This window comes from Dryobates pubescens, chromosome 1 (assembly GCF_014839835.1).
Source record: "Dryobates pubescens isolate bDryPub1 chromosome 1, bDryPub1.pri, whole genome shotgun sequence".
Taxonomy (NCBI): domain Eukaryota; kingdom Metazoa; phylum Chordata; class Aves; order Piciformes; family Picidae; genus Dryobates; species Dryobates pubescens.
The window spans coordinates 54,955,109-55,243,466 of NC_071612.1; the positions used below are offsets into that span (position 1 = coordinate 54,955,109).

Genomic DNA, 288,358 nt, shown 5'->3' on the forward strand with positions numbered 1-288,358 from the left:
GGATTGGTACTGTCTGGGCAAGCAGCAAGTGATTTTATCTTTGTTGAGTCACACCAGGAGTAGACTCTTACAGTTTTGTACCATCTTTGCTATGCAGGTGTAAGAATTTCCCAGTTGGCGGTTCAGCCTCACTCAAAACAGTTCTTGCTGAGAGAGGAAAAATGTGGGTCAGATGTTACAAGCAGTTATCTGAACCTTCAGTAAAGAGTAACCTTCCAATCAAGTAGTATCACATGTGTCTTGAATGTACTCTTAAAACACAAGCGTATTTGGAATGAAACAATTATGCTAGCTAATTTTGTAGTTTCTACTGAAGAACGACTATCAGTTAGAGAAGATAGTTTCCTTACGAAACTACAGACCATCATTCTCATGTGCTCCATCATAGAGGAAATGATACATGACTGTGTGAAATTTCAGGAGCAAACATTAATTAATATCAAAATATGGGTTTCAGATATTGTCCGAGTGCATCCAGTTCATGCTGTCTTATTCAGCAAATGAAAGACTTAAAGGTTGCCCTTTAAGTGTCTCTGCTACTTACTGTAGCTGCTAATGTTCTTCTACTGTTATTTTTAGACATGTTGTCATTATTCCAAACCTTGAAAAATCTTGACCAATATGACAAAAGGCTCCCCTGTAGCAATAAAAACAGAACACTTCAATGAAAATTTATTTCTTGACAGGACCCAATTACTACTGAATATGTAAACACCAGTAAAACTAGACAAAAATATAATGTTCATTATACTCTAGGTTGTGACTGCTCAAAGTAGCATAAAATTACAATATAAATTATTTTATTAATACATAACTCTTATTTATTGATGTAGACATTTAAATATTTTTTTTTTAACATAGTAAAACATTTTACAGTACTAGTATCATAGAAAAGTAATCTTCAAAGCTGCACAATCAGTGCCTACAGACTTGTGAATCAATGTGCTTTTATATTTTTGTTCTGAAAGAGCACTTGAATTGCGTCTTAAACAGCCTGAAGATTTTGACTGGCATATCATGCTCTACTTCCAGGGCTGATAAAAAACATGACTCTTAAAGCAGTAGTGATAGAGACTGGGTTTTATTTCTCACATTATGTCCATATCAAGGGAATTTTTTCTAATCTGTGACATGAAAAGGTATTTCAAAAGCTGATAAAATCACTGTGAGGTATTTCAAGTGTGACATTTGCTGCCAATTATTCCACTGCTTCTGACACCTGAGAGGGATCACTGCTGACTCTTTCTACAAGTATTCCATCTAGTTAGGTAATTGGCAAAAATGATCACCAAATTTGGTTTTATAACTAATGCTGTTGTTCAATCTAGACAGGTATGCCATTGAAAATATTTTGATTGTAATTACTTGCCTAGCCAAAAAGACATACACTGTGAACAGCTGAGTATGTCTATTCAGTGTTGGTGAGATGGTGAAGTATCTATATCATTTGGGAAAAAAAACCTAACAAAACAACAAAATCAAAAGTACTCACTGTATCCAAGAGGTCTGTTAACTTCAAAACAAATTGATATAAAGAATGTTGCCAAAGAGACAAACACAATGAAATTGTACCCTGGTTACAAAGCAGTCGTTGGAAATCAAGCTTGAAAAATCCATATCATATAATTTCTTTATTATTCAAAATAAAGACATAGCAGGATGATCTTGGATTAGGGCAATAGACCAGAAAATAGACAATTCTAGGTTTAATCATTGGCTCTGCCTTGCCCTCCATGTGTGATATAGACAAAATGAGTTCTCTTTTTTCTGAGCTACATAAATTCACAATTTATAATAAGCTCTAAGTCTTTCATGAACATAAGGTGCAACCAACTGATTTGAAATGTAAATTTTGACTAAGTAATAATAATAAGTTGAATTTTGATTGCCAGCTAAGGTACCATTAAGGTACCAAATAAGTTATCATGTCCTTTTTTTAGTATCATGGCCATCCCTATAGATGGCCTCCTCTGTTTTGGTAACCAAAGTGATTTTTTTAAAAAAGAAAATATTTACTGATTAAAAAATGTATACTTAAAAAATGTTATCGTTGTACTGAATAGATTACTAGGTGGAGTACATCTTATGCAGGAAGTCAAATAATATTGCTAACTCTAATTAAAAATCTGAAAAGTTAATCAAAACAAAGCAATATTGTTATTATTATTATTTTTTAAATCTGCTTACAATGGTGGTAATATTGACTCTCCAAATTGCATAATTAACATAAAGAACTTACTAACAGTACAATTCTATATCATAATTGAAAAGCTCTGTCTGGTGTCATGTTCTTCCTCCTTCTGATTCTCCAGGTTAGCCATTGGAACAGGCTGCCCAGGGAGGTGGTGGAGTCACCATCCCTGGAGGTGTTCAGTAGGGGATTGGATGTGGTACTTGGTGCCATGGTTTAGTCATGAGGTCTTGGGTGACAGGTTGGACTTGATCTTTGATGTCTCTTCCAACCTTGATGATTCTGTGTGATTCTGTGATCATGCCTGGTCATGTTGTCAGCATGTGTCTCCTCAAGAAGGCAGCATAGAATTGGTAGTGAGTTGTCTGTATCTTGAATTCTTTGCTAAATGCCTTGTAATCTTGATGGAAAGAGGATATGATTGTGTTTCATGCTCTTTATCAAGAGTGACCAGCCTTATTTGTATCTGACTTGACAAGTCTGACAGGTATAATCCGAATGCATGAAACAAAATTTTTGTGCTATGTGCTCAGAGTAAACCGGAATTGATTTAATGTATTTGCAATTATAGATCCTTAGCATTTTACAAATTTATTTCCAATTTAAGAGTTTCATGGGTAGAATTTTATGCCAGCTCCTGAATCAAAATCTTACCTGTGTTCAGTCTTCTTGGATGTAAATTTTACCTGGATTTGGAATTGAGAGTTTCATGTTTGTAATGAGAGTTTCCAGTGTCCCTCTCAGAGGTTAGGAGAGGTAGGGTCCAAACATACAGCTGTCTCTATGAACAAGATGATGTAGGTACAGATTTTTCTAACATGTCTAATTCCAATCCTCTGAGCTTATGTTCCTCTGCCACACCCAGAAATCAATTCAAAAGCATATGTACCTATTAGCCTTTACACATTATTGTTCAGTTTCTGCAGTCATTGTGCAAAAGGCTGAATGACTCATCAATAACGCGGAAAGCAGGGTAGAATGTTTGAGATAGAGTCTGAGGGAGCTGGGGTTGCTTAGCCTGGAGAATAGGAGACTCAGGGGTGACCTTATTACTCTCTACAACTACCTGAAGGGAGGTTGTAGACAGACGGATGTCGGTCTCTTCTCCCAGGCGGCCAGTACCAGAACAAGAGGACACAGTCTCAGGCTGCACCAGGGGAGGTTCAGGCTGGATGTTAGGAAAAAGTTCTATACAGAAAGAGTGATTGCCCATTGGAATGGGCTGCCTGGGGAGGTGGTAGAGTCGCCATCACTGGAGGTTTTCAGGAGAAGACTTGATGGGGTGCTTGGTGCCGTGGGTTAGTTGCTTGGGTGGTGTTGGATTGGTTGATGGGTTGGACGCAATGATCTTGGAGGTCTCTTCCAACCTGGTTTATTCTATGTATGTATGTATGTAAAGAACTCTATGTATGGTATTTGAAAGGGATGCTCCAAAGCTGGACAATATTGTTTCCTCACTTCAGTAGGTCATTTCATATTTAAAAGAAAAATCTAAAAAGCTCCAAATTTGTTCATGAACTCAGAGACTTGGAGTTAAGAGGATATTGAAACTGATTGTTGCCTTGCATGCATAAAATGCATGATGATTATTAACCTTTGGATATGTATTAGTTTTTCAGGACTGCAAACCAGCATGTTTTTCAAATAAAATTTGTTTCTTTTGAAAGTTTATTTTCTATGCATCTGCAGAGACAGAGCTGGCATCTGGGTTCCTAATAAGATAGTCATGTTGTAAATAATGTTTTTGAGATAAACATGACACGAATCTAAATCTTCTAAAACATTGTGGGAGCATGAAATTAATAAAACTCATCCACAGAACATAAATATTTTAAATTTATAATGCACTTTGATGTTATTGGAAATGGTGGCTGCTAAGTTGATAAACTTGCCCACAACAATAATAGCACTATGTCAGGTGCCTGTTTACCAGATGCTTTAACCCAGAAAGCTGTGCTCCCTGCTTCAGTTGTGTGGGAAATGATATAGCCTAATGACAGGAAATGGTACTAGTAAATGAGTTTTCATAGAAGACTCAGGAGGTAGGATAGAGTTAGCTAGTCACTAGAAAGTATCTTGACAAGACTTGATACACTTCAGGCAGTTCATAAGTACTATACATAGAATACATACATAGAATAAACCAGGTTGGAAGAGACCTTCAAGATCATCGCGTCCAACCCATCAACCAATCCAACACCACCTAAACAAGTCTTCTTTTTATTCATTATCCCATAATGTACAGTAGTGTGAATTCTTAGCAAATTCAGCTATTGCTTTTATAATTACTGTGGCTGTTGGTGATTCTGTTTGTCAGTTATGTATAGCAGCTTCAGCTTTTGTTCTGTTTCATATTCTATATGCATATGCAGTTGCTTTGTGACTGAAGGACTGGCTGGAAGATGAACAAAAGTTTTGATGTAGATAAAGCACCTCAACATTCAGTATCTGGGATGACAAGCTTTCTTCTGTTTTAATGGGGTTTTTTAATATTAAAATAAATGTTGAAGGTATGTTGGTGTTTAGGTTTACAGTGAAGCATACTTGCTGGTTTTATTCTTATGCTTTGAAAGTTGAGTGGGAGGAATGCTTGGATTTTCTCCTTAAATTCATAGGTTAGGTGGCTAGGTGAAAGATACCAAAGTTTTCTCAGTATTTGTGGTAATAGATCCACCATATACATCCCATTTAATGAGTTCCTAGTTCTTTACAATAGATATATTTTTAAATAGATTTAGGAAATTGTTATGCAGCTTTCTACTTTGCCAGGTGGTTTCCAGTATAACTAAAACAAACAAAAAAATGGTGACAAACAAGAAAATCTTGAGATAATCCTCCACAGAAATGTCTAAAAGGAAATTAAATTGTCTAATGAAGAATACGATTAAAAAAACAGAGTCAAGATTTCCAACACATTAAGGATTAATTTGTCCAAGGCAGGAAAAGGATCACAGGCTACATGTGTAGACAAAGTTTCTGATACACGTGCTTAGCACTTAAACGCAGATGAAAATTTGGCTGTTGTGATCAGTCTGGATTTTGTTCTGTTAATCACAAGAACTTCTGTATTTAACCACTACACCTCGCTGCCACTGCCTAACATGTTGAAACTCTCTTACAAGACTTTTGTGAAACATTGCTCTGTGAAAAATGGCTGAAAATAAAACTAAGATTTATTGCAGACATAGATTTAAAACTTGAAAATACTACATGCTGATACCTCTGTCTAGACCATGCTTCCTTCTGTGCAAACAAACTGTCTGTAACTCCCAAGCCTCAGGTGGTTCATGCTTATTCTTTTGTGAAGTAGACAGAGAAGATTTAAAGGAAGAGAATAGGCCTTTCAGTGAGGAATAATTTGTATGGGAGGAATCATGTATTGAGATACAAAAAATGTAGTAACCACTCCATGAGAGTTTGCAGTAAACTGTTTTGTAAATGGTTGTTTTGTTGTGAGAGGTTGCAGAAGTTTAGTGAGGTTAATGCATTTCTGACAAATTAGTTTGTTTGGAGGGAATGGGATTTTTTTGATAGAAAATATGTATACCCCTAAGTTCATATTAAGTGAAAAATATAAAGTAGGAAAATGTCATATGCATAACATAATTGTTGTGGGTTTTTCTAAATCACATTTTCTTAATTATGAATTTCAGATTTTCATAAGCTAAAAAGCAGCAATATTATATCAATATATAGAATTAACCAGGTTGGAAAAGACCTTTGAGATCATCAAGTCCAACCTATCATCCAACACTATCTAATCAACTAAACCATGGCACCAAGTGCCTCACCCTGTCTCTTCCTGAACACCTCCACCAGCTCCCTGGGCAGCTCATTCCAATGTGGGGGACGGTATCAAAGGCCTTGCTGAAGTCCAGGTAAACTACATCCACAGCCTTCCCTGCATCCACCAGGCAGGTCACCTGATCATAGAAGGAGATCAGGTTGGAGAGGCAGGACCTGCCCTTCCTAAATCCTTTTTGAGTTGAGGGATTTTGTTTGTTTGTTTTCTAAGTGTCCTAGACAACAAATTAATTTGTGTTACAATTACACAGATTTAAACTACCTTGAATGATCACAGTTGGAGATATTTGTCACATTCTGTACAATAGATAATTAGGTTATAAATATTACAAAATAAGGTGTGATAAAATAATTTCCACAGTGTGGGGCACTATGAATTTATTTTTTCATCCATAATAAAATTACATATGAAAAAGTATTATTTAGGTGCACAATCAATAGGTGCTAAGGAGGGATGAGGATGCAGGAGAAGCTGTCTTGTATTTTTTTCATGTGTGTTACTAGAAAAGACAGGAGGTTTTGAGCATGCCAGTGCTACAATGACACCTTCCTGGAACATGGGGTTTCGAAGTTTACCTAGAGGCACAGATTTCATTGTTTCTGAAAGCATGCCGCAAAGCAATTTCTATTCTGGGATAAGAAATAGCAGGTCTGTTATTACTATGCATACTCATCCCTGTACCTCTGTACACTGTATTTTTTATCTGAATCAAGAAAACTGTTTGTTTCTGAAGTCCATCTGTGGAAACATGTTCTAAGAGCTATCATATAATCATTTCCCGGTAATTAGCCTATTGCTTTCTCTTTCTAGAAAGTAAGGACCCATGTAAATCTAGTTATATCATGCTACAGAAAGCTGACAAAGTAGAAGCACTGCTGTTTAAAAATGAAACACATTTCATTAGAGTGAGTGCCTGGCAACCACTCTACAGATGACACAATGCATGATAAGCCACAATTGTGGTGTGAAGCAAGAAAATAGCATATGCTAGTGGATAAAGCATAAGGTAGTCATCACATTACAAGTAGGCCTGGTGTCACTGATGGTTGTATTAAACTTGGCTGTGTATAATGGAAAGTGAAATAACACATAATCATAAAAAAAAAAAATCATGTTTGACCAAATGACTGCATTTGCAGATGTATCCTTTGCTTTCTTCCTCAGAATTCTACTCCTATGTATTACAGACCTATATATTTTTTTCTGTACTTATCATAATTATGATATCAAAAAACCCCAACAAATATTTGTTTCCCTCTGAAGTCCTCTTTTCTGATGTAAGGTAAATTTATTTGTCTAATCTATTTCTGTTCTAATTTGCTTATTTTATTTCAGTGACTCAGTAGGAACTGTTAGATAACAAATAATATATTTGGCAGTTGCTGCTGAATACAAGAACTATTTTAATCTCATTTCTCAGAGAACCCACCAAACCTGTGATCACAGCTCTTGCTGTCTTTTGGAGGAAAAGGATGATGCAGAGAAAGAGCAACATGAATAAGTACACTGAAATAGATTTTCTTCCTTTGCTTTTTTCCCCCCATTGAATATAAATAGGCACAGAATATCTGCTTATCAACATTGCAAAGCAATAAAAACTTCTGAGAGAATCTTATAAATTTAGATTAATTGTAGTTGGCTGATGTAATTTGTTTAAACATGCTTTCATCTATTCTGGTACAACAACAAATGATCTTTTAATATTTTTTTTTTCCTTTTAAAAAATGATGCTATGCATAAGACTCCAGTTGAACACCTTCTTATTAAAAGTATGTTCTGGTTTGATGAATTTCTCATTAATTTTATTTAATGGTGTATTGGTTTAGGACTGCTGAGGTTTGCAGGATTTTGAAGTGCACCCATTGTTTAATGACTAGGTAGCACCCTCATGCTTTGTGTGTGAAAATAATACACAGAAAATATGTGTAAAGTTCCATTTTCCTTAAGCATAGATGCTAGTCTGAAATAATTCCATAAATTATGATAATTTAACTACTAATCTTTAAAGAAACTGTTGTCAGAAAAGACTGGGTTTATTCAGTGAAACACAGTTTTGAATTACAGGGTCTGTAAATAATATAAAACAGACAAACTCTAATGGCTTCATAAGAATTTACAGAACAGCATTGCTGATTTCTCTGTGTGCCTTATGCACTTAGAGAATTACATATGGCACTTTTTTCTTTTAGAAATAAGCTTGGTATCACTTAAAGTCCACTTACGAGAAAGATGAGGACAGTCTTAACAGGGCCTGTTGCAACAGGACAAGGCTAATGGTTTTAAACTAAAGGAGGGGGGTTTTAGATATAAAGAAGACATTTTTTACAATGAGGGTGGGAACAGGTTGCCCAGAGAGGTGGTAGGTGCCCAATCCCTGGAAATGTTCACGGTCAGGTTGGATGGGGCTCTGAGCAACCTGATCTAGTTTAAGATGTCCCTGCTCACTTCACAGAGGGTTGGACTAGATGACCTCCAAATGTTCCTTCTAACCCAAACCATTCTATGATTCTAAAAGATCTGGATGACATTCACATTAATGTTAATGGAAAGCAGTGCCCAGCTTTTCACGTTCAGCTTTGGACTGACATAAAATTTAATCATGAAACTGTTTTGTATCTCTTACTGCCTATGATTTTCCCACATGGTATTAAAGGAAACATCTTTATCTTGCATGTTGTAGAACTTTAGAACTATTACTATATACAGTTATTCAGAAAAGAGCCACTATATTCTGATATTTCCATCTTCATGAATTTTATTCTTTTCCTTTTATATTGTGAGGGACACATATAGTAAAAGAAATGCATTTAGGGTATTGGGTTTGCAAACATTTCCTCTTTTGCTTTTTAATGTCTACATTACTTTTGTCAGTTACTTTTTTTTTTACAAAGGATTGTTATCTGTTTGCCCTTGCAATTATTTTTCCCATTGACTTGATGTCTTGGTTGGCTGGAGACAGCAAAATGAACTTTTCAAAAACGTGCATGTACTTAGTTTCTGAACTGAGTCCACTGGAGTCAACAGGAAAACTATTCCTTAATTTGGTAGATCAGGTATTAAGGGATAAATTTATAAAACTGTTATGTTCAGACCCCATGACACTAGCTGTCTCGATGCCCACAGCAGGGTAGTCGCTGAGGGCACTACAGCTATTTCCAGAGGCAGGTGCTGCAGTAGGTGCTGACCTCATCCTCTTATCTGTCTTTCCCTCCGTTGATGCTATTGTCTTTGCCCTGGTGAATCAGGCAGGTTTCTTGTCCAGCCTCTCATGAAGAATCAGAAAAAGAAATAATTTTCTTATTGGTACACTGGGAAAAAAAATGCAACCATGGAATTGAAGACCAGAAGTGGAATGAATGAAGTGGGAAATCGTATCTGACTTAGTCAAAAGTTTTTTGATTAAAAATATGCAGAATCTTCTACTTTAGGCTGGAAGATGATTTCCATCTTCATTCCAAGTTTTCACCTGGCATCCTTATACACTTCTTCAGTATTTGACTAGCTTAAGGACAGAAATACAAAATCCCATTCCACTAAATAAGACCGTGAATGAAAGTGTCACTTCAACACAAAATTTTGATAGAATGTGAATCCTTGAAGAGTCACATGTGAGACCTTAATTCTGAATTTTTAAGTGTTTGCTGGAGTTCAGCTACAGAATCAAGTTGTTATGCTGAATAACCTCTAAAGTGCCCTTAATTTTTAGATTGTATTTTAAAGAATCTACCTCTACAGATATTCTGGGGTCCATTTTATTTTCCCTTTATTTTCTAGACATACAATGAGGGAGTTTTACCTAGTTTGACCTAAACATGAAAATAATTTGTATAACTCAGCTTTCTTTTTAAGAGAATTCCCACAGAATAAAATATTTCAGTTGGAAGAGGCCTAAAATGATTATCTAGTCCAGCTGCTAATACAGTCTGGGATCACACTCACAGTGTACAAACTGTGACTTCCTTTGGAGAACACCAAAATGGTAGGTAATTTACAGGTGTCAGATTATAATTTTCCAGGCAGTGGTTCTGTTAGCTCTGCAGTTTTGCCATGGGTGAAATTAAAATCCCCAAAGGCTCACTAGTCCTATATATTTTGGACTTAAACCAAGAAGTTGTCTAAGGCAACTCATATGCTGTCTTTAGTAGCCATATTGCCCTTGGGGAATGCAGATGCTTTCTAGACATTAAAATCCTGTTGGGATGAGAAACGATCTGAGCATCTTTGAATTGTTCAATATCCACTTCTGTGCCTGTGTGCAAAGGAAAGGTGCTGAAATGCTGTGATGTTCTAGCATTTTGTACTCTTCTTTCAGCCTTTCCAGGGATAAGTGCTTATACAGGGCTCAAAGCAGTATTTCGTGATGGGATGAGCAGCACCAACATCTGAGAGACATCATGAGAGCTCTTGCCTGCATTTTCAAACACTAGGAGTTCATACATTTCCACTAAGTTACATATAAGCATGCTTACTTTATGAGGCACTTTTGAGTCCAATACAAGTTCTGAGCTATTTAGAGCCGTTGTTTACTTTCATTTCTTGTTTCCTCTTTTTGGTCAGAGATAGAATATTTAATGAAAAGACACATCGACATTTACATAGAGGCAACAGTTGTTTTGCACTGCTGAGAAAAAATAGCATCTAAGAAAATGAAAGCAAGGAATCAGTTTTACAAAGTTAAATGGTTTTGCTTTATTTCAGCTTTCCATCTTTATTTATAATAACATTATTTGCATTGTATGAGCATGTCTAGATAGAGAAAGTATTCTGATATTCAGCTAATTAGAAATCATCAGAGTATGTAGGAAGTTTCTGGTTAAAACATTGGTATTTCTTCATCACTTTATGTTCTTTCTCTGATTCACAGAGCAACTTCTCATGCTATTTATTAACTAAATAAGCATCCACTTTCCTAGAACTACAACAATGGACAATTCTATTTATGAAATTTTGTACCTTTTTGTATCCTTTCCTCCTTGTTTTTTTTAAGCATTCCTACCTGCTGCAAGCTGACTCAATGTTTTGGTTTTTCCTTCTCCCCCCATATGTTCCCCCATTTTTGCCATGTTTAGATGTTTTTAAGCCCTCAGGCCTTTAATTTGAAATACAGAAACTGTAATCTCTGGACTACCTCTCTTATTTTTACAGTCTCTTCTGTCTTCTCCTATATTGATATATTTTTCATACTACATAAGAGTTTTCATTGAGATCATAATACATTTGATCACATCCATGAGGTCAGTGCTATCAAAAAAAAAAATTACAAAATAATGAAAATCTACAATTCTACTTTTCTCAATTTTGGTTGAAGCTAATTAGATATAGGTAATAATCTGTCCTACTGGGTAGAACAAGTACACTTCGTGTTTACCCTGCCAGTTAATCCCTAACAGTCCATCTGTATGTTCTGTAACAGACATTTAGCTGGTACCTGTATTAAAAATATAAGGGTTAATCATATAATGATCTTAATAATTTTCTTTCTGTTATTGCCACTTGTTTTACCACCAGTGTGGTACATTATACCTGGCCCAGGGCACTAAATTTTTCAACCACCAGTTATTCAAGTGCGTGCTCTGCTAACAGTCTTGGTCTGCTGTTACACGGGTTGCCCATTTTTCTCCTTACCTTGTGTTCTGTAATGGATATTGCTTGCTTTTAAAATGTTCTGTAATTGTGTTGCTTATGCTGGCAGGAGTCATATCTCTAGCTGCATCTGTTTGTGTTAAAAACAAAAGCAACTAATTTTAAAAGCCTACGTGAAACCGATACACATCACACAGAAAAATGTGTACTGTCCGGTTTTATTTTCTATGCCATTTGCACATAAAGATCCCAAGGAAACGAATGTGAGGTGTTTTTCTCTCTCTTCAGTTTATGCCTGGCAGACTTGTTATATTTATTCCAATGAGATTCTATAGCTCAACCTATTGCTAAAACATGCATATAATATTGTCAGGAACTGGTAGGACAGCACCTGTAATTGATACAAGTCTATTTCTTTCTTCGCTTATATGGTTGAACATGTGAGAAGGACATACTGAAAATACCTTCAGATAAGTCTATAAACTGATTTCTGATTACCAGAAAAGGCCTAATTTTCTTGACAGGAAAGGCTGCTAAGAGACTGAAGACAGTCTGCTCATCTCAATGCCTGACTTCATGAATTATTTTAGCTATGTTGTTCTCTTTAACCAAATTGTTTTGTCTAAAATATGTTCAGCTTATAAATGATTATATTCAGTATTTGCACATGGCCTGGAACAAAAGAAGTTAATTTTTATTGAAATGCCAACAGTAAGACTTATTTCTACAATATACTGAGCCAATACTTTTCATGTTTAATTCAAGTTTAAGTAAAAAATTCCAGGGAAATCATTTAGTTGGGAACATCAGAATAAAAGATTAATATAATTTCTGAAAGGTCTCCTGCTGTGCCATCTTTTGAGTTTATGGGGAACAAAATGAGGGGAAGACCAAATCAACTAGTACATGTTATACTTCATATGAGGTAGTAAGGTTTCTAATTAGATTATTTAATTCTAAAAATAGAAAACAAAAAAATATCATTCATAAATCTGTTTTCTGATGTAAATTCTGAATACTGCATCCTCTGACTTTCCTAACTCATACATTATTTTCTAATGACACTGAAAATCCTATGTTGTTTGTTTGTTTGTTTCCAAAACTACAAAATTCAGTGCTGTAATTATGGAGAAAGTGTTTGCCATTGAGCAAGTAACTGAAAGCAGGTGAAGCAATAACATACCCAATTTGGGAATGTAGAGGTATGGGCAGAGAAATTAGTTTTAAAAACCTGTAAAAACTGTTGAAGTTCATAGTAAAATGTCTAGCATGTGTCAGATTAAAATTAAATATGAGGCAGATAATTGGACAGCATAAATATTAATGGTTTCTGAAAGGAATCAGCAACAAAGAATTGACATGCAACTGAACAAATTTAATGAATATATGTGAGGACATCTGAGAAAGCCGTTATGTCTCCAAAGTGTGTGCATGTGTTCTGGCATGAGATACTAATGATGCTGAACTAGAATTTCATTTTCAGAAGCATTTCTCTCCATCACAGCAAATAACTGAAAATGACTTTTCCAGGTTATACTTTCTACATTTCTCTGTCCTGAGATGAGGATTGGCTATTGGCATTGCTTGTAAGCCTACACCAGAAGTACTACAGTGGCTTGTCATTGCAGTTTCATCATTGCCCTTTAAAAATCTGCTCAAATAGTCATTCTTACTGTAAGACACAAAACTTCCTGCTGGTAGTGTTCATGCTAAATACAGATACAATAGGTTGTAGTAAAGTAATTTTTAAATAATGTTTACATTTTACACTGATGCCAGTAGAAAAGAAAAGAATGTCCTGCCTGTGTCCATGCAGCAGCAACCCTCTTGTACTTATTCTACATTATGCTGTACAAGTCTTAGGTTTTTTGAGCCATGCTGTGGTAATACAAATGAGAAAGATCTTACAGTACAATACATTTTTTAAAGTGTTTAATTTACATATATATTCAAGACCCTACCAACATCTCTTCATTATATAATTTATTATGGGAAAAATTGCCTCACTTTCTGGAAAATTACTGTCAGACTTCTCCAGGACATATTTTCAAAGGACATCACAGAATGCTTGCGTAAAAATCCTGCTGTTCTCAATGACCACCCAGTATCCCTTATGATCACAGTAACTGACACGTTGACTGGAAAAAACTTTCTTAATGAACTATTGGTGGAAAAACTATAGCAAGTAAGGTAAGCAATAAGCAAAAGATCTGATATGGATAAATAAGGGAAGAATAAAAATGCAGTCAAAAAATAAATGAGACACAAATTATTGCAAATAAAATATCAGAACAAGAATATAGTAATATTTTCTGGTAATTCAACAACTGTTAGTTGGGTTACTGCTGCCCTGGGGTAAGCTGACATTTTCATATGCACTAATTAGCAAAGAGGTCAAATAAAGTTTCAAATAAATAGTTCATTTGTGATGGTTTGCCTTTATGGAGGAGCTAATCTTAAATAAACTCTGGAATAACTGGCAAAGTAAACACTAGGTGTTCCTGTTCTGTCTGCCAGGGCTGAGTATTATCTACATCTAATTAACTGCAAATGAAATTGACAAAAATGCTATGTAGATTTTTTTAATATTATTTTTATTTTCTAATGAAGGCTGAAAAGTAGCTGTATGCTAAAGTATGCAGTGTTGTTGCCATGCATACATGCACACACTTGCTTTTGGGTGTAATCAAATGTGAAGCATGTAACAGCAAAGCCAAGGCTGCCCTGGTGAACTAATAAATAGAGTAACATCTCTTCCACTCGTTAGGTGTCCCTGCAACACTCTGGTCTGGAGCTGATAACAGCAGTGAGCTCTTCTGCTAATTGGTGCATGTAGAAATACCCAATTACACAAGGAGAACTAGTAACTTGACAAGACACAGCTGAAGCACCAGAAGAAATTATAGTATTTCCAAGCCAGCCACAAACTCAAATCTTGTTTTAATCACATAATTCCTCAGTTAAAATTCCCAGCTGCTGCAGTCATAGTTTTATCTTTGTGGAAAAAAAAAAAATAGAACAAATGACTAAACACTTAGCAAAAGCATTGTTTGTGCTCAGAAACAGGGTCTACAGCATGAGTATTTACAGGATTATTTGATACTGCTATCTAAGCCAGAAAAACTGTTCTGTCTTACTTTCATGAAAAGCCAAATGGCTGGCTGAATTCCAATGCTGTATCTCAGTTTGCTGGTTTACGCTGCTCACCTCTCTTATCAATGAGTTGCCATGAACCCTCCATACTGTGGGCACGCTGCAGATTTTTGTTCCTTGCTTCTCTTACATATCTACTTTACCTGAACAGGAACGTGACAAGAAGGGGTTTTTAAGCCTCTCTATGAATATCTTTACCACAGAAGTGTGGTCACGGATCACTGTAGTACAGCAAGCACAAATGTAAGCCGTCCCCCTCAGCTGAAATGAACAGATGCAAGAGTCTGAGTGAGAATGCTTATTATCCACTCTAGCATTCAAATGTATCTATCTAAATACAGTCCCACACCTTCCAAATATGACAGTAAATCTGAATAAAAAGTATTTAATATATTCATAAACCAGTTTGGGTTGGAAGGGACCTTTAAAGGTCACCTAGTCCAATTCTCCTGCAGTGAGCAGGGACATCTTTAACTAGATCAGATTACTCAGTGCTTCTACGACAAACTCTTTCAAGATCATACACTTTTACACATGTAAGTAGTGCTACATTATTGCAACAGATCTAAATCCCAAAGATGCTGTTAAGATTAGCAAAGCTACTATTCAGTAAACAACAAATGTCAGTGGAATTAGTTTAGAAAAATAACATCTGCACCTCCTCAAAATACTTAAAAAAGGTACATTTCAAATGCTCTGTTAACAATTAGCTTCAGTTTTTAGTGCAATAAAATAATTTATCCATATTGGCTATATGATTTTCAATTTGGCTATATTGTTTGCAAATTCACCTATTTATAGAGTTTGGATTTACAAATTAAATGCCTTATTCCTCATTACTTTTCACTACTTAATTAATCCATTTATTTTAAGCAGAAGGATTTGCTTGTTACTGCATAATGAGGCATTGTTATATATTTATGCATCATGCATTATTACAGTGCACTGTTTCAAAGTATAAAGGTTTCATGAGGATGAACTTGGCAGGATCGTTTTCCACATGAAACTTAAAAGAGTCAGTTTTAAGTCTAAAGTCAGAAAGGAAGATATTTGTCAGTAAGACCTATTAAAATGTTTTATATACAGAGGTGGAGAAAACAATTTTTTAAATGCATAAATTTAAAATTATTATATTGTTATTTTTCATTTTATTATCAATCAAGAATCGATTTCCAGTAAAAATCAGTAATAAACATTAAAGTGTCACTTGATACATTTTGAAACACCCTGAAAATAAAGGCAAATCTTAGCTCCCTATTCAAAGCTCCATGAAAATGAAACCAGGTTCATCTTCTCCCCTTATGAATTTAGACAGCACTTCGTTAATAGGTGGATGCAAATATAAGTTATTGAGCATCATGAAGATGAATGAAACCTGATAATTACAATTTCTCCATCACTGGTGCCATGTGTTTATGGGCATGTGCTTATGACCTCTTTGTTTCAAAGCATATACAAGTATACATATACAATTTTTCAGTAGACAAAATAAAATATCAGAGATCTGTGACAATCTGTAGTATGCATAGTGCTGACAATGCACCCATTTTCTATTGATTTCTTTGGAGTGTTTTATCTCTTTCTGAAATCACAGAAAAGATTTTCTCAGTGTTAAAAGTTGAAGTATAAATGTACTTTGAAAATTCTGAGGTATTGGAAAAATTGTTTAAGCCAAGTCTATTTTAATTCTATTCAAATTTATTAGGAGCAAAAATGAATCCTTAAATGCCATGCTGTGCAATGTGCATGGAAAAAGAGGGACTTACTGTCCTTCAACTTTGTTCTTGCTTTCAACTCCTGTTGCTTTCTTTTAAGATCATTAATGCTTTATTAAGGATACACAAGACACTCTATATATAATTCATGCCCTTGTTTTTGGTTTGTGACTTCTAGAAGTTGGGAATTTTTTTTGGTATTTAAAAAAAAAGAAAGAAAGAAATAGCATTTAGTTTGTGTGTTACATAGAGAGCAAAGTTCACTGAAGTCTATGGAGAAATATCTGCTGGAACCAAGATTTCCTCAGAGAATCTTAAAAAGGACTGCTCTGAACACTTTAACAGTCATTCTTTTCTACAATGACCTACATATAGTTGCCAGGGAAAACACAAGCAAATCAGTCCTCTTTACATATTTTTAATTACACCTTCATGTCTGGGGTTTTTGGGGGGCGAGAGGAGTTGGTTCTGTTTGTGTTTTGGGCTTTTGTTGTTGTTGTTATTTGGATTAGTAGTTCTAAATGAATTTTTGACAGCTGAGTTTTTTTGTATTTACCATTTCCCATTATTACACTCACAGGGCTGCATTCAGGTTTCAAAATATAGAATTGCAATATGGATGGTAAACAGCTAATTTTTATCATTTGTTTGTTAATGACTGTGCTGACATTTATAGGTAAAAAGTTTGTGATCATGATACTTATATTGACATATCTCACTTTTTTAGCAAGTCAATTAAAAAGAAAAAAGCAAAAATTTAGCTCAGGAACTCCTAATGTACAGTCAAATATTACAGATATTGTAAGACGTTGAAACAATGAACTATGGATTAGTTTATTTTGTAGACCTGTAATATCTCCTGGGTACACTGAAAGCAAGATCTGGTTTTGAATAGAGGCAGTATTTGTTAACTGCAGTGTTACCAGCCCTTTTAATTTGTTTAACAATGCTTTCAACTTGCCTGATATTGCCAGTCTTGCATTGACTGGCAGACACCTGGCAGGTGGGACAGCATGAACGCTGCTTGGGGTGCCGCTGTCAGCATCTTTGCAGTGAGTTATAAACTATGAGCTCCTGAGTATCAACTCTTACTAAAGTACAGAAGACAAATGAGCTGTTCAGAGTTTGGAGATTTGTTTTTTTTGTTTTGTTTTGGGTTTTTTTTTGTTAAGAACAAAGTGATGCAAAGTTGGCTACTGAAGCATTGTGTCTGGCCATTAATTAGTTACTGCCTCAGAGGCAAGCTCATTTAATGAAATTTGAATTTGCTAGGCTTCTGAAGTACATTTTCACTTGTACGCGTTACACGATGAAATGATGACTCAGTCTATGAAGAGCAATAGAGAATCATCATTTATGAAAAATGAAATCTAGGCTGTGCAATGAGCAGGACTGTAAGGTGGCAAAATGCAGTGTCTTGCAAACAAGTATTTTGGGCAAGATCGATCTTGGGGAGGCACATCAACTTACAATCTTGTTCCTCTGGGATGTTACTTGTGTCACCACTGTTTTTCAAGTGTCTTCTATTTGCTGTAGTCTCTGAAAAACAACAGTAAAAAAACCAAAACCAACCCAAATCCCAGGAACAAAACAAAAACTTGTTTACTGATTCTTTCAATTGAAAGTGATAGAACAGTTGTGACAGTAAGCGGGTGGGGAATAGGTTTCAGGAGGAATAAGTTGGTAATATTGGAATCATTGACATAACGTGTCTTACCTAGGGTTGTCTGAAATATGTGATAAATCATACTGCAAAGTTACACACATATATAAAGAAATTGCACATGTAAGCTTTTCAGATTTTAGTCAATCATTGGTAGACTACTACACAATAGGACTCATAATAAAGATCTAAACACCATGAATATGTGTAATCTAACTGGCATTTATGTAAATTGAATCAAAATGTAGTTTTGGAGAGCTGATTTTAAAAATATAAGCATTGGTTTCACACTGCAGGTTAGGAAAAATCAAGGGCAATTATGAGAAAAAACTATGATACTTTTCAATAGTTGCCACTGAAGCTGGGAATTATTGTAAATATTGGTTTGATATCGGCAAATGGAAAAGTTGCTGTATGATCAGAAAGGAAGAATACTTGACAATCTAGTCAAAATTAATAGAAAACTGTGTTGTTCTTGTGTAATAGTGAAAATCAGCTCTCATGCACCCATACAGGAGGGCAGAAGATGTGTTATTTCCATAGTTTAGCCTTTGTGTTTCTGTAAGCTCAACATAAAAAAATGTTTTGTTGGTTTGTTTTGTTTGGGATTTTTTTTCCTGCATTCTTTACAGGGATTACGCAGTCCCCTGATCCTTAGAGGCAAGCATGTGTATTTATTAATGTGAAATGTAATAGTGTAAGACAAATTGCATGTGTCATCTAGGCTGAACTTGTTGAATGCAGTGGAAGATGTAGAAATTGCATACAAAGTTGGTTTTGCTAATCACAGGGGGCATTAAATCTCCTGGTGGGGAGCATGATTTGAGGATGGTGCACACTTCACAACTCAAATACTGTTACTTTGCCTTTACAGATTGGGGACCTAAACAACTTTGTGAGCTGCGTGCATGTTTTCATAGAGAGAATTCAGGACAAGAAAAGAGGAAAGAAGAATTTCTTCCTCATCCAGTCCAAGTATGAACAATGCTGTACTGTCTCTTACACCAAAAGAGGAGTTCTGAGAAAATGGGGTAAGAATGCGCAATTACCCAATCTTGAAAGCCTGTCTGGAGCATAATGAGATGTGAGTGAGAACTGGTGGCACTCTAAGTACAAAGACAACTTAATTGTGCATATATGACACAGAGTAGGCATGTTCAGGATGTTCCTTAGTAGTGAGCTGTGAAAGCAGCTTTGCCTTCGCTCAGCTGAGCAGATGGGACTGGACTGTTCAGCCTACTGCAGGTGACAGCAGCATTCCATGGGCCCTACACAGAATTGGACCCTCTTTACAGACCAAAATTAATAGAAAGTGGTTTAGTTAGTCATGAGGTGTTGTGTGATAGGTTGAACTTGAGGTCTTTTCCAACCTTATTGATTCTATGATAATAAGGCTGCCATTCAATGCAAATGTGCAGTCAATAACTTGAACAGAAAAGGGAAATAAACCAGATCTCTGTATGACTCTATGCTTAAATCATACTACTGGACACCATGTTCTATCAAATGGTGCTTAGTCTTTAATTATGACAAAAAAGTCTTTAAACTTCACAACTAGTTTTCTTTTTAAATGAAGTAATTGACACCTAGTTGTCCAGTATTTTTATGAAGAAACTTGAAACAACTTTTCATTGCTTATGTCACAGATTACCACTAAATGTTTCAATAGGTAACCCAATTTCAAATCAGAGACTCTCACATTATAAGAAAATACAACTTACCTTTATTTAAAAAAATAATACAATAAAAACTTCTTTGTTTTCTGTGTCAACCATTAAAAATGAGAATATTGCATATGAACTTGGCCATCTATATAATAGTTTCTAGATAAAATACTGAAGCTTTATTGCCTAGACAACACTTACTCCTCATCTGAAATCACATAACTATGAAAGGGTTAAAAGAAATCCTCCACTGTAGAGAAAGGATGTAAAAATGTACTAAAAATAAACCCTGTTTCAGCTTGTTGAGAGGGCAAGAAGAGCAGAAGACAGAGTTAGTCAATCCAAAAATAGCCTCCTTATATCTACAAATTTGCAGAAAAAGCATACTTCTTTTTAAGTGAAAGTAAAATGTTCAAAGCAAAATGAAGACAGAATTATCCATAACAACAGCAATTTTTCTCCAAAAAATATTTGGCTGTCAGAGGATCGTATGAACAGTAAAAAGCTGCTTTTCAATGTGTAGATATTTCTAAAATAGCCACAGGAGATTCTTCCTTTTTGCTATAATTTTACTGATAGTCTGCTTTCTGACGGAATTTGTATTGCAGATAACCTCCTGCTGTCTAGAGAAATTGCATTTAAGTGGTGTTACCTTCCAGAGTTGGGGGCATGTGTATGCAACATAATGTGTGGGTACAAAAATTATTTCATGATATTTTCATCTGCAAGATATTGGTGCTTGCAGTTATGTAGGATGTTTCCACTGTTACTGTGCAGTGACACATTAGGCTAGGCATGTAAACTAATGCAGTGTGACTGATACAAGCTGATGTTACACTTCACAGCACAATGCTTCATAATGTGTCATGTCAATGAGAGCATTAAAAAAAAAAAAAAGAGGAAACAATTCTCCAGAAAAACTATTAAAAGAATCCAAGAATAACTTTCTGCCTCTCTTCCTGCCACGTCTCTCAAAACACAAAATATACTGAGTGCAGAAGGCAATTTGTATTTGACACACAAAAATAACTTTTGGAGGATCCACAGCAGTAGGTTGCTGTATAACAGGGAGAATTAAGATGGACAAATAATCATTATTTTCAAAATCTGGTTGTATTTCTACACAGTGAAAATAATTTCACACTTGTGATCTTCAAGGTCTTTAAAATCATACTTTTTTATAGGAATAAGAGAAGGCTATTTCAAAGTACTTTGTCTACATAATATTATAAACATTCTCAGCTTGTAAGGCAATATGCTGTTTCAGTTACAAACAAACATACTGTTTTTACTGAATTTTCTTACATTTCAATCAATTGCATACTCCTTTTATGTATTTTGATTTAGAACTTCCATGTCTGAAGGTGCAAATTTAATTTGGTTTTAAACGTCATGCTTTTTTTGAAGATGACATGACTGTACAGAAACTGGCGTGGTGTTTTCCTCATGTTATTGTAGGGCTTCTTGCAATTACTATTTTTCTTGTTCTGTGAGTTCTCCTACAATTCAGAAATCTTTCTGTCTTGTTCTCAAAACTGGTCCTAATACCATTTGTTCTGACTCCTCATATTATTGATACTAGCTTAGAATTTAGGCACCATTTGCTGCTGGTAGTTGTTGTTTGTGGTTTTTTCCTGACAGTTGTTAAAGAGTTTTGCAATCTATCATCAGAGAAAGAGTACTGTCCTGTAGCTGCTGGAATACACAGAGAAGTTGATGGATACTTTGGACTTCTCTGTGCTGGTGCACTTTGCATTTCAATGTGTCTTCTCAGCACTTACAGACTGCATATATATTAAGTTAGTTGTATGATATTCAGGCCAGGAAACCTCCAGCTTTGATGGTGCATTACAGTAAACAGCAAGTTCTTTTTTAGAGATACCCACATCAGCTTCTTGTAGGCAACTTGGTGCTAAGGACAGACCGAAGCTGTTCGGACTTGTGAAGTTAGGGCAGGACCTGACTAAAGTGGAGGCTGGGCAGCATTGTGAGGAAGGCTAGAGTCAGTAATGGCTCCAGCCTGACACACTATGGTGTGCCCAGGGAAATACAATACAATACAGGCTTTGGGCTGCCCGCTCCACAAATGAAAAGCAAAGGAACATAATTGACTTCTATGTGAGGGAGGTGGAGAGTTAGAAGGGTGGAGAGAGTTCATGCCTTCGGTTACCTGGCAGACCCAGGAGGAGTTTCTCAAAGTCTAGATAGGTAACTTTTTGTTCTCTCAGGACAGATGGTAGATGTAAGAAACAGTTATTGAAAGCAACAGGTAATGAGAATGACTGTTAGGTTTAGACCACTGGATTATGGAATTGAGATTTTACTAGGAAATGTGCCTATGGGTTAAAACAAAACAAAGCAAAACAAAACAAGAACAAAACCCCCCATCCAACAGGAAAGCAAATTTCTTAAACATGTCAAACTTCTTTTGGCCTGAAGGTTGGAAAACTTTCTTGATACATCAGTTTTATGCTGCCTTTGACAAATGAGGCAAAAGGAAGTTCAGAAGTTGGTGAAACTTTAGCATTTAGAATAATGAAGAGAGGGGAGTGAAAAATGAGGAATAGTTTGCCCTTATTAATACAAGAGTTTTCTTTTACAGTCCAATCTTTTTTTTATTCCAGGAGAAAATGTATTTTAGTCTTCCACATTAGAGCCAGATCATTAATGGGTTAAAATTATTGTTTTATTATTCACTCAGTTTGATAGTAACAATAGGTTTTAATAAGGCTTCCTTTTTATCAGTGCATCACAACTATCCAGGGATTATTCACTCAGTCCAGATCATCTTTCAAGACAAATTGGTTTTACTCTTAGTCTCCATAAAATATTTCTCATCTGCTTATAGTTGCAGATATGACCTTCATATGAAAGCTAACCCATCAAAAAATGGGGAACACCTTTTTTTGTTTGTTTGTTTGTTTTTACTGTGCATCAAGAGCTCCAGCCTCATTATACTGTAATTTAAATAAGGCAAGAGAGTAAAAGAAGTTGCTAATCTGTATAATTATCAATTCTGAATAATCTGGATTGAATTGCCCATACTGGTTATGTGCTTGTTTGCAGCAGTTTAAATTTGTAAATTATCATTAAATTGCTGAGAGAGATGTTAAAATACAGAAGGCCTTCTAAAACCAACCTGCTATTTAGAGAGAAGGTTCTGAGTTTTAGAAGTGAACTTCAACAGCAAAGCCATTCAGGATCACCTGTAACATATTCTTATCTTTCCCAACACACTGATCTTACGAATCATATGTCATTATTAGTGTAAGATGTTATTGCAGACATGATCCAGTTTCAGCTACTTCACATAGTTAAGGATTATATTATCATGTTTGCATTACATTTTATAGCTATACAATGACAGTCTGAAAGGGGAAACTATAAGGAAGGATAAGTAAGTCTATCATATATGAACTGAAAAGTTCTCATTGTTTCCCTGGAATAGAATGAGATTTTCCTTTCCAATACTGAATCATCTCTTTTATCTATTGACAGGAAAAAAGTAATAGTTTTCATTAATGTATTAGTTTGTTTTAGTGTTCTTCCCCTAGGATGTTTTGGTGTTGCTTGGAACAATAACTCACAAGATAAATATTAGAGACAGCAAATGTGTTATAACAAAAAGCCACAATCCAATAGATAAGCTCAGGTGTTGAAAAACACTTTTAAATTTTGTTAAAAGTTCCCTCTCTGAAAAATAAGTAGTTTCTTTTCTATAAAGAAACTAATAATTCTTGCTGATATTAACTGATTGAGAGGCTGAAATATTAGTCATACAGTGAGAAAAATTCTACAGGTGAATCCTGTATTAACCATGTCAATGCTGATGTAACTGTATCATATAGTCTCTCTTTCTGTGCTATTTACATATACTTGCTTTACCTCCTGCTTGGAGACACTACCCAGAGATTATACTGACTCCTCAGAGAAGGCATCATGAGCAAATTTCTATATGTCTAAAATTTAACATTAGCTCCTTATTTTAGCACCTGCTCTCCTAGTCTCTGTTACTCCTTTTTGCAGCACCCCACAGGAACTCCAATTCCTGTCACTTCCTTTCCAAAGCAAAGAAACTGTTTTCTTGCCTTAACTTTCTTCACTTGGAGAGAGGAGAGCAACAGTCTGTGCTGCTATGCTGCAGGTGATGGAAAGTCCTCTAGCATTCTGTAGGATTCTGGTGACTAAAGTTCTAAGTTTGACCTCAGAGAGATCCAGACCAGGGAGAACTATGAATACGTAGATGCCACAAATGGCTGTCAGCGTGCAGCCTCCATTCACTATGGAAGGGGGCTGTAGGGGGAGATTTGCCTTTGCTTGAATTAGAGAAGGTCATGTCTGGTTTAGAAAAGAATGTAAGCCTCTTGTAACTGAAGGGAGAAATTTGGCAGAATTTGGTTGGATGTGTTGGAATATTGTTTTGTTATTTTAACCTATTGTATGCCTTAATTTCAAGCATACCAGTAGAAAATAACCAATTAAGATGTGACACATATGCTTTCTAAAAGAGTATATAACCTTGCTGCAAAACATAATAAACATCTTTGCCTGCTAACATCATGGCAGCTGTGTTTGTAGTACCTTCAGGGTGATCAAACACTGACACCCATATTAGTTTTTGCAATTAGATATCTGAACTGAACTGTTCACTGAAAAAATTCTTTTTTCTTTTTTTTTTTTTTTTAATCCACAATTTAAAAAGATAAGAGGAAAAGGTGCTGTCCCTTTGACTATGTGCACTAAAATGGGATTAAAATATTAGCTGCTTACTACTCTACTGAATGTGCTTCAGAAAAGGCAAGGGAAAATTAAACATAGTTTAATTAAATGTGGCAAAACAACTACTAGCTTTAATTAACTTGTTTGAATTTAAGTATAGTTTTCTTTTTTTGCTGTAGGCCAACAAACCTACTGTTGCTGTGGGCCAGCCACTATGACAGGGTCTCACACTGTCTAATTGCAGCTGGAGAGCTGCTGGGAATGGGAACATGCTGTGTTGCATGTGCCAGCTCAAATAGTTACATGCTGTAGTACAGAATGGTTCTCAGTTGGGCAAGTGATTTTGTGCATTTCACAGGAAATGTAGTTATTACTAGATGGTTACATTGAAACCAACATGAAAACTGACTAAAGGTTACATACAGCGTTTGAATTTACAAATCTTTTACAGTTAGCGTGTATTCCTCTTGGGGTGAGGGTGATGGAAGTAGGAGCAAGTGTTGTAACATGAAATTTGACATCACTTGATTTATTCATGTGCTTGAACAGTAGGTTATGTTATCCACTTGATTCACCATTTAAAAAGGAAATTATTATAACTGAACTTTAGCCACAGCTCTGAAAAAGAAGGATTCAGCTATGACTGGACTAGAGAAACAGCTCACTGGTATTTGAGTTTCTGCTGTGAGATCTGTTCTTTGGTTTTTGCATGTGGATGAATGTAATAAAAGATTATTATGTGAAAATAACTGAAGACCTCAGTTTTCTTTTCATGGAAGCAGAAGAGAAGGAAAAATTTATCTTGAGAAGATATGGAGTATATGGAAGGAATTTTAAGACTTCATTATAAGCCTTTCAGAGCTGGAAGGGGCATGTCCCACCAAGAAGCTGCTTCATCATCATAGCTTATTTTTATATCAACACCCCCAAATATTTAAGATTATTTAAGATTATTTAAACCACTAGTGATTTAAGACTGTTTCATTGGGAGACTACAGAGAGACTGTAGAAAACTGAGCTTTGAAAAATGAGGGTACTGTCCTATTCTGAAATCACTGAAGAGAAAATATCAGTATTTCCAAGCATTGAAGAATAGCAGTGTCATCCACTGCTCTTCATTTTAAAATTATAAGGCGTTCACAATTTACCCTTAGAGACAGGTGGTATTAAATGCTCCTAGGTATGGTCATGAAGAATGACTCAAGCACCATGCCTAGGTCAAATAGAAAGCTCATATATATATATATGTGTGTGTGTGTGTGTGTGTGTGTGTTTATAATATATATAAATATATTAATTGTGTAAAAATAATTTTATTTCATTTTAACCCTTGTTTACCTAAATGAATTTATTTGAGTATCTTTTCAGTAAACTAACTGACATAGGCTGGAATATCTCTGGTAGGGAAACCAATCACTTATCCATACAATCCTCTTGGTGACCTTATTTTGAGAAATTTTTGAAAGCCAGAATAATGCTGTTGAAGATTTTTGTCTGCTTATAGTAAAAGAATGCTTTTGGGGTGGGAGGAGAGATACCTATTATTGCACTTTCCATTTTAGGAAATGGGATTGCATTCAGAGTTTATTCATAGCCAGTCTGTAATAAACAAAATAATAACAGTTTTAATTAGAACAATATCCTTGCTAGCTAGAAAATTGAGCAATAATTCATAAAAATTCATAATCTATTTCTCTACTTACATATATCTAGTCTATAATTTTGCTATCACTCTTTTTCTGTTGTTTTCTTTTGGTTTTCTTCCCACCCACCTTCCCCCCCCCCCCCCATCCTTCTCCCCTCCCCCTGTAAGATTTAATTTAAAACTTGTGCTAGCAGTAGGACAAACTGAAAGGAATTGGAATTTATATGAAATCAAAAGTCTTTATTTCTTAGGAAAATTATTTTGAGTTGTTTTTTGTTTTGTTTTTATAGGATATTTCAGTATTTTGGGAAAAGTATGTGAAAATGGATAGAGAGAGAGCAAAAACTATTGAGGGAAGAGGAACAGAGACTAATAATGCTAATTTTCTGGCACTAAAGTAGCCTCAAATAATTTGCTTAAGGTAGTCTTCTAATTAGATTTTGGGGTTTATGGAAAACTAATGTCAAGATTTTGGCTGAAGAACTTCAAGAAAGTATCTTCTAAGGACATGAGGGATGTCAGCAATGAAGTGAAAGGATAAAGGAAAAGGTTATCTGTGTAACTGCAACTAGATATGATGTGCAAAACTAATCAGTAATGCCCACAGAAGAAGACTTGATAATTCACCAGCACCATCATCACACCCCTAGCATATTCCCTTCTCAGAACTCTTCTCTTGTCTTTGTTGAAAGCTGCAATGAGTAAGTTCAGTGAGGTCTTCTGGCAAGTGTATTTTAGCATATGAAGGAAGGCTGATGAAAACCCAAGTTCAGTGGTAGCAAGGCTCAGGAAGTTGCCTTAGGCTATGTAACAGCAATAGCAGCAGTGGGCCAGAATGCCTCAAGTGTGTTGCTACAGGAAGGTCAAGGAGCTACCTTGATCTTGAAAGAAAAGAGATGAAAAATGTCTGTGATGGGAGGAACGGAAAAATGTTTTCTAACATAGTGAATGTGGAGAGTGTTGTTAGTCTGTCTGTTTTCAAGCTAACCATAAAAATATGCTGGAGGAACTTTGTCATTTGTATTTTTATCTATATTATGATTTTAATTTGTACCTATAGACCCTCACAGGGAGCTAGAACTAGGTGCTTGCCAAGCCAGGAGCTTCAACTTTTATTTACAGCACACACAGTAAGGCTTCAGAAAGGGTTCTTGTACTCAGGAAGAATAAGGAGAGGGCTCATGATATGGGAGAAGGGACACAGATATCTGTTGCACTTTACAGACACTTCTCTCCTGCTTTGCCAGTTCCAGAATTACCTGTGGCAGGAAAGTAAGGACAGTGTAAAATCTCCCTTAAACCTCTTTATGCAGTGATACTGGGAACACCCCTGCCCTCTTACAGCAGCCCATAGATACTCCAGACCTCATGTTAGTCTTTCAGCATCTTTACATGTACTTTTGGGGAAGAAGGAAGCACAAAATGCAGCTTCCTCAACTGGTTTTCTTGCAGAAAGAAAGCACATTTTCTGAGTTTTGAACATGCTTTCAAAAATTAATGACAGTAGATATTTTAGTATGTTTTTGTAAGTGAACAAAAGTCCTCCTTGATGGGATTTATACATATCTGTTATCCTTCCATGCACCTATTCTGGAGCTGCAGATTACAACTGCACAAGAAAATCAGTGCAGTTTCCAGCCCCTACATCATGGGAATGAAAATAGTCTCAGCAGTAGCTCCTAATTACACAGATGTGTGCAATAGTAACTACTTTATTCTACTTTATCATTGTGTGGCCAAGTAGAAATCATGAATGAGTATCATGTCATGAGTGTGGTGAAGGAAGGAGTGTGTACTCTACTGGTGAAATAAAGTCTGAGAAGTACTCTAAAATAAAGTTATCCTAGTGTGGATAATGCTCTCAAATATAACAGAAAATAGAAGTAAGGAAGTGAATATTTTTTTTTATATCCAACAACACCAGCATCCTGTTGCACAATAACTGTTTAATTAAGATCTGTAGTCTTTGTTGTGCTATGACTCGGCTATATAGAACCAGCAAGAAGATATAGAATGGAACAACCTCCGAGTCTCTTGAAGATGTGGTACTAGAGTTGTACGCATCCAGAAGAATCCATTGTTCCAGAACTATATCAAGTCCATCTTATCTAGATGAACCTCCCTTGACCTGCTGTCCACACTCTTCTTAATGCACCGGAGAACCTCATAGGCCTTCTTGGCCATGAGAGCACATTGCTGGCTCATGGTGAACTTACTGCTCACCAGAACTCCCAGTCTTTCTCCACAGAGCTGCTTTCCATTGGGTCTCCCCAACTGCAGCACTCTACACTTGTTCTTGTTGAACTTTGTGATGTTTGCCTCTGCCCAACTCTCTAGCCTGTCCAGGTTGCTCTGGATGGCAGCACAGCCTTTTGGTGCGTCAGCCACTCCTCCCAGTTTTGTATCATCAGCAACCTTGCTACAGTACACTCTGTTCTCTTATCCAGGTCGCTGATGAATATGCTGAACAAGACTGGACCGAGTACTGACCCCTGGGGCCAAACTCTTTTGCTGGAGTAAGAGATTCAGCTTACTCATCAGCTGCAGCCCTTAAAATATTGGAGGAAGACATGGAACAATGTCACAAATAAATAAAACCAAACAGGGAAACCAAAACTTAGAACATGGCAAAGGACTTAGAGTGGGCAGATGTTAGTCTAAAATGTGGTTGCAGAGAAGTAAAATGCAGACAAAATATAACCGTCGAATTAATAGTGCCAACTTTTGTTTTGAGCTGATAAAATGACTGGCATCTTCAGGCTAGCCTGTTAATATCCAGTATGCATAATCACAGAGGTAAGTAGATACATGTAATCAAGAGTTGCAGCTACAGCAATTATTTTAGTAACTCTTTTACAGAAAACATGCATTTATGCTTAAGACTTAGGTTTTGAAAGATGTTCTACATGTTTTTCATCATCTTTGGCAAACAGGAAGATCTAAAATTCTATAAAAATTTATTAAATGTCAAAGGTCTACTCCAAATAGTCTAATATGTTTTGTCACAGTAGAACACCACAGGGCTAGTTCATATCAGAGCCACTGAATTAAAAATAATCAAACAAACAAACAACAAAACAAGACAAAATCCACAAACCACACACACAAAAAAAACCCCACCAACAATAAAGCCTCTCACTTTCTATAGGAAATGTTTTAAATGAGCAGGAAACATACTCTCATAACAAGGACCCATATTAAAATATTTCATTAGTTAGATGCTGCACTATACAGATTTTCATTTGAAGATTTTTAACCTTGCAATAGGTTATAAATCTATTTCCTGGTGAACTGGTAAGCAAGAAATACCAAGGCACAAAAATCTTGTAGTATCTGAATGAATTACTAGTGTATTCACCATTTTATTTCCTCTATAGGCTATAGATTGTTAGGATAACTGTTTCATTTTGTTTCATAAATCCAAAGAATTCAAAGAAATATTTCAACATATCATACATATCAGAACATATTAAGTCTATTTAACAGTCAATCAATGTCTTTTATGATTCAGTTTAAAATTGCTCTGTATCACATTATTCAACATGGAACAGCGTCAGCTGTGTTTTAAAAATAGGTTCATCATTTTACACTATGAACTTAAAAAAGCTGGGAAAACTAAAATTATTTGAGGAAATGTCTTGGTTTGAATTAGAACAGAACCAATTCTGTTCAGTGAGTTTGCTTTCCAGCTCAGTCTCTTTTGAGTAACTGCACTTTCTGAAGTTCACTGCATGTTTTCACAGACAGTGTCTGCTTCTAGTAGTGATAACACTCAATGTTTGTAGTTAGTACCAAGGATTGCTATGCTATCACCAATTGGTATTCCCCTCCATAATCCACCATATACAAGTAAGCTGAGGGATCACAAGGGTCAAGCTTTCTTACTTGATGGCCTGTGTCCAAGGAGGGCTCTGTCCATTTTGCCTTCAATTCCAGCTTGTGTGTTCCTGAATACAGTTCCCACCTGCCACTGAATCCAGTCTGCAATTTATTGGAATGGGCTGCCAGGGAAGGTGGTGGAGTCACCATCATTGGAGGTGTTCAGGAGGAGACTTGATGGGGTGCTTGGTGCCATGGTTTAGTTGTTTAGGTGGGTTGGATTCGCTGGTGGGTTGGATTCGCTGATGGTTTGGACACGATAATCTTGAAGGTCTCTTCCAACCTGGTTTTATTATTATTATTATGTGCATACCCACAGCATAAGTAGTGAAGGTGATGTAACTGCCACGAAGGGCATTTTGTTTGGTATTGGTATTGTGTATATTTGTAACTATTTCATTTTATTGTTATTATTTTTATTGAAGTTGTTTAAGTTTTATTTTCCAATCCATAAGGAGAGGGGTTAATAGGGAGCATCTGCCACACTAGTGGCTGAGACAGCCTTAACCCCCAACAGGGAAAGAAAAAGGTAGAGCTGTTTTTAACTGTCTTTTTATGCTTGTTATGTTAAAATACTTTCTGGAAAATGTGTTCTGTATGTATTTCTGTGAGGAAGAAAAGGAAATGTGTATTCTGAGTGAAGTCAAACAGAGGAGTGACATTTAATGATGGGTTTTAAAGGAAGGTAGACAAGTGTTGAGCCAGAGTTTCCAAATACATAAGTAGTTCTAGCAGTTGAAAGCAGAGCATTTAAATCCTTTCGACATTCTTAATTGGATGTTCCCTCGCTCTCTCGCCTGTCTTGCTGTTTGAATTTATTTCACTCTAAATTTTTCAGAATATTCAGAATGTTCACAACCTTGCAAAAATAATGCACTCAAGTATTTCTGATGTATATGAGGCCAAATTGTGTGCACAGCCCAGAACCATTAAAGTCAGTGGAGTTATACCTTGTGATATTTTACCCCCAACACACCACATTTAGCAGTCAAGAAAGATAAACTGATGTGTACTCTTCTTTAAAATCTTATTTTTGCCACAGGTTAGATATGTGAAGAATCAAACTGATAGAAATGGAAGTTTTGGTACAGAACGGGAGTAATATGAGCTCTGCAACCATACCTATGTGTATTTGTTGGAAAGCATGCATGGACTCCTGAGTTGTTGAAGCAGGAATCATTTAATGGTGTTGAACAAGCAGTTTATACAGGAACAATTGAGCAGGCTAAACAATTAACTCTATTCCAGCCAAAACCACCACAGGCATTTGTAAAAGTGTATCATGTATCATGTAGTTCTATGCTTTGTTTTCAAATCATTAATTTTAGCAGGCCAAAAATGAATACAACAGGAGCATTCTTAAGGCCAGAAGCTGAGAGGTATGCAATGTAATTTGACTGACTTAGTACAAAGTTTAAGCTATCACAAAGTAGCTATTTCCAGCATAAAGAAAACAGCAGGTGGGGTTTTTGAAATGTGTATCTTTTTTTCAACTGCCTCTACTTTTCATATTCTTCTGAACAATTAAGTGGATCTTTTTTTCAGCTTCTCTTGGGCTCATACTTTTTAAACTTCTGAAGACACAGTCACTGACCTTTCGAGTAAAGTGTGTACATCTTCACCCTCATTTCTTTATTACATGATGATTCAAACATTTCTGTTGTGCTGATAGCTCAGCATTACAAGAGGTCAATATAACTGAACTCTATGTTTTCAGGATTTTGTATTTTATTTTCTTTCCCCACCCCCTCAGTTATGTAACTGTGTTGTGGGGTTGAGTTTTTTTTTCCAAACTGCTTGATTCAAAACCTTTTTATCTATTTAGCACAGTACATATCAGCAAAGACAAAATGTGGCAGCCATAGCCTCAGGTAACTCACAAATGGGTTGTGTTCATAACTGAGAGTGTAGGGAAAAGCACAACTTGCTTTGTTCAGTGGTAACCGAGTTAATTTTTTGCTGACATTGATATTCCATGATAATTGCTGTATTTTATGGGATCCCACAGAAATTCATGTCACCAGGTTTCAAATGTGACAACCACCACATCCTGGGCTGCATCAAAAGAAGTATAGCCAGCAGGTTGAGGGAGGTGATTCTTCCCCTCTACTCCACTCTGGAGAGACCCCACCTGGAGTATTGTGTCCAGTTCTAGAGGCCCTATTACAGGAAGGATCTGGACATGCTGGAGCATGTCCAGAGAAGGGCCATAAGTATGATTAGAGGGATGGAGCACCTCTCCTATGAGGACAGACTGAGTGAGTTGGGGCTATTCAGTATGGAGAAGAGAAGCCTCTGAGGAGACCTAATTGTGACCTTCCAGTGTCTGAAGGGGGCCTACAAGAAAGCTGGTGAGGGACTTTTTAGGGTGTCAGGTAATGATAGGACTAGGGAGAATGGAAAAAAAACTAGAAATGGATAGATTCAGATTGGATGTTAGGAAGAAGTTCTTCACCATGAGGGTGGTGAGACACTGGGACAGGTTGCCCAAGGAGGTGGTGGGAAGCCCCATCCCTGGAGGTTTTTAAGGCCAGGCTGGATGTGGCTCTGAGCAACCTGATCTTGTGGAAGGTGTCCCTGCCCATGGCAGGCGGGCTGGAACTAGATGATCCTGGAGGTCCCTTCCAACCCTAGCAATTCTATGATTCTATAATTAAACTAAAAGAAAGAAAACGAAGAACGTCATGAAATGCTGATTGCTGGAAACAGTATGGCAGGAAGCACATCACTGCAAGATCGTGCTCCTCTTACAGGTACCTCAGGTACCTGATACTGACCTCAGACAGAGATGAGCAGCAGTCTTGGTGTGACTTTTTGGCCATCCACAGTGAACCTCAAACATAACTGTAACACTTTCACAATCTTCTGTGAAAGCAATGCATAAATGACTGTTGAGAACACAGTTAACTCACAGAGTGGGACTTTTTTATGGTTGTTAGTCTGGCTGAGATTCTGACCACCTGGAAATACTGGACTGATGAATGGCAAAAGTCCCTTTTATTTCCTGGAAAGAAGAGAGAAAGAGAAGTTCATCTGCCAAAGACCGGATGTGTTAGGAACTGAGAATCTTTGGTCAGCCACAGGTAGAGGACAACAGTTACTAAGAGCTGTGAGAAGCCAGGTTTTCAGAGTTAAATGAGCAGATGGCTTATATACGGAAGGAATGGCAGCTGCTGGAAAACAGGTAATGTAATAAGTTATTGATTCTGTGGAGGGTGAGACAACTACAGCTGTGATACATGAAGTCAAGATGCCTTTGCAAGGCACATAACAGAAATTAAATTATCTATGAGAGTGCTGAAATAGATCTGAGGAGCAAGGAGGGGCACTACTAGTAAAAGAAAGATGGTGAACATCTGCTTGGAACTGTGCACAGTCTGATCCAAAATCCTTATTTAGGAAAGAGACAGAAGCCAAAGTAGGTGAAAGAACAGTCCTTTACATTTCTATTAATATACATTCATAATGAGTATTAGGACATCAGAGTTTTCATTAGAAATACAAATTTTCATGTTTACTATCCACAGTTAAATATTTCAAAGCTTCCATGAGTGGGTTATGTTACACCTGTAGCCCTGCAAGCCATTACCCCATTGACTATTTTGTCTGACTTTCTCTTTGGCAGCAGAGTAGACAAGCAACAGGCATCCAGTGCTTTGTGGCATAATGGGATATTAGAATACAATCGTGGTGTTGCTCCTTTTGATACAACAAACATACACTTTCTTTCTACAGCAGAGCTGGGGGCAGGGGGAGGTGTGTGTGGAAAGCAGCATTATGATTATACACATAAATGCTTCTAAGATCTGAAAATTTGGTGATGGCTGCTTTTAGCCATAGGAAAGCTAAGGCTATTTTGAGGATTCTTGCATTCTCCATAGCATAGATGCAGGAGGAGAAATGGACTGGCTAATAGCTGCAAAATACCTTTATCTATGCCACAGAATTCTGATGATCTCAGGCAATTATTGGAAATAAGGAGAAACAGAGTCTTTTAAGGCACAGCTGGCTAGGAGTGAAGCAGGTTAAAAAAACATGATATGTGCAAAGCATGTTTTGTGTTTGAGGGCCTTTGTGTCTTGTCTTTTACCCTTTGGGTAAAACCACTTTTGTTTGTTTGTTTGTTTGTTTCCTTTTTGAAACAAGCAAATTGGAGGAAGTGTGTTAGACGTGATTTTAGTGTCTAAGCTGAAAACCTCCATCTCTCTGCAATGACTCAAAACTGGGTCTAGCATAATGACCTTTATTATTATTATTATTACTTCAGGATAGAAGTGAATTGTTTTCCAGAGCTTCTGAATACTGAACAGATTAATAAAGAAGAGGTAATTATTCAAAGTGCAGAATCTGGGGAGAGCTAATGGACAAGGAGATGAGGGTGGACATGGACAGGACTTCTACAGTGTTAGTCACAATCTTTGTTGGTAGAGAGTAAGAGTATTAAGTAAGAAAGGATTTGCTCAGCATGGTTTATAACCCGCAAGGTGAAAACAGCTTTCTGAATTTGGGTGTATGGATGCCTAGTCTTCTTTCATGCCTACAGAAGGAAAGAAAGAAGCCTTTAATTTTGACTGTGCTGTTGAGAGAACACTTGACAGCCCTCTCCTTGTAAGTGTCTGTGAGTAATTTCATTATTAATGCTTGCTGTGCAATACTTCAGGGATTGGGGAAAGAAGGGGCTCAAGCACTGTTTTTCAGTTTCTCACAGCTTTCTCCTCTGCCTTTAGTTACCTCTCATTAGTGCCAATATTCTTCAGTACTGTATTTTAAGCCTTTCCTTGCATAAAAATACAATAATAAAAGAAAACAAAGAAACAAACACACACCCCCAAATTCCCCCTACAATAAAAAAAACCCCACCCGAGTAAAACCTCCAATCTGGTGTTGAGCACTTACTGTTAAATTGTGACATCCCCCTGGAAATTAACTTGTTGTAGCTTTACTTTTCATTAAATATTAAATAATCTTATAATCAAAACAATATTACATCATTTGCATAGAAGATTACAGAAAGACTACGTGCTGCCCTTAGGACCCATAATCAAATATTTTTTCTACATATCCAAGAGTGGTTAAACAGATTAAAATCCTGAAGAAACAGGAGGAATTTCAAGATGCAAAGAAATGTAATTTGAACCAGTTTCTAAAAACAAGTACGTATAATTTTCTTTAATGTTAAGAGATAGTCATACAGGGAAAGTAAGACTGAAATGTGATTCTGGACATGAGAAAATTCAGAAACTGTATGTGTTATGTGTGAGGTGCATGCTTTTCAGCTATGAACACAAATCTCATAAGATAATTGTGTTCTTCCTTTGTATTAATCACAGTGAAAGCAAAGATTGCCCAGTGCTGAGAGGATTTCATTCTCTGAAGAAACTACCTCATAAAGGAGGCTGGCATGAAGATGAATGTAAGGAGAATTGGGAGAAGTATCATGTGATGGGTAAGTTTTATGTATTGGAAACACCCTGGTTATTCAGTAATTAGCACACAGTTTGATTCCTATCTGGTGTAATGCTGCAGAGTGCAATTAGAAACAGCAGATGTTCACTCTAGGGATGGTTGATCTTCATTCGTGAGTAAAGTGATTCCCACATATGTTATGATAAGGTACATTCTCTGTCATATCCTGAAACTCAAGCAAGTACAAGCAATGTAATACTGACTTGAGCTAATGAAACACAATTTGACCTATGTATTCTTACTATTAAGCTTTATAAAGCATTTATGACCCATACAGATGAAGACAACTGGTGTATATTAATGTAATGTTATTATTCTAATTATCTTTGCATATGGCAGAGTAAATATTGATACTATTAATAAAGTCAAAGCAAGATGGAATTGAATATTCATATTTTAATTCACAGTACATTACAGATGTTTTATGCTGAGAATTAATGCTGTGTGAAGTTATATATAGCTTGATGGGCTTTAATTTCACTGGTTGCATTATCTGCCATATGTCTGTTCTGTCCTTAATTATAACCCTCTGGCACAAAAAATAATTGTCATCTATGATGTTTTCAGTAACAAAAAAAAGCAACAAGAACTATAAATAAGGAAAATTTAAATTAGTCTGATTCTGAAGAGGTACCACATCAATCTCAAAGGCTTTTTGCTTGTCTCATCACTAGAATTAAAGAGAGAAAAAAAAGGGGGGTGTACATGTGGGTTTCTCCATCCCTATTACAGTTGATTTTTCTTCCTCCGTTATGTAGTATTAATTGAACATTGCAACTTGCTTGTGATACTTCATATTCTTCTCCTTCTCTCTATCTTGAGACTTCCTGATTTCTAGAATTTCAACTGAAAATTCCTGTTTAGAATGCCAAAGATTTGTTTCTACTCAAGTCCTTGTCAATTCAACATATATCTCTCAAATCCTGCTGGCATATGAGATTTAGTCTCTTAAATTAGAACGTTTAACTGCCTTCTTTCAAATTTCTCTTTACTGCCTTGATTCTTGAATTCTTGTAATTCCCAGGCTTGCATGTAAACTTCTGATCTATTTTGCCTCTCATCTTCACTCTGACAATTTAGATCTTGTCATCTTCATTTCAGCACATTGTCATTACTCTCCCTAATGCTTCTCTTTACTGAGCTAGTGAAAGATAAATCTAAGACTTGAAAATACTTCCAGAAAGAGGATTCACTTGTCTTAAAACTAAGTGTTCCACAGAACACAAGCAAGAAAGTCTCAGAAGGGTCCATGGGCCCCATTTCTACTTCGTGTGGCCCCATGCATTTATTGCAAGGTTAGCAGTCATTTTGTGTTCCCTTGAAGAAGTACTTTTATATAGAAAAAACAATATCTTAGCATAATCTGTTCTCTAGATATAAATGGCCTGTTGTAGGGTTGTTGGTTTTTTCCTTCTTGGTATTTATTTGTTCTCTTCCTGCACTAGACCAGACATCCTTGGAGACTTCATATTAATACAACTGCAATGGACTTTCAGTTCTTTTAAGCTCCTAATTAATTGTGCTTGCGAGAGCAACTACTAGCTGGTTTATATATTGTAAATATTTAAATGTTTGCATTAAAATTATATGTATTTAAAATTGTATATATATGTATAAATGCAAACTAAGTCAACAAAAAAATTGCTATTTGATTGCTAATGCTTTTCATTCCTCAGGCAGAGCTACCCTTCCACCAAATGAAGAATGGCAAGAGATTAAAATAGAAATTAAGAATTAAAAAGCATCTTTATGGAAATTCTCAAGTATCCCTTAAATCACATTGATTAAGACATATTTCATCAGATGCTTGAGATAAATAAATTAAGAATAAGTCTTAATTTAGCAGGGCATAAAGCTCATAGATATATGCTAAGAGTATATTTAACTAAAGTTGATCTCTAAGTGCTCTTCAGTATTGCACATCAGGCCCCCAGGATCATATTTTCTGGATGCCTGGTTGCATTATCTATGCCTAGCACAAAAGTACTGACCTGAAAGTCTTGTTTAAGTGACCATCTAAGAATCCCTTTTTAAAAATGAGTCACAAGCATGGATGGGATCCTTTTCTCCAGAGCAACAGAAATTATGCTGCCTTAATTACAAAATCTTAATTTTGAAACAGTTTCCTGCCACATATAGAACATATATTTAAAGAAATAATATAAAAATTCAACCAATTAATGCATAGATGTCCTTGAATCATCTGATGCAAAGGTATTCTGAACTGAATAAGACAATGGTTAGGAGGACATATGTGGAAGAGGGGTAACCCTAGCATGCAATTGTTTTCTTAAAGGCAATAATTTCTAATGTTCAGTTTTCTAATTCATCCAGTATAACCATAAAATCTTTTATTTAGTGAATTGAGGCCTAGCACTTTCTTAAAAAAAAAATTCACTAGTGTTCTCCCACTGCATCTGGCACTAACTAAAATATTTTTAAAACAACAACAAAATTAAAAGAAAACAAAGCGACAAACCAACCCACCAAAGAACCCCACACAAACAAACCAACCAAACCCAGGACTCCAACAATAAATTTTCAAAATCAACAGTAATAGCTGGATAGCACTGAGTTTAGAAAATTCTGTAATCAGATTATCAAACACATAATGTGGATAGTAAATGAATATTGACATACTAGCACTCTCAGAAATGTTATTTGAACTATCAGCAGTGATAGTGTTATGAGATAGTAAGCATTTGTTCTGGAACTCCACAGTGCTGCAGCTGAACTAGGAGAACCTTATCTAGTGGAAGATGTCTGCTCACTGCAGGGGGTTTGGACAAGATAGCCTTTGGAGGACCTGAATCATTCTATGATTCTATGATTCTTGAGGCATTTCCAGTGCCCAGGATGCTGATGATAGGTAATCCATGTATAATGTACAGTTTCTCTAAACATCTCAGATCACTAGATGTGATCTAAGACAGCTTATGGTACTCAAATATTCTTGAAAGCAAAATGTGTGGAACTCTCAAGCTTCATTGGAATTGTTATTTGTTTGCCTCTAATTAGAATCTGATTCCATTTCCAGCCATGGTCTCATCTCTTCAGGGACTGTGACAGCCCACTGACTTGGATTTGAAATGAAACATTTTGGATAATTTTTCATTTTGTGTTCTGAATTAAACCCTTTTTATTATTATTATTATTATTTATTTCTAAGCAACAAGTTTATGCTCTGCTAAATATTTTTTCTGCAAACTGAATCAACTATAAGGATCATTTAATATGAAGTCCTTCAAAAGAAACTATCTTTCAGCGAGAAAAATGCTTTCTTTGGCAAGAAATGCCTACGTTTATGACAGGGTTCTAGGCGGTGAATCTCCAGTGGAGAGAAAATTTTTTTCTGTATGGTTAATTTTGGCTAGATTAACCAGGCCTTGATCTTTCCTCTGATAGCTCCTGGCTACAAACACATATTCTATTCTACTTCCTTTTTCTTTCCTTTCTTTCAAACATATGAGGGACTGTGTGCACATTATTCACGCTACTCACACTACCTCACCCCCTGCCAGCTGCTAATATAAAATCCTACTGCTCTCTAGGGAGACTTGTTTTACATGTGTTTTTCTAAAGATCAGTATGAAATCTTCCCCTCTCTAGTCTCACACTTGTTCTGTATGCCAAACCACAGTTTATATTTACTTAGTTTATTCTGCCCTTCATGCATTTGCTTCTTTCGAAGTGGGCAACATAGAGACCTCCTAGCACCACCTTAATTGTTTGAATTTGAATGAACCATTTCTCATAAGGCTGCAGTACAGTTCTCCCTCAATACCCTTAATTTACATACAAAAGTTGATCAGCCCTGCTGCAGAATACACAAATGGTAGCAGCAGCCTTCTTTGCTGTTCAGTCACAGTTCCCTTGTAAAGCCCCATTTACAGTGTAATTATTCTCCTTCCTCCTGCTAAAACAGGACATGTACTGGTGAGATTATAAAATGATACAATAATGCAACACTAAACTGGATTCCACAATGAAAACCTCTGGAATATTCTTTCCATTCTAGTACCTTTCACTTCCTTTCTTTTAAGTGAAGTGGTAGTTTTTCTCCAGCCTTCTCTCTCTGTATATATGTATATATATGAGTGCCATATACACACAGTAATGTAAGGAAGCTTTGCAAATATGCAGATCCAAATCTGGCTTTTTAATTTATTGTATTTTGTATCAGCAATTGTTTAACTATTTTGTACAAAGAAATTTACTTACAACGGAGTAACACAGGAGAATGAAGATAAATTTCCTGTTTCAAACCGGGAAACCAGGCTTGAGAACCTGTTTTTAATGCTTCCCATCCAAAGATTTGGGGCTACAATAAAACATCACGTTCTGTGATGTTTTATTTAAAGGCCTTTCTGTTTTATTTGGTTTTCTTTAGTACTGTGCATGCAATGAAATCAGAGGGAGAAAACAGAAGCATAATATTACAGGAAAAAAAAAAGAAAAGAAAATTCAAAATCTAAATACATACACACACACACATATATATATGTATATGTGATTGTGCAGTCTGTGGGGATGTACTCATGAATGCAATTATAGCCTGGAAGTGGCAGAAAAGAAATACTGTAGCTAGCATTTGAAAAACTATATGCACTTCCAAAAAGATCTATGTGGAGAAATTAAAAAAAAAAAAAAAAAAATTGAAACTGTTAAATTTTTGTTTGAAATTAATTGGATTACCTCATTGAAAAATTATAGTCAGGTTATCAAGTATTTCAATCTCACTGAATCAGATTTTCTTCTTTGGGGTGATAGGGAAAGTTCACCTTGAAAACCAGAGAATTTTACAGCTCTTCCTTGCTGATAAGACAGCAGAGAGAACTGATGTGACAAGTCAGTCTAAAAGAAGCAAAATAGTTTATTCTTCTCTGTAACAGCTAGTAGCATGTCACGCAGTGTCTACTGATGAACTGAATCACTTTATCATGGTTCTTACATACTTCACTTACTAAGCAGCATGCACTGGATAGCAACTCTTCTCTGTGTTATAATATACAAAAAAAGGGAAGTAAAATACAACTTACTGTTGCATTCTTGCCTTACAAATATTTATCAGCCAGCAAAATGACCCACAAGTGCTTTTCTGGGTTTCATCCATCAAATGTCATGTCATCACATTCAGCCCTTTCATTACACTATGCATAACTAACACAATTTCTTCTTCACCAAAAATTAAATCTGCAGTTCTTACTCCCATTTTTATTGAAAGGATAATCTTGAAAATAAACATCACTAACAACAATGCAATACTTGTCAGAAATGATTCTTTAGTATGCTTCAACAGCTTAGTTGTGGAAAGAAAAGAGAAGCATTTAGATGGATTTTTAATACCATAGGTACTGTTGCAACATAGAATTAAAATTGTGAATAATGGCATCATATTTAATAACAGTAACCTATAAAGGCTGGTGAATTCATGGAGCTACAATTAGAGTGCTTTTCAAAATACACAATATAAAGGTGCACTTTCTCCCAGTAAAAATGACTCATTATTATCCAAGTTGTGAATGTTACTTGATTTTAATTTCAGAAGATGCCGGTGACTATCTCTTCTGACCTCCCAGCTTTTTGATGTTGATTCTACAAAGCTTTTCCAGTTATAAATTGGATACAGATGCTGCATAAAACACAAGTGCATTCGTTTCACTTCTCATATCCTTGAGAGTACTTTAGAAGTAGTTTTCCTTTATTTCATTAAAATATTAAAATATTAAAATACTTGATTTGCTCAAATATATTCTCTTCCTTACAAGCTGCCTTGTACACTGATGAAATTTATTTTATCCAGTCCCATGGGTACTTTTAGAATAATTCAATTAGAGAATGTAAATGAGGTCACTGTGTCTGAAGGGTTTCTATATAGGGAAGGGAGAAAAAATTGTGGTATTACTGGAACAATATAAGTTGACTAATTGAGCTTAGGAGTGGATACTTCTATACAAGGCCTTAAACCAAACAAGTTTTCTAGTAATAGCTTCATTATGTCACAATCCTAAAAGTGAAGATGTTTTACACTATTGTTAATTTTAAATTGTTGGGAATTTTGAAGCTACTGTATAGTTTTATGGAGTACTTATATCTGGACCTCAAACTCATTCTCAGTTTACTAGTGGTTTCCTTCTCATTGTACACCAAGTTGAAATAATGCATTCACCTACAATTTCCAAATTCTCTATACTCCAGCACAGAGAAGTGCTGCTTAGCTCATTAAGATCTGAGAGAGCCCAGTGCGGCTCTCATTCAGCAGATTATTTTGCTTTTGACACACAGGGTACATTTTTGTGTTTGAGTTTTGCTAATGTCAAATGATATTACAACAAATTGGCAGGCTGCTGTGGGAGAGTGGTTACTGATGGGGATCCAAAATATATTACACAATGCAACAATGTTGCACTTAAAGTAACATTTAGAAGACTAATTTAATTCTTGCTACAATTAACAATATTAGAGAAATTATTCCTTTGAATAGTTATGTTCTATGCTCCTTGTGGTTTGTACTGTACTGAGTTTCAAATCAGCATATTTGGTGTATATTTTATACCCCCAAAATTCAGAAATTCAACAACCTATTCAGTTCACAAATCACAGGTATTAGGTCTTCCAAAGTACACATTTATTATCAAGGTTACTCAGATGTTTTTCACAAATTGTTATAGCTTGCTCTGTACCTCTGAATTTTTTAGGTTGGCCTTTGCCAACCTAAAACTGGCAACAAGGAACAGGAAAGGATACCCTAAGTGCAGAAAGGCGAAATAAACTTTCTGATAAAAAGGAGTCTGGTTTAAAAAATGGGTATGTTGGATGGGGAAACAAATTTGGGATTAACACCACTAACCACATCCCACCAAGATTGTTTCTCAAAAGCTGAATGAACTGACAAGCGATTGGTTAATATGAATGTCTGCAGAACTACCAGCCTGCTTGGCATTAGTCAAGTGGCAACTGGTCCAGAATCATGTTCCTTAAAAAAAAGTTAAAAAAATAGAAGAGATGGGAAGAGTCCAAAAAAGAGCTAGATGAGATAAAAGACAGAAAATATGGCATATTCACAAATCTGGATAATCCCTATTGGGGAAAATGGAAAGAGGTGGTAGACACACTTTCATTGTAAGTGCTAAAAAAAGGTAAACTTCTGTTCCTGAGTCTGTTACAATTGTCTGTGGTGACATCATTCAACTTCACAACTTGGGAAGACTTTATTATCCCTTCTAGTTCTGTTTTGTATTATTCCTCTCTCATAAAACTATGTGTACATCCCAGCTGGGATCTCTGGATTCTATTGCCATGTAATTTAACATAAAACTCTTTTTCTTAATTCAGTAGAATGTATGATAAATTAATTTCACATCCTGTGCTGCTGGAACCAAAAAAAAAGTGAGAGCATAAGATATAATAATTATGCAAGAACCTAGAAGGAAATGTGTAGCATCATGTACCAATAAAGCTTAGAAAGTCAAAGCAACTGCTCTGGGAAATTGCATTTCTAGTCTTTTCACAACCATGCATATATTTCTCAAAGTTTCAACATCAGCATATGTAATAAGTTTCACAACAATTTGCATTTATTTAAATGGAAATTAACAAATAAAGCTATTTGACGTCTGATTGTTAGAATAAAACCCCATCCATCTGCTAAGTAAACAATTACAAGAGTTTTGGTTTTATTTTAAATCCAAGCTTTACAAAAGGTGAAAAACTGTTTTCTGGAGGTCAAAATTTTCTTGATACTGCAAGATACAGTCCTGTTCAGAATTCTAGACACTGGAGGAATACATATGAAATAAGTAAATCTACTTCTTGGGATAAACAGGATCTGATTTGGGTTTTTTTGAAGGTCAGTAGCTTTTGAACCTATGGGCAACATCAAATTCAGAAACTCCTTTCTAGACAAATTTAGAATGGCTTAACACAGCTCAAATGGCTTAATAGGGGTGAATATGTACTTTGTTCCAGAAGAAAGTGCCTTTGAATGATGAAAGCTGCTCATAAAAGAGATGGGTCGTGGGATGTCAAAAGGAATACTTTCAATCTATCCAGCCTTATAATTTCTTATCCTGTTGAGTGCTAGTCCATGAGACAGACCCACAGGAGTTGAACACTTTTAAAATACTTATATAAAGGCTTCGAACATGAGCTGGGAGGAAACTAGGAAGGCAGTGAATGAAAAATCAGCTTTTATGTGGTATCTGCCAGCATTAAAGTCAGAAAACCATAACACCTGTGTCCTAAAGACCAAATACAGACAAATATCAAGCTTTTCTTTACTCAGCATGCCATCTGTAACTGTTGTAGAAGAAAGGCGATCAATATGACACACGAACAAATGAGTTTCTGTTATGTTACCTACTACATACTATCTGACAGACATAAGACACTGATGTCAAAAGGACTACAAAGGGATCTCAGAAGATCACATGAAATTAAATTCAGGACACAGTTAATTCCACATAATACTTCAATATTTCAGCAAATTACAAAGATAAAACATTTGGATTTTTTTCCCCAGTTCCAAAACAAGCTTTATTTATTTTTTACCGTGGAATTATTTCTCTTCAACTTTTCATGTGGGCATGTTTGATTTCACACACGTTGCATACTTTATGATCATTTTATCTGTCATCTCTCCAATGTTTTTGTGAGTTTTGTGAGATACATTTGTGAGTTCATAGCCTACAATGTATCAATTCCTTTGCGACTGAAATCAGTTAGGCTGGAACTTTCAAAATGTGCAATAAGGGAAGGAAAGGGAGAGGATGAGGCTGTTTCAGTTGGAAGGGACCTATAACAATCATGTAGTCCAGCTGCTTGTCCACTTCAAGATTGACTATAAGTTAAAGCATGTTATTATGGACATTGTCCAAATGTCTCTTAAATACTGACAGACTTTGGGCATCTACCACCTCTCTAGGAAGTCTATTCTGGTGTTTGACCACCCTCTCGGTAAAGAAATGCTTCTCAATATGCAGCCCTAGGCTCTCCTGATAAAGCTTTGAACCATTCCCACTTGTCCTATCACCAGATCCCAAATAGTAGAGATCAGTATCTCCTTCTCCACTTCACCTCCTCAAGAAGATGTAGAGAGCGATGATATCACCTTTCAGCCTCCCTTTCTCCAAATTACAAGAAGAAACAGCAGCAGGGGTGAGTAGGAGAAAAAACAAGAAAAAAAATATGTAAGGTCTGAGATTGCTTTTAATAGTGCTTCCTTTCCCTTCCTCTCTCCCCCCTACCCCCGTCCCCTCCCCCAGTCACAATTTTTTCATGTCAAAATTCAGCAACAAATGTTTTCAGTACGTGGACAAAAAGCTGTTATCTTTGCAGACATTTTTGTTGTCATTCCATTTTTTGGTTTGGGTTTTGTTTTTTGGTGGTTTGTTTGTTTAACCAGAATACATACACTTACACATTCCTCTACCTTTGCTTTCTTTGGATTCCAAAGATACATCTTTACCTCCATTTTCAATTAAAATACTTTAAATGGTCTGATACACCACATAGGTTAAACTGTCCAACTACATACAAGCCATTAGTAATGCCTACTGTCTTGTAGAACTTGAAACATATTTGCTGCCATTAAACATTTCCTTTTTCAAAATAAGATGTTGAGGTAAATGGCAATCCTCTGTACTGTTTTGACTTCAGGGAAGCATTTATGAAACTTTCAAATTTGTAAGGAAAATAACAACTCTACCTCTTTACTCATGTGACTAACAGCTTTTAAAATACAGATTGTTTAAATTTATTCACTAGGGAATACTTTGAAATTGTACCTAGAAAGAAAAATATAAACACATTCATCATTTTATAAGCATTTTTATAGCATATATTCTTTTGTAATGTTCAATTCTGAAAAGTGAAACTTTGAATCCAGTTTGTTCTAGTTATTAGAACCCTTGAAGAGCGCCAAGGACACAATCATAACACTTTGCTATTTTTCTGAACAATTTTTTAATGAACATGATGGTCAAAGTAAAGAAATGGAACTATTCAGAGGCGATACTCCAAGTCAAAAATCTGAAAACCTAGAATTATCAGATTCCTTAGGGCAAATATAGATATTTCTGTATCACAGTACAGTTGAGTCTGGAAGAAACATCTGGACGCAATCTCGTCTACCTTTTCCCACCAAGGCATCAGACTTTATTACTTACTGGAAATACCTCAGCTCTACATAAGCGATGATGCAAATTTCAAATAAGATCTGCTTGCACAAGCATTAAGTAGGTTGGTGGGGGGGAAAAACCAAACAACACAACACCACCACCAACAACCAAATAAAATAAATACAACAAAACAAGCAAACAAAACCAAAACAACAAAACAAAACCAGAATTCAAAAGGCCATGCAGTCACATCTGCTATTCAATCAAGCTGACAATAGAACCACTGGCTATTTCTCCACAGCACATGTCTTTGGGAAATGTTTCTGCTCCTTCCTCCAGGCTAATTGAGGCTTCTCACATCTTAGATATTCCTGAAAGTTTCTCCTGTGACTCATCTTTCCTGTTCAAACTTTCTGTTGTGCACCTGTCTCTATACTGCGTGGCTATCTGGATATGATTTTTCCCACTGTAATACTTCTATCCTCTGTAACAAAGCTATTCATGTGGTAAAGAAATGCACATACTTCTTTTACTTGCTGTTAGGAAGATTATAGAGAGCCATGGTAATGAAGGCATACTTCAGCTTAACCATGCAAGGATTCAGGCTACTTTTGAAGTACTCATGTATACAGGTCACTAGAAACTAAATGGAACCACCACGTCTCAAGTAATCTATAGTCTCCAAGGATGTAATGTTAAAATATAACTTAGCATACAGAACAAGGAAAGGGTGAGAAGAAAACTTTCCAAGTAAATGTCATAAAAAATTCAAAACCGTAGGCACTTAAAAGTTTTAAGAAATTGAAAGCCATGAAGATAATCTTCCTACTACTGTTCACTAGAAACCCATTCTACTCAGTGTACAGTTCTATTCAGTGTACAGTTACTACTAACATTATGAATTAATCTGGAATTTGAAGGAGTTAAAGGCAGAATTTACATCTATGTGAACCCACTCTCAACAACAAGGTTTCTATCTGTCAAAATCTTTTAATATTCAAAACAGAAAAGTCAGTTCCGTTGCAGCTGGTTGTCTAAAATTTTCCACTTATTCTTGTTTAGATTCTGTACTTGAGAAAAATTTTCAGGGGTACTATCTTGTAAGAAATAAAATAAGCAATGTTTTTTATTTGCACAATGTGAATAATGAAATACATCTTTTAAGAGTTGGACACTGAAGTTTTCCTTTTATTAAAAGGTAGATAAAATATGACATCTGGCATGGCTTGACTGTGTCTTTAAGAAATAGTCTATTGTAATTTAATTTGCTGTATGGTTTTTTGCATGTATCAATTTTACCAATTTCCCATCAATATAAAAAGAGACTAAATGTGTTTTTTCTCTCAAAAAGCATAGCTTTACATTCTTTCATCTCCCATGTTAAAAATAAGACTTCCCTTCTTTTGCTATCTCTGTTTAGGGATATTTGGTCATTGAGGAATGAAAACACATCATTATTTTACCTATTCTATTTACCTATTCACATCATTATTTTACCTATTACCAATGTCACTTCTAAAATAGAGGTAGTACTTGTTAATGTTCATAAACAGACTCTTTGGAGTGGATGCCAACATACATCCCGTGTCTTTGAAAACCAAGTAGCAATTGAAACAATTTACAGTTGCTGTAAAATGCTGCTCTTAGTAATTTGATGAACTATCTATATAATAGAACAACCACTGACACATTAATTAGCTCAAAAGCCCACATCAATATATTTGCTGTTTTGTTAAGTTTCAGCTCTACAAAAATGCATACAAAAAGGATTACAAGTGGGATTTCCTATCCACTTTTTGATAATAATTATGTCTTGCTCCATACATTTATGCTTCTGATTCATTTAGAGTCAGTCTATATCAGTTCAACTCAGTTTTGATTTCATTAGGGATGAACATACGTCAAACATTGTTGCCTGAGTTGAGACTCAGATTTTCAAAGATCCAAAAAATCTAAACTACAGTGACCTGAAGTAACACTGATGCTTGTCACCTCAAATGAAGATCAGCAAAGGCATTGGTATGGCAGAGTTTATAAGGAAAGCAAAAAGTCTGTTGTTATGACTAGAGAAACCCAGAGGCATCCTGTTCTGGATTGGATTCAGGCTTTCTTTAGATTGATAATATTTAGTGAGGTGACTTCTGAATTTCCACTTGGATCATGAATGGCTGAGTCTTGACTACATTTTGACTTAGTGATGTTTCATGCTCCATATTCACTGTCTGTCTCAGTGATTCCATGGTCAGTGTAATGCTGTCTGAAAATTCAGAGTGTACAGCGTGTGCTTTATAAAGCCACAGCCATCTTTCACTGTATATTGTTAAATAAAGGCAATTCAACTTGATGATCAGTGTTTAATTTTTTTCTTGATGCTCAGGATATTCTTTCTCAGACCTAGTTTCACATACCTCTCTAACTATCTTTCCCCTCCCTCTCCAGAGACCACTCTGGTTTTCCTAACCTGAGGTAGCTCTCCCACTCAAAACTGTTCATCCTCATTGACTTCTCTCCTAAAGATCCTCTCTCTCTACCATCTTTCTCTCCTCAGTGCATTTTTCTATACCCGTATTACTTTGTTCATAAAGTATCTTTTGGAAAACAGTTAACTACCCTCTGAAACTGATTTTTTTTTTTTTTAATTAAATCTACCCACAACAGTAATCAAAAGGCCACAGAAGCCATCCTACAGATGAGATTAAAAACATATTATTTTGATTAATTTAGTTTACACTAGCATTACTTCACAGAAATCTCTTTTCATGACTCCTAGTCATACAGGCTGGGGTGTGTACATCTGTATCTGTGTAATTCCATTCTCTAGCCAGCAGCACTGGCTCAGCAGAATAGTGTTACAATTCCAGCCACAGGTGTTAGAATTTAAATACTGTATGGAAATCTTAAATAAAGAAATGTATGCTTGTACTTTGCTCCTGAGAAGACAGAAAAGCCAATCATTACATACCTTAATAACTTCTCAGTCCATTAATAACAGTATTCAGCTACAAATCCTGTACCAAGAAGCAGCAAATTTCAAGGTAACCTGAAAAAAAATAGTTAAGAAACAAAGTGTTTAAACCAGAAGAAACAAAGTGTTTAAACTAGAAACAGGGAGCTCAACCAATGAAGGAGTTTTGTCCATAAAACATGCTGTTTCCTGATAGTATCACTATATTGCAGAATGTTTTTTTCAGTAAAGTTTTCATTTATTATGCTGTGTAAATGTTCCTCTTCCAACATAAAGAGGAGTTGCTGGGAGTTTTGCCAACTCATGTCTGAACACAGTGTAAAGACTCTGCTCCTCTGGATGTAAGCAGTGGCAGAGATATGATAGCTCCTTCACAGATGACTTCATACAAATTTTTTAACAGAAGAACCAGAACACATTGCTTTTTTTTTAGCTTTGGTTTTAAACTAAGGGATTAGGGCAAACAAGCCGTTCTAGTTTCTTCACTAGAACATAAGGCCTGTGCATATTTCAGTAAGTTTAGTGAGTAGAAATGCTGTTAGGCTATGAGATGTACAGTAGATTTTTCTTTGTTTCCTGACAAACACAACAACAAGATGTACCACTGTATAAGTAAATGAATGTGCTTATGAAACTTTAACAACTAACTTGTGGACACCAGAGTAAAAGCAGGAGACATATGCCTGTGTCAACTAAGATTTAGTTGACATCCTGTTTAAAATATATTTATAGACCAGGCATTTTTTCCTCATGTTATCACTGAAAGCTAGGCTAGATCTTTAAGACGGACTCTGAAACCAAAAGGACACCACTGGAGTGACTTTAATGGAATAAAATAATCCAAGATGAAGGACAAACTGACTAAACTTCTTGACAGTGTCTTGGGTGCCAGCTGCAGTAACTTCACCTTGATCTATCACAGAATCACCAAGGTTGGAAGAGACCTCAAAGATCATCAAGAAGACTGAGAATAGTCAGGCTTCTAAACAATGCAAATTTTTCTGCACCAAGTACTGAAATGAACATCTAAACCTAATCCTAACCCTAACACTAACAATAATCCTAACTCAAACTGTAACACAAACCCAAATGGTTTCACCCTTACCTTAACCCCAACCCCAATGGCCTAAGCCTAATCTTACAGGCCTGAACCTAATCCTAAACGTGATGGTGTAATGCTAACCCAATGTCCTCACCCTAAAACTAATGGCCTAACTCTAACAATAACCCTAAACTTAATGGTGTAACCCTACCCCTAACAGTCTAAAACTAACCCTCACCCAACTGGCCTAACCCTAACCATAACACTAATACATAGAATACATAGAATAAACCAGGTTGGAAGAGACCTTCAAGATCGTCGCATCCAACCCATCAACCAATCCAACACCACCTAAACAACTAACCCATGGCACCAAACACCCCATAATGGCAAGGTAGACCCTGAAAAAAATAGAATTTAACATAAAAGTAGACATCAAAACTATATTCAGTCACTACAAGATTAGAGTTTTCCAAAGGTAGGTTTTGCTGAGATCAACCAAGAAATACAAACTACCTAAGGTAATAAATCCTTAGTTATATTTAAAATAATATTGAACATAATTGAAGATTCATAGCAAAATAGAGGACTTTTTCACAGTACTTTTGAAATAAATGCATAGTTAGGCTATCATTTCTCTTACAGGTAAAGCTAGTGGTATGATTTTATTTCAACCATCGTTTCTGAAATATGAATATGTGTTAGAGACACCTCTGCAATCAGACAGGTTAAACGATTTGGGGTACAGTCCTGGTAACTTCATATATGGTGGCATTGTTCCCCTTTCTGAGGCTGAAGGAGGGACACTGAAACTGAGAAAATTTAGGACATGGAGAATATATGAAATTATGAGCTGCTACTTCTTTTGCTGATTACTTCTCTCTTTTCTAGAACAAGCAAGCGCTAATCCAGCAACTCACTATCACCTGATGAGGATGCCCCAGCAGGCAGTCAAGATCCACAAACATGCTTTCTCACTCTCATCTTTGGGAGAGGAAGAGAATTGGAAGAACAAAAGTGTGAAAAATCATAAGGTGAATAAAGACAGTTTAATAGGTAAAGCAAAAGCTGTGCTCAAACAAAGCAAAATGAGGAACTCATTCACCACTTTCCATCAGTAGGCAGGTGTTTAGTCATCCACAGAAAAGCAGGGCTCCATCACACATAATGGTTACTTGGGAAAACAGATGCCATAACCCCAAATGCCCCCCATTCTTCCCCACAGATTTTATTGCTGAGCACAGTGTCATATGGTGTGGCACATCTCTTTGGTCAGTCAAGGTCAGCTGTTCCAACTGTGTCCCCTCCTAACTTCTCCTGCACCCCCAGACTGCTCACTCTGTAAGCACTGCTCGGCAACAGCTAAAACGTTGGTGTGTTATCATCACTCTTTTGGTTACAAATCCAAAATATAGAACCAGACCAGTTACTATGAAGAAAATTAACTCTACCCATTCCAAACCAATACATTGGAACAGCTACATTTTTATTAGGAGAGGAAATGTTTTTGTGGTTTGCTTTGGTTTGGTTTAAAATCATGGAAAGAATCTTTATGTAAATTTCAACTCAAAATATTTCAACAGCTGTTTCAGTAAAGATCTATCTGTGATATGAAAGCTTCAGAGAGGCAGTGGAGAGAGATACAGAAAACACCTGCTCCCTATCCTAGTAAAGTATCACATGAAAATGCTATAAAAATACATTTCTTAACACATTCAGATTCTTAGAATTTCTTAAATAAAACTGCAATATGTGGGTCAAAAAACCCAAAGTGAGAATATTCACAACACCGAGAAGTAAATTGTCAGAAAAGGGGAAAGATAATCGAATTGCTCAAGAGATTCCCTTCAGGGTAATACAAGGAGTCTTTCCCACATGGACTGAGTTTCTTTTCAGATTGGAGAGAGCTTTGAAAAGTGATGCCTAGCACATCCATATATAAATGCAGGTAGCATGGCAGATATTAAAGATATTCATGAAAAACTGTGGAAAAGGCCCTCTTGATGAGACATTTTAGAAAGTGCCACAATTAGGTGGCACAATCTTCCATAAGATGCAGCCCTGAAGACACTCACCAACTACTAATGGGGAGTATTTGGCATTAGATCCTCAGTGAAAAGAATATTTTCCTTTTGATCTGTTTCCTGGGCAAGACTGCTGCCTGTTAGGAGGAAAACAGTGGACAAAGTAAAAAATCCCAAAGTATTTGAAGAAACATAATGTATTACAGGCAACTGTTCAATTTCAACAATGAAGGATTTAATTACCCATGAAAATAAGAAATCTGAAGTATTATTTTAACACAGCTTTTCTAATCATTTATATGTTTAGCAGTCCCAAACAATACAGGCATTTCATAGGAATGGGATTGATTGAAAAGTGTAAGAGCAGAAAAAAAAGCTGTCATTGGTACTTGTACAACAAAGTGAGACCACTTGTATTTTAAATATTCAGGTGTGAGTAGTTCCACTGGTAGACTTAATTTCCTCTCCTTCAAAATAACAACAAAACAGCTCTTGTCACTGTGAGAAGAGGAGATTGCTTTAGAGACACCATTGGCAATAGATACCAAAATCATCAATTTAATAAAAGTGCAATGATTCTGTGGCTGGATGGAAAATTTAGATGTTAATTCCACGCTATAGATTTCCAAAGGGAGCAATAAATAATGTATGTGTATGTACAATTCATGTCTTTGCAGATTAATTCTTATCTTGTTAATTTTGCTTAATTTTACCATAAAAATATCCTGGGATATGTAATCAAAACTAAAAAACAGAACCTGTATATATATATTACACAAAGAAAGATAATGTATAAGGATGAACCTTCTGTGCTTTCAGTAGTAATGACTGAGGTTATTTAAAGTCTGCACTGAAGATAGGAGAATGGAGATTCAAGTGTCAAAAAGGAATTCCTTTCCCTCCTCAATAAAGGATGAATCTGATGCTAAGGTTCATTTAAAAGTCTGCAACTGGAAGCAATGCATGACATCAGATAATATAAAACAAAGTGCCTATGTAAAGATTAAAAAAAGAATAAAAACCGTGAGGCAGCAGACTGGGAATGAGACTGTGTCATGTTTTTTTCACAAGCAGCTACCTAGAAGTCACACTATGTGAAAATTCATTCACAGATTCTAACCAGACTCAAATACTATTTGCTCTAGCTAAGCACACTTTTCAAAGAAATATTACTGAGCAATCATTGCAAACAAGATGCCTTTGGAGATGCTGAAAAGGTGCTAAAGCAAATTTTCTGCTACATCAGACACAGTGGAGGAATAGACCAAAGTATCAAAGTATGAATTTATGGCCCTTATATAGAATGACAGTGGAAAAATTCACCATTCTTAATTTACATAGAATACATAGAATAAACCAGGTTGGAAGAGACCTTCAAGATCATCGCGTCCAACCCATTAACCAATCCAACACCGCCCAAGCAACTAACCCACAGCACCAAGTACCCCGTCAAGTCTTCTCCTAAAAACCTCCAGTGATGGCGACTCCACCACCTCCCCAGGCAGCCCATTCCAATGTGCAATCACTCTTTCTGTATAGAACTTTTTTCTAACATCCAGCCTGAATCTCCCCTGGCACAGCCTGAGACTGTGTCCTCTTGTTCTGGTACTGCTTGCCTGGGAGAAGAGACCAACATCCGTCTGTCTACAACCTCCCTTCAGGTAGTTGTAGAGAGTAATAAGGTCACCCCTGAGTCTCCTCTTCTCCAGGCTAAGCAACCCCAGCTCCCTCAGCCTCTCCTCGTAGGGCTTATGTTCCAAACCCCTCACCAACTTTGTTGCTCTTCTCTGGACTCGTTCCAGCAAGTCAACATCCTTCCTAAAATTTCACTTTGCAGCAAGTACCAAGATTAAGGAAATATATACCTTACACTTGCCTTCCAAGATCTTTTTTTTTTTTTTTTTTTCCCCTTCCTTGCCTTCTGCTTCAGGTTGATTTTTATCTCTGCTTTGTCTTTCTAGCTACATAAAACCAATCCCACATTATTTTGACAAATTATCATAGTGCCTGAATTTTCCCTATCTTGTGACATGTTTAGCCAGTCTGCTGTACTCTTAGGGCTACCCACCTTCTAATTTCAGAAATATTCATGTCATTTATGAGTGTACATTCATATAACTTAATTGTAGACAGTACTTTAAAAATCCCAGAAATTCAGTATTCATCATCTAGTCCCCTGGGAAAGTACTTTTGTTTTTTTGCTGTTTCATGGTCTATTTCACAGATACGCCCATGTGTTATACTTATGGGTATATCTGTCAGTAATTAATTTCTGACTGAACACTGAAATAGTGATGCTATTCAAAAATATGTGAACAGATTTTGTCTGGCTCATTTGGGCTTTGCTGTAATTGAATGCGATCCAAGTAAACTATTTGGATGGGATCCAGCAGAGTCTAATGGCATACTTCCATGCTGCTTTTAAGCTTGGACTTTTTGAAATGTGGAGAGGAACCAGAGTTTCATAGAGATTGCCTAAGCTTAATTATATTGGTTATTCTTTTAGCATAAGTAGCAAAAGTTACAGTATACTCTAATAATTTCTCAGTCATCACTAGTCAGCCTCTACCACCCATTCATTTAGTGCTGACTTCAAGAGAGAAGACACTGCAGTAGATCTAAACAATTCCCATTTAAGACCTTGTACACAAGATATGTTTGTTTCTACAACATCAGATTTTTTTTCCCAATTAATTCATCACTGATACATTCCAAAACTTAACTGTCATGATTTTCAACATGGTACATGAATAATAATGCATCTTTTATTTTATATATGTACTACCATGGGCCTTACAAACAGCATCACACTCCAAGAGTGACTGACCATTCACTGCATCTGCTTATCAGTAGTTATATGTTTTGAATATAATAAAATAATTATAGTAATTAAAAATACACTAAACTATTGTAAAAATAAAATCAAGGATCGCCTTGATTACATCTAGTTTATTATGTAAAGAAATTAAATAGACAGCACTGAAAGTTACAAACAATTACTCTATACCTTAATTCAGCAAATTCCCAAACTTAAAGAAAAACCTTCCTTGAATACTTGTCCTTTCATCACTTCAGGGGCTGCAGTGAATCTTATTTCTGTGGATAAAGATCAAATATTTTTGCACACTGCAGATGGTGTTTTGCTGCTTTCATTGGCAGGTCACTAAATAAATTCTGTTTGTGCTTGCAAAGGCGCAATACTTGCCAGATGTTATATTGATTTCTACAACTTTAAAAATATTTCTTTGTAAAAAGAAAAAAAAAAAGGAAACTAGAAAGATCTAATCATATCAACCTTGGTATCACAGAAAACACAACACTGCTTTAACTAGGTTAAGAAATACGCACAAAACATGAGAATGCTTAAACCCAACGTAAACTAAGTACTTGAAAAATATTTTCTATGCTAGAGTAGGGCAATAATTCTTGGAAACAACATAAGGTGTGAATTTTATTTCATTTCCAACTATCAAATTTGGGGTTGATAAATTTAGTGTATTTGTACATCAAATACAAATATGGAACCAGAAACTTCCTGTACAAAATATGCTAACTCTATCATAAGGTGAATAAAGACAGTTTAATAGGTAAAGCAAAAGATGTGCTCAAACAAAGCATAATGAGGAACTCATTCACCACTTTATGTTGGCAGGCAGGTGTTTAGCCATTCACAGAAAAGCAGGACTCCATCACATATAATGCTTACTTGGGAAGACAGGTGCCATAACCCCAAATGCCCCCCACTGAAAAAAAGATACCTACAGATCCATCATTCACCTGCAAATATATCTACAAGTTCAAGTTAGTAGCTGACAGATAGGATTATAGCTCAATGTTGGCATTTGTTTTCTTAACAAACTCATGATCAATTCCTTTTTACAGCAATTTAGAAATATAATAGCAACTGGAACAACACTTTGATACCCTCATGGAAAATATGAAAGACAAATCAAAATTTCACCTGCTCCTGACAAAAGAAAATAGTGTAATGAGGAAATTTACATACTTTTCTTGGTGCAATCAAGCATTGGCACATTTTATGAAGCTGTTAATCAACATATGTCCCACTGGACACTCAGAACATATGAACTTCAGAACTCTACATTATCAGCTGGGAATGTACAGAGGCTAGTTTATAATGGTCAGAAAATGAAAGCACTTGTGAGCAATATTTACAACATCAATTTAGTAAAATAGTGTATATTAAGATAAATTGATGTCTGTTTCTCATTCTCTACTGCTTTAGTTAATACAGCTGTACAAATCTTTCATACCCATCATGATCTTTTAAAATATACTGAGTTTACCACAATTCAACACTGTTTCAGCAGATGAGTTGGAGACCTGAATAGACAGGTGCCCATCACCAAAACTGCATTCCTAGGTCATCTAAAAATAGTACCCTCTTACTAAAATGCTCTTATCTTTGTCAATATGGTGAGTCATAGATGGTTACCTAAAAGAACACTTTTAAATGTTTTAGTACTTTTCAAAGTATCAAAACATGAACAAATAGTTGAAAGGTCCCTAAATGCTGCACTGCAGCAGATTTTCAATTTTGAGCCTAATTTGAGAGCCTGTTATACTCAGTGGTTGAAGAGTAAAAGAAAAAAAAAATCAGAGAAAAAAAAAAATCAGTTTTTTCTAGCAAGGCTAAAACCAGCATTGAGTGGCATATATCTTCCTGAAAAGAGACATAAGAGAAAAAGAGATGTTCAATACAGAATTGTATCTTCTTTCCAATTTATGTATAAAATTTCATAATATTGATACTAGACTATTCCATTACACATTATGAAAGCAGAACAGCAAATAACTGACAAGATTCTCACCTTCTGTCAGAAAAACTAATACTTTCTTTCTTGTACACTAGGACTGAACAGTAGAAGCTGACAAATAAGGAAAGAAAAATTGCTTCTTTACTTGTTTTTTCTCCTGTCCTAACTTCAGAGTTGCCAATGAGTAGTGACAAATACCAAAATTTACAGATTTGTCTCCCTCAGCAAGAGCATAAATTATTTTTATACTCTACTACTTGTATTCAAGCGGTAGTTTCCAAAGTTCTCGTATTATAAATCAAAATGCAGAAATGGAATTTGGTGTAGGATTTGCCACACTACTTGGAGCACATCTAAAACATCAGGTTTCATGACTAACTGCAGTTTGCAACATCATGCTAGACCTCAGAGAATTCTAAAACTAGTTCCAGCTTTGATGCACATAGGACCATAAAAAAACCCAACCAAACAAAAAATCATAGACATCGTCAGTGAGTTTGTAAGCTACTATTCTATAGTACATTTTAAGACTGTATGTCCTGCCAAGATCCTTTTATTCTCCTGGGAATGAGTTATCTACAGAAATGCAAAAATATTGAATCCCAGTTTGTCTTTTGATATAGGCCCCAAAACAATTAGTAATATTTATGATTTTTTTTTTTTCCCCCAGAATGGACATACTACAATTGCAAACACCTGAAAAGTTAGTCATTCAAGATAAAACCAAACCAAAAACAAAACAAGAAAAAATAAAACCACAAAAACACCCCCAAACCCCCCCAAACATTTAACTTTGGTTTTCAGGAATAAAAACTTTAAAAAATATTCTTCATTCTAGGAGTTTAATATTTTTTTCATGCTAATGTTAGAAAGAATTTAGTCATCATTTCTTACTTCACAGGAAATAGACTTCTGAGATTTTTGTCACCATAAGCAATCTGAAATATAACATCTGTATGTCACTTGGAATAGATTTAATATAAAAGGTTCTTAAGTAAAGAAATGACTGCCATTGGTCTATGTTAGTCCAGAATTTATTCCTAACAAATAGTTTTCAGGATGAATACTGAAGGTTAGAAATAAATAAAACTCTTCCATGTTTTTTTGGAGGGTATGAGCCAGCCACCTCAGCTTACCACTCACTGAAAATTTAAATTCTATTATACCTGGTCAGTGAAAACCTTGGTGTGTTTTATCTTATCTACAAATATACCTACAGATGTTTTGTCACCAATCAGAAGCATATTCTAAAACATCACTCTAATTTAAAGTAGTTCCTAACAAACCCAGGACAATTTCCACTCCTGAGCTGCTTTATGCACTTTCCTACTTCAAGCATTTAGAAAAATTATGTAAATTGGGTATTCTTCTAAAAAAACAACAAATCTATTTCATTTGTCTTAAATAAGATTTCTTTAATCGTACAATGGGTTTCAGTGCTTTAACTAATTTTCTCTAAAGGTAAAACATCTTTCATTTTAAATTATTGGAGTGGAAAATTGAACATGTTTAAAAATTTATGGAAAAAAAAATATGTAAGGGCTTGCGGTCTCATAAAATATGTATCACATAGCACCATATTTATTCTCTCTACTTGTTAAATTTGCTTAAAGTGCCCACTGTGATTTGTTTGGCAGAACACACTTTTTTTTTTTCCCCCCATAAAAGTCTTTTCAGTCTCTTATGCAGTGTTATCTATTGTTTGAACTGTGCCAGGGAAAGAGAAAGTATAATATTTCTGGTTATTTTTCCCTGTCCTTGTTAATAGAGTTTATCTGCTAGTGTGAATTTAAGACAGCACTTTTATGAAATCATTGAGGACAGTGTAAAACTGAAGAGGATCTGTTAAAGAATAAACAATAAACAATATCATTTTTGCTTTCAAATGAAATTTTGCTTCTGTGATCCTGCATGGAAAATAATAATTCTTTTTAGTAATGATGTTATTTTCAACAGCCTTCATTCCGTAGCAGGGTTAAATATCAGATGCCTGGCTTGTGGAAGAAAGTATATATCTTGTCAATGAAATATCAATATCAAAGGTATGGAAGGGAAAAATGTTACCTCTCACCCTTGAACAAATCAGGGGTTTTCTTCTCATGTTGCTTTAATAATTTCTAATCATTTCCCAATTAATTTGTTCAGTACTTATCAGACTAAAACCAATATTAATATTCATTGCTAAGAGCCTAAGAGCAGTTAAACAAAGGTAAAGAAATTTAAAAAATAAAACTAACAAACTAACTCATTAGATGAAATTACATCTACTTTCTAACTATTGCAGTAATCATTGGTTTTAGTTTACCATGTGTCCACTGCCATGTATAGCACAATACAATGGAATATATACAATGAATGAGCTGATGAAATACACATTTTTCTGTAAGGTGATATAATTAATTTTCTGAACATTACAGGTAAACTACAGGCGGAGAGTCAAAATTTTATATCCTATTAAAAGGATCCTTGTTTCTGAAAGCAGAAGAGATTAACATTTGTGCATTCAAGAAGCCATAAAAGAATAAACACATTGCATTTCAAACATTTACATCCCTCTAGGATAATGCCACAATAATTATTTTCTTGTTTAGAACTTCATGTATTTGGCCTTTCCTCTATAGTTTAGAGATTTATTCATAGATCATCTTGACTGCACTGCTGCAATTAGTGCTGCAACACAAACAGTTCAAACTCAAACTGAAAAAAGGGTGTGGCTGCTCAAATGGAAAGATCTGTGGACGGAGAAGGAGGTTTTATATCACAAATCCACTTGGGACAATCTAATCCCTTGAAGATTCCTAAGGAAGAACTTTTGCTGCCTATTCAGGATTTTCTGAAATTAAAACCGGTTAAAAGCGGCAGAGATTTTTTTTCTACAGCTTTGTTTTGCTTTTACCTGGGTCTTGGAGAAATTGCATGTAAAATGTCACAAGGACGAAAGAGAAGATTATTCCTTCAAATTCGAAGCCACCAGTGTCTGGGGAACAATATATCTCATTTTCCTAATATCCTTCTAATATACTAAACCATGATACAGGACATAGATATGAAATCCTATTATAAACTCTGCCATCAGAGATTACATTCAGTCCTATTTCAGAATCTGTGGAGGATATTTTAAAAGATCTCCAGACAACTTGTTTGTTAATAACATGTGTGTCTAGCACAGTAAAAAATCTGTATTGAATACCAACAGCTTAGCTTCAAGACAAGATTTCTTTGGCAACATTTTCTTCAGAAAAAATTGAATTTATTTATTCTAATAAATTCTACTTCATAATTCTAGTTCAATTTTTCCTGCATTTAAAACTCCATTGAATTTACAAAGTTCAACTTTCTCTCTGATTTTGAAATGTCACCACATCACATGATCTTGTAATTTTCTCATCCTCTGACAAAAACAAAAATAATGTTATAACAAGTCTTCAGAAGAGTTTCTTTTCATATAAGTTTTTATTATTTATTTTATATATATTTATCAGGAGAGAATACAGTGTACATGTGCATAGGAACTTGTCGGCCTGGACCTCAAAGCCTTTGATTTAACATTCAGTACTACTGTCAAGCATATGGTTAACTTACAAAAAACCCAGTAGTTATAGAATAGAATAGAATAGAATAGACCAGACCAGACCAGACCAGACCAGGCTGGAAGAGACCTTCAAGATCATCACATCAAACCCATCATCCAACACCATCTAGTCAACTAAACCATGGCACCAAGCACCCCATCAAGTCTCCTCCTAAACACCTCCAATTATGGCAACTCCACCACCTCCCCAGACAGCCCATCCAATGGGCAACCACTCTCTCTATGAAGAATTTCTTCTTAATATCCAGTCTAAATCTCCCCTGGTGGAGCTTGAGACTGTGTCCTCTTGAAAAGCAGAAATACTAATTGATATGAATAAAAATGCCTACCTTAGAAAAATATGTAATATTCACATTACACCCTTTGAATAAATCTATAAGTAGTTCACAAATTGTGTGGGTAACTTTTTGTGGCCTTCACAGAAATAAATTCTTTCAAATTTAATAAAATATTTATGTAGCTATACCACCAGACACATGACAGATGCAATTTGTTCCCTTTTCATGTCAAATAACTACAGAAATCTAGTGCCCACATCCCCCAGAACAAATGCATCTACCTGGCTGTACAACTCCATTCATGGACTGGGATTCTTTCCGCAGACTATCTCTACAGCTTTAAACTGTCTCATTCCACATCTTTTGCCTAGCATGAAAAACTTTGCTGGTTTCTGCCCGTTAACATGATTGCTAGAGGCTAAGGTTGGTTTCCTGCAGTGTTTTCTCCCAGGCAATCCCCCAAAGCTTCCCCAAAGCTTTTTCAAATCTTTTTAGGTCCAAAGGGTATTTTACAGTCCCTGATGCTTCAGGGTTCTTAAAAGGGTCTTTAAAAAATAATGCTTCCAAAATGTCTGTTTTCTTCCCACACCGCGAAGGACTGCAGGACAGTATGCATATAGGCCTGTACTCCAAAAGAAATCTCTCTGTCTATGCATCCAGTCTGTTTTTCAGTAAAAAGCACTTTCAGACAAATCCAAAACTGTAGCAGATTAAGCTCTGATTAACTAACAGTTCGGTGTGTTTTTTTAAACACTAACAATATAATTTCCTGTCTTTTGATGATTTAATTGCTCCACTGATTAGGCAGATTGATTATGTTGACTTTAACTATAGAGATACTAAAATATTAGAAAACTAAAGGTAGCATTAGTCTTTTAGAATTTGCTGATTATTTCACCTGTAGTTTTGAAGTCCAGCCAGGCTTTGGTAGATTTGCAGAAGGAAATAGTAACTAATGAATCTTAATGAAGAGTATTCCAGTTAGAGTAGAATTTTATACTAAAAATTCACATCCTGTATGTCCAAAGAAGGTCAAAATGTTCTTAATTACTACCAAGCACCTCAGTAACAAATTCAAAGGGTAATGTAAACAGAGTTCTAAAGAAAGGATATTCTCTTTTGACATGTTACTCTGGGAAACAGAAAAAAACCCCAACACCATTTCATCCCTGGTTTTTTTAATTTGGAAGTATATAGGAAGTATCTATCTATCTCCTTAGGCTGCTCTTCTTTCCTGACACTAGAGATAAACAAGGAAAAAAGCACAGATTGCATAAAACTGAGTCCCTCCAGAAAAAAAGACAGGCCAGCTAACTGTGACACAGAAGACATCCTTTTCTCCTTAGAGACATACTTCCCTATTTTTTTTTCCTTTTCCAACCAAAAATAAATAAATAAAATTTAAAATCTTGTTACCTTGAAAATTTCTTCACATTTTCTAGCCTAAGTACCTCGCACCTCGAGTACTGTGTCCAGTTCTGGGCCCCTCAGTTTAGGAAGGATGTTGACTTGCTGGAACGAGTTCAGAGAAGGGCAACAAAGTTGGTGAGGGGTTTGGAACACAAGCCCTATGAGGAGAGGCTGAGGGAGCTGGGGTTGCTTAGCCTGGAGAAGAGGAGACTCAGGGGTGACCTTATTACTCTCTACAACTACCTGAAGGGAGGTTGCAAACAGGCGGATGTTGGTCTCTTCTCCCAGGCAGCCAGTACCAGAACAAGAGGACACAGTCTCAGGCTGCGCCAGGGGAGGTTTAGGTTGGATGTTAGGAAGAAGTTCTATACAGAGAGAGCGACTGCCTATTGGAATGGGCTGCCGGGGAAGGTGGTGGAGTTGCCATCATTGAAAGTGTTCAGGAGGAGGCTTGATGGGGTGCTTGGTGCCATGGGTTAGTTGTTTGGGTGGGTTGGATTGGTTGGATGCGATGATCTTGAAGGTCTCTTCCAACCTGGTTTATTCTATGTAAATTCTATGTAAGTACAGAACCTGCTTGCATCTCCTTAAACATGGTGGTTGAACTCAAAACATATGCACATCAGAGGAACAACAGGAGAAAAAAGTAATGGACAGACAAGCAGGTTTTAAAATGTTTTTCCATGTGCACATGTTCCCCTGGTTCTCTCTCACTGATTTCTATACCAATGCTTTTATCATCCCACTGCAGAAACCATCAGCTCACAGCTGAATGGCATTTAAATCACTGACTTTCATAACTAACTCTCAAGGTACATTAGGTTCACTATGGTTGATCATTTCAACTAGAAGCAATTTTCCTCTGGTGAAGAGCCAGGAAGTCACATATGTCAGAAGCAGCAAACTGCAATACCTAAAATGTAATACGTGTTGGGTTTTTTTTCCCCTCCTGTGGAAAACAATGAAATCAAACATCCTAATCACATTTTCTTCCATGGCACAAGATTTCACACTGCAATAAATGAGGAAAAATAAAGATGTAAAGATTTAAAACTATATATCTTCAGAAAATGTTAGCAGCATTCTTGTTTACTCCTGTTTATAGGTGAGAACCTACTTTAACAATGTAATAGGAATATTTTTAATTGTATCTGAATATAAATGTAGTAATAATTCCTATAGTTATTTCACCCTGGTCTCTTTCATATATATTAGACTGTTTATCATTGAACAATGATTTTTAAAATTTTTTTAAAATAGATTCTTCCATACTATTATGTTCTTGCAAGAACAGCTAAAAATTTCTTAGATTACTGTAAAGCATCAATAGTTAAAGTCAATCTGGCAGTGTGGCACTGGCAAAAAGAAACTAGAGAAACGCCACTGTAGTTTCTATCTTTCCTAGTATATAAGTTAAAAGCCTGAATATGTTTCCATCCAAAATGGCATCCTGGCATGCCTCAAGAATAGTGTGGCCAGCAGGAGCAGGGAAGTCATTGTGCCCCTGTATTTACATAGAATACATAGAATAAACCAGGTTGGAAGAGACCTCCAAGATCATCACGTCCAACCCATCAACCAATCCAACACCACCTAAACAACTACCCCACGGCACCAAGCACCCCATCAAGTCTTCTCCTGAAAACCTCCAGTGATGGCGACTCCACCACCTCCCCAGGCAGCCCATTCCAATGGGCAATCACTCTCTCTGTGTAGAAGTTTTTCCTAACATCCAGCCTGAACCTCCCCTGGTGCAGCCTGAGACTGTGTCCTCTTGTTCTGGTACTGGCCGCCTGGGAGAAGAGACCAACATCCATCTATCTACAACCTCCCTTCAGGTAGGTTAGAGAGTAATAAGGTCACCCCTGAGTCTCCTCTTCTCCAGGCTAAGCAACCCCAGCTCCCTCAGCCTCTCCTCGTAGGGCTTATGTTCCAAACCCCTCACCAACTTTGTTGCTATTTATTTATTTATTTATTTATTTATTTATTTATTTATTTATTTAGCACTGGTTAGACCACACCTTGAGTACTGTGTCCAGGTCTCGGCCCCTCAGTTTAGGAAAGATGTTGAGTTGCTGGAACATGTCCAGAGAAGGGCAATGAGGCTTGTGAGAGGCCTCAAGTACAAGCCCTAAGAGGAGAGGCTGAGGGAGCTGGGATTGTTTAACCTGGAGAAGAGGAGGCTCAGGGGAGAACTTATTGCTGTCTGCAACTACCTGAAGGGTGGTTGTAGCCAGGAGGTGGTTGGTCTCTTCTCCAAGGCAACCAGCACCAGAAGAAGAGGACACAGTCTCAAGCTGCACCAGGGGAAGTTTAGGCTCAGAGTGAGGAGAAAGTTTGTCACTGAGAGAGTCATAGCCGTTGGAATGGGCTGCCCAGGGAGGTGGTGGAGTGACCATCCCTGGAAGTGTTCAAGAGGGGACTGGACATGGCACTTGGTGTCTTGGTTTAGTCATGAGGTCTATGGTGACAAGTTGGACTTGATGATCTTTGAGGTCTCTTCCAACCTTGGTGATTCTGTGATATCTATAAATTGAAAACAGTGCATGGAGCTAGCAGTTGAATTTACCAGTGTGTATGTATCTGGGTTCAAATTAACATTTCTGTCCTTTACGTTTCCATGAACTTGACATCATGGAAGTTCTACATCTTGAAGAACCCATCCTTTATCCTCTTTGCCCTCTGTAGGAAACCAAAGCATGTTTTTTTCCCCTCATATAATACTATTAAACTTCATCTCAAAAGAGGTTGGAACAAAACTAACAGAAAAGTATTCTAAGTGTGGAAGTTTGTGCATTAACCATTGCAAAATAGGAAGTGTTCTAGGTTTGATTTTAACCTTATCTGCAGAAAATGGGATTAATCAAGATACTAGAAAGTAGGATATAGCTTTTATTTCACTTATTTTGGAAAGAATTACACCCAGAATTTCAAAATTATAATCACACACCCCTGTACAAGGAATTCCACAGGACTTGGTCAGGAACAAAATTTTTTGGTAAACTAAAATTAAATTAGCTAGACTGCTGCTGGTCTGGATGTCTCACGTTTATAATGAAGAGCTGGCTGTAAAATGGATGCAGTGAGATTCCTTTTTCTTTCTTATCACAGTATAGGAACAGGAAGACAGAAAAACATAGGGGAGTATGTAGGATATATAAGAAAGTAAAAGAAGGGGGAAATATTTCAGTAAGGAGGAAACCTAAGCAATTCAGACAAGACATTCAGTGCTAATAACATTGAATGACTGAAGAATTGCTATGAGACAAATGAAATAAGAGCACAGCTACTGCTCCACAACCACCAGGACCTGAGGACAAAGCAAAACAAAACCAAACCAAACCCAAACCAATAAAAACTATACTAGGACCTGGAAGCACTATGAAATTACGCATTCCCAGAAGTTCTATGCAATATCACAGACACAGACTAACTCTGCCTTCTAGGGAAAGCATGCCCTAAATATTATTTTGTTGTTTTGTATTTTGCAGCTGAGAGAGGCTCACTGGCTTTTCCAATAGCAAGAGGAGTGATAACAGTGCATCTAAATGGCATGCTTGTAGAAAGATTAAATCATGACTAATGACCATGGGAGATTGGCATATATAAAACCATGAAATACTTAGTTCTTAGTAGTTTAAAATAAGTTTAAAAGTGCTTTTCCTGTGTCTAACCATTCTAATTACATCCCTGAAATGTAAATACTTAAACAAATATAACATTATGTTCAGATAGAAACAAAGGTGGCCCTTCAGAATGATTTATTTTAAAACTTTCTCATGAGCTTCTCAAAAGAAAGGGACAATGACATAGAGTAGGCAATTTCTACTTTTTTAAAAAATTAAGCCAAAGTTTTCTTTATCATAAAATAATCTGTTTCACTAGTTTAAAAAAAAAATGGGAAAAAAAAAAACCCACAGCAAATTAAGACCTATAAATATATCTTTTTAATGAATCCCCTTTTTTTAGTGTTGAAAATTCTCATCAAGATCTCATCATTCTGGAGCCACCTTTTTGCATTAAATAGCAGTTTCTCAAACACCATTTGAAAGCAATCTCCTCATACTTGTTGCAAAGTTTTAATTGAGATATTTAGTTAAAACAGCCGTTCTGCACTAGAATATCTGAGGCAACTAATGATTTCAAATTTTAATCTTTTTGCTCATGATAAATTGATTAATTTTTGAACATGGATTTCTGCCAGTTATTGAAAGCAAAATTCTTCTCAATGGAAAATACCTGTGCAATTCTGGAGATGCTTTCCATTTATCTACAGGTAATGTTAGTTTTATATTCTTTGGTGAAAAGGAAGAGAAAATTGCTTTGGCAGCTCTCAGTTGACATAAGGTAACAAATAAAATATAAATTTTAACAATTCTGTTAATGGCAATTCATTCTTCTGCTCAATTAGATGCACATTTCTAAAAAAGCACCTCTTTGCTGTAGATAAAATTGGTTCACTATCAGAATTCACCCACTGGCTCAGCTGCACACCCTCAAGCTCAACTTCTTATCTCCCATCTGTTAACATGACTAGATAGAAATGGGTGATTAAATGATCATGCATAAAATTATCCCAGAAGGAAGAATTTGCAACAATATAAAAAAACCCCAAGTTGCACATACATCCTTAGGGACGGAGTTTCTTCAGTCTAAATTCAGCTTAACCTGGACTAGATGCTGGAAGGTCAAAGAAGATCATCTAACGTCCTCTCAATTGGTTTCACTGAATCATATTTGAAAAACAGTTCTTCAGACAAAAAGTTCCTGATTTCCATTCTCTTTATCAAACCTAAGAGTAAGAGAAGTCCAGAAACCCCAGAGTTATTACTCCTCAGACATCATCATTTGGTTTCACAGGAATATTTCCTCTGACAGGAATATTCTCTCATTCAAGTCGTAAGAACCTTGATTTCGTGGCGTTATTTTCTTGACAGTCTCACAATGACATGATTATTATAATATGAAATGAAAGCAAAACAATGGAGCCTATGCACCTTGCTTTGCTACTCTTTTAGATATAACTTGCTAACTAGGATAGTTTTAAGAGAAGAGGTATGGTTTTACTTCCATCACAGTGAGAAACATGTATCACACTTTGTGTATCAATGTTCTAACCAATGTTCTGGATGTTCACAGAAAAGAACCATGTATGTTCAGTTCAAAGAAGATTGCTTCTTAATAACTGTATTCAGAGTACTTGTTCCAAATAGATAGAAATACTAATCTTTGGTCTCAAGTCAAAAGAATTTCTATTCTTGATAAGGTTTGATTTATTATTTGCTTAGCCAGCCTATTCCTTTATCCAAATTTTCTTCATCCCAGATTATTATTTTTTCTGCAGTACACCACAGACAAAAATTTCTCTAAGTTGAAACATATAGCTTTATTTACAGAAACCACACTTGGCTACCAAAACAAACCAATCAAACAAAAACCCCTCAACCCAAAACAAACAAACAAAAAACCAAAATCATTCACCAGATGTTCTTTATTTCTATAGGTAAAGTAAATCTTATTTTGATGACCTGATTTGCATTTCAAAAAATAAATTCTAACATATTTTAACATCTGTCTTAACAATTCAAACTGAATACCATTAGCAGATAGCAGCAGCCCTTAATATGTTTTTGCTGGACTTTGGCCAACAAGCTGAGCAAATTCTGTCAGAAATCCCAGTCATATAATACTACACCAGCAATTTTATGTCATCTTCTAACTCCTCAGTCTTTTATACTCTCACATCATCATTACTCCAAAAAAGCTAATCAGAAGCAGATTTTGAAGTCTGTAGAATCAGACTTGAGTACAGGAACCAGGTATGTACTTCAAAGGCTTCAAATTCAGGAGCTATAATCATTAAAAGTCGAGGTGGCAAATAATTTCAATGAATGGTGAAAATGAACACTATTTTTCCTATTTAGAGCTCAGTTCTGGGTTAGGATTTCATTGCAAGGTATGATAAGATTACAAGATTCATTTGTGCTTAAGTAATAACAAACGTATATTCTAAGAATGCAGCAGATATGATAATGTGCAGCATTCAGATTTAAGCACAACATAAAATTGCAATAGAATTTTAAATTATTTCTAACAGTTAAAAATAAGAAAAAGAACAATCAAAACAAATCAGGTTTATTTCACAAAAAGTACCAACATCCGAAAGCTTTGCCTACTGAAATGTTAATATTTTTTTAAACTTGAAAATATTCCTAAATTATGAAACAGCATCTTTCCAATGAAAAATAATTTTGACTGAAAAGCAAAGAGAAATTCTATCACTTTTGATAGCAAGAGAAATACTAATCAATTTAACAAAAGTAGTTCAGCTGTAACACAATGAAAGATGATTATGAAAGGGGAAATGTATGCAAGCTATAAGCAAAAACTTCCTGATACTAATATACATTATTCATAGCACTGATACGAACATTCAATCTAGCCTCACTTTTTGTATGACTCAGAATATTGATTTTCCACCAGTTATCTCATTATTGATTCCAATAACTTGTTTGTTTGAAACACATCTTTGAAAAGCCAGTCATCTACCCTGGTTCACAACGGACAGGAAGATCTTAATTTTCTTCTGTTGTTTTCCCAATAACTCACTGTTAAAATATATGCCTAATTTATTGTAATATAGATGTTCTATTCACCCTGAGCACAGCTTGCAGGATAAGATGTAAGCAGGTAAAGACCTTTATTATGTTATACAATAAAGTTATATAGTCTATCAGAAGAGGCATATGTGTCACATCTCAATTGGTCATTTTCTACTAGCATGCACGTAACTAATGCAATAGGTCAAAATAACAAAACAATATTTTAACACATCCAACCAAATTCTGCCTAGTTTCTCTCCTTCAGTTCCAAAGTGCTCACATTACTCTCAGAATCCAAGACAAAACATAGCTTTCTCTAATTCGAGTGAAGGCAAACGTTCCCTATAACCTACCAAAGCTCTCCGAAAACAACCTCTTCCTACACTAATTTATACCTAAGATTTAGGAGACTGCCTCTGTAGCATATAACATTTTTCCCTAATAAAAAGTATTCATTTAAGTTACCTTTTAGTTTTATTCTAATTAAACAATAACATGAATGTCTTTAAGAGCAAAATTTTATCACTTGGTAAGACACAGTAACAAAGGTACTAGAAAGCTCAAACTCCTCTACCTTCACCCAGCTCTCCAGCCTGTGCAGATCTCATCGGATGGCAGCAGAGCTTAACAGGGTGTTGGCCACCTTCCCCAGCCTTGTATCATCAGCAAACTTGTTGAGAGTACTCTCAATCCCTTCATCCAGGGCATTAATAAAGATATTGAACAAAACTGGACACAGTACGGATCTCTGAGGAACACCACTGGCTACAGGCCTCCAAATTGACTCTGTGCCACTGATTGCAACCCTCTGAACCATGTTGTCAAGCCAGTTTTCAATCCACTCCATGGACCAATCATTTATGCCACATTTCCTGAGCTTATCTATGAGGATGTTATGGGAGACAGTATCAAAAGCCTTACTGAAGTCAAGGTATATGACATCCACTGCTCTTCCTTCATCTATCCATTTGGTTATATTTTCATAGAAGGCTATCAGATTGGTCAAGCAAGATCTCCCCTTGGTAAAACCATGTTGGCTACCTGCTTGTCTTCCATGTGGTTAGAGGATGACCTCCAGGATGAGCTGCTCCATCATCTTTCCAGGGATGGAGGTGAGGCTGACTGGCCTGTGTCTTCCTCCTTGCCTCTTTTGAAGACTGGAGTAACGTTTGTTTTCTTCCAGTTGTCAGGCACCTCTCCTTTCTCCATGACTTTTCAAAAATGATGGGGAGGCTCAGCAACAGTATCTAGCCAGCTCTCTCAAAACACATGGATGCACCCCACTGGGGCCCATGGGTTTATGTCTCTTCAATTGGTACAAGCGATCTCTAACCTAGCCCTGACTGACCAGTGGTGTGTCCTCCTCCCTCCAATTCTGCTCCCTTGCTTCCTGAGACAGGGGCTCCTAAGGGCTGGTCTTAAGAGTAAAGTCTGAGGCAAAGAAGGCATTCAGCACCTCTGCCATCTCTGCATCCTCTATTACCATATCTCCCATACCAGTCAATAGTGGACCCATCTTTTCCCTACTCTTCCTTTTGTCATTGATATGTTTGTTTTCTTTCTTTTTCTTGTTTTCTTTCACCTCCCTGGCAAGACTTAGCTCCAAGAGGGCCTTGGCCTTTCTTGTCACATCTCTACCTTCTCTGGCAATATATCTATAATCCTCCCAAGTTACCAGACCTTTTATCCACATATTGTCAACCTTTTTATTTTTGATTTTTTTCCAAGACTTTCCTGCTTATCCATTTAAGTCTCCTGCCTCCTTGACTTGATTTTCTTTGGTTTTTTAAAGAAATGCATTTTCTGTGAAGACCATAATGTTTGCATTGGATGGCCCTTCCTTCTAGAGTCCTAGCCCATTGGATACCTCTAAGTAGAGTTTTGAAGAGGGCAAAGTTATCCCTCTTCAAGACCAGGGTTGAGATTTTACTTATCAGCCTGCTTCTTTGTCTAGTGATATTAAATTCTAACATGTTGTGGTCATTACAGCCAAGATTGCCCTCAATGTTAGCATCTACAACCAGTCCTTCTTTGTTTGTTAATACCAGGTCCAGCATTACACTACTCCTTGTTGGTTCTTCAACTACCTGCAGCAGAAAGTTTTCATTAATGCACTGCAGGAACTTTTTGGAGTGTTTATGCTTGACTGTGTGACCTTTCCAACTATCAGAGAGATTGAAGTTAGCCGTGAACACCAGGGCACTTGATCGTCAGGCTACTTCCAGCTGCCTGTAGGCGGCCTCATTGGCAGCTTCTTCCTGGTTTGGTGGCCTCTAGTAAACACCCACAACTGTATCACCCATGTTTGCATGTTCCTTGGCTCTCACCCCCAAACTTTTATCTTCACCTCCAGGTTAGGCTCAATGCATTCTACTTGCTTATTCACATAGAGAGCAACTCCACCACCTCGCCTTCTCAGTCTGTCCTTCCTGAAAGCTACATAACTGTCCATTACCACATTACAGTCATGGGAGCTGTCCCACCATGCCTCTGTAATTGTGGCAAGATCATAGCCCTCTGACTGCACCCAGATCACTGCTTATTTCCCATGCTTCTTGTGTTAATATACAGACACTTCAGAGACTTAGCAAAGGAGCTTCTGTTGCCATTGTGGGTGACACATAATCCACCAACCCCTACAGCCCTTGGGATAGGAGTAGAGTCAGTACCCTGCCTCACAATTCTCCCAGGTTTGTCTTGAGTGAGCCTGTTTTCTATCTCTTTCCCCTTTGAAGTCAGTTTAAAGACCTATCAACCAGCCCTGCTAGTTCTTGCCCCAGGAGTCTTTTTCTGCTTTGAGACAAGCATTTCCTATCTATAGTCAGCAGGCCTGGGGTCTTATAGAGTGGCCTGTGATCAAAGAATGCAAAGTCCTGCCATTGGCACCAGTCCCCTAGCCAGAAATTAATCTGCTGACTTTTCATGTTCATGCCCTCATCAGACATAGCTAATGGTGGGACAGAATCAAATGCTAATCACCAGTTTTGCTGCCGAGGCTGAAAAAAAATACCAAAAGTACTTATTCATGTGAACTGAAAAATCTATGAAGAAGGAAACTGATCTAGGCATCAGAGAAAATAGGATTTTCTTAAGATTGTCTTAAATTCTTAACCTAGGAATGCACTTGTCCAGGATGTTCTGAGCTAAAGAATACCTGGGTAGAGTAAAGAAAAAACAGGTAAATACCCTCATGCTGTGATGATGGGCAGTCACGAAACCTTATTAGGTAGAGCCTATACTTTTGATAGATGAGTCTAAACAACACACTTTAAACCATAATTGAAGCCATTGAAGAGTTTAAAGTCTGAGTACATGCTCCAAACAGGGCCTGCACATTTCATTATGGTAGGTAAAACTACCTTTAGGTTATGATATTTGTGCATTGTTTGGGTTGTCAGTCATTTGTGAGTAACACTCACTTCCACACATTCTTAGACAATGCATGGTCTACATAGAATACATAGAATAAACCAGGTTGGAAGAGACCTTCAAGATCATCGCGTCCAACCCATCAACCAATCAAACACCACCCAAACAACTAACCCACGGCACCAAGCACCCCATCAAGTCTCCTCAAAATCTCTTACATTCAGAAGAAAAGTGGAGTTAATTCATCTAAATATAGATGCATCAAATTCAATATCCATCAAAGAAGAATAAGTCAGTTTTGAAAAGGACATGAACCACTGTCATTTAGTGGGTCACCATCAGAATGCACATAAAACTGAGAAATATGCTGAGAAATTTGTGGTTTTCAAGTATGAGCCAGTCTTGGTTTGTATTTTTAATATACTGAAGTCCCTCTTGAAGACTGGCTTTTTTATTTCTGTTCTACTCTCTGTACTACAAGTGCTGTTGTCCTGGGGATATTTCAAAATAGAAATTTATAACTATTAACGGTGTCCTATGGATGATAGAGCAGTTACATGAAGTCATGATTGTATTGAATAACTATAAAACTTGTAAGAGAACTACCAACAATTCATGGAGTCATGGAGATGACTGCTTTTAGCAAAGTATCAGTAGATTTCATTTGTTTCTGGCCCACAGAGACATTCACCTTAAGGCACTGTCTCAGGCTTTTGGATTTCTTGAGTCTACCTCCCTGAGATTATTTACACTGCCTTTTACTTCCCACTAAGTAAATCTGTTTTAACAATACTTCAGCACTGAAGTGCAGTTCTGTGTTTTAAGTTCGGTAAATATGTTTCTATAAATAAAATTTATAGGAAAAAGTAGTAGTAATTTCCCATTTTTAAACCATACTGAGAAAAAATAATAAAAGGTTAGCAATCAGTTATGTTACTATACATCTCTTTACAAACAAAATTAAAGTCTATTCTAGTTAGAACAAAGGCATTAGTTACTCTACAAAGCTCTGCTCAGAGGAATACCTTTGCACCTTTCTGGTGTAACAATCATCAGTATTGTGGTTTTAACAGTCCTATGGGCAAAGTAGTGTCAAAAAAAAAAAAAAAAAAAAGAATAGAATAGAATTAACCAGGTTGGAAGAGACCTTCGAGATCATCATGTCCAACCCATCATCCAACACTACCCAATCAACTAAACCATACAACCAAGCATCCTGTCAAGCCTCGCCCTGAACACCCCCAGCGACGGCGACCCCACCACCTCCTCAGGCAGCCCATTCCAGTGGGCAATCACTCTCTCTGTGTAAAACTTCCTCCTAACCTCCAGCCTAAACCTCCCCTGACGCAGCCTGAGACTGCGTCCTCTTGTTCTGGTACTGGTTGCCTGGGAGAAGAGACCAACCTCCGCCTCACTACAACCCCCCTTCAGGTAGTTGTAGAGAGCAATAAGGTCACCCCTGAGCCTCCTCTTCTCCAGACTAAGCAACCCCAGCTCCCTCAATCTCTCCTCGTAGGGCTTGTGCTCCAAGCCCCTCACCAGTTTCTTGCTGAGTAATTTTATGATATGAAAGCAGAAAGAATTCCATCAGCAAATAGAGTGTTTTTACAAAGGGGCCTTGCCACTACAAATAGAGTAGCAGAAGTCTGAAGTGTCATAGACAGGAATCTCCAGGTAAAGTGCAATGTATTTTAAAGCTACAGGCCTCTTACACTGATTTATCTCCTGTCTTACTTCTACTGCTTTGACACATGCAAGCATTCAGATTTAAAAATACTCTAACACCTACAAAAAAAATATAATTTTGGCTGATAAATGTTAATCTGAACTAAAATCAATGATGGATTGAGAAATGTAGGGAGAAAAAAGTAGAGATGAATAAAAACAACAACAACCACCACCACCTGACCAACCAACAAACAAACCCACAAAAAAAAAAACCCAAGGGCCAAAAGGTAAATGGAGTTGCAGTCAAAGTTCAAGAAAGCTACTCCTTATACAATGCTTCTCAGTGTGGTCCTTTTTTTCTTTTTTAAAATAATTTCATTTTAGATTAATGAAGTCCCTGAATGTTACCTGTCTAGCTTAAGTTCTTAGAGTTCTCTCCCACTTTCCAATATGAAGGCTTTTAATTCTTTATTTTTACTCCCGATTTGCACAGAAATCTCCATCATAAACAGTGAAAGCCATTGAAAAAAAAATTGCTTAAATATATTACTAACACAATGCAAAAGTTCTTCACCTACAAGTTGAATTCCTGGTTACTCCTACCACTCCAAACCTCCACTCTTTCCAGTCCTTAAGCTAAATTCTAAATAATATTAATAATCAGAACATAGAATTTTTCTTTAAGCAAGTAAATGCCACCACATATAAATCTCAGTGCTCTAATTTCAGGAATATATTTGCCTGAAGAGCTTTAAAGATTCACTAAACTCATAGTTTTTTGTTTTTTAAAAAATTTTTCTGGTAGCACAACACTTTAACGTTACTGTAACAAACCAGGATATTAAATGAACAGAATGACAATCGAATTCACACTTGGGAATCTAATGAGGAGCACTAACTCACGGCTACTACAACACTGCTGAGGAGAAAAGCTCTAGTTCACTATACACATTTGATGTGCTACTCACAAAATATAGAAAAAAATATAAGAGCTCCATGAGCGTCCAAGAAATAGTATTTGACTACCAAACTTTTAATCCCAGAGAACATTTTGAGGTGTCCTGTCTGTGACCCAGGTAGGCAAACTCGTGAAAAGAAACCCTTAAATCCATCTGAGTGTTTCAAAGCCTTTCATTCTTGTGCTCATTTCAGCAGACCTCACTCCTCCAACATGAACCTGTAACCAGCATGATAAAAGCCAACACTAAAATACCTTGAGGGCAAGCACCTCTATTGTTAGGAATGTCAGAACAACCAGAGGCAGTCCTCTATTTATACAGCCTTTTCATAGAAGTTCTAGATTATACTATCACTTGATAAAAGTCTAGTCTGTCTCCCCAGCCAGAATCAGAACACGTTTTTCTTTCAAAGATAAACAGAAGTACCAGTTGAAACTGAATATCTAGTGCAGCTGTTTTTCTGACCTCAATGACACTGAAAGACACAATGCTCCCTCTTGTGGACTCTGTTCCAACATGACCCTCGAGACAAGCCCAGATTGATGTTCTTTTCACAGAATCACAATATTGTCAGGGTTGGAAAGGACCTCAAGGATCATCTAGTTCCCACCCCGCTGACATGGGCAGGGACACTTTCCACTAGATCAGATAACTGTTGTATGCCAGGAGTCAAGCAAACCAGGAATGAGCTCCAGTTTTCTTGGCAACCATTCAAATGGCATTGCAAATACTCCAGTCCATGGTTTGTAAGAACAATTGACAAAGTATTTACATACCAGTTTTCCACCCTATCCCTAATAATACACAGTAAGAAGTATGGCAAAGGGAGGCAGCCTGGAAGATACAGCTCTTCCTGGGTGAGAACCAGCGGCTAGAAAATACTCTTATCTAGATCTTTCACTACACACATTGAACAAGGCAAGACAGGAATCCCTTTTCATGGAGAAATAATAGAACAATATACCCTTTCACTGGCTGCAGGGACTATTAAAAAGACATCTCCTTATTCAATATCTTGATATATTTTCCACTGCAAAGCCTGTGTTCACCATTCCTATCCTTGCTTCTGCTATATGAAAACTTTTTCATACCAAGTTGATTTACAGACTAAGCACATCACAGATCATTTTTTCATCTTGGGAAATAAACAGAGGCAGTTTCAATTGTTAAGAAAATTTTCTGAATTAAAAAAAAAAAAAGGAGAAAGAGAGAGAATTTACTTTACCACCAATTCTACTACAATTAATCATGCAAGACATTCTGCTGGCAACTTGATACATTTTAATAGCTAATGCACCAGAGAATATAATACTGTGTAAGATTTTTAAAGCTCAGTTGGTGCCTGGTTTTCTAGTTATTGTCATTCCGTACCATACTCACTGAAATTTTTAACAAAACCTAAGTGAAGCCAGTCTGTATTCTCCTGATACCTCCAGCTTGACTCAATTAGTTTGCAAAGCTTGGCCAAAACTCATCCCTTGACATTCTGGAATCAAAATCTGCCTCCGACATCACTGTGTACATACTCAAGAAAGGCTGTTTTGAAAGACTCCAAACTGCTATGATTAGAAGTTGTCTGCCCATTTTTTCCCTCCATTAAGGAAACCAAAGACAACAAAGAGTTCAGTCGATGCAATTAACTTGTGATTAACTTGCTAGTTTATGGGTCTAGGGCTTATATAGATAAAACACAGCTCTATAAATCCTTAATATTTTCATTTATAGCCACTGAAAATTTTTGCATATTTAAAGGAAAAATACAGCTGTCCATCCAGTCTCAAATAGTAGAGAAATGGGATGACAGTTGTAAGAAAACAAACAAAAATTACAGCAGACCAGAACAAGAATTTGTGCAGAACAAGATCTCATTTTCTGAAAGTATTAATGAAACAGTGCAAGACTGCAAGCAAACATACCAGGTAAACACAATTTTCTTTTTACCACTACTTCATAAAACAATTAATTCCCACTTATGTCTTTCTTGGTATGTTCCATCTTTCTCCTAAAGCTTCCTATGATTTACATTATAGGAATTGTATTTTGTCAGAAGGTAGAAATACTGACATTACAGGTGTTAGTTTACTTCTTCAATGTCACAGAACACTGACAGAAAATGTTTAGAGTAGACAGAAAAACTGTCCCCACATGTTCTGTTGTAGTTGTTTTCAGCTATAGAATTTACCATTTAGGAAAGGGTTTTGAAGGAAATGACAGTCTGGTTAGACCTTGTCTCTAATATTTGATGGTTTTCACAGAATCACGCTAAGTTAGGGGTTGGAAGGACCTCAGAAGATCTAGTCCAACCTCCCACCAGAGCAGGATCACATAGAGTAGATCAGACAGGAACATGTTCAGGCAGGTTTTGAATATCTCCAGGGAAGGAGACTCCACAACCCCACCCCACCCCCATTCGTGGGCTCTCCCTTCTCCCTCTCCCCCCACTTTTTGAAGCTACATAGACATCTTATCAATAAGCAACAGCAGTTAAGAAATTGCTCAATGCATCCACTAATAAGTATTATATTTCTCACATTTCACAGAACTTGAGAAGAAGAGAACAGAAATTTCCTCGGTTCTGCTTGGCACAGACAGAAGAGAATCTATTAAGTCAACCTAAACAATGTCTGTTTAAAGCAATCAAGAGGTATCTCATAATAGTTAACTCTTATACAGAATCACAGAATGGTAGGGTTCAGAAGGGACCACTGGAGATCATCTAGTTCAATCCCCCTGCTAGCACAGATATACCGACATCAGGTTGCATAGGAATGCGTCCAGGAAGGTTTTGTTTATCTCCAGAGAACGAGACTCCGTAATCTCTCTTGCCAGCCTGTCCCAGTACTCTGTCACCCTCAAAGTAAAGGTGTTTTTTGCTTACATTTGAGTGAAATCTCCTGTATTCATAAAATGAGGACAAAGATTGCTTAACACACTGGAAACCAACATGACAGTTCCACATAATTTGAAAGAGGCAAGAATCAGTCCTCCACAAAAAATCCTAAACACATCAGGGAGGAATCTGCTGAGATGCCAGACAAATAAATCACCTCACCTCAGTAAATACAAGCTCACCTCAGTAAATCCACAGCAATACAGATTGCAGAGGAACATTTTTATAAACTACATCAAACAGTACAACTGCAAGTAACAGAATTAAACTCTGATTCTCCCCCGGCGTACCCACTTAAGCCATACTCACATTACTAAGAATGATATATGATTAGTCAGAAAAAGTTCCCTGTGGCACACAACTCCTGAAAAGCATTAACTTGGGAGATAAAACACACATTATTACTAAGAGAAGAGCCTTTTACTAAATGGTTTATGCCGGAGAATGACTGATTTGCAGGATTTCTTTTCTAAATATTACTGTGAGTTACAGGAGAAGCACTCCCTCTGCTTATCTGATATAGAATTATGCAGGATCATATCCTGAAAACAGGCAACAAGAACTCCTTAGCTCTGAATTAACCACCAGTGTGACTGAGGCTGTGCCTTTAAGAGAGAGACAGTGTTGGGAACACTCTGGCTGAATGTTTTTGTATCAAAATGAAAACATGATATTCTAAACAAATTTCATTGGTGGATCAGCAGAATGCAACTTTAAGTTGTAGGGCAGTTGGAATTTTTTCTCAGTTTGGGTTTCAGCCTGTTCTGCCAGGCCAGCCTGATCTGCTTCTCAACAAACTAAGCGGAGCTGACCTTGAGATAAGCAAACTAATTCCTGCATGGGCTTTTGAAGCTTAATAACAACTGTTTTCCTTAATAACTCCCTTTCTTTCTCTCTCTAACCTCTTTTTGGGAAAAAAAGGGAGGTAGGGGGGGACAGAGGGGGTTACAGGGAGGGAAACCCTCCTCCCTGAGGAAGGAATTTTGTTGTGTTATTTTTCTTTGCTGTATATTTCTGTATATATATTGTAAATACCTGTATATATTGTGTTATATATAACCTGCTTTCTATATATGCTTGTAAATATAGTTTTTGCTTCTCTGGCTGAGTTTAGCTGTGGTTTCTTTCTCTGTGGCGGGGGGAGAGCTAGGCCCTCTCTCAACCTACCATCTTCAGTGATGCTCAAAACAAAACACACATCCTTTCCTCACTCTTTAAGACTGAGAGTTTGTTTGGGCTGGACTGGGATGATGCTTTGCTTTTGTACATCCCACAACATGGGAATACTGTTTTTACCACCATCTAAGTCCTAAACCCAAATCTCTCTGCTAATACTTAGACAGGACCGGTTGGGATTTGCATAGCTACCGCGATTGAGAGATGGAGACGCAGCTTGATGCAAGCCAAGTGTCTACTTTATTGTACCAAGTCATTTCTTTATATAGGCTAACAGATCAGAAGGCTACTTGTAATTGGTAATTAGATGTGTCCGTGACAGTTACAGAATCGTGGTTGGCTGCCGAGGAAATGCAAGGGAACACATATTCCTAAGCAAGGCTCAGACAAATGTTAGACAAATGGCAAACTACCACGCGTCTCTTATCTAAGTTCAAAGAGGAGACAGAAGGCTCTCTTGCAATGCTAACTCGCACTCGTTAACAGGTAGTTGTGTGCTCCTTCCTGAGTCACAATGGCCGTTGATAATTAGCTAAATACTTTTTTCTCTTCTACATAATTGCAGTTTGCTCACAGGGTTTGTGGCCCACAAGAGCAAAAACTTTTGCTTCTATCAGCCGACCATTGCTTGAGATTATTCCCTAAAATCAGTGCAACACATAGCTTTCAGGGTCAAAGGGAGAATATAATCTAAAGACACTAGAGGTCACCCTGCAATAATCTCCCTCTCCATGTTATTTAAAGGCTTTTCACAATTTTCATAGAAGCATTTTTAATTTCCAAGCAACCAGGGCTGTGGAAGCAAAACAGTAGAGATCATTTGCTCTTGTGTTATTTTAAATAACATCAATTATTGTAAACAAATAATGTCACTTCCTACTAAAATTGTGAACCTGCTTAAACCCAGTTTAAAGTTAAAATACCAGAAATCCACTTCATTGAGCTCAATGAGTACAGCAAAATTGCCATTACTTATTTCTCTACTCCAGGTCTCTCTCTGAGTGCAGACTTGCAAAAAGTTAAGGGTTTTAAAAATTAGGCTAATGTATTGATACAGATACTGTAAATGTAACTAAGTATAGATTCTGCCCAAGTCTGAGAGCTTAGTATTCCTGATCAGAGTTAGAACAAAACTAACTCTGTTCAGTGATTTTACTTTTCAGTGAAGTCTCATCTAAGTAACTGCATTTCCTGTAGTTGACCACACGTGTTTGCAGACAGTGCCTGCTTCTAGCAGTGATAACACTCAAGGCTTATAGTCAATACCAAGGATTGCTATGCAAACCAATGCCACTGTTAAGTCTTATGTACTGCATGGGGGTGCAGAAAGCAAGAGGTTGCTCTTGTGAGGAGAAGCAGACAGGACAGGTGATCATAAACCGACTAGTTGCATTCAATATAAAGCTTCAGGCTTTATACAAACAGAAGCTATTGCTCTTAGATCATTCATTCATATATTCCTTTGAATCCCATAGAATCATATTAAATCACTGCTCTCCTTGTACTGGAATAAGAGGAGAAGAGTTAAAACTCCTAAAAGGTATTTCCTTCCACTCCCATCTTCCCAGCCACCTCTGAAGTCAAGTATAAAAGTGTCTATCAGTTTTGAAAGAAAATAAATACAAATGGTTTCCTTGCAACAGAATTGGTGATATTGGTCTCTGAGTAATCGCTCTTTGGTGTTTTCAAGGCTTTGCCCATTTACTAATATTAAAATAAAAGTACTCACATCATATTAGTGTGATTTGTCTAAACAAGCCTAAGCCTATATTGCTTATATTGCCACTGCAGATGTGGCAGTACTTGGTATTAAAAAACCTCACATTCCTGAAACAAACCCCAACATTTCAAGACTGTGAAGCAAACACCCACCATACCTTCAGCATGTGCAAATAATTTCATTTCATTCAGTCATACTCCATCTGCAAACCTACCGGGTTCTATTTCAAAACACAAACCTGCCTAGCAGTGTCTTGAAACTATATTCCAGAGGTATCAAAGCAGGCATAACATTTGAGTTACTTGGCAAAAAGGGGGCTGTCAGACTTGAAGTGTCTGATGGCTGACAACATCTAAAGTGAGAGAAGGGAAATGCATTCAATACTGGTATCTGACTTGTCTGAGATGCTTTAGAATGATCTTCTAAATACAACAAATCTAAACAGATTAGGGGGATATGCAATTCTTATTTTTGGAGAATAGTACTTTGTTGAGGAATTAACTACAAGGAGATACAAACAAAATTTAGTGCTTACTAATATTAAAATAATAAGATGAGAACATATACAGTTTTATTAATAAAAGTAATTAAAAGTGATATAGCCCTAGGTAACTTTTCATAATAGGTTGCAAAGGACATTTCAGAAATGGCCACTGCAAGACTTGGCTGCACATCCTATTGAAAAGCCTGTCAATTGTAGGAGCAGGTTAACAAACAATAGTGGCCATTAATTTGCTCCAGTATGGAAATAGCTGTGGATTTATTTACAAGAATTAACTTAGAGACTGAGAATAGTTGTATTATTTTGGGAAAGTAATTTCTTTGATTCTGGTTTTACTCCAAGAATGGCTTTTAATGTTAGCAAAAGAGTCACAAAGAAATGTAGTATGTAAACAAAGAAACTATACATCTGCATTTTAAAGCTGTCTTTTTTCCTCTGGGTTTGGATTATTTAATATCGAGACAAAGCAAACAAGTGCATAGCCTTCATATATGGGAGGCAACTGCTTTTATGATAATAACATTTCTGTTGTCTCTATGTGCAAAAAACCCAAGCACAAACTAAAAGTGACCTGTAAGAAAATGCATTACCAAAATGAAACAATTGTGCAAGTAAGTATGGCAGAAAAGAAGAAAAAGGCGATGCATGCTTCCTGATGGTGCAAATTAGTCTTAAGATAGTTGAAAATTAAATTGTGCAGGGATTAAATAACAAATAAAATGCAAATGGGGCAGATGGAGAAACCATAACAGCCTGTCTGCTCCACCCCCTTTCCGGAAGCTGCTGTTCTGGCTCATGTTAGAACAAAGGTTAGCCTGGCTGTGTTAGCAGAACAGATGAAACTTTGAAGAGGGGGAAGAGTTTGCTTTTCCCTGTCCCCTCTTTTGGAAAGTGTGGAGGGTGGGGGATCCAGTGAACTCAAAGGCACACTTACAAAAGGTGTGGGAACAAGGAACAGATACTGCTTGCTGCCAAATATATTTTTACTGTGATATTTTGTATAAGATACTAACCTATTTAGGAGAGATGCAAAAAAAAATCTGAGTTCCATTTTTCTTCAAACAAGCACATCTACCAACCATCCTGAGCACCTTTGCACATGGCAATAAAAGTATTCCAAGGAGACACAAATTCCCGAGTCTTGCCCAAACCAAAATGATACAAATCTGCCCCTGTTTCACACACAAAAGGGCAAAAAACCACTGTGTGGTACATCTATTTTGAGGAAAAGAGATTATCATTTCCTTTTAAAACCTGCCTAGATTTATATAAAGCCATTACTCTTAGTAGTAAAAGTGAAATGATGTATCAAAAAAGGATAGAGATACTACTTAGAAGGGTGATTGAATCTTTCTTCATTCTACATTTTCAAAGAGAAAGAAAGAAAAGAAAAGAGAGGGGAAAAAAAAGAGACAGTGATGTGTCCCTTTTAAGAAGTACGCTGTTTTATCCAGATATAGTGCTAGCTGGAGACCCTGAGGACTCTAACTCTTCTCCTTAAACCCATATCTAAATGTGCAGCTGAATAAACTGGTAGAGGTATTTCCTTCTGAAATTATGGAAGCTGATGGATGCAGCTGTATAATGCAGTGCATGTGCTGGATATTGGTGTCCTGAGTTAAAGTAATAATAGAAAAACTAAAAGGAAAATGGATCAAGAAACAATGGGGGGAAAAATGTTTTGCTACAGAAAGATAGTATTTGCCCAGTTTAATCACTTATTGTTGCCAAGAGCTCTAAGTAGAAGAAAATATGTGATATATGATGAGCATAATGAGACCAAAAGCTAACTACAGTTCCAAAATGGACATTGGGATTGGATGTGGCACTTGGTGCCATGGTTTAGTCATGAGGTCTGTGGTGAAAGGTTGGACTTGATGATCTTTGAGGTCTCTTCCAACCTTGGTGATACTGTGACACTGTGATCTTACTGCACATATGCAGTTGTGACTTATATGAAAGAAGTAATTCTGCACTGATGTAGATGCACTGAGTGCTGATGGGACTCTGGTTAAAGCATCATTGATATAGTAAAAAGAAGAGGGAAAAAGAAAATATACTTACACAGCTAGGAGACACTGATAGAAAAGCATGCTCATGTCTAGCATTCTAATAGGAAATACTAGATCATATTTAATCATTTAACAGGTCTGTAACTTTCTGAGGGGATGCATCAGTCCCGAGCTCCTATAAAACCACTTACACCATATGCAGTCCTGACACAGTTGTGGCTAAAAGAAAAAGTCCTTTGAAATCCAGGGCCACACAAATATGCTGCATAAGTGTTATATGTACTTCTATCAGTGAGAGAGAGACATTCAGTAGTACCACTGATTTTTTTTTTCCACCCACAGAAGCTGTCATATTACAGCTTTTATTTTTAAGAGCCTGCTTGCATTTCGCGGTATCTGACTCTGAGCTCAATATCATGGATTCAACACTACTGTGATACTCTGCACATGTAGAATTTTTTTATGATGCAGAAGTGTGTTACTTTACCAATAACACTGTTTAATTTAACAAAAAAGTCCAAATCCTAAAATTCTTTTAAGGATTAGAAAATACTGCAAAAAGTCTTAATATTTTGCTTGAAAATCTCCTGTAGTAACAAACTATGCAACAAACCATTTGTATTCTACAGCAACAGGAAATCTTGTGGGAGTAAGATAATGTGACATAATAGCTTCTTCTTATATAAACAAATAAACTGGAGAGGAATGCTTTCTGGTCTACATGCACCATTGAAAAGCTCCAATGATTTTGGATTTTATAAATAATACAAATAATTCAAATAAAAACAGTAGTTGTTAGTAACAAACTCCTATTATATTACTTGTTATTAGTAAAAATGTCAGCAGGAGCATAGAATTTGATTAAAGATCACCAATAATCACAATGATAACTATAAAATATGTTAATACTAACAGCGAGTAAGGTTTACCTTCCAACACAGACCACTTTAAGAAGACTAGGGAAATGACAGGCTGTGTATTTTATATGACAAGTTGGAAAGACTAGTTTTCCCCTCACATTAAAACTGAGGGCTGCAAAAGTGTTTTTCATAGTTCTTATCATTCACACCAGCTGGAAGGCTGTCCTGGGTACTCAGATGAAACCGAGCTATCAAGAGGCTCTGCTTACCTTATAAAATATGATCATCTGAGTCCCTTCTTCTCTGGACCAGTCTCTGAGTCATCCGTTAATCTTTCTTGACTTGCTCTACAACTGCCCTATATATCAGACAGCAGAATGTTACGGACTTTTACAATCTCAGTAAAAGTAGTTGTGACTGTGCTGGGATATCCCAAGCTAGTTTCAATTAGACGTTGTCAATTTGGAAGTCATTTACCCCAAATAAGCAGTGCCAGAAGTACTTATCAACCAGCTGTAGCTGAATGTAATAACAAATATGAAAACTGAAAAGGAAGAAATCTGACAGTATGATGCTTAGCCATTCCCACAATCAACTCATCTAGAGAAACAGTAAATAGAATAGAATAGAATAGAATAGAATAGAATAGAATAGAATAGAATAGAATAGAATAGAATTAACCAGGTTGGAAGAGACCTTTGAGATCATCGAGTCCAACCTATCATCCAACACTATCTAATCAACTAAACCATGGCACCAAGCACCCCATCAAGTCTCTTCCTAAACTACTGCTATAGTTTTGCATATAACTTTGCTACAGCTTTAATTACCCTGATCCAGCACACAAAGTGCTTTGAAACTAATATGCAGATCACAACTGCTTGGTAGCTTATCAATTAATTAATAAACTGTAAGTGGGAGGGAGGTCCCAGAGTTTTTGTCTTTGTTTTATGACTAAGGAACATGCCTGGCAAAGTCTAGTGTTTCATAAGACTGAGCCTGATCCAACACCTAAAAGCTTATTAGATAAAATTAAAAGGGGTTGCCACTGTTAGCTACACAAATCTGGCTGCTTTACTAGAAAATCACAGCACCATAAGCTGCCTTTAATTAGGTATTCACATGTCTTACCATTTCTTATACAGGGAAGAGCAGTTTCTTGTTGACCACAGCTGAAATGGCCATGAATTTTTATTCATGAGTCATAGAAATAAACAAAATTTTATCTAAAATGTTGCACATTAAGAATTCATGGTGCAAATATGGCACACTTATACAGTTAGCTACATCCCTGTTCAGTCATTCTGCTGTGTTTTTCAGTCAACAGCCAATTTCAGTTCCCATCATTACAACTCACTGGCTCAGCTGTCAGCAATGAAACAAAACCAGCTTTGTTTAAACAGTATTTAGTACCACATTGGCAAACTGACACCTGGCAAGAAGGGCGCTATGCAAAAAGCTGAGTGTTCATTTCACTGATCAAGTAGAAAATTGGCTCAAAATTAAGAGAATTGCTTTTTGACCTTCTTTTTTAAAAAAAGTCTATTAAACATAGATTGATTTCATATTTTTAAATTTGTAACAGAAAACAGATATATTTCATTTTTTAAATGTAAAATTGTTTCCTGAAGGAGGGGAGGAAGAGCTCACCCAAAAAACCCTCATCAATTTCAACTCAAATTTGCAAATATTTCTGACTGACATGAAAACAGAGGGTTTGGCTAATGTTTTGAACAAAATCATTTTACATGGTGTTGGGTGTCATCACTGTGGCAAATTCTTAGACCATGTCTGTTGGTTGTGTGACTGGTGTTTTCTGAATTTGCAGCAAAGATTTGAGCATCGTCATTCATAGTTACTTAACTTTAAAATAGTCTGATGTCATTTTCATGAAATAAGGAAATAGACTTATTTCTTAAAAAGTCAAGACTATTTTCTTTTTTTACTGTAACACATAGATACCCATGAGAAAATGGAGCCTCGTTAAGTCAGATGCAAGAGAGAGAAACAAGAGCAAATCTAAACAGGAAATACAGAGAATGGTTAAATAAGAAAGCCCATACGTCATCATTTTACAGAGAGCAAGCCGTGCCCCATAAGTTGAGAGACTTGAGACTCTGTGTCTGAGTTCTTGGCTGAATAAAATGCATGCAATAAAGGTCCAGACAGGTAAAATATATTATGACATTCTGAAAGCAAGACTAGTGATCTAGAATTATAAACCTTATGTTGTGCTGTTATGCATATTTTATACTTGCAATTTGATTGTTTAAAGCACCGTGGTTCACTGTTTTTCAATATCTTTTCCAAGAGCAGCAATCATTAATATTTCTTCAGAACACTATACATCAACAATATTGCTGTCTCTGGAGTCCTGAGTATTTGGTTTGCTTGCTAAATGGAATTTTTTAACTCAGAGGAACATGATATGAATGCTGATAGTAGTTCAGCTAATCAGTAGAAAAGAGTTGCTTCCACTCATACAAACTCCTGTAAATCTCTGATGTATTTGAGTTGAAAAAATATTTGCTACAGGTCCAAATGGTTGCATTGCAACTACTTTTATAATTACTACTGAGTCTGACTTTATGGTTAGAGCTGCTCTATTCAAGACCAGGTTTAAACTGGTAGACATTTTCAGATTTCTTATTGTACATTAATCAACATGTCATGAAAAGGCCATAGAAAGCTAGGAAAAATCCACAGCTGTTCTTAAACAAGAAACATCACAAATTGTTGCAAATGTAAAGCATGATGTTAAAACAGAAAGAGCATCAAATTACTCACTACAAATTTTGAAATTACCATTTTGAGTGGTTTAAAAATTAGACAAAAATGCATTCACTCCAGTATAAAAATTTCTGTAATGTATGTTTTCTGATAATACATTGTGTTTAGATTTTTAGGAATAGATAAAAGCTGAAAGAAGTAAACAGTAAAAAATTATATTTTTAAACTAAAGCACTTAGCATGGAACCTACTTCCCGCTGTACCTTATTCTTTGGCAGTAAAAGATAAAACAACATTTCAATGGACTTCAAAACAAAACAGTTTGGAGAAAAACTCTGGACAAGTATTTATACTGCTGAAAAAGCTGGCAATTATTAAAGATGTGGGGGGTTATTATCATGGCTTTTATTATTTTACTTTATAAATCAATAATTATTTATATATGCCCATTAATAAACTGTATATGTAGCTAAGAACATTAATTTGTTTACATCAGTTATAGCTTATTATCACTGATCACCAAAAATGATTCAACATTTATAAATGGGTTGCCTTGCAATAAGTCCCAGCAGTAATGTTCCCACTCACAGTATTTGGAACAAAGTAACTGCGTGACAGCAGCCCACACATTGTATGAGCAAATCTCCAGATCAATACTGCAGACAAATAGCTCTTTAATGCCTTTATATACGTTAAAGATGGCTGTAAAACAGCTTCTTTATTTTATTTCTGTACCTCATGGCTTTCCAGGATAATGAGTGCATAGTCCTTGCTAAAAGGGCTGAAAGAAAAGAGTAAGAGATCTTTCTGTGACACTGATTACTGTATGTAGCCTCATAATAAATATTAGTTAAAGTATTTATCAAAGTAGCTCCCATAGGAGTCATGATTTATAAATCAATTATTTATAGAAGATGGACTAAGAATAAAAAGGATGATACAGGATGGATAGTCCTGCAGCAGTAAGAAGGAGAAGATTGTTGGCTGTAAGGTAGCCCAGCCTAATGTGGCAACTATAAAATGTGAACATCAAATCTGGGATACAAATATGATTTACTATATCATTATTTTTTATTCCCATTTAAAAGGTGAGACAGAAACCATAAAAGGTACCCCCATGGACATGGTTTTGTGCTAGCACCTTGCTAGAGACACACACTTATAGCTTATCAAAAGAAGTACTTTATCAAGTCTTTGTCATGAAAAAAAGACTGTGATTATGCTTCATAAGGTGTAATTACTGCCAAAGCCTGGCAAGCACCAAGTTATCTGACATTACATCACTAATAACACTAATGGGTTTACTCTAACTTTAGAGAGAATTAAAATCTATCAGTTTCAGTGATTATTGAGAAAAGATGGAGCACCTCTGGGAAGCCTACCAACTCTTGGGTTGCAGATAATTCCAAAACACCACCTTTCCTGCCCTCCCATGGTTTGAGAGTAAATACACAGTTGTTAGCCTGTATTATACATCGCATTGCCACAGTGTGGTGGGTTGAAAATTCCCCCCAAAATTATGTTTTCCAGACCAGCCCAGTTGGAAGCAAATGAAGCTGTATTTACAAGCAAAACTACAATCTACAATGGAATGCATTTAATATGTACAAAATACACAGTATTTACAATATTTACAGGTATTTATGATTAATAAACAGCACAAGAACCCCCCTGGCTAAAAACCAAGGGAGTGGCTACAGGTTCTTCCCTGCGTTACCCCCCTTGGACACAAAAGGGTCAAGAGAAAGAGCAGAGAAGTTGTTGTACCAGTCACAACAAAAGCAATGCAGTCAAGGTCAGTAAAGCCAGGAGAAGCATCATCCAGAGCCGAAGAAGTTAAAAAAGAGATTGTTTTGTACAACTAGTTTATGTCCATTATCTCTCCAATGTTTAGAGTTAGACATTTAGAGTTATCATTATTTTCCTTTTTACACCCAATAGTGATTTGTTTACATTTTACCACTTTCTGTTCAATATCTGTGAAAAATTTTTAAAGGCATAGCCTAAAACTACCACACAGAGTCAGTAATTCAACTTGAAATTGCACCTCTGGGTGTTCAACTGATGTACCTATTTTAGAGATGACTAAGCTATACTTACCTGAAGAGGGTTATGTGAACTAAGTAACACATAATGATATAAGAGCAGGCCTACTGAAATACCCCTACTACAGACACAGTACCATGACAGTGAACAGTTCTGACTTTTGTATAGTAGCCTATCTGAAGAAAACATATTAAATCAAACAAAAAAGTGCAAGTTGAGGGCAAATATTTATACATCTGGTAAAATTAGTTACTCTTTAACAGCTACATTTTTCTAAATCATTCTTGTTGCATAGCCTTGATCTTGTGAATATTTAACTGTCCCATAAGATCAAGGGAAAAGAAGGAAGTTCACAGACTTAAGAGCTATGTTACCTGTTCATTTCAGAATTGCTCTATGCAACTTAATAATGCTTTTGCCTATATAAATCTTTAGAATTGGCATTTGTTTACATGAGCATTTAAAATGTATTCCTTTAGTGACTATTTGCAGTCTTTCAGAGAACAAGATTTCAAAGAATAACAATTTATCTCCAATGTTGTATATCTTTTTGCAATAAATATATTTGAGTTATATTGTGATGCTTTTCTTCATGTTGTTGAGAGTAATCACTTAATGAAGAGTTAACACATTCATGCACAGGCATGTGTACAGATATATATGCAGATATACATCTGTAATAAAAGTGTTTATTTTTATAGATTTTATAATTAATCTTTCCTGGTTGTGGTATCTTCAAACACCACTGTGACTCATGTACAAAATGTATTCACAGGTTCAATTATTCGGTTGTGGGTTTTACACTGCTCATATAAAGACAGTTAAATGATTTATGCACAGGTCTAACATTTCCAAAACAGCAATTCAAATTGGAAATACAGGTGCTGTGATCTGTGGTTTTCCCACAAATGGGATTCTGTGGCAGATTGGCTGGGTACCCATGACTTGCTCCTCTGTCTGGTGTCTTCCCTGATGCTGTGGCTATGATTCAAGCAGTCTTTGGATCAGAGAGGGCTATGGCGCATCTCTCTTCTTGTGCCCAGTTCATGGTCTGGAGCTTGCCCTTGGCGCAGAGAGGGCTAGGGGGGCTCTCTCTTGTGTGCTCTGTTGCTGGAATGCAGCCATTTCTGGGATTCAATTCCCTTGGAGCTTTTCCCCTTTCTGCCTTGGTCCAGGTGCAAGGCCTGGTTGAAGTTGTGGGTCTGCTAGAGCAGGTTCTCCAGCTGCTACTCGAGAAGCATTTGGGTCTTGTCTCTTCATGGTAAGCATGCCCTCAGCTGCTACTCCGGCAACATTTGGCACTAGTTGCTTGCTGGGTCAGAAAAAGGCAAGTTGCCTGACTTCTTGGTTGGTTTAAATACTGTCACAAGACAATTAACGCCCTTTGGTGACGCAGAACCCTGATAACTGGACCTATGGGATGGGGCATATCCAAACACAACCAGGGGCGCACACAGTTCACAGCTGTGTTACAAAATTAATTACACATGGTACATGTTTATGTGGACCCCAGGAAGTGTCCAGGTTTGCACACTCACAGGTGCTTACAATGCTAATCACATGTGCTATACATTTACCTTGACCATCTGGACCCCAGAAACTGTCCAGGCTAGCACATTTGCAGGTGCTTAGCCCATTGCCTGGGCTAGGGCATGTTTGGGAGTTTAACCCTTCAGGACAACATCTAAGTCATTATTTCACACATAGTCCATATAAATCACTTATGTAATCATAATAGTTTTGATGTTGTTATAGAAAGTTTATTATACTATTTATAGCAATATAATAGCAAAATTACATATGTTCAACCATCCAATACTAACTTTAAACTACTCATGAAATTTTCCTATGTCTTCTGTTGATCAATTAATCACTTACTAGACAACCACTTTGTTTTTTATGGCACATAAATTTCTTTAAGGAACTGTAGTTTAAATGTTATTCATGAAAAGAACACTTAATAAATTTCATCATGCAAGGAGAAAATATATGAAGCCAATGTATTATATAGTGCTGTGACTTAACCTCAGACATATTCCTGCTCTATAAGCAGATAAAATGAATAGGTTATTCAGCTATAAAGAAGACTATGTATGTCTTCCCAATGCTCTGTTCTTCCTTTGGCTATTTTTCAGTAAATGCAGGGAAATACATATTTCATTTTAACCCTCTATTTTAACCCCATGTATGCACAGATGGAGTAAATATGGTATCTCTATACTGCACACACAAAGAAATGTAAATAGCAAATGACTGGTTTAGCTTTTTCTAAATAACTACAGCTTCAAGAGCTCCCACTGAAGAGAAATTAATTTGCTCTTTCTTGATAAAAGACAGGTAAAACTGAGTTAAGATACCCATTTCTGAAAGCTCTGAATGTTTCTGAAGCAATCTGAACCACTTCCAGCATACATAGAAACTGATGCTTGAGTATTTCATTTTAGTTTGTTTCCTGTCCCTTCCTCCACCGCACTGAAATGTAGAGATGAAGACAAATGATTATAACTTCTAAGTCCTACTTTTCCTTTGATCATCATTTTCAGTACTCAGTACTTTGTGCAACAGACTAAGAAACTGTACTTCATATACTAGGTTAAGAAAATTAGTTAGAGAATAGCTGTTTGGGCTTTTTTTTTAATAAGGAGCAAAAGGGTAGTTTTCAAATTAAAAATTAGCGAACTTATTTGAATAGCTCTGCAATTGGAAGAGCAGATTCTGCCTGAAGCTGTTACTGAAGACTACAGATACATGCTGGAAGAGTCCTTTAATGTCATGGCAACAGAATCTTACAATCAATAAAATATGTCTTTGCTATCTGTTAATACATGTGGCTACTGTTGAATTAAAAATAGTGGGGTTTTCTAAATGATCATTTGAAAAATGTATTCCAACATTTACTATTGTTTTTCTGTACTTAAACTGTACTTAATTAAATACAATTAAGGAAAGATGGTAAGGCTGATTTTTGCACAGTTAAACTACATTTCACATAGAAATGATGATCAAGGAAATGCTTCTTTGTAAAGTAAGCAATAGATCTACTTGCCTGAATCCAAGATTCTGCAATAATATCGTAATCCCATCTATTATATGACTTCAAGGCTAACAAGCACTTGAAGTTGTGTAAGAACTGGACTTCATAGGCATTTTAGCACAGCCATTACTGTGGACAGAATATTCTGTGTGTTGACAAATCAAGCAATCACCAAATAGCATCAAATTAATAACTTTATAAAATGTGCAGATGTGGAGTGCAGGGACTGAGTTACAAAGCAGTGATTACTTTTTAAACCTTCGGAGAGGAAAGAGTACTTCGCAATGAAATAATCAGGATTGGTTTTTCCCCATCTCTTCATTCAAGTATTACAGATCTGACTCTAAGCTCATCCCCAACAATATCAGTGGATTTATTTGTGCTGTACCTTTATCCAACTGCTAAGAGAATCTGATCGCTCACAACAAGAAAAAGGACAAAGTATGGCTTTTGTGTATACAATGGTTTTGGTTTATCACTCATTTTGCTTAGATTTCTGATATGATTCCTAGGCATTGCGTGTTTGCTTCTTCTCACATAAGCAACAAAATCAAAACAAGACATACGGTTCTGCTAATTCAATCAGCATCAATATTTGTGTTGATCCCACACAAAGAGTCTGTTTTCTAGACCATTCAGTAATTATGCTATTTTCAGAAATCTTTACAGAATGATTGTTATTATTGATTGCCTTCCCTTCTGTACTGCTATATGGCATAAATATGCCATGAAGTCACTGAAGAGCCTTCAGCTCTTTACAAATGACTAAAACTCACATTAAACTCAAACATATTGAGACAAAATATATTGATTCTTCTTAATTCTACTTTCCTGGTACTGTTGGTTTGCCAGGAATATATGCTATTCATGAATTGTAGACAAAATTGCAGGTGTCAAATGCAACAGTAGATAGACTCAAGACTGACTTGAAAGTTAATGAAGAAAAAGAATACACAGGAATAAAATGCTCAAAATAAATATACTGTCTCTTGTATTAATGGTGGGTGACATACTGAAAATAACTTTAGTAGCCTATTATGACATCTTGTCATTCATCTTTTTATTTTCATTTAGAAAGAAAAAAGATATTGACCTAGTGAGGTGCAAACTGCTTTAATTTTGTCATAGGAAGTGTCATATTTTTAATGCAGCATCTTCAGAAAGGAAATGTGTTAAAATAAGTGGAAACTAATAATCTGCGTTTTCCTTTTGCTAGGGTTGATACTGTTTTGTTTCACAATAAAGTATCAGGCATTTTTTTTTTCTCTTCTTGGTTCACTTCAGACAGGTAAATTGTAACTCCCTTAAAAGTTTTCATTAGCCTATTATTCCCTTGAAAGAAATCATACTCTATCCATTATTCATTAGGGAGAGCAAATCTTCACAGCAGCCACATAGGCTGTAGTATCACAAAACTACTTAAAATTCTATGACTTCTCTTCTCCATTTCTGCTGAATTCAGTTCTGGTCTAATCTCCATGTATAATGTAATATCTCTGGCTAATTCAAATATTGCAGCACTGGAGGAAATATTCTTTACTTTCTTAGTGATGACTAAAATACCCTCTCTTCTATTTATCAAATGCTTGTAGCTCATTCTCTGTGTGATAGCTTTGTTTGTTTGTTTATACATGTACATAATTATGTGCAGTGGAACACTGTATAGAATATTTTATTGATACTCTTCACCTGTTTGCCTTCTAATTCCGCCACCCCCCCCCCCCCCCCACCCCCCCCCCCCGTCTGCTTTATATGCACCTTAATAGCTCTCTCTGTCATGAAAACTGTTACTTTGCTATTTGCTATTGCTTTCTTCAGCTTTCCACCAGCTGATGTATTATACTTTATCAGGGAAAATGACCAATCCTCCTTTCATATGCATCAGGGGATGCCCCTTTGACAAGCTGTATTGAAAAGGAGTATAGGTAGTGAACTAATAATTCAACTAATTTCTTGAGACTCTGATTTTCTCTCTCTATCCTTTACATGTTTCTTCTAAACAAGGTAATATAAGACAATTCAAACTGTGCCACTCAACAGAATGGCCTCTACATAGAAGCACAGAACTTCATCTCAGTCTTGACTGGGCTACTGACCTTCTATGCTTTATGCTTTCTGTTCCCCTCACCCCCTGCTTCACTCAATGCTTTTGCATGTCATTTCTGCTTAGCACATAACTAAGAACACTAGGGCTGTCATTTGCTATGTACATATTGAAACACTAGCAAAATTGTCATCACACTAGGGAAATCCAGAGACTATGCATTTTATTTTTTTATAAAACAACACAGGCTTTTTTAGTTAGTGATTTTTACCTCCTGTCACTTACCTGATATCAGCTTAGTTACTGATTTTGTTTGTGCTGGTACAACACAGTCTGCTTACCTCCAACAAAGAAGCGAGAGAAAGCAACACACAAAAGAAACCCCTCTGCATCGAGATGAAGAGTTGGATGAAAAGGGTTTACTATAAATGCACAATAGCAATTTCTTCTCACGTTTCCTGTGACTGTTTTTTTCTGACTATTTTTACTTCAGATCATTTTAAGTGTAGAACATTAGAAAAGAATTAGGCAGGGATTCTTGGTGCTACAGTCCTAACTTTGCTAATTTGCACTATTTCCACCTTTCAAATTATCTTTGCCACCTTCATTGCCGTTGGAGTACTGTGCATTCTTCCTGCCACTTTTGAAATCATATATACAGTCACTGATGTCTCAAATGACAAAAATTCCTCTTTAATCAGGACTAGTTTTTTGCTTCTTATGAGACTTAGATTTTCACAACATTCTGTTTTTAACACTTTTTTTATTTCTATCTGCAGCACTTATTTCATCTTTTTGATCTCTGAGTGAATACAAACTTTCCAAAAGAAGAAAAAAATCATATCTAAGAGGCCATCTGAACTGTTGTTATTGATTGAGTTGAACCTGCCGCTGATATTCAATACCATGCTGCCATCATGCCAGCTTCAAAATGAAAGTCTGGAGCCAAGTATTATGGGGCTTGAAGTTCAGATTGTAACAGAAAAGGCTTCCTGTTCCAGTGGCTGTTTCCAGGTTTGTGCTGTTGGTCTTTTCTGGTAGCCTGGATTCTGCGTACTTGGGTGGTGTAAAACCATTTTATTGCTGGTTTCCGCTGCTGCTTCTGCATTTTTGCTGTGTGTTTTCTGCAAATTGGCTAATTCACATTCTGACTAGTATGAGGATGTGTTACCAGAATCCAAGGCTTCCACTTAGCTATATTTTCTTCAGAGATAAAGGATTATCTATAGCTTTGAGTATGGGACTGGAAGAGAAGCTCTTGAACTGAGACGAAGTATTAGTATTCCTATTTTGCAGAAGATAAATTTTCATGTTAAACATACACAAAATAAATATACAGACACTCATGTATACTAAATGTCGCTAGGGATTAGCATAATATTTCTATCAATAATACTAACTTACCTAACTGAGTGACACAGCGGTGTCATAAGCAAAGCTCTGGAATGCTGAGAAACTAAAATTCTACCATCCAATCAATGAAAACTGAAATTGTTGCCTTGATACTTGACTAAAAAGAATAACCTTTGTGCATGCAAGTTAAACTTTTTTAATGTTATGTAAGCCCAAATAATAAATATATTATTTAATGCTATTACTATTTGCTAATGCTACTCTAATTCATCAATTAGGAAAAACAAAACCTCTCTTAAATTCTACAATATTAATTCCATACACACCTTTTCCACAGTTCTTATAAATATGATGTTTCTGCTCCACACAGTGGGATTTAACACAAGGTGTCTATGCTTTTTATGTAAATATGAATGCTATATGAACAGTGCAGGTTAAATTTACAAAAATGCCTCATAGGAGGAGGTAATCCCTGAAGTTCTCTCTGAGAAGAGAGTGTTCAGGAAGATGCTTTGACTTTGATAGAAACTACAAAGAACAGTGACAAGGTTTCTTTTGTAAGAAATGGGGTTTCTTTTGGAAAGGTTTTTCCACAGAGCAGGCCTGGCATTGCTTGCGTATTTTAAAATAAATCTACCAGGATGAAAATTTTGGGTTGAGCCAGTTATCATTCGTATTACAAAAGGACATTTATCTGAGAAAAGCTGACTGATCAGTTTAATACAGGAGGGAAAACAAAAGCAACAAAGCCAAGGAACTAGTACACAAACTGACTGATCTTTATAAAGTGGCTTCAAGGTGAAAAATCCTGTTTGAGCTTCAACTCAATTATTTGACTCAAATTTTATCATACAGAAAAAACCTTGTCTTTATACTGCTCTGACCTCCTAGCTGAAAACAGTTAAAGGAGAATGGAGAACAAGTACCACACAAGCTAAAACATAGAGAATAATAAATTCATTATTTTGCTATGTAACACATATGCATATATATAAAAAAACTATATCACTATAGATATATTTCTTGGATAAAGTTATTCGCTCATACAGGAAGGGAGGAAGGGGGAAGGGGGAGGGAGGAAGGGGGAGGGAGGAAGGGGAAGGGGGAGGGAGGAAGGGGAAGGGGGAGGGAGGAAGGGGAAGGGGAAAGGAGGAAGGGGGAAGGGAAAGGGGGGGAGGGAGGAAGGGGGAAGGGAAAGGGGGGGAGGGAGGAAGGGGGAAGGGACAGGGGGGGAGGGAGGAAGGGGGAAGGGGGAGGGAGAGGGAGAGGGAGAGGGAGAGGGAGAGGGAGAGGGAGAGGGAGAGGGAGAGGGAGAGGGAGAGGGAGAGGGAGAGGGAGAGGGAGAGGGAGAGGGAGAGGGAGAGGGAGAGGGAGAGGGAGAGGGAGAGGGAGAGGGAGAGGGAGAGGGAGAGGGAGAGGGAGAGGGAGAGGGAGAGGGAGAGGGAGAGGGAGAGAGAGACAGAGAGAGAGAGAGAGAGAGAGAGAGAGAGAGAGAGAGAGAGAGAGAGAGAGAGAGAGAGAGAGAGAGAGAGAGAGAGAGAGAGAGAGAGAAAGAGAGAGAGAAAGAGAGAGAGAAAGAGAGAGAGAAAGAGAGAGAGAAAGAGAGAGAGAAAGAGAGAGAAAGAGAGAGAAAGAGAGAGAAAGAGAAAGAGAGAGAAAGAGAAAGGCAGGCAGACACATTTTCTGCATAAAAGGAAAGAAGAGGGAACATACTAGGTTAAAATTAATTTCAGATGCATGTAATTAACTTAAATAATTACAAAGAAATCCAAACCATGATGATTTCACTATCAGCAGTACCCATGATAGTACATACTTACTAACAGAACATAATGCTTTGATTCAACATGTAGGTCCCATACACTCCCAACCCTATACAGGCTTTTGTGTCAGATCATATTGAATCAAATCAGAAAGAGGATGAACAGAAACATTTTTAAAAAGCATTCCCTCAAATTCTGTGAGCAATTCATTGACAGAGATTTAAATTGTTTTGCAAGTTCACTGCACCATAACGTACCCAAACTGGTCTTCCTTGCTCAAGCAGCAGTTTGTGATTAGAGCTGGCAGAATATCAGAATTTCCATTTTGTAGGAACTTGATGGGAAGGGGAGAGGGAAAAGTGTCCAATTTTGTAGCAGAAAAAAGCTGGACTATTTCTTACCATCAGGAATATAATTTTTTATGACTGAGACTCATTTTAAAATTTTTCAAGTAAAATTGAGCTTGAATATCCCTGGCCTTCTAGTTCCTTACATATTCATCGGACATGAGAAGGCAGAAGTCTAGCAGACAGAGCTTCCAAACTCCCTGCTCTGCAACAGGAAGTGTAAGGAGGATAACTGATCCAGGCAGTCAGTGCAAATATGTGTCATGGAAATGTCTGTGTCTGTCAAGGAACAGAAAATATCTTATTACCATGAGAAGGTTATTAAACACTTGCACTGAATCAGTGTTTTGTGTATAATCACAAGCTTGATCATGCCATGTCAGGTAATGATTTTTCTACCCTCTAGCTTCCTGTTTGCTGGTTACATTTATCATTTCATGAAGACCTTGTCTGGCAATTCCCTTTCCCCATTCCTTTATATGAATTATTAGTAAACAATCACTAGCCTTCACATTGAAATATAGTTCATATTGCCTTCACATTGAAATATAGTTCAAAAAACACTAGCTGCCTTTTTCATTCACAGCATGTTTTTGCTAGTGGAGAGGATTATGGTGAAGCAGCTTTTCATCACAACAATTTTCTCAACACTATTGCTTTAAACTTCTCAACTTGCACAAACAACATCAGTGTCTGCCACTATCCTGTGTCTCATCATCTTAGCCACAGGAGTTCCTGCCACAGCAACAGACCCTTTGAAGCTGTTATTTGAACATTCCTCCCCCTACAGTTTCCTCAGATATCTTTACTGAACAGTTTCCCTTAAAATTATTCTGATGCTGACTTCATTATTCTTGTATCTATTACATTCTGAGCCTTCATAGGTTTACAAATTCTTATCATCTAGCCCAAAACTTAACAAGGATTTGCCTAGAGACCCCAGCTGTGCTCCATTGAAGTACAAACTTGTGGACAAATTTAGAAATAGACATAGTAATAAAATAAAAGAACAAATTAGTTTTTTTCCTCTGGTGACCAAAAGATGTCTAGGCAAGAATTAATAAAAATATCCCGTGGCTACTTTCTGTTCCACATATCACAATAAAAATATAAATGTATTTTTCAGTCTAACTATATGACTATAGCTTTCATCTACATCCTTCCTTTTTTCTTCTCACAACAAAAGTGAGAAGTGCCATACTTTAGAATCTTTGGCTCTTGCAAAATATTTCTCCAACACGTACAAACCAACTTTTATATTGAAAGCATATTGCTCAATATATTGCCAAAATCCATTGTTACTCTCTGGGTATCATTTCTATGTTCAGGAAGGAACAATAACCCTATCTTAATCCTATCAATGCCAAGGGAATAATGTTAGTGCAAATAAGAAAAACATCATTTGTATTTTTCCTTTCACAATAATATTTCTTTTTTCACATGGCCAAAGTAATTCTGTTTAAAGTTCATAAAATATTTGAAGCAAGCTGAATAAAAGTGTAATTGCTTAATAAGGAAAAAAAATAAAGGCTTATGTTTAATAATAAGGATCCTCTTTGAATTTTTTCTTAATTATTGTACTGGGAATCAGATCACAGAATCTAAAGATTATTCAATTACTGCAAATATCTGTAAGACATAATGGAAGCCCCAGTCATTAATTAACAGAGTTCGGGCTGAATTAGGAAAAACACCCATGTCATGGAGAGTAATTAGATCAGAAATGTCTGTGACACCAGAACAAAAAGACAATGAAACACTGCATTTTTTTTTCCAGTGGAAAAGGTTGTATTTTCATTTTTGAGTAGAAAATTCTGATATGTAATTTCTTAAAGAATCAAAATTCTCAGAAGAGCAATACTGCAACCTTGTCAAAGAGCTGCTGTTTCCTCTCTTGACCCCAGCTGTGAATTTTGGGCACCAATCACTGCAGGTGTATGTGCTGTCCAGGTTCCTTTTCTAAATAAATATACCTGCTAAGATGCATTTCCGCCCCACCCCCCCAGCATTAACTACTTTGTACTTTTTAATAGCAAACCTCTTTATAATACCTTGAAGAATACTAACCCACACTGTGGGTTTGTGTGAGTTCCATGAGAATGAAGATACCTTTCTGAGTCATGGGACTGGGCACTTCATTCTCTGCAACATGCAGGATTAAGTCAGACTTTCTTATTGGCATTTCATGTATTTCAGTGGTTCATCATTTAGTGTGAATCCCTGAATCCCTGCATACCTCACATTCCCAAACACTGTATGAGGTCCTTGGGAATTTTCTAACTGACAAGACATCTAAATGTTAAATTTATATATTGTAACATCTAAATCATATAATGAGCTATTCAGTATCCATCAAAGAATCTAAGCTTCACTGCCAGTCTTTTGACTCATGATTAATGATCTTAGGAACTACACTAAAAGCAATGAGGTCTGAAAATTTTATTGCCCCAAAAGTAATCTTCATTGTAGTTCATACTCTGGGAGAATATCATACACCAGTCATTAAAAAAAAAATGTTTTTATTATATTCTGAGATTCATGGGGAACTCACCAGGAATGTAAATCTCTGCTTTCAAGAACTGTGTACAATATAAAACATATCCTAATTTTCTACTTGTGACAGTCATTCCAGAAGAAATAAATGAATTCAAGACTGCATGAAAACAGTATTTAAAACCTCCTAGGAATTCATAACATTTATTTTCTTATTATTTTTTTCCCCAAGTAAAACACATACGATTCTTCTCATCTGAAATAACTAGCAGTGAACGTCTTCCAAAAGACTGGCAGTGTTGAAGTGCTGATATAAAGAACCTGTGTATTGAAATTTTCTGTATTCCAAAGTGACCAGGTAAAAACTAGGGAAAGTGTTCAAAATATTTAAATATATTATAAAATAGTTCTTTGTATTTTTATCATAGATTACCTGATGAAATAGAAAATAAGCTGTGGTTTCTAATTTAAGTTATTTCTATTTTTAGTACCTGAACAGTGGTGATCTTGGTAGGCCCGCAATGACATCTTGTGGCTACTCTGGGCAGACAATCACTGATAGTTCAATGATTAACATGATGAAAATTTCTACTGAGTTTCTTGGAAATCTTTCTTGCATGAACAGAAAAGCTAGCTTGGATGAAGAGTTTGTATAAGACAACTGCCTGTGACAGTGGTGCCTGGTCTTTTTAACTCACAAACAATCCTTCTAGCGGTTCCACATTTCTGTCAGTGGAAGATTAACTGATTACATTTTCATACAAGCCATCTCCTGTCAAAGTGGCTACACTACATTGTAAGAGTGACAGCTGAAAGACTTGAAGCTTTCAAAACATGATAGATGAGTTTAAATTTTCCACATTAGGAAGATAGAAACTAAACCTAAGAGAGCAATTTACAAAGGTCCAGAATAAAACCTTTTGCACAATCTCCAGAAAGTTCTTATTCTATTTTGTTCTTCTGTTGTTTGGGATTGATGGTTGTTATTTCCTCTGGTACCTGCACTCTTTTGTTTTCCATTTCCAATCCTCAAAAATTCTGAGCAGGTATCCATTCTAACTCACCTCCATTTCTGCAAATATAAATTGCAACAAAATCTTGGGGGTCCTGGTTTGAGCTAGAACAGAAACAATTCTGTTCAGTGATTTGACCTTTTTTTTTTTTGACAGGTCTCTTCTAAGTAACTCCACCTTCTGAAGTTGATAAAATAATTAGCTTCTAGAAGTGTTAAAGATGCTTATAGTTACCACCAAGGATAGGTATGCAGAAAGGTTCATGTTTATATTTGTTCCTATGGAGACCAAGGCAAAACTGCTAAATCCTGTTGACTACTTTGGGGTCCAGTAAGCAAGAGGTTGTGCTTGGTGGGAGAAGCAGACAGGACAGGTCACCTTAAACTGACCAATGTCAGTAGCTGAGTTCCCCCCAAAAAAATATTGTGAGAGATTCATGCTTTAGTTCTAACATGGAATTTAACACCATTCATGGTAGGAAGTTACAATTTTTCTACTATTACTAGCATGCAGTTGATTGACTAGAAATTGACAGTGTCAGGAATGTCTGCTGCCATCATTGCAGTATACCAGTAGGCAGTGCAAGGTATAAAGTACAGGCTTGAAAACCCTTGGGAAAAATAAACTTTCTGGGTTTGTTATGAATAATCTAATTTCTATTAGCTGCTTACTTGAGCTGATCAAGTAGCACACTCATTGTGGTAGTTTTCAACCCACCACACACAACTTACCACAAATCATAGAAACAGAATCAAACATGTTGGAAGGGACCTCCGGAGGTCTTCTAGTTCAAGATTCTGCTCAAAGAAGGTAAAGTTGAAGCAGGTTGCTCAGAATATCTCCAATGATGAATATTCTACAGCCTCTCTGGATCATCTGTTTTGGGTTTTCTTTACACTGTTTTCTCAGGACAAAACAAACAGAAAAAAATCTCCTTACTGTGGAATTTAACTTAAGTTTCTCCATATATTCTATTTCTGCTAAAATTTAGAAGCTTATGAGTTAATGAATGAAAAGTCATATATGCTTTTCACCAACTTATGGCTACACTAGTTTTTGTTAATTTCCTTTAAACAGCATCCAAATGCAAATGCATATAGAGCAAATTTTGTCTAACTACATTTGGAGATGCCTCAGAAATCTGCTGGCAGTATTCACAAAAGTATATGCCAGAAGGTGCCACTCCTGGCAGAGGTATGAAACCAATCGCCTCAGGCAGTTCAAAATTCAGAAAATTAACACTGTTGTATCTTGGTTCCCTAGGGACACCAATCTGATATGCACCAGCAGATAAAAGGAATTCATTTGGAATTGCCTGATAAGGCAGAAAAAGGCCACCTTTAGCAGAACAGCCTTATGCAGGGATTTTTCAAACCGCCCGCATGTAGCCATCCTCTTGACATACACAAACAGGCACAAGCACAGCAGAGTCTTGTTTGATGGTAATTGTGCATATGTTGTTTTGGTTTTCCAGACAATACATTGCTACTGCCAGCTGACATCAATCAATTCTTTACAAGCTCCTGGCTTTCCCAAGTAAGCTACTTGCAAGGTCTGGTCAAATAACGCAGGCAGTCCTGAGCCTGCATTCCCCTCACAATACCAGAATGAGACCAAAGGAGTACCTTGTTGGTAAGGTGTTAGAAGTAAGATTTAGATGAAAGTATGGTTTCAGGTCCCATTGCAGTCGTGAATAACAGGAGTAAGGAGGCAGGAAATAGTAAGGAACTAGACTACTCTTCCTCTGAAAGAAGAGAACTAGCAGCATGCGCAGAAACTTCAAGGTAAACTGCATTTGAGTAAACCTCATCCAATCTTCTCCTCACTAATGAGTGAGTGAAAGGGCTAAATTCACTGACAACACATAACAAGAAAAAAGAATAAGGGGGGGAAAAAAGGAGGAAAAAGAAAGGAAGAATTAAAATCAAAAGGGGGTGGGGAAAAGGGAAGCATGGTATTTTCCCTAACACTAGGTAATATCTATAGCTTTCTACGGAGTAATACATTCTCCCTGTGCTTCCTGTTGAATCTAACCAAGAGTGTAGCCAAGATTATGAGCATTGTAGTCCTAGACATGATGCTATAAACTGCTACAGCACGACGCTGAAAAGGTAGAACCCATTTCTCACATTTGCTGGTTGTGGATGGATTTTTTGGTTTTGTTTACTAGTTAGTTAAATTAAAAAAGTATAATCTCAAGATTACAGAGTACAACTTCAAACCACCTCAATTTCTTCCCCAACCCTTGAGGAGGTGTTTTACAAAACACAAAACTTTAAAGAGATTTAAAAAATTACTACACCCTCCCCAGGAGGCTTTTCTATATTCTAGAATTTAAAGCTTCTCTTGAACCTTAAAACTGACAAATCCTTGGAAAGCAGTCCTGTACAGATTCACTGTAATGAAGGTCTTTATAATGACCTGCACTCTAATATTTTCTGAGATCTTGTTCATCACACGAATTTCCATAAGGACTGCAATGGCCAGGTGCAAAGCTGATGGGAACAGTGGGATTTTACAACCTCACTAAACTTTCTTGTGATAAGGGAATCTGTGCCAAGCCTAATACTAATGCACACAGAGGGAAGACAAAGCTGACTGCCCATCTTGGGTAAATCCACAATTTCTTTTTTTGGATCTTCTTCAGATAAACCTAAAAACCTAGCAGTGGGATCTCATGCTATAACAACAGTCAAAGTAAAACCTAGCTGAGGTTATTCTGGCTGATTCACAATCATGCTGAAGAATAGGTGTCAGGGGCTGAGTTTAAATCTCCTGCTATTCATACCATGCTGCTGTCATGCCAGCTTCAAAATGAAAGTGCTAGCTGGAGCAAAGTATTGTAGAGCTTGACGTTTAGACTGTAACGTGACAGACTGCCTGTTTTGGTTGGTGCTTTGGGGTTCCAGGTTTTGGGTATTAGCTCTTTTCTGCAGGGATGGTGGTGTGAGGGGGAGGAATCTAAGGATTTAGCTTACTGGCTTCTGCTTGTGGCTGCTTTCTACTATGCTTTTCTGCAAATAGGCTAAGGTAATTTTGCAGTATGCTATCTCTTTTATATTGATGTCTGTTTATTTCAACTCTTTATCTCAACACAGAGGGATTTTCTTGTGTGTGTTACTTTTCCCTCACTTATGTGTTGGGGAGGAGAGAGCTGGGGGGAGGAAACAGGCAGGTTAATCTGCTACAATGTGTTAACCTGCTACAATAGGTTACCTCTGAGACTCAAAACATTATCATCACAGAATCACATCTATGTCACTCATGGGAATCTGCTTATTTTCTACACCTTCATTCTAATATCTTAAATGCAAACTATAAATACTATATTAGGACAGAATGCCCCTTTCCTTATCCGCTTCACTTCCCAGATGTTTGATATCATAATCTAAACTCAACCTTTGAAAGAAAAGGTTGAACAATAGAATTCATTAGACTTTATTGCTATTGTAAATTTTCCTGTGGTGCACAAACTATCCTTTTATTACTTTCTTGATTACAACAAAATTGCACTTGTCTGTTGTAGCAAAGTTAATGACCCAATACTGTTAATGGAATTGCTAACAGCTAATAAAAGTGTTAAGTAATGTTTGCAATTAAATAGCTTCAGTTAATGTATTTATGTCTCACTGATAATAAAAGTATTCTGCCATCTAGAATGAAGTAAGAATTGCAGAAACTGTATACTACTGCAATTTTTTAGTAATAGAATTTTCCAGTGTAGACCATGACTCAGATGTTCAAGAGCAATGCTTTTAAAATCAAACATGTGAGATAAAGTAATGATCCACAGGCCTGAAAAATGTGAACACTAGCTACTAGAGACACATTATGGATTCAGTATTGGACAAGCAATTTAAAAGCAGCTTCAGAATAGAACACTGAAAAGGACATGTATGGGCTTAAAAGCCAACTAAAAACGTGCAGCAGGCATGTGCAGTGTTGTAAGGAAAAGAATATGAAAACAAATTAATATGTAATTCTATATGGCCTGAATTGAACATGTGGTGCTGCTTATAGATGGAACTTGAGTGTGTTCCTAGCAACTAGGTACAACAATAAAGTCAATAGAAATGGTATGATAAGGATGTAATATGTAATTAATATATGCAGGACAAACAGATGAGAAGTCACTGATTCAGGATCCACAGCTCATATCCAGACTGCTGTAACTCATTGTCACTTAATTGGTTACAAGTACTTATGGCCTACTCTATTATTCTAGTGCAAAATAGTGGCTGTTACTTCTGGTGTCAAGTAGAGTTTTGTTGAGGAACCACTCTAGAGGTGTGAATGTCTTCCTGAGCTATCCATACCCTCAGGAGAAACTGTATAGAGGCTCATCCCAACATAGAGTATAAAATCTGAGTAATTCCGTGTAGAGCCAAGCATCTTCAAATAAGTAAACTTTACATTAAAACATTACATTCTTCCTGTGTAGAATATCTAAAAGAATCTGTTCAGAGAGTATTGGACCCTGGCCTAACATGTCAGAGCTATTCACAGTCAACCTAATCTTGAAATTTGTGTGCACAGTTTGCAAACAGGCAAACGTGTGCAAGCCTCTTCTTGATTTGATTGTGGCATAGGTTTCTTCTTCATTTCAGACATTGTCTGCAATATTTCTTCCATTTCTAGACAGGGTGTAACAGAACACACAATTAGCATGATTAATTAGTGCACTGGTTCCAATACCAAGAGTTCTCTGCTTCCTGTAGCTCTTGATTATGCCAATGCTTAACTTTCTCAAAATGACTAAAAGCATTTAAAATCTTTCAAACAAGTGAGCAAGCTCTGAAATAATGAATGTCTCTTCTGGTGTAAGAGTACTAGCCAAATTAGGAAAAAATTCCAATATAAGAAATCATTAATGCCATGAAGGTATAAATCCTTTTATTTCTATTATACTTAGTTCATTATTTTCTGATCTGTTCTGTGTACTATAATTTTTTTTTTCATAATATTTTCTCATATTATGCTGTGGCAACCCTTCTTGTTTGGATTTAGCGTTACAAGATAAACTTCTACTTTCATAAGCCATCGTATGTTTCAATAATTATAAAGCTGGAGTGTTGAAATTTAAATATAGGATAATACAACAGTGGGCAAATGAAGCATAAGTTTAATTTAATGTTTTTCATTTCCTTTAAAATTAAACTTTCTCAGGACCAGTGCTTAATATCCCCTAGGGTTACACTGTCTAAGTTATTAAAACAAGTATCTATGCTATTGCGCATTATTCTGTGAAAAGCTGTTGAGGTTTTGTGAATATTTTATTTGAAACCTTGCTTGTAAAATGAAATTTTGCTTCCATAAGCTTTGTAAAGGACTACAGACTATAAACCGAGTCTGTACTTATCAAACCTCTTGATATGAAACATGACTTCATCCCCACCTTGTGGAAATTATCTGCATACACAGTTACTTATTTACAAAAAGTGAATTTGTTTGTATGATCTGAACAATTCCCATAATGTAGCTGTAGTATGTAATGTACCTGAAGAGATCCTTTTAAATTTACCTTGTCATAGAGTTTATAGCCCAAAATTCAGGTTTTCATTTAGATGAGCCTGAGAGGACTTTATCAGAAAAACCAGGAGAAAGAATGAAAGGGGAAGAGAGGAAATCACAGTAGCAGAGCAGGTAAAAATCCAGATTCAGGGATTTTTCCAAAGGTTATGAAATCCAAATTTGAATCTGATACAAAAATTAATCTGACAAAGGCCTGAGCTGAACAGTTACTGCATGATATTATAGAATACTACTATATTTCTGTGCTGTATTTCCTGCCAATCCTCAAAACAACTCACTGATGCACTGAATATTTCATTTATATAAAAAGAAGTCAGACATGTGGAAAAAATATAAAAAAAGAAATTATTACCTTGATCTGGTGGTAAGAATTCTACAATCCAAAACTTGTTTAACTGACAGCTCCCCTTCTTCCAGTTTTCTTCTGGCACTAAAACCCCATTTTCCTCTGGCATGTAATGGTTTTGAAATTCAGACAGAAATGCAGACCTGGGATCATTGCCTTTGGTTCTTTGCCATTACTGAACAAACAAACAAAAAACCCAACCCCACCCTGTAGTATTATTTCATTATCACTACTAGGGGCTGTTTAAAAATATAGTAATATTTTTGCTTCTATTTGTCCATTAAAAGGTTGTTAAAGAAAATCTTTACATTGAAAGTTTGGAATATATATATGTACATATATATATATGTGTATATTTTAATATAATTTCCAGCCTAAACCCATGACAGTTAGCTAACACTGGTAACAGAACAAATAGGTAAAAGTTAACAGATTGGATAACTATTTTCTCCTTCCCTAGTGTTCACTATTATACAAGTCTTTTTTTATAGACAAGAAGCATATCCCTACAGTTTTTGCTTTGCTTGGCTGAATAGGTCAGCCTCTTCACGCCCTCTTTTCCATTTATCTGGTCATCTTTGAAACATTTCCATGCACTCGTATTATGTTCAGTTTCTTTGAACTATACACTGAGAACTTGCACAAGGTGCTTATGACATCATATTAAAGATTTAATCTCAGCTAGCATAACAGTACCACATTTCATCAGAAACTCTGTCCATTCTGAATGCATCAAATGCAGGCAGCAGAGAAGATGTTTTTTTCTTGAATTATTTTGTATTCCTTTACTCTGTTGGCAAAGTGGTGGTTTGGGTTTTGTTTTGGTTGGTTTGGTTGTGGTTTTTAAGGGGACACAAACCAGCAGTAGAATAAAAGAAGGGGGTTTCATATTAATTTTCAGCTAATAAAATACCATACATTTTTTTCCTGTATCTTTATGGAAGAATGTAAAACCTTTCCAAAGCACTGTTTGGACTACTGGAACTATTATTGACACCATAAATGGTAACAAAGAGAAGATTATGTGAACAAATAAATAAATAGAACATGGCAAGGAGCCATTACCTCAGTGTGAACCTAAGTAGCATGAGCTGGCCATGTCCATACTGCGTAGCTCTTCACTGTGTCTCTCATCCACCCTGCACAGGATATCTTTAAAGCTCTGTAACATAATTGTTTATAAATAACTGAGGGGTGGGTATCAAGATGAAGGTGACAATCTCTTTTTGGTAGTGCTCAGTAACAGGGCAAGGCACAAAGGGTATAAGCTGGAACACAGAAGTCCTCACCTCAACATGAGGAGAAACTTCTTTATTCTTCAGGGTGATGGAGCACTGGAACTGGCTGCCCAGAGAGATTGTGGAGTCTCCTCTGGAGAATTTCAGAATCCACCTGGATATGTTCCTCTGTATCCCATGCTAGGTGATCCTGCTTTATCAGGGAGGTTGGACTAGATGATCTCTGGAGCTATGATCCTATGATAATTGTGTTCTTTAATTATTCAGAGTGAAAGAAGAATATATTTTAAACCATCATAATGTGTTTACATAGGAAACTGAGGATAGCTGATATAGAGTTTTTATGTAAGCAAGGAAAAATAATGCCAACAACTTACTGGGTTATAGGTAGGGGACTTTCTAAGGTGACAGTTGAAACCTGGCACAATCCTATCCATTTTTCAAAAATATATGTTGACAAACTGAATTAGTAATTAAGAAAAATTAATAATGAGACATTCAGTGTTTAAGTTCAGCTTTCACCTTAGTCACAATGTAACCTTAAGGGCAAAACACACAAACTGGTTTCCTGTGGGGCATTTTAATTCTATTTTTGTTGAAGCACTTCTATGATCTTGACAAAACACCTGGTTGCAGTGAAGAGCTGATGGCAGACAATATTAGAGGCTTGGGGCTCAGGATCTGATGCAATGAAGTATCAGTTTTTCTCCTCTCTTTTTCTGTGATAAACTTCTAAATACATATCTGCCTAAGTCTGCAGAAAATCTGAAAAGAGCTCTGAAAAGCCTTTCTTACACTACACATAACCACCAGGACAAGCAACCTGGAGGAATTCATATTTCAGTCACCAAGTGGTTGTTGCTTGGCAGACAAGAAAGTGCTGTTGCTGGTCTTCTCTCTCTTGCAGAATTAAACAAAAGCCTCTTGTTTTTATTCCTCAGTTACTAATTTTCCATTTATCCCGTGAGGAATTTGCAGCCTTCTGAAATCCTGCTAAGGAGAGGAAGAGATCTCAACTTCCATCTCTTCTTGTCTGAGGAAGTGTGCCACCTTCAGTCTGGTTAAAGAAGCATTTTGTCAGATGTCTTCTTTAATAGCACAGCTGTGTGCACGCTTTTATGGGGGTATGTAAGCAAGAGATTTGGGCACTGGCAGATATGTAAGTATATGTAGAACAGAGACCTAAACAGAGCTCCAGCTGACATTCTGTCATAGCATCTAAGCCTCTATTTTGAAATTTTTTTTCTTATATGAGTATTTGCACAAGTAAAAGGACAATGCAATTAGCATATAATTTCCATTTTCCATATCACTATTAAATGAGTCATAAAACTAGGGTTTGGCACCCTCGTTTAATCTCAAACAAAATTTCCTGTACTTGGAAACTGTATCAGATACTAAGGACTTTCTCCTTGTTTAAAGACTAACACAGTACTGTTGCTAACTATTCCTGTCACTCTGTGTGACAACAGGAGGTGGCAGCAAGAGATATGATTTTAGAAATAGACGGTAGTTACAAGCACGAAAAGAACTGCTTCCTATCCAAACTAGTATTCAGGAAAATGTTCCCAAAATGTTGATTGAAATTGAAATAAAATAGTTTGGTTTGGTGTAGTGCTACCTACCTGACATTTTTCATTTCATACTGATTTTGTAAGTCCTATGACATGAAGCTGTTTCATGAAGCTGTTTCCTTAGGGTAGCACTTTGGGGAAATGGTAAAATGTGGCTTCATAGTCTCCTCAGCTCTGAAAGCCATGTGAATATCCATGCTACGGGCCTAACCATCTTCGACATCTCAGTCAGCATTGCACTATCCCAATCCTTCAAGCTGGTCCTGGAAGGTTGGATTACAACTCATGTGAGGAAAAGCAAAATAAATTAATGGCCAAATAAAATATTTCCATTTTGGAAATTCTGAAATAGAATGCAATAAAGGTACAGTAGGCCATGTTCACACAATACAGAGGTCTATGCATTTTTAGAGTTTTCTCTTTTTGTGATTATTATTAGGTAAACATAGGACAAAAAAGATATTCCTGACAGCTGGAAAACCATATAGAAATGAAGATGCAGCAGATAAGAAAAGTAGGAGCTAACCTAGCAAATATGAAAGGCTCTGCGCACATCATCAGCTATCAAGAGCCAGACACCCCTCCTTTGAAAGAGACAGTCTACAGACAAGTAACACGGCAGACCATTCTAATTGTTCAAAGCAAAAGGGCAAAACAGAGGGGCTGATAAGGACACTGGGAAGATTGCATAACAAAATGAAAAGATATTAGAAGCAGCCTATTGTTGTTGCTTTGTCCTTCATGTCATATCAGAAAGACTGCAAAGACGGATCTAGGAGGCCTCAGCATGAGCGTCTACATTAGTTCCAGCTGAAAGCTGGAGAAGCTATGCACCTCCTGGGAGAACGATACTTTCCTCCTGCCTAGGCAGCAGTGTAGATAGATTTCCTTAAAGGCTATGTCATGCCACAAATATGAAGGTGTAGCACCTTCCGAATCTATAAGTAAATCTTTGCACTATATTTAATTGTCTCTGTTTTTTTAGGTTTATCTGTTTCATTACTATTGTTATCTTCATAATCTTAAAAAAAATCCCATGAGTTACTTGCAAGTGGTACCAGCCTAAACACACAGGCTAGAAAACCCTTTGTGGCTTTCAGTGGTATATTAACAGGTTTTGGAAATGTGAAGAGTGGGTCTCAATATAGTAAGACTTCTCCATTTCCAAAGCCATGAAGTAGAACATAGAAAAGCAAACTACGTAAGACAGGCTAAACAGCAGAATACAATACATCTACATTTTTATCACCAAAGTCTACCATCTGTCAGATGTTTAAAATTATTTTGCTGATTGCTTTAATTTTGATGGTACAAATAGATTCAAAAGGAAGTATTCCTATTTCATTCTGCTCTTTGCTCTCATGTGATCTTCTTCCTTGGTCTCAATGACTCACAAAATTACAGAGGAAGATCTTCCATCTTTCTTTTTCCTTTGTATTTCATCATTATTATGGGTGTTCCCAGATGTCTCACTATCAAGAGCATCTTACTATATGAGTGTCTCTTGACAGCTCTTCTTAATTATTATTATTTCAAGGCCCCACTGAGTTTGTAAATTGTCCACAATTACTTTCTCTTTGTACTCATGTCCAGCATCTCTATAAATACTGCTAAGGAGTTGTACTCTTTTGTCCTAACACCTATTTGCACTCCCTCCCTCCCCCCGCTTTTTTTTTTCTGCTCATCCAAATCTGAACCCTAGTCTTGTGTCATATTGATGGTTATCTGCTCCATTCAGTGGGTTTCCCATACTGTGGGCATGACTGTTCCCTGTTCTGTTCCAAGTCTCAAGGTTCCCTGCTACATCACATCAAGTGCTGATTCACTCCCTTGTCTCTCATTCTGTCTTGTCTCTTCTTTTTCTTATCACATCCTCCTTACCTTTATAGAAAGACCTATTTGGCCATTTCCCCATCAATTACTTTACATGTCCATTCATTTCACTGCTTGCACCAGTTCCTCAGGGTAGTTTCCTCTCCTCTCTCAGTACCAGCTCTGAGGCAAGCACACACAAATTAGCAAAAATTTCAACAGTGTATGTGTATTGCAGATGGTTATGAGGTGGTTAAGGAGAGATGCTCTCATCATAGGTGTTAGTACTAATGTGTGGAAAATGTCATTCATCAAATAAAATAAGTAGATAAGCATATTTTAAAATTACATCCTGACAATGTTTAGTGCCAGAAGCCAAGTTCTAAGACTCTGTCCAGGCTGCAGTGACTGCAGAAGGACAAGAGGAATGCAGGAAGATATTTCACACATTGGGGAGATGACATGGGGGAGTGACAGTGAAGTCAGGCTTTGGCAGCTAACATGTTTTTAAATTCTAAAACTCATAGAGAAGAAAGATGAAGAGTATTATAGGACACTTCCTTAAAGACAGAAGTACAGTATTCTAAATTCAAATAAAATTAGTCTGGATATCTATAAAGTCATAATGCATTTGGGTCCAGAAATTATAAATACATATTTATAACCAACAAGGAAGATCTTAATATTTGTCATTTTGGGGAGAAAACAAGTTTTTCTGAAGAATGTCTCCAATTTGTCTTAACAATTGGTTGGATACTGCGATACTGTAACTTTGAAGAGTAGGGTTCTGGGTTAGGCTTGGGGATGCTGAGGGTTTTTCCCAACCTGAATGTCCCTGTGATTTTGTGAACATAGCTACTATCTTATGTTTTGATTTCTATCTACAGTTAAAAAAAAAAAAAAAAAAAAAGCACCCTTAAAGATGCTTACTTGGTCTAATGGAAGGTGTCCCTGCCCACAACAAGGGGGCTGGAACTAGATCCTAGAATCACCAGACTTGGAATTGGCCTCTAAAGGTCATTCAGTTTAACCCCCATGCCTCCACCGTCATCCCCTCCCCTCCTGCTCCACCACCACCATTTCTGTTCCCATCCCAGAGCTGGGGAAAGACCCTCAGCCATCCAAGACACCACCCAGAGGAGCTCAGCCCCAGTGAGGAGGAACAGCCAGCACCCAGGGGTGATATCAGAGTGGTCATCAATGTTGGCCCTAACAACCGGGGGGCCAGCAGGCCCCCCGGCCTTTGTTGTCACCACCACCATCACCCAGTGTACACCATGGGCACTCACCAGGGATGAGAGGAGGATCTTCAGCCCATATGGGCTCAGCTTAGGGCTTCTGCTTCTCCTGAGTGGGATTAAATAGGGGAGTGGGTGGGGAGGGCAAAGTGACCACAGCTGGGATGGGAGGAGACTATGTTTGCCATGTTCTGTCTGCTCCTACCTGGTGGTTGCCTTGTTCTGCTTACTCTGCCTGGGAGTTGTAGCCAGGTGAGGGTTGGTCTCTTCTCCCAGGCAACCAGCACCAGAACAAGAGGACAGAGTCTCAAGCTGTGCCAGGGAAGGTTTAGGCTTGAGGTGAGGAAGAAATTCTTCCCAGCAAGAGAGATTGGCCATGGGAATGTGCTGCCCAGGGAGGTGGTGGAGTCACCATCCCTGGAGGTGTTTAGGAAGAGCCTGGATGAGGCACTTGGTGCCATGGTTGAGTTGATTAGATGGTGCTGGGTGATAGGTTGGATTTGATGATCTCAAAGGTCTTTTCCAACCAGGTCAATTCTGTATTCTGTATTCTCTTAGTGGTTCAATCAAACAAGAAATCAACATGATAATGTGCCAGCTATTGTCATCTAGATGATATATATATACAAATAAACTAAAGTGTCTCCTAAAATTAAGCAGTGGCAAAAGCATGTTTAAAAATATCACAATACTTTTTGACAGTCTTATTTAGAGCATTGTTTTTGTGCTATCCTGGAAATTTCTTCCTGGGAAAGGACTATTCATTGCTAAACTAAATAAGGAAGAACTAAAAAGATTACATTTGGCAAAGCATTTAGATTTTATTTTTCTCCCAAAAAATCTTGTTTTGATAATGACTTAATTCCTGATAAGCTTCCTCTCATTTGAAAAAAATTGCAGCTGAGTTGAATTAATGCATTAAAAAAATAGTTCTTACCATTAAATAATATTATTATTTCCATTTCAGTCACCAACAAAGTCTGCTTTAGGAAGGTACCAGAGCATGAAAGATTAAGGTTCTCACCTGCCCTAAGTTGCAATCCTTCCTATTTTTCTTATTAAATCAGATCTATATTATCTGGTTTGGGGAAATGCTACATCAAGAGCAGACTATATGTGATGTTATGTACATGCTGTTCCTCCATCTAGGATCTTGTGAGAGCCAGAAATGCCACAGATGGATTTGCCTGTGTTATCTTCTTGCCAAGGAGCTCAGACTGGAGGGCTGAGACAGAGACAGCAGCACCAGGGTTGTCTCTGGTGAGATCCCTGTGCTGAAAAGCCCCAGACACAACACTGGCTAGGGATGTAAGACATCAAGGGGTATAAGAATCATTTACCTCAGTCTGGTACCTTAGTGTCATTCTGCATATTTTAGCTTGTTTGATGCCCTTCACAAGGATAGCAGATGCAAGATATGTTGTGTTTGACATCCCTTCCAGACTACTTACTTATTACTCTCTACAACTACCTGAAGGGAGGTTGTAGACAGACGGATGTTGGTCTCTTCTCCCAGGCAGCCAGTACCGGGACAAGAGGACACAGTCTCAGGCTGCGCCAGGGGAGGTTTAAGTTGGATGTTAGGAAAAAGTTCTATACAGAGAGAGTGACTGCCCATTGGAATGGGCTGCCTGGGGAGGTGGTGGAGTCGCCATCATTGGAGGTTTTCAGGAGAAGACTTGATGGGGTGCTTGGTGCCATAGGTTAGTTGTTTAGGTGGTGTTGGATTGGTTGATGGGTTGGTCACGATGATCTTGAAGGTCTCTTCCAACCTGGTTTATTCTATGTATTCTATGTATTCTACTAGGTGAAAACCAGGAGAAACTAAGGCGTCTAAAACGGTCATAAGTGTCATCCAGTCTCTCCCTCTTTAAATTTTAGGCTATAGTGATAACACAAGTTGTTTGTGTTTGTGACCAGCTGCTTGGCTAGGTTAATATCAAGGCATCTTAACAAGCAACTTCTATGTCTACATAGGAAATACCACTTACCGCAATCCTTACCAAGTTGTTTTACGGTTGTCTCATGATCCCATGGCTTTTAGACTAAGCACAGAGCTGCTGCACATGAGTTTAGAACCATTATCATTGATTTAATGTCAAAGTTTACATAGAGATGGAACTATATCTATTGCTATTACCACTCATCAGTTTATTTAAATGGATGTATATTATAGAAAGCAATAAAGTATTAGAAAAATGTTAGCAGCCCTGTTTTGCCACTAGGTGAAGTAAGCATCATAAATAGCATTTTGATAAATTGCATCTGTAATATAAAAAAATACCCCAAACTATGCAAATAAGCAGCATTTTGGGGAATTGATTCAGAGTATTATCTTGCAACAATAATTGTATATAAATACCATCTCTAAAGTAGGTGGCAAAAGCAGCTAAAGAAAACAATACAAAATCCTTTCAGAATAATGAGTAATGCCAAGAAATGAGATTCACCCTTGCAATCCTTTAATTATTCACTGCCTGTCAAGTTATCAATTATGACTCTACCCATATATTTATATAAAGACAGAGTGTTCAGATGTCCTTAGGCTATGTTATAGAATAATTTCTAAATATAAAGAACTAGAAAAGAAACCAATTGGAATACTCCACTGAAAGTGATTATTTAAAATTACAGCCTCGCAAAGCAACTGAGTAGATGCATCTTTTGTTTTTAAGTAGTTCTACCTCCAGAGGTCAGTATTCTGCAAATTTCAGTATGAGATTTACCATGGTTTTCCCCTTCAACCATTTTCTTTACGTGGATAATCTCCTGTTCTGTGGTTTGGAGCGGGGTTTGATATGTAAAAATACCTAAATGTAATTAGAATAGAATAGAATAGAATAGAATAGAATAGAATAGAATAGACCAGAGAAATAAGCATGGAAACCAATATGCTTTCAATTTACCCCCAGTAGTGCTTTACACTGATATGATTAGAACACACAGATCTGTTACAGGGAGGGGAGAAGACAAAATGTATATCAAACATGTCTGATGGGTCTGGTCATGAAGAAAGTACCTGGATTCCCTAGGAAGATTGACCAGCACAACATTCTGCAGGCTATTTGCATGTAATTCAGGAGAGAAATCCAATTTCAGTGTCACCACAGCACAGTTCCTTGATTACATCATCATCTTTTTTTTTTTTTTTGGTGTGTGTGTGTGCATCATATCAAAGGTTCAGTTTGCAATTCAGAGGCATCTTGAAGTTTATAATGCTTTTTAATAAAAAAGAAAAAGGGATATGTACATTTAGTTAGTTTAGTTAGATTTTGTGGTCCAAATAAATTCCTGAGAAGAAATACAGTTGAGTTTATTGCATTTTCAAATTACATTTGCAAATAGTAATACAAACCCCAATGTATTTAAAATGATCAAAAATGTTTTAAAAATGCTAAAACCTTCAAAAGCAAACAAATATAATGCTATTGACAAAGTTTCTCTACTTAAAATGCAAGAAATTAAATGAGGTCAGTATAAAAAAATCAGAATTGTAGCCACCAAACTAAAAGTATAAAACAATTAAGGGTACCTTTCTGTAGACAAATGAGCATTTTGACACCAGATTTTCAGGTCAATACAGTCTGGTGTACTGGTTGACTATTCTTCACAATGGAGAGGAAATAATCTCCACAAAGCTTGTCAAATTGAAGTGTAACACTAGATTTTTGTATTGGTTGTCCCTGTCTAGAGTCAAACTGAAAACTTGCAATAACCAAAACAGCTGGGTTAAATACAGATTCTTTTTCATTCAGAATCATAGAATAGAATCATAGAATCAATAAGGTTGGAAAAGACCTCAGAGATCATCAAGTCCAACCGAACACCCCACACCTCATGGCAAACTAAGCCATGGCTTCAAGTGCCACATCCAATCCCCTCTTGACCACCTCCAGGGACGGGGACTCCACCACCTCCCTGGGCAGCACATTCCAATGGCAAATTACTCTCTCTGGGAAGAACTTTCTCCTCACCTCCAGCCTAAACTTCCCCTGGCACAGCTTGAGACTGAACCCTGTCTCATGATTTCTCAGTCTCAGAAGATTTGATATGATATTTGCTTCATTTTCCCCCCCAGTCAGATAAAGAGGCATAGATGTGGTACTAAGGGACATGGTTTATTACCAGACTTGGTGGTTAGATAATGGTTGGACTTAACGACCTTAAAGGTCATTTTCAACCAAAATGATTATATGGTTCCATGAAAAGAGACCAATGGCACTATTGAAAGGATTATAACTTTAAAAGGAGTCTCACATTATGTGGTCTTCCCAGTTAGCCTCCTGGAAAAACATGAGACATGGAGTTTAACCGTAATCTTCTGGAACATAGTCAAACTGTCTGCATGTCTATTCATAAATACATGTTCCACAGATCTGGCCTGTATACTGGTCCAGAAACTGAGTGGATTTTGTTCTAAAGAACTTAATCCAGTTAAAGAGATTAATGCAGATAAACTCTTACTGCTTCCCATGACACACGGGGAAACCTTTGCTACAAAATTACTTTCACAGTATCATGGCTACTTCAATCTATGTGGCTCTCTGTTATATTATAATGTAATTAAATGCCAATAAATGTATGAATCTGTGTATTTATTGTAACAATGCAAAAATATAATCTCATACACAAATTACCAAAACATAAAAATGCATGTCATTCCTGAATACTGTCAGCCAGCTTTGTATTTTAAATAAGGAGATATTTTTGACTCTTTAAAAGGAAAAATTATTACCCCCTCCCATCTTAAGTATATCATATAAGTGATGGTATAAACTTACTTTATTACTTTGAATTTTTTTTCAAGTTCTTAGTGGATTTGGATTTTTTTATCATCTGCTGCTTTATCTCAGATGAACACCCTTACACAGATTTATAAAACTATTCTTTTGCCTAATATCATTATTGATGATTCTGTTTTATTTTAATGAAGAACAATAACAAATTTTGAATATCAGTTGAGAAGTGGTACATAGCACAAAATTTGCATAGTGCTTCCAGTAACATCATATTATATGTATAAAGATTCACCTACTTCCTGGTTTTCCCTTATTTTTACATTAGGAATATTGAAGGAGGATAGAAATTTTTTTAAGGAGCTCAGATTTTTTTCCTTAGTTAACACCTTCCCCGGAGTCTTCACTTATTCCTCAAATTTGGATAGTCAGGCTGAGAACATGCTACGAGAAGCATGATGAGTAACTGTGGCAGGGATTTTACTGGGTACAGCTTCACGTTTGCTCAGTCAGGTAAAATTAATCCCAGTGCCATTCTCAGCCACTGGCAGTTAGAGCAGACCTGATTTGCAAAGATGAAGGCAGATGCTGGGCCCACCACTGGCTTACTCAGGGGTAGTGATGGGAGAACCTTCCCATGTTGGTGAAGGGGGTGTGAGGAAAAGTGTTAGAGGAAAGCAAGCATAAAGTTATAGCACCTGAGGTTACATTTCAGAGATTGTACAGAAAGACAGTATTTAGCTTGTTAAAAAAAAAAAAAAAGTGAAAAAAATCTGCTCACAAATGGACTTGCACATGGTAAATTCTGACAGAAATCCCAAGAGCTTCTGTCAGGCTGCTTGGATGATCCAAAGAGGGGGAAAAAAAAATAGCACCATGAATCCAGAGGCCTTCAGTTTCTATTTTTCAGTTTGCTTAATTTCTAACTGTTCAGTTCTATTAGCAGAAATAAAAGCATGTTGAATAGGCTCATAAAGAAGAGTCAAAGCTTCTATTATTTTAATAGATTATCTTATTATTTGCACAGGTATTTGTTTAATATCTAGAATAAAATAAATGCCATTTCCTGTCAGAAAAAAAAAATCACCTAATAATTAATTTCCTATTTTCCTTTAAGGGCAGCATTAATATTAGTGTACAGTGGAGGTTTATGCCCTGACTATACAGCTGTTAGAATCCTCTATGGTAAAGATGCATTGGAGGGGTGTTCCTGACAAAAGATTCCAACTAGGTAAAGGGAAATATTGGGGCAGCTCTTGTGAGAAAACTGATTGCTGCTTGCCACCTACAGCAGAAATAATTTCCTCTGGGTCAGGAATAACTATAATGAGATTAACTCAAACTAGGAACAAGGGAAAGAGCACTTTGTGCCTTAGAAGACAGAGAAGTTCAAAACAACCATCCTCATAAAACACAGAAATGACCAGATGATCTGCCTGAGAGTGGTGGAGGTGTCTGTACAGAATTAGGACCAACCATCCTTAAAGATAAGCTATTCTAGACACCAGAGCTCAAAATTACCTTTCTTCAGGGCAAGAATTGTCTTGCTATCTAGCTGGTAACCAATTATTTATCCATACAAGAACTTGGCTATAGTTTATTAATCTTAAAATACTTTGGCAAGAAACTATGCCAAAAGACTTTTGGATGTCTAAATAAATCGGAAATGAAAGTGACTGCTGATAAACACATGGCTGCTGATACCCTTAAAAGACTCCAGTAGGTTTGTTAATAGACTTCCATTCATAAAAGTCATCCTGTATCTTCTCAAGTGTGTTTGACTTATTCAGATGCCCACTAATTGTATTTTTCACTATAGGTTCTATAAAAACACACCTGTTGAATAAAGATAATGGGCTTACAGGACTACAGGACATCAGAATACTCTGAAAGTCTGCAGGATTCCAGCTGCCTCTTCTATAGCTGGAATAGTGTACTTTAGACAATAAAGCACTGATTAACTGTATATTTTAAAAAATACATGTTTTTTCTGTTTTATCAGATTTTCTATTGCCTGCATGTGTATATATTGACAATATATGAAAAATGCAATCACTTAATGCAAAAAAAATCCTAACATATCTCGCAAGGTTTTAAGCAGATGATACAAAACCAGATTTTCCAGACTGCTCAGTCCTATATCCTGACTTTATTCCTTTCTGTTACTGAAAAAACATTCTTTCTTCAGTGCTCCAGTATTATGTCTGCAGCCATAGTCCTCTTCAGCATCATCCCCTCAGCTGCCTGAAATGACACAAACTCTACCTGATTGTTCCATGCAGCCACATATGTGATACATCTGCTTTGCCATCATGTTACTCATGCAGGGAAAGGAAACTGAGAACACATGGCCAGACCACCAGAGACTTGGTCCTGCTGTGACAATTAAAGGTAACTTGCAACTATAGGATTCTCTCAACCATCTGCTCCTTTGAGGAGAAATATAGCATCAGACTGCCCCAAATCAGTACATTCCAGACAGTATTTGCCTTTTGGACCTTGTCAGAAACTCTCGCTACTGAAGTCCATGAGTCCTGTGAGGCACACGGGTATGTAATTCTTCAGTTGAGGTACAGGTCCTGATCCCAGTTTATTAGCTTGCAGGTAGGGCTTAATAAGAAGGGAAAATCTTACATTTCCTTGTTCCTGTCTTGTTTTTTTTCCACTATCCTCATCCCTGTCTCCAGCCACATGGTACACCTCTGTCCTGTTGGTGAGACCACCCCTTCTCAGTAGCAGCAAGTTACACAATACATTATGGCACAAGGAGCAGCATGTCAAGAAGAAAAGGTAAATTATGAAAGGAGAACACAGAAATCAATTAAATACTTTGTGAAACACTCCTGCTTACCCTTATTTCATGTTTCTAAAGATGGCATCAGTAATGAGGGGTTGAACACTGCCTTCTTGAGAAAGACTTCAGTCTGCTTGATCAGTTCAAACCAGCCAGCTAGAACCCGACAGTACACCTCTGTGTCTAACTTGATTTAGGTTATTATTCTAAAAGACTGAACTTGCAAGGGTGTGATTGCACATGCAAACCAGTCTGTCTGAGTTATAAAATTGCAAGAACTAATTTGCATGTTTTAACTGGACCATGAACTTGTTGAGCATAAATTTGTTCCCCAGTGGGATTCATTCTTAAATTAATATTTATCCCTACAAAGAAATACAGGTGATTAATCCTCTTCTGAAAATGCAGGACTTACAGTCTCAGAGACAAAAATATCCTCTATTAATTGTAGGAAAGTGACTCATGGATAAGTATAATTTTTCCTGGACAGCTGAGAAGAATAAATACACTCCGGAAAATCCAGCTCTTCAGGCCTACACAACATTTCTGGCTTGAATAACTCAACATGCTAGAGCCAAAGGATATTCATGCAAGCCTCTTGTTACTGCTTTCAAATCTGTGGGTGTTGGGGGTTTTTTGTTGTTGTTTGGTTGGTTTTTATTAGGATTGGGATCTAGTGTCAAAATTTCAGTTGTTGCTGTGTTAATGCTATAGATGTGGCAGCTGCTATGAAAAGACCTTCTGTTTGACATTACCTTACTACTTCTAGAGAAGATATACCTGTCCCTAAATCATCCCTTTCAGCTAAGGGAAGTTCAGCAATGCCAGTTCAAGGACCAACTGAAATGATCATTCCTGCAGCTAGCATTTAGCAGGGTGTGCTCCACCTGGCATGGGAAAAGAGTCCACAGCAGCTTGTACAACATGGGCAGAACAACTTTCTCAGGACAAATTTCTCCCTGCGGAATAATGACTGATGCTTAGAGTACTGTTAAGCCAAAGACCCACTTCTCTACTAGAAACCAGATCTGTCCCTGTATCAGCGGAATCACTTACCTGTCATTATCATTGATAATAACTGTTAAAAAGAGAAACAGTTCCAAAAGAAGTGTTGGAACCCTCCACAGATATCTAAAAGAAAAGAAACTGTAGTTGAAATCCTCAAAATTCAGAAAGTGTTGGAATTCCTTTCTTGCAGAAAATGCAAGTCAGACAATTCACGTGAGATAGAAATTGCTGCTAAATATATAAAGTGCTTTGAACTTGTTCTCTTCAATTTCCATCTATCCAAAATGGAGGCAGTGCTGAAATGTGATATCATCTGGAGGCATAAATTAGTTTGCTAACTAACAGTATCTCTTTGCAGGTTTTCTGTGCAACCCAATCGAAATACACAGTTGCTTGTTTTAAAGAGAGCTTGTATAACCACCTTTCCCTTCCTGGGATGATATAGATTATAGTTTGCTCTTTCATAGCTTAGCTGATTTGAGTTGCGTTCTTCAGAAACATTAATACTTGTATTAACCCAGAGCTGAATAATTGGAAAATGCATTGGTTCTTAATGATGGAAAAAACTCTAAAAAACGTTGGCATTGATTATTGTAGTAAGAACAGTACAAAAATGTTCAGTCCTAAAATATACTATGGCAACTGAAGGTGAATTACAACCATGATGACGTTCGATAAATAATTCTGATCAATGCATACACATTACAATTTAAATAACTCCATTAACTTGAGATTGGTAATTACATATATTATTAACACAATTAATTTTGAGATGTGTTGCCAGTTATAATAGAAAGCCTCTTGTTTTATCTTAGCAACTGTGACAAATAAAGTAGTATCATTAACTACCTGGAAACAGAAAATGAGGAAGTAATTTCAGTGCCTTGTTCTTTTAACTACATCACTCCTGGTATCAACACTCATCCCCACATCTGTGGTGCACGGGACTGTTGCCTAAATCATGCTGATTGAATGGCTGTGTGGTTGTGCTGAAAACAGGAATGCTGATATGATGCTGCTGAGGGACAAAATAACCTTGTGGGACAAAAAAAAAAAGGGGGATGAGGGTAGGGTCTTTTTAGCAATACGCTCTTAACACTATTGATAAGGCATAGTAAACTGGGAAGAAAATGCAAAACTGAGGAAAATCTTAAACTAGAATTTCCATTTAACTAGACTTTGAGGTAGCAAAAAACTGCACCAAAGACTGATTTACAATTAGTTTTCTTGTTTCTGAAAAGCACAATAGTTACAGGTTTAGATTAAGCACAGAAGAGACTGTAGAAATCAAGATCCATGCAACTTACTGCAGGAAAAATCATCTTGGGCTGTCAACAAAGAAATAGGCTCAAATAAACCAAATATGTGCAGACTTTGAAGTGAATCAATTATGACTGATGTGTTGTGCTGTGGGAAGCTCCTCTGCTCCCTTGGCTTGTGCTGATGCTGAAAAACTGTTTGCCATTATGGCATGCAATCTGATCAAGAACACACAAAGAGCTGTACAATAGCTAGTTAACTGAGAAACAAACACGTTGTGGAACTGCATTTAATTAATTTTCCTTAGTGATATCATATTAAATGGCACAGCCACAGATTTCTTGTAACCATTTAAATTACCATACATGCATATAATTAATGTAGCATTGTTAACAAGAAGTAACATCATCTTGCTTTAAAATATTAGATCCTGGAACACCTTGATATCAGGTATCCTCAGCAACATTCAAACTGGTGTCAGACCAGCTTCTGTTGAGCTGTTCCAAATTACACTGCAGTAATGAGAACCTTGCCCAGTTGCTCTCTCGACTGCTATGTTAAAAAAGGAACAAGTATGGCTCGTGCTACCTGACTCTTCCTAGACTATGAAATTATACTCTTAGGAATTATTTTACTCTCTTAATCCTGGTATACAGAATTTGTGACACTAAATGCTAAGAGACATATTTGAAGAAACCTGTGCATGGGCAATGAACAAGTTTTAATGGAGTGGAATAAATTATCCAACACTGAGGCACAATTTCCAACCATGGAAAGCCTGCACACTACAGTTTTACCTCTGATTTCTAAAGCTCCAGGTCAGAGGGAGCTATGTCATGAGAGATGAGTATGGATTGTTTTACTTTTTTAATGGTTCATCATGATAAGATTATTTTTTTTGGTCATAGATTTGACAAAAGCATGTTCTCCAATTGATGTAGCATCTCCAGAATATTTCTTTATCTATTTTTACTCTTTGTTCTCATAATTTCTGTTACAGGAGCTATCTTCTTGAACATCTGAAAGTAGGTTGATTGAAAAATACATAATATTGAGAACAGTGCTCCAATAGCAATGATAGTAGAAGAAACAAACTTCTTCCATTTCCGATTACAATGATTTGTCTAGTGTAGGCAAAGGAAAAAAAACTACGCTACACAAACACTTATTAATAAGTACACAAAGTACACAAGTGTGTTTATTACATTTTTGCAAGCACTTTGTTCTACATTTCAAAAACGCCACCATCAAGCTGTTGGCACATTTATGTACAAAACAGATTAATTGTAATGCCTGCTACAAAGCATTCTTTGTGAAAATACAAACTCTAATACCAGAGAAGAGCCAAAAGCATTAACATCATTACAGGAGTTTAAAAGACATAGTTTTAAAAATCAGCACAAACGTTTTAAGACACAAAACTGAAACACTACAATATAGAATCCAAAAGAGGTTCCTAATACTTTTTGCAGAACTGTAATACCGGTACTGCACATGATCAGAAAACTGTTGACCCTATAGGACAGCCTAAGTGTAAAAAAAAAAGAAAGAAAACCAGTCCAAAACCTCAAATCAAAAACACAACCAAAAACCCCCAAAACAGGCAAAAGAAAAGAAAAAGAAATAAAAGCCAATCAACTAATACTACTCAATGCATTATCATGCCACAAGTAACTATAGTTATTACCCTCTACTTACTACAAGAATTGTTAAAAATTACTGATGATGCATGACTAGTAATAGTACAAAGAAGAGTTTTACTCAAGAAGTTTTATTAGAAATGCACTTACACTGAGAGAATTCACAATGGTCCAATAAGTGCACAAAACTACCTAAGATTTTTAACACTGACAAAAATGTCTTGTCAGGCTACATCACTTTAAAAGACATTTTACAGCATTCTTGTAGCATTAGAAATAGGCAAAAGGAAAAAAAAAAAGGCAAAATAAAACAAACAAACAAAAACCTCCACCAAATTTGGTCCAATAATACTGACTTTTCTTAAATAGGGTTTTTTGTTTTGTTTTTGATACAGGTAAGTATTTCAAATTAAGATGATCTATCTTTCTGATAACATTTTCCTATCAAAATAAATGTTCAAATATATTACTACACTTTCAAATAATAAACTCTGTAGTGGTTTCTCACCTTACTTTAACGTAATACAGGTAAACCAGTATGTGTAGGAAAGCTATAAGCCAAGCTATAACATTTATGGAAGTCTCCTTTAATGTGTCTCATACAGCTCAGACAGGTGCAATCCATGTAAATTTTTTAAGCAGGTAAAAAGACATCTGATCCTACGGTCACTGTGGTTTTGACATATAACTTTCATAAATGTAGCTAAGCAGTAATTTCTTACATTATCACATGAACAGCTCCAATTTAGCATAGTCATCATTGAATTAAAGAGAGATCATTCTGTAAAAAACTATGGATAACTATATCACTTAATTAACAATTGTCTATATACCATAACTCTTTAACAGGTAGCCGTGGTATTAAATTCCTTCAAAAGGCAAGTGGCCATGCATTGTTAGCACCACGGTCTGCATGCTCACAATACAAACAGGAATTATCACCCATTGAACTTGGAACAAGAGAATATTCTTTAAAAACATCAAGAATAATACAATGTTAACAAAGATAAGAAGCACTTTTTTCTTTTTTTCTGTTTTTTTTTTAATCTTTTTTCTTTTTTTTTTCTCCCTTTTTTATTTTTTTTTTACCCACTATTACAAATTTAGAAATTGCACCTTTGATTGTTTAAAACTTTCTTAGGACCTTCACTCACATTGATCAGGGTCCATCTGGCAAGTTTTCCAAATATAAAGGAAAGTCATCTGAATGTTTTCTCTATGTATTGTACATCATGTACAATGGTCCCTTTGAAGTATACCTGTAGTTAAAGTAGTTATTGAACTCAAAACTAAAAAGTATAAAAAGCTACTTTTTTTTCCTCCAAAAACATATAAGAAACAATGCAAAAAGTGTTATGCATAACACATACAAAGTGATTAAAAAAATCAAACACATATTTGTATTTGACAATAGTTTAGTATCTTTGATCTAGCAGAACTAATTAGATTAAAAGAATTCAGGAAAGGCTATTTAGAAGCTTTGTGGTAGAGAATGGTCACACAGAGTAAGAACTAATTAAGAAACCAAGTGCTAGACAACCAAGAATTGTACAGGGGTGATATGTAAGTCACCCAAACTATCTTTTGTGAGAAGCACTTCCAATTGTTTTTAAAATGGTTGGATAGCCTTTAGTTAAACAACAAAGCATTCACATGTTAGAAAGTAAGACAGGGTTTCTTTTATGTGTAAGCATTGAGCCGCTCTTTAGAGCGAGTAGAATGAATATCATGAAGCTCCTGTTCCTCCTTTGATTTGATATCTTCATATTTCTGCATTCTGCATGCATCTTTCACATAGGCCCAGTTGGCAGACAAGACCATGAGATAATGGACCTGTAAGAGAGGTAATGCAGAGGTAAGAAACAAGAGACCTAATCAAATAGATTAAGTTCAGCCAAGAAAGCTCTAGGGTTGAGATTGGATTTTCATCTAAACATAACTAAATATTGTTAAACTAAGAAGCTACATGATGTGAGTTTCATTCATCTTGAGATTACTCAATTAACAGCTGTTGCTGTTACTGTGACTAGGAGTTGGTAGCAATGGTTATAAAAGAATTAAAATCTAAAAATTAAGCAAATCATCCCTGCTTTACTATTTCAGCCAGTCTGAAAACCTATGTGGAAAATGTCTTCTGGTTATTTCTTGCAGTCCTCTTCCCACTGAAACACTATTTGTTAAAGTAGTTCCTTAAGACAGAAATATGCTGTAGACACATCTGTTCTCCTATGATTACAATAGAGAAGAGTTGATCTTTTTCTTTCTTGTTAAAGTTAGCATTAGGAATCCTTTTAGCCATGACTTCTTTCTTTCAAATGTAACTTCTAGCTGTCTTGTCAAACCCAGTTAATGTAGGAAAAAATTGCCAAAAACCAAAGAATATTTTCAGCTATGCAAAATGTGACAAAATATAGTTAAAAGTAAACTTGAGTTCTTAAAAGGCACACATTTCTCACTATTTACTTGAGCAATTTTATTTCACTGCTCTATTAGTTATACCACAATTCATTTGTGTAATTCTTTATACTGTATAGAAAAATGAAGCCATCTGTATGATTTTTAAAAGGCTTCTGTTCATCCCAAATGATGCAGAAATTATATTAATGTTCTATGCAATTTTTTTAACATCTAAAAATACCTTTGTTTGTTTTAAGAAAATAAAACTTATTTGTTTTATTTGTTTATTTTAAGAAAATAAAATTTTATTTGGTTTAAGAAAATAAAATTCTATCTAAATAGAAGGGATCACTTGCAGCCAGTGCAAGTTACCAGGTGAATTACGATGACATATTCCCAAAAGCTTGGTTTATTTGTGTTAGTAAATGTGGACAGAATGTCTATGAATACATCTGAGGATTAAACACCAGTTAAAGGATATTGGCAGTACTGTCACATGAACGATTTTTTTCTCATGAGGCTTTGAGTAAGTTTAATCCAAAAGTTAGTGAAAGGTAACTTACCTGTACAAAAATTAGGTTCTGCCAATGTTTTACAATATAGGGGACGTAAAGCACCCTTGAGTTTGATATGGAGCTTAGTGGGTTATAAGAATGACATGGTATGGCTGCCAGTGACTGAGCTTAACAACCAGTTGGTCAAACAAAGTGACAAATTTTAATACAATGCCAATACAAGGAATGAAGCTGAGGTCTCCTGCTGCCAAAGCTACTTTATTCCAAATGCCTGAGTTTAATCTTCACACTTGTGGCCATATACTTTGACTACCTGTTAAAGCAACAAGCTGCTATCCTGTCCACTCCAACTTCCCAGGTCTAGGCCTTTCAGAATATCTGTAGACTGAAAACTTGCCTTTTGAAGATGGACCTCAGATTTCCCACTTTCAGTCTGCTGGATCTGCTTACAAGAAGCCTCTGACCTTCTCAAACTTGTCTCCCTCTCACCTAAGGATATGTTCTATTGGCTCTGTATTCAGCCAGAAAGTAAAAATGTTTAGTAGTAACATTCAACTAGTATATTCTAAGACTCTCTGGACATTTATTCTTCCCTTAACAGGTTTTCAGACACTTTCTGATGAAAGCATCTCTTAAATCTCTTAATCAACTGTCTCAGTAGCCACAAAAAAAATCTTGAAATCAAAAAAATTCCACTCCTCCCTAAGAAACTGAAAAAATAAACTATTACTGAAAAATTGAATAGAGTAATCATAAAAACACTGAGATTGTGCATATTATTGTGGCAGGTTTAGGCACAATTCTCCTGATTATATTGGACTGGTTTAGATATATGAGTATATTAGATTCCTAGTAAGTGGACAGAACCCCTTTAGTAAGTTTTTTTCTTTTATACATTTAGCAGTCCCATCATCTATGTTTGTTTGTTTGTTTGTTTTTTTAATTTAATACCAGGTTGCTAGATAACATTGCACACTAAGGAGGTCATCTTTAAGTGGCTGTCTAATTGCATTTTGCAGTTCCATGACCTGAACACCCTGAAGCCAGTGGGGAACTGTTAAGGCTTATTCAAATTGAAGCAGAGCAGCTTCCACAATCTGCCTCAGGATGTTTCACCTACGGACACATGCAAGACTGTACAGGGTCTTTATTTAGAATAGAATAGAATAGCATAGAATAGCATAGCATAGCACAGCATAGCTTAGCATCGCATAGAATTAGAATAGAATAGAATAGAATAGAATAGAATAGAATAGAATAGAATAGAATAGAATAGACCAGACCAGACCAGGTTGGAAGAGACCTTCAAGATCATCGTGTCCAACCTACCATCCAGCACCACCTACTCAACTAAACCATGCAACCAAGCACCCTATCAAGTCTCCTCCTGAACACCTCCAGTGATGGTGACTCCACCACCTCCTCGGGCAGCCCACTCCAATGGGCAATCACTCTCTCTGTGTAGAACTTCTTCCTAACCTCCTGTGTAAACCTCCCCTGGTGCAGCTCGAGACTGTGTCCTCTTTTTCTGGTGCTGGTTGCCTGGGAGAAGAGACCAACCTCTGCCTGTCTACAACTTCCCTTAAGGTAGTTGCAGAGAGCAATAAAGTCACCCCTGAGCCTCCTTTTCTCCAGGCTAAGCAACTCCAGCTGTCTCAGTCTCTCCTCATAGGGCTTGTGTTTCAAACCTCTCACCAACTTTGTTGCCCTTTGTTGCCCTTTACCTGTGAAACTTTCCTGTTTAATATTCTTCATAGGGTAAAAGTATACTTCAACCCTTTAAAACTGCAGAATTGCAGCTAAGCTAGGAAGGGGCTTTTGTGTTTGTTTGTTTTTCCTTTCCTTTTAGGACATGTCATCAGCCCAGCAGGGTAGAAGTCCAAATAACTGTTCTCCTCTCCTTACATGCATCTAATATTCTGCAGAGCACAATAATACTGGGGAAGAGGGACTAGACAACATATATTTCCCTTGTTCTTAGTCCTAGGAGCATTGATTACATCTCAGTCTTATAGGTCAGATCTTCTGTAGAAGTTCAGGTGGAGAGTACTGTTCACATGGTAACTGGGAAACTGGGAAACTGTGTATCTTATAATTGAGTTTTGATGTGGTGGTTTGGGGGAAACACCACAGGCAGAGTGCTTCCTAGCTTTACAATCAAACTTTTGGGACATTATAGTTTAAATTTAAACAACTTCATATCTTTTGTCTCAGACAACACTGACAACAGTAGAAGTGTTAAGCTATTAGGCATTACCTTAATGATCAATTCTGCATCCATTTATTATCCATTCAGACATAATAAAGAATAGTAATATTCAGAATCAGTAAAAATGATTCAATAGTCTATGCTCAAGACTCACAAAAAAGTCTACAACATAAATAATTCCATCAGTTTATTTTTCATCTTGGGCTGAAGTGTAAGAATGATAAATTTTTGAAACAAACTATTTGGCACTTTCCTTCTCTGCAAAATAAAGGTTTCCCTGACATATACTGTAAAAAATATGTTTTTCTGTACATCAGTCCTAACCTATAGTCTAATTCTCTTTTTGAACCCCAAACCATCACCCTTCTTTGAATATTAAAGAGACAGCTTGTGAACTGTGAAAAAATTCTAACATTCATATACAAATCTGAGACCAAGAGACAGAGTAAAGTAGAAGACACAGGAAAGTTGTGATTTGTGACCAAAAGGATTTACAAATATTAACAACATTGGTTTGTGCTTTTTTTGGTCATAAATTACTGCACTTTTTAAAATACATTTTTAAAATGCAGTTTCTAGAAAACTATCCGGTGACAGATGGTTTTAATACTTATGAACAAGCTTATTTCTTTGGTAAAGTTCATGACATATACTGACATTAAAAGAGTTAAGGAATTCCATACGTATTAATCTGGCTCTTGCAAATGTCCACAAATGAAGAAATGAGTATATAGTGGAGTGTATCAATGTCATGACTTCAAATGTCATTTAAAGACAGATTTTACCAATTCATTTAGGCATTAGTCTCACTGATGATGCACTACTACTACTGGCTGGTAATAAATACAAAATACTTTAGTCAGATGAGCTATACTAAAGAAACTATTTGCAAGAACTGTTTTAAATGTGCAATAAATTAATAAGATTTCTCTTTTGTAAAGGACTGTTATTATAATCTACTTTTTCCTGTTAACATGTTGAATTTCACAAACAGGGAAATATGCAGCTGTTGAGAATATAGCAAGACTGACTTCATTAAATCATATTTGTGATTATGCTTGCAACAGCACAGATAGGGAAGGGCATTCGTTCTCCAATATCTTAAATAGCTTCACCACATTTTATTCCTCATGCTAGCCCACTGCTAATACGTTAACACCTTCTACTAATCTGAGTGTAAGAACTGGGAAAAGATGTATTCTTCTTATGTGAGACAGAACTCAAAAATTCATTTTCGCTTCTCTAAATTCCTTCTACTGCAAAATTCCAATAAAGAGAACGTGCTACTATTTTAGTGTCCAGCCACAAAATTCTGAACTTCCTCTCATGTCTCTCATGTCAGTCTTAGTGCTACTATGTTAGCTGTGAAGAACACTTCTTAACCTATAACTGTGGTCTGATATACCACTTTTAGAAATTATCTCCATCAGAATAGAATGTGCTTGTCTTCAGCAGATCACAATGGAAGGTTAAAATCAAGAATTGAATCACAAAATAGAATGCAAACATTTACCAGCACTTGGAAATAAACAATTTACTAGAACTTAGTCTCTTAACATATATTTCTACTGAAGCAATGAGTGTTGTCACGCCTGTTCTGTGCAGCCATAGAACACAATAAAGCATAGTATATTCAAAAATATGCTAATAAATGTGAACCATCAAAGTGAATTTCTAGTGGATTACTGATTGGTGTAAAACATCTATGGCATCTGTGATATGGTATTGTGAGCTTTGGGGGTTTTAAGCTTAGTTGAAAATTGTACATATTTAAACTACATTGATCACTGTAACTACTGAATTTGCTTTCAATGATGTGTTTGTTTGCACTGAAAAACATTTGGTGGCTGTTCTGATTCAAACCTATCCTTTGAAATTCAGAATTGTTGTCTGAACAAATTACCATTTGATAATTACTACTGCAGAATGCCCAGAGAGGTGGTAGATGCCACATCCCTGGAGACATTCTGGGTTAGGCTTTATGGAGCTCTGAGCAACCTGATCTAGTTGGGAATATCCCTGTTTACTGCAGGGGTGGGGTTGGACTAGATGACCTGTAGAGGTCCCCTCCACCACAGTGCATTCTATGATTCTGTAAGTATATTTCAAAACAATAACAATGGTTCCATGGATATACTTTCCTAACACAAATATGTATTGTTATTATTATTACTATTATTGTCATCATCATTATTGGTTTTGCAACTACTAGTAGAAAAGTCTCCATTTGGAAAATCAAATTAATTATTAGTAGTACTTATAATCTATTAATATACTTCTTATTTGTGGTCTTGTGTGTAGAAAGTATATACTTTTCATTTAGCTGTCTCCATTGTGTTGGCAGGGTGTCATGTAAAACTGAGGAAATGGCAGAGAATGAAAAAAAAAACCACTAATGCAGCAGGAATACTAGCTTCATTGGATATTCTCTGACTGTTCCTTTTAATAAATGCAATTCTAAAGAGAATTTAAAATTTATGGCCCCAGGATTCAATGAAAAATTACTAGTAACAGTAGCAATAGTAATCACCATCACTAACACTTTCCTTATAAAATGTGTCAGGACTGTGTAACAGTCACTTTTCCTTTCGCATTTCACTCGTACAGAATCTCCATTCTAAAAATATCTTTAAGCAGACACGGCAGACAAGATGGAAGAGCAAGGCAGTATCTCATGCAATTTTCCTCTCAGTGGAACGTTCTCACTGGTAAAATGTCATCAAGGTAATATTTTTTACAAAACAGAAGGGAAAATTAGTCCTGACAGGAGATCTGACCATTCACATACACACATAGAATTGAGAGAGAGTCTGTTCCTAAAATAGCAACATAGCAGGCCTGTGAGTTTACAGAAGGTATAGCTCATAAAAGTATATCACTATGGTCATGGGACATGTAAGCTCAGACAGAACTAAACACAGCAAGAGAATGCTAAAAATTCTTAGAATGTGGATTTTTATTAAACAACAAAAAAAATTAAATTCTACTTCAAAGGGAATCCATCAATATATTAGAAACTAAAAAAGGGTAAGATAGAGTTTTGAATTACATGATTATATTTCAGTAATAGCATTGAGTGACAGTATGAAAATTGAACAACTGATACTAAGTAGCAAAGAGAATATATTTGAAACAAGGGTGGAACTACAGAGCATTGGGTAGCTTACCATAGCGATGACTGCTGCTCCAGCTCCAGCGAGTGCCACAATGAATAAGTGGAATGTCATGTTAAGCTGCAAAGTGGGACAAAGAAAAGGACTTTCATGGTGGTACACTAAACACAAACTGAACAAAAAGTCAGGATGGCAGAGCAAATAATTACCTTCCTAGTGCCACCATGCTACTTCTTCCAAAAGATTGACATCACTACATGACATTGTACTTGTGGTTGGTTTTTTTAATGATACTCATATAATGGAGAAAGCCTATTTTAAAATAGTGTATTTAAATCATAAATATTATGAAAAACAATCATTTAAAAAATAAACAGTCCAACACTGTGTGCTGACTGCACAGCAAGGGCCACATTTTCTTAAATGGTTTTGGTATAGAAACAGACTGTATACCTTAACTCTAAGAAGATTTATTCAGACACAGTGAGACCCAGAGAAACATTTAGCAAAGTAGCCTCTGCCTTCAGAAGGATCAAGATTTTAGCCCCATTTTCTGGTTTAGATAGGTGTAATTTTATTTGTCCTGTCTTCATTCCTGATTATTTAAAACCCAGAAACCTCACCTGCACTGAAATACAGGGCCTTTGCCTAAGGGAAAAGCTTAATAGGAAAATATAGGTCCTAGCAGACCACAAGATTTGGTCAAATCCATTTGAAATTTTTATTCTTCTGTCACAACAGCAATCATAAGGTCTTCAAACAGTGATTCATTATATAGACCTATTCACTGTGCAGCAAACGCATTAGCTTTCAGAAAGATCTCAGTAAAAAAAAACCCACATGACAATGGAATTCTTAAAAAAAACAAACCAACACAACAAATGTATTTAGAAAACAAATGCCTGGAGAACCTGCATAGACTAAATTTTGCAAGTGGTGAAAGACTAGGAAAAGTACTTGCTGGCTGTATTTTCCACTGGGATTTTGTTCCATCATTATAGTTAGAAGGAGAACATTAAGAGTAAGAAGAAAACACCACATCAGTTACTTCCCACAGTAACATATATTATAGATTTGCCGAAAGTATTATCACTTTTATTCACCTCATTAGAGTCACACATCTTGATGAAGCTTTCTGATGAAGTGCAAACCTTCTTTTCTTCTCCAATAGTTACAATACCTGGAGTGGGATAAATATCACAGTATTTAGTATTGCTAGTACATGGCAGATTACTTCATGTGAGCCTGAAAGCTAAGAAACAGAAAATCTTGACTGCTTTGCAGAACTTTTTTTAAGAACTGGAGCACCTTCCCTATGAGGGCAGGCTGAAAGCTGGGGCTGTCCAGCCTGGAGAAGACAAGGCACTGGGGGAACCTTATAGCAGCTTTCCAGTGCCTACAGGAAAGCTGGAAATGGACTTTTTACAGGGGCATGTATTGACAAGATGAGGGGTAATGGTTGCATACTGAAAGAGGGTACATTAGATTAGACATTAGGAAGAAATTCCTCACTGTGAGGGTAGTGAATCACTGGAACAGGTTGCTCAGAGAAGTTGTGGATGTTCCAGCCCTGGAGGTGTTCAAGGCTGGGTTGGGTGGGGCTTTGAGCAACCTAACTAGGTGAAGTTGTCCCTGCCTATGGTTGGGGTCTTGGAACTAGATCAATGTTTAAGGTCCCTTCTAACCCAAACCATTCTATGACAGTTTCAGCCATCACAAAATTAACACATCATCTATTTAATAAAAGCCCCAGTAGGAGATATGTAGGTAATATTTTTACTTTTTTTTTGTCATTCTGGTAAGTACCTTCATTCCAGATTTCGATCAGCACAATAATCAAAACACCAGAAAATTATTTGAGGTCAATATACACATTTACCATGCTGTTCACAAACATTCTCTACCCTCATGTTGATCTAGTACAAAGCTGCTTTCACAAGTTATTAGAAAGCATTATGCAAACATATATTTTATTGTGATAATAGTTTCTCTACCATGAAAAAAGATACTGTTCCTTCCTATTAGTGATCAGTGGGTTTTACACTGAATTTACAAGAAGCTTGTACCTTCACAGAACATACATTTTATATGTTATTGTTCAATGCATACTTTAAATAGAATTATTAATGCAAATAGGCATTATTAGTAGAAACATATAAGGTCATAGAAAGAACAATTAATACTCTTGATGAGATCTGTACAGAAAAAAATGCTTTCTCAACTCACCTGTCATGCTGTGGAGAACAAAACCCATCAAAACATTTTAATTTCCTCCCCCCATAAAAACAATAATGTGGAATATTTTGTTTCACCTTAAGTGAAATGTTTAATATGAACCAAGTTGTTTCATTCCTAAGCAATACAGCATTTGTTATATCTCAGCAGTTAAAAATTCACTGTGAAATATATATTCAGACTATGAGAATTGCTTTGAGAAGCCTCAACTCCTGGGGGCTGATTGAGTTTAACTCTCCGACATGTGCAAGAGCTTTTTTGGCAAAAACCTTGCCAAATTAATGAAAAGGACTTTAAACTTCTGGGGGAGGGATTCCTCAGTCCATCCCACCACTAGTACTTTGAGGTCCGTGCCAGCAACTCATGCCTAGAGCCTGGATAAGAATTTGAGGCCATTAGGAGAGCACTTGAAGTGCAGGACAAGTGCAGCCATTAAGTCAGTTTCTACAGGGGCCCAGCATAACTTCCTCTGTGCTAATGCATGTAGAATGATGAACAAACAAGAGGAGAGGGAGATATGCATGCCTTCAAGGGTACCGTATTACTGGCATCACTGAGACATGGTGGGATGGCTCCTATGACTACAATGTTCCAGACAGAGGATCACAAGCTCTTTAGAAAAGATATGCAGGGGAGGTGAGCAAATGTCACCCTCTAACTCTGCAACTAGCTCATGGAGCTCAACCTGGTGATGGATGAGGAGATGACTGAAAGCTTGTGGGTCAGAATCAAAGGCAGGGCAGGGACAGGTGATGTTATAATGGGGGTCTGCTACAGGCCACCCGGCTAAGAAGAGTAAGAGGATAAGGTCCTCTACAGACTGATAGGAGCATCATTTGTATTCACATGCCCTGGTCCTCATGGGGAACTTTGACCATTCTGATACCTGTTAGAGGGACAACACAGCAGAGCACAAGGATTCTTGTAAATTCCTAGAAGGTATTAATGACAATTTCTTTCTCCAAGTGGTTGAGAAGACAAGGAGGGAAAGTACTATTCTGGACTTTGTTCTCGCCAACAAGGAGGGCCTGGTGGAGAATGAGAAACTTAAGGGCAACCTTGGGTGCACTGACCACAAAATGGTGGGAGTTCAGGATCTTTAGGGTGACAATTCTGGGAATATGGACAACATTGATTCAAATTTGTCAGGCCTGGAAATGCAGTGCATCTCTAATATACCGCCTTGATTAGTAGGTAAAAGGATAGAAAGAGATGCTTAGTTACTTCAGAAACACTGAAACAGTTAGTTTCAGATACAGGGAAGCAAAGCAATGTGAAGCTTTCTTTTGTGAAATCTTGCTCTATTTAATGTTCTTCATTCACGTACCATACTGGCGAAGATCCAAGCAGAGATTAGCTCCATCCACTATGGTGGCATTTCGGCAAATGGTCCACAGATTGAAGTACATGTAAACAGGCAGAGAAGTGAAGGCTGTAACGCCAAGCCAGGCCAACATAAAGATGTATGTCAGCATAATAAACTGCAGTAAAAGAAGGGAAAAATAAAACCAGTGGTAAGTCATAAGTTTACTGATACTCCATTGCAAAAAAGAAACCCCAGAGAAGTAACAGACACATTTCAGACCGGTTTTGTCTGTTTCTGTGCTTATTTAAATTACATACTGATAATTAATTCAAGATCTAATCAAAGTGAGTGATGGAACACTAATATGAAATTTCTGAAGAGCAAGCTTACTCCATGTTACTGTCAGTCTTGGGCCTACGCACCACATCTGAAGTACAGACAGCTGCATGCATTGTGAAGCATGCCTCTCCCTCTCTCCCATCACTGCTACTCCATAGTTAAGGCAAGAAGTGGCACTGCTTTTTTCCACTCTGAATCATGATGCAAAGAAAATTAGAATGAAATGATCCAGGCTTTGCCTGCTTTTGCTTTCAAAATCTGTCTCAATAAAATTGAGTCATTACCCATGGCTGCCACAAAATACCACTGGCAAATCCATTCTGCAACAAACCAATGAGACAATATATTTATCATTTTATCACTGTATTTAGACATATTTGGAGTCTACATACAAGGGAATTCATCGTTCAGAACAAACAAGAGTGCTTACCTCTGTTAATAAGAAACACATTAATTTACATGCCTTGTAACATGTTCCCCAAAGCCTACACATTTTATTTTTTTTTAGCCATGAGCCTCCAGAGTATAGCAATCTGCTTGTAGGAGGCACTGAACTCTACTTCAGGGATGGTAGCTGCGCTGGTACACTCAGCTTGTGTAAATTTGTATGAATTCTACGTTACTACTCTGCTGTTTGAGATGACTAGCAGATACACTCATCGATAAAAAAAATTCCCTTTTATGCTGTGGGAAGGATGCTACAAGATGAAATGTGGAAGATAAGTCAGCCTCTAAAGGTTGAATCTAAAGCCCCAAGATTTGATGGTTCCATAAACGCTGCTGAATTTAAACACATTACTGAACAAAAAAACTTTCATCACACTAATATTTTCCTAGCTGCTTATCACAGAAAAATATTTACTCTGAGAATAAGAAATAAGAGCTATTTTGGAAAGCTGAATAATTTGCTCCACAATCTGCTAACATTAAGCTTTGAACAGAGAATAAGAGCAAACCAGAAGACATTTAATGTTTATTTTAAAATATGAGATCTATTACATCAGGAGATGAAGGAAAAAGCCTAATATAAATTCAGATGTTAGTTATGGAAAGTTCAGATTCAGAAGGGTTGTAAATGGTAGTAAAAATAACAGAGGGATGACTTGCCCATGTGGACCTGATCAGGAAAAGTGATGCAAAATAAAAAAAAAAATAAAAAAGCTTTGAATTTTAGATGAGGTGATTTCATTATTTTGAAGTTATGGGATGGACATTCTCAAGCAATATTAAAGAGACCTTAATTTTATTTACTTTAACTCGCTTTCAAAGAATATTAAAGAAAAGCCATTTTAATTCTGAGGAAGTGTGTTTACATAGAAATTTAATGTACTTTAATTAATTCACTTTAAAATTAAATTCAGATTAATTTTCCAAACTGTCCCTAGGCTTGAATAGCTGGTGAATTTATAGCACTAAAAAGAATTATGAGAAGGATGCAGGAAAGTGGCATAAAGAATAGAAGTATTCGGTTTAATACTTCAGATATCTACTTTCTATTAGTTTCTTCAGTTAGAATACAGAGAATACATAGAATAAACCAGGTTGGAAGAGACCTTCAAGATCATCACGCCCAACCCATCAACCAATCCAAACCACCTAAACAACTAACCCATGGCACCCAGCTTAGTACTTAACTTAGTACTCAACACTTCAGCTTTACCTGCAACTTCGTAAATTATGTACCATTGTAACCTTTCCCTTAACGCCAAACTAGTTTAAAAGGAAAATGGATGTATCTGATTGTGCTTAAAGACTTTGGATGTATCTGATTGTGCTTAAAGACTTTTGAAAATGCATTCATGCAGATAACAGTTGTGTTCCTCTCCGAAAAAACCCAACTGATGACACAGAGGAAAGGATAGCAAGGTCTATTGTTGAGGAATGGCTTGTAAAGACATGGTTCTATGGAACAATAGTTTGAACAAGAGCATGTAGGCCTGACTCCATCTTGTTATTTACTGCTCACAGTAAGCTAGTGTGTTGATGCAGCCAGGCCACCGTGGCCTTGTAGCTGTGCTTGCAGCTGCCTGCAAAGGATAACAGGATACCAAAGCAAGGTCACTGCGCCCTTACACGCGATAACAAGTAAAGAAGAATGTAAAACAGAATTCTTGTGATTATCTCATCAGGATGGGAAAGCAGGATGTTTAACCGCTGAAGGTGGGGTTGGCAGCTAGGCTACTGTATAAAAGAAGTGTCTGATGCTCAATAAAGTGGATTTCGTGGATCATATTGATCGGTGGCGACCCCTTTCTTGCGACAGTCTATAATAAATATGCACCCTTGAATGTTACAGTAGACTTTTCTGTGTGTTATTTGCCTTATATAATGGAAATTCTATTGCATCTATAGTGGAAAAAATAGTCAATACAACTAAATAGTGTTCTTTACACATTCCTATTTATTTTTCATTATTGCTCCTTTATTGTTTTCCTTTTTTTTATCTTTTATCTTTTTTTTTTTTTTTTTCCCCCTCTCTCCATTTTACAGTGTTAAAGCTAATGAGACAACATCTGGTACAACCCCGGGCACCCATTTACAAATAATTACTTGGAAAATTACTTGGAAATGTAGTTTCACTTCAGGGCTATGAATTCTCAACTAAATTGCTGTGTCTGGTCTTAATTTATTATCATGCTGAAGAGTTGTACTCAATTTTTCTAAAGCAGGAAGAAAGTAGGTTTTCTCTGTGTTCCCAGAACAGATTTTCTTAGTTTACTATAGTCTAGAAGTAGTTGAAAAGTAAGACCTCCTAGCTTATGAGTTTGCAAAAAAAGACCTCATTTTTCAGCTGCTGCCTTCTAGAATGACTGAACTTTATAAAAAAATCAGTATATCTCTCAGTGTTGTACATGCATGATAATTTAATGGATAAGTAAATCTTGGCTACTTGTTACATTACTGAACTATGCTAGCTGTTTTTAAGACTGGCCTCCACACAGATTCAGGAATCTTCCTGTTCTATGGTTAGGACCAAATGGAGGAAAAATATCAGCCTTACTATCAGAATTACATTTCCTATTTAATATCTTTTTATTTTCTGATCTGTAGTAGAAATTACACACTCTGTTTGCTTAAGAAGCTTGCTTAAAAATCTGTACTGTGAAAATACAAAGTATTGTTATAGCAAACAGGCAAAACCCCCAGATCTTATTAGGCTCTAAAAAAATTTGCCTTGGGCATAGAATAAGAGAAGAAATCTGTCACATGCTAGTTGCTGTGAGTCTCAAGAGCTGTCTGCTTAGAGAGAATTGCCTGCTTGTTTATGGAAAGATTCTCTTTTAAAAACATGAATCTATTGTGGAGCAAATCAAATGAGGATTTGAAAAGGAGGAACTTTATTTTTCCTCTTTCAGTCACTTCTGACTGAAGAGCCAATGATCAATGATGTGCCCAAATTCCTGTCATAAGAAGACGGTGGGAAGAGATTGAGAAATTGCTTTTGTTTAATGTAAGAATACCTAAAATGCAAACCTTCACATTAAATCACTTAGTAGCTATGAGTTATTCCTGGAAGCTGCTATCACTGATACACACCACAAAACCATGATCTGAGCAATAATACTCTTTCTGCTGTAGGAGCAGTAAGAGGCAAGATGTTAACCTTGCACAAGTCATTAATTTCTACCAACAGGAGGTAATAGCTTGTAAATTCTTGTTATAATGGCATGAATTTTTGAATTTATTTTTTTTAAACCACCATTGAAAGACTGAGGCATTTTTTAAGATAATTTTCTCTGCTATTCTTTGCTCTAGAGATCTTAAAATAAATGCTTAAAGAGCCTGTTTACTCCAAGAATTAAATTCAAATCTCAGTCTCCTGAGATTCAAAGGGATCTTGTTCCTTTGAAGTAGCACTCTTCTATGTGACAAGCCAAAGATCTGTGGAATAGTAGTACAGCATCTTAAAGAGGTATCACGGTTTGTTCTTCAGTACACTCTGTATTGTGTTGGTAGTGAAAATTACTTTCTCTGATCAGTTCAGTTTTCACTGTTAAAAGCCAAACATAAACCCAAATCAAACTAGAAGTGATAGTGAAATTCATCTACCAAATCATAAAGATAAAATTTGACTGATCAATAAGCAGTTTGCATCAGGAAAGAATAGCTGAAGTAAAGTTATTTCAACAAAACAAATCTTTAACCTTTGTAGTGGTTAATTTATTGTACCAAAATGATGGCTGGTAAAATGCTCTCACCAGATTTTATAAGCTTTTGATTGTCAGTAATAGCTTTCCTGAAACATAAATTATCAAAGTATTTGGATCATCAACTCTTCCAGAAATAATTTTTTCAGAAAAACTGTTTTCACAGAACAGTATCAGGAAGCAGCGATTTCAGAGCGTGTTCTGAAATCATATGCATACAGCACAACAGCTTTCATGGTGGTCATAGCTGCTTGAAATCTTGTTTCCACTGTAAACACCACCCAAATCCTATCCATTTTAGTAGGAACAAAATTTCAGATAAAAATGCATGGATACTTGCCCCATGAAAGCACATTCACTGAATTTCAAACACTGTTATGATTGCTTCAGTGACCCTAGGGATAGAGATCATGAAATCCTACCTAAAAGTTACTGTTACTGTAGAGAGATGGATTGAAACGGAAATAAACACAGAACACTGCTGCTTACTACAAAACAAAATATTGACACACAGCAACAAATTAGAAGTGCCTCGATACAACTTAACACCAAGAAATTCATGTTGCCATGTAGTTTTATTGGTTCCAAACCAATCACATTAACAATGCCTCTCAATTTATTCATATATTTATTTTATATTAACTCCCTACATGAGCTCTCAAACCAGAGTTTTCTAAGAGTTATACCTTGCTGTGTTTTTATCTCATTTACATTTATTATTCTATGACACACACACATTCAAACAGTTTGCTTGATGGTTCAAGAGGTTCCTTTGAAACCTCCTGACAGGCTCAGAAATTCTCTTTGACAGTTTTCACCATAGATCATAACTGCATCTACAGAGATTATATACCTCCATCCTGCCAAAAGTCTGTTAGCTTCACTGTGAAACCCTGTCAGTGCAGGTCATCACTTGAAGATAAGCTTAGGGTTAGCTTGGCTGTTACTAACTGGGCACCTGACCTATGCAGTGTGTTGTGTAGTCCCGGTTCCGGGTGCAGTTTCACAACTGCACATCAGAAAAAGGCCCTGCTTGCCATTTGATGTCAACTCAGAAGCATGAACAGGAAGATCTTTTTTTCTACAACTATCTGAAGGGAGGTTGTAGACAGACAGATGTTGGTCTCTTCTCCCAGGCAAGCAGTACCAGAACAAGAGGACACAGTCTCAGGCTGCGCCAGGGGAGGTTCAGGCTGGATGTTAGAAAAAAGTTCTATACAGAGAGAGTGATTGCACATTGGAATGGGCTGCCTGGGGAGGTGGTGGAGTCGCCATCACTGGAGGTTTTTAGGAGAAGACTTGACAGGGTGCTTGGTGCTGTGGGTTAGTTGCTTGGGCGGTGTTGGATTGGTGATGGGTTGGACGCGATGATCTTGAAGGTCTCTTCCAACCTGGTTTATTCTATGTATTCTATTCTATTCTATGTATTCTATTCTATTCTGTCTTGATTTGCACTGTCTTGCTAATATCATGTTCACTGTCAATCGATAGATTTTATTTCAAAACTAATATAAACATATTTAGCTTTAGCACTTTGCACAGCTTCAAATTCATAAATGACGTTTGACTTTCAGACTTTCTGCTTCAATCTTCTTCACTTTTCATAGGAGAAATTCCTCTGAGTTACTACTACTGTCTCTTTCACCTGTACATATTCTGCATAAACACATTTACCTAGTCTGTTTAAATTATTCATTGAAGCTGTCACATATTTTCTCAAATGCTGAACTTTGTCTTGATGAAGTTGTGCTGATAATTCTTGCATTTAGGAAGAAGTCAGACTTCAAAGTACTATGTGTTCCTACCTCAGACCTGTTTATTTGCATTCAATTTTCTATAATGCAGGGTTCTGCCTGTTACCCACAGATCTACAATCCAGACTCAGTAATTTACTTTGACAGCTTTTAACATAGATTAGTGTAAATTTAGATATGTTGTTCCTCTTCATAATCTGTATTCTTAAAATGCAGATGTCTGTTCTTTTTTTACTTTTGGGAGGTTCAGAATTCATCCCAAAACAATTTTGCAATTTTGTACTTTTAAAGAATCTACATAAATACTTCAACCTCTTCCCTACGTTTTTTGCAATAGCATCTTAAATGTATAGTTCCCTACGTGCAAATACGAGGAAGGGCAACTGGAAAATGTACTGGGTTGCTGTAGAAAGGATTGGGTTGCAGAAGCTAAAACAGCCTTTGTTGCTCAATTAAAAATGTTTGGTTATCTAGAACAAAAACATTCTTATTTATTTGTTTAAATACATTGAAATTTACTTAAATTTATGTAAATCTAAATAAACCAGAAATGTAAAAAAATTATACAGTTGTATAATTATGTTAAACTCATTGATATATCAATGCTTGATATGTCACAGATCATCCCCTGTGACCTTAGCCAACCTCTTTTGGTATTCACACTCCCTCTTCTTACACAGTATAAAATCTAAAAACCTTTAAGGAGGACTATTAAATAGCTCACAGTCAAAAAGCCTCCTCTAATGTTCTTGTCTCTGTGCTAACCAGCATTTCCTACGCTCACGCCTGATTCCTAATCAGAAGCAAAAAATGAAGTGAAACTATTTCAACATAATTAATTTCATATATAATGCTGCTGGAAGAAAGAGACTGAGGTCCTGATATTATCAATAAATGCACTAGAAATCATGTGAAACACAAACAAAGTCTTTTCTGCTCAAAGTATCACTGTCATTTCTGTCAGTCACTTGTTGGATATTCATTATTGTCTCTACAAAACATGTTCAGCCTATCTCTCTCTCTCTGACATGCTATATTCCTAGGCACAGCTCCAGGAGGCTTGAAACATGGATGTATTTCATGTTATGCTACTACTGTCATGAGGCTGATCCTCCTTGGCTTGTGTTCAACTGCTTCAAGATTTAAACTGCCTAATTGCAGTTCTTCCACATATTAGTTAATGTGGCATTCCTTAGATCGTTAAAATCTAGTACCAGAAAACTATTACATTTCTGAAATTTTTAATTTTGAAGTACCCATTTTATGTAACTGTTCTGTTTGGGTTTGTTTAAACATTTTTCTACTACAGATATTTTAAATGGTGGAAAGATCTGATTTTGACAAAACTAAAAGCACTTCTTGCTGCTACTTTCTGCTTTTCACTTGCACACAGAGTTTATCTATAATTTCCTTTAAATGTGTATTTCAAGGTTGAAACACTACACATAATGTCTATTGTTTTGTAACTATTTAGATGCCTATAAAAAGATAGTTTACTTTCTGATTTATTCTGAATTGATTTCCTGGAAGCATTGAAGAAGGTGGTTTCATAGCGGGGCATCAGAAATACAAAAAAGAAGGTTCTCTAACAAAGTGAAACTTTGCTTTGTTAACAAACCCACTGTCAGAACATACTCAGTCCAAAGAAGATAGCTTTGCATTGATGGAAGGCTAGGTTTTCCCAGAAAATTTCAGAATTTCTCTTTTTGATACTTCTTTATAAGCCACTTATGCTTCTCTTTTTAAATTTCTAAATCTTTAGAACATTGATGGGTTTGCAGCATTGTGTTGCTTGAAGTTCTTAGCAACAGTTATTTCACATGACCTTCAGGCAAGACTGATTCTTGTAGTTCAGGCTTCTGCTGTCCTACAGAGAATTGGATCTTATCTGTATTTAACAATAGCAGAATTTCCTATTTACTTTTACAACCTTTCAGATAGGAATTACTTTTCTTCAAAATATATATGTTTGTGGTTTTACTTTCCTAGTTTTCCACCTTCTTTTCTTTTTGGGGGTGTTTCTAACACTTCAAGGCATTCTCTGTTGGGTTTTTATTTACATGTGATTACAGATAATAACCTGTTCTTTAAAACTGCCTTTTTAAAGCAGTGGACTAGATCTTCATTAAATACTTCTGCTTCAAGGGTTCTTCAGATTAGATTCATGCTACATAACTATCCAATTCTAAAACCCCAAGTATGAAAAGCCATCAGTTCCATCATGACCCACTCCTTGTCACTATAGGCAGGTCCTAGTAGTAAATATTCCAGTTATTTTGCTTCCAAATTCCAGATAGCTGATTTGTAAACTCCTGATCCACACTCTAATGGTTTTCAGCGATGACAAATTTTCTATACAGAACAAAAAATAACACCCAGCTGAGAAAAGACTCTTCACATTTATCAAGTTGCCAAGACTGTGGTTTTTATTCAGGAAGTTTGCATGGTCTGTATTTAGAAACTAGACAGTGAAGCTTAAACTAGAAAGCAGAAATAATACTCTTATAACCTTTCTAAACAGTTGTCTCAACGTAAACGTGTGGCTGTCAAAAACAAGATCATAAAATCTTTCTTGATTTGCAGCTTGGAAAGACTACGAGAGTATCAAGGGGTATAGGCCTTCCTTTCTCATTTGCTGTCTTTCTAAGCAGTGAAAGTGAATAACATAGCTTTTAATCTGCCAGAAGATTCTAAACATGTGACTTTAAATGTTAAAGCTCTTCAGCTGTAAGAACTATTGGTAAAAGTACTCCAGTTTGAGTTTTCTGTGTATTTTGGTGACAGTAACTTTGAGTGGGAGAACTGAAAAACAAGCAGGCTAGAAACTGGTGTGAGTAGATATAGAATACGTCTTTGACCATAAAATTGTGAGCTTAAGATGTATAGATGCAGTGAAAAAGATGAAAGCAGAGAGGTGAGAACAAGACTCAGGGAAAACTGATCATCTGATAAAGTATTTAAGTTAAAACTGAGAAGAATTATCTGAACCAAAGGGAAATAAATCTATAATCTGAAAAAAAATTATGATGGTTCCTAATAGAAAGATAAAGCCAATGGAGAATGTGTAGCATCGCCCAGAGTCAAGCACACTTTGGAGAAAAGAAAACAACGACATTAAAAAAAACCTACTTATTGACTGAGTTTACACGCCAAGAAAAAACTATGTCCTCATGTGAAAGACACAGCACAATCTGAAGCAAAGACATTTTGTCCAGTTTATCACAAGCAATAAAAATTATGTCAGTGAGCAGCAAGGCCAAGAGAAGCTGAGAAGCTGCTGGCAAAGCATATTACAAAGTCTGGCACACTCCTCTATTAAAGAAAGCAATGAACACGGCAGTCAATAAAAGGGCTTTATATAAAGCACATGGTAAGTTATGTGAGAAGAGGAATGATTGGATGATTTTGCAAGTGTGATATCCCTGAGTGAGAAAATGCAGAAGCATAATATCAGGAAAACCAAAACAACCTGCCAGATCACAGAAATGATAGGCTTAAAAGTATAGTAAACATCTACAAATACGTATCAAAATAATTTCTAAGCTCACTGCAAAAGATTTCTGAAGTATAAGAAAATTTCTGAAGTATAAGAAACAGAAAAAGAAAAAAAAAAAAGACATAAATTGCATTCTTTCTTTTTAAGAAAAAGAGAGACACATTCAAGAGTCTCAATGTCCTTCTTAAATTGAGGGTCCCAGAACTGGACACAGTACTCAAGGTGTAGCCCAACCAGTGCTGAGTACAGGGGCACAATGACTTCCCTGCTCCTGCTGGCCACAATATTCTTGATGCAGGCCAGTTAGTTAGTTAGTTATTTACAGAACAGTCAATTACCAAAAACATTAGCTATGTACTTGATATTGACCAGGGATCTCAAAGTAATCTCAATTCAAATAGTCAGCAATTTTAATGTGAGTAACCTTCATTTAAGTCCCAGTGCAAACCAGAATTTTTTGAAACTAGGTTTTCTGGGGTCGTATGTGAATGGTGTCTGCAAACCAGAGAAAACAAAGGAGGAAATAATGGGTTGTTTGCCATTTAAAAACAAAAAACTAAACTTGGTGACGGATCTCTTCTTATCCCAAAGAGGAACAGGCACATTTTCTAAAATAACAGTGAACATATTAATGAGAAAAATAGTTCTTGTTGAGTATAGCTGAAGGCATTACACACTTTCAGTCCTGTCTCAAACAGCTTATGTTGCTGAGAAACTTTTTCACTAAACTCTTAAAAGTTCCTAAGTAACAAGAGTTATTTAGTGACTAACCAATATGGAGAACATTTCTGACAATCTAAAATGAAGTATCAGAAAATATTAAAGAAATCAATTAAAAGAAATAAACTTCACAAGGCACTACAAATACGAAAAACATGTTGAAATTGTCATAAGTACAAAAGCGTTCTTCACTACTTACCCAGGCACTGACACATCTGCCGCAAGTGGTGATTTTGAAGTCCCCATAGAGATCCTTGATGGCACCAGTTGTAAAGAATCCCTCCACCATCAGCAAAATGCCATATACAAAGAATGCAGCTGCTACACCATATATCACATATTTGAAGATGTCAATCCTGTATAGAAAGAGTAAAAATTATTTATCTGCAAAAATATCTAAAGCTGACTGAAATTTCAGGGTGAGATAATTAGACTCACTAAGCCTCAAAGCCTCCACACGTGAGTCAGTTTAAGTGCTGATGTGATATAATGATAGCTGGATCTGAGGACAGGAATGTACTTTGGAATAAAAGTGCATTGATAGAAGAAACACTGGACCTTTTAATTTAATAAGATGCAAAAAATGGATCCCTGTAGGTAAGACAGCCCAATTTGTCAGAATATTTTAAAAGTCAGTTCATTTTCATACTCTCTTTCTTCCAAATAAAGTGGAAAAGAAAAAAAAAAAAAAAAAGGAAACGTGAGTCTGACACATCTGGGAACACATTCCATACAGCACTTAGGTTATAGAAAAGATAATTTTGTCACAATCTTCAATAAACCTTTCTACATGTACAAGTAGCTCTCAAATCGCAATGCCAATATCTGCTACCTTCTCATTATTTTTCTACTTCCTCTCCAAAGGACAAAGTATCTGACACAAAATAATGAAGTCATCGAGACAAATCCCTAATTTAAAACCAGAAACATTATTCTGAATGTAATAAGGTCAGATCATCTGGCATTCTTCTACAATGGGGCTTTAAAAACAGTATTTCACAGACCCTAAGCTCATGAAATGGACAGTTTACAGTGTAGCATGTAGAGCCACAGAAGGCTCAATTTATTACAAGGAAGATTATCTGGGTTGTCATGTGGTTGTCCTGCCTAGCAATATCTTGAAGCTCAATAGTAGTTCAAGGAGACTGCCTTCTAAATATTCTTCATGATGAGAGCATGAGAAAAGATGATGGAAAGCACCTCTCTATTTTGTTTTGTCTAAAACTTCCAGTTGTCATTGCCTTGGATCAGCAAGCTTCAATGTTTGCTACTCGGACTTCTCTGAAAACCTGGGCACAATAAGCTTCCACTTTATCAATGTGACATGGCAGGAACTGTGCTGCTCTTCAGAAAGTGGTTACAAGCAGCATCTCATAACAAAGTAGCACAAAACCCAAGCTGAACTCAACAGGATCTGCAAGTTGAATTCTGCCAGGCACCAAACAACTGCCCAAAATGGACATTTCTCAAGACATAAAGGTTGATACTTCTATTGTTACAGAAAGAAATAATTAATGATAACATTTCTTTGGGATCACCCAAAGATAACTTTCAACATTATCACCCAAAGGTAACTCTCAACATGTTTAACATGTATAATATAATAATGAAGCTCAAAATCTCACTAAAGTGTCTTTGCATTTGGATGGTTTTAAGAGATTCAAAGTCAAATTGAAGCTTACAGTTTTCAGTTGTATGATTATGTTTGCAACTTCAGTGAACATATATTAAGCTTACATTAGTCTCATAAAAATACAGTTGAATGTATGACCTGGGAGTAGGAGAGCTATTATAAATTAATGGTTTTGCAATATGCTGTAGTATTAAATACATATAACTACAGATTACATTGTAAAAATCCCATTTCCCTAGTTTTGCAGTTATTCAGCCAGTGCAACTGTGTTTTAACAAGCAAACTGTATTTTGAGCCTATCTTGTCTTTACTGGTGACAATACATTTACAAGAAACAGGCAGCAACTCCCTGACTATTCCATAAGCCATCTTCCAATCTCCACACCTTATAAAGCTGTGATCAGCATATTAAGTGTGGGGGTTCTGCCAGCAGCAGCTCCTCACAGACCTTTGTATGTTCAGTGCTGTACAAATTACAAGCTATATTTACCCTAAAGAGGTTAAGACCTTTGGGAAGTCCAGAGACTATTTCAGCCATTGCAACACCCCTTTAAATCATTTGTGTTAGGTCTCCCACTGAGTTGCTTGTATTAAAATGCATACTAAAAGATCTCTGCTTTTTCTTCAGTCTTATGTTTAACTAAAGGAATACTTTTCACTTAAGTCTTCCTTTCACAAAGAAATAAAATATATATAACTATAGCCAAATATAGAAATTTCTTCCTCATAAACTCTCCAAACAGAGAAGTAGTAAAATCTCAGACTACAAGATGAAACAGACAGACTTAGTTGAACAAACAAAGGATATTGTAATAATGCAAAGAATAAAACTATGAACAAAGATTATGAAACAATCATACAACTACCTCTTTTAAAGCAAGATAGAATTGTATTGCAATACAGAATTATATTGCAATATAACTAAACTTAGTGCGTGTTACATTTAAAGAAAATTTATTGCAACAGTAACATTTTATATATGTAGTTTTGAAGACAAAGTTGACATTAAATTATTCTTCAGCATCTAATAAATTTCACATAAACTTTGATTTTCCAATGAAATTATAGCATATAATGAAATATAGGCCCTGTAAAATGCCTTTCTTTAATATAACATTTGATTCTTTGTGGATGAACTCAAGGATATTAATTGCCATCTGTGTTTCAGTGAAGTCTCAAATGCTGCAGACAGAATATGAGGGCAAACAGGGAGGTAGAAGGGAATGGCGGAAGGGATGATGAACATGAGCCAATGAGAGAGATGGGTAAGATAAAAAAAAAAAAGGACAAGACAAGCATGGATTACACTTGTGTAGGATGGAATAGATGGAATGAGGTAGGTAATCAGTAAAGGGAAAATATATATATATGTGTATATATCTGAGATGAATTCTGCACTGCTGATAGGCTTGCAAAGATACACATTAGAGGAAGGCTGTAGCCACAAGAAAAAGAAATCTTGAATAACTCTCTAAATGCCAGAGTTCTATGAATACTATATAATAATATAATTGAAGTCATGAAAAGGCAGTCAGTAAAGAATGCTAACAATTTTACGTTGATTATGCAATCTTCACATATTAACCTAGGCTGCTGGGTGGAATAAGATGAATGATTACCTAAGTTAATTGTGACAAAATCTTGACATTATTAAAAACTTTTATTTTTATAGAAAAATCTAAACCATATTTCACATACCATTTTAATCTTGTAGACACTCCATAGGTTCCTGATCTGCTGTCCCTCACAACAGTATGTTCAGAAATGTTAGAAACACAAACACCACTGTTTTCAAATCTGTGATTTAAATAAAGCTGATCTTCCAGTTTTTAGCTCTTTTTCAGGGTCATTACTCCATACTAAGTGGAATTCCTACTTCTTATTCTGAATGTGGATTCTATCTAATACAATGAATATGAATATAGATCCAGAGAAAACACTCTCTACCACTGACAGAATTTATTGATGGAAGTCATCAACATCAACATCTCAGAGAGCACACAGTAGCTGAATACAGAGCAGACACAATTTGGAGATGAGTGAAAAACATTGTCAGTTAGTCAGATCAGTGTTGCAGATTTCCTACTGTGTATATTAATTGTTCTTTTGCAAATTCAAGGATTAAAAAATAAATCAGCAAGCAATAAGACTAATTGTTGAATGATCATGACTATGTGCAGCAGGCTCTTGTTAAAAGTGTGCATAACAAATTACTTTGTTGTTATTGAGACTCCTTCAATCAACTGAGTTAATGATCGTTTCAAAGTATTTCAGTATTCATAACTGGCTTCCATTAAATATGTCTAGAAGTAATAATGTTTTGGGTTTGTGGAACAATTTGCTTCAGTGGAGTAGATCAGTACTGCACATAACAAATGGATTTACTACCCTCAACAGAGAAGCCAGGAAAAACTGTTAACATTGGCCTTTTATGTTTTACTCTGTCCTAACAGGAATTGCAAATTGTAGGAACCCTGAAAGATTTACACTATTCAATTTAATCATGGTACACTTTCTACCCTTGCTGTTGAGGTTTGGTACTCAATTAATGCACAGCAATACATCTTTTTCTATCAAAGTTACTTAATAATGTTTGCAAACAATCTACATACTAGTTAGAGATTTCTTTCTTTCTTTCTTTCTTTTTTTTAATACAGGAATGCATTAGAGACATTTATTTCACTTGGAATAGTTGATATTCACATTTGGAATGGCCAATAATTTCTGTTACTCTCTGAAACAGCAGTGCTGGCCTTAATGCTAACCTCTTTGACCCCTGACATACTGATCCTAAGAGACTGTTAAAAAACAGAGATAGCAGCCTGTTCCCTCGAGCTATCTCAAGCTGTAGAAAGAGTTTTGTAAATGTGGTATTTGAAAACAAGATATAAGGAAATGTCTGCAAGCAAGAAGTTTTGTTTAGGGTATGCAGAAGATATGCCTCATGGAAGTTTTTAAAAGAGGTGAACAAGTTCTCCTGCAAACCAGATGGGAAAAAAATTCTTGGCAATAATTTCTTGGTGTAAGTTCATGACATTACTAACTTTTATGGATGGTACCACAAAGCAAGGAGGAATTGTTAGCAAAAGGAAGAGACAAGCAAAGGCAGACTTCAGAAAGAAAACATACAGCCAGCAGAGAGTAAGGAAGATTTATTATTAATCATGTACTATCTGCAAATTAAGGCAAAAAAGCCCTCCGGGTGACAGCAACATGAAGTGAAAGAAACTGACATAGTCTCAGTGTGGATAAGGGAAAATAAAAATAGTACAAAGAGGCCCATAAGGGATTTTTTTCTGAGATTAGGTTAATATAGAGTCTAAACTTCTAAATTTCAGGTACAAAGAAAACAAATTCAGAGTACACAATGCTCAATTGAAGTCTATAAGAAAATGATAAAAGGAGTTCTGGAGTCCTCTTTCCCTGAAGAAGGCCAAAACAAAATCGAAATTACTGTGCAGTAACATGAAGACTTCTGGAAGAATTACATGACATTATTGTCAGGTACTGCATTTCCAGGTAACTTTCCCTAACAATATGGTAAAAAAAAAGGTGTGGATAAGCATATTACAAGATTTATGAGTATTTACAAATGTAAATTTTTATAGTATTACAGTTGTAAACTTGGAGTCACCTGCAGTAAATACTGATACTGCTGACTCCTCCACTTTAACTCTGGACTACATCTTCAGAGCTTCTATCTCAAACATACCAAAAGAGCAGATTCTCTGTGGATTTCAAAATAGGGTTTGAATAAGGCAGCCCACTTCTATCCATTTTTTCATAATGCATGATTGTCAGCCTGCCAATGTACACATATCAAGTTAAGATTTCTGCAATACTCGGGGGAAATAAGATTAATTGAAAATTATTTGCGGTCACTGATCAAACTATATATTACATGTATCAGTGTAATAATACTCAGGGATTTTAAGGATAAGTTGCAAATATTGGATTTGTAAAACTTTGGATTTGTGGTAACTTATTTTTGCTGATCTTTATAACTATTTTTTATTTTTCAGATATTATAGAGACATCAAATTGACCTCATTCAAAAATGAAATCTATTATCAAAACCAAACATACTTCTCAGAAGGTATAGCTTCAAAATAGTTATGTTAGATAACCCAATAATTTTACAAGAAGCTTTTCATGGTGTGGAGTTTTTTGTTTTGAACTGGTTTGGTTTTTTAATGGATATGGAGCTAAAAGCTTGGTATCAGTAGACACCTCCAAAAAGGCAGTATATGTCTCAAACAAATCTCTGCACAAATCTGGACTTCAGCCACAGGAGGTCATCCTACTAGTTTGGTATATGCAAACTGTGTACATTTCCACCTCTTTCCTGTCTCTTCCTATTCATAGACTCAGATACCTGAACTGGTGCTCCAGTGAATCTTCTCCTTACAGAACCAGGGGGCTCATCTGCCAAGGCTCTTGAGGATAGTTGCTGTTTTCAGAAATAGTAAGACTCAGCCCTGAGTAAGTTAGCAATTGCTTGCCCTAATGCAGAGCCTTACATCTTTTGCTTCCCATGACATAAATAATGCTTACAACATGATTTAAATTCAGATTTAAAGAATCTATAGCTTTTTTAACAGAACAAACATGTATAAGGAGAAGTAGATTAATAACACTGCATATTAAGTAGATGACTGAAGCAGATTTATTATATGGTATAATGCCAATATTTATAAATACCATAATTCATATCAGCCAACCTTTACTACAAGTCTCACTGTAATACCTTTTACAGTATTCCATTAATATTAGTGTAATAATATTAATTATAACAATAACATTTTAAGTGGTAGCAATATTTAACTTGTGATAGCTACAAAGCCAACAAAAATGGAACAGCAGAAGATCAGAATGATATCCATTTACCTACCTCTAAAACCTAGTTTCACCCTAAGCAAGAGGATATAAAAGTTTCTACACATGCCCTTTTGTTTTTCCTCAAAACAGCCACACATACATATATATGTTACTAAATAATATCTTTTTAATTAATAATGGCAATACTCTGATTAACAGAAGGGCTGTCAATGAGCAGCAAATTTGAACATAACAGAATCTGAAATACAGGCATTCACATTTTGAAAGGAAGGAAACTTCTGGCTGCAAAAACATAGGTAGCTCCAGTAGAGTGTACGTGACACTTTCAACAGATAGTGACAGCAGATTTACAGATTGCAACTTCATTTAGTTTACTATTTGGTTTCACACCTTTAAAAGGAAGTGAATTTACAACAACCTGAATTAACTCTGACTGTAGCTGGAAAATGTCAATGTTTCTATGAGGAAGATTACCTCCTTTTTCACTCTAAGAGCACAATTCCCTTGTTTCATGGCCTATATATCACAAAAGTGACAGATGGCACTGACTGGCCTTGCATACTGAAGAGAAAGAACTGTGGAGAGATGCTGTTGGGAAATATACCAAACCTACCTTGTGCTGTTGGTTTCCTAAAATATGTCATCTGCTCATCTAGCTCACAAAATACACATTTGATAATCATACATCTATTTCTGTTGATTTCAGAATCTTGTCAATATCAATGATTAAGTGAATCTAGTTACACCAGTACATCACAGAAATAGTGTTTACTGCAGTTTATTAAGTTATTATAAGAAAGACCACAACTGTCTCTAAGCAGATTACTCAGTTTCAGTGGAGCAGCCTACAGAGCTGTTAAACTGCCAGAGTATGCAACATAACCCAGTCTAGTTAAAATATCGGAATAATTTAGACCACCATAGTTATTTTCTTAGGATCTCTTTGAATCACAAGGAACTAAAATAACTACTCTACATCCACTGCAGGAATCCACATCCACTTCTATACATTAAGACACACAAAAATGTTATTTCTTCACTTGGGGAAGCAGCTACCATTGGAAGAGTGATAATGTTGCTAGTGAAGTCTAGGACTATGGGGAATGAAGTTTCATAAAAGTGATTCAGAAGGCAACATAATGAGAAGTTAGTCACACTGGAAAGGTCACATATTGATAATTCCAAGTTGGTTTGGGTTTTTTTATTTGTTGTTGTTGTTTATAACCATCTGTCCTGGTTTGAATTAGAACAGAACTAATTCTGTTCAGTGATTTTAATTTTCAGCTCAGCCTCTTCTAAATTCTCACACTTCCTGAAATGAACAAGATTTCTCAGAGTGTCTTCTTCTAGTAGTGATAATGCTCTTGATGTTTATACTTATCACCAAGGATTGGTACACAGCCCAAGGTTGCTGCTAAGTCTTGTGTATTCCATTCAGGGTGCAGAAGATAAAAGACTGCACCTCTGAAGAGTGGACAGGACAGGTGATCCTAAAATTGTCAACTAGCTAATGCATTCCATATGTTTCATATCCAGTATCAAGAAGGTCAAATTTCTTCTTCAAATGGCTGGCATCTGAGGGGGAGTCTGTACATTCTGCTTGTGATCCTAATCAGTATGTTCCAGAATCCAAGTACAGAATTCAGTTCCTGAATCCAGTCTGGACTTGCCCAGTGCCTGCCCACAGCATCAGTGGTGACAGTGATGTAATTGCTATCAGTGGAGGAGTGTGTGTGTGTGTGTGTGTGGGTGATACTGATTTTGTATATATTTGCATATATTATATTTTATAATTATTATTTTCATTAAAGCTCTCTTAGTTTTATTTTCCAGTCCACAATTCTCACTCCCTTGCTCCCTTTCTTTTGCCTTTGCAAAGGGAGAGGGGCTGGCAGAGAGTGTCCATCATCCATTTAGTGGCTGGTCCATCCCTAATTCTTGACACCATCCAATGTTTTCAAGGTTGATGACTTGAGAAATGACTGTGTAAATGGAGAAGAGACTACTTCATTCAGCTTGGAGATTTTTGAGGATATGCCCCCCTGTACCTGTCTGTGCAGTAGGTGTTCTCATGAATTTGAATGCATTTAATTTAGTCGAGTTTTCAAGAACTTAAATTACCTCTCCTACCTGGGCCACCCTGAAGAAATACAAGTTAGGCTATAACCCTTTTAAAAAATCCTCTGACTCCTTTTTAGAAAATACTGGCTTTAGCATCCTAGTACAGGCTAAATTTAGTTCTGTATTTCCCCCTTCAAAACAATCCAGAAAAAAAACTCATTATTTTATCTAAATTTTTGCCATAAACCCACTATTTCTACCTTACCCAGCATCTCTCCAGCATGTATGCCATACCTCACAATTATTAAAATGATCATTCCATATTTTAACTTGGCATTTAGTGAATGGTAAGACTAGCTACAAAACTATAAATATTTATTACTTACTATATTTTCTAAAGGGGATAGAACTGTAGCTAAGCTGGGGTTGCTTAGCCTGGAGAGAAGGAGACTCAGGGGTGACCTTATCACTCTCTACAACTACCTGAAGGGAGGTTGTAGACAGGCAGAGGTTGGTCTCTTCTCCCAGGCAGCCAGTACCAGAACAAGAGGACACAGTCTCAGGCTGCACCAGGGGAGGTTTAGGTTGGATGTGAGGAAGAAGTTCTATACAGAGAGAGTGATTGCCCATTGGAATGGGCTGCCTGGGGAGGTGGTGGAGTCACCATCATTGGAGGTTTTCAGGAAGAGACTTGATAGGGTGCTTGGTGCCATGGGTTAGTTGTTTAGGTGGGTTGGATTGGTTGATGGGTTGGACGTGATGATCTTGAAGGTCTCTTCTAACCCAGTCTATTCTATTCTATTCTATTCTATTCTATTCTATTCTATTCTATTCTATTCTATTCTATTCTATTCTATTCTATGTTATTGGACCTCAGATAAGAATCCAAGGAGATGGAATCAGGGACTACACCCACAGTGCACTTAAAATCCACTCTGCTAATAAAATTATAGACAGAAACCATACGCATGATTAAACAGAATCTAACACACTTTACTGCAGCATCTGCCTAGCACAGTCATGACAGAAGGACAGACTCTGCATCATTCTGAGATACTTCACAGCATTAGCAGCATTAAGAGCCAAAATTCCATAAATTATCCAAAATGTCATAAACTATCCTTAACTATAATTTAGTAGGGCACACTAGTAGGGAACACTACTTATTATTTTTAATCAGTACAATAAACATCTAGATTTTGTTTCCATTTCAAAATAGACAGTTTTATGAATGTAGACACTGCAGTGTCTCTTTCTACTTAGATATTTTATCTTCCTGTTTTTTGGCCTCTTAAAGCAATCCAATTGCCATAGGGCTTTTGTGCTGCCAACTGTTAATCAATAGTTCTGACAAAATATCAAACATTTCTTCTCCCTAAAAATTTACTTTACAAAGCAGAGTAATATGTATTCAAGCAAGTAGAAAACTAATGTGTGCAAATTCCTTTGAGATTCATACAGTTTATTCAGTTAAATGTAATGGCTCATCTGCTGTTAGTCAAAATATTTGTTCGCCCTCGCTTTAAGACATAACTTCAGAGACATCTTTCACAACTAAATAAACTGAAATTTCAATTTCAGTAGATCTGCCAAGGGAAAAATTTTCTTTAGTGTATCTTTAAGGAAATATCCCTCCAAACAAATAATAAAAGCTTCTGGCAAACCCAAACAATCAAATTCCAAGGAAGAAAAAATAAATCACCTTTACAGTTCTTTACTAATTTCATGTGAATTGTATGCATTTAAAATATGTCTCCTGCCTGATATTTATACTTAAGTATTTGACAGTGGGAAGCTTGCTCTAAAGAGAAAGCATCGATTTGTGGCTGTTCTGCACTAATAGCTTCCTAGGGACTAATAAAATAAGTTAGAGCTTAATAAAATGAGTGATCATTCATTCAGGATAACAATGAACCTTAGCCACCGAGCCAAGTCAGACCCATTATTCTCAATGACAAGCCAAAAAGGCAAAGCAGAAGCCACATACTTCCCATCAGCCCAATATATATATATAAAAGCAGATCACTTTGTCATAGAAGGAGATCAGGTTAGTCAAGCAGAACATGTTCTTCATGAACCCGTATTGGCTGGACTCGATCACCTTATTGTCCTGTAGGTGCCACGTGATTGCACTTAAGATGATTTGCTCCATAACCTTCCCTGGCACCAATGTCAGACTGACAGTCCTGTAGTTCCCTAGACCTTCCTTCCAGCCCTTCTAGTAGATGAGCCTCACATTTGCTAGTAGTCAGTCAGCTAGGACCTCCATGGTTAGGCAGGGGTGCTGGTAAATGATAGAAACGGCTTGGTGACCACAAACTTATGGAACTATCCATCATAAGAGGTCACTGTTTTCACAGATGGTCAAATCATTTCTCTGAAATAGCTTTCATGAAAGAAAAGGCAACTACCAACAGAACAATAGGACACAATCTCTAGCTGCACAAGGGGAAGTTTAGGCTTGATTTGAGAAAAAAATGGGCTGCCCAGGGAGGTGGTGGGGTCAATGTCCCTGGAAGTGTTTAAGAAATGACTAAATGAGGCACTTAGTGCCATGGTTTAGTTGGTTAGATAGGGTTAGGTGATCAGGGTTAGGTTTGATGATCTTGGAGGTCTCTTCCAACCTGGTTGATTCTGTGATTCTGATACTAAAAATTTGAGTGTAGGATTCTTCAGTTTTAGTTACAAACATTAGCAGCTTGATAGGAATCTGGCTTTCAAATATCTAAGAAAATCATGTTTTTAAGAGGAAATTTTAAAGTCCTTAGAAAACACAGAGTTTAATTTGAGGTTACAATAAACTACCTTGTTAGATGTAATTAATTTACCAAAAGGAAGGAGATGTTCAACAATGCAAAGGTCTTCCAGAAATAGTTTGGGCTTTTTTTCAGGAGTAGCAAAGTATGAAACCTTCAAAACTGATGAATTTAGAAAAAATCAGAGGCAACAAAGTTTTGCCATTTGAAGTCTCAGGCTTCTGCACAAATCTTCAATTACTTCTTTATTTTGTTTATTCACAGATCTAATCTGTTAATTGTTACACAATCCTGCTTTATCTAGAGTTTAGAGAAGTATTTTTGCACTTTTCAGAAAATAACATCACAGGATAAAAAAAGGATAAACACAAGCATGATTCATCAATATTATATGCAGTAATGTTTATTAATAAATTATATTATAACTATGGGATATTAAATAGTAATACAAATTGCTTGTAAATAGAACAAACAAATCAGCTCTGTCAAAAGTTCATCTTCTGATTCCATGAGGTTTAACAAGAGCAAGTGCAGGGTTCTGCACCTGGGCAGGAACAATCCTCACTATCAATACAGACTAGGGGATGAGGTGTTAGAAAGTAGCCCTGTGGAAAAGGACTTGGGGGTGTTGATGGATGAGAAGCTGGACTTGAGCAGGCAGAAGGCGAATCACATCCTGGGCTGCATCAAAAGATATGTTGCCAGCAGATTCAGAGACGTGATTCTGCCACTTTACTCTGCTCTGGTGAGTACCTGGAGTACTTCATCCAGGTCTGGAGTCCTCAATATAGGAAAGACATGAACCTGATGGAGCAGATCCAGAGGAGGGCCACGAAAATGATCAGGGGGTTGGAGCACCTCTGCTACAAGGACACACTGAGAGAGCTGTGGTTGTTCAGCTGGGAGAAGAGGAGGCTCCAGGGAGACCTAATAGTGGCCTTCCAGTACCTCAGGGTGGGGTCTGATGGAGAGAAGCTGGAAGCTGTTTACGAAGGTCTGTGGTGATAGGACAAGGGGCAATGGCTTCAAACTAGAGAAGAGCAGATTTAGATTGGATGTTAAAACCAGGTTCTTTACAATGAGGGTAGTGGAACACTGGAACATGTTGCCCAGGGAGGTAATTTTGGACCCATCCCTGGAGATATTCAAAGTGAGGCTTGACAGGGCTCTGGGCAGCCTGGTCTAGTTGAGGATGCCACTGCTTACTGCAGAGGGGGTTGGACCAGATGACTTTTGGAGGTTCCCTTCCAGCCCAGACCATTCTATGATTATACAGTCTCACCCAAATCTTTTTGCTATGCTTGTCCTTACAACACATTTTCTTCAGGCAAATTTATATTACCTGTGGAATTTTCCAGTAGTTTTAAAAGGACATACTTAAAAGAAACATACAACTTACATGGTAAAGACATCAATAACATCTCCTGCAGCTCTTGTCATCTCAAAGTAGGTTTGCAGAATGTTGACAGTTCCTGAAAGTGCTTCATGTCCGCAACCACAGAACAGCGCAACTCCAGCATACAGCAGGATGGTGGCAATCAAAGATGCATAGGGAATACCTCCCAGGCATTTGATGCAACACTCAAAGCACCCTACAAGAAAATGGAAGTGTGTTAGTATATTGTATTAAGAAAGCTAAAAGAAACCTTTTGCTTTTAAGGAATACTTTTGAAAATTGAATACTGCAGGCCTGAGATTAGGTCAAATACAACAGCCCATAATATCAGAAAATCTGTGAAAGGACACAGCAGGTTAATTCAACTTCTGAGTTTTCTCTGTTGCTACATATTATATGTACACATGTCATTCTATATTCACAGTTTCTATTGCTCACTGATCAGATTATTGAGGAGGATCCTCAATAACAGGAAAACCACAGACAGCAGATATTAAGTTCCATTATTTACATCAACATAGGTCCATTACGTTTTTTCTCCTGTATAGTACTGACAACAGAATTGCTCCAGCTCAATTCTTTGTGCATCATTGAAACATCTCACAAGAACAAATGAAAATTTTCACTAAAATGGCACAGAATAAGAAACAATTATAGAAGCTGAATATATTTTGCCCTGTGCCAGGTTTCTTAAGTGAAGGCAATTGGTTTTGTATCACGTAAGGCCAAGCTTCTTTCTAGTTATCAGATTGTCTGATCGAAAGCCCAGTTCCACAACAAACCCTTTCCCCAGCAAAGGTGCTCATGTTTCTGCAACTACTGCACCTTGTTTTTTGAGCAGTTTCATGAATGCAGCATCTCTGACTCCCAAATCTTACCACTCCCAAAGGAGTTTTACACCAGGTAAAGCCTTTCTTATTGCCTTCTGGAAGGCTGAGGGAAGACAACAGGCATTGAGTCAGTAACCAGAAGTTTTACTGTCTATGTTTACCAGTTGTTTATACACAAGATTCTCTAAGATAACAGTTTAAGCAATTTTTAAATATACACAAATTTTCACAGAATGTTAAGGGCTGGAAAGGACCTTAAACCACTATGTAGTCCAACCGCCCTGCCAGAACATGATTACCTATACCAGATCACACAGGAATGCATCCAGGCATTTATTTTAGTTAAATAGAAACTTCTATTGATATTTTGTAGACATGGGTGCTTCAAAACTGCTAGATAATTCCCCTAAGAAAAATATAAATAAATATACTAAATATAGAGAAGACAAAAGAACTTCAAAAACGAGGGTAATTGTCCAGTATATAGGCTAGTTGTATAAAAGAAATAACAATAGAGCTTGAAACTGTTTTTCTTTAACAACAAAGTCAATCACAGCCAGCTTTAAAATACAAAATGTAAAATGTTCAAATTCATTGACTTAAACTGCTGCCAAAGTCTTATTAAGTAACTTGTTGAGCAACTCACCCACTTCCAGCAGCCATTACACACCTGCACACTTTCCACCCTTCCAATACTATGCTAAAAATATTTTCTTTTTTACCCCCTCTCTGATCCCATATGACTCTGTTTGAAATATATATCTTTCTTGCAACTCATATCCTTTCCAGTGTACTGACGGTAGGTAGCTTTTCCATTCAGCAGCACAGGGCTTTAAATGTTCAGTGATGACTTTGTATTTTTCTCCAGTGATTGTTAGACTATGAGAATTTACATATCATGATTTTGGAGTAACTAATTCTGCATGCAGATAAATACAGAAAATCTCTTAAAATTCCTTCAATCCTGCTTTCCTTTAACAATATTGTAATTAAGGTCTCTCTATTTAAAAGCCTACACAATACTAGAAAAGGATCCTTCACTGGATAATCTACTGTCTAAAAGGCATAAAAATAAGAAATATGTATTGAAAATACATACCTTGATCAAGGACTACAGTGAAGTACATAGCTTGTACCCAAGCTATCACAAAATGCCCATTGCCACTTTGCCATTTTCATCACGGAATAGCACCAGAAAAAGCCTCAGAACAGGTATACAGTAATGATGCATACCTGTCAGCATTATATGAAAAAGCAAAAAGAGGAAAGATGATAGTAAAGTAATAATGGAAGTGATATTTGAGGGTGTTAGAGCACTGAAACAGGCTACTCAATGAGGTGGTGGACTCTCCACCTCTGGAGTCATTCAAAACCTGCTTGGATGCCATCCTGTGCAAACTGTTCTTGGTGAACCTGCTCTAGCAGGGGGCAGTTGGAATAGATGACCTCCAGAGTTCCCTTCCAGGCCCATCTTTCTGAGATTCTGTATGAGGGCCTGTAAAGTCAAAGATGAAGAAATAAGGCAGACCTAAATGCATACAGGGACTATAAGGATAGCCATTGTAATAGCTTCAGGAAGAGAGGTGGAAGAAAGATTTCTTTTTCACCTTCTGAGGCAGGCAAAGTGGAAGAGAGAAAGGTAAATGGCAACAGAGACAAAACCAAACAGCTAGAAGTCTGAACTAGAATAAATTTCAGTAAGTTCACACTCCCATATAACTGCTATATTTAATAGTGTGAGTGCTGTTACCTGGAAACAACTGGCTGTGTACTACCTCATGAAGAAGTAGCACCACACCCACAAAGCCCAGTGAGAGCTGACAACACACTCAGATACCACAAACTACTTTTCTAGTAATATTATCTTAGCTGCAATACAGAGAAACAGTGTAATACAATAAAACAGCCTAACAGAGTAAGAAAATAAGTACAATATAATAAAGTGATTAGAGACATAATAAGGTGAAATCCAAACAAACATTTCATCAGAAACAAATATCTTTTTTTTCCCTAATTGTTTTAAAATTTGAAAAAATAACTGAAACAGATCTATGGTTTATAAAGGGAAAGCGCTTCTTTTCCTCTCTCATATCAAAACTCTGCATGTTTATAAGCCTTTGAGAGAAGCTTTTAATAGTAGCATATTTCACCAATTCAAGACATTTTTACTCATAGAAACTTTGTTGAAAAAAAAAACCTCCTCCAATCACATGAAAATTTCAAAAATCAAGGCCTTGTTCATTTATTCAGCCTTTCCCTAGGCCTGCAACTTTTCTCACTGCTTCTACTTCTTTAGTAACTCTAGAGTTTTCAGTGCTGTCAAATCAACTGAAAACCAAAGAAAACCTGTGAGGCAGGACTAAGGTTTTAAAATGGGTGCACACCTCATTCATACACCACACAAGGTAATGTGCTGTAGGTATCATTTGCTCCAATACTTTTCTATCAGCTGCTCAGAATGTGAAAATAGCTGTTTAATAACAGAACAATAGAAATGCTATTTTGACTTGCACAATGATATTGAACCAACAGTTCAGAGTGTGACTCATAGGTGCCATGAGTGTCTACGTCTGTGTGAGACAGGCAGTCATTCACAACTCAACACCATCTTCACAAAGCATTTTAAATATACATCACAGAAATAATTACTAGGAAATTTTTTTTTTAATTGCATGCTCCCTTGAAGTTTGTTTCCATCTGCAAATACAGGTTTCAGTACTTTTCCAACAGTTCACTCTGCAAAATAAGCCTGCACAAAAATCTTATTCAATATAATTCAGAATTTATTGCTTTTGTTTTGCTTATGTTTACCAAGGTTTTCCCTCATGTACAAATGCAGACCTGCTTGGACCAGGTATTTTGCATAAACCATAGGAAGTAATCTAAACCACTGTTCTCTGTAGCTTTTAACGTAAAGAACTGCACTGTGGTGTTTGTGGGGTTTTTTATGTTATTATATTTTTTAACTGTTATTATATATAAATCCACAGAGAAAATCTAATAATGAAACATATACAGGATGACAACACAAGGAATTCTATTTTACAGTGATTAAATACATGGATATATGCATATTTTACATGGCTACATTCAGCTGTCAAAATAGTGCACATTAACATTGCCATATATATATCTCTATATATATATCTATCTCCACTTTCCAGTCAGAAACGACCTCATTGACAACCACCTCCACTTCTCTTAGTACAATTATTACTGTCTATATTAGAAATATTCTTTGTATAGATATATAAACTTTCACTTTGAAAGGCTTGCAAAGCATTCTTTATACAAGTAGATCTATGCATACCCCTTCTAGCTTGTGCTGGTCTTTTGGGTACAAGTTTTCTAATACACCTCCAAATGCCCCAGCCAAGCATAAATAGATCGTGTCTATTTAGATCTTGAGCAAAATGATAAATTGTCTAAAATTGCCTGACTTGCTAATTATTCAAACAAATCACACTACAATTATACTTTCTTGTTTGTGTGTTAGTGATATCTAGACTCTTTCTCCGCAGTGCAGATCAAGACACATAACTGACAAATAAAACACCCTATCTATTTGTAGCCAGTTCATAAAAAGCAAAAGATTTGAGTGTTCTTACAGCATAAATCTGTCAAAGTGAAATGCAAACCAATGATATCAGAACCAGTTTCAGAATGCTCTTGTGTTACTGTTTTACACATAAACTCTTGAGAAAACCCATTCACTTCAGATTTCTATGGAAGAATTAACACAGGAAAACCAAATATTTAAAATAAGAAAACCAAAATCAAACAGAGAACACAGAAGGATTTTCTAATTTTGCTTTTCTCCTCCTTTATAATGCATCTTTGAGTAGAACATCTAGGATGATTAATCACAGTAGAAACAAGTACCTCTGAACATTTTAATGGTCTCTTTTCTTACATTTCTGACAGATTTTTCTTTCTAATAGTAGGAGACAGGACACCACAGCCCAAGTAATATGTAAAAGAACTACATAAATTTGAAATGGAAAATAAAAAAATCTTATTTGCCTTCCATGCTTGGCTAGGCATGCATTTTTTTCATATCTAAATTTGTACCCCTTGTCACACAGCTTTCATGGCCAATCAACCCAAATACATTTTCACAGACCATCACGATTTAGTTCTGAATTTTATTAAGCTAGCATTAACTTCAAGAAGTCAAGCTACTGTCCACATGGTGTGACTTCCTGATCAGAAACTGTTCTTCAAAACATAACAGCAGGGGAACAGAAATAACCCAGGTCCTTTGATACTGCCCCAAGTACAGAACACGCAAGACATTTGCCATGTAGTTTAACAAAGCTGCAAATAAAGGTAAGCAACATTTGGGAATTAGTCAGTAAAGGTCATCTCTGTACTATGATCTGAAAAACCTGTTCAAGAAGTGCTGCACACATATCTGAATTAATCAGCACATACAATAATTTCATTTTATCTGGCATTAGTCATGCTTCAGCAATACTCAATGATGCATGTATAAAGAAAATCATATTCTGTCACACTGGACTGTACTATTTTATTAATGATCAAGTAGCTTTCTGACTTTCTCTGTGGCACCAAAGTAGCCTGCCAAAGTATTTGTTGAACTTGGATAACTGTAACAAATGACAAGAATTGCTAGACTTCATCAGTTAATTAGTACCTTTTGGCAGAATGCAGATCAGTGATACTGTGACAGCTGAAAATCAGTGACTTGGTAGTAAAGTCTCATCGTGAATCATGATCAAAAGTCTATATTTCACTTAAGCTTTGGCAGAGGCTGTAAAACATCCCAAAGAGCTACTACTCTGCAACTCTTTCCTACTCCATAACTCACCAACACAGGTTCCTTGAATTGACTAGAACTACTTTTTCAAAGAAAAATGCTTCATCATCTTTGTCAGTCAGGCAAACAGCTTTCTTCTTTTTCTTCTTTAACAGGCAAGTAAATGAACATCCTGTATTCTGTGTGCTTCCTTTGAGGTACTGGTGTCACCTTTCACAGTCCTGTCAATTGTAATTCTAACAAAGGACTAATTTAAGCAAAGACTCCTGACTGAACATCTCACAGCTTGTCAAATAAATTGACTCAGTTACTATTTAGGTAGCAACACAAGGCTCCATTTAGGAAGGTATTGAGCATGTGCTTGACTGTAAACACGTATCTTGTCTCATCAACTTATAATCAAATTAACACTGTAACTTCAGTAAGAATACAAGGCAAACAGCTAGAACTAGATAACATCATACCACAATTATTTCCAAGTAGTCTAGCCCCATCCTATACCTGAATTCATTGTTTTCTAGGGTAAACGTCTATGAAAACTTGCAGTAATTTCCTGAGGGGAAGCAGTGTCTTTCTGGTTTCACTTTTTTGTTGTTGTTGTTATTTAATTACTACTTAGTGTGCCCAGACCCTAACAAAAACACTTCATAACTTCTTGTACTTTCACACCTGACAGCCACCATCTTTTCTGTCATTATTCCTGTGTTGTAAAAGTACCTGCGAAACCTACTAAGAGTCAGACCCTAGCTGTCTGTGCTGTAAACGGAACAATATAAAAATGGACATTACCTGGCTTGGTCCTTTCTTAACAAATTTTAGACACCAGTACACATGACACATTTCATATTTGTAAAATAAATTTTACATGTGCAACACTTATAACTGCCCACAATGTTATCATTTATCCACGTGAAAATGGGTAATGCTTTCTGCTGAGAGAGGAACTGATTAAGAGAAAACATTGGAAGGAGCTTTTGTGTATACTTGAGAAGATTCACTGTTTCTACAGGCACTGTTATAGGGTTATAGCGTGAAGAGTCAATTAATGTAATTTTTCCAAAATGGTAATTAAAATATTTTATGTATATACACCTTTGAAATAAATTACAAACGCAAATGAACACTTAGGTTTATGGGACACTGATGATTATGACAATGTACAGAAAACTGTGTTGTGATTAGCCGTTATAGACTCTTCAGTACATTAGGTTTATTGCAGTTTAATGAGACAAATCTTAATCTTGCAGTTAATAAGTATTAAAGTTACTGACACAAAGCAGTCACTGCCTGAGATACAAATCAGTCAGGCATAACACAGTCAATCTTTGTAATCTGGCTGATTTAACACAGACAACATTTGTTAGCTTAAAAATCACTTTAAAGCTAAAAGGTCAAGAGTGAAACACAGGAGCTGCACAAATGCAATACAATTAATTCAGTTTGTCCAGTACATGTATTTATCATGTATCTAAGATCATTGCAATAAATTTACAATTCATTGTTGTTAACAAATAGATTGTTATCATTGTATCAATAATGCATAGATGATGACTGAAACTCTTACAGATGTTTATGGTTTTGATCTGCTGAAAACAGTAACAGTTTGCAAGAAAACTAATTCTATGCAATATTTAGTACTCTCATTAGAAATTCCAGTTTTGTATACTTAACACTCAAAAATAATATAAATACAACTGGAAGAAAGTAGTGAATACTTTGATCTCAGGAAATTTTCCAGCAGATGTGCAGGACTTAGTGCCAAGTGGTATATGAATAAATTACCAAATATTCAGCTTAAATGATCTCTTTTGTATTACAAATATTTCCATTAGTGAAGTAGATAGGGTGTGTAGGTTGTCCAGCTGTTAGCTGAAGGCAGTAGAATTCAAGAACTCGAAAATCCTGGGCTCTTCAATATGATAACAATTTGAAAATTCTTTTACTGGACATTACATAGATCTTGCTCTTCATTCAACAACAAATACATCTTCTGATCCTATGTCCTCCTGTTCCACAGCACTTTTATTTCAAAAGCCTCTCTCTGACTTCATCTGCTCTCTTCATCCTCAGACTGTCTTTATGACAGCTACTCTTATGCCATTGAACACCTCTTTTCCTGAGATAATGTTGCTTGTTCTCTTCAAAGCTGGGAGAAAGGTAGCTCATGTGCTTTGAGAGTTGACCAGTGAGAACACAGTATTGCTTCCCTCATCTCTCTCCATCCCTGTTCTAACTATCCAGTTCCAACACCCCTCTCCAAGTCACTGGATATATTCCTTCCACGAAAAAACCAAGTTGTCGTATGCATTTATTACTCAAAAGGGTAGAATAACATCAACTAAGGTAGCAAAAACCAACCAAACAAAAAACCCAAACAAACAAAAACAAAATGGAAAACAACAAAACAGTTATAGCAATCTTCAGTCTGAAATTTTGACTATTCTGAATATTTCCACCTGAAAAAAAATTGAAAAAGAATACCCCATAAAGAACATAAATACATAAACACACCATAAACCTCTAATGGAAACATTAGATTACTTAGTATGACTTGAACACCTCAGAAAGAAAAATAGATGAAGAAATAGATTATGATAAGGCAGAGAGCTGTCATTCTTCATGATGACCTGAACAACCCAGCCATGACTTAACTAGTTACGAGGAAGATTGTTCCATGGAACTACTGAATACTAGCTTGTGTATTTTTCAAACCCTTTAAAATGTGCTATTTAGACTTCACTCTACAGGAATTAATCCCTTAATCCCATTTAAAAAAAAACAAACAACAAAACAAAACAAACAAAAAAACCCACAAAACCCACCAAACCCGAGAATCTATCAATAGGCAGTTTTGCAGACACAAGATCATCCAGTCCAACCTATCACCCATCCCCATCCAATCAACTAGACCATGGCACTAAGTGCCTTATCCAGTCTTTCGTTGAAGATCTCCAAGGACGGTGCTAGTGAACTTAGAATAAACAGTTTAGTCCTTTCCTTAGTGTAAAGTTACACATCCACTTTTTTCATTGTAATAACTTTAAAGATGAAGCAAAATCTCTGTGAACCTACAATTGATAATGATATAAAACTGAGTCATTACCTTTCATTCCACCAAGATCTCAAGTTTTTTAAAATAAAAGAAATGTAGTATCCAACTTCTATAAGCTTCAGAAAGACAAATATTTAAAACTCCCATCAGAGTTAAACAGCTTTTATTACTGACTCCATCAGGAATAAAAATGTCAGCAACCATTCAGCGAAGAGACAATTTTTGGAGTACAGGAATGAACAACTCCATCAAGGAAAACCAGTCTCAACCAGACAGATTAGAATGTAGTGAAAGACCAATCTGCATTAGAATCATAGAATTATGGAATCAGCCAGGTTGGAAAAGACCTCCAAGATCACCCAGTCCAACCTATCACCCAGCCCTATCCAGTCAACGAGACCATGGCACTCAGTGCCTCACCCAGTCTTTTCTCGAAGATCTCCAAGGATGGTGACTCCACCATCTCCCTGGGCAGCATATTCCAATGGCAGATCACTCTCTCTGTGAAGAACTTCTTCCTAATATCCAGCCTGAACCTCCCCTGGCACAACTTGAGACTGTGTCCCCTCATTCTGGTGCTGGTTGCCTGGGAGAACAGACCAATCCCCACCTGGCTACAGCCTCCCTTCAGGTAGTTGTAGACAGCAATGAGGTCTCCCCCGAGCCTCCTCTTCTCCAGGCTAAACAACCCCAGCCTCTCCTCATAGAGCTTGTGTTCCAGGCCCCTCACCAGTTTTGTCACCCTGTGACTGGCTGCCAACTGGATGTGGCACCATTCACCACCACTCTCTGGGCCTGACCCTCCAACCAGTTCTTAACCCATTTCAGAGTGAATCTGCCCAAGCCACGAGCTGCCAGCTTTGCCAGGAGTTTGTTGTGGCAGACGGTGTCAAAAGCATGGTTTTCATTTTCACCGTATAGATAAAATGGGAAAACTATTTATTCTTATATATTAAAATATTAAAAGACATTTACAACTAATATATGAGAGGCAGACAGGAAAATTACATTTCAAGAACACAGACTCTGAAATCATATTTTCTATTACTCTTGCTCAACTATTGCTTTGCTATGATATAATGTTTTCTTTCTAGTTTCACAAAGGTTCATCTATAAGATATTTAGACATAATATTTTCATTAAAGTTTATAGTTTAGACAAAACTTCATCTGTATAGGATGCTTTCTGTTTCTTACTATCTGTTCCAATCCTTCACCTATTGGGTTTTTTCCTCACCACTAAGTGTTCAATTTGCTTTTTCTTAATGTTTCAGAAGGAAGACTGCTGCTTCACATTAGCAGAAGGTTCTACTAATTCTGTGCTTTCTTCAACCCTTTGAGCTAGAAGCAAAACTTATTTTCTTAGCTAGGATAAACTGAAAGACAATAAGGTAATAGGTAACATTGCAAAGAGTTTTTTAGAGCACAGAATGTGAAATACAATGACTATGCATCTCAGGCCCTTTTTCCTCCCAGAAATCTGTTAGGGAACTACGTTTAAAACAGGTAGTGAAAAGGCAAGAAAAGCTCCGTGAAAGGGCAAAGGCAATAAAAAGTGGGAAACATGCTAAACAATAAAAGTAAATCTGCTATTTAACATTTTTATCTTAATTCTGATAGACAACTACAATTTTATTTTTGTCCAGGGCCTCACCCAATCTGGCCTTAAGCACATCCAGAGTCTCACCACCCCAGTACTGAAGAACCTCTTCCTAAGATCTAGTCTAAACCTACTCTCCCTCTTTTTAAAACCTTTTCACCTAGTCCTGTTGCTAAACACCCTCATAAGAAGTCCCTCTCCAGCTTTCCTGTAGGCTCCCTTCAGGTATTGGAAGGCAGCTACAAGGTCCCCCTAGAGTCTTCTCTTCTCCAGGCTGTACAACCCCATCTCCTTCAGCCTATTATCATAGCAGAGGTGCTCCAGCCCTAAGTCACCTTTTTGCCCTGCTCTGGACTTGCTCTAACATTTGTATATCCTTATAATGGGGACACCAGAACTGGATGCAGTATTTGAGGTGGGGTTTCACAAGAGAGCAAAGGGGAAGAATCACCGTTTATGACCTGCTGGCCACACTCCTCTTGGTGCAGCCTAGGACACAGTTTGCCTTTTGGGCTGCATGAGCAGACTGCTGGCTCATGTTGAGCTTCTCATCAGTCAACACCCCAAGCCTGTCAATCCACTCTGCACACAGTCTGTGTTGGTGCCTGGGGTTGGCCTGACCCAGACGCAGGACATTGCACTTTGATTGCTGAACCTCATGCAATTTGTACTGATCCACTTCTCAAGCCTGTCAAGGTCCTTCTGGATGGCATCTCTTCCTTCAAGTGAATCCACCACTTCACACGGCTTGGTGTCGTCAGATGACTTGCTGAGGGTGTGCTCAGTGCCACTGTTCACATTGCGGACAAAAATGTTAAACATCACAGGACCCAGGACAGACCCCTAATGAACTCCACTTGTCACTGGTCTCCACCTGCACATCAAGCCATTCATAACAGCTCTTTAAATGTCATTGTGTAAACCAGCTCCTTATCCACTGAGTAATCCATCCATCAAGTCCATGCTGCTGGTCTGCTCTACAGTAGGAGGGCTCTGTAGGTCTTCACAGTATGCCACTGTGATGGCATGCTGCTTAATCTCACAATTTACAGCCAGAAATATTCACCTTCCTGTCAATTATTTCACTGAAGTCATTCCAGAAAAATAAATCAAAGAAAGCAAAAAGCAAGAGGCCAATACATCATATTTAGAAAGAAACCATAGACATAATTTTAAAAGTTCAAAAGAAAAATTTAACTAAAGTATTAGGACTTTCACAGTGACAACAGAGTCTTCTAAATTCTATTTACAATATGTAAGATTTATATTGCATATTCCTTACCTAAAAGACTTTTAATTATTTTATTATGATTAAACAAAGAATAATTTCAGGTAGTGTGCTAGTTGGTCTTCAAGATACAGGGTGTTTCTCTCATACTCTCAAAGAGTTCAAAGGCTCTTTAGTGTTATACATTATCTTATCAAATATATTGGTAGTTTAAAGGAAAGTCACTACAGAAAGTGAACAACTGTTTTAGGAACACATGGTTGTGATTACAGTACAAATAACAGACATTTGTCTTTCTATACAGCAATGACTTTTACCTAACATTGCTGCTATAGGAACTGAAGAGCTAACAGAGAACATGTAAATTTTTACACTTAAAGTCATAATAGTTGCAAACCAATATAATTTTTTAAAAACTTGAAGCTGTCAAAATTAATCCATTGCAGCCTTTGTACACTAATTTAATTAGGCTAGCACAGTGACCTCCAGAAGTAAGCCTTGTAGTATTTAAAAAAGGTCACAGTCTCAGGAAGCCTTATTGAGCTCCTGTACAGCCTCTTCACTGCAACACTGTGCTAAGAGCAATACAGTTCACTCCTAGGAAGGAGTAAAGGCCAACAGAGAGAAGAAAAATAATAATAATCAAAACTAAGACAAGAACAATTGGAAAAAAACCCCAACCCAACACCCAAACCCCCAATGTAAAAGACATGTATCTATTAGTACCTTTATCATGCTTACAGATAACTATTTATATAAATTCAGTTAGATTAAATTCTGGTTTGTTTTTTAAAAGTAACTGAATAATTTGTCTTTTCATGTGTATCAGGTTTTATGTCTATGGCAATTATGTTTCGGTTTGAGAATACAAAATGAGTCCTCCCATCTGAGTTCTCATGTACACCTTTGCAACTGTGACCTTGAGCTACTTGGTCTAGTAGAAGATGTTCTTTGCTCACGCCAGGGGTGTTAGAAGTAGATGGTCTTTAAGATCCCTTCCAATTCAAAACATCTGATTTATCCAGGCACACACGTTCACCATGTTTACATGAGAAACACCTTGCTTACATGTGAAAATAAAGCTATGTTGCAGCTGTGTCAACAGCTGCTGTGGCGAGGTAAGAAGCCACAGCCAGGACTCTCACAACAGAAACACAGATCAAATTTTGAAAATGGAAGAATCACTCTTGGGACCTAACAATGTTCCTACATCCCTACATTCTTTACCTGCATCTCTGCAAGTAAGGAATCCATTTATACTGCCTGCCACTGGAGTACTTTCTGAGGTAGTGGAGAAGCTGCACAGGCTGGCAAGAAGGAACTTTGACTACCTTTAGAGATATTTCGAATAGTGCTTTCACACCCTCACTTAACCACCCCAGAAAACACAGTTCATTAAAAACTTTCTGTTGGAAAGGAAATTACAACTTTCATAGATTTTTTTTTTCCTAATATTTTTCTTTTTTTAATGTTTCAGCATTTTCCAATGTATGTCTGAATGTAAGCTTTTTTCCTTCTACAGGTATTCTTTATATTATAGAAGGTTTAAATAAGGCCACAACTAAAACAAAATACACACAGAAGTTTTTTACAAAGGCAAGTAATTTCTCTGAGTTAACAATTTATAAAAAAGACTGAAATATCAAAACTTCATCTGTGTCAGGACACTGTTTTAAGACACTGAGAAAACAAGATGGGAACAGACTTTGGTTCATTGTATAATTAGTCATTGTGGGTTTTCTTCTGAAAAAAGTATAAAGATTAAGATAACCTTACCACCTTGCCTCTTGCATCACCTGTTCTGCCTGGAGGTGCCTAAAGAGTACTGAACATTTCATTTTAATTACCTTTATTATCAGCTAGATAACAGACAAGGTTATTCTGATTCACTTGTCAAATGTGTTGATTACCTCTTTGAATGTGAAACAAAGGAGAGTCCTAAATATTGTATAGGAAGGTACTCAAGGATTTGGAATACAGCTGTTCTCAATGTATGTGAAATGAAACAGATTAAACACTAAATTTTAAGTAAACTCTAGCTATTCTGATCAGATTTCAACAATTCTGAAACCATACTAACAAGCTGAAGACTGACCGATTGACTATGCCTCAGAGAAAAATGCAAGTTAACGGCATTCATATTTTGATGAGAGCTTCCACCAGATGTCACAGAAGAGAACAGAAACCAAGATATAAGTTTTCTACTTAAGTTTTAGATTTGAGAATGTCCATTTTATGAACATGATCTTATCCAACATGGAAACTTACAATTTTCACTTAGGTTGGACATGTGAAATGTAAACTGCAAACAGCTCAAACATAAAATGCTATGGTAAAAAGCTTTGAATTACAGATACTTTGCTGATAATACAGCAACACTGTTGGTTTGGATTTATAATGCTGTTTCCCTCATTTGCAAGACAAATCCTATACTATTTCTTCATTACACTTAGCCAAATCTAATAGTGCCTGTGTGCAGATAATGCATGAAAGTTCTCTCCAAAGCCTTTGAGCTTTTCCCTACATTAAGATTTCAGAGCTGTGCATACTGCAGGAAAACATCATCAGGAAACACTATGCGAACTGCTCTGCTACTGTAATAAACTATAATTGAGTTTAATTCCACATGCTGCTGATAAATCTGGGAAATTTCCAAAATTATGTTCAGATCACTGTTAGTCACCCCGCTGCATTCTTATAAAAAAATAGAATCTGATATTCGATTCCATTTTAATTCATGGCACATATCAGGCTGTTAACAAGAAATCTCAGATAGGTTTTTGCCAATTGGTTTTCAATCAACTAACAAAGGCAATGAAAATTCAGCTGCCTCCAGACCAGGTTGGAAGATACCTTCAAGATCATCGCACCCAACCCATCACCCAACACCATCTAATCAACTAAACCATAGCACCAAGCACCCCATCAGTCTCCTCCTAAACTCCTAAATTTCTCAGAATTCATTGAAAGAGATGATGGGGGAAAAAAAACAACCAACCAACCAAAACAAAACAAAACAAAACAAAACAATTTGCAGTAAATTATTCCCTTGTACAGTTTACAAACTCTCTACACTGCAAGTAGAGTTGCTTTTAAAACAGCTGGACAATTCCTGGTGGGCAAATCAGTGTTGCTGCATGATGCAAGGTCAAGGAGGTAGCTGTGCACTTAATGAGTTTATCAAAGGGTAAATATTTAGACTACCAGCAAGATTATTTTAAGTATAATACCCAAAAGAAAGATTCTAGGCATTACTGACTAGCTTCCATATTGAGCAGGCTGACACATCTCGAAACCAGAGACAACATCTTTCTTTTACAGTTACATAATTTCTCACATGATTTTGCTAATTCTTACTTCAAAATTACACACCAAGATAAGGTTTACATAGCCGAAGATAGACATTCAGGAGAAAAAAAACAAACTTGCTTTTCTGTATGGGAAACACTACCAAAATGTACTCATCAGACTGGAAATCTGAAAATTCAGGCCACTGCTATTGGACTCAGCTTTACAGTCTGGAAGAGTCTGAATGAAGTCAAAATTTCACAATATTTACACAGAATTTTGATTAGGATTTCAGTGCCCAAAACATAAATTGAAGGAGTCCTCAAACAAACCAGGTAATGCAAATGAAATAGACACTAAATTTTTTTCCTTTTTTTTTCCTATTTTTTTAATACATAATCTGCTATTAATTTTTGAGAGAACTGCCATACAGTAGAGTAACTTTATAAATATTTTAAAGGCTGAGAATCAAAATATAAAATTAACATTGTTGATTACTGTTTGTATAGAGAGACTCAGAGGAAGAATGATGTGTGCAACAGGACAAAGAACTCCATTCCTGAAATCTCAGAATTACATTCATGGAGTTTGGTGTCAACAAGAGAGGGTCAGCAAAATGGGGCCAAATCAGGATGATTTTTGTCAGACCCTCACACCAAATAAAACTTTTCTGCAGGTTAGGAAAGTAAAACCCATGAGGAATAGTAATGCATTTTCCCAACGAGCTCCAGAAAGTTAAGTAAAAAATATCCTAATGAATCTGCAAGTAAACCTTCTCAAAAGGCAAAAAACAGATCATGTCCACAAAGTACAAATGGCAAAAAATATTCATATGAGCTGAATGACTTTAAAAGACTTTCTTCTGTTTTCACAAATGGTATGTTCCAAGGAAAAAGACATGAAAAGGTCAATATAATACTATAGACAATGATGATAAGGAACCTAGGAATCTTTCTAAAACTTAGAGATGCCTTCAGACAGCAAGTATATATTTCACATCCCCTTGATTAATATTCAATAAATCAGTTAAAGACTTCAGAGGGTACCTAATGTGGTAGGACAAATAGAACAAATGAAAACTGCAAAACACACTGCAGGGTGCATGTTTAGTCAATCATACTGCATTCTAGTAAACATCCATCCTTTTGGAGAGCAGATGGTATTTCGGCATGGACCAATTTGCAGATCTGCTGATGGAAGGGTTTTTGTTGGGGATTTGGGGGGGGGATTTGTTTGTTTTGTTTTGTTTTGTTTTCATTTTATTTTAAACTACACCTCAGCTTCAAAGATTCTTACCAAGAGGCTTCTAAAGAAATGTGCTGGTTTAATGGGCTTCATAACTACACTAAAAAAAAAAAAAAAAAGAAAAAAAAAGGCAGCTCATTTTCTAGATGATGCCCATTCCCACATACCTAAAGTTAGGATACCAATGTATCACCAAAATATTTGTTCACTTTCCACTCACACGTTTGTCAGAGCAAACTGCCAGTTCATTGCCTAGGAGCTTAGTACAATATGTGTTTGTGGCGCAGCATTAAGGAATGCACTTATGAATGCAGAAGTTATGCTAAAATAAGACCATTAAAATAATGAGATCAGCTGGAGCAAACACAAAGCTAACTTGTCTAAAGTCATAGTCTGCAGTACAACAAGGTTCAAACTGCAGAATCTTGATATTTAAAATAGTATTTCGAGATCATGTCTGTCTTTAAGAGGTTCCAAACATTAAGCAAAGCAAATAGAAGCAGCTAGTGTGCTGTGAGATTCTTTGTGTGCTAAAAAAAAATAAAGAAAAAAATAAAAACAAGAAATTTTAAGAATCTTCTAGCAAAACCCACACATCATTGTCTCACTAAATCAAAACCAAACTGCCAGTGACATTGGCTGCAGAATATGAACTTACCACTTGTCAAAATCAGTTAAATGTTAGAACCTATTTCTATTCTGCAGTTTGAATTTCCAAATCTAGGCTATTGTCTTTCCCTGTGCTGTGTTTTAGCTGCAGGCATTTGTGTGACAATTGTAGGTAAGAAAGAAATGTATGGTACTGAAACGCTCTATGAACTGAATAATCTAGAATTTTCAGTTCTAAGTCTCCAGTAATGCTCAGTCTTATTCTGAAACTCTACTGCTTTCTACCACAGTAGGAAAATACTTGCAGGTATAATCCTAAAAATGATTTAAAAGGAGAAACAAAATAGGTAGGATATCACAATTTTGTGTATTAAAATGCAAATACATACATGCCTTCATGGTTTATTCTATGAAAAAAAATAATAATCACCAAAGTAGGGTTAACTTCTCCATGCTTCTCTTATGCACAGTAAAATAAGTATGTAATTCTGTCTTTCATTGATTATAGCCAGCTGTCAGAGCATAGTTAGTCTGTTCTTTGCCTCCTCCTAACCCAGATAGGATCCCTTCTTTACTCTCTAGAGCCCTCATAACTAGATTTGCTGTGCCTATCTTCTCCAATATTCCCAGTTTTCTTCCCTAGCTAGACAAGTGTTTTCCATAGATTAGATATATCCTAAGCCAATGTACCAGACGAAGAAAGTAAAAGGGCTATAATGAAAGTAAGAGGCTCTTACTTTGATTATAAAAAATTCTGAAGTCCTAAATCCTGAAGAGTAGAAAGATTCTTCACTTCTCAGATCTTCTAAAAAAAGTGTGAATTCAACATGTTCCACAGACTAAGGCCAATAAACTATATGCTGCTCAAGTTCACAGTTGGAAATTTCTGTATCACAGTAACTCCCAGAATTTTAAAGCATACAGATTTACACTGCAGTAACTTCAGGTATGATCAGGAAAGCAGTTGTGTTACCACATAGCAACACAAGCTCTGTGATCCACCTGAGGAACTCACTTAGTTCTTGGTCTACATTATTTCCAGCCTACACTAATGCAAATAGCTAAGGGCTTTATTTTTACACATAGAGAAAGACCAGAGATGTCTCCAAAAGCTGCAGTCATACTTTAACTTACCTCTTCCTCCCTTTAAAAGAAACATCAATTTACAATAGGTCCCCTGGGCAAATCTACTTCATATATTGTTGTAACAAGAAAATTCTGAATCACCACAGAAAGTCTTCAGTTCACAGAGCAGGTGGGTTAGTTGAGTGGTTCAGATTGGATTTAATTTTGTACACATACACTGTAGCTTTTATAGTCAGATTATTTTCTCTCTCAGCAGGTTTAATATGCTACAACTGTTTGGTTTTCTGACATAAAGCTGATAAACAGTTTTAAAACATTTACACTGGCTAAGGGATAAATAAAGATAAAAATCTTTACTGCAGTTGCTTTAATTGGAGATGGTCTATGCAAAGGTGAAAGAATACTTGTAAGATAAAATGCACCTACGATTTTGTAAGCAATGGAAGAGAGGTGGCAGCAATAAAACTGAATGGAAAATAGAGTTTACTACAATATGAAGCTCATCAAATATTTACCTCCCTCAAGTGTGCAATATGCATAGAACTGCACAGGCTGAGAATATTTTCCCTCTTGGTATAGGGGGGTTTAGTACATATTCAGTTCTCAAGCACAGTTTTCTATCAGACCTCATGCATGTAAACTGTTTTGCAGTAATGACAAATTTTTATGATTTATGTTACAAGTAATTAATGCTCATAAAGTCAAGATACTCAAAGTGAAAGAACAGAGACAGTAAGATTAATTTTAATAAAAACTTCTGCAACCAAATGGCAATTCCTTATTCCATGTTGCTTAAGAATAGAACAATGGCTGCAAGGTGAATTTTCTTAATACTTTAAGATTCCTATCTAGACAAACCCAATCAGTATATAATGAAGCAAAGTATTATCATGTTCCTTTGAAATGTGCAGCATGCAGCCAAGTCAATGAGGTAGTATGTTCAGATATAATTCAACATTATTCCTGATTCCCACCCAGCTACACTGCAACTTTATACTCTTCTGCTCTATGGATTTTCTGTTTCAAGCTCCAAGCATTAGGATTTTTTGCTATGGAGCTGGATCAAGATCTTTTTTTCACTAGTTCTGGATTTTATCTCATCTGCCAATGCTGCAGAATGATGTGGAATAAATGAACACCTGCTCTTGAAAAGGAAGCTGTCTGAAACGCCAGGCTTTGACAAGATCAGCATAGAATATTCATGTCACCCAGAAAATCTGTTACAGTGGCCAGTTGCCAAGTCATTTGTTCCCAGTGAAGCACAGGTTAAAACTGCTGGCCGTAATCTGTCTTTAAAAGACAAAGAATCAAGTGGAACACAGCCAAAGTAGAAAATAACCCCAACATTCATGAACCATATATTTAAACACACCAAAAAAAAAAAAAAAGAGAGAGAGAGAGAGAGAAAGAAAAAAAGGCAAATAAAAAGATTTGAGGTCCTTTTTTCCCCTACTACTTCTAAACAGCTAGAAATAGCTCATTTTCACTGATACACTGAGTAATGATTCAGCCAGAACTGAGTCATGAGTTCATTATTCTCCATGGGGAGAAAAACTTGGACAACATACTTCGAAACAAACCAACTTTGATGGAAAAAAATTTGGTACGAAACCTTGCTTAAAAACTTATATTTTGTAATGAAGTGGGGAAAAAAAATATATGTATGTATGCAAGGCATTTTTGTCTACTTAATTTTTTTGTTGTGTTTTGGTAATGAGACATAGAGATTTCTTGTATATTCTGATAGATTTACCTTATATGAGTAGCACATTAGTGGAGATTAGAAGTTTGAAAATTTTCATTCAGAAAAGTTGACTAAATAATCATATATTTTAAGTTGGGAAATTCTCAGAACCAGTCTTTAGGCGTGAAAGTATTAGGAGAATCAAACACAGAAAAGTATTAATACCCATTCCAATGCTTTTTAACCATTCAAAACATCTAGCTGGCCATAAACAACATTTATCCAGCATATATCCAACACAGAATCATTGTAAAAAAATTAATGTAGTTGAATTTCATCTTCTCAATGAGCTGTAAGTTACAAATAATATAAGGAAAGTTAAACGTTTTTGTTTAATCTGAATGTCAGGACTAACACCCAAATAATCAGCTTTAAATAAAGCATCCAGTGAAAACAAGTTCTTATGCATGGTCATTTCCTGATCGAGCACTGATAAATATCATTGAAAGTCAAAAAATTATATCTGCAATGAAAAATAGTGGCCTAATGACTCCATTAGAATAATATTTCTAAGTTATAATTTTGGCTGTCAGCAACAACTTAAGTTGTTTAATGGGAAAACATAAAGTAATTAATTCATAGTTCTCAAAATCTATGTTTATGAGTATATTGACTTCCAAAAGTCTGTGCAGTGTGTGTTTGGGCATTTTATTTTTAGAGGTTTGGATGCTTCAAGCAGATTCCATTAGTCAAGTAAACTGAAAATTTTACATAAGAACATCATTCCTTTTACTCAAACAATAAACATGTATCTCAGAACAACATTGGGTAAAATTATTTTTCTTTATCTCACAAAAAGAAAAATCAAATAACAACACATCTAAAAGAAAATCTAATGACTATAGCAAAAATAGGTATCTCTAAGGAACAATTTACTGAGCTACTTTTAAGGAGTGAAAATATGAATTCATAAGGTGAGTATAACAAAACTGTGCTAACAGGACCCTCTACTTCTATGAAATGATGTCCTTGCATGTCCAGTTCTGGGCCCCTCAGTTTAAGAAGGACATCAAGACACTTGAGTGTGTCCAGACAAAGGAAACGAGGCTAGTGAGAGGCCTCAAGCACAAGCCCTGTGAGGGGAGGCTGAAGGAGCTGGGATTGTTCAGCCTGGAGAAGAGGAAGCTCAGGGGAGACCTTATTGCTCTCTACAACTACCTGAAGGGTGCTTGTAGCCAGGAGGGGGTTGGTCTCTTCTCTGAAGCAACCAGCACCAGAACAAGAGGACACAGTCTCAAGCTGCACCAGGGGAAGTTTAGGCTCAAGGGGAGGAGAAAGTTCTTCACTGAGAGAGTCGTTCACCATTGGAATGGGCTGCCCAGGGAGGTGGTGGAGTCATCATCCCCGGAGGTGTTCAAGAGGGGACAGGACGTGGCACTTGGTGCCATGGTTTAGTCATGAGGTCTGTGGTGACAGGTTGGACTTGATGATCTTTGATGTCTCTTCCAACCTTGGCAATTCTGTGATTGACCTTGGTACTTGTTTAAAGATGGAGTCTTGTCTGTCAGCATCTTTCAGAAATCCAGCTGTCTTGGAAGTCTGCATTCTGGGACCTACATGGTGTCCATAAATGTGATACTCTTACATTTTATTTTCAATGCATCAAAAAGATAGGCATTATTCTTTTATGTTTAAAAAGGACAGTATTAAATAAAACAGTAGCTTTCTTCTAAAGATAGTAACATTTTTTGCTCTTCTGTAGCTGAACATGGAAGATGGTTAAGGGATGGGTTTTTTCTTGACAAACATCATGTGGCATATACAAGTTGAAGTGATGACTTTGCTTAGCTGAATATTTTGTCTTCAGCCAAAGGTCTGACACTAAAACTTTAACAAAATTCCACCAATTTTTCTCTTTTCTTAGTATTATCTCTGTGTATTGCTTTGAGTCTGAGACAGCTTCTTATAAGCTTTCTACTGATTTCTTCCATAAAATATCCATGTTGCAGAGTTCAGCTGAGTGTAAGATTTATTGTTACCACATAAATGTGGAATAACCTGTACAAGATTTTAAAAAGCACAAGGTCCTGCATAACTTAGTAAGAAAGGAACCTGAATGAGAATCTATCTCCATTAAGTGTGGGTTGTTGTTTCTTTGTGCCTTCTTTCTTCTTCTTCTTTTTTAAATCTTCTATGATTAACAGGGGTTTAGAAATGTAGAAATGCCAATGCCCTGAAGTGAAGCTACAAGTGAATGACTACCCCACCAAGGAGAAAGTTCTCAGGGGCAAGTAGGCAGCTTTACAAAATATTTTATTCTGACCTCAAAAGACATGGCCCTCTTAAATAACAACGTAGAGGCTGAGAGATATTCTTGATAACTTTGCAAGGAAATGCCAGAGGGTTTATTGATCATAAGGCTTCCCCTAGTCTGGTTAACATACCATTTGCTTTGGGGCAGTTAATTGCATATGTCCTCCATTTACAGAAGTAGAACACTAAATTTCTCAGTAACCATGAGAGATCAGTAAGGCAGAGGTCGATTTTAAAGATAATGGCCTAAAGACATTTTAAGGCTTACAACTGAGCAATTGGCTCAGATTTCAACTTGTATGGATTTTTAGATGTATCAACCTTGCCATTGCCTCATAAAGTTGTTTTTGTTTTAGTCTTTACATATTGATTTGATCAAACCGTAGATGTGAAGACTTTTTTTCTTGAATTTTCTTCTTTTCCAAAGGATTTAACATTGTACTGCTCGAAACAGGTCTATTGGTCATAACATGGCTTACATAGCTGCAGTTGTCTTGTGGTTGTTTTTATTGCTTTCCCAGTCATAGCAGTTATAACAGTGAGGAGGCTCCTGGCACTTTCCAAACTGTGAAGAGCAGATTGTGTGCTAACTTCTTCCTTCTTTTCATGCAATTAGAAGAAACATAAAAAAACCTACCAAGCTAGTACAGCTGATGACACTGAGTTGAAACGGTCTACTTGATGTCTTAAGTCAAGCATAGAGGTATGCTGAATTTCCTCTCCTCTTTCTGATTGTTAGATTTAACCCAGAAAAGGCAGCAGAGATGTCTGAAACATCTATACTGAGCATAGCATATTTGAGTTGTAGTGATCTTAATTTCTATCAGGTAATATAAAATGAGAAAGAAAACGCCTTTAAGAGCCATCTAGGCCACTTCCTACAATGACAGAGAAAGTTATCACACCCAACTTTTATCCTCTATCTACAATTCCTTCTTTTTAACAGGAATTTCTTTGAATTAGCTTTTCAATACATTCTCATCTAACAGCTATAATTTTTAGCTACTCATTAAACAGCCAATAAAGGTATGTCATGTCTTCTTATTTCAAATTCAAGAAGATGAAAGAAAAGAAGGAAAAGTCTCCAAAGGCAGAGGAGCTTTGTGGATTACTTGTGAAAACCACGTCTTCAAGAAAAAAAAATAAAACAAACAGTCAAGAGAAATGAAGACCCAAGAATTATATTTGTCCCCAGGTACTTAATTGGCTCAGTGTTTGGATCTGGATATTAGTCTATCACTATAATATAAATAATGTCTTATATTACTTATTATAATTCCTTATTTCTTAAGTATGAAGATTACTTTATAAGCCCTGGTTACAAACTCTGTCTTACCTCTTACTGCTGAAAAACAAACTCAGAATCATAGAATCAACAAGGTTGGAAAAGACCTCAAAGATCATCAAGTCCAACCTGTCACCCAAGACCTCATGACTACTAGACCATGGCACCAAGTGCCACGTCCAATCCCCTCTTGAACACCTAAGTTACATAATTTCACAACTTATATGTAATTTAAGACACATCTGACATACTTTGTAGCAAAAAAAAAGAAGTATGAAATTTGTGTAGCATCAAAAACATCAGGAAGAAAGAAAAAAAGCTCCGCAGACAATATATAGCTTTTTCTCCCATTTCACATGACATAATTTCATCAATAGCTATTTACCATGAGTAAATGAGTTGCTAAACAAGTTGTCAAGTTTAAAACATTCCTTTAAACATGCAAATAGTTGCCAGCATTTCTACATCCATTAACTGAGGACATTACTGGTATGAAAAATTTGCTATCTAAGCTCTTACAAAGCAACAATGAAAGATAATATTTGGATTAACTACCCTAATCCATATTCTCAGGAGTTCAGAAAAATAGCTTCAATATTAATATGTTCATAATTTCATGGATGCTTATAGACACACAGTCATTTAAATAACCCATTTTACAGCACAGTTGAACATAACAGCAATACACTTTCCTTGGTTTTAAAATGCTAAAAAATGTTCTGCAGAAATATAGTTTCTTCTAAGTTAAGCATGTATTAAACTAGTGCTTTTGGTCATTACTCTTCTGTTATTCATTATTTGTAAATCATTGCTACATTAAACAAATGCATTGTTTTCCTCAAAGGTTTCCCTACTATTAGTGGAGAATGGTATTTGAAGTGCTAAAACATTCCTCTGCATGGCTGGTGCAAAATATCTGAAAGCCATGAAAGTATTTTGAGAACAGTTAAAAGCTGTTTTTTCAGCTGAAGTAAGATAGCTTCCCAGTACCTGATTCTTGACATGTCAAAACTCTCTTTCCACTTCAGCTGCCCAATAAAACAAGATTAGAGGTATAAACTAAGAGAAGAAAGCGTCCATCTTCACTTCCAAAGTTTCGTTCTAATTTCTGCAGTCAATAACACCAGCATTAAACTATTTAACTCAGTGTGGTAACACAGATAAAAGCCAGGGTGTTTTCTGATCTTATCGGTAAATTTAGTTTATTCCAATGTACAAATCTTATCAATAATTTGCCTTATCATCCTAACTCTATTATCCAAAGGTAGGCATAGTCCAATACTGGATATCAAAGGTAAAATAGCCTCTAACATCTCCTGAAAGACTTTTGATGCAACAACTGAAATTTTAGCAATAGTGTTGTTTCAGAAAAACAAAACCAAACACACCACAATAAATGCAAACAGAACTTCCAACAATTTCCAGAGGAATTTTCAGGTCACAAAATCCTGAAAATTTCACTTGCATAGTCCAAGGAAATGATCCAATGGAAGAGCAGTTTTATTAAGCTACAGCTGCAACCTAGAAAAAGGCTTCAAAACAAAGAATTCTTTTCCAGCTCTACTCTCATTTTTACTGGGAAATCTGATGACAGAATAATGGGAAAATGTGTTTACAAATGCTGAATTAGAAGAAAAACAAAGTACCAATTGTTTTAATAAAAGAGGAAGAAACAGAACCCTTCAAGAGAAAGGAAAAGCATGGGTTGGATTTTGCAAGTTGGTAATACATCCAACTCAGGAACCTACTGATCTTTCTAGAAGGTTTAGAACTCTAGCCAAACCACAACAGTACATATGCAGTATGGATCAGTATAGGCTGATTTGTACTTTGGGGCATTAAAAAAATATATTTATTTATCAGGAGGTATACAAACTAGAAGACAGTTATCACATGTATGTTTCTTGAGGCTGAAGACATCAGGCTTCACTCTGTAAAATATAATAAACACAATACGACTTGCTCTATAGCAAAACCACAGCAGGACTTAAGAAAAGTAGCTTCTGAACAGTCATAAAATCCTTTATATATCTCCTCAGCTGTAGGAACACTTTAATATGTCAGACTCTTTTATTTTGAGGAATTTGAAACAATTTTTGCTCCTAAAGCCACTCGGTGTCAAATTCCTCCAGTTACTACCCCATTAAATTTTACCTAAACTCACATGATACAGATTGGTGTTACAACAGCCAATTTTGCCTGAACCTTTTTTATGACAAGAAAGGCTGATGAATGTGAAAATGCCCCTTCCATTAACAAAAAAATTGTAGTTGTGGCAAAGAACACCGTATTGCCACTTGACTCAGCATCATTTTCTTCTAGAAATTGTTCAGGTTAAAAAGAAACTTCAGGGCAATGATAGGATTAAGCTTTATCTAAATACTAAGAAACCAAAAATAAGAGTGTAACAAAACCAGAATGTTTTGCTGCTTGATGTCAGTTGCTTGAGTTTCATTCACAGCATCAATTCTTCATATATATGCACTATTATACTTCTGCAACAAGTTTGCTTTTTCATGAAAACAGAGTTTTAAAGATGCTTCAGAGAATATCAATTAATAATCCTAGGTAACACCACCACTACCAGTTACCCTGAATATGCTTGTGCTTTGCCTATGCCTGTATGATGTGATGTATCATGCAGTGAGACCCGTAGCAAAGCAAACTAAAATCCCTCACACCACAATAAACCTTCCACAGAGTTCATAACTATTTGTGTTCACTAGGACCACAGCAAATAGCAGCAATGAGGAAGAAGAAAATGGTAATCAACAACCTTGGGGATTATATCAGACTCTATTTTGCATTCAGGGATTTGCCTAGCAATGGTAGTGGTTTTGTTTTCCCACAAAACTAGGTATGAGCAGATATTAGAAATCACAGAAATTACTCATGATCGTATTTCTTAAACCGCAACTGCTTTTGCAAATGGCACACTATGACAGAAACTCTGAAAATCTAGAATCTGGTTTATATCTAGCATTGATGAAGAGAAAGAAATATCAGAAACCTTCCTGTACTATGCTAATTTAGAAATTAATTTATGAAATGGAAATTCCATGAAAAAATAAAAATAAAATCGAATCAGTAAAGATAGAACACAATACATGCTAAGCACCAGTCTTTCAGTCAGTAAATGCCAACCTAAGCATAATTTGAACAGATTCTGGATCATTATTTAATTTTTAAAAAAATTTACTGATTTTTCATGCTCATCTATTCAAATACATCATCCTCCACTGCTCAACATAAAAACTGCAAAACAAGAGTTACTACTCTTTATATACAATTTCTTAACGACTAAATTCATAGATGAGCTGCAACTAGCACAGCTTTATGTCTGAAATCATTTGACTGGGTTCATTCCAGCTGTCACTTGAGACATGAGCAGAATACTAATTCTCTGAAACACATCCTATTTGTACAAGCTCTTCCTGTAAGAGTATCTCTTCTTGAAATTCAGAATTCAGGAGTGTGTGGTAGTACAGTGGTTACAAAACCAAAACCAACAAACAAACAAACTGAAAACCAACCAACTCATGAAGGAATAAGAAAATGCCAATGAAGTACTAACTGCCAAAAATCCTGGCAAAGACCTTATACAGTCACTTGATATCAGTGGGCTCTTCTGCATATTCTTCAGATATTAGCTGTCTTTGTAATGTATCAATGCACCTATGAATGCACACTGTCAGACACATGAGCATGTGCAGTTATAAAAGTCACAAAGGATGTTCTGTACCATATAAAGACTGCATTTGAGGTTAATGAACATAGCTTACTCCAAGCCAATGAAAAATATTAACATACTACCAGTGTTTCATGAAATATTCCTATTTCTCACATAATATAAAAAAAAAGAAGCCCCAACTTTTTATTTACAAGCGTATTTTTGTATTTTTAAGAAACTAGAAAAAAAAGATGTTTGGTTGTTTTGAGTATTCTTACAAAACCCATAAAAGTTCCCTTGCTTCATCAGCTATAGCTTAATACAATGAAAGAAGGAAAACAAGATAAATATTGACATTATAGTCGGTAATGCTGTGAACTCGGTTGTATTTTCCAGGCCAGGGGTGTGTAAATGTTTGTATTTCTTCACCAAAGTGCTTCAGAGCTTCAAGATAAGAGACAGTTACCCAACATGTTACCTTTGAGATGGGAATCAATTTCTGCATAGTTTATTAATAAGGGTGAAAAAAAAAATCTTAATCCTATGCAGTTATTAAAATCTGATATTACCTACTTTTAAAACATCATTGCACCTCAAGGTCAAAGCTCAAAGGAACTTGAGTTCTCTTTCCCTTTACTGATTCTTCCCCTTTACGGACTCCACACATCATCCAGCTCTGGGAAACGGCAGAAAAGCCACAAAAACCACATGGGACAGGGTCAGCCTACAAGAGGTACAACTGCAGATATCTTAGGAGTATCAGCACCTGTCATCGGCAAAAAATACCTTCCAGCTTAAACTGAGAACACTAACAGGTGGCAGATAATTGGGTGTATGTGTGTAGGAGGGCTGAATGCCAGAAACTGAATTTTTGAACTGTCAAGCTGAAGTTTGCTATTTGCCAGCTGCAACAAGTACAGTCTGATTGCAAATTTTTATAACAGCTGGTACAAAAGTGCATGCCCCAAACATCTTGAAGTTTTAGAGACAGAAAACAGAAGCATAAATCAGGATGCTGATCACATATTGCGCTTCTGCATGCTAGCTTCCCGTATTAGGAAGTCTGGGGACTTGGGGTTCTGGAAGGAGGAGGTGAACAAAGAAGGGAGACTTGGGGGAAGAAGGTGGAGAAGATAGTGGCAGAAGGAATGATTCTAGAAGTGGGAGAAGATCCAAGACAGCTGGATGGAGACAAATATTATGGTCACCCAGGGTTATTGGCTAACAATGCCCAAGATGGGTAAGTACAAGCAACACAGGAACCAGTTCAATTTTCTGCCCAACAATGCTGGGTTAGCAGTAATCTGTGATATACTGAACATTGCGTTGGGTAGACAGAGACAAACAGGACAATGTGAACTGAGGGTGTGTAATACTCAAGTAGGGGAAATGCTCTAGTCTAGTCGGTTCTTAAACCCTGGCATACGAATCAACTATGGGCTGTTTTCAGTGCCTCACTCATGAGAGGACCTGAAAACTTAGGCATTATATATTTTTTACAATGATGGTACCATCACTATCTCTGCATATCACTTTCAAGTAAAATGAACGTGGGTTGTTTTTTTTCTTTGAAGCAAATAATTTCAATCACACAAAGCATATACTTTGATGTGAATTACAAATGGACATAGACAGAGTTTTTAAATGATGTAAAAGAAAAGTCCTGAGATTTTTCTGCCTTACAAACCAGAGAATCCTACTAAAGTAAATATTTAGCTGTATTGTACTGCCATACTGCAGCAATCATTTTCTCCTTACCAATTTTCCCTTCACATACACATTTCAATATGAAACAAGACAGTAACAACACAACTTTGGAGAAAAACTCAAACCTGAGTCTTACCAAGACTCTGCTCAAGTGCAATTTTTGCTCTGCCCTCCTGCTCCTGATCTGCAGATTTTCACAGCTGCAAGAGCTTGCAAGAGCATAAGAACCTGCAGTGCACTGCTAGAATATATTGAGAGCCTTTTGGAAAGAATAGGCACAGGCTTCCTGAGATCACAGTTAGGAAAAACATTTTTATTTCCAATTACTGTAGCTACTGGGAGGACAGGACTGTCTACTTTCTGGCACAACAATCAATCATCATCACTTCCAAGGCTGTCAGTTATGGGCACTTAAAAAAAAAAATCTCTTCCTAAATGACTTCTTCTGCACAATCTTCAGACATCTACATCTCAGATATCATTCTCACTTGCTACTGCATCCCTGAAGGCATTCAAAAAAATTCCCAAAGTAACATAAAACCTCATGCTAGTTTATATTATTACTGGATAAGTCTGGGAGCAAAATGTATGCCACCTAAGATCTAGCAGGTACAAGTCTGTTCATGTCACCTTTTATTCCAGTTAGTTACCACTCCCTCACACAGAAAAAACAGCAGCAAATTTAATAGGTAGACATGACCACAGATTGCAGGAGTCTGACAGGGTTTTGATCAGATTCACATGTAATTGACTATCTGTCCACCTGTGGATGCCTGCATAACTGACCCTCTGAAGTGTTCCTGGCAAAGCATAATGAACATCACATCCAAAACCGTAGAGAGAACCAGGTATTGCTCAAATACAGAACCTAAAGAACAAAAATGCAAGACTTAAATAAAGTTCTAAAGTTGCTTTGTGGCAATACTATTTATGACTATTGAAGTCACAAAAATCTCATTTCAACCCTAAAAAAAAGCATTCACTTTCAGTACAGATCACAATTTGTGAAGTCTAGGGTATACTGGATTTGAAATATAATTTGAGGGGCAGTCATGCTGCAATTAAAAATGAATTTCTCTTAGGTTTTAGAGATAGATTAACTTTTAAATTTAGATATAGATGGGACAAACATCTCATTTAAGGCTATGAAAGATTGCGATCATCTAAACCTACAGATAGATGTTTATAAAGTCTGATCTTAAATCCAGGACCAACATTAACATTACTTAGATTTGCCTGCATATACAAAATCCAAAGCCTTTGAGAAACTCTAACATGCTGTGAACCTCTACCAAAACATGGAAAAGTTCCTTTGCTCATTGGAAATCCTTTAGCCTCAGGCAATGGAGTGGCAAGATTTCAGAGGCAAAGGTTTCATATCTGGGACTCACATTGAGGTTTATTCCAATTAATAAGGTGATGTAGCAAATCATATCTGCCAGATCTTTCAAGAAACCGGTTGTGTTCTCTGTGTACCCCTGGGGCTGGCACTTGCTTTCAATCACATTCTGAGTAAGCTCAGAATGTCTACAAATCTCTTGGTTGATAGGCCAGACCTTTTGGGAAAGACCCAGGGCATCCCTTTTTCAATGTCATCCCCATGAGGCCAATGGCATAGATTTCCCATATGTATCTGCATGATGAAGAATGCACTCAATTCAATAAAACTGGACCTTTTTAGACAGAAGTTTCAATCAAGTTACCAGAGAGCAAATTTGCATGTATTTTCAAAGACAGATATTACAGAAAGGCAACTATTTTGTTCTTGAGGCTTCCCTGATGGCCTCCCTGCATGAAAACTGTATGTCAGCTGAGGAAGAATGTTGCATCCAGGAGAAATCACACTGTGTTGCAACTCCATGTTCTTGACAGATGACAGCCTTGTAATTAAGAGAGCCAACAGTGATGCATCATGGGTTGGAATAAACTGGAAATTCATTCTGCCTTACGTAAAGAATATATAAATGTAAGTTAAAAGATTTTTTTTCTGAAGGCCCCCTGAAAACATTAGCAGTCAGCAGTAGCATTTCAGTACATCTGAGTTTTAAGCTACACATGACAAAATCCACATCATCCATATACAGCCAATTAAAACATGGGTTTGTTCCTAACAAATGAATTCATGATAAATAATTGCAATTCAGCTCATCTTTAAGGTCAGCAGCGTATAACATGCAAAACATTACTGGAGCATCAGGAATACCTAGGCATCCTTGACTCCCCCATTCAGTAATTAAATATCTTTCAGAGATTGTTTTCTATAAATTACCAAGTGAATTTACAATGGGGGGCAGAAAAATATCTCATGATCTTTGTAGAGTTACATGGTAAGCAAGAAAGTAAGGTACAAAGACCCATTCTAGAGATGTCTTTTAATACTTCTAAAACAAATTTAAAAAGGAAATATTTTCCTGAAGCATCAATTATAAATATTTTTTGGGATCCAGATTTCTCTGACTACTGAGCAACCTAGAAAGTAACAGCATGGGTCTGTGACATTTTTAGTTTTACTACCTGAAGTTCTGCTGAAACTTTTTATCAGTACCCCTAGCAAACTATCATCCACACAAAAATAATAACTCTTTGTATACCTGGGGGGGCAATAATTAGTCTTATCAAAGTCATGTAATTATTGTAATTATTTTTATTAACTAAGCAGCAATACCTAAGGGTGTGTATGCTTACAAAGACTTGTGCCAAAAATACTTCTAGAATCTAAGATAGCAGAGATGAAGCTACCAAAACTAGAGATTTTACACCACTAGTCAATGGGGAGGACAAGGTTGTGCTATGCCACTGGAAAACCTGGTCCATTAAGGGGAAAAAAGAGATAATAGACAGACGAGATAGTGGTGCAAAATGTCAGCAGGATGTCTTACTGAGTACTAATGACCTTTCAAAATGGATATTAAGGTTTAACCCACGTCATCTTGTATTTTATGTTCCACATTAAAAAAAAATAAAAAATCATTGTATTGATATAATAATATAACATTTACGCATTCATACTGTCCTACAATATACAATTTCAAGATCTTATCTACCACATAATGCAATGTACACCCATGTGCCCAGGCACCATGAATTTCTCCTATCCAGCAAGATCACTTACTAATGGCTTTGGGCGCCCAGCCAGCTATGCACAGCACACATACATGACTTATATGCCCACAAGAATCTAAAGGCTGCTGGTGTTTTGTGGGGACATACCAAAACAGGGAGGGTATAGAGCAGAGGAAATTGAGTATGAAGGACTTTGAAAAATCCCAGCTATGACAATGCTACTGGCAGTAAGGTTTTCACTAAAGATGGATGGGTTTCAGAAAAGAAATAATTTGGGAAAAGTCATTCAAACTTATTGTCATGCCAAATGACAACTAGCCCTAAGAACACTTGAAAGAGCAGACTGACAAGACAATCAAAATACAAAACTAAAAGGCATCTCAAAAATACTGAAATAATTGTTACCATTTGGTCAAGAGGAAACAAAGTAAGATGACAAGAAGATCTTTATCATACTACAGTTACATTAATATAGTAAGAGCAGTTTTATATATAATTTTTTACCTAAGCATGTTGTGATAATTTTTGACCACACTCTCTGGTTTAAGTGCTACCAATAAATGTATATACTTGCACTTTTCTTTAATTTGGTTCAAGCTAAATATGACTTCAGGGAATATATAATAGCAAGGAACTCCTCACAAAAGAGTATAGAGAATTTATAATTTTTAGGCCTTGGAAAACCTTAGCAATATCCCCAGCACATCCTCCACTGGATCAAACATGTAACAAAACAGGTTCTCACCAGAGCTCCATAGGCCAGGCAAAAGTTGATACAGCAGAGGTAAGGAGAATCAAAAGTGACTTGTGTAAGGCTTGAGACGCTCTGGTATTCAGTAAAAGATTGGGATATCTCATTCACTCCAATTTCCATAGGGGCAGAATGCAGGTTAATGGAATACTAAGGAGTACTGCAGTGAGTTTAACCACACAAACTATGACAGGTTCTTCAGCAATAAATCAAAGACTATATGCTTTGTCCTTTGGAAGTCTGCGTGGCATTATAAAACCAACAATGAATAGACTAACTGTGCAATTGCGTTTCTGTAACACCTTGCCCTTTTCTGTTTCTACTGGTTTCCAGAGGTCTGGAAATGGAATATGAATTCTAGCATAATAAAGCAGAAACCATGACAATTTCTCACATTCATCCTTTTTTAAAAAAAAAAAAAGTCTAGTACACAAAGCTGAAGTAAGGTATCACACTTAAGAAAAGATGATCTTGAACTCATGCATGATACCAAACTTTTAGGGCCACTTTCCCAAACCACATCTTGGCGAAAGCTGTGGAAAATGAAACCTGCTCATTAAATCTTTTATGAGCTATCATCCTTGTAGTTGTTAGAGAAAAGAGAGAAATGGGGGGGGTGGGGGTGGGGGGGGTGGAAGAGGGGGATTCAAGACTTACTTTTGTTTCAACTTTCAAAAGGAGAAAGATAATTTAAAAAATTAAGTTATTAAAACCTTAATTTTTTGCACTCAGCCCTTTTTCTTAAAAAAAAAAATAAAGCATTAATTTTGTCTACCTTTCTTAATATTAGTTATACTTTCTCTTTATTCCCTCATACCTTCACAAAAGCTTTTCATATGTTCCCTTACCCTTTTACTAAAATGAATTCATTTTCCTTTTATTCACTCATATTTTTTCCTTTCAGTGTAGCTAATGCTGACATTACTTTTATTATTACTTAGTTGCTTCCCTTTTCTTCCAGGAGCTATTTTTTTTCTCAGCCTTCCATCTTTAATTATATTATGAAGGCACTTGGCTTTTTTCCTATTTCTTTCATTCTGCTCACTTGGAGATGTGATCACTCATGCCTTAACCAGTGTGCTTTTTAAGACTGCTCAACTGTGTTCCATTTTGGCAGAATTTTCTTTCTCTTTTTTCACCTCACTAACTGAATTTCTCAATGCCTTTCAAATCTGCTTTCCCAGATTCTAAAAGTCTTATGTAGCTATATGCTATTACATCTCTTGCTTCTAGGTTTTAACTAAGAAGGCTGCTAACACAGGTATTAAAAGTGTTAATATTGTAACTCTTTACAGCTTATTTTCTGATAATTTTCAATAACTTTTCTGTTATTTATGGGGGGGGTGATCAGCTTTTCCTATAGCATTTAAGCTCACCAAAGTATTGTAACGTAGGAAAAACAATGCTCAGTCATACTACAGCTACTCAATCATACTACATATGTTGACAACATGATATAAACTTATCATTCAGTGCAAAGGCATTTTGACAAAGACAAAAACTAAGAAAACATGCAAATAAAGGAGATTATAATAATTATATATTTATATACACATATACACCCACACAAGATTTTATAAACAATGCAGGAATTAGATTTCTATTTCACAAACTATTTTTTTAAGGTTTTTTGTTGTTTTTTTTTCCCCCTTCTCATTATTTAGATAGTACCACTATGATGCTTGGCACCTTTCTGATGTCTTTGAAAATGAGGTCACTGCCTTGAAGAGCTTGTAATTAAAACCCCTGTGAATTACATACAGAGTAAGTGAGGATAGTACATCTATCTGCCTGAGAGCTACGCAGCCAATCTTATTCAGTGTCACACGTTACATATTTATGTTACTTTGGGTCCCAGGTTGTATGTTATCTGGCATGAAAACAAAACCAAGCAAATGGTGGAAGGCTTAAGAAACGATTCTAGCCACATTACTATTTTCTCAGTTGCTTTTTCATAGATAAAAGAAAAATGAACGGGTTGCCAAGGCAACCATTTCATGAAATCAGATTGTCAAAATCTGTTAGGAAACAGTCTATAAAATGAGCCTTTGGCTAAATGAAGTCATCTGATATGGTATATCTCTGAAATTACAACAGAATTTCAATTAAAGCAAGTTGCACCCATTTGGTCTGTGAATGCTGACCATTATCACAATTGTCATTCTCAAATTATCATCATTGAAAATAAATAATCTAACATGCAGGCAACTCATAAGGGTCACAGCAGTTCCACTATACCTTTTCCTGTTCCCTGTTCTTCAGTACTCATTTTCATTGTGCTGACCACCACAACTGAAAGTATACTTTTGCAGAGCTAGCAGAAAAAAGGTTAACATTTTCCCAGGCAGAAAGCTGAACTGAGAGGACTGTTTAGTATTCATAATATCACACCTCCTTCCTTGACCTGTCTAGGCAGCTAGAGAGTTAGATCCTGTGTATATAAACCAAAACAGAAGCAAGAGGAATAAAGAGTTTGCAATTTCCATTTATTTTTATCACTTTGCTTCTCTTTTTCAAGTTCTTAAATCTATAATCAGCAGCTAATATTGTGAACTTGTAATGAGCTTTAATATCAAAGGCGTGATGTGCTGAGATCATCAACAATCTCCCAGGGAGTGTATACCATTTTATTTGCTCATTTTTATGTGTAATATATGCCTTTTACATGCATGTAAAGAGCATTATGCATATAAAACCACAGAAACACAGACAGATCTTTAAAATTTTATGCTCCTTATTTCACGACCTTCAAAGGAATGTTTCCTTTAAAAAATATTTAAGCTAAACTATAGGTTCTGAAGCATTCTGAAATTTCTTTTAGTAGAATTTCTGGAATCTCTGGAAAACACTAAGAGCTCCAGATGGAAGCATTTTTTTTTTTTTGAAAGCTTGATTCAAAAGACTTCTGAATTTTGGCAGATAAATGCTGCATATGTTGTGTGGAGGTGATCTCCTGTGGGGGACAGGAAGATGATCTCTCAATGCACATTCACCAACTGTCATAAGGCTGAAAAGAATATGCATGTATTGTGCAAAGATACATATCAAATTTTCAAAACCCTGCATTTCAGTGCAAAAGCTGAAAGAAATCCTAAAAGTGAACTGTCATGTTCTTCAGGGGATGAATTAAACATGCTGTTAAGTGTACACACCACTGGGGGGGAGGAGGGAATAAAAAAGTGGTCCTTTTTAACGCTCTTCAAAAAATATATTTTCAACAGCACATCATATTGGGGAAGAAAATCCCACCCTAAGCATCCCATGCAACAATCAACAAGTTTCAGCCTAAGTGAAGGCAAAATGCTAAACTAAATGTAAAATAACCAGACTAAACTAATTACTAGACAGTACGATAGCCCATCTACCTAAAATGTTTACTGATTTAGATACCTGTACCACTTAAAAGAAAACTTATAGGTCTATGACCTAAATATGTAAAAATCAGAGAAAGAAAATGAATTCTTCATCTCCTATGGGACTCTTCCTCTACAAAGAAACACAGCTCACACTGAGTCAAAACCAGGTTTCAAACACATTCAGTTGTGCTACTTGTTGATGACATAAAGTTCCCTCTTTACTCAGTGGGTCAAACCTCTATATCAGGATGCAGTAGCATAGAACATATACTGGTTTGGAGAATATTCCTAAATGTGATTTTCCTTAGAAGCCGAAGAATGCTCTTGCAGGATGCGGGAGAAGTAGGATTCCTGTGGCAAACAGGAATCTCAGTGCCCACAAGGAGATACTATTAGTCCCCAAATGGCCACCTAACTCATTGTGGTTCTGGAAACTGTTTCAGTACAGTAATCAAGTCATTTCCTGTTCTGCAGAACTACACCAAAAAGACTGGCAAATAGCTTCTGAAACACTAAAATCATTAACATTTAACAGAGACAACCCTACCATGCAAATGGCCTCAAAGAAATGGTTTATATGCCACAGAGACTCTAAACACTGGCACCTCCCTTTGGCCATTAAGTGAAGCGTGTACCACACCATTCATTTTTAGAGAAATGAATTATACTCACAACACAGAATCAAAACATAAAAAAACTGGAGAGTTCTTATAGAGCAACCAAGGTCCTATAAACCGATTCCCAGAGAAATACAGAATCTTATTAAGGCAAACAGCCCCAGTGTTTTTTTGCATATCACTGTTTTATGGAATGGAAAGCAGTCAGCAAAAGCAGCTTTTGTCATCAACTGCATCTGTAAAAAAGACTGTATTCTAAACTTCCAGATTACAAACAATCTAAGTGATTAATGAAAAAAACAGATATGATTTGTGCATATAGTGTATTTCCTATGAATGTGAAGAGCACAGAAAATGTAAAAATAGGCATCTGTCAGAAAAACTGCCTCTAAGTTTCTGTGAAGTTAATGTAGGGAAAAGAAGTCTTATGGAGGAAGATCCTTACTGTACGTTTTGAAAATTAATTATTGAAGTTTTAAATGATGTCTTAGACTATTTTTCACAGTTCACAAAGAAAATACTGTTGCAATAGGAAATTATTTAACAAAATATTCCCCAAATCAAAATAAGCATCTTTTTTCAGAAATTAATTTTATGTTTATATACGACAAATAGCATCTTGATGAAAGTGATTGAGATTTCACACCTTTGGTCTATTATTATGGAAGATGTATGGTCTTGAGGAAACATGAAACAAATCAGATTTTGAAAAAAGAATGTGCCCATAACTGACAATTGTACTAGAAGTGTGAAGTTATGGAGAAGATCCAATGGAACATATGAGCCATTTACTCTATAACAAAGCTAAAAGCTACATATTTAAAAGATTCCAGGAAATTTTTAAAAAAATAGGTCTTCTAAAACAGGCCTGTGTTGTCTTGGCTCACAAGAGGGCCAGGACAGCTCAGGGAGATCCATCATGGATCAAAATTTGTTACTGTTTGTAGTCTGTTCTCCCAAGTAATAAGCAATAGGAAAAGAGGAAATGGCCTCAGATTCCACCAGGGAATGTTTAGGTTGGATATTAAGAAAAATTTCTTCACAGAGGAGGCTCTAATGCACTTGCTAGGGAAGTGGTGGAATTGCCATACCTTGAGGCACATGGGTTTAGTGGTGACTTATCAGTGATGGCTTAATGGTTGGACTTGATCTTAAAGGTCTCTTCCAATCAAAAGGATTCTATGATTCTATAATTGAGGAAAAAAAAACATTTTTGAAAAGACAAAGCTTGGAAAACACTTTAATGGCTACATGGCAGTATAGAACCACACAATAAGGAGCTGTGTTGAACGAACGGTTTTACTACAAATCTCAATGTCATATTCTCTTGTCACCCAGTATAGGATAAGGACCTGCTATAAGGAAGATAAAAAAAATAAAATATCAAAGCAAGTAATTTATTCAAGATGATTTTTATGAATGTTTATACTTAGTTTCGACCAAAGACCATGGCATGGGCTATACAACATACTGTTTGGCACCTCAAACACACAAATATATGAGAAACAAGGTAAAAAACCTTTCCCTCTGTTTTGCATGCTGTATGCAAAGCTAATGAAGAAAATAATCGCTAGATCCACTACATTCTTTCTCTCTCTATTCTCCTTCTACTCTTCCCAGGCAAAATGCCTTTGCAAAAGCAGTTCAGAAAAAACTTACCTTTAATGAACTATATTTAAAGAATTATTAATTGGATGAGTAATCCTGCCTACACAATTTAGAATATTGCTAAATATAGAAGTAAAAGGCAACAGTATCAACACAGCTATGGATTGAGTATGTGTTGCAAATACCATTCATTTGATGACAAAGTAGAGCAGCATTCTCTGCTTAAGTACAACATAAGAAACAGCATCAAAAAGCCTTTGAAATTGTATTGGTTTTGACTATTGAAATTATAAATAGTGGGCTTGGAGTCTTACCTTTTGAGCTAGTGATTGTAATTTGCACTTATCACAAATTAAATCAAAGTATTTGAAAACCATTAATCCCTGAGAGTTGGATGAATTTTAGCACTGACCAAGGTGTCTATGCTTCAAATTGCAACCAAATTAATGGCCAAAGACTTTTAAAAATGCTTATGAGGAAGAATATGATTAGGAAAAAAAGCAAAACAAAGGAAAAAATAGCAAAGGAGAAAAAAAAAGCAAAGGAGAAAAAAAAAAGCAAAGGAGAAAAAAGCAAAGGAAAAAAAGCAGAGAAAAAAAAGCAAAGAAAAAAAGCAAAGAAAAAAAGGAAAGAAAAAAAGGAAAGAAAAAAAGGAAAGAAAAAAAGCAAAGAGAAAAAAAAGCAAAGAAAAAAGCAAAGGGAAAAAAAACAAAGGGAAAAAAAGCAAAGGGAAAAAAAGCAAAGGGAAAAAAAGCAAAGGGGAAAAAGCAAAGGGGAAAAAGCAAAGGGGAAAAAAGCAAAGGGGAAAAAAGCAAAGGGAAAAAAAGCAAAGGGGAAAAAAAGCAAAGGGGAAAAAAAGCAAAGGGAAAAAATAAAAAAAATAAAAGAAAAAAGAAAAAAAGAAAAAAAAAGAAAAAAAAAGGGTGGGAGGGGAAGAAAATACAGAACAAAGGGGGAATGAAGGACAAAAAGTCCAAAAATAAATCACAATCAAAGTAGGCATTAATAAGTATCAGATGGTTCTGAAGCATCTTCTAAAGTTGTGTTTATTTGCCACAGTTGTAGTTTTCGTCAGAAATTTGCATTTATGGTAACGAATTGGGGTTGCGTATATGAAGTAGCAAGACAAGCAAAACACATGTATCTGTACATGAATGCTGAGATATTAATAGCTTAGATTTGTATATCTAAGTTAGTTAATCATTCAGAAGTAATTTCCTTCAAAATTCAATTAAGTAGAAACATGAAAAAATAGTTTTCCATTAAAAAGCATTTCACTTGTTGCTATCTCAAAGCTTGCTGTCTCGGGCCTCTCTGAAGATGGACACAATATGAGCAAGATTTGCAATTTGCATTCTTCAAACAGAATCCAGAGGGAGGCACAGAGGAAGTTGCCTCCTGGTACTTCACCAAGCAGTAAGATACCATACCATCAACTATTGCATAACTTACACACTTATCAAATATAAAACCAAATAAAGTCTCTCATTCAAGACCTGATAGTTAAGCTTCACTAAAGCACTGAATAGAGTCACTTAAAAAACAGCAAAACCACCAATGCCTCAACTTAAATTTATATAAAGCTAACTTTGAAAGCAACACAAAGTGTATTTAAGTCTTTATTTTAAGACTAAAGATTTTTTTTTAAAATGTTATATGTTAGTCTTGTAACAGAAAAATAAATCTGGGAATCCTTGTATATACCTTGGTTCATTCATGCATTTTTATCTAAGGCATTAACATACTCATTCGTCATTGGAATGGGCTGCCCAGGGAGGTGGTGGAGTCGCCGTCCCTGGAGGTGTTCAAGGGGAGATTGGACGTGGCACTTGGTGCCATGGTCTAGCTGTGAGGTCTGTTGGAACAGGTTGGACTTGATGATCCTTGGGTTGTCTTCCAACCTTAGTTACTGTGATACTGTGATACTCCTTTTATTCTCTAAAGGTTTTTTTACTTTTTGTGGACAAACATTTATTTGCTTTAAGCAGTGCAAAAAACAGGTTTTTTTTTTTTTGTTAGCTATACCATACTGTGTAAGTTCATATGCAAAAGAAGTGAGAAAAGCATGTCATATGTCTTTTTCATAGAATTCATACAGAGTAGGTATTTGTCATGACACTTGGCATATAAACAGTAACTCTAGTTAGGAACACAAAGGAGATGAATGAAGATGGGGCTGAAAAAATTAGGTAGTTTTGACTTGGACTAATTAGCAGAATTAAAGAAACAAAAATTTGGATTAATTCCAAAAAAAAGGTCAAATGTGGAAAAATATGTCTGCAATGCTTTAATTTAGTTTGTATGGAACTAAATACAATACCTATGAACAGATACCTATGCTGGAAACATCACAAGGATAGGCTATCCTTGAATAAATCCTCTCTATTGTACTACAGACTATCCTTGAACGGTGAAGTACAAATAAGTAAACTATTCCTATTGGTTTTCATCTTGGAAACCTCTAAAACAGACATCAGAGTAGTACTACAAGAAGAGTAATACTAATATTTACTTTCATATAGCATTCCCACATGCAAATAAGAGCTCTATATATGCTGCGACGTCTAGAGTCCTGCTATGGCATGGAAATCACAGTTGAATGGTTACTGAAATGTACAGCTCTCACCTAGGAAGTTAAATGTAGGCTCTTATCCCTCTCACAGTATATTTAGACTTCTATTTTCCACATACAGATAATTAGTGCCAGAGATGTGAACCTTATCATATACTTTATTCTGATCACTCAGTTATCATTGTCACATCATCCAGTCAAGACACTACTGTGCTTTGCTGATATAAGTCATAAATCATAGAACCATACCCCAGCTGGACAAAAATGTGAATTAACTTTTTTTTTTTAATAGCAGCAAATGGTAGTATTTGCAGATAATATTATAATAATATTTACAAGTCTTTGTAGTATCACTGAAAGGATTCTTGACATGAAGGAAACATGAAGAGGTAGCTCTTAGAGAATAAGCCTTAAATGCAAATTGGTTTTGTCTTGAATGAGCTGCTGTCCATACAAAGCTGAAATGTATGCAAAACAGTAGATTTACCATATGCTAATGCAGATAGAATACCAGACATGCTAATACAGAAGACCACGCCATACTTGAATTTACTGTTCAAATTAAATAGACAGGATTTAAGTGGATTATATCACAAGTACTTTGTGCATACAGAATGCCTTCAAAGCCTTCCTTGTGTGAAACCACTTTCGTGTAAGAAGTAGCCTATTTTAATAATAAACCCACAAAAGTGAATCCAGATAAATATATTCAATAATTTATCCCATCAGGCATTTCAGCAAATTTAGCATGCACATGCTGAGCAGCTTTGTATTACTTACAAAGTTTTTACCGAGGGCAAAGGTGCCTATCTACAAATTCAATACAAAGGATTTTGAAAGTGATTACACCATCCCTGTCTACTGCACATAACTACTACATATATGCTAAACCACAACTCATGTAAACACACGCTTCAATAATGAAATCAGCCGGTGTTCACAAAACACCAGTAGTTGATCAATAGATTAAATGGTTGGCTGTCTCCCAATCAGAAGCTGAAATATGTATCTAACAATATGCATACATTGAATGTCTAACTGATCAAAAGGACGTGCTGATAGTCTCATCAAATGTCTCACACTACTGTGTTACTAGAAGATTGCTAGGCGGAAGACCATGGATAACAGAAGTTAATTATGAAAGTGTTAGGCACCTGTAACATTAATGTTTACATAGATGTTATTTTGTATCTATGAATCTCTTCTGACTCACATCCAGCATATGTGAACTCTTTGCCTTTATCAAATTATTTCCTCTAACTGATTTGTAAGACAAACACTTATCTTCCTTCTTTGATTGTAATGCTTGACTGGGCACACACAGTAGAGCATGGTACAACCGAAACAAATGACTCTGTGCTTGGTTACACAGCTTGCTGACACCTCAAGGTTCAGGTCTATATTCTTCAGTATGTGCAAATCAATAATGAAAATAAGGCTAAGAGATCTTTCACATCTCACTTTCCTAGAGTGATTAGTTTAGCTTTCACATTTAAAGCTATGGCAGAATGAAACTCTGCAGGTAGGAAGGATGCCTACAAGGGTCTCAGATGATTGCATTCAGTGCTTGAGTGCATTGGAGACTTCAGAGGGTTTCCCTAAGCCGTCATGAGAGAACAGAGAGAAGACTCACTAACCACACCTGATAGGCACCTTAAAGAACACTAGACAAACATTTTTACATATTTATTGATGCACTTTAAACTGTCTTTTTCAGAATTAAAAGTATATGTGAATTTATGTTGAATTTAGCAGATGATACTGATGAAATTTAGAACTCCAAAGTTTTCTGGGCCTAACTTCACTTAGGAATTTAAGCATGTCTTATAAGGCATGAATGCCTTAATTGTTAATCTATTAAGATTCTTTTTTCCTTTTCTCTTCCTGATGAAAACCAAGGCACCTTCTTTTGTTGGCCAATTTGATTCTGTGAAATTTTTTTTTACCAAGATTAACAGACCCAACTGTTGTATCTATAGGATTAAACTTGCAAATGAAACTGTTGCAATTGCCCAGAAACTGAACTGTGATGAAATGCAATGTGTTTCATATTCTATGCCATTATTAGATTATTCATGTAGTTCCATGATTTACTTAGGTTATCTATATTTAATGTGTTCTCAATAAGTGTATAGAGTGAATTTTGAGATATTTCAGTACAGAACTACATGAGCAATGACAATGCAAATGAAAATGACACTAAACCCTCTGCAAAACAAAGGAGTATGCTCCATTTTTTCTATCTGTCCCTTTGCACCACTGAACAGCCACTACATGTGGCTTATGAAAACAGTAAAATTTAACTAGACAGGTTTTTACTGACAAATGAATTGATGTCCAGAATAATTTTTAACCTAGAAGGAATCACCAACAGCTTAAATAATTGTGCAGGCAATTCTAGTGGTGAGACACTAGAACAGGTTGTCCAGGGAGGTGGTCTAAGCCCCATCCCTGAAGGTTTTTAAGGCCAGGCTGGATGTGGCTCTGGGCAATCTGTTTTAGTGTGAGAGGTCCCTGCCCATGGCAGGGGGGTTGAAACTAGATGATTCTTGAGGTCCTTTCCAGCCCTAACACTTCTTAGAAAAAAACAAAACATTCAAACCTAGAAGTCAGTATGACATCCCTCTACCAATCAGCATGCAATAACATCAGTTCAGATGTAAATTGCAAACATATCTACAAAAAATTAAATAAATTGGATCATACATAGGAATGAAAAGAACTGAACACCATGCTAAAAAGAAAATAAAAATTTAAAGTAAATATTTACAAAGAATAAAGTAGCATGAGAAAGAACTCCATGTACAGGTTTCAGAAGGACAAAAAGGTTGAGCTGAAGTATTTTTTAGTAGAAAACCAGTTTTACTGTTTCCAACCACACAGGCCAAATTAAAAGTTAATGGATTTAGCGTCGGCCTTACATATCCAGAAATTAAAGGAAACAAAATGGGGTTTTACCACATTTTTGTTGTATAATTTTGAAAACAAAATAAATGCAAAAGACTTCATTAAGCCACATGATGTTAGCTAAACTCTTCAAACAAATCAGTTACTACAACCTCTATTAGCCTGCTTCAGAGTCATTTAAGTCTGTCCACAGCTTCATAATATGACAAAGATTAAGGTTATTTGCCTGGTGACTCTTTTAATTCAATAGAAAGACAGAAAGCAAGGCTTCCTCATGGCATCCTCCTGACCAGACTAATGGACTGAGTTAAATAACAAGTATGAGACTTTGATTCTTTAATCCAGCAGAGATTAATTCAATTAAGAGTGTGCAAGGATGGGCTCTACGTGAAGTGAAAAGCAATTATACATTTCTTCATTAGCTTCTCCTATCAGTTAACACAGGTAAGTAAGCACTCTGAGTGTAAATGCAGTGGTATGCTTCAATAACGGAAAGCAAGAAAGCAAAACTCAGAAATTCATTTCCAGTGAGCAACACCCCTGCCCCCCCCCCATCACTGTGATAAGGTACTGAGAAATTTCCTTCGTTTTGCAGTTCTGCACAATAAATAAAACAGGAAAGTAAGTAAACCAGCATTGCAATACTAAAGCTACAACACAAATCTAACTGTAAAGGGCTTAAAATTACAAATTGCCTAGCAGTTTCTGAAAAGTAGCCCTATATTAGCATAATCTGAGTGCATCTAACTAAGCAAATATTACTCTGAATGATCTATTAAGTATCTCATATTCCTGTAAATTTTGGTGTAATAAGACATAAATATGAGATACATAATAATATAACCTCAGCCAGTTTTGATAGCTGATAGTATGGGGTTTTTTTGCTTAAAAGGCCAACTTTTCAGTAGACTTTATTGATCTCTATTTTATTTACACAGAGAATCTTCTGATAACAGCATCATACACAAACTAGAAACAAAATAAGTACATACATAGATAATTCTAGAACCAAGAGAGAAGTATAGACTAATGAAGGAATAAAATAGAGATGTAGCAGAAGTTAAATAATACATAAGGGCCAGTCACAACTACTGTTAATTATGCAACTTCATATGAGACACTACTTTTGCACAGCTTGTTTAAAAATTCAGAGTTTCTGGCCACTCACCCTGACAGCTACACAAGATACACAATCCCATTCAAGCATACACTATGCATTTATGATTCACGTTAGACAATTAAATATTAGGCAGACTGAGAATTGATTGCTATTACAACTCTATATAGTTTCTGCTGGGTTAGGCCATTTGCCTTCAACACATTAAGTCTTTCTACACTTGGAAAAACTGGGTTTGTGCCATCTTAATCATGCAATTCTTTTACTGGCAACTAAGAATCTTCAGTTTAATTAACTTAAAGCTAATTAAATGGACACTGTCAGTAAAATGAGGGTGTGATTTAAAAATTATAGGGTCAAATGATAATTTGGATCATTGTAGGTGAAGTACTCAAGTCAGGCAAGAAATTCATAAGCAGTAGTATGAACCCAGGTGATAAGGACCATACTAGAATGAAATGGGTAAACATCTATTGCATCAGAAAATTAGTAAGTGTAGACGCAATAGAAACAAAAAACCCCAACCAAAACAAAAACAACTGAACAAAAGCAACATTTAAACATTTAAAATAACATTTTAAATGACATTTCAAATATTCTATCTCTTCCATGTTGGTTTCTTTCTTCTGTAAGATCAGTATGAGTTATTATGTTTGTTAACTAAGTGATTTCCTTCTAGTCTCCTCATCCTACTTTAAGACCAGTCACTGGAAAAGTATCACAAAGAGATTTGGAATGCACTTACATAAAAAAAAAACAACTAGCTAGACAATGACAGAACAGACAAGAATAAAAGTCTATGGAACTTGTTACTTCATCACACTTAATAGACTAATTCAGGCCTTTTTTATAAATCCTCCATTTACTAATGAGATACAAATAAATCAGTTTCAAACACAGAAGATACCAGAACAAAGGTTTCCACTGTTTCATTTTGTATGTCTTCCCTACTATAAAAGCTTCATTTTCCCCAGAAGCACATTCATTCAAAATATCTTCCATTAACTACAATGAACCACTACTTTTATTTTTCTTTCAAATACCTCAGAGGAGAACACATAAAATTTTTAAATTAATAATATTTGCATGGGAAAGTGTCACATATGTACTTTATCTTCATCTTTCAGATTTCATTTACAACAACAGCTAAGATTTAAGCTGGTTAGGTAAGAGGCTCCTTTTTTTCTCTCCATATATATGGCTAGCACCTAAGTGCTAGCTAAGTGCTTTATTAATATGCACAAAGTGCACAGATTAAGATCTTGAATACTGTGTTCCATGTGTCCTAATGCTATAGAAGAGATTGAAAACATGCATATGTGCTAAATTGAAACACTCTTTGAAGATTGTAAAGGGCAAATAACCACAGAAGCTGGACATCTGAGAGTATCAGCTATATTTTTAGAGGATTTTGCATTCATTATATGTCATTTAAAAAAAGATAAAATCAGGACATCCTTATTGTGGTACACAGAGATTACTCTTCCTCTGTTAGGACTGAAGATTTTTTTCATTTGGAAATCTTAACCTGCACACTCTAAGGTGCAAGTTGAAAATTACCTTGATGGTGTATTCTTTTGCACCATACAAAAATTCTTTGTAAGATGCAGTTTCCCTAACCAGGAAGGGGTAAAAATTACACATATCAGAAAGGAAATCATAATAGCTCAGTGAAATACACATATATTCAAATTCTTATATTAATAATTTATGTAGCAACAGCATAATTAAAATATGCATACAAACATTAGGCTTCCTCACCATGCTCCCTTTACAGTTCCTGTTTCTTTTTTTCTTTGTTGTTGTTGTTGTTTTTCCCCTTCTCTCTGTTCTACTGAATTCATCTTTATTTTCAGAAAAATCCAACAGTTTCAGCAGGGATGGAACAGCTCTCATTTCAGCCTGATCTATATCTTGTTTGCTCAGGGACACAGGAAACAAGGGTGAGAAGGAAATTGATCTCAAGCATATGTTGCAACCATTAACTTAGCCCTCTCCATCTCTGATGCATTTTCAAATCATACTTTGCAAGATGAAACCTGTCAGTGAGCACAGGCAAAGCAATACTCTGCATGTAGATGTGCTGCACAAGTATGTGAAGCCTGCTAAGCCACTTACTGACATCTCTACTTCCATGATGTCGCTAGCACAACTCAGATATTTTGGCACATCAACATTTTAGAAGACACCAGGATTAAGCAAAACCTCATGAGGTTTTAGTGTCAGATTAAAGTGCATGTACCTAACTCTTAGCTCCCTTTTGAATGGGTCTTAAGTCTTCGGCTTATGTTGACAACTGCGAAGGTTCAAGGCTGGGAACCTGAAAAGTTAGTGCTACTGTCCATCCCAGCCTACAAGGAACCACAGACACAGACTTCAGGAAGCCACCCTGCCAGTTCAAATCCAAAACTGAGTTGTGGAAGGATCTCTGTGGACAAGCACCTAGGAACCTCTGGGAGCAGGGGGAAGAAAAAGAAACCAAACCAAAGAAAAAGCCACAAAAAAATCCCCCACAAAACTAAACATCAGGATGAGACATTTTAGATCTTGATGTATTAGATACTTTGTATTGTCGTGCTTGCTTTTGCCACGAGTATCTTAGAACATAGACATGCTTTAAAATAAGGCTCTTTGGAAGTTCACGCTGCAAACATTTACTGCAACTCCCTGAGCAGGATTGTTGAATATCTTGTGGCAGAAAATGTCAAAAATGTACAGCTAATATATCTGTGGCTTAAGGTTGCATACTTGTTTAAACAGAAAAAATGCATTAATATTTTCTTCATTTGAACTCAGGTCCCAACATTTCTACTGCAGACAGATATCACAAGAAGAACTGATTTTCCTCCCATTCCCTTCATTTGTCTTTCAGCTTCAGCTTTTATTCTGTCCCACTACAGAAGATAAAAAGATATCTTTGAGAAACTTACAATAAGAGACAACAGTGGGATATGTTACAATAACAATCTGTCTACTATGCAAATAGGAAATGTGAAGAGAGCGATGTCTTTGTGACATTCCATTAGCTCTGCAAGATCTTAAAATACAGAAAAAAAGTAAATAGTCTCTGTGATGTTTCAATCCATTAGGCTATGCACTATTTCCCCAAGAATGTGGTAGAAGTCAAAATATAATTGGAACAGACTCTGTAAGAAGCCCCACCTTGCCAGATCTCAGGCAAAAGAAATACCTTCCTCACACTTATTTACAGTACTTTAAATATCTCAGGTTTACCTTTCACTTCTAGTAAGCTATTTAAAGACATGACACTCAGACCAAGAAAAAAAAGCACACATTTCATCTTGACTTAAAGTAAAATATTTAATCAAAGCAATTTCAACATGAAAATTTGTTTCTGCTCTTTCTGAAAAGCTACTGTAATTTAATTGTGTAATAAATCACTTGTCTAAAAATTCTGCTGCTTTGATTTTTGACATTTAGTTCAGAGGACATGGGCATTTTTCATGTGGAAGAAAGTTATTTTATGTTAACCTCTTTATCCCTGACACACTTTGCTGATTGGGATTTGGCAACAGCTTCATGTATGCTCACTGCTGTCCATCTGTTAAAACAGATATCCAGTGAGTATTTGAGAGATGCCTTTCTACAGGTAGTCCAAATATGCTCTCTAAAGACAGATAGGACATCTCTGTGGGTGAACAAAATCAGATTCTCAAATCTTCTGACAGCCAAAAGTTAATTTAGGAAAATATGCAAACACATTAGAAATTGCAGTGCTCCAAAGAAAATAAAAGGGGAAGCTGTAAGATTTAAGACTGTAACCTATGTTCTCCACTGTCTTATGAAGCTAGTTGAAAATAGATGCCCTAAGAACAGTCTCTAGAAATCTGAGTCCCTCTTGCAAATTACTGGAATTGTGGCAGATTTTATTTACTGTCCCTGGCTGTTTTGCAGTTCTGTCCCTCACATTCATTATCATGTCTACTTGGGGATGTTCCTGCTGACTGCAGGGAGGTCAGACAAGATGACCTTTGAAGATCTTTTCCAGCCTGGACTATTCTATGTTCCAATGAAGTATCACATATTTTTTCCTGGACTTGAAGAAATTTAAAGCACTGCAGAGGTAGATAATATAAGATCTCACTATACAGCGGCGAACTTTGTGCAGTTTTTTCATTAATTTCTCTAAAAGCAGCACTGAGCCATAGCCACAAGGGCAAAAGAAGTAGAATCAGAGGATTACTTAGGTCAATCTGAACAGCAGTATGCCTAGCTGTTTTGCTGGAGAAACATACAACAATCATGTATTAAACAAAAAACAAACAAACAAAAACCAAAACAAACAAAAACCCAAGAAACTGAAAAGTTCATTTTAGAAAGAGGCAATCCTTTTCTGCTAATAGTAGTGAAAAGCTGAAAAATAATTTACACAAGATTACTTACCATTTATTCAAGGAACAAGTAATAGCTGTGGGTTTCTCTCCAAACTCAAGCCCAAAATGAATGAAATGGGGAATTTTCTCTGCTCATTTGACCACAAAAAAAATAGACTACCTAATGGAGGTATGTTGGCCTTTAAGAATGCTTCTGTGTTTGGTTTTAATTTCTTTCTTTTTAAAAACATAACTTTAATCACCTAGGTAAGTGCACACACTTAGAAGTATTTTTAAACCCTCTGAGATACCCAAGTAGCTTGCATTTTTGTTTATACATAACAAGGTTTCCAAATTGTGCTTCCTCTGCTACATCTGGAACATCTGCAGGCCCAGAACATGAACCATGCAAATTTACTCTTCATCAGAAATAATTGCCATTGAACAGTTGAGGATGGGAAGGGTATAAGTTGTGAAGGTGACAAGAGTTTTATGCTTGATAAGGGCCAGATAGATGCGCAGCATAATGACATTGGCATTTTTAGTTTTTTGGAATAGTTCAGGCCTACATGAAAATGTGTAGGGGGAGAACTGAACTTTTCTCACTACCACACGCATGAATGACGAAACAGAGCTGGCTGCCACTCCTGCAACTAGCTCTATGACAGCTGCTATTGGGAAACTAATTGTGGAGATTATACCTGAAAACATTTATTTTTCAAAAAACATCACAGCTACTGAATATGATGTGCTTCTCAGTTCTGTACAAGGATTTTCTTTTACTAAGATAGATGTTTTTACCAGTGCTTACCAAGATAAAAGTCCAATTGTTTCTTTTCCAGTCATCAGCTACTTGAAGCAAAGGAATGTGTAGTCTGTGGAGCAGTGTCACTAACAAAGATCAGTTTCCTCTGGATGCAAGACTTTCATTGATGCCTTGACTTGGCCAGGGGAAAGATTTTCTAATTGCAGAGACTGAATTTTTTTCCTTTTTCCTTCACAGCCCTTCTTCTGTAAAGTATGTTAGTGGTAGTATTCAGGCTTTAACATCAACCGTAGAAATCAGTTAATTCTACCAACAGCTATTACTATGAACTTGAGGATGTTCCAGTTCAAGTTTCCTTTTTAGAAACTGGTATGAATTTATCTATTAATTTATCACTGACATCTCTTGAATGTTGGATGCCTATTTTAAAGTAAACTATTAGTAAAGATCAAGATTAAATGTCAGTTCCTTCTACTCTGGATAAACAGAAAGTGCTAGCAATTTATATTACCTTGTCAAGGTTTGGAAACTTTTATCCATTTGAGCAGCTACTACAACAGCCATGACACTGTTAGTTATTTTCTTCACTTGCAAGGTAAGTTTCATCATGTATTTTGTCATAAGCATCTGCACTGTGAAGTATAAAAGCATTTGCCTTAAATTTTTACCTCTTCACATTTGAACAAACCTGGTTGAAGGGATTCTGATAATTATGATAAATCTGTAGTTTTAAAGAATGGAAACAGAAGTGGTTTATCAATTATATGTTTGAAACTTCCAACTAATTTCACATTATTTTTTTTTCCCTGTTCTTAAATATGTCAATGAGATGGAGCAGATTCTTTTTTCAATAAGACCCAAACAATTTCCACTTGTTTAAAAATTCTGTGTAAGCAAAAACTCCAAGTTTACTTCACTTCAGCATAAATATTACACAGCATCACTTGCATAGCACAACCCAAGGAAACAGAAAAAATTAAGAATACATTATGGACAATGAAACTTACAGTCTGTGGATTTTATCCCCCTTTTTGTGCCCCTAGAAATACCCCAGACAGAAAAGCAGTCAATGAAGAGTGTTAACTAGTACCACACATAAGAATTTCAACACACAGAATTCTGCTTATTTTTAGGTTAATGGAATACAGCACTTTATCAGTTGCTTCTATACAGGGAATTGTGGAAGAAGGGCGAAAGGAATGGCAAACCAGAGCAAGGTCTAAAGCAGTTATGAAATATTTATCTTCTTTCACATATTAGAATAACTAGATCCAAGTGACACATAATGTATTCAGTCTACCCAAACTAACATAATAACCAAGATTTAAGAACAGAGCCACAATACATAGTGCAAATTGCTGCGCAATGCTTCATTTTATTTGTAAGTTTAGATTTCTGTCTCCACTACCAGCATCACTGAAAGATAATACACAAACCAGAGAAGAATCTGCTGCCTATTTCATCATCCAAGTGATTTTTCCTTCCTGCCCTCCAGTGACACCATTTGAAAGCAGCAGACTGGAGCCCACTCTGCGCATGTTTCCTGGACCACTGTGGTTGCCTTGCCAACGAGCAGGGAGAACTCAGGGCTTACATCGGGCATTTCAATGCAATGACCCAATTACTGTCTGTCAACAAATTCACTGGGACAATAGCGAGTGTAACACATTACAGAGATTAAATCCCAAAGACTGAACTACAAAGATGTCTGCAGCAAAATCTTAGTCAGTTTGAAAGGCCAGAACATTGTAAACAGAGTTAGCTGCAGTACATACTAATCCTTTAATGTGTTTGTTGCTTTAAAGAAGACATTTCTTCCATAATAATCTGCATTCATTATTTGTGTATTTATTATATTAACTTCATTCACAAACCTGAGTTAATATTGCTGTCAGAGTAAAGGGAAGTAAATACATTTTATGTGTTGCATTCCTGGCTAGTACTGGGCAGAATTAAAACATTAAAATGTTGTTCTTCCAAGCTATCGTAGGAGCAAATCATTAAAACCCCCAGGGATTTCTGCAAGACAGTTACACCATGGCTTTGCATTTAGTAATGAACAATATGCAGGTTAGTTATAGGGCTCCCATGCTGTTCTGCCCTTTCACAATATTATCACAGGCATGCTCAAAAAGCTTCCCCTTCTTCATTTCCCATTTCCCTTCTGTTCTTTTCATCCTCTGCAAATACACTATTCCCATATAAATAATGTACTTGGAGAGACTAGCAACATTCAAGAGAACAAAATAAACATAATGGCATATTATCTGCTTAATATATAGTCACCTATATTTTTTAATTTCATAGTAATATCACTCTGTCACTTTAAATAAAAAGCAACATTTGTGGGTTTTTTTAAATGCATGTGTCACCAGTTACCAAATGGAATTATCTGGGGAACCATGCAGGGAGCAAAAAATAGCTGCAGCCTTATGCAGCATCTGTAGAACAGGCTATTTTTTAAACCACTGATGGTTTATTTATATGTTTATTCCTAATACTTTGTATATGTATATTAGTTGTCTGGCTGTAAGATGCCATACTGCAGCAATTTGATATACCAGAATTATAAGACTGTTTCTCTACTACCTGCCTCCATCAGAAATACCTTTCTGATTAACATCTAAGAGTGGGTATCACTTCACATCCTGAAACTGGTGTTTCCAAATCCAGCGAGGCTTGTGGGCACCCATAGCATCCATATAATATACACTTTTTTTTACAACTTATTATTGGGTCAGGCAGAATGTGTTTGTTATGCTTGCCTGAGATCACTGATACCACACAAACTTGAAAAAGAATTTACCTTTTTTTCCCCAGAAAATTCTGCATCAGTAAGTGGTAAAAAACTGTTATTCTAGATTATACATAATACCTCTGCAATGTTGTCTAATAGTGAAGCTATCTTACAGAGATGATGAACCACCCACAACCCTTTCACTTACAGCCACCTTTCTCATCACACTCTTTATATCCCACATGACTGAACTTTTGATCCCTCCTCTGGGCTCTTGTAGCATTGTTTTTTTTCCTAAAATTACACCCGAGATCTGTCATCATGTTCAAAGTGTTCCCTAGGTCTGTGCTACTATGCCATCCAAAAGTAAGACAGGGCCACTCTTTACTATCTCCCAGGAGGTTTATCTTTATTTATAGTCTTGCCTGTCCTCTACACAGCAAATTCATCTCCATAACTGTTGTTCAAAATATCAGAATATTATAAAACAACATATATTATTGATACTTCAGACAATATCTAATTTATTAAACCCATAATCCTCTCAGTCTATCACAGATATGACATATCAGTAATACAGACACACATCTATGTTGATTTGCTGTTTCCACTAATTCCCCCTGTTCCTTGCACTCAGCTTCTCTCAGATGTAGGGACTTCCATGGTTATGCCAATATTTTACAATGTAAAAGACTGGGTTTATTTACTAATTTTTCAAAATCATTTATTAAGGAGGAAATTGGCTGTGCATGATATGCATGGTCCCTCTAGGCTGCAGTCTTTAAAGTTACAGCCAAAAAACCTCCCACTATTCCAAAGAGTAAAGTTAATGAAAATACATTAACTAATTAAATTACGATGGGAAGTCTGGCTTACAAAACGCTCACCATGACTTCCAGCTTTCAGCAATTATGTAGGAATTTGCAGAGTCAGGTCTGCTTTCTTGATTGCAGGACATATGAAGCTTCCAGTTCCCACCCCCCACCTGCCCCCAACAAGACCATCTACTTTTCATCTGCCAGTGACCAAGAGGTGCTTAGATTTCTCCCCAACATATCATAAATTAAAATCATTGCAAGAGTGTTATTTCATAATATTTGCTTCCATGGAAGTGGAGCTTTCCAAATACCATTTGGCATCAATGTCCACAGGAACACTTCAAAAGGAAAGAAAGGATTCACTCAGCTTTCTCTCCACTTTTCAAACCACATCTGGAAGGGAAAAGTCAGACTCTGTCTGCCTTCACCATTAGGTAGCCCTCTTCTCTCCTGCACAAATGTGACCTCTCTTCCTAATTAACAGTTTGGGGAAAACTCCCAGCAGATTCCAGTTGAATGCCACCTATCCCCAAGAAAAATATCACCAAGATACTTTGAACAGTTACAAATACTTCCTTACACTGTGCTGCATTTCTCAAAGACAAAGATGAATTTAATAGAAATGAGATACATCACTCTTTTTTTCCCCTAGAAGAATGTTTTATGACTTACTGTACACACTGCACTCAGCTTTTGGCAACTAGCACCATAGAATAGCTCTGTCACTGGACTGTACTTATGAGTTATTGCTCAAAGCAATGCTTTATAAAAATTAACATGCATTTCTTATACAGCACTGCAAGGTAGCTAGTGACACAGTGCTAACTTCATGGGAACTTCAGCTAGAAGCAGACGTAGCATTTTCTGTTTTGTTTCTTTTTTTTCCCTGTTGCCTGAGGGGAATACTGAGGTCTTCAAGGCTTTCTCTCTGGCTAAAGTCCCAGTACCGATGCCACCCCTGCCACAGCTCTGCAGTCAGTGCAACTGCTACAAAAGCATCTAGCTAAAAAGTGGGTTTGGTTTTCATCTCTTAGTCTCTTCCTTCAACAGCAGGATTAAATAGCAGGAGTAAAATATCATGTAGCTATCATATCACATCCCCTAACAACTAAAAAACCCCAACTCCTAACAACTCTTTCAAAGCTTAACACTCCCAGTACATCCAGTAACCTCATGTGCCAGCCACTGGTGATTACTTGGCCTCCAGCTCCATGTAACACCATTAAGAGCCTCACACTTTTTGACCCTTCAGATGTTTCTTCATTATCCAGCTGCTGCAAGCAGAGGTCTTTACTGAACAGACATAACAATCTAACGTTATACACTCAGCCTCTATACACCTGCTGCATTTTACAACATCACTAGATACAGAAGTTCCAACTACATCCTCTCAATAGCTCTGTCATAAACTGCTTTAGGAGGCAAAGACCCATAATTCAAGTGAAAGGAACACTTAAAGGACAGATCTCACTCAAGCAGCAGCTGCAGTGGAGTCAGAAGCCTTCAACTATTTAAAGTTATGTTAATTGCCATAAACTGCAAAGACAGGAAAATCAGGCCCCCATATGGCCCTTAAAACAAGTCTGAGGGGATTTTTGGTGGTTTTGGTTGGCTGGTTGGTTTTGCCAGGGTTTTCATGTTTGCTTGTTTGTTTTTAAGATTCTGTTCTTTCAGAGGTTTTCTGGTTCCTGCACTTTCAAAATGCATCCACTTCACATCTTACTGGTCTGTTTCGTGACTCTGAAATTTTTTTTAAAATGAAGGACAGATATTATATAAAATACATTTTGTTTCCTCAAAATGTTTTCTTGAAACACTGTTCATCAGCATTTACAGAAATTTCTTTGTTCCACAGAACTAAGAAAACCAAACTGTTCTGCAAAACGTTCTACATGCCGCTTTTATGGCAGCTACAGGGTAGTCATATTCAGAAAGTACAATAGTTAACTGCACAAATAATGCAGCCTATCATGTACACATTAAAGTAATTTTCTGAGTACCTTTTATTACTATTTCACTTGCTTCAACTCAAGATTAAGAATAGTATTTTTCATTAAAACCAATCTGCCATATATTTACTGCCTCTTCCAGCAATATGTGTCTTCTAGAAACAGCAGTATTTGGTTATGGACAAATAGGTTTCTACACATGTCGCAATGTAAAGAAAGCATTGCACTTATGGGGGGGGGAGGGGAAGGGGAGGAAAGGGGGCAAAACCCAATGCAACTATCAGCCTGACCAAAAACCTCCCATAAAATCAGACAGAATTTTGAAACACTTTATCCAAAGTGTTATTAACAAATAATTGCAATGTCAAAGGTTTGTATCAAATCCATACCAAAAAAAATAATGCAAGCTTTCCTTTGAATATTATTTGCTTAAATAAATTAAAATAAATCAATAATTGGGAATATGCTGTATCCCATTTATTCCTTTTCCCACTCCTGTCACAGACACACTTTCACACACACTTGTTTCTAGCAGAATCAAATACTCAGTTGTACATTTAAGAATAGTCATATTGAAAAGCCATTGACCACTCTAAGAAAATGTTTATATTATGTCTATACTTTAAGATATGGAATATGTGACCAAAAAAATTAAAAAAGTCTATTGTTAAAAAAAAATGACAAACCAGAAGAGCTGACTTTCTAGAGCTAGACCTTGCTTTACAGGAAAACATTCCCAATAGAAACATAAAAAAAAAGACAGTAAAATATTCCTCCCTGAATAGTATATGTGACACTGGTAATATACCTGCTTGACCAATATTACTTCTTTACTGAAAGTCATCTAGCATGACCTGATAATTTACAGGTGGTGCACTGCAAGCAAAGAACCATTCCAAGCTGACAGCAACACCAACTTTTGTTTTATTTAGAATAGAATAGAATTAATCAGGTTGGAAAGGACCTTCAAGATTGAGTCCAACCTATCACGCAACACTATCCAATCAACTAAACCACGGTACCAAGCACCCCCATCCAGTCTCTTCCAAAATACCTCCAGTGATGGTGACTCCACCAACTCCCTGGGCAGCCCATTCCAATGGCAAATCACTCCTTCTGTGAAGAATTTCTTCCTAACATACAGCCTAAACTTCCCCTAGTGCAGCTTGAGACACTTGTCCTGGTGCAAGTTGCCTGGGAAAAGAGACCAACCCCCACCTGTCTACAACCTCCCTTCAGGTAGTTACAGAGAGCATGGTGTCATGGGTTAGTTGTTTAGGTAGTGTTGGATTGGTTGATGGGTTGGACGCGATGATCTTGAAGGTCTCTTCCAACCTGGTTTATTCTATGTATAAGGTCTCCCCTGAGCCTCCTCTCCTCCAGGCTAAGCAACCCCAGGTCCCTCAGCCTCTCCTCATATGGCTTGTGCTCCAAACCCCTCACCAGCTTTGTTGCCCTTCTCTGGACATGTTCCAGCAAATCAACATTTTTCCTAAACTGAGGGGCCCAGAACTGGACAAAGGACTCAAGATGTGGCCTATCCAGTGCTGAGTACAGGGGCACAATGACTTCCCTGCTCCTACCGGCCACACTATTCCTGATGCTGGCCAGGATGCCATTGGCCTTCTTGGCCACCTGGGCACACTGCTGGCTCATGTTCAGCATACTGTCAACCAGTACCCCCAGGTCCCTTTCTGCCTGGCCTCTCTCCAGACACTCTGACCCCAGCCTGTAGCACTGCACTGGGTTGTTGTGGCCAATGTGTAGAACCTGGCACTTAGATGTGTTAAATCTCATGCGTTTGGACTCTGCCCATCTGTCCAGCCTGTCAAGGTCCATCTGCAGAGATCTCCTACCCTCTAACAGATCAACACCTGCCCCCAGCTAGGTGTCATTTGCAAATTTACTGATGATGGACTCAATCCCCTCATCCACATAATCAATATTGTCTTTGGCAATCTACCTTTGACTCACAGCAATAGTTTAGCACTTTTTAGCTATATACAAGACTTAAACAGGACTGATCCACCTACAGTCACCTAGTGCTAATTCAAAGATCTCATCCAAATGTGACTGGATCACATTTCAGATAATTGTTACAAGCAGTGACAAAAGCACTGATATGACTACTCTGCATTTAAAAGCACTGATATGACTATTCTACAATTAAACATTAGACTAACAAAAACTGGGCCATTCAGGGCATTAAGGGTGAAGTTTGGGTTTTTTTGTTTTTACCCATCATGCAAGTAAACCAATGCTTACGGTTCAATTAAAAAAATAAAATAGACAAAGAAAATTTGCTGTCCTCATAACGCAGTGGTAGGACAGAAATTCTCATTCCTTCGTTGCAGCACTGGGGAAATAATTTCCCACAGACACTCTTTACAACAAAGGATTTAGCTTCAAAAAGCCCTGATACATCTTCTCAAGATGCATCTTTAAAAAGCATTTTTTTGTTCTCCAGAGATGTGACAGGACTCACATACACAATGTGAATAAGATGTTTCCTCAGGGATGCAGTAGATGGGTCGGTGCTTCAGTGGACTGGCTTCTTAGCATTATAATTAATCTTCTCAAGTGAGTTTACCCTGCAATTACAGTTCTTGACTGAATGTTGAAGATAAAGTTCCATCCACTTTTCCTCAACCCATAAACTAGACAACCTAACTTCAGATAACCTTATGTCATATACTTCATCTGTTTAATTAGTAATAAACCCTTCTTTCTTTTATATCTAGGGAAGTTTATAAGCGTTTACCATTGCTTTCCTTCATTCTAATCTTGACATTTGCTGTCTGCAGTCATATCCCAAGGAGGGCAGAACTGCTCTTCACTGTTATTTAACATTAGCGGCAAACGATAGGTCCATCATGTGTTTTAATTCTAAAACTAAAATATCAAAGCCTGAGGGTTACTCTTACTTACCACAGAAAAAGAAAAACATCCCTGAGCATTTCAAGTTATTTGAAAGCATGCAAACTGATAATAAAGCATACGCATGCTCAAAGTGTCACTGTCAGAGCTTCCATATAACTCTATGGACAGAATATATTAGACATGTAATGTTAAGAATACCTTTGATGCCAGGAAGACCAGAAATTTGCTTTTGTAATGCAGCTGCTGAGATTTTGTTCATATTACATCATTTCAGGAGCTGCTATTTAAGAGGACTTCAAACTTGCCAGAAAGTGAGGGGCATGCAGAAGGCTGCCTCTTTCAACAATTAATCTAAGTGTACATTTTGTTAGCAGATGGCAGTGCTGAAGATCTATAAACAACATTTAAACAAGAGAGTTTAAGTAGCAGAAATAAATTTTGCTTAACAGTGCAGAGCTCACCACAGTACACTCTTTCCACTAAAATAAATCAGATGGTGGTAGTGCTTGTTCCAGGTAGAGACTGGATATACTGTGACATGATGGGACCACATTCCATGTACTACTGGGGAAAATATTCAGTCTCTCTTTGTAGGGGCAGTACAGAAAACATATTTAGAGAAAGCAGATATGCTTAAGAAACAGTCTTTTGCATGTATTTCTATTAAGAGCTGGGACTGTTACTCTCCTTCCATATTCAGCCTGAGATTTTCTTTGTATTTGCAGTCATATTCCATCATGTGCTGTTAATACAAAATTCATGTTTTCTGCTGCCAAAGACAGAACAATGTTTTTCATTATTTCATTAGCTGAAAATATTGCAGTCAACTTCCTAAAGAAAAATAGCCATTCATCTCAAGAAAATTACCTTTAGGTTGGTTGGTTGTTTTTGGTTGGTTTTTTTGTTTGGGTTGTTGGGTTTTTTTGTCAGTAGACAAGCAAGCAAGTACAGGCCAATTTGTCACTGTTGGGTGTCACTTCTGTAAAGTGAGGAAAATGAGGCACTGACCCCTTGTAGAATCGTATTTGATGTGAACTTTTCATATCACAAACCTTCACTAAGAAATCCAGTTCTTTTTAAGTGGCTGAAGTTAACAATTTTCTGAACTGTTCCTTCCTTTGGCATACTGCACAGACATCTACCATATGTGTATCACAGCATTCTGTCTTAGATTATGTCACTGTTAGAAATCAAAGGTCTGTTACTCTTCATTTTAACAACACATATGCCATATGCATAATGATTGCAACTCTTTTAGTTTTGCTTATTTAAATAAAATATTTGGTTAGAAACTAAAGTGGGACAGACAGCATACTTCAGTTACCCTGTATTCCACCTTTAATAGTCAAGAACATTTAATGTCTGCCATTTATTTATTTTGAAGTCAGTTAATATTCCCTGGCATACTTCACCTTCCTTTAGTATCTCAAGGCCTCAGCTAAGATGATGTTCCCATTGTAGAAATGTGAAAAACTATTATCTACTAAAGCACTAAAGTCATAGAATGGGTGGAAGAAATTAAAAGTTATGCATGTCTCATATGGCATTTTGTTGATAGGAAATCAAGACAAAGAGTTAAAGCAAGATTTTTCAAGAGCACAAAGAGTTTTGTAGTAACCTCTGAAGGTCAGATTGAAAAATGTAAGCAATCTAGATAAACTGTTTCAAATCTTTCCTATCTCTGTCCAGAATCTTAAATTGTATCCTAATAATTTCTGCACAAGGTTATCCCTAAATCAGTAATTTATAAATTACTAGCTGAAAGAAAAGCTTTTTTTATAATCCAGTAATATGACTTTTGATACCTTCACTAGTTCATATAAACAATTTCATTCCTCAGAGTTACCAAGCATGAGGGAAATTATTACTGTAACATTAATTTTTTTTTCAACCATGTAGTCTTATTGAGAATTAATATATTCACCAAGGGTCTAGTACTTGTACCTATGGAACCTGTGCACTCTTGGAACTACTTTGGGAAGATCTTTGATAGGATGGTTTTGTTGGTTTTACCCTATTTGTTATTACAATAAATCAGTTGTTTTTATAATCAGCTTATCCAAGTAAGTGTTCTGCCTCAAAGAGCCAATGGTATTATCTCTGTTCATTAAGAAATTTATTTCATATTCCCTACAGGCTTACTTTCATCCACATTGACATTTGTATACTTCTGTTGCAGAAGTTTCATAACTCAGTTTCACAAACATAAAACTATCATTTCAGTACTGTTTAAGTGGTAAAACAGATTCAGATGAGATGGGATAGGATGGGATAGGATGGGATAGGATGGGATAGGATGGGATAGGATGGGATAGGATGGGATAGGATGGGATAGACCAGGTTGGAAAAGACCTGCAAGATCATCAAGTCCAATCTATCACCCAACACCATCTAATCAACTAAACCATGGCACCAAGTGCCTCATCCAGTCTCTTCCTAAACACTTCCAGTGATGGTGACTCCACCACCTCTCTGGGCAGCCCATTCCAAAGGCAAATCACTCCTTCTGTGAAGAATTTCTTCCTAACATACAGCCTAAACCTCCCCTGGCACAGCTTGAGACTGTGTCCTCTTGTCCTGGTGCTGGTTGCCTGGGAAAAGAGACCAACCCCCACCTGGCTACAACCTCCCTTCACATAATTGTAGAGGTCTCCTCTGAGCCTCCTCTTCTCCAGGCTAAGCAAACCCAGCTCCCTCAGCCTCTCCTCATAGGGCTCGTGCTCCAAAGCCCTCACCAGCTTTGTTGTTCTTCTCTGGACACATTCCATCAAATCAACATCTTTCCTAAACTGAGTGGCCCAGAACTGGACATAGTACTCAAGGTGTGGCCTAACCAATGCTGAGTACAGGGACACAATGACTTCCCTGCTCCTACTGGCCACACTATTCCTGATGCTGGCCAGGATGCTATTGGCCTTCTTGGCCACCTGGGCACACTGCTGGCTCATGTTCAGCATACTGTCGACCAGTACCCCCAGGTCCCTTTCTGCCTGGCCTCTCTCCAGCCACTCTGACTGCAGCCTGTTGCACTGCATGGGCAAGAGCTCACTACTTGATTATAATCTTATGAATTTTGGCTGCACATTCCACCTCTCACAAAAATTGAAGTGTCCCAAGTATGTAGTGAATACAAATCATCCAATTTCTTACTTTCATTATTATCATTACAGCTGCAAACCTTCTGGTTATCTATGCACCTCATTAGCTCATATATAAGAAACCACTGACAAAAGCACTTCATTCTGTGAGGAACACAGCTGTATGTTCCTCTTTTTCTGATATCCCTTTGAAAACATCTTTAAATTACTTTGTGTGAGTTTTGAAGTTTGCTTTCTCTCAAATCCAATTAAAAAGCTCCAAAGTAGCACAGTATTGTTGCTTACCTAACACCAACATTAGCTCTCATTGAAGCTGTATGACAGCAATTGGGAGATTTTGCCAGAGGCTTGTTGTATTAATAGATCCTGAAAGTTGGTGTACTTAACAAAAAGCCATTGAAATAGATAGCATTCCCAGTCTTCTCAGTCGTGATAGCAAATTATGTCTTGCAACTGGGCCAAATAGATTTATCATTTAGCTTTTTCATGGCAAAAAATTCTTCAGACAAACCAAATCAACTGTGGTCTTCAGGTCACAAATTGTATCAAAAAGGTGGCCACTATCAGGAAGACATGTTTATTATAAACTCAAAAGAAGGAAAATAAAGAGCAATTAAGCTTGCAGAATGATGCTCTGGACTAAAGAAACTGAGTTGATCAACCTCAAACCAGTGTCAGGAGCAGAGCCTACTAAAGTGTGTCACAGAATCACAGAATTATTAAGGCTGGAAAAGACCTCTGAGATCATCAAGTACAGCCTATGACCTACCTGAAAACACAACATCAGCTAAACCATGCCACCAAGTGCCACATCCAATCTTAAAGACCTCCAGTGATGGCAACTCCACCACCTCCCTGGGCAGTCCATTTCAGGGCGTTATCACCCTTTCTAAGAGGAAGTGCTTCTTAATATCTAACCTAAACCTCCCCTGGTGCAGCTTCATACCATGTTCTCTTGTCCTGTCACTAGCTGTCTGGGAGAAGAGCCCAACCCCCACCTGACTGTAACTTTTTGGTAGAGAGCAATAAGGTCTCCTCTAAGTCTCCTCCATGATGAACAACCCCAGCTCCCTCAGCCTTTCCTCATACACATTCAATGGCATTCTAGCCTGAAGAATGCTTTTCTCCTTCTACAGAGAAGCAGAGTGGATCCCATTCTATTCCAAGCTGTGCCGTCCAGCAGCATGGAAACATAGGACTGGAATGGAGATAAGCCAAAGACTTCACTAGCTAGTAGCTTGGCATAAATGAAAGCATAGTTGATAGCGATGAAATAAACAAGGCTAATGCTTCTGCACTACCCTGATACTGAGGGCTCCATGAAGTTTTTCATTTAAAAGTTGTTTGGTGCTTTTGGTTTGTTTTTGTTGTTTGTTTTTTTTTTTTTTTTGCATTTGTCCTTAAATAAGAATAGTATTGAAATAGCAGAAAGCAGTATTTTAAAGTTCAAAGAAAATGTCCCAAGGCATTGTATTTTTCCAGTATAAAAACCAGCTTTGAAACTACAGACTCCTAAGAGGTTTTCCTTAATAATGCAGTTATTACTATTTGGAATATTCATATCTATTTTAAACTTCCCTGCACTGATGATAAGCACGACCTGCTGAATACATTTGAAAGCTGAGTAACTAAGATATGTAGCACTTACTGCACAATTGCCACAGAGGATGCAAAAAGACTTAAATGTTAACATCTCCAAACACATACTGCATAACCATCTCCATAAGCTCTCTTTTAAAATGTCTAAAATGTCAGATAATAAAGCAGATATTTATCATCTACATATACACAAAAGTCCAATGCTGCCTCCATTAGACACCTTACACTTACAATGGCTTTGCTGGAGTGTACAAGAAATGCAGGACTGGATAACAAAAATATGAATTATTTTATTAGCTACAGTCATAAAATTGTAGACTGATATAAGTATTTGTCAAGCATTATGTCATAGAGAAATCTAGTTTCAGTTTTAAAAGCAAACAATTTCACATACTGAAATGAGAGCACCCTGAATTAGTCATTTCCATTAAAACTATGAAGTAGAATTGCCTAGCAACCAAGAAAATTAATTCAGAGATTAAAATAAACACTGTGACACTGGCAGAGCAAGTGCTATTCTACCCCAACAACCATAAAGACATAGAAGAGAGGATAGTATTTCCTTAATTTTTCTTAACAAAGGAAAAACAAACAGTTTCATAAATGAGTCATAATGGTCAAGGAATAAAAATAAACAGTAAAAGCAATTGCACGAAGCAAATGCAAATACTTGCCCTCTTTTTACATAACATTATTCAAGTGAAAAATATGAGAAGTTTTTCCACAAATTGTTGTGGAGGTTTCTAATATGCTTTCCACTTATAATGAAATGAATTTGCTCTTTATATTTATTCCATGCAAGCATTCTATATTTTAGTACTTCCTAGCTTAATTTATTACAGAATGTGTGGCCACACCTATCTGAAAACACTCTGCAATGTTATTACCCACTACTACCCCTAGTCAAATTATTCCTCATTACGTTTTGGTAAAAGCTTTAAAATTATATAGTTTATGATATTGAGGCTATTGGGGAGTTGGGGGGTGGGAACCACCACCAAAACTGTAACAGATTATGGACAGCAAGGATGACTGCAATAATTTGGTTTAACGACTGCTACACTACACTGCTTGTTACGTCTGAGCCACTGTGTAATTCATTGTCCCTGAAGGACTACAAAAAGCCCAGTAGAATTATCCCTTTAGAAATCAAACCAAATTCTGTAGCAACACTGAAGTATATCACCTTGTCAGGATATTAGATCAGAGGAATGATTACAGATTGGCAATTCCTGACTGGCAGTACTTTCAGCCCTCTAGTAGTCGACAGTCCATCTTTCCAGTTTGAACTAAAGAGTTTGTACTCATTCAAAAAAATATTAGTGATTACAAGGGCAACAACAGCCAAAGAAGAAAAATGAGATCCCAGAGGATATCACAAGATTTAGCAACTGCAGCAGCTACATAAATCTAATTGGATCTACATTAAATGATAATAATAAAAATAAACCAGTAAATCTAGACAGACAAGCAGGAATAAATGTCCATTAGAAGGCAATGTTCCAGGGGAGGACATACCTATACTGTAGTACAGGAAAGAAAAGTATATTTCAGCTCCTCATTTGTGTATAATATTCACAAAACGCATCCACACCTAGCTACAGGTACTTTAAAGTCTTGAAATCTGCATATTGCAATCACATTCAAGAAAGATTGAGGTGCCTGAACTGTATTTTAAAAGTTAAGGATGTAAATAGGTATTTAATAAAGTACAAGTTTTCATCTTCTAGAAGGGGATATGACAGGTAATAATAGAAAGATATCTACTGGAAGTACAGAGTACAGGCAATAGAGATGGTATGGGCAACAGATCGAAATGAAGAAAGAACTAACGGCAGAAGTCCCCCATATGTAAACACATTCATAAAGCTAATAAAAGACCCCAAATGTCCATAACAGGTTCCCCTGTGTCTTAAATATTTGATGACCGTAACAGATGGGGAGGGGAGAGAAAAATTTCTTGTCTAAACCATTAGCATAAAAACAGCTGACCTAAAGGATCTACTCAACTCTAGGTTATAATTACTCCAGTGTTTTCAGTAGAAAACAATGCTCATACATCTAGAATAATTTTGAAAGATGACATCTTGGAGAAATGGTAGCCTCCATATGCTGTTGAACAGATGAAATAAATTTACATTGGATTTTCTGGTCGGTGTGCCACATGTCATGGGTGTGGTTGTAGTATACACATTATACATCTTTTATTAAACTCTAGGAATGCCACAGGGATAAACACTATAAAAGTAGAAGATACTCTTGCAAACTACACAGAGCCAACACAAGGATCTCTTGTCCCTTTAAGATTTTAACAGCAAAAACATCTCAGAAACAAACTCATTTTCTATGTTCATTTCAGACATCCTTAAGAGTCCAGAACATGGCAATAAGGGAAATCCTTGTAACACACCCTGAGTTTGAAAAGTATCAAAGTATCTGCTCCACTCTATGCCACAAAATCTAGGCAACTAACCAAAAGGCTGCTTCAGACCTGCATTAAAAGACAAAATGTCTCATCTATAGTTTGTTACAAGAGGACAGTAAGAGCAGCCCTAGTGCTAGTTCTTGCACTAGCAGCTGAAATTTAATGAATTAAACTCCAGATAATCTTAGAAAGCAGATCATGACCATGTTGCAAAGAAAAGGCAAAAAGAAGGTCACTAGTAACCTGCCTTGAGGAAAATTCCATTTGCACAGCAACTGATCAGCTTCATAGTGTGAACAAGACACATTAACTAAATACTTCAATACCACTAGAAGGTCCAGTATACACTGCCCAAGAGTGAATCCCAATTCTATTAAGAAGAAACACAGACAAAAACTCTTAAAAATTAAAATAGCCAAGAAAAGAATAATAATTTCTTGAAACCTAAAGTCAGCCAGTGGAGACCTCAAAGTATATCAATCTGCTTGTAAAACAAACAAAAAAGCCGCAGTTGATAAACAAAGTCCATTCAATCTTCCTTCCAGTCTCCTTCCAGATCCTATTCAATTGCATCATTATTTTGTCGTCTCGCAGTTTGCCTCACAAAAACCTGTCATCTACATGAAAATTACTCCATGGTATTGAGACATCAAATATGTACCTATAAGTTACTTCAGGATCAGATCCTTGGTCACTGATTTTGATGTTACTTAGGTCTGTAACTTTGCAAGTATTATATTACCCAAAAATAAAAGGCAATCCTACTCACGTCTACAATATTGGTGGGTAGTGGCAATGAAGGTGGTCCTTAATACCTACTAGGACTATGAATTTTCCAACAACAGGGAAGTATTTTGTAGCAAATATAGTCAAGGCTAAATAGGAAAAAAAAAAAAGTTTTATGGCCCAGAGGAGTAGATACTAAGCTAATTATGAACTCCTGAAGAACAAAGTATTGTTTCTTTTCAGTCTAGTTAACATGGCAATAAGATGTTTTTGAAGAGCATGAGAACCAGAAAAAGAATCTGCAGGTGTCTATAATGAACTGCAACCTAATACTGAGGGGAAAGGCAGAGGCAAAAACATGGTTACACTTTAAACATTATAAATAAGCATATGTTGATCAAAATTAGCAGTCAATATCTCAGTAAGAAATTACTAGGCTGAGAAAGTCTCAGAAGACAATTGTACTGCTACTTTGAAGCATCATAACAAACAGGAAAAACATTTTGTATATCTAACATACCCCTCAGACCACATGATGAGAAAGTAAAACATTGGATTTGTGGCATTCAGCTTGAACTGTAATTATTTATCTATGTAGGATTGGTTTATCAACAAGTCACACAGGCAAACCATGTTAAGTGGGAAGCATTTCATGCTAAAGCTACTCAGTTCAAAAATCAATAATAAAAAAGTCAATAATACAATTGAATACCTTTATGAAAACACACTGGCTAGTAGTCAATGTTCTCTATTCCAAGGCAATTATAGACATTTACTTTCATCCTCAGTTATTTATGTTATATGCAATGACTTAGCAACCTACTACTCCTATAAATTCAAGTACTTGGTTTTTATTGCTATTCAACTTTTATAAACCTTTAAATAATGGGAGTTTTAAGTTCCTTTGTGCCATATGCATAATTCAAGGTGTTATTGATGTTACCTTTATCATTATCAATAAAACCAGAAATCAGTTCACAGATATCTGCTCAATTAAATTTTTTCACAATCCACCAGCCAGAAAGGTTGCATTTTTCTCATTGCACCCAGTAGCAGCTACTTCATTCCCTTTCTTCTACTGCAGCCACCTGACCTGTTCAAGATTGCATTTGGGTAGGGCACAGAAGCATTTATCTGCTCTAAATGACAGCAGTACCTTCTGCTCAGTTTTTCTCTGATTCTTACACTGGAAAAGTAAGAATCTCCAACACCAGGTCCAGTCTCCAAGGTGCACCATGAACATGTTAAATTATGAAGAAAAATGTAACTGGAAATACAATCTTCACCACAATGGTCACAGAACAAGCAGGCCAGTAATGATCAAGAAGTTGCTAAATATGTACATATGACATGAGGACACAAAATGGTATTTAACTGGTAAAATGCAAAGATTAATTTACTAGAAAAGTTAAGGTAACTTTCACTTGTCTCTTGCCATTCACTACTGTGGAATGACAATTCTCCATTGAAAGCCTTCACAGTTAGGTAACCCACAATCTCTCAAGTAAGTTTCTCCCTCTTACCTATCTAATAAGTATTAATTCTCCTGTACTTTGTAAGGAGGGTAGATGCTCTGTTTTCCATTATTCAAAAATCTGTATTTAATTCTCTTCATCCAATAGAAAAATCAGAATCTGTAGTTTCTGGTAGTATTACAAAAGACTTCTCACAAACAACAACATATGAAAATTATTCAGAGAGGGCTCTACCATTATTAGGCTATGCACAGGTGTCTTTTGCAGCACACCTAGAATGCCATGAAATTCATGGTGCTCCATAAATTCCCATATCATATTCTCAGGCCATTTGGGCTTCATGGGTTAAAATGTAGGACTTCAATTTTCTGAAAAGAGCACAGAGATGACCAGGTAAAACCTGAAATATGGCAGGTTCACTAATCTCTGCAGAGTATTTCTATAAGCTAACAAAGAGACTGCCTGCAAGTATTTGGGCCTTTACATACCACCATAACATCTAAAGTCTGGGAATTTTTATTAATTTTTTTTTTCCCCAGAAAGTGTCAAAAAAAACCCCACCTGAACAGCAAATGTTTGCTAATATGAAGTGTTAAAAAACAGTGTTATGATCTAGTACCTACTAACTGATAGAACAGGAACAACAGAAGTAGCAACAGTGTTAATTTTTCCATGGCCTTCCACCTCTAGTGCAAACTTGAGAATTCACCCTTGGCAGCCTGCACATCTTGCCCATGACAGTCCAGATTCTCCTTGTCATACTGAGAAACTTACCACAGCATCATCTAGCCTGCAAGTACTAAAAAGGTGCAAAACTTTCAAGGTACCGTTAGTAACTCGTACTATATTAAAGCACATCTTTGGAAGGACAAGGGCTGTTTAAGTGAGATGTAATAGAAGAGTGACAGAGATGGGGAGCAAACAAGTTGACAGCTGGTAGTAGAACACAAAAGGATGGTGCTTGGGATCTACTCCTGGCAAGCATAAGTTCTTTGCTATGGCCAAACATTTCTTCACTTGAGACTTGCAAAGATACATCCCAAGCTCTTCTCATGGCTGTTTCCTAAAGGCTTTTCAGTTGATTCAAAATTATGCGATCTGCTTATTATTACATATAGCTTAATAGAGTAAGAGAAGATTTGTTGGGAAATCAGGAGGTAGCAGACTTTGGTAAAATTACATGAAGCAAGCTAAGCTGATTCATCAGTAGTAGAGGGTGTCACTATGCTATTGAGCCTCCCACACTGGCTGCATCACCTTACTAGGCAAGGGTAAGCAGTACCAGATTCCTTCACTAGAAAAACTAGGCCAATGGGTCAACTGTGAGAACTTTTCCATGAATCTGAAGTAGATATACATGTCCAAATATGAGAATCTCTCCTATCTCTCATTAGGTTAATAAAACAAAACTTGCTCTACCTCTTTCCCTCAGCCAAGTTTCTAACTTCACCCTCAAGTTTCTAACTTCAAAATAGTTAGAAACAGCCCATAGTTACAATATTACCATAGTAGCCTTGCACTAACAGGCTGCTCTTTCACTTGGGGAGGAAAGGGTTTAAACCACAAATTCACTAGTTTGAAAAGATGATCTGAATTTATGCTCCTACTAACTTCCAATGTAAAACTTCTCAGATGTTTTATTTACTAACAGTAACCTACAAATATCAATCTAGTACTACTCTGCTCAGATTACACAGATTCACAGATTGCATTGGGTTGTGTTTTGGCTGGGTTTTTTTTAAAGTTACTGAACTTTATATCATTATATTAATACTATCAGAGATTTTGATTTTTTTCTTGAAAGACTAAAATGTAAATATTTGGAAGCCATTAAAACCACTCTACCTTCAAACACATGTTTTACTTCTAAGTGAAGGAATGCTTATGGGAACTACAAATACTATATTTCACTTGAGTCTTATTTGCACTGTGGCAGTACCACTTTCCTGCAAAGCAGCAAATCCACCTTTAGCTGAAGTCTACCTTTTATATCAGAACTGCAGCAAATGAACTGTTTCTCTCACATTGCTATGACAAGGACAGATTTTTGTCAAAGTTAATAGTAAGTTTACTGCAACATTAATTTGCTGTACAGTTGTGTTGTTATCACTCTTGGGGGAAAGAAAAAGATCACTGTGAACCAAATTAAAGACTCTTCAGAAATAGTCCAAGTGCAAATATCAGGGCTATTATACATGCAAAAAGAAGACTAATCCTTGCAAGAAGTTGGTGATATTTTAGCAATGTATTTGGAACAATGCTGTCTGAGATGGCTGCAGTGTAAATTTGGGAGGACTACATGATGGCTAATAAGAAGGGAATGAAAATACTAGAGGAGGGAAAAAACAATAGAAAATGTAGCCTTCTTGAGTCTAGTGTATCATGGTATGAGAACTGGGCATGGACAAACTAACTGAATACTTAAGCCATGTTTTGTGCCAGTGGTCTTCCTTCATAAGGGCCTAGCACATGTGTGCAAAAATTCCCAGTTCCAATAGTTAATCTCTATTTCGTGTTTGTCTTTGACCCTCAATTTTGATGCTCTGAGTTTGATCTCTGCAGCTGAGAAAATGACAAGACTTATTTCTCATTCTGTACATGATGGAACTGAGGTCTCTGCAAATCCTTCCTCTCCCCCAAGGAAAAAAAAAAAAAAAGAAGTGGGACTTGGTGGTATGTCTCAAAAACTGGCAGGAATTATGCATTTAACTTGCATGAATTGCCAGAACATTCTTCTAAAACAGAATTGTCAAATGAAATATTAACTGATGAAATATTCGATAGAAGATCAGTATTCACCTTTGCCACTTTTATATTCTGAGTTTCAATGACCATCAGGTGCTTGTGTTTTATGGTTTTTGTAGAATCATACACAGTGTCCTCAATCTGAAGCACAAGAGACAAAAAAAATTGTTGTTTTTTTTTTCTTTATTATTGTCTACTTATTCCTCCATATAAAACTATTAGGAGAAAAGAGAATATTCTCACCTGTTTATACAAGGAGAATTCACAACTCGAAACTGTTGTATCAAGAAAGCAAATGTTGTGTTTGCCATTCCATCCATTTTTCAATCTTAAATTTTAGGGTAGTGGAATGCAATTCAGACTGCTTAAAATTCACATTGCCAAAATTGTCTGAGCTGCTTATCAGAAATTAATGTATAGTCACTAAACAAAATTAATAATTTGCAGATATCAAGCATATTGATCCCTAAATCCTTCTCCCTAAGGAGGCTAAGCACTAAGATGAATCAAATTTAGTTTTGCTATATTACTTTATTTTTCTTTTCAGAGTAACTAGAAATCCAAAATGCAGCTTTTTGCCCAGAATGAACCTTTCACAAACTGTAGAAAAAGTTTTTGCAAATCTAGATAGCTGTTTTGATGCAGCATTTTAAAAAGAATTAATATACATTAATTGATTAAAATCTATTCAATATTAGTTTCTAAGCAATTACATAACTTTCTTACAAAATATCTTATTTCTAAGATAGCTTATTTATGAAATTGACACACAAGTGTCAAAATTACCATGAAGACTTAAATTCTCACACATTGAATTGAGGATTCCACTAGCCTTAGGGCAGTTTTATATATATATAAAACTATAATTTGATCCTATTAATTCTGGATTTTCATGCCTATGACTAGCATGATGTTAAGCCTGTAAGAAACACAAAGTTTTGTTTTCTTAACACACACATTTCAATGTTAAAGATTAAAGAAGCAAGCAAGGCTGCATTATCGGTGAATAAAAGTTCAATATTTTGAATAATAACTTATATTCAAATTACAGCTCTAGAACTCACTGCTCCTAATGTAAGAATGTTGAGTAAAGTAGTCTGTAGTTACTAAATAAAGGAGAATAAGTCTTATAACATCAGAACAATTAACTTTAAATGCATATTGAATGTTATTGCATTTTGCTTTAATAAACAAGCAGGAAATACAGTGAGATACTCTGCCAGATGCTAAAATCTATTTCCATAAATAATATTGGTTTGGAAGGAAAATTATTTACTCTGTTAGTGACTCCATGATTGGCAAGTATTTTAACTGACACAGTACAGACACAAACTCTTTTAAGAACAAGAAGCAAGAAACATGATGAAAGAGCATTCAATTCTGATGGATCTTGAAAAAAAATCCAACCTGAACACACACTTGGGAACTATGAATATAATTGAAAATATATTCCAAAAGAAAATTGCAATTGCCCTCTGCTCACCACATTGAGAATCAAGAAATGCAAACCTAGGCTTTGTATGAAGACTATCAGGCAGCAATTGTCTGCTATCTCATACTTAAAAGGATGAATTTAAAAAATGTTTCCAAATTACTCAAAAAACTGATAGAAATTCAGGTGTCCTATAAGGCTAGGCAGAGTACTAACAACATAAAAAAGGATGTAACTGAAGATACAAGATGGCATCCTAGACTAGTCATGATTTTCTAAAACTCTTCTTAAGGCTCTCCATTAGAGGCATGCTGTGGAAAAACAAAAAACTATTTTGTTAGCAGGCAGTAGATCCACTTAAATCAGTAGTGCAGACCAAATACTAATTAATTATTTATTTTGTATTATTCAAATATTTCTTGCCACAATAATATTATCAATTTTGTGCTATCTCCCAGTGGAACCTTATCTACGTTTATTAGGTATACTACAGCCAAGAGAGCTTAAGTAAAATTAGCTCTTCCTCATGTTCACTGCTGTACAAACACAGATGCTTCATCTATTCCCAAGAGTTTATTTAATAAAAGAAATTCAAACTACAAAACAAACTTATGGATGAATCACCAAAAAAAGGCACTCTTATCTTCAATTTAGTGCAAGTGGTATTAAGTGTGTTTTTTTGTTCTATAGATTGTTTTATTTTCTGAAATAATAGCGGCCTTCCAGCACCTGAAGGGGGCCTACGAGAAGGATGGAGAGAGACTGTTTATGAATGTATGTAGTGATATTATGAGGGGCAATGGCTTCAAACTAGAAAAGAGCAGATTTAAATTGGATGTTAGGAACAGGTTCTTTACTATGAGGGTGGTGGAGGGAGGAGAGGCTGAGGGAGCTGGGATTGTTTAGCCTGGAGAAGAGGAGGCTCAGGAGAGACCTTATTGCTGTCTACAGCTACCTGAAAGGTGGTTGTAGCCAGGAAGGTGTTGGTCTCTTCTCCCAGGCAACCAGCATCAGAATGAGAGGACACAGTCTCAAGCTGCACCAAGGGAAGTTTAGGCTCGAGGTGAGGAGAAAGTTCTTCAGAGAGAGTTGTTAGGCATTAGAATGGGCTGCCCAGGGAGGTGGTGGAGTCACTGTCCCTGGAGGTGTTCAAAAGGGGATTGGACATGGCACTTGGTGACTTGGTCTTGGGTGACAGGTTGGACTTGATGATCTTTGAGGTCTTTTCCAACCTTATTGATTCTATAAGTCTATGATCTTTTTTCCACATAGCAAAACTAGCAGTTTGTCATCATCATCTTTCAGAGACTGGCAGCTGGATCTACCGCTGACACATGCAAACTTATGTGTGATGTTTTCAAAACTGGTGTACAGCAGTGAAACTTCTAAGTGCAGCCGATCATTCTCGAAAAATAAGCCAGTCAAATAAATTACAGGCTTTAGTTATCCTGGGTTTTACAGACAGAACATTTATAATCAAATATCTTAGTATGTTACAGTTCAGTATTATAGAAATTGTGAATAAGTCGATATTTCTGAGATGTTATGACATTTTACTTTGTTAGAATATATTTTAGTGTTGACATACAGCTTACATTTGAGCCAGATTTTCTACACTTTCAGTTCTTGGACACCTACAGATAGCTGTGTAGCAAATACCTTAAAACATCCTCCCCAACCTGTTCTGTCTTGCAAGAAAAGGAAATGTGGTATCAAGATAAAAAGGCAGGGAGAGACAGAAAACCACAAGTCCTCTAGTAATTTAAAACAAAAATGAATTAATACAAGCTTTTCTTGGTTTCAATTTTCACAACTTTAGATTCAAAACAATAGCATTATCTCAAGTTACCACATTAAGGGTTCTAATACCAAGGATAAACTACATTTTGTGAGGCAAATAGAAAAAAGGAAAGGGGTGGGGGAGGTGGGAAAGAGGAGAGTGAAATGCACATTTCTGCTTTCCAATCATGACTTGAAACTATACGGTTTCTAGTAATTAATTATTTTTCTAGTCATTCATTCTATTTCCCAGTTAACAGTTTTCCACGATTCAGCTATAAACAAATCATGAGTGTTAAACACAGATTAAGGCAGAAGGGTCAGTATTTAGAACCACTATGATGGTAAGATTTGTGTTTGTACTGATCAACATCTTAATGCATACAATTCTCCAAAATAACAAGAATTACAAATCTGCAAGTCCCTCACCGGAGCTGTCAATATCCTATTTATGAAACGCATCTACATGAAACTATTCACTTCCATCATGGCTGCTAGGAAGACGTAATGCTTTTCAGTGGGAGGTTCAAAGCATCTGCTGCGAAGAGCACAGGAGTTGAAAAGCAGTGACAATTCATACTCCCATTGATTTTGTCGAATAAAAGAAAGAAACAGTTCCACTCAAGATGGAAGGAGGATGAAAACCAGAATATATGAATCATAATTAAATTTGCTGGGACACTACGGTTAAGAAAACTAGTTCAAATGACCTAGAACTATACTATGGATATCAGTTAAAGACATAATATATAGAGCATGCTAAATAAAAGGGGGGAAAAACCAAGCAACAAAAACACTATGAAAGAGAGATACCAATCATATGTATTACAGCCAATATTTTTCAAATGCAAAGTGCAAGCCTTGAAGGTATTCATGATTTCATAACCATCCCTATACTTCACAAGAATTCTAACATCTGTATGTAAACACCCCCCAAAATTGTCAAAACCCAAAGTGGGAACATGACTGGTTGACCTGACAGGTTCACAGGTATGGTCACAGCCACCAAGCAGCATCCTCTTCCACATCAATAAGAAAAAACAGATATAATTTGTGATCTCTCAACATTCTCCTGTCACTGTCTGTGATGACAGCTGGGTAACACTAAGGGGAAAAAAGGTTGAACACATGGCATTGTAAATGGGGGGTGGGAGGTAAGTAGTGTTAGCTGTTGTAATCACACTATTAATCACACCATTTTGAGTGGTTATTGGTCATTCAACTGCTTATCATATGAACAATGAGGATGCAGTTTATCAACAACAACTTGTTCTTTTAATATATAAAATGATTCACTTATTTCTAAGCTTATTTTTTTCCTCTCTAATAAGAATTCAGTGATTCTGAATTTCACACTGTTTCTTCAGGCAATATGATTTATTAACAATGAAGTATTTGATTCAGTGGCCAAGCAGTTTGATTCACTTGTTTTAAAACAACAAACAAAACAAATAACAAAAACCTCCAAAGCACTTCAGACTGCATTTCAGAAGCATGTCTTCAATTTCTGAATATAAAGCTCACTAAGTATTGTTAACCACGTAATGTAAGTATTGATTATACATCATTTAAAAGAAAAATAAATCTCAAACCCCACAAATTTGAACTGTCTTGTAGTTTCTGCCATTTGCAAATCATGAAACTCAGCTGAAGAAACTGCTGAAATCACCAAGCAGATACTGATCTATTTATGCAAAAACATAAGTATGTATGTACACAGAGGGGCACATACACCCTTCTTTAGTCTTCTAATAAATATCTACTGTGCATTTAGAACAAGTTAAGACCATAAACAATTCCAATTGCATTCTGTCAAAATGGGTCACTTATAATGAGAAAGCATGACATTTACATGTAGAAAGCAGACTGATCAGGGAGGAGAAAACCAGAATATGACATCAGCACAGAAAAATATGCCTTTACAGGCAACGGGTTGGTGAGTTCTTAAATCCTTGTCAATAAATAAATTGAATTAAAAATAGATGCAAAATTAAAAGTATACACGATTGAAAGTGGCAATTATTCACTAGGATTACCCTTTGTGCTTGCAGTAAAGCAGAATGAAAAAAACCTTAGCTCCTTTCACTAACGTAATGTTGCTCGTACAGAATAACAGCTAAGTGAAACCCCTACATTGCTCAGAGATTCACAAACTAATAAACAGTCTGCAATAATTTTAAATTGCACCTTTAAGTGCTAACACATTCCATAACATTCAGTTTTCAACTTGACCAGAAACAGTGGAACAGAAATGCTCTGGGTATGCTGTGTACATCTTGCTAATGCAATTGCAGCTGCAACACGCAAGATGAATTTCAGCAAAATGCAAATCGCTACAATGCAAATATTAGACTTCTAGCAAGGCTGCTTCAACATATCACAAAACAAAGGGGAAAAATATGCAGAGGGAAATTTCAATAATGTTTAAAGATATACAATATATGCCCCACATCTTTGTTCAGTCTGGACTCTCATTCAGTGTATAAATACTGGTTACATTGTTAGATATCCAACTGCAACCAGCTCCAAATATTGTGTGAGTAGCTTTCTCATAGTTCACACAAGACTCCCTTGAACCAGCTCGACAAGCGTGAAAACATGAAATAAATGAAGGTTAACAAAGACTAGTCTGGGAATCAGGCTGCATTAAATGCCAGCAAAAATGTTAGCATAGATGTAAAATTTGCTATTTAGATTCTTTTAATACCTGATATCAAATGACAGTCACTATATTAATGCTAGGTGCTACTGCAGAGACACAAATGAAGCAAATGGTATGACAAAAATATCTTTCCTCATCTGCCACATAAGGATATTCACTAACCTTACAGCATGCTGCTAAAGCAAATAAAGAACTGCAATATAATTACCATCCAGCAAAGAGAAAGCAATTTTGTCACAATACCTTTCTGTGTTTGTCCCTCTTCCATATTCTCTTCCATGGCTATCTTTCTTCACTAGAAACAGCTACAGAGAATTAATCAAAAGCTTCAGTCAGATGTAGGAAAAACTGTGGATTTTTTTTTCCCTGGGAAGCTCCAACGGCAGAGGCTTAGGCAAGTCCTCAGAGCTTAGCTAAGGCGCTCTCACTCTCCTTGTTTGCTTGGAGACAGGCTGTCAAGTGTAATTTCATTCAAATTACTCTTCCGTGAAGATTATCAATTTTTCTTCTCAAAGCTGCCCATTGTATACCACTGTAAGCAGGTATTCAAATGAAAAGCCTGTGAATTTTGGGGAGAAATTTGGTCTGTGCCCTTATGGCAATGACACTGATTCATAAGCCTCACTTTGCATATAAAATGGAGAAAAGAAATTGAGATTTGTATTGAAATCTATGTTTTAAATTGGAAACAGGCTGTACTGAAAACAGATGGAGGGGTGTCCTCCTAATGGGAAGCAGACCACCAACCCATAATTCCCCCTATTTGCTACTGAAGTGGGAAAGCCCAGATGCCTGTGGGTTCTTTATGCCGTATTACTTGCCTTTCTTTCTCTCTCCTCCCACCCTCCCCCTCTTTCCCCCCCCCCCCCCCCCCCATCACCACATTTAAGAATAATATGACTCTCCATTTCCCTCCTTCTCATGTATCTGTATCATCTGGAATTAACAACAAATATACACTATTACTCATATAATATTCTAGGATACATCTCTATAACAGTACTATTTTGCATGCAACTGTGTGTTTATACACATATAAAAGCACAATTTAATACACAACATTAATCAGTGAAAATTATATGCACCCTACATATTATCTGCCAGTGTCACAGTAAACAGGAATATAAGGGCAATTCAGAGATTTAAAACAGTATTGTATCAATTCCTTTTCTGATTGCTAAAATCCAAAATTAGCTGTACACTTCAAATCCCTATTAAGAAAACTGGACCTTCTTAAAATGGTGAAGCACCACGTGTGGGTCTGTATGTGAGGAAGCACATACAAATACACATACTGTTATGAATTTACTCAGAAAAAGCACCAGTTAAACACCCTGTGAGGGCACCTACTCATTTGGGGAGCTCTGCAGTCTGATTTGGAATGCAAATTGGATGCTGCAGTCTAGCAATAAATTAGCATTTTTGTACCTTAGTCTACAGAGTAATGTAATGTCATTTTAAGACTTTCATTATTTCACCAGAAGTGCAATTAGAACACAAGTACAATTTTTCTTTACAGTTTTTGGTTCTAATCCTTCTAGGAAAAGAGTGGTTACAACTTAACACAAAATAAAGACATGACTATAGCTGAAAAATCATATTTGCATATAAATCATAAATAGCTTATCTATTTACTTTATGCTATCTAATTAGATTGACCTAGTACTGCCTTCTAAGTCAAAGATAGCTGGGGTTTTTAATGTATATACATCTGTTCAAATATGATCCACATGAGAATAATTATTATATATGAAGTTAAATTTCTATATATAATTAAACAACTGAATGCATATATATTTAGTTACTCAATGCAGTTCCCAACCCTTTTTTAGTTTTTAATTCACCATTCCAAGGTTTTGGTTTTTTCAGGAATGCTTGAATTAACAATGATCAGTTGTTTCATTTGTAACTGATCATTTCAAAATCAACACACTGGGACTAACTATACACATGGAAGTGCTGCAATAGCATTTAAGTTTCTCTGAAACAGATCACCTGTGTAAGTCTCCCCTGCTATACTTCCCTTTCAAACTATTTTCTTACATGCACATTAATAAATGGTCATAGTTTAAAAAGTATCTAGTGAATATTTGACTTAGGGTGGCAATTGGTTCTTAGTTTTGTTCCTTGAGAGCACCAAACATTTGAAATAACTAACTTCTTTAACAGTGATGTTTGCAACAAAGGAATCTATAGGTTGCTTATGTAATCAAATTACTTTGTTCTTTTAAACAAAGATACAAACTTGAAGTACAAAAAGCATTAAGGAAAAAAAAAAAAGCTGAAAAGATGTAACTGGGAGAAGATACAATAAAGACTGTACAGTCATGAATGACATAGAAGAAGTGAGTAAGAAACAACTTGTTCTATGAAGGGAGAAGGCTGCAAAGAAAGCATGCTCTGAAAAAACAAAGGCATATTGCAGAACATGTAGTTAAGACAAGGAACTTGTTGCAGCAGGGACTTGCAGAGCAGGAAAAACCCAAAAGATCAAGGAGAATGTGAATCACAATGATTCATGGATATGAAGATGCACCTCAGGATCGGGAGGTTCCAGAGCTGCAAATTATTGAAGTATAGAGGAATCTTTTGTGGAAAAACTGTATCTTTTTCTTATACAAATTCCAAGATAGTCTGCTTTTGGACACAAACATTCAAGATGCTGGGCTGAGTGAATCCTTTATCTAGTGTCCATTATGGTCACTTTCACATCAAGTTCACACACATGACAGAATTTTAACTTCCTAAGAAGCCTACACTCGTATGTCAGAGGTTAAGATGAAATCACAGTAACTGGGGAAGCAAAGAATGGCATTGCCAAACAATGGCTTTCACTATTCCCCCAGCCCCTCACAGTAATCTGCTTTTCTTTGCAGATACTACCATATATGTCATTGTCACAAAGGTACTACAGCAGCTCCTTCTGTTAAATATCACCATCTCCAAACTATGCAGGTGCCAAAGCTCCTACTCAAGACGGCTCCAACGAGTTTCAGGTGCTATTGACTGACCATTCATTCACATCTTTTGTGTGAATGACTGTGAAGAGATTTTAGGGCAGTTTATTTCATATTTACCTACATTTTATTAACATATTACTGTTGAAACAGAAATCTGCCTCCTGGGTATTTCCTTAAAACCTGTTCCAAAGATTTTAAAGATGAAATTACAAATAAGTGTTAATCCTAAAATCAAATAACAGAAAAGGTCTGCAACAAAATGTAGCAAACAAAAATAGAAAATGCCAGCTTTATGTGATTTTCTAAGCAGCAAGCACAGAGGCTTTCTATCTTCAGTGATCAAGGAAATATGTTTACCACCACTGATATACAAGCTACTTTAATGTCATACCCAGAAATACTCAAGTGGGAACTACATTCCTACTTATCCTACTGTATCTGCTGTCTAAAATTCCCTCTTAACATGAAATGAGATTATTGGTGCAAGCAATCATTGGACAGCCATGCCAATTGTAAATGGCAAGGCAAGGCAGAACATCCAATTGTATAATGAGACTAAATAAACAGTTAATCAAGAGAATAATTGGAAGATGACGACATTAACAGATCCCCTGGTATCCATTATGACATTATGAAATTTACTTGAGCACTTAAAGCTTTAAGCAGCATGACAAGACATCTGACTTTTACTCTCATTTTTGTATGGCCTTCAAATCAGTTTATGACTCCATCCTTCAATCCCATTGATTTTCAATTACATAATAATGACAATGTTGTAGTGTGATAATGTCCTGATCAACACAAGAAAACATAGTTTAAAGGTACAATGTTATTTACATTGCTAATACTACTATCTCAATATCTGAGCAAGCAAAATCAAAAGCCAGCTGAAATATTTCAGCTATGTTGCAATGCTTTCCCCATGACTGTGTGAACAAGTGGTGATGGACCTGTGAAGTGAAGCAATATCTGTTATTTGTGTTTCAAGGGAATTCATTTTGGACTAATGTCAGTCAAGTCCCATGGACTAACTAACTGCCCTTAGGGATTAGGGTGACATAAATTGCATTTCTGGAAAGCATGTTCTGGTTTCATTATATATATAAATAAATAAATTATGTTCTGTGAAGCAAAGTACAGCAGGTGGGCAAAACTGGGACATTCACTTTAAAAGTTCACTCCTGAACTCACCGAAACATTAATGTAGATGCACATATAGTAATCATTTTATAAAAATTAGGCTGCAGATTATGGAAATCTGTGAAAGGCTCTCCACAAAATTAAAATGGATCATTAGATTTGACAGAGTGCTCCACAATTAACATTTATATCTCACATTCAAAATACAAAAATAATTATTAAATGAAGGCACAAGATATTTAATCTTTGGAACAACCCAAGAGAGTAAGGTTAGAGAAAGTATTGAGAAGCTTTAAGACTTCTGAAATGTGTTGAATTGCCTGTTCTGGAATGCATAATTCTAATTGATAGCTTCATGAGATACTTAGCAAAACAAACAACCAACACGTGGTCCATCCCAGAGTTTAAATCATTCCAGACACTCACACAAGTGTTCAGGGTAAGGAGAAATGCTTAATGAAATGAAAAATTATCAGAATTAGCAGAGAAATGGAATACTAAGAGATGAAGGAAGGAAGCAGAAGGCAAAATGTAAGATCTGCAGAATATTGTTGCTCATCCCAGCATCAGGATTGTGTATAGTCTAAATAATTCTTCTAGAGGGGAAAAAAAGGATGATATCAAATAAATGGCAGGATGGTCATATAACCTAAAGACATTTCAGAATAGGCCTTCACAAGTGAGTCTATTACTACTTAAAACCAAATAATTTCATGCTGACTAACAATATCAATTTTTGCTCTCTAAGCAGAATGGGGAAAAAGGTAATATAAAATCACTGAATAAGGAAAAAAAAGAGGTTTGAAAGGTTTTTACAGTCCTGTTTGTGCTTGTCCGGATGTCATATTTGATGGAAGTGACAGAAGGACATTCTTTTATAAAGACTTAAATTTATTCTCATTTCTTTCTACATCCTTCTATAATCTAACACTTCTACCAACACAGATTTTATTGAAAAGAAGAGTGTGAAGGGGACCACTTTGCATACAGCCTCATTATGTTCTGTACAGATAACCACTAACATCATTGCCATGCTTGGAAAATTAACCTCTTTGGGAAATTTGGATACTTAAAAGAACAACCACAGACATGGTTAAGGAAAACACTCTTTGAGTTTAAAAAGTCAGAATGCTTCTATATTACATCACTGTATCTACAAAAACAAAGCAAACCAAGAGCAAAACCTCAAACAACAAAACTAGATCTAATTGAAAACTGTTCAACTGAAGCTAATATTGCTGGAGTTTGAAAATAGATAAATTCATAACAGAAATTATATATTGAATATTTTCTTCAAAACACTAGAGAAAATTGACAAGATTGGATTCCTGAAGATACATGTACACACAAAATAAATCAAGATCTGATAGTATCCTAGTTATACTTTAATTAGGTCATAGGAATTCTCTGATTAATTCCTGAGTTGTGCAGGAATTTGGACTAGTTGACCATACCAGTCCCTTCTGTTTTTTTAATCACTTAATTAAAGTTGTAATTATATTTGCTGAGAGATTTCATATCTTAATGTGCTCTGAGATTCCCTTGACTTCTGTGGTCTTTGTACACCAAAGTGCTCATTCAAATCACAGAATGATAGGGATTGGAAGGGACCTCTGGAGGTCGTCTAGTCTAACCTGCCCTGACAGAACAAGTTCACCTAGAACAGTTTACACAGGAGAGCATCCAGGTGGGCTTTGAAAGTCTCTAGAGATGGAGACCTCACCACCTGGAGCAGTCTGTTTCAGTGCTCTACCACCCTTAACATAAAGAAGTTCCTCCTCATGTTTAAACAAAACTTCCTGTGTTCAAGTTTGGGCCTCTTACCTCTTGTCCTCTCATGGGGCACCACTGAAAGAAAACTAGCCCCATACTTTTGACACCCACCCTATAAGTATTTATAAGCACTGATACGATTCTCTCAGTCTTCTCCAGGCTAAAAAGTTCCAAGTCCCTCAACCTTCCTTCATAAGATGGATGTTCTAGTCTCCTAATCATCTTTGTAGCCTTTTGCTGTACCCTCTGAAACAGAGTAGAGAGGGAGAAGAGCCTCCCTTGACCTGCTTGCCATACTCTTCTTGATGAGCCCAAGGATATTCATTGGCCTTTTTGGCCACAACTGCACATTGCTGGCTCATGGTCATCCTGTTGTCCCCCAGAACTCTACCTGGTCTTTTTCAACAGAGCTGCTTTCCAGCAGGACAGCCCCCAACTTGTGCTGATCCATAGGCTTATTCCTCCCTAGCTGCAGTATCCTACACCTGCCCTTGTTGAGCTTCATAAGGTTACTCCTCCAGCATGTCCAGGTCATACTGGATGGCAACACAGCCTTCTGGTGTGTCAGACAACCCTTCTAGTTTTGTGTCATTGGCAAACTTGCTGAGGGTAGACTCCTCCTTCATCCAGGTCATTGATGAATATAGTGAATAGGACTGGACCCAGTACTGACCCCTGGGGAAATTGTTATGGACCTCCAAGTAGAATCTGTGTCAGTGACCACAACCCTCCAAACTCTATCTTTCAGCCAGTTCTCAATCCACTGCACTGCTCATTCATCTAATCCACACTTTCTAAGCTTGTCTGTGAGGATGCTGTGGGAGACAATGCCAAAAGCCTTGCTGAAGTCAAGTTAGACAATGTCCAATGCCCTCCCCTCATCTATCCATCCAGTCATGCCCTCATAGAAAGCTGTCAGATTAGCCAGACAAACCTGCCCATCGGTGAATCCATGCAGACTACTGATAATCTTTTCTTCCACATGCTGAGATGACACTCAGAACAAGATATTCCCTCATCATTCCAGAGATGAAGGTGAGGCTGGCAGTCCTGTAGTTTCCCAGGTCTTCCTTCTTGCCCTTTTTGAAGAATGGAGTGACATTGGCTTTCCTTAAGTCCTCAGGCACCTTGCCTGTTCTCCAAGACTTTTCAAAGACAATGGAGACTGACCCAGCAATGACTTCTGCCAACTCCCTCAGCATTTGCAGGTGCATCCAGTCAGGCCCCGTTGACTTGTGGGTATCCAAGTTACTTAACTGATCTCTAACTTGATCCTCCTCAATCAAAGGAAAGTTTTTCTTCCTCCAGACATCTAATGTTTGAAGCTATGTAAGCACCTTTGCTTTTTCTTTCTTTCACACTAGTTTGACACACTGTGATGCTACCTGCCCCACATAGATCAACAGTATGTGTAACCCCCTGTGCACCTTTATTAAAGCATTCAAGTTTTCTCTTTTTTGGTTCTGTAAACTGTAAAGTCTCTCTCTTATGTTCAAAGTCTGAGAAATTTCTGAAAGTATCTTTTGATGATTTCAAAAGGTTTCACTTTGTCTAAACCTTTGTCTTGACAAGGACTACATTTACCTCCAAATAAGGAGCTGACAAGGCAGATGGACACAGAAGAATATACAAGTCACAATATAAAATTAAAGCGACAAGAACAAATAAACATTAGAGTGTGGAAAGAAAGGAGAGGGATGAGACAAAAATGTACCTTTTTTTCAAAATGTTTTTCACTATTAGACATATCCTGCTTTCACTTATCAGAGAGAAAGAAGAGTTTGACCATTCCCATTTAAAAAAAGCAGCTTCCCATAGGAGATGATGCTTCACTGGAAAAAAAAAAAAAAGCATCACATTTTAACAATTAAACATATGCTCCTTCATTTCCATGACAGTTCAGTACATGCAAGTATAAGCAACAAAATTTGAGACAGCATTAAATGTGATTATCCTTTACATCTTACTTCAAGGTTCACTATTTGACACCTTGCCTACAAGATTCAGATGAAGGAGTTGATTTACATTTAGTGATAGGGCAGCTGTATAAAAACATCCTTTTCTTCTGCTTTCCACTTCAGGTTTTACAGATGAATTACAGCACAGAAGAAATAGCCAAGTTACTGCATGTGTACAGCACACAAACTACAAAACAGTAAGCTTCCCAGTAGAATACTTGCACTACCCAATTAGTTGATTTAAATTTTCTTTCCATTATTCTGCAAGTTGTAGTTCAGCCGTTGTCTTTGGTCACAGGCAACCAGCACCAGAACAAGGGGACACAGTCTCAAGCTGTGCCAGGGGAGGTTTAGACTCGAGGTGAGGAAAAAGTTCTTCACTGAGTGAGTCATTCGTCATTGGAATGGGCTGCCCAGGGAGGTGGTGGAGTCACCGTCCCTGGAGGTGTTCAAGGGGAGATTGGACGTGGCACTTGGTGCCATGGTCTAGTTGTGAGGTCTGTTGGGACAGGTTGGACTTGATGATCCTTGGGGTCTCTTCCAACCTTGGTTATACCGTGATACTGTGATATTGACGCAGAACAATCTTGCAGTTATGACTTTTGGACATCACAAGACCTAAGAACAACAATCAGGAATAGTAATTCCTAATACTACGCTATGGAGTAAAAAGCCATGTGAAATAAAACTAAAACAAAACATAATTGTATGAACAACATATGCTACATTTTAAAACAAAAGTCCATGGGAAAATGTCTAACTATCTTACATAGAGCTGAAGGTGTTATGTACTCTCAACAGAAACTCAGAAAACACAGATATGGAAAATGTTCTGATTGTTTTTCTGTTGCCTTTTTTAGAACAGCACATTATGTCTTCTCATTAACCTCATGGAAACATTTATAAAAAAATTGCATCTAAGACCATCCACACATCATTAAAGTGCATGACAGACACAGGCAGGGTGCTGAGAAAATAATTTGCTTTAGAGAATTTTCTTATCAGCTAAGGTAGAACATTATAGAAGATTCACCTGAGCTTTATGCAATATTTGAAACAGGGGGGTGGAGGGGTTGTGTGAAGAAAAAAGAATAGAGTAAACAAAATGCCCTTGCAATGGCAGTAAATATGTTCAGAGTTCAGATGCCTGTATGAAGACTCTACTTCAAGTTCTGGTAAGGGAGCGGCTAAATTTGATTTGTTGTGTAGATGCCAGGTGTATATTTGCTACCAGTGGATTTTTCTCTAACTGCATCCATTTCATCCAGGCTCTGAAGAGAATGAGGAAGGAAAAACAAGCCAAAAAATGGAGATTAGCAGTAGAGTGGAAAAGAGAAATTAAAAAAAGGCTGCTGGGTGAGTCCTCCCACTCACACAGGAAGCTCAAGGCAAAGAAAGATTGTGAAGCTGACAAAATCATAGATGTTTAATGCTTATTTTAAGGTCAAGTGTAGTCACCTGTGTTTATTTCATAAAACTGGAGAGATCACAAATATTCAATTTGTAAAATAATGAATATTAAACTCTGCTTATAAAAATTTACCAGCAAAATGTTTACTCCTTAGTATATCTCCTAATGAGCAACGCATGCAACAAATGCAAGGCATCAAAGACAGTCAGCATTGTTATTCTCTTGGAGTAACAGTCATGACAAAAAGCAAAAACAAACAATCTTTTTGGGAAAAAACAGAAAGAAACAGGAAAAAAATAGATTGCATACTTCTCATTCTGTAACAGCAGAGGATAGCTCTAGAGATGAGTGAACCAGTATATATGCATTTGTGCTTTATATATGTGTGTATATACATACATAGGTAGACATACACATAAAACCCACATGCACATAGATATGTATCTAGAGAGCTATGCAATTCTCTTCAGTTGTAAAAGACTCAACAAGTGAGACCTTTCTGCAACATACAGGTACAACAGCAAAAGGCACATAAGTCATGGCCTAACAGAACATATATTAAGTGCTGCACTGCATCCCTCATCATGCTCCATTATCATTCCTAGAAAATCAGGGGAAAAGATTTTAAAACCATAACTTAAATTGACTATTCAATTACAGGCTACAAAAGGACAGTTTATAAATACCTTCCATGAGCACTGGTTTAATGATGCCGGTTCAGCAAACTCCCTGGATCCCATAATCCCTTTTTTAATCTTAGTTACATACATAGAGCCTTTGCAAGGATAAAAGTAGCACAGAATATCCTTACTACACAGCAACATTATAACAGGACAAATTGAGGGAAATAAAGATTAACAAAACTTTTTTTTTTTTTTTTTTTTTTTTTTTTTAAGTAGCACATTTAGTGGTATTCAAGCTAAGATTCCCTTACAAACTCTAACTGCAATCTCTTAATGAATAGAGGATCTTCCTAATCTGGAAATCTAAATCACTTAAATGGATTGTAGACCAGTTTTCAGATGACCAAAAAAACCCAAAAACATTCCCACAAAGAGAGTAAAAGCTGTTGATTAAAACACAGCAAACCAAATCACATTTCATGAATTCTCACCTTTTCTCTACCATAAATTGATTTGTGTTTTAGATATCAGACACCTCTAAGCCTTCTTTGCACCTGTTAAAACCTAGTGTCTTAATAAAGGAGGAATTGCACTGTACACCCTAAAAATTCCACTAAATAAAAATACCACAAAATATTTTTTCTATGAATACATGGACAAATATAATAATTTTTAACATTACACTTACTCTGATGAGAGATTCTAGAGAGGTGTACTGATCTCTCAAACTATGGTCCAAAGCAAAATTACAATGAAAAATTCTGGCCAAAAAAAATGAAGACATTCTTTAGTATTATTATGCTCACACACCCTACTAGCACACATACTTTTTTTGGTTTACCATTAACAAGTCAGGAGTGGGTCACAGTAATCTGAACACTCTTTCATTAATTGTGTAATGTATTATAAATACAAAAATTGTTTATATGTTACTGAAACTATATGCTAACATTGTAGATCATACAAATTAATATCTACTTCAAAAGCTATTTTCTAACCATTTAAAAAAAATAATAATTGTACACTTATCATAAAACACCTAAAAAAAGTAACCTGAGATGTTCAGGAGTGAAGTAATCACCTGCATACTTTTTCAATGGACAAATTTAATAACATGCTAACTTACTAATGTGCTTTTAAAAACTCCTTTGCACTAAAAAGATATTTTTATTCATTTCTTAGAGAATTATTTATGAGACCTGTTAAATAATAGCAATCAAAATACCACAACTTTGCATGTTTTGTTTATTTTTAAAAAGAAAGAGTAGTTTGCAGTTTGCACATATCCAAAATAAACTTTTGCCCCAGGTGAAGACATTGATAGAGTGCAACAGTATGAAAGGAAAACAATCAATGAGGCACTGTAGTGTTAGGCTTCAAAATATACAGCAACACACAGGAAAAAAAAAAAAACTATGACAAGACAGAGAAAAAGCCTATCAACCATTGTTTTGCATAAGTGGGGAACTGTGTAAAAATAAGGAAATTAACAGGACAAAAAAAAAATATCCTCATAGAGGCATAAAGACTACTGCAATTCATTATACTCTAAGAACACCATGCACCTAATATGAAGATGTGAAAAGGGTGGAAGCCAGCACACATAAACATGGGATTTGCTATCACTAGCAGATTTTTCCTGATGTTTTTCATCCTCTAAACAGGCTACAATAACTTATGATTTCAGATTTGCATGATCTGTCTCTTAGGAACTCAGCTGCAGTTGTTATTCACTACATACATATTTCAATACAATATAAACTTTGAAAAGAAAGATAAAATATCACATCAGGGCAAAAAATATGGTTGATGAAATAGGAAGAGACTTCCATGAAAGAAGAGATACCCTAAGTTTATTTCTAAACTATGATCTCTTTCAACCTCTATCTCTTTTTCACAGAAACAAATAACATATGCCTTCAGAGCAGAGGCTCAAATTAGTCATGCTTTCTCTCTTGAATCATCACAAAAATGTTTATTTGCCCCCCCCTTTTTTTTTTTTAACTGATATCCCATGCTTAGAATGCTTCAGCTTATTTTAACATATATGTACAGAAAAACAGTTACAGTTGGAACTATGTCTGAAGACATAATGAGGGATTACTGATCTTGAAGAATATGCTGACCCCACTAAGTCTTCCTAGCAGGTACCCATATGTTAGCCTCACTGGCCATTGTATGACCCCACTCTATGTCCTGTCATGTTAGCTGGTAGGATGTACAGATGTTACAGGATGTTCTAATATGTATGATCTATCTTCTGTGGACATTTTACATTTTAGATGACAAATAAATGGGTTTACTGTGAGGGGAAAATTTATAATATATATAATTTATAATATATTTATATGCTAAATGTAGCAATGAGGAAGAAGACTATAAAAGCATGGCAGGTGATGTGGGATGTTGAACTTCTCATGGATAAAAACTTTGTCTAATGTCAGGGGCATCTTGAAGTGGCACACCTTGAGGGGCCCGGCATCAGAGGTGACATAGGATTAACCCATTATTCTCACTTTCTAATTATATAGTAAACAGCATTTTACCACATATATGCTGGAGTAATTTTTCTTATCAAGATACAGAAAAAACAGGTATGAAAGAACTTAAATGACTGGAAACTACCTTTTAAGCTCAAACTACCTTTTAAGCTCAAAACTTTTTTTAGCAGCAAATCTCCTGTTCAGTCAATGACAATAAGACAACAAGAACTGGATGCTACCATGGCCTCCATCAGTAGCTTAATTCTGCAGTTTACATGTATATGAAAAAGCAAGTGCTAACAATATCAATTTGGTCCACTGCAATTTTTAAGTTTAATACATGTTTCATTACAAATAGGCCTTTCTGCTGTCGTACCAATGCTGTTTCTATATGGTGAACTGCATCTCTAGCATCTTCATATCAGCCAATGTTTGTTTTTTAACTCAGCCTTTTGGCCATCAAATTCCAATGGACAAAGAAGCAGTAAAAGGCTGCTTTTCCATGAAGCACAACACTGCCAGTATGAAACTAAACTTTTGAAGGGAGGACTATAAAAAGCAGCAATACAACAAATAATACTTGGAGGGGGGAGAAAAATCCCCATTTCCATGACAACAGAAACATATCATTAAGGGCCAGTATACTTCAGAAAAACTTGTTCTCTCCAAGAGACAGTATTGAAGATTCATTTTTGTTATATTATTTTCTAAAAACAGAAAGAACTCATCAATTTGTTTATGGAAAGGCTCCAGATGAAAAGACAACACAAGGCCAATAGTTTCTTTTGATATGTAAGCAAGAAAACCTCACTACATGGTACTTCAAGGAAAGATACAACTACTATGAGCAATGTCAAATACATTTCTCTCAGAAGTAAGCCCATGGATTGGTTATAAAACTATAGAAATGCTATAAAATTTTTCTTATTAAGGGGTTGGTCTCTTCTCCCAGGCAACCAGCACCAGAACAAGGGGACACAGTCTCAAGCTGTGCCAGGGGAGGTTTAGACTCGAGGTGAGGAAAAAGTTCTTCACTGAGCGAGTCATTTGTCATTGGAATGGGCTGCCCAGGGAGGTGGTGGAGTCGCCGTCCCTGGAGGTGTTCAAGGGGAGATTGGACGTGGCACTTGGTGCCATGGTCTAGCTGTGAGGTCTGTTGGGACAGGTTGGACTTGATGATCCTTGGGGTCTCTTCCAACCTTGGTTATACTGTGATACTGTGATACTGTTCATTCTCCTTTGTTAGTTTTAGACACATAAATTTTCTTTCTCTGTGTTTATTATCCATAAGCAGCCATCATCTTCTTATGGCAGCTCCAATGTCTTACACTTTTACATAAGACAGAGAAACAGAATCAGTCTTTCCTACACACACATATAATTACTGCCTACTAAGAAGTCTATTTAACCTTTTCTGAGATATGATAAAGGCATGAAATACATCTCTAGACTACAGAATCTGTTTAAGCAGTAAGAAAACTTGTGGTTAGACATAGCTGGAGAAATACCAGGACCGAAGAGCAATTCAAGTGTTATTCAAATGAAATAATTAGAGGTGTGTAACTTTTGATGATTAGCAGCACATTCTGTCCATTCAGTGGTGAGATTTTCACCCTTTTGAGAGTGCACACATCCTTCTGAAACTACACAAAATAGATTTTATGAATTTGTTTATCAAGTATGCTAGTTCTAGTAATTCCATATAGGAAACTGGTCACTCAAATTCACTTATGTACGGCCTGACATAGATGTGTTTCATTCAAAATTCCTTCCAAGACTATATAAACCAACACACTCTTTACTGGAATAAAATGTTTAGGATGTGTGAATGCTTCAGATTGCTATATTTAACAAATAATAATTCCATGATATCTGACTTCAAGTAAGCGAACAACCTACTGGCTTAAATACTCTTAAGATGGAATTGAAACCCATTGTACTACCATTCCCTTTGCAGTCCTGTAGTACGCAGAATAATCTCTACTTCAGAGAAAACATGAGTGACATCTGCACTCAGTAAATGTAGTCAAAGTTCAAGGTACTCCTTGCTGTCATTTTATATTATATTATGTGTACTAGCAGTAGGAAAATACTTGAGTTGCACAGAAAGAATAAGATTTTTCTTCAATTGCAAAAGGGCAAAGTACAACTAAACAGGACCAGCAATGACATCAACTTAATGTGCAAGAGAATAGCATAAAAGCTTTCTTTGTCTACTAGGCAAAGTTACACACTTCATTGTAACAAGGTAAAGTCTTACATTCAAGGTTTCACCTCTTCATCTTCTCTTGCTTAAAGATTCACTTGATATTTGTACACAAGAAACTTATAAGCACAGATTTAAAGTATTTTTTCCAGTGAATGGAAGCACTTGAACAGTAAATTGAGGCACCCTTTTCACCGGGCAATAACATCAGCAAAATACCTCCTTAAACATCCTTTGTTCTCACGGAAAATATGCCTTGTATTTTGTCATACATTTCAGAATGTGTAAAAAAAAAAAATAAAAAAAAAATCACCAAACCAAAACCAACCAACCAAACAAACACAGAAAAGGCAAGACAGTAAATATAAATCAAACTTCTATCTTTTCTGTTATATTACTAAGTCTATTGAATAGTGTGGATACAGGCCAGTAACAACAGACAGTTCTGGAGTAAAAAATATGTCTTGAGTAATCTCTGATACACAACTTCAGAACACTCTTCTTTTTGGAAGAGTAAACAAAGATATATGTGAAATCATCTTGAAACCTGAAGTTGCAAGAGAATACCCTTGCACAGAGACCTGAAAGAACTGCACATTCACGTATTTGGGTGTAAATGTACAGAGGAAACAAATCATTAACATGCAAAGTACTGGGACCTGACCACTGCTGAGTTTCTTCTGTAATATCTTTGTTTACCCAGTTTCACCTCCAAGTACCATTGAAAACTATTCTCCATATGTAATGAAGAAGCAAAACACCTATCCAAGATTTGAAAATATGAACAATATATTAAGTTACTCATTGTAGGGTATTAGATTTGTATCATGTGTTATTTATCACTAACAAGTTATAGGTCTGCATTAAAAATTCAATAGATAATGTCAAAAATAATTTCATTCAGAGATTTGAACAGTATTGGGTGGGGGGGAATGTCATTTTTCTCTGAGAAAGGACAAACTCTGATCAGGCTCTATTAAAGCATCAATCATTAGCCAAATACTTTTTAACTGACTGCTTTTTTCTACCTAATTGGACAAAAGTCATACCTCATCTTTTTAAATAGACTGAGCAGAAGAGGATAAGCAATGCTACAGAAAAAGAATTGACTGAAAGCTTCCTAACTAAATTAAGAGCTTCACACAGAGAGAGTGGAAGAGGAAGTAGAATTGAAAGAGGAGAATGTTTGAAACTGATTAAGCCAAAACGGGTTTGGGATGTAATAAAAGAACATGTTCAAATCCACATACTATTCAATAAAGACAACCTGAAGATGTAGGGTTGCTGTGCAAATGGATCCTCAAACAGAAAAGCCATAGCATGCCAACTAGAGTTTACTGTACAAAAATTTCTTCTGGAGCTAATCCAACATACAGATAATTTGCAAGGCTTTTATAACTATTTAACTGTTATGATAAACTCTGAAAAGCTCTATATAGATTTTACTTTCTATAATTCTTATTTCTACCACAATCTTTTCTTTTGCATTTACATGGTTTATTTTTAACACATATGCAACTACACTAGTTACAATCAAGCCTAAAGAAGCTACAAACCTCCTTCTTTATTCTCCCTTATTTAAAGTGTGTGTGCAAGTGAATTATGAGAGTGTCTTTAGGGCATTTTTTCTGCTTCACATTTGTATAGAGAGTCCAATATCTGCTTCCTTTTTTTTATTTTTTCCAAAATGCAGTCCCAATTTTCTTAACAGACTAGCACAGTGCCCGCAGCTGTCTTTACTGAACAATTGTCAAAACAAGCTACAATCTGGTGAGTCTGAAAAGCCTCTTTCTAATGCAGACTTTTGTGAAATGTTCATAGCAGTATAATAGTGGTAAATTCCTCAGTCAGCTGTCCAGCCTGGCTTGACTTTTGAGCATTTGTATCCGGCGAAGGCAGCCTCTCTGATACATGCTCAGCACCCAGGTTTCTGCTGTTCCTAAACTCCTGTTCATTCCTAATAATTTCATCATATTCATGAAGCTTCTGTTTAAGACACCATTATGAACTGTGATGGAGAGCACCCTCTTCTTTTTTTTTTTTTCATTTGCCACTTACTATCTTAAAGCTGTATTTTGTGAATATGGCTAAGGTACAGAGGAAGGGCTATTTACCTTGCATTTGCTGCTGCTAATGGGGCCAAATGCAGATTTTGGGAGGGCAAAAAGATTGTTTGGAGAGCAAGTCCTCACCTTCATTGGACAAAGGCTTGTAGAAGGCAGGCAGGGAACCTGCAGGGGTGTACAGTGGGATTCTCTGAAAAGGAGAAAGGAGAATACCTCCAGACCTTGGAGGTGACTAGGGAGGAAACAAAAATAATAAAAAGGAAGACACCAAAATCATACAAACATTGCCCAAAGAACCCATTAAGGACTACTTAATGGCTTACTGCAATCAAGAATGCCAGCAAAAGCTGCTAGGTAGAAAGTGAAGAAGAAAAGAGGATTCATCACTTTAACACTAGAGAGATCTGAATTTCTACTTTGGAAACAATCATATTTTAACTTTTGTCCTAATACATAAGATCTTCAAATTTATAAAGTTCTTTGGTGTACATACTTTAAAGAAGTGATGTTCTGACACAGTCATGTTAAACTAATGAAACTGGAACAACTAATTCAAGGATGTCCCAATCTCCCATATTCACTTAATGCCTGAATTTGCATGTCTACCCACATGAAATAGGGAACTGGGGGGGAAGCAAAACAACAAACCAGCAAAGAATTGTGGAAGAAATATTTTCAAGTCAAATATTTCTCTTTGATTTTCTTACTAAGAACCAAACTAAATAGAAAAACAATCAACCAACCAAAATCTAAATAAAAAAAAAAAAATTTCAAACACATTGCATATGAATTATTTCAATTCTTAAATTATAATTATTTGCCATATTTGGAAACATAATACCTTAATATCACCTCTTTCTTCCCCTCTGCCTGTTACAAAAATAAAAGCAACAGAAAATCCAGCAGTTCTGTGAATTGCAATATGGTCAAAACCAAGACATATAGCTAGGACAGGATGGAAAAGATGTCCTTCCACAGTTGTTTTTCTTTAAGATGCCATTGAAAGGAATAGCAGATCACACATAAAAACCTGTGATTGAAAAAATAATAACATTAGAAATGAACTTCTGATTCTATCGACACTTTTTCCCCTATTTGGTCATCAGTTCTCCTAGAGTGGATGACTGCTTCCTGCAGTTTTGTCGTTGCTATTTTCTTTCAGTAATATCTTCCAGCATGACAGTCACATTTTCCGTTATACTTGACCATGAAGGGAAAAATGTCACTAAATAACAGTGTAACAGCTTGAAAATACACTGAGATAACTACTGAAGCTTTGTCAATTGTTACTTTAAAAAAAGAAATGCAACCCTGAAGACCTGTGCTTGGGAGAATTACTGTGAGAAATGAATAAACATCCTTTCACACCTACCCACTGACATGAAGCAGAAACGAGAAAGAGAAGTTGACAGAGGTCACATACTAATGTGAAAATCTCTATAAAAAATATCTCTAGATTCTAATCCAGACTGACAGCTATCCTATTCTTCACCAATGTTACATATAGTGGACATATAACTCTTGCTTTAAAGTCAAAATAACCCTCTTTCACTTGTTTAAAGACAGAATTATTAGGCCTTATTCCAGCCTCCTGAACCATTAGCACATCTATTATCTGTATGACCTTAAAGAAAATATTAATATTAACTTTAATGTATTCAGGTTGCTGTGGAACACAAAGAAAAGGAAAGTCACCTTCCACTAAGTGGAAAAATTCCTTTCCATAGATGTTTCATTGGCTTGGATATTTAACTGTGGTTAATAGAATCACCATTTCACTTCCACAGTATTAATTAGATGTGTGTGTGTGTGTTTCTTTCTACAGAAATCTGATCTTTTTACCATCTTTTCAGTTGTAAAATTGCACAGATACTAATTGTATTCACCTATACCTTTCTCCAGTTTAGCATACATCAGAGTGCAGGGAAATACTAGATAGAATCCAATGGAGGTCTATGAGGATGATTAAGGGACTGGAATATCTATCTTATGAGAAAAGGCTGAGAGACTCTGGACTGTTCAGTCTGCAAAAGAAAGGGGACTCTCAGACTGACAGGAGATCTTATTAATGATTTACAAATATCTGAAGGGTGGGTGTCAAGGAGTCAATTTCTGTTCAGTAGTGTCCTGCACTAGGATGAGGGACAACAGACAAAGTGGAACACCCGAAGTTCTGTCTCAATATCAGGTAAAACTGTGGGGATGATGGAGCACTGGAACAGGCTGCCCAGAGACGTTGCGAAGTCTCCTCTAGAGGCTTTCAAAACCTACCTGTATGTGTTCATGTGTAGCCTGGCCTAGGTGAACCTGCTATGGCAGGGGGCTTGGACTCAATCTTCAGAGGTCACTTTCAACCCCTACCATTCAAGGATTCTATCTCAAGGTTAATTCCTCCAACAGAAATTTATGCTTCATTTTTCATCTGGTATAATTTTTCAACATCAGCTTTTGGAGGAGAATATTTCCATTAATCCAGACAGCAAGAGGTAAGGTTTTTTAAAACACCATCCAGGCAACTCTCACACAATGCTGTGGAGACCTTATGATGAACAAAAAGATCTGTCTCAAGACCCTTCCTCACTACTGTTGAGGAAACGTGACAAAACTGGTTCTTCTGGAACAAAAGAGGCATGATCACTATTTTCTAGGGATTTCTAAACTATGTTTTCATGGTTTTCAATGGTGGTATAATTCTTGTACAATGAGGAGAGAGAGAATATCTAACAGATGAAGCAAGGCACAACTTACATTTGAGGAATATCCTTGAAACATTTTGAATACTCATGGAGTCTCTTTTTAATGGCTACTGAATATTCTCAGAATGATGCATCCAAACACTACTGTTCTTGCTAACACTAGGCTATTATTGCAGACAAAGCTATTGAAAAGGCAAAACTGAGATGATTGGGATTGCACAGAAGAACAGTGCTACAAAGGCTCACACAGTGGATAGTTTATGCCATAAAGCCCTACAGGTTTTACACCTCTTGAGTGTTCAGATTTTCAGCCACATATGCAGAGCACTCCATTCATCTCATGCAACTCACCTACATAATTTTTGGGTTGTCTTCTTTAGCCACAGTAATATTTCCAAAACTCATAGAGAAGATCGAATCTCAGATCAAAAATTCTTCAAAATTAGTTGCTCAATGCTCAACATAGTACACGTTCTTTAACTATATCCCACTTAAGTGTTAGTTACCTGGAAGGCAAACATCAGGCAAACCTTGAAGGAAAGAAAAAAATAAAGAATAAATAAAAACCAACAGCAACAATAGCTTGGGCTGAAGACGTCCAATTCATTCGATACAGTTTGTGTTATACACTTGTCTCTGTTATGGGTTTATCTGCCATGTACTTTTCCTGTATTTTTCTCCTACTAATTTCCAGTCTCTCTAGTGGAGACTGAAACTGATTTAAAGCAAGTGTGGAGAATAGATTGTTCCTGTCCAAAAACTGAAAAGAATAAAAATCACTTCCTTGAGTAGCAGGATTCATAATACCCTTGCTATCACTAATTAAATTCTGATAGCTCCTTCTCAGTGATACAATGATAACAATGGAGTAATAATCCCATCTTGCAGGATTTTGATTTCCCAAGTCTGAGTTCCATCAAGCATGGACAATGTGACAAACTACACAATATAACTGGAATTTATTTAACAGCAATTTACAGAATGAGAACATAGGCTTTTCATTATGTGACACTCAAAAAGATAAAACTGTTTAGGTAAGTGCATTCATGCACCTATTAGAAATGTGGTTAAAGAAGCAGAAGTCTTATTCTCTCTGTTGCGTTTGTATCTGGTAGGGATTTGGTAGTGGAGGACGGAGCTATGAGGTGGCCCCTGTGAAAAGCTTCTAGAAGCAACTCCAGTAACAAGTCAAATAAGATTCTGGACAAGGCTGAGCCAGTCACTGTCTCTGCAATAAACATGTTTAAGAGGGGGAAACACCAGTTAGGAAGGAGTGGGAAGAAGGATGGTACTATGGAGCAGAGAGTCACTTTGCAGCCTATGGTGAGATGGCAAGCTGAACCATGGAGGTTATTAATAGTGGAGCACATGGTCAGAATCATAGAATCACAGAATGTTAGAGGTTGGGAGGGACCTCAAGGGATCATCAAGCCCAACCCCCCAGCCAAAGCAGTATCACCTATGGCAGGCCACACAGGAATGCATCCTAGTGGGTTTTGAAAGCCTCCAGGAAAGGGGATTCCACAACCTCACTGGACAGCCTTTTCCAGTGCTCTGCCACCCTCACTGTAAAGTTTCCCCTCCTGCTGAGGTGAAACCCACTGTGTTCAAGTTTGTATCCATTGCTCCTTGCCCTATTACTGTGCACCACTAAAAAGAGTTTGCCCCCCTCTACTTGACACCCACCACTCAGATATTTACAGACATCAATCAGATCCCTTCTCAGTCTGCTCCTCTCAAGACCAAACAGTCCAGAATCACCAGCAGTCTGTGGAGGACCCCATACCAGAGCAGGTGGCTGCACCCAGAGAAGGTTGTGACTCTGAGGAAAAGCTGTGCTGGAGAAATCCATTCTTGGGAGGACTGCACCTGATGGAACAGTTTGTGTAGAGATGCAGTTCATGAGGACTTATGCTTGAGAAGGTCATGGAGAACTGTCTGTCATGGAGGGGATACCATGCTGGAGCAGGGAAAGACTGTGAGGTTTCCCCCTGAAGAGGAAAAAGCACAAAACAAAATGACAACTAACCACATTCCCTGCCCTGCCAGACTGCTGAAGGGGAGACGGCAGTGAAAATAGGGAACAGAGAAAGTGGTGGGGAGAGGGTGTCTTTAAAATCTGGTTGTATTCCCCAATACTCTACTATGATTTCATTGGCAAATTTGTGGTACTGTCTTTTTAAATTAAATTGATGGTGGTTTTCCCCAAAACTGACTCTCTTTTTTTACCTGTGACCGTAATTAGTGAGTGAGCCCTCCCTGCCCTTTGTCTCAACCCTCTAAATATACTTTTTCCTCCCCATCCCACCAGAATTTGGATAGGAGTGAGGCAGCAGATGCATAGCACTTTGTTGCTGGCTGAGCAACAGTAATCTTTTCCCAACATCTATATACTTAAAATTCAGAAGTAATTTACAAGTTCAATGGGTTCATATCATAACTGAACCCATAAAGTACATGTGATATAGAATTAAATGCATTTTCTAACTTTTCTCTCTTCTTCATAAGCAGTAGAGTGCCTTAAGTCTGCAGGGCATTAGACATCCATTAGTTCTGATCTATCAAGATGATGTTGCATGGCAACTTAGCCAAGTAAATTGAATGTTTGTTCCATACTCTGGAAATGTGAATCCTTGTTGAGGTAAATATTGTTTGTTCTCTGAAACGAATTCTTTCCATACACCAAAAATCTCAAACTAAAGCCTGGAAAATACTCAAAAAGTCATTTCTGAATACACACACTTTTTTTCCTCAACAGTTACAATAAAGTTTGGAATTCCTGCTCAATGGAGTACAGAAGGACAGCAGGGGGGTGGGGGAGGGAAGAGGACTATCAAGTTATCTAACATTAATATTTGGACTCAATGCATTCAGTAAACACTGCAAGTGCTGCTATGACTTACTTGGAAATTTATGTTCATAAGCACTTTAATTCTTTGTTCTTAGAAAGTTATGAGTTCATAGGCTGACAAAAGCAGTTTTCTTTGATAGTATTTTATGCTAGATTTTCAACTCACTTTAGGTCTACAGCATACACATAGAGAAAGCTAATAAAATGTCAACAAGCCTCAACTTTGAGATTTGAAAACATCAGATTTTCCTGTTGTGTAATCTCAGTTTCATCACTGCAAGCTCAGAGAACCAGGACAACCAGGAAGCTGTTCCAAGAGAAGACCTGTCTGCAGCATTAAAGTTCTAACGTTCTACCTATATTGCTCTGAAAAAACACTTTTTAACATTCAGCATTTGGGTCTATGTTTCAGTGACCAGACAAAATAGCTTTGTATTGTTTATTGTGTCATACTTCAGAATGTGACTAACTCAGAACCTCTTTTTAGCTAAATGGTGAAGTGCATTCTGAGTGTTTCATTATATTTTATATTTTGCCTCAGATCCCTGAAAAGGTAAAATTTATAATCACTCCCTTCATGATGCCGTTGAATATATAGCACAGAGATGCCTGTTCTGCCTTTAGAATTCATTTGGAAACTTTCACCCAACCTCTATTCTAAAGTGTGTAATTTTAAAATTGTATCATACCTATTTTTAATCAAAATTTCAAACATTAAAAATACTCAAGCAGATGGATTTCCAGCATCTCCTTCTGCTTTTAAATACATCAGTATATTAATGTTGCCAAGCAAGACCTACTTTCCATTAACCTCCACTGACTGCATAAATTTTATTATATTCCTTCAGTTTCTAGTTAAGTCTCACAAGAAATATTTAATCTTTAGCCTGGGGTCAGCATCACACTGATAAGAACAGATATACTTATTTCTTTCACCACTTATTTCTTTCACCCCATCCTTTTCCAATATTGGAACTGTTATGCCAGTTTTCAGGAACTACTACTTGTGTTTTACAAGTGGTTTTGAAGAAAACCCAGCAAAGCTGGTTCTTAAAACTACAAAGCTTTGGTTGACTGTGCTTTTATGTATTCAGCATAAGAGAGAAATATTAAAAGACATAAACAGGATGAGTGCTTTGACAGTTTGGAGGGCATATAGGTATTGTGTCTTAGAATGGGCTGCCCAGGGAGGTGGTGGAGTCACCATCCCTGGAGGTGTTTAATAGGGGACTGGACATAGCACTTGGTGCCATGGTTTAGTCATGAGGTCTTTGGGGTCTCTTCCAAGCTTGGTGATTCTGTGATTCTGAATATGGAGAATCTGAGAATGAACTCATAAAAGCTTAAGTTTATTAACAGGGCTTTTTAAAAAAATCTTTTGCTGAGACTACTCAAACATCAACTAAAAGACATGTGTTTGCTAGTATATAAAATAGTTTGAAGGCAAATTGTTAGCCATTTAGAGAGACTTGACTACATAAAATAGCAGAATCTGTGACACCAACCCTGCTGCCGTGCTAAATTGACAAATTTTTTTGAGTTTATATGCTGAATAGTCCATCATTAAGAAGTTGCATTATGTTTCATGATCAGTTTGCTCAGTGCAATTACTCAGTTTTTCTCACAACTTAAGTTCAATATGTCTTGAAACATCAAGGTATTTAAAGCATGTATTAATGTTCAAGTGTATGGTCAGGCCAATTATTTAATTGTTTCCAGTGGAGTCATTCTATTCACACCACCACATGATCTTACTGAGCTGGAGATACAAGGGAGAGAAATACTGACTCTGAACTTTGTACTTAATAATTTAGGAAAGAAAATAAAAGAAAAAACAAACAAAAAAACCCCCCACACCCTCACTTCCATTATTATCTAGAATAGTAAACTCTAATGAAAGGACACAGACATTAGAAATAATTTTTTTTATAGATAATTGCTCTTATAAACCTGAGAAGTTTTGGGGGTTTAGAATTAAATTTCAAAAGCACATATAGTACCATCTCGGATTTCTGCAAGTAAAATAACATAGTGAACCATGGAGTAGCAAAGACCTCTTTCTGAAGAAGGTCTGACAATATTATGTAGCTGACACAGTCTCAGAGAAGAGCAATTGAAAGCAATATTACCATGAGGAAAATTAAATTTTCAGCACTGAACACTGATATTTGACTCAGCAGGAATGGTGGGTGAAGATATCTGCTGATAATTCCAAAAATTCAGATGTTATGAATAGAAACACTATTTCATTTCCATTCCAGTTCTATTTCCTGAAGTGTTACAGTGTTATTTTATCTTAATAAATTAGCATGATATTAAAAGTGCCCATGTGATTAATATGCAATGTTCTGCTAACTGAGCCCTTCATTAGACTAATAATTTAGATGACACAGGAAATAAAGGAGTTAATTGAGGCAGTTTGTACATGAAGAGAATTCAAAGTTCATGCTAATCATGAACCAAATAAAAAATGAAGCCAGATGGCATAACCTGTGAAAAAAAAGACTGAAAATTTCATTTTCATGAAACTGTAATGTGAGCAGCATCTTTTCTACTAATTAGCAGAACTTGATGACCCCCCTTTCAGTATATGTAACATATGTACATATGTAACATACATACTCAAGCATATGTACAACTTCTTATAATAAATATTGCTAGAGATAACATTGATTTTCTTTTTCTGAAAGTCCTAACACAGCATTTAAAGTATAAAATATTGGTACATTCTTACTCAACCAGAAATGCTATTTACATGAAAAGTAGAAGTGAACCACAACATTTTTGTAGTAATATTGTGGTACTGCCATAAAATTCTGTGAAATAGCACAGACCTGCAGTGCTATGCACTGAGAAGAAAATCAGAGACATGGGCCATGCCCTAAAGAGTTTTCAATTATAAAATCCTCTATCACAACAAGAGATCAAAATAAAAAGCAATTTACGTATCTCCTGAAACAGAAAAAGTGGAGAGTAGCAGGGGCTTCAGTGCAAGAGAGGAATACAAAGGGCAGAAGCATCAGAAAAATGCCTGAAGATCAGGAGTAGAGGATTGATATTCATAATTTTAATATGATACTTAGCCACTTGGTGAGCTCTTAGACTTCACAACAAGTTAGCACTATAACACAAAGATCAGTGTAAGACCAAACCTCAGATTTAGTTACTTTAATTGAATCTCTTTGCATCGTGTTTTCAAGATAAATCACTGCACTTAAAAATTACTGCCTGTCCAAGTCCACACTTCTCATCTTCCACACCCTCTGTAAGCATGAAGTAAATTATCTGGACTTAAACACCTGCTGTGGTGTTAATTGGAGTTGTTACACTTCAAGCTAGACTCATTTGTGACTTCGTTACCAGCTAGGCTAGCTAGTGCAAAAATAACACTCAAATTACAGGCTCACAATACATACCTCCTCATAGTTCTATATTAAGTAGAACCCTCTGTAGAATTTCTCCTTGTAAATTATGTCAAGAATTATATGTCACTTGAATATGTTTATTATTCTATTGATGCTCAGAACTGATACATCTATAATACTGAATGTTTACATTGATGTATAGTAAAATGCACTAACAAGTTGCAGCAAAAAATATTTAAATTGGAATAAAAAAAAAAAAATCACACTCCAGTAACAGAGGTGACTGGACCGCAGCTGCAGGAAGGAGAAATTAGTTATAACTTCATGTTAATGAACGCAAGCCCCTTGCGCCATTACCAAAAAATTTACAGAGATTCAAACATTTGGACATTTCTCTCACCCTTCTACAGCTACATTTTCTGTAAGTAGCATAAGCCACGTTTTCAAAAACACGTAATTTTCCAGGAAATGCATGATTGGGTTTCAACATCACCACTTCTAAAAATCACAATCATTATGCAAAAAGATTTCTCATGCATCCAATTCTCTCCTTCAGCAACTGCAGGTTTTCCTATATTTCTCAAACCTGCAAAGACCGTCTATACTTGATCTGCAACATTACAACAGCCAAAGGATTAAACAAATTGGGCGGTAGAGATTTAACTACTGGAACTAAACTTCAGAATGAAAACAAACCCTCATGTTGAAGTTAGATGTCAGTGACCTACAGCATAGGAAGGAGCTGCCTTTAATCCACAATAATAGCCTTACTGTGTTTTAAGACTACATCATTAATGACTCCTATTTGCCAGTCCAGAGATTAGCAAGTGCACCTTCCTGGCAAATGGATGGCAATTTCTGGGATGTTAAGGCACACTCATTTTGGAGGTATTCAGTGATCTTAACATCTATAAGATTATTAGTTATATGAGAGAGAGGTTATATCATGATGTCAGTCTTAACTGCTACCTGAAATTATGACATTTACATATGCATCTGGATGCATTTTCAAGTCTTCAGTTTCTAACTGGGTAGCTATAGCACTTCCTAAATTTCTCCTGCAACCACCTCAGCAGGTTACAAAACCACTATCATTGAAATCTTACTAGCTTTGATGATGCAAAATAAAATCTAACCTAGCCATCTACCATGCTTTTGGGTCAAGGATAATACTGAAAAGTTTAAATAGCTATGTCTTTATCCATGTCATTAAATTAACATTATCAGTAGACATCAATACAAAAAGACACCAACCTCTAGGTCCAAAACAATCAATTGTGCTACTGTAATTACCTGTAAGTTAAGACACAGTAACTGGAAGAAAGTTCAAGCCCTCTGCCAAAGCAGGATCACCTAGGGCAGTCCACACAGGAAGGCATCCAGACGGATCTTGAAAGTCTGTAGACAAGACTCCACAACCTCTCTGGGCAGTCTGTTGCAGCACTTCATCACCCTTCCAGCAAAAATATTTTTCCTGATGTTGAGGTGTAACTTCCTGTGTTCTAGTTTGTATCTATTGTCCCTTGTCCTATCACAGGACATCACTGAGAAGAGACTAGCACCCTCTTCTTGATATCCACCTTTCATATATAGACATTAGGCTGGATGTTAGGAAGAAGTTCTTCACAGAAAGAGTGATTGGCCATTGGAATGGGCTGCCCAGGGAGGTGGTGGAGTCACCATCACTGGAGGTGTTTAGGAAGAGACTGGATGGGGTGCTTGGTGCCATGGTTTAGTTGATTACATAGTGTTGGATGATAGGTTGGACTCTATGATCTCAAAGGTCTTTTCCAACCTGGTTAATTCTATTCTATTCTATTAATAAGATCTTCTCTCATATTTCTCTTTCCCAGACTAAACAGCCCCAAGGATCTCCCTAAGAGTCTTTTCACATAAGACAGATATCCCAGTCCCTTAATGATCCTTCTTGGGCACTCCCGAGTATATTCCAGTTCTTCTTGAAGTGGGACCCCAGAACTGGATGCAATACTCCAGATGTGGTCTCACCAGGGTAGAGGGGGAGAAGAACCTCCCTTGACCCACTGGCCACATTCTTCTTAATGCACCCCAGGATACCACTGGCCTTCTTGGTCACAAGGGAAAATTGCTGTCCCATAGATAACTTAATTGTCCACCAGGACTTTATGGTCCTTCTCCATAGTGCTGCTTTCCAGCAGGTCAACCCCCAACTTATACTGGTGCATGGTGTTGTTCCTCCCCAGGTGCAGGACTCTACACTTATTCTTGTTGAACCTCATTAGTGACGGGTTTTATATACATCTTAATTATACATATTTATACAGACACATACACATATATAATCCAGATAGGCACACACAGAGCTAATGCCAGTTCTTATAATTCAGATATCACTTAAGTAAGCCTAGAAATCTAATATAGAGCAAATAGTAAAGCAGTTCTTGGAGCCACCAAAACAGCTTTCAGAATGCACTAAAGGAACTGAGTAAGAACACAAGCATACGCTTTATGATTTTAATTTTCATTAAGACGTTATCTGCCAAAGAAAATAGCTGAATGGTTCCAGAAGGCAGAAACATTTTGAAAGTCTATTAATAGTTAGATGAATGTTATTCATTTAACCAACGTTATCCAGCTAATTTTCATTCAATCCTTCACATAAATATATATTTTAAAAAGTACAAACCAAAAGAAAGAATTTTTTTTTTTTACAGTGAAGGTGGTAAAACACTGGAACAGGCTGCCTAGAGAGGTGATAGATGCTCCATCCCTGGAAACATGCGTGGTCAGGTTGGACAGGGCTCTGAGAAACCTGATCTTGTTAAAGATGCTCCTGCTCCTCCTCCTCCTCCTGTAGGAGGGTTGAATTAGATGACTTTCAGAAGTCCATTCCAACACAAAATATTCTATGATTCTATGAAAACTGCATGTGATAATTATTCAGATGAATGAATCTACAGTAAAGTATTCTATCTTACACAACAGGGCATGCCTAAGCATTGATAATGCAGCTAGTATATATCAGTTTTCTGAAAGCAAAAGTAATTATAATGCATTTCAGATTGTTTCATATAATAACATAAGGACTCGTATTTGCATAACAGATGTGAATTTTTTTTTTAGTGTTGAACTATGACACAGTGAAATAAAGCTAACTTAAATGTCCTAGGATGTTTAACTTTTAAGGTATTACAGGTCACTTTTGCTAGGGACAGTATTGGAAAGGCAGTGATATTTTATTTCTTCAGTTGTACAACATACACTTTTATATCTGGCATACACTGCACAATCAGTCTCTGTATTCAACTTCTGTGATGTTCCAAGAAGTTATAATACAGCTATAACTCAGAGTGAAGGTACATATTCTTATCTTGGCCAGATTCAAACTTGTAATAAAAGCAAAACTATTCTTAGGTCTCTAGAAGTCACTTAGCTTGCCCTTGTGCAATACAGCTGTGTGAACATACCTAGATGCTTATCACATCTTATCTCCTCAGCTGCACATGTACAGGGAGCAGCAATTCATCTTTTCTCCAGCTACAGTGGCAATCCAGACTGGTGCTGCTGTCCTCCATCAACAGTCTTCCACCCAACTGGATATGTATCAAAAGAAAACAGCACTACAGACGAATTTTGCATTTGTAGAATGATTTTTAAAAGATCCAAAAAAGAGCACTGGATTGTGCAGATGACATTGTCTTCTGTATTGTCATGAGAAAAAGGCCGTGAAAGTCACTGGCTTTTGGGGATCATCCCCTATACCTAGAAAGCCACTTACACTAAGGAAATTTAATGAAGTCCACAGGAAAAAAAACAAACAAACAAACAAAAACACACCAAAAAACCAACAACCCCAAAAACATTAAATATTAACCAGGTCAGTGCAGAGTGTCTTTGAAATTCCTAGTTTAATTAAATCTTTAAAATGCAAATCTCAGTCTCTCTCATCGAAAGACTGGCCTGGCTTCATCCCTGACTGTCATGCAAGGATTAAGGTCTAATCCTTATTCCACCGTTTGGCTAAATAACAGTTCCTTTAACTGTCTCTTTAGCCAAAGCAGACAGAACTGACTGCAGACTAAGTGCTAGGTACCTTATTAAAAGACATGAAAAGAAACAGTGGCTGCACAACTCAGACAAACTGAGGGTGTGAATGAGTGAGAAACACCCCAGAATATATCATACATCCTTCTCTGAAACAGCTTCAGGCCCTAATACCAGAAGAAAATCTCTTCTGTAATGTCCTCTTCTGTAAAAGAACTTGAAAAAAAAAAAAGGAGGGAAAAAAAAAGGGGGTAAGGGGGGGGGAAGTGGGAAAATAGAAGGAATCAGAGAAGAAAGTGAGAGGAGAAACAGCAAAACAGACTTAAAAGGAAACATAGAAAAGATGGCTTTCAGAAACAAAATTTCCCCACTCATATTACCCTCTAATGCCAGGGGGAAATAAATCTGGTCTGATGTTTTTGTTACATAACCAGATGTAGCTAGAATACCCATTCAGATTATTTCAGTTTGAGATCATCTTACTTCATAAAAGTTTAAACAACTTGAGTTTCATTATAGCTAAAAGGGTTTTCATGTCACTTGTTTTATTATGCTACAGTGATGTCCCTAAGGAGTCGAAATAGAAGGCTCTTACTTTCTTTACAGATATGATTCATATAATGGTCTTTTAAAAATATAGAAATTAAAATAATATGCTTATATGGAACAGGCAGCAGTTTACTGGTTTGCTCTTCATTTATGCTATGTTCCTTTAACAAATTATCTAGCTCAGGTAAGACCTCTTAGGGGAAAAAAAAAAAAGGGAATAGATGGCAGGGAAAGACTGCTCTTTCCTCAAGGAGCAGCTGAGCATGCTTATGGTGGAGGTACTTTGAGGAGGGAAGCAGGCAAAGGCAGAAGTAAGGGAGTGGCACCAAAGAGCTTCAAAATGCAGTTTAAGCAGAGAGAATAAGATTACTGCAGAGCAGCATGTGAAGCAGATAACCAAGTCTCAGAGAAAAAAAATCCCACATACCAGAGCAGAGCCCACAGAATTTCCTGTAGGTCAGAATGTCTCTGAACTAAGAAAGAGCCCACATATTAGGGGAGAGTGGGCAGATATTTACAATCTCACTTTTTTATTTCTGCTTTCCCTGACATAACCACTTTGAGTTTCCTAGATTTAAGAAGGTAATTATTCTAGTTTTATTCTTATAAATCCTTGGGGTTTGGGTTAGAAAACAACTTTACTTCTGTGGAGACCCACTACAGGAAATATTTTGATAAATGCACTTGATCCTTCTGGAAAACTCAGGTTCTTGTCATAACAGCATATCCAATACATGGTACCATGACAGCACCTCTGCATTATGTTGAACAAGTATTATAGCTAAGATCTGAAATGCATTCATAAACAATTGATGGGCATCTTACGAATGAAAACTTATGAATACTCTAACAACAGCAGATCTTCAAACATTCCTGTATATTCACTGTCAAACAGAAGTCTGATTCTGTTGATAATACATATTGAAATCAACTTAGGTAGTATAAACCTCTGTTCTTACACTCCATGCTGTGCTTATGCAAGTTTTCTTCCCACAGAATACTTAAGATGTTTATTCAAATAATTGCAAACAGGCTTGCATATAAAAAGTTGCACTTTTTCTGTCCACAGTGAAGTGCCTAGAACATATTTTCAAATAATAAATAGGAATACGGATTTATGATAATGTACATGTAACATATTTGATTAAATATTAGCAATAAGCTGAATAATTTCCTATGTTTTACTGGTTTTTTTCTTTTGTTATTACAAGCCTCAGATAATGTCATTTCTACTTTCCTTAAAAGAAAATCTCTTCACCCTGAAAATATTTATATCAACTACCCAAATTATACTTTGTGCAGAGCAGAAAATTTCAAATTATGTAGTAACAGGATATATGCAATTCTTTGTAAGATATTTGTCCTATATTCTGAAATTCTGCACCTTTCCACATAATATCACCTAACTGTGCATTGAGCATCCTGATGCAATGTGCAAATGTAGTTTCAAGGTAAATCCATTTTATAATGGAAATAATGTTTTAAATAGAGATCAAATTATTCATTTTCAGAGTTAAAGTGGTAATAGAGAATTGAATAAAAATATAATAAGCTCTTCTGATGCAAACTTAGTACAGTGGGAGAAAATCACATACAATTATAGCTTGAATAGACTTGACTGTTTAATGTAAATGTTTTTTCTAATTCTACAATGCATTGTATTTTCTGCATATTGTTCTTGCCTTCTGGGACTTGTGTTGGAAGTGATGAGGTGTGGATGTGGGGAAAACTTTATTCCAATGATTGTTCTAATAAACTATGTTTCATTTTTCCATTACTCTCATTTTTCTCTCTAACGAAAGAACAAGTTTTTCAAGTCTTTCTACATAAAGCCTCACCATTTTGTGTAAATCATTCCATCACAGTAATGGCCAAAATTTGACAGATCTAATCTAATACAATCCCTGCAACATTAGAAGGAAAATAAGCATATTCAGGATCTTCATGCAATGCTTTCTTCGCTAGCTCCCAGTGTTAGATTTGCCTTTTCTGTGATGTGTGTTCTGCTATTCTCATTTGCATCTGATTTCTCTTATGTGTGAAACCTCATATGTTTCGATACGGTGTTTCACCTTGTTGATTTCAGGTATCTTCTCCAATTTATCAGATCATTTTGCATACTGATTCTGCCTATTTTGAATGAAAGATTTCAAATATTTGTGTACATATCTTATGACTAGATTAAACTTTTTTCTCTCTCTCTACTTTGCTGATATATGCAAGAGTATCAAAGTGTTAATAAAGGATACATGACATCTAAAATCTTCATGTGCAGCAGTCAAGTTACCCTGACCAGTAAAATAAAATCTGTTCCACAAAGGAAAAATACAACTGGCAGACCTGACATTTCAAAAATGTATACTATGGTTTTCCTCTTGTGGGACTTCAGTCATCATCCTTCTCAAACTGTTCATTTGTTCAGAGAGTGCATCTGTTTGCACAGTAACTTTTTACTGCCCTGCAGACTTGAATGTCTTCCATCTCCAGCTTCCCTGTACTACACTTTCTTGCTAGTTGCTTTCAAACATAAGTAACCAAGAAATAACCTTGAGAAGGCTGAAACTTTAAGTGCCTTATCCAAATCAGTCAGATATTTCCCTTTAGTGTTATAAATACATCAAAAAGCTAAAATAAAATAAATTTTAAAAAAAAACAACAAAACAACCATATAATATTATGAAATGAGAAAATATAGACAGTTTAAATAGACTTTCATTGACTGAAAAGCCCTACATATATCTATTATACCTCAAAATAACAAGACTCAAGGTGGAAGTTTGAGTTGTGTGGGAAAAGAGGAAATATCAAGTCTCTGCAGATTTTAAGATTTTATGCATAACGAATCTGCAACACATACTCAAAATCTGAAGGCCTGATGTATTACTATCTGATCAAAATATCCTGCAATGAGGCAGTGACAGTATGGAATCTCTCTTGAAGCTACCAAGTTCCAGGTCCACAATTGGATATCCAAATGAGAATATGGAAAATGGTTTTTAGAAGAAACTAGTAAGAAGCTTAGTAGCAGTATGTATAACCTAAAGAATGCTTCTTTGTGACCAAAGTATATTATGGTGCATTTCACTTCTAGGTTTTCATGGTGCTTTTCTAAAGCATGAAAATTCCCCATTTGTTAAACCTATCATTAGTCTCACCATAAATCTTTCACTGATGTAGACTTCTATGTAGTCTATATTTCCCTCTAGCTTGAGCATCTAAATATGTCATTTCAAATCACCCTCTTGGTGACTAACTAGTCCAGCATTTCTCAGTATCAGTCCTTATATTTGAATACCAGGAAGTAGAATCAGTGCTGCAGTTCATTCTTCACTCAATATAACCAAAGGAATGGTTCATTAACTTTGAAAACACACTGTGGTCAAGTGCCATCTTACAACAGAAGTCGAAATCAAAAAGACAACAACAACCAGCAAACAAAAACCCAACAAACTCTTATGCTTAAAATAGAACTTGGTACAGTCAATTCCCATAACTGTGAACTGAAGTTTTATGCAAATTGAATGCATATTTAAGGATTTTACGGGAATACTTTAAACATGCGTAAAAGGAAAGTTCTACGTCTTCTTGTCAATGTCCCATACCATGCAGAGTAGTACTTCCTTCAGCACTGTAACAGCTTATTGTACTCATCATTTATTGCCGAAGCTTAATTAAAAAGATATTTTAGAAAAAAAATTATACAGCATAGTGGAATAATAATGAACTACAGTCCAGATGGCATCAAAATATGAGGCATTACAGGACACTCATTCATCAGAAGGTACTGTACATTAAGTTCTCTGTTTATTCTCAACTCAACTCTATCTAAAATCATGTTCCTATAGCAACTCCATGAATACACAGATATGCCTGGAAGTTATATACCAATAAGGAGTCTTGTCTCCAAAGCATACATAGCAATCTTTGGGCAGGAGCTTCCATTTAGAGATTGCTAGAAGACCCCTTTGTCCTTTGATTCAGTGGATTTACAATCCCCATCTTCTCCTAACATCCCAGGACCTTTACAAGCATCTCCATCTCTGTCTCACTAGGGCAACTTCATTATTTAAGCTCCAATCTCATCAATTTCAGTTGGAAACAATATCAGCTACTTGATTATATTAAAAATTAAAAACTGGTTTATGTTTCCAAAAGTCTTTAAAGACATTTGCTTTTCATGGAACATCTAAAATTTATTTTACCATGAAAACATTGTAATGGAAAATGTGACGCTCAAAGTCAGAAATTAAATATTTTTCTCATCTTTAATAATAACTTTTGCAAACTGAAGAAACTTCTTTCATACCCTTCTTCAAAGCATTAGGACATTTGTATTAGGAAAGATTTAGATACAATATGTAAAGAAACTAAGAATTTATGGAAGAGAAAAGCAATGGTATAAATACTAAGCCTAGACATTACCACAGACTCTGGAGTTCTCACATGTTCCTTGAGTTAATCTTGAGCTCATTCAGAATAGGTACACATGCTAACCCGCAATATCAGCTATTACACACAAACTTAGTCAGGATGGGGTGAATTTCAGTTTTCTCTAAAGACCACAGATACCCTGACAGATTTTCAAAAATCCAATCCCAAGAAAGAATTGGTTCTTTTAACATTCCAAATCCTCAAAGTACCTTTTCCATAGCATCTAGCAGATCTTTGAGTTGAATAAATGTTTTGCAAACGGGAAACTGGTCACAGGCTCTGAGAAAGTGAGTTCTTTTTCTTTGCTGAACAGGACAGTTGTATTCTAGAGCAGTACTAGATCCATGAACCTACAATCTCAAACAGCAGTCTCATAAATGCAGAAGATTCCTACAGACCCCTTGAAAATATTTTCTAGGTTGACACTTAATTTACCAGTGCAGGCCCCCTATAAAATCTTTGTGATCTCTAGGATCACAAGAAAATAAAGTATTCAAACCTGGTTGTGAACAACTTTCAAGAACATTTTAGTGCCTTTTGAGGTGATCTTACTGGCAACACAGCTGTTATGTGACAGTTCTTGTTTTAGAAATATTTATTGCCAAGGGGAAAAAAAAAAACTGAAGCAGCAGCACCACCACCTCTTATCTGCAGTTTCAGGGAAATTTCATCATATTTACAGCATTATGGAAATCTGAAACCATTAAAATAGTAACAAAATTATTTTAAATAAAAGTTAATAGCCTTGTCTTCATCATCCACACTAGATACAAGAAATTATGCTAGTTAAGAAAATGAAAAGGAAAAAAGTCTACTTCTGCAAACATTGCAGTAGGCAGACAGGGAAAAGGCAGGTTATTTATAGCTTTGGTTATAGCACACTGGGATAGGGTTTATGAACAAGGACTTCTGTCAACTACTTCTTCAAAATTATTTAGTATTTATAGAGGCAGAAAGCTCCTATAGAGGGCTTTGTAGAGATTACAGTGATGCTCCAGGTGACATAAAATACTAGGCCACAGAAAGAACACCAATAACATTCAGTTATAAATAGCACTGAACTTTACTCTGACACACTCAGCGCTGTTTTTATACTACTCTGATCTTATTGATTTCAGTAGGACAAGTCATGATTGACCTGGAGCAAATCAGATTTCATTTTACTCTCTGGACCACAAAGCAAAATACAGATATTCATTACCTTCAATTTAAAGTATAGAATTCAAATTTGAAAGCCAAGTGACCCTCAAAACAAAGTGAAATCAGCCACAATGAAAGTCCCTCACTTTCCGTTTCCCACAGAAGTCGTCTGTCACATACAAACTGCTGATCCAAGTACCACAGCCTTCAAATAAAATACCAATATTGTAGAGTGCACAAGTATTCTGAGGCAAATGTATCAGCAAATGCACAGATCTTAGAAGATGAGAAGCCAAGCATACTAAATGATAATTAGAAATAAGTATTACTATGTAGAAAACATCTTTTTCTCTATACAGTGCAGCACTGCATTTATCAGTCTTCCACTCACTCACCCTCTGAACTGATAACCTAGCAAGAAAATATTCCAGAGTGATATTTAAAAGTAAGAACAGACCAGAAGGCACAGGAATAAAACAGGAGATTATAATGAGAGGAAAAGTGAAAGTAAGAAAATGTTACCAGGTTAAAAAAATCTACAACTGTCATGGCTATAAGTAGAAAATAACCTGGGCCATTAGGAGAATTAACCTTTCAATCTAAGCAATTCATGCACTGCTACTTTAAAAATCTGCCTAATCAATTAAGCCTAAAGATCTTCAAGCTCATTTAAAGTAAGAGTTCTGTCCCTAAAGGATCAACAAAGCTGGGTCACCCCAAACTTGTAAACAGCTTCCTGAAATGATAAACCTCTGTGCCGAGTATCAACTTGCATGAGACACATGCTACATGAACAGCCTAGTAGGATTTTATTTGAAATCCACCACTTTGAACTCATCCACTAAGTCACGGCAGAACTGAAATAACATGTTGTTTAATCAGAAGTTGTTGATCTTTCTTTTTTCAGGCTTTCCTGGCTGTTAAGGGTGGGGAATTAAGAGTTTTACAATCCACAGCACATTTTTGTCTTCAGCAAGGATTTGGATAAGAAAATCACAAAAAACCCCTTCTGTTAAACAAGATGAGAAGCAGTAGAACATTTAGAATATTTCTATACATTTTTATATTCTCTTTTGCAACCAGCCATCTGTTTTCCCTTAATCCAGCTACATAAAGCAGGTACAGTCCAAAGACTGTTCCTGGAAAGGATAAGGCCTTCAGGCCAATGACACTGATGCTAGAAGTCTACTCAAGCACTGAAGACAGAAGGTTACCCTACCATATGCTAAAAAGCAGATTTTCCTAATAGAAGGGGTTTGGAGATGGGTCAGAATTTGCTTATGATTTTTAATGAATGTATGTAGATGATATTTAAAGTAGAATATAATTATATTAAGGGGGGGGGGGGGGGGGGCGGATAACAAAATAAACAAATGTAGTGATATGGTTGCCACTCTTTAAGAAAATCATTAGACACTCAAATTGAAGAAAGGAACAGGTTTTGTTTAACAGTATTGTCAAAACTCATAAGAGCATCTGTATTGAGAAGTCCCAGCAGATCGTGGTGCTTTACCAGTTCCCCTTTAACACCACCATCACTGTTTAGTGCCCATCAGCACCCAGAACCTTCATCATATCACTCTTGCAACAAAGTTTTATATGATTCAATGTAGTGTGTATCTTAAGCTGCCCTTATTGCATACAGTAAGTAATTACAGAGAACAGAGCATAATCTGAAAGCTTCACTTTCTGACAAAAGACTGTCAGGCCTTTTTATTCCAAATTGGCAAATCTGGGCATTTGACACTCAGAACACTCAACCAAGATTTCCAGTTCTCAGACTATCCATGTGAAAATTCAAAGCATAGATACAGTGTTAAAATGAAATAATAATTAAATCATAGTTCTGAATAGGTGCTATACATAAAAAAAAAAAAAATCTTCATCAAGGGTAAAAATAACTTAGCAAAACACACAAATAACTGAAATTTAGATTATACCTTTACAGAACTAGAACAGACCACAATGTGTTTGAAGGCCACAGAAAATTCCAGATGTCCATATACCTGACAAACTAATTCTGCTCTCATTTAGGTATATAAGAAATTGCAATTGCACCAGAAAAGGGCACACCAAGTTTTTGATATTTAACAACAACAAAAAAAAAACCAACTGGGACAATCACTGAAATGTAATTTGAGGTGTTTCTAGGAAACAAAGGTGCTATTCAAGGGAGAAGGAGGAAACATGCTTCTGTTAAACTTCAGAGTAGCAAAATCTTAAGAGTAATCATATTATGCGAATTAGTCACCACATCAGACTCCATGAGATATGACTGATAATGGAATACTTTATTCTTTCAGATATCCACTGAATCCAGTGAGTTTAAAATATCAGAATACAGTGGACTCTGCTTCTAACAATTCTATAGGCAGTGCAGTGATTGAAAGAAATACTTTAAAAATGTAACATTTAAACAAAACAGCTTTGCTAGCATGGATCAGATATAAATAACATACACAAGACTCTTAGTATTCACTAGATCTAAAACAAATGGAGAATAAACTTGTTAGTATCCATGTCAGCCTAACTGGTCCAAGGCATTTGCCCAGCTATGTATTTAAAAAGCAAATCATAGCTGTTACATATTTACAATCAAAACCAGACAAAACTATAACAGACATACAGACACCATAATAGGAACCACTGCATACTAAGCCCATTTCTTCTTCCTTCTTTGTAACAGCATAAATATGCATCAGTATTTTCAAATAGTAAATGAATTGGTCTTACGAGTAAATATCTTTGTAGATTTTCTTCAGATTCAGAATGCAGTGGTAGTGGCAATTCCAAAATAGATGTACTTGGGAGGAAGAAAATTATTTTAGTTTGCCTGGCAGGCAGCATATAGTACATTAATAAACAAAAAATTCCATTTTACTTTTTGAATAAACTTAGCTGACTGCGACTAGTTAAAATTAACATGCTTACATTCTTACAAGGCAAGTAGTTTCTGAAATAGATTTTCCACTAAAAATATAATTCCAACTTAACTCTTAGTGAATTTCACCAGAGAAAACAAATTATCTTTGCACTCTGGGGCAAAGTAAAATCTGCAAGCAAACATGCTAATTTTAAAGCTGTGTATTTTGACATATACTTACTCCTATTTATATAGTGTGGAAAAGTACATAACATTTAAAAACATCTGTGGTGGGTTGAAGTTTCCCCCCCAGCATTAACTTTGCCAGACCAACTCAGTTAGAAGCAAATGAAAGCTGTATTTACAAGCAAAAACTACACTCTACAATGGAATCCAATAAATATGTACAAATATATACACTATTTACAATATTATACAGATATTTACAATTAGCAAAAAAAACAAAACCCTCTTCCCCCAGGCAGAGACCAGGGAAGATGTTTCACTGCCCCCCTCCCCCCTGACCCACAAGAGAGAAAGGAGCAGAGAGAAAAGCAATGGGTTAGACTTAACTAAACAATGCAACCAAGGTCAGCCCAAATGCAGTTTAATCTCTCCCAAGCCAAGCAAGGAGAGATCAGAAAAGAAGAATTGTTTAGGTATGGCCCATGAATTTGTTTAGAATAATCTTTAGTTTTCATTTTTACACCCAATAGTGATTTATTTATATTTTTCTACTAAAAATCTGCAACTAAATTTTAAAGGCATAGCCTAAAACCACCATATTGCACAGTGCAAACACCACCAAAAGAACTCCAATTCCAAAAGCAACTCTTATATTTGCTGTCATTTGCCACTATGACGACTTTGCAGTACTGTTCTACTATTTTTCAAAAACCTGTTTAAAGAACTAAGAACTTAAGGTTCTAAAAAACTTCTAGTCTTTAAATAAAAGAAAAACCAGAAAGCATTCTTATTTTTAAAGTCACCTGAAAGCTGTTGTTATAGACGTTAACTGTTATATATTTAGAGTAATAAATATTGTCACCCTTAAAGTACCTAAGCAACTTTACAAAGGCATGAGAGAACTAGACACTCTGCAAAATATTCCTGTTAATGTGGGGAACACTTCAGAACTTGCCTACAAAGACAGGGAAGATGATCTACTACAGTAAAAAAAAACAAAACAGAAAAAACCAAAACACAAAAACCAAACAAACAAACAAACAAAATATCTGCCTCTGTAAGTCAAGACAGGCTTTGTAGCATAGAACTGTAATGATTTTGTATCTTTTGTGGCTCAGACTCACAGATTACCTACTGCATAAACAATAGCGAGATTATGCAGTCAAAAGCACAGGCACATGCAGCCAAGAAAATCACAGAATCAACAAGTGGTTGGGTTGGAAGGGACCTTTAAAGGTCATCCAGTCCAACCCTAACGCAGTTAGCAAGCACATCTTCAATTAGAATATGTGTGAAAACAAGCAAAGAGGGTAAGTTGTCCCTGCATATAAAATAAACCCACAGAAAATAGGTCTGGGAATAGAGTCTAAATCTCCCAGCATAAGCTAAGATAAACTTTGCTTTTTCTGCTCTTTTAAAGATCTTACTGCAATGTATGTCTCAAAAATATTTAAAGACCTGTGAGGTATGCTCCTATCTGTTGCAAGCATATCTTGTTTGTTCTAGGAAAAAAGAAAGCAAAACAGCAAGGTATGATTCAAGATAAATCATACATCAGAATTTTTAGTCACACGACTGGTGCATGTTCAGCATGGTAGTCTCTGCATACTCTGCACAGAAATTACTCAGGAGCAAGTTCCACATTTGTCAGTCCAAGCAAGGAATAAAAAAATAATTAAAATCTTTATCAATTGGTTGAGGATAGAATAGGATAGGCTAGAATAGGATAAACCAGGTTGGAAGAGACTTTTGAGATCATCAAGTCCAACCTACCACCCAACACCATCTAATCAACTAAACCATGGCACCAAGCACCCCATCCAGTCTCTTCCTAAACACCTCCAGTGATGGTGACTCCACCAACTCCCTGGGCAGCCCATTCCAATGGCCAATCACTCTTTCTGTGAAGAACTTCTTCCTAACATCCAGCCTAAACTTCCCCTGGCACAGCTTGAGACTGTGTCCTCTTGTTCTGGTGCTGGTTGTCTGGGAGAAGAGACCAACCCCCACCTGTCTACAACCTCCCTTCAGGTAGATGTAGACAGCAATAAGGTCTCCTCTAAGCCTCCTCTTCTCCAGGCTAAGCAACCCCAGCTGCCTCAGCCTCTCCTCATAGGGCATATGCTCCAAACCCCTCACCAACTTTGTTGCCCTTCTCTGGACACATTCCAGCAAATCAACATCTTTCCTAAACTGAGGGGCCCAGAACTGGACATAGTACTCAAGGTGTGGCCTAACCAATGCAGAGTACAGGGGCACAATGACTTCCCTGCTCCTGCTGGCCACACTATTCCTGATACAGGCCAGGATACCATTGACCTTCTTGGCCACCTGTGCACACAGCTGGCTCATGTTCAGCACACTATCAACCAGTACCCCCAGGTCCCTGTCTGCCTGGCCTCTCACCAGCCACTCTGACCCCAGCATGTAAAAAAAAAAAAAGAAAAAAAAAAAGAAAAAAAAAAAAGACAAACTAATCCACTGCCTCAAGAGAAAAAAGCCTGGGATTTGCACTCAATAAACAGGATGCCATATTTAATTGCCTGTTGAAATATTTCACCAACAGATGATGTTTGTTTGAGTGTTTGTTCTCTTGGAGTTGTTAAGGTATGCGGGCAGATGACCGGGCTCTGGCATGGGGTTTAGCTGTTTGAACACTACATAACTAAGGAACATGATATGAGAAATTGCCAGACATGTTGAATAACAGAGTGACAACCTGAGAAGAGCTGCAAATTGCACTGAAAAGAATGGCCAGATTTTAGGGAGATTTGGGCAGGAATGAATGAACCTCATGGATAATTAAAAGAGACAATAGGGATGTTTTGGTGAGCAGGCTTTGTACTTAGGTACAAATGGGATTCATCAGGTAGAAATAATTATATGCAAGCTGTTAATTTTAGGGGATACAAGTGAGGATAAGGTGAGATCAGGATGGATCAATGAGGAACAAGACTAGCTAAGTGTAGAGGAGTCAGGGAATAAAAGAAACTTGAAACATGTAAGCAAGCTACTGGCCAGTATGCTTGTCTGACTCATTTTCCTGTTTATGGGCACTGTATGTGTTTATGTAGGTGTCCACAAAGGCTGGCTGTGTCTATAATATGTGTGTGTTCACTGTGGATTAACATGGCTACAGACTGCCTGGAAACAGAAAAGCTGCCACCTTGCATCTAGCAAAGTTAATTGGATTCAGCCACCTTTAAAACACGTCATGTTATTTTAAGTCGGAACTGGCTAACATAAGGTCTTCATAGGCTCAATTCACACTTTCCTCATTACTAAGTGAAGGGGGGAAATAATCAAAATACAATCTCATACTACCCATCAATTTGTGGGTATCTAGTTTGATCATCTAGTGATGCTGGATGCCCATAAATCCTTGAGCCCTGACGGGATGCACCCATGAGTGTTGAAGGAGCTGCCTAATACTCTTGAGGACTGGAGGAAAGCCAATGACACATAGAAGAAAAGAAGAATATGAGGAGTAGTCAGCACAGATTCACAAAGAGAAAATCATGCTTGACCAATCCGATAGACTTCTTGCTGGGAAGATGAGGGAATAATCAGTGGATGTTGCCTACTTTAAAGTTAGCAAGGCTTTTGACACTCTTTCGCATAACATCCTCATAGGTAAGCTCAGGAAGTGTGGGTTAGATGAGTGGGCAGCAAGATGGATTGAGAACTGGCTGAATAGTAACACACTGAGGGTTATGATCAATACAAGACATATAAAGTTATACTCAGCCCAGCAAAAGTGCAGCAGTCAAAATATCCAGGAAGGCAGTCCTCAAAAGCATGAAAAGGAAAATGACCAGCACGAGAAGTAGCCCCAGCAAGAAGGCTGCCCTCTTTACATCATACTGATGTGTGGGAAACAGTCCTGGCTGACTCAGAACTGCTAATGGCCTGCAGCCTATGGCTTGCCTGGGATTCTTTTTCAGCAAAACTAGGAGGATTCCAGTTCATTCCAGCTCAAATCTCTACCATTATCCTTTATCTACCACTCAAGTTTGTCACTTCTTGGAAAATCCAGCCTATTTTTTCCCCCCTCCATTTGTGGGCTATCCTGCAGTCACTGCACTTTAGTAACTTCTCACTGAACCATGTCTGCTTCACCTGCAGTCAGTTGTATACCCCGAGTCCTGTATATTGCAAATTCTTCAGAACAGAAGATGTGTCTATTAATTCCCTTCAATTTGTAAGAAAAAAATACATTTGCTTGAGACTTCACATTGATAAAAGCTAAAGAACAAAACTGGATGGTGTATTCAGTATGACAAGTCTTCCCTACATTTAAGCCTTCCCTTACATTTAACAATGTAAATGTAGATCATTTACAATACTCTAAAATTTGAAATTAATGCCTCAACCTCAGGTACAATACATTCTTTCTTTGTCTTTCCTTTAACGCAGGTCTAAGCAGGTGTATATCTAAAGGTTTCTTTTCTTTCTAATAAAATTTAGGATTTGTGGTAATAAAATGCCAAAGAACAAACTGCAAACTGTTTGTTATTTAAGATACCCAAAGAATTAATTTTATGCTGGCATATACTGTAATTAGAAATAACTCTGCACATCATGATTAAACTAGTAGCTATGGAAACCAAAGCAGACTCGAATAAGTGTAAAAGGGGAATACTGAATAAGCCAATCATAAAACTCCTTTAATCTGTTTATTTTTAATCTTTTTCATAATGCAAATTAGAATACTAAGGGTAGATATTACTTTATTTTTATTAATCTTTGAATGTTTACAAGGGACAGTAATCTTTCCAAAGTGATTCCTAGCAAAGGTATCAGATTTTGTCTTTACATCATAACTTCTCAGTGCACACAATCTTAGGTGTTAAAAGCACAAAATTTTTAATAATCCATTTAATCTTAATTATATATATTTATCCCTCTATAAAATTAGAGTGCTGTGATTTCAAGAGTATACAATCTCTGTTGTGCTCCATCCCCTTAAGCCATCCTGATAGCCATCTGCTGAACATATTCCAGTTTAGAAATATCCTTGTGGGCAGGGGGGGAAGGGATGGACATATCTTCATGCAGTATTTGATACAATCTCACGTCCTTAATGAGTGGGAAGAATTGCTTCTCTTTCTATGCTGGCTATACATACTGTGGCCACCAAGCTGGCAGATAGCTTTCATGACACAGTGCTGACTCATATTTAAATTCTCATTCCCCTCAAGTCCTTTACTAAATCACAGAAACATTCAGGTTGGAAAAAACCCTCAGGATCACCAAGTCCAACCAATAACCTTATTCTACAACCCCCTAAACCATATTCCCAAGCACCATGTCTGATGTGGTTCATGGCCAGTCACCCACTAGCTTATGCTGTTGCATGAGGTTATGCCAGTCCAGCTGAAGGACTTCCTTCCAAATTTCACAAAGTACCTTCTGGTCCATTCTACAGCTAGTTGAGGTCCCTTTGAATGCTAGCCCCACTTATAGCCCTATGTATAGATTACCTCCCTCATTTCACCATCACACACAAATATAAGACAACCTTGAATCCCATCCTTCAGGCCAATGATGAAAATGTTAAACAACATTTGCACCAGTACTAGACTCTAAAGAGCATCAGTTGTAAGCAGACACAATTGGGCTTCAAGCTGTTCACCTCTGCTCTTTTGACACATACAACTTCTTTCCCACCCACATGATGGCCACCACTATATTATGCTGTGAGAAACTGTCAAAGACTTAAATCAAGGTAAATATCATCATTTACTTATTCTCCCTTTGTCCACAGAGCCAGCTGTGTCATTACAGAATGTAATCAGGTTAGTCAGACATTGTTTGTCCCTGCAAAAGCCATGCTGGCTGGTCTCAACTGCCTAAGTTACCTTCCTGTGCCCGGCAATGGCTAGTGACCAGAGGCCCACAAAGAGCACTTTAAGATTTTCAAATCTTAAAATGGAAAAATATTAGGTATATTCACCATACTAAAGTTTCACAAACTGTACCTGCTTTCACAATAGGACAATTTATGCCACTCTCTGCCAATATTTGTTACATTATTGGGTCATTAATGTAAGAGACCTGTTCAGAAAACACACTTATCTCAGAAGAAAACTATGGCAGGGGACCTGGTGCAAATATATGCCATTCTCTGGGATGCAGAAAACAATGACTAAATATTTCAGATATAATGTTTAATATCAGTACCTTCAGACAAACTGTTTTCCAGTATGAAAGGCCAGAAAAGATTTTGTTATTGATCAGGATCATGATTTCAAATGGGAAAAAACCAAACCAAACCAAACCAAACCAAACCAAAAAAACCCCACACCCACCAACATATAAACCAAATCACAATATTTTTTTTCCTGACTACAAAAAGTAATCAACACAACTAAATACTATACTTCCAAGCCCCTTTTAAAGAACGTACTCAGTCCAAAACGTTCAATTTCATGATTCTCAGTTAAGCCCTTTCCTGGTCTACTCCCTCTGCTGCCTCCCTCACCAGATGCAAGTATTCATGAAACAAAAGATGGAGAGGAACAGTTTTAAGGACAAAGACATTCCCCCCCAACCCTCCCCCTTGCTAATTTTGCCTGAGTATTTTACTTCAAGAAGTGTTTCCTACCATTGTATCCCCTCTCCTTCATAGAAGCTAACTGCTCTGTGTCTCCTTGCTAAACAAAAGAAATCCAAGAGAACCAGAGATATGGACAGGACCTTATCAACATTCACTTGAGTAAATAAAATTGTCATATTCACTTCTAAATTAAAAACCTGTGGCCTGTACAGTGACTACATTCAACTTTTTTATTTTCTTCTGCATTTTTAGTCACACCTTTATCAGTAGAAGTAGACAATAATTTCCTTCTAACTTCTGAGGAAAAAAAAAGGCGGGGGGAGGAAGTTACAAACATAAAACTGGGTCTGGGTTTGGTTTTTCAACTGTGTTTTTATGACTGAAAGAGAAAAGAATGTAGAAATCCATATCTAGATGAAACCATTCACAACCTATACAACTTTTGCACTAGAGCTGAGGAAAAATCTCTAATGAATCTCTTTACTATGCCATTGGAATGATCATAGCTTTAGACTTTAGTTGAAACTTTTTACCTTTCAGAGCAAAGGGCTGTTGCCAGTGAATTTAAGTGGTTTGGGGAAAAGATGGAAATGTAACAGCTCTGGTAGAATGAATTAGTACTCAGGATAAAGAAATCACGTCTGGCTAGGATACCTGTGAAATTTTACCTGACCTGTTAATGAAAATGCAAAGTCATAAACACACAAGTCAATAGCAAAATAGTCACTATTTTTTCTCACACTAGTAGCAGTCTCTCCAATCATTTATGCTATCATCATCCTCTCTTTCCCCATATTAATAAATTCAATGACTGCACTAGAATTCTTATGCAGTATCAAAGCATATCTGGCAATACCCTCACTGGCTTCACTATTGGCAACAGGATTCCCACCAAAAGTCAAAATTGCTTAAAAATATGTCACAAAAAGGAAGGGGGGTGAAGGGGGTGGTGTCACACTTGATAGTGTTTCTTTTTTCAAAGATCAGGAAAATTCTGCATAATTCAGAAGCAATATTTTGGAACCATACTTCTTCAATATGCTCCCTCCTACTCACTACTAGCAGTACATTTTACTTTCTTTAACAGAAAACTGATGACTGCAACTTTGTAGAACCTCTGTCTACCCACTCAACAACATCTGAAGCAACTTCTGGACTGCTTCATATGCCTAGAAAGACATAATCAATCATCTACCAGGACTAAATAAACATTTATCCCGGCAACAGTCCAGGTGAGCTAGTATGATGCCTCCACCACCTACTATCAGTATTACTATTTAACCTGCAGCCAGTTTTGGGCCACAATAGCCAGTATCACCAGTAATATTTGTATCACCTTTACCATGGCTTTGTTTTTACTATGAACAGCTCTATGAGAAAACAAATTGCTAAATAAAGGAGCAGTAGTATTACATAGATGGCAGTTTAAAAACCTGTGCTCCAACACACAATAAACATCCATCCTATATTCAGAGCATGATGATTGGCAATAGGTACATGGAACTGTGTTCAAGTTAAATGTGCCACACAAATCACTTCCACATTTTCAGATGTTTGTATGACATGAATACAGACCACATACTGGCATTTTGCAATTTTCAGTGCATTCTGGCTGGCAGTGGCACAAACAGATCTACACGAAAGAAACCAGTTCACAGGAGTCTAGTTTCAGAAGCTTTGCTTTTCCTACAATACAAGGAAAATATTTCAGAACAGGAAGAACTGTTATACAAGGTACTATTACATATTATTTTCTTTAGAAGAGCAGATTTTTGAGGGCTCTGACAGGGACAGATATTTTTCACTCTTTCCTTGTGCAAGTATATAAACTATAAAAGCCCTAGCTCACAATGCAACATTTCCAAATCAAACTGAAATCAGCAATACCTTGATTGGAAAATGAGGTTGCAACATTATAAGGAATCATCACTAATTTATCAAAACTCTGTATTTTTACCCAGGTTGATTACCAGTCATCACAGTCTACATCACAACCTCATGCTGTACCACAATTAAAGTCATTAGAAAAAAAAATCCCTACATTTCCCTCATATATTTCTATACCTTTTTATGCCAAGCATGACACCATAAAGCCTTCCTAAGCTTCTATCTGTGTCTAAGTGTGCTGACTGGGGGAGCAATGGAAAAGAACAGAGGAAAACCTCAGAGGGACTGAGAATGAGAATCTGAGATGCTTCAAAAGATTTGCTAGGAAATCAAGGAAGCTGAACAGAAGGACATAACAAGGACCCTCATAAGGCCTATCAAGAAACAATATCCCATTTCACAACATTGGGAGTATTTAGATAACCAAGCTGTGCTGCAAACCAGCAGGCACTTTAGCACACAATGATTCAGTTTGCAGACCTAATAAAATGAATTCGGGATAAAGACCAGCATAACTTTTCAAAAAGGGCAGAAAATTATATAGGAAGTCTCTCTTCGACAGCATGGATCTTATATCAATCCCTCCAGATCTTTGTCCCCTCTTGAAAAGCAGAAGGTAATGCAAAACAACTTGTAAAAACAAATGACAGACAGAACACATCTCTCAAGTTAAGAAATCCTTTGAAGATCTCTGCCTGTAAGTCGAAACAGTGCTAAGTGCCAGAGCCTTAGAAACTTCTGTTGGAGCCTAACTGGAAGAAGGATGAAAGTGATGAGTAGTAAATGTGATATGATATACTATTTTTGCTCTCCTCTCCCCAATATTCTCCCTTCTCTTTCCTCTCCTTCTCTACCTCTAAGCAGAGATAGATTATGCATACAGTCCCTGGATGATAGGGTTTACTTTCCCCCATTTTTGGGGTTATGAGCAAATTCTGTTAGTGTTTTATTAAAAGTCTCCTGTATTTTAACTGAATTTGTTGTAATTAACAAAGACCTGACAGAAAGGCTCTTTTAAAAAGCTTAGGCACAATTTTTCTTTCAGAGATGTTTTTTTTCAAGGTGTGTTTCTATAAAAAGAGGTCAGTCAACATAGTGCTCCTACCTCCCATATGCCTTCTGGATCCTTGCTTTACATTACTCACACTTACCTAGCACTAGCTTTATATGTATTGGCTTCAATAGCAACTGCAAGCCATTGTGAACAAAATCAGCTGTTATCAAGGAAAAAAAAAGAAAAAAAAAAGTGGCTAGTTCTATGATGTAACAGTGACTTGACAATTTTGACTTTGAGAAATTCCTAAGATGCTGGCTTCTGTATCCTCCCCCATGACATGCTCTCTGTCAGGCCTTAACTTATCCTTGAGTTCCCCACCTACAAGCAGGCAGGTGCATCCACTGGTGCACCCACAGGTGTGTCCTGCTGGGAGAAAAACACGATCCACCTGACTTCACTCTTTCAAAAAAAAAAAAAAAAAGGGGGGGGGGTGGGGGGTGGGATTTCCACTCACTCTAAAAACAGATGATGTAGTCATTGCTTTTTCTGTACAGAACAGAGCTAACTACCACAGGCTACTGAAAAGGGAAAGATAGCATTAAATATTGTAAAGAAAAAGCAGGATGCCAAGACTAAAGCAGGATGCCAAGACTATTCCAGGTCATGCTCTCAAATTCCATTCTGTTCAACTGTTTTAAAATGCTTTCTAGTTAAAAATAGTGCTCTGCTCTCGATGAATTCTCAGCGAAGGGAAGTTACAAGCAGCAGAGGATGGGAAACGGCGGCGCAGGGTTTACGGGAGCGCTCAGAATCCCGACCCGGAGCGCTCCTGCGCTGCCTCAGCCACCCGCGGCGGCAGCACACCGCCCCCTGCTGGGGTCCGGAGAGAGGCAGCCGGGACGCCCCGGGAAGCGGCGGGCTGAGCATCGGGAAGGGCTGGACACGGACTTGGTGTGGGCGACTTAAAATGTGCTGTCAGTTGCCGTCAGAGAAAGTTCGTGTCACTAATGAGAGGCTCCTCGGCAAAACTCTTTTTTGGCCAGATGCTGTTGTAAAAGGGGAGCTTGGCCTGAATTTGGTATTCATGCTTCCTAGCTGGTTCCTAGCTGCTCTGCAAAGTACAAAGTGCTTCGGAGCATGGCTCCACAGGCAGCGCTCTGAGTTCACTTCATACATGGACGAGTCTCAAAACTGTAGAGGGACATAGCAAATAGCAACATTGCCACATTCCTGTGTTGGCAGTGATGGCTTTTGATTTCAGCTTTGCACGGTGGTCATGGCAACAGAACCAGCTCCTAGCTACTAACTTTCATTAAAAAAAAAAAAAATCCAATAGGTTTTCACTCTGCTCTTTTCACAGTATGGCTTTGAAATAGCTGATAAATTGCATTATTAGTCATTATTATGCTACAGAACGTTACTCTCTACAACCTCATTGTTCTCTACAACTACCTGAAAGGAGGTTGTAGAGAGGCTGGTGCAGGTCTCTTCTCACAGGTAATTAGTGAGAGAACAAGAGGGAATAGCCTCAAGCTATGACTAGGTAGATTTAGACGGGACATCAGGAAAAAAAAAAAAAATCACAGAAAGAGTGGTCAGGCATTGGAATGTGCTGCCCAGGGTGGTGGTTGAGTCACCAGCCCTGGATGTATTTAAATGTCGTTTGGATGCGGTGCTTGGGGTTGTGCTTTAAGGGTGAACCTTGTAGAGTAGGGTTATAGGTTGGACATGGTGATCCTGAGGGTCTTTTCCAACCTGAATATTTCAGTGATTCTGTGATTGCAAGATTGTAAAGAAAGCCTTAAAGAAACACTGTCCTTTGGACAACCATCAAGTCACGTTATTCAGGAGTGGCAAATGGAAGATGTCACTAGTATAGGCTGAAATCCTAATGTGTGTTACCTCTGTGTTGTGCAATTAATGGACAAGCTTGAGTGAGGTACATAGCTGATCATACAGTCATAGTATCATAGTATCAGTCAGGGTTGGAAGGGACCACAAAATACTACCAGTCTCTAGTATTTTACAGGATCAAGTACCATTGCTCAGAAAAATGCAACGTTCTGTTATGCAGATAGCATAAGCAGCTTATTAAAAAAAAAAAACCACAAACAAACAAAAACCCACCAACAACCAAACACACACACACACACACAAAAACCAAAAACAAACCAAAAACAAAAACAACCCCCCCAAACTCCTAAGAGCCAAAAAGCAGAAAACAAATCTCCAAACGAACCTACATTTCTAATTGGTGCAGTGATTCCTCTGCAAACACCAAGTCTGTATCACCACAATTTCCCAGTTAAATACTCCTGAAACAAGCACATCCTCATCCACAAAGCCAACCTTACTATTTGCTACATTTCTCAGTGGTGTTGAATGAAACCACCATCCTTAACAAGCAGAGCTTGTAAAGTCAAGCTATGGGGGGTTTTCTCAGCAACAAAGTAGAAGCTTTGTGCCTTCTGGAGATTAGTATTCTGAAAGCTGGAAGGTTAGTGATCAGAGAAAAAAACTCACTTGGTTTATCATTTTCTAGAACTCTCAGTAAAAATAGTACAGAATAAAAAACAAAAAGGGGGAGTAAGATATAAAAAGAAATGAGCAAGGAATTGAAAACCATCATCAACTACTTCACGTGAAATAATGAAAATTTAAATATTGCCCTAATTTGCCTCTTTTTCTTCAGTTATACAGAAAAGAGGACATTATAATGATCTCAGAATTGACAAATCATCTGGTACAGAGTAAGTAGAAGATTTGACTTCTGTTGAAAGAAATGTAGTATTCTCTGACACTGCTTTATGAAATATTCAATACCATGATTTTTTTCAACACTTTGATAATCTGAGCCAGACCCAGCCACAGAACATAGAACACAAATTCAGAGCTATTTGGCTGCCACCTCTAAGGATTAGCAGTCTGTTTACAGCACAGAAGGCAAATCTATATACTATAGGCTACAGAAAACTACAGTCATCCTTGATCAGAAACACATGCTTTCTAATTGCTCCTAAAAGCAGATTTCCATTGGACTAGGTCATGGGTTCATCCAGTTGAACCTGCTGATGAGTATTTAATACCAGTCTGGAGCAAAGGATGATGGGACTTGGAGTTCAGACTGTAACCTGAGATGCTTTCTGTTTCTAGGGCTGCCATCTGGCTTCTAGTTTGGCATGTTGGTCTCTTCCACTTTGCTGGCTGTGGGATTAGATGATGTCATTTTCCATTTTCGTTTTTTGCTGGCTTGGCCTGTTTACTTGTTTGCTTGGCATTGTGCATTGCATTATTCCATTAAGCTCTCCTTATCTCAGCAGTGCTTTATGTGCTACTTTCACTCCCAGTCTGTGTGGGAGGCTTGCTTGTGTGAGCTGGCTGGGTTTGGAACTCAGACACTGGCTGGGTCAAAACCAGGACACACTAACATATTTAAGATGAAGAATTAGTATTCACCAGCATATTAAATTATTAACATTCTAGAATCACTTGTCCAAAAACTGATCGGGTACTCCAAAAATGCATGACACAAGCTAGTGCAAAAAAATTATTAATTTTCTACTAAATGGCAGCAATAGGTAGGTTTTATTCTTTAAGCATTCCAAGTAAACTATCAATATTTAACAATACAAATTGCACTAGTGAAAAAACAAGACAACATTTTCATATGAAGCTGCTTTAATTTAAGGAGCTATTTGCCTGTCAGATGTTCAGTTTCTGGTTTTGATTTGCATTTCAGCAAAAACAGCTGCTTGCATTTGTCAGTGCAGAAGATGGTAGAAACTTACACACAATGGGGCATCTACTTGGAAGTCATCTGATGAGAATTCACTGCCAAAGATCAATTCTTCTATTAACCCCCCTGACAGTACACAGAAAGCCCAAGAACAAAACAAACTGAACAAATTCTTAATGCTACCAGAGTTTTTCACTACAACAGTTACACACTATCAACTGCTGGCTCTGAAGCATTGATATATACCATCATTTAATCCTAGTAGAATTTCAAAATAGTTATTAATAGAAATTAGTATACTGCTGATTTTAGTAAATTATGAAAAGACAATAATTGTGTATTAACGCTAAAACTCACTGCTAAGTGACTGTGTATCACTTAATAGCTTGTACACATTCTATTTTGCTTCTGTTTATTTAGTTTCTGGGATGAATATATACAGGCCCATAGTTAGGACAATCACATCTGCAGCTTTCCCAGGGGCAAGAGGGGCAAAGCTTATTTGTCCTTGTTCCAATTAGGAGAGGAAATTAAAAGCAAATCAGTGCAGTTGTTCCTTTCAACCCACCATTTTATGCTGAAACTAGCTGTATATTTTGAAACATCCACATCCATCTGAGGCTGGGTTTTCCAAGTCATTAAGATAAATTCAGTTTATGTTTTATTTTTGAATGTGGTCATTCATCCTGGAAACATAATTGTACTGAAGGCTATAAATATTAGAAATTATTACTCAAAACAGAAACATACAGATGCTGAAGTTATGGGATGCAATAGAAATACACAGCTTAAAAGAAGTAAAATGAAAACTCACGCTTGATGAAGAATCATTTGCAGACTGAAAGAAATTCACATTCTTGGCCTAATATTAAATCCATGAAGTAATTATGATCTAATGTCAGTTAACTTTAATTAGTATCTCAAAATATTTTAAAACTTCCATCTATCCTCAGTAATATGTGAACTGTCATTTTCACTTGTACAGATGAATGACTTAAGACTGAGATTGTAGATGTGATTATGGAGACAGGGTACATAAATTCTATGATTAACTGACTTTTGTTTCCTCATTTAAATAAAATATTTCAGATGAAAGCAACATTTCACTGAAAACCATAGAAGTCTAGAAGAGACATTTTCTTTTCTTGCAAAAGTTTTACATAAAGGAATGAAGCCAGGCTTCCTATGCTTTTGAAGATTTCAGATTTTTTATAAGAGCCAGTGGGAAGTTAAAAGATGATCTTTAACAATGGTGATTAATGTGTCAGTCTGAACTGTCACCATGTATTTCTCTTTCACCTCTTACTTAAGTAATTTAGAATCACATTCTTCAATAGTTTAGCACTACAACTGAAAACCCAAGAACTTATGATGACTACATAAAGGAAATTAATATAGCTATATAATGCTCAGTATGTTTATACACAACTGAAACCATTCAAAAGATAGGAAATGAAACACACATTTACAGTAACTAGCTTGCATCAAACAAGTTCTGAAAAAAAATCACCTTTTCTTTCCTCCACTTTGATTAAGATACAGAAAATTACATGACAGATCAAAACAGTGATACCACCAGACATATTATCTAGATTATTAAAAATCTGAGCCACTGCAGCAGTTGTAAAAAATAGAGTTCATTAATTGGAGCTCAAAAATAGACAGCTGTTTCTCACAGTTTTGAAGTCAGAATGGAACAATACATTTATTTACCACAATAATTCTGCTGTACTTTCCTAACAGTAGGTTTGATGTTTTGGTAAATTCTGAACATTGACAGTACCTTCAAAACTGATCTGATCTCTCCGTTTCAAATATGTCCAAACAAAATCTTTCCCCCATGGAAATCAGTGGCAAAACTTTTGCTTGATAAAATGAAAGACAGGATTCATTACCCCTGGCTCTTACTACCATCAAGTTCTTTAAAAGGCAGGTTTTGTAAATGCATTGCTTCTATTAAAACAGTTACAGTACTCTTTTAATTTATGTAGATAGATAATTTTCCAGATTTGAAAACGAGATCTGTTCTGGAACTTGGTCCTGTTCCAGTTACATCCACTATGTTGCTTTCCTGGAAATCACTGATTTAGCCTCCGGAGATGAGTAAGCAAGCATGAAGAAATTATACCTGCATGAAAGCACCTGACAAGAAATATGATATCCCATTTTATTCAATGAGAACTGAAGGGTTTGAGTGGCACCGAGGTGGGGCCAAGGGCAAGGAAGAAAATGGAAAGAGCTGTGAATTGTGTAAAATTGTTCTTTAATCTTCCATTCTTTTCATATGAAGGATTGAT

General features: G+C 36.5%; 1 protein-coding gene across 2 annotated transcripts; it reads right to left on the bottom strand.

Annotated features, from left to right (window-relative positions):
* Positions 1-122,900: 122,900 nt before the first annotated feature.
* Positions 122,901-234,978, bottom strand: GPM6A (glycoprotein M6A). 2 transcript variants are annotated; one of them, XM_054166176.1, is made up of 7 exons: positions 192,795-192,869; positions 158,370-158,562; positions 145,881-146,037; positions 135,246-135,399; positions 132,787-132,863; positions 131,738-131,803; positions 122,901-125,282 (listed from the first exon to the last, which is right to left on the bottom strand). In XM_054166176.1, the coding sequence occupies exons 1-7, from the start codon at positions 192,829-192,831 to the stop codon at positions 125,130-125,132; spliced, it is 837 nt and encodes a 278-aa protein (XP_054022151.1). In that variant the 5' UTR covers positions 192,832-192,869; the 3' UTR covers positions 122,901-125,129. The 2 variants fall into 2 exon arrangements, with proteins under 2 accessions (XP_054022151.1, XP_009894650.1); XM_009896348.2 differs by lacking the exon at positions 192,795-192,869 and adding an exon at positions 234,402-234,978 and having other exon boundaries at positions 122,905-125,282.
* Between the last annotated feature and the right edge of the window lie 53,380 nt (positions 234,979-288,358).

Coding starts and splice junctions, on each gene's coding strand:
- GPM6A (XM_054166176.1), bottom strand. CDS start 192,831: ATGAAAATGAGTACTGAAGAACAGGGAACAGGAAAAG. Junction 131,804..132,786: donor AGATGTGTGACTCTAATGAG/GTGAATAAAAGT, acceptor CCCACTTTGCAG/CTTAACATGACATTCCACTT. Junction 125,283..131,737: donor GAGCAGCAGTCATCGCTATG/GTAAGCTACCCA, acceptor CCTCTCTTACAG/GTCCATTATCTCATGGTCTT.